Source organism: Erythrolamprus reginae, chromosome 1 (assembly GCF_031021105.1).
Source record: "Erythrolamprus reginae isolate rEryReg1 chromosome 1, rEryReg1.hap1, whole genome shotgun sequence".
NCBI lineage: Eukaryota > Metazoa > Chordata > Lepidosauria > Squamata > Dipsadidae > Erythrolamprus > Erythrolamprus reginae.
The window spans coordinates 333,397,062-333,685,419 of NC_091950.1; the positions used below are offsets into that span (position 1 = coordinate 333,397,062).

Here is a 288,358-nt window from a genome sequence, read left to right on the forward strand (position 1 = left end):
GACAAGATATATCAGAACTCAAGCCACATAGAATAGCCAACTTGAAGCCGACTCTTCCTTTCAATTATTATTTTTTTCCAAAGAGCTAAACAGAAAATAAAGATACTGGCTTGATTTGTTGAAAGGAGAAGCAGGAAAGGAGCAGAAATGGTCTGGGGGAAAATTGTGAAAATAATTGACTCAAACTCTTTATTGTCAGATTACATTGGATAGTGCTGGTTAATCTAATAGATTCATAAGATCAATAGATCAATGGCTGGAATGCATTACCTGGCTCTGTAATTTCTTCCCCAAACCCCAAAAACTTTAACCTCAGATTGTCTACAGTTGACTTCTCCCCGTTTCTAAGAGGTCTGTAAGGTTAGATTAGATTAGATTAGATTTATTGGATTTATATGCCGCCCCTCTCCGTAGACTCGGGGCGGCTCACAACAATGGTAAACAATACATAGTAACAAATCTAATATTTAGCAATCTAAATTACAGTTTTAGGTTAAAAAATCCAAAACAAAAAACCCCCAATGTATAAAAAACAAGCACACAGTCGAATCATACACAGAAACTACATGGGCAAGGGGGAGATATTTCAATTCCCCCATGCCTGACGGCAGAGGTGGGTTTTAAGGAGTTTCCGAAAGGCAAGGAGGGTGGGAGCAATCCTAATCTCTGGGGGGAGCTGGTTCCAGAGGGTCGGAGCCACCACAGAGAAGGCTCTTCCCCTGGGTCCCGCCAGACAACATTGTTTAGTCGACGGGACCCAGAGAACGCCCACTCTGTGGGACCTAACCGGTTGCTGGGATTCGTGTGGCAGAAGGTGGTCCCAGAGATATTCTGTAAGGGGCGTGCATAAGCGCACCATTGTGCCTACTGTCCCTTCCTATTGTCCTCTCTTCTCATTACTTTTTACTTATGTTATGTTTATAAAAACTACTATCTATACATGTTTGACAAATAAAATAAAATAAATAAATAAATAAATAAATAAATAAGCAAGCTTATATAATAGAGAGACTACCTGACCTAGCATAGTAGGCCTTTTCCTCTTTTCTGAAAACTCAAGGCAATTTGTTTATTTGTTTGTATATAAATTTTATGTACATCTTAGAGGAAACCCCAAACATACATTGAAATCTTCCTGATGCTCCCCACTAAACAAAGACCCATTGAGGTAGCCTGCATTGTGAGAGAATGGAGAATTTGAGAGAGAAGAGAGAATTTTTAATACAAAAAATTCTGGTGCCTTTGGAAACAGTGTGACCCACTCCTTTCTGTGGCAGCCCCTCAGGTATTGGAATACTGTATTCATATACAAACACACACACACATTCTGGAAAATTCCATCCTAAAAGTAACAGTAGCGTGTTTACTTTCTACACAAGCTGAATCTATTTCAGAGCAGAAAAATCTAATTTTCTTTTCTTCTTGTGGAAATGTGGAAATAATATTCAACAGGGATCACCTGTTGAAAGCAATTTCTCCATAACTTTCCATGATGAGATCTGCACTATATCCACACCAGGAGCATTTCTGAACAAGAAACAAACACTTTCCCACCACTTCTGGTACTTATTCTACACCAGGTACATAAGAGCTTCTATTGAGCATGTTTATGACAGGTCATCTGGCCTTCAAATCCCATTTTTGAAATGAGAAATAGAAACAGAAAACCATATTTAATTTTAGTAAAGTGAGCCTCATGCCGGCTTAGAAAAGTGGTTTCATCCTTCTCAATATGAATTAAGGTTAATACAGGTTCATAAAATCTTCATTGTGTGAATTTCAAGGCAGGGATGCAAACCAAAAGAGGTGTCAGGGCATTATAACTTTATCTTGACTTTCCAATAACAGAGCTCCCTGCTGAGGGGCTGTTCTCACATCAGTGTGAACAAGCAACATTTCATCGCCTCCAAAGCTTAAAGGTGAGATCTTGGTGACCCTTCATTATTCACAACTTTCCTTGCCAGAACCAAAAGGACAAAGTGATGAGTGGAGGAAGAAACACAGAAAGAAAAGAAAGGTGCAAGTAATTCCACCCTCCCCCGCCTGTTCTCCTTTTCATACTAAGACGAAGGTGGCAGAAAATTCTGAAGGAGCATAGGATAGTTTCCCATGTCATATTTACATTCTACATTCTACATTCTACACTCTACATTCTATTCTATTCTATTCTATTGGCAGATTGACTATGCACAATAAGAAACTAACACAATTGAAGAAGACAGGAGGAAAACTAAATTCCAACTGGAGCAGAATAGAGGAACTGATAGATAAAATTACATTCCTTTGCTTTAGTAGGAAAAAGGAGCCTTCAAATTTCCTATTTAGTTTCTTATTTAGGAAAAAAAGAGTGAATGTTGGACAATGGGAGGCAGGGGGAACAGTCAAAATGAAAAGATGTCTTATCCAAACATCTTTTAGATGACATCAGAAACCTAAGATTTTCCATCCTGCTGAGATTCTTGTATTGGGCTTTTATAAGAAACAATACAATACATTGATTGTTTCTTCATTGCTTATTTGACCGTTATGACAATCATTGTGTTGTACCTCATGATTCTTGTCAAATGTATATTTTCTTTTATGTACACTGAGAGCATATGCACCAAAGACAAATTCCTTGTGTGTCCAATCACACTTGGCCAATAAAGAATTCTACATTCTATCTCCCCAAATTCATTTGAGCAATTCACACCTGGAGAGGAAACCTGAGGCATCCTGGAGTATCTGAGAAGTGAAGCTGGCTGAGGTTCAAACCTTACCTTAGTCATGATGAAGCTTGACTGGGCTTGGAGGAGGAAAATATTACAATCTTGCATATTTATAAAATCGTTGTGAGAAACTGAATCTGAATTTTTTTTTAAAAAAAATCCTAAATAAAAATACAAAAGAGAAAGAATCTAGAGCAGTGTTTCCCAACTTTGGCCACTTGAAGATATCTGGATTTCAACTCCCAGAATTCCCAAGCCAGAGAATGCTGGCTGGGGAATTCTGGGAGTTGAAGTCCAGATATCTTCAAGTGGCCAAGGTTGAGAAACACAGATCTAGAGTACTGCATCCAGTTTTGGTCTCTACACTACAAAAGAGACACTGAAACTTTAGAGAAAGTGCAGAAGAGAGCAACCAGGATGATAAGGGGACTGGAGACTATAACATACAAAGAGTGGTTGCAGGAACTGGGCATGGCCAGTCTGGCAAAGAGAAGGACCAGAGGAGACATGATAGCAGTGTTCCAATACTTGAAGGTCTGCCATACAGAGGAAGGACTCAGACTGTTTTCCAAGGCATCAGAAGGCCAGACAAGGAATAATGTATGGAAGCTGACCAAGGAAAGATTCAAGCTGGAAATAAGGAGAAAATTTCTGACAGTGAGAGTAACCAACCAGTGGAACAGCTTGCCTACGGAGGTTGTGAGAGCTCCAACACTTGAGACTTTCAAAAGAAGATTGGACTGCCATTTGTCTGAAATGGTGTAGGGACTCTTCCTTGAGTGGGGGGGGGGAGGGTTGGACTAGATGACCTACAAGGTCCCGACTCTACTAATCTAACCAAACCTTAACTCTGTTTAACATTCTAATTAAAGAATAAAACAAATATAATGAACACAGCCCTAAGAAAATAGAACCAAATAGTCAATTGCCTAGAGCATGGAATACTGATAAAAGCATTCTGCTTCTTTTGAGCACCCCTTTAACCATCCAAACAGAAAAGAATAAAGTTTCCTAAAGCAAAGTCTCATTTGTTCATCTCAAATTTCAAGGACACCATGTGGGACTCGCTCAAGACATTTTGCGGCGGCAACTGGGGTCCTAGCACTGCTCCAATTGGTACAGGGCCAACCATATTCAATTTACAGGGTTGACTGAACTACAGTACATCTCTTCAACTTGGTATCAGTTGGGTGTAGGCATTTTTCTCCTAAGTTCATTTCAGACACACTATGTTTTAATTATAACTATAACTAACATTTAACTATAAATGTTAAGAGTTTTTTAATTTTTTGTAATAAACAAACAAACAAATAAACAAATAAACAGACCTTTCCACTGATATAGAATTTGAGAATATACTTGTAGATAGATAGATAGATAGATAGATAGATAGATAGATAGATAGATAGATAGATAGATAGATAGTTCTCTTTATTTTTCAAGGTAAATTTAGGAATTTTCCTCCCTGAAATGAAAATTCTGTTTCTTCTCTCTTTATTTTCTATGCCTTTCTCTTCTTCTTAGTGTGGGAAAAAGAACCCATGGTTTGTCAGGGTGCTGCTTGCATTGTAAAAAGTAATTCAATTTTACACCATAGCAATGACATGATCAAGGGAATTCATAGAAAGCTTTGTGGTCTGAAGCATTTAACAAGGATGTGAAAAGTTCTCCTATCTCCCCTAAGAAAGGCTGATTATGACAACAGTAAATAACTAAGCAAACCTAAAAAGATGATAAAGAAGAATATTTTGTAGCTCAGGGTGGAAAAGAGGAATCCTTGGTACTCTCTGAGCTCAGAGATCCCTAAAAGGATCCCTGAAAACTAAAATGAAAAGTTTGTGGACAAAACTAAACTTTAAAACACCATATTTTCATACAATTATTTCATCCAAGAAGCAAAGTCCAAATTAACATTTTTAAGATTGATTAATGACTGTGATTTACTGATACTCTAATTTGATAGTGGAGACTGGACTAGAATAGAATAGAATAGAATAGAATATAATAGAATAGAATTCTTTATTGGCCAAGTGTGATTGGACACACAAGGAATTAGGCTTTGGTACATATGCTCTTAGTGTACATAAAAGAAAAGATACACTAAATGATTGTCATAGGGTACAAATAAGCAATCAGGAAACAATCAATATTAAAATTAATGTGAATGAAATAGATAGTTATAGTTATAGCTTATTAGATTTGTATGCCACCCCTCTCCGAAGACTCAGTACAACTGTTCCTGCATATTAAAGGTACATTTAATGTAGAAAGTTGCATGTGTGGTCTGAATTAGAGGCATTGGGAGAATAAGGGCCAGCTGTCTTGGATCCACATATTATACATATCAGAGAAACCCACTGTTACGAAGATTAATGCTGTAATCCTAAGCATGTTTATCCAGAAAGAAGCACCATGTCCATTCGGTGGAACCTTCTCAAAAAAAATGTTTAATATGTCACCTCATCCTGAGATTCCTCAGAATTACAAGATTAAGAACATAAGAACCTAAGAAGAGCCATGCTGAATCAGGCCAAAGCCCATCGAGTCCAGCATTCTGTGTCACACAGTGGCCCACCAATTGTACATGGGGGTCTTGAGCAGAAAGAGAAGGCAAAACCCTCCCTTTCCCTTGACCCCCAACAAATGGTACCCAAGGGAATCCTGCCTGCCTCAACCAACATAGAGGCAGCACTTGGACATCCCTTTCAATAATCACCGATACATTTGGCATCCATGAATCTGTCTAATCCTGCCTTGAAGCTACCCAAGCTGACAGCTGTCACAACCTCTTCTGGAAGTGAATTCCATAAACCAGTGACCCTCCGGGTGAATAAATATTTCCCTTTATTTGTCCTCACTTTCCTACCTATGAGCTTTAGGAAGGGCCCCCTCATTCTAGTATTGTTTGGTAAAGAATATTTTTTTCTCTATCCACCTTTTCTATCCCATTTTATACACTTCGATCAACAATGTCGGTTGGCGGGCCCTAGGGGAAGAGCCTTCTCTGTGGCGGTCCCGGCCCTCTGGAACCAACTCCCCCCGGAGATTAGAACTGCCCCTACTCTCCTTGCCTTTCGTAAGCTCCTTAAGACCCACCTGTGTCGTCAGGCATGGGGGAACTGAGACATCTCCCCCGGGCATATACAATTTATGAATGATATGTGTGTATGTATGTGTGTTTAGAAAATGGGTTTTTTTAAATGTTTTTAGTAGAAATTTAGATTTGTTGTAAATTGTTTTTTCACTTTGTTGTGAGCCGCCCCGAGTCTGCGGAGAGGGGCGGCATACAAATCTAAATAAACATAAACAAGATTAAAACAGCTAACCAAATGTTTGTGACTAAAGACAACAAAAATGTGTCCATAACGTACTAGATATATGACAGCAAACATGTTGTATAATTGGGACAGTTCTGTTCTTTGCTAGTGGGCTATGGAATAAGCTTAGTCAACAAGATTTCAAGCCTTTTTACTAGCCACTCTGTACCTTTGTGTTAGAAAGATGAGTTGATTTATTTCAGCTGCATTATGCTTGGTGTGGAATTTGTTTTGTTTTTAAAGCTACTATACAGTATGGGTTTTTTTCTAAAACCATTGGAGCATTGGTAGGTTGCTGCCAGTTTGGACCGATTCTTTAGAACCGGTAGCGTAAATTTACCTCTGCTTTCCAAACAGGCAGCTATGATCAGCAATTGCTTGTTTGGTTTTTAATAAGGGTTTTTTAGTTATTTTAAATATTAGATTTGTTATATGCTGTTTTTATTATTGTTGTTAGCCGCCCTGAGTCTACGGAGAGGGGCGGCATACAAATCTAATAAATAGATAAATAGATAGATAGATAGATAGATAGATAGATAGATAGATAGATAGATAGATAGATAGATGAATAAATGAATAAATGAATAAATCCACTCTCCCTTACTGGTTCTGTTTGCAGCGGCTTGCAAAAAAAAATCTTCTGTGCATGCTCAGAGGATCATTTCCAGGTGTTTTGTGTAATGTGACTGGGGCACAGGCAAAACACGCACTTCTGTCGCAATGCGAACCGGTAGAGAAGGTAAGTGGAACTCACCCATGCATTGGAGGAACTCTTGCCTTATCCTTCCTTCCAGCACCTATAAGAGAAATGGTAGCTTGATGGTTCTGCAAACACTTCACAGTAACCTAGATGCAGCAAGTAAAACTGAAAGTAACGAGTGTGTTGTGAGTTTCGGCAAAGGTACCTGCCTGCAGTGCCTTGTGTGGAGTGGAGTTAAGGGAACTTGGGCTGGTGCAGCACCTGCATCAGGTTAGTTTCCTTTAAATTTGGGTTTGGGCAGTAAAAAAAGTGTGGAAATACTGTACTCTAAATTATTAGACATAATTTCATGCAGCGATATGAAAAGTTTCTGACACGTAGCTGAAAGCTTTCATTCATGTTTAAAGCATCACTAATTTTTGTGTATGTAATTGTCAACTCTACTCCATAAGATCAGACTTCTTTCATTCAGAAATAATACATTTCTTAGAGATACTGAGAGATACCCAGCATCTCTCTTCTTATTTCACTTCTTTCATGTGTTAAATCCTGCTCTTTACTCCTCATACATTCCAAACTTCAGAAGAACCAGTCAACTTTGACATATTTTAATAACAATAACAATAACAACAACAGAATCAGAAGGGACCCTGGAGGTCTTCTAATCCAACCCCTGCTTAGGCAGGAAACCCTACACTACTTCAGACAAATGGTATCCAACATCTTCTTAAAAACTTCCAATGTTGGAGCATTCACAACTTCTGTAGACAAGCTGTTCCACTGATTAATTGTTCTCATTGTCAAGAAATTTCTCCTTATTTCTAAGTTGCTTCTCTCCTTGTTTAGTTTCCACCCATTGCTTCTTGGAGAATAGCTTGACTCCCTCTTCTTTGTAGTATCACCTGAGATATTGGAACATTGCTATCATGTCTCCCCTAGTCCTTCTTTTCATTAAACTAGCCATGCCCAGTTCCTGCAACCATTCTTCATATGTTTTAGCCTCCAGTCCCCTAATCATTTTGGTTGGCATGCCACAAGTTCAACCAAATTCCTTTTTTTTTTAACCCCACGCTCATACTATTCCACAAACCTGGGATCTTTAATCTATGTAGACCCCTTTACACACTGACACACTGTTACTACACCTTACCAACTAAGAAGTATATAGAAGTATATACAACCCATATTTAAGATGCAAGGATATATTAAATCCATCTATATTGCAAAGTTTATTGGTGAATGAAACTGTGACATGTCTTCTTGACACAGCTTCATTTAAGCTTGCCTATAGTTTTCCAAATTTGGTTTAATTATTTATACTATTTTTAAAAGGAATTTTGGAAATCACTATATAATTTGAATCTTACATAATTTGAATTGTATATGAGAAACATTTATATATATATATATACACCCTGGTATATCCTTAAATATACCAGGGTGATCCGACTTAAGAAAAAACATATAGCCCCTCCCTGGTACAGAGCTGGAAGGATTCAGATCGAATAGCTCTAACTGCTAGTTCTCTGCTTTACAATGCAGAGTTCACCAGATCGAATCCCAGTAAAAGAAAGGGGTGTGGCTAGCTGATGAGGCCTAATAAGGCCGAAATGGGACCATCCTAGTCTCCCTTAATTTTAAAACTCCAGCTGAAAACATTTTAACACATACAGAATATAGTTGTCGGCTATAAATATATTAACTGCCTTGTAGTGGTCCTGGGTTGGGCCTAGAGGCAAAAAGGAGCTGTGACGTTCCTTAAATATACCAGGGTGATCCGACTTAAGAAAAAACATATAGCCCCTCCCTGGTACAGAGCTGGAAGGATTCAGATCGAATAGCTCTAACTGCTAGTTCTCTGCTTTACAATGCAGAGTTCACCAGATCGAATCCCAGTAAAAGAAAGGGGTGTGGCTAGCTGATGAGGCCTAATAAGGCCGAAATGGGACCATCCTAGTCTCCCTTAATTTTAAAACTCCAGCTGAAAACATTTTAACACATACAGAATATAGTTGTCGGCTATAAATATATTAACTGCCTTGTAGTGGTCCTGGGTTGGGCCTAGAGGCAAAAAGGAGCTGTGACGTTCCTTAAATATACCAGGGTGATCCGACTTAAGAAAAAACATATAGCCCCTCCCTGGTACAGAGCTGGAAGGATTCAGATCGAATAGCTCTAACTGCTAGTTCTCTGCTTTACAATGCAGAGTTCACCAGATTGAATCCCAGTAAAAGAAAGGGGTGTGGCTAGCTGATGAGGCCTAATAAGGCCGAAATGGGACCATCCTAGTCTCCCTTAATTTTAAAACTCCAGCTGAAAACATTTTAACACATACAGAATATAGTTGTCGGCTATAAATATATTAACTGCCTTGTAGTGGTCCTGGGTTGGGCCTAGAGGCAAAAAGGAGCTGTGACGTTCCTTAAATATACCAGGGTGATCCGACTTAAGAAAAATATATATATATATATATATATATTTGTATGCCGCCCCTCTCCGCAGACTCGGGGCGGCTCACAACAAAGTGAAAAAAAAAACAATTTACAACAATGGATTTATGGCACTGAACATCTTTCATAATAGAAACATTTTAACTGCTACTTCAGCAATGAACTCCTCTACCCTTTAGCCCTATTGAACTTAATAAAATTAGCATTCAATTGACATGAATTTATTTATTTATTTTATTTATTAATCAGATTTGTATGCTGCCCCTCTCCGCAGACTCGGGGCGGCTCACAGCAATACTAATACAATGTAAACAAATCTAATATTTAAGATTACACTAATATCTTTCTAACCTGGCTTCTATTGTAGGCTGTTTCTTATTTTGTCTTGAATTTTCACCTCTCTGGGGATTTCATCAACCTGATCCACCCACAGCCTTTCCTGACTTCTCCCTCTCCTTGGGCTTTATACATTTATTTGGGAAAATGAGCCTCATTGTTTCTATATAACCAAATCAACTCAGTATCTTATTTCCCCCTCTACTTTTATATTTAATCTATTCAGCACCATTTCTCCTTGACCTTACCTCTTCTTAGTATTCCTTCTGTGTTTTCACTGTCCTATCCAACTCCCTCCAGTTGCATTCTATTTGTTTTCACTATCCTATCCAACTCCTTCCTGTTGCATTCTATTTAATTCTACATTTGTCAGCTTTTACTTTCCTATATCAACATGAGCAGAACCATTTTGCCTCTTTCAGCCAACACTCATTGCTCACAAAAGACCTACTACCTCTCCACCAGTACCTGTACATTTTAAACATTTCTCCACCCATTTTCCCATGACAGAAGACTTACTCTTTCACATATAAATTATAATGAGTTGTCAGTGGTGGCCCAGAATAAAGAAGGTAGTGTTATCATTCCCTCTTTTTAAAGAGTACAGACCCAAGAGGCTAAAGTTTACATATTATTTACACACCCATCCTTTCCAGAACCCATTAACAATGTTAATGCTGGCCTGGCCTTTGTTTTGTAAATATTTTCCCTCTATTATGTTTCCAGCCTATCTAAAGGCCATCAACACCTAACTGAGGATAAACTGGGAATGCTCACCTTCTATGGTCATTGACTCTGAAATGAACCATGAAAGAACCTTTGGAGATCAAAGGATCAGCTTCTACCCTTCCCCCACCTTTCATAGTAATTTGGTTGAGATACTGATGGGGTTTAGCACCCAAGTGAGATATGGATATGGCCCAGGAGCTGAATGATCTGAGAGAGAGATGGCAAAGGAAAAGGTGTTGGATTTCTTAGGGTTTCCTCACAATATAGTTAAAAGCCAAAAAGAGAAAGCTGCAATAGCCTCAGGTACCTTTTGTTCATGCTCAAAGGAATATTAGTTCATTTGTGAGGTGGTCTTGCTAATTAATAAATCAACATTTCTCAATTCAGATAGATGAGTCATACACACTCTAATACACATAGTTTATTCTCCATGGTGTAATGTTTCTTTGCTAGAAAGTTTCTTTCTCCTTTGAGAAAATGATGTGCATTTTTAGAAGACTTTTTTAGGAGTGAATGGGCAATCTAGACCTATTGTATCAGAACCTTATAGAACCTTATATAACCTTAATAGACCCTAGTTGAAAAAACGATACATAATAATTTTTGCACCCCATATTACCAGATTACCTCCGGAACCGCCTGCTACTGCATGAATCCCAGCGACCGATAAGGTCCCACAGAGTTGGCCTTCCCCGGGTCCCGTCGACTAAACAATGTTGTTTGGTGGGCCCCAGGGGAAGAGCCTTCTCTGTGGCGGCCCCGGCCCTCTAGAACCAACTCCCCCTAGAGATTAGAACTGCCCCCACCCTCCCTGTCTTTTGTAAACTACTCAAGACTCATTTATGCCGCCAGGCATGGGGGAGTTAAGATATTCCTTCCCCCTAGGCCATTACAAGTTACGCATGGTATGTTTGTGTGTATGTTTGGTTTTATTATAAGGGTTTTTAGTTGTTTTATTAATTGGATTTCTACATGCTGTTTTTATCATTGTTGTTAGCCGCCCTGACTCTGCGGAGAGGGGCAGCATACAAATCCAATGAATGAATAAATGAATGAATGAATATCAAGTAACCTAGTAGAATTTCCTTGCCAGGGTTTTGTAAGGAATTATTTTCCAATGATTTTACTATATGTTTTTACTTAGTTTAACTGATGTGAGCTTTATAATATTCTGCAATGGCACGTTTAGGAGAACTTCCTAAATGTCCATTTTGGAAAATAAGAAAAAAAATATGCATATCACTTGAAGCAAATTTCATTATCCCCAGTCACCAACATCAAGAAATGTGAAATGTGATAACTATTACCAATCAGAGCTGCAGGGAGACAAGCAGTGGTAGGTTGCTCCTGGTTTGGCCAGGTTCTGTTGTGGTTAGCTCTGGCCCAGCTCCTGCCCCAAGGACTGTGGATGTGGGAGAGATATCCACATGCTGCAGGCCTGTTTTGCCCCCGGGGGAATCTGCTGATGAAGGCTCCTCTGACCAAGAAGACATGAGTGACAGGGAGGAAGAGAGTGGGGCAGACAGCTCAGAAGGAGATCAATTATCTAGCTCCTCCTTGGATTCAGAACAAGAGTTAATGATACAGCCACGCATGCGGAGAGCGATGCATAGGCAACAACAACTGAGAGATTATTATCAAAGGAAATGAGGCCACCTGTGGTTGGGTGGGGCTATGGTGATTAGTGAGGCTGCTATAAAGAGCAGCCTGTGGGTTTGGCCATTGTGGAGGATTATCTGATCCTTGTGTTTCATGACTGCTTTACTGACTTTGACCTTTTGTGTGCTGATTTTTCCCCGCTTTGAAACTAAACCAGAGCAAAGTGTGTTTCACTTTGTGAAAGAAGAAGGACTGTGAATTGCCTCACAGCTGCAAGCTAAGTATCACAGAACTGATAAGGGACTTGTACAAATTACCAGTTTGTTTGGAGACAAGTGCTCTTTGCTATACCAAAAGAGGGCTTGGTTTAAGTGAATATTCATTATAAAGAACATTGTTTTGAATTTTCAAACGTGTGTGTGTCTGAAATTTGTACCTGTGAATTTTTGGGAGGAGTCTACCAGAGAGCCCGACAGAACAGGTTCTAAGAACCTATAGCTGAAGTGTCACACGCATGTGTGAACTGGTAGTAAAGGGTTTTAGAACCCACTATTGGACATAAGGCTGAAAAGTCTTGAAATATAGGCACAACAAATTCAATTAACACTTAAGTTATTATTTGAGTTTCATGGAACAATGTTCATTACATAATAAAATGAACCAATTACTATGAATGAACAAATAGAATAAAGTATTGAAGTAATTATTGAAGTATTGAATTCTTCTTTACTCTTCCAATTTTATAGAAAAAGAGGTTGCTATACCAGTGCCAGTCTACCAACTCAAAGAAATAATGACTGAAGAGAAGCAAAAGTTACAGGCCAAGTAAAGAATTAACTAAAGAAAATTCAAAGGATTAAAAAAAATGAAGAAATATATTTCACAAGGTAGGAAGGCTTTGAAAAGTATGTACCAATTATTAAATGCGCAGAAAGATTTTCAGATTGCTGGGAATTGCTGAAAGATTTTTCCCTGTCTTTCGTAAACTACTCAAGACTCACTTATGCCACCAGGCATGGGGGAGTTAAGATATTCCTTCCCCTAGGCCATTACAAGTTATGCATGGTATGTTTGTGTGTATGTCTGGTTTTATAATAAAGGTTTTTAGTTGTTTTATTAATTGGATTGCTACATGTTGTTTTGTATCATTGTTGTTAGCCGCCCCGAGTCTACGGAGAGGGGCGACATACAAATCCAATAAATAAAATGAATGAATAAATAAAATAAGATTGCTGGGAAGAGAGAGGTCCTCTCCTAAATATTCCATTCACAATGAGGGCTTTTTCCAATGGGCTTTTCATTGGAGAATGGGACTGAGAGCCTTTCCATTTCCCAGCTCAGCATGATAATTTTTTTTGCTATGTTCCCTCACCCCTAAAAGAGCACAATGGCCCTCTTAGTGGGGGAATCCCTGGTGACTGACAATTCTAGCACAAAGCTGAACTTTAAAAAAGTAATTCAGTTAGGAGTCATCCATTTTTGCCACTTTTCCTTTAAACCCTGCTCCTCTTCCTCTCCTCCACCCCCCCAACATTCCCTCCCTGCCCCCTTGTTGGCACGGAGTTGTATCTACCAGCTGTCCACAGTTCCTTTATTCTTTTGCCTTTCAACTACCATGAAATACACTTAAGAGGTATTGCTTCCAGCTCAGAAAGAAAGGCCCTCTTTTCTCTGCCTTGGTTGCTGATTTAATAATAATAATATTAAATAATAATAATAATAATAATAATAATAATAATAATAATAATAATATATTATTATTATTATTATTATTATTATTATTATTATTATTATTATTATTATTATTATTATTAATTAGATTTGCATGCCGCCCCTCTCTGTAGACTCGGATATACATATACATATACTGTACATATACATATACAAATACATATACATATACAAATACAAATACATATACATATACATTTACAAATACAAATACATATACATATACATATACATATACATATACATATACAAATACATATACATATACATATACATATACAAATACATATACAAATACATATACATTTACAAATACATATACATATACATATACAAATACATATACATATACATATACAAATACATATACATATACATATACATATACAAATACATATACATATACATTTACAAATACATATACATATACAAATACATATACATATACATATACAAATACATATACATATACAAATACATATACATATACATATACAAATACATATACATATACAAATACATATACATATACAAATACAAATACAAATACAAATACAAATACAAATACATATACATATACAAATACAAATACATATACATATACATATACAAATACATATACTGTACATATACATATACAAATACAAATACAAATACAAATACAAATACATATACATATACATATACATATACATATACATATACAATTACATATACATATACAAATACATATACATATACATATACATATACATATACATATACATAAGCAGTGAAGGGCTACCAATTTTTCTACTACCACACTGTGGACTCCCTGCATTTTCTTTCAACATCTTTCAGTGCAAATTGGGTGCTCTGGGGTAGAGCTCCATTTTCGCTACCTCACTGCGTCCCCCCACCCCATCCAGGCAGCAGCCCACCCCTGTATATGAGGGTACATTTTTCTGCGCATGCATAAGAAGCAAAAATATGCTGGGATGCAGGTGGGCTCACACAAGAGGACTGAAGCCACGCAAGCAACACACTCTTCACTACCGCTGCACCGTCCTCTACTGTAACCCACTAGTCTCTATTTTGAAAGGGAAACACCAAATACATACAAAAATTGCTGTTTCGGTAATGCAATCAATTTATATGCACTACATTACAAATACAAAAATCATCAAAGACATGAAAAATTCTGTACATGGAGACACGATGTAATGTATCAATTGAATCTCTCTACTCCAAGAACTTAAGGGAAGGTGAACCATAAATATGGGTCATGGCCCCAACAGAGCCCGGATTTTATTTTATTTTATTATATTTTATTTTTATTTATTTATTTATTTGATTCCTATGCTACCCCTCTTCAAAGGCTCAGGGTGGTATAGAAATCAAATATAATAAACATATAATAAATACAACACAATACAATACAACATATAATAAAATGTACAATAAAATACAATGACAAATCCAATTAATTAACTAAACAATTAAGCTAAAGTCCCTAATATTTTAAAAATCAATCGTACACATTCAGACCTCAGTCATACTTAATATTCATCGGCCAGGGGGCCTGAGATCTAATCGGCCCAAGCCTGGCAACATAAATGAGTCTTACAGAAGGTGGGGGGGGGCTGTGCAAATCTCTGGAGGAAGCTGATTCGAGAGGGCTGGGGCCCCCACAGGGAAGGCTCTTCCCCTTGGCCCTACGAAGTAACATTGTCTGGTTGATGGGACCCGTAGAAGGCCGACTCTGTGGCATCTAACCGGTCGCTGAGATTCATACAGCAGAAATCTTTGACCACCTTCCAAAAGACATAGAAACATAGAAACATAGAAGTCTGACGGCAGAAAAAGACCTCATGGTCCATCTAGTCTGCCCTTATACTATTTTCTGTATTTTATCTTAGGATGGATATATGTTTATCCCAGGCATGTTTAAATTCAGTTACTGTGGATTTATCTACCACATCTGCTGGAAGTTTGTTCCAAGGATCTACTACTCTTTCAGTAAAATAATATTTTCTCATGTTGCTTTTGATCTTTCCCCCAACTAACTTCAGATTGTGTCCCCTTGTTCTTGTGTTCACTTTCCTATTAAAAACACTTCCCTCCTGGACCTTATTTAACCCTTTAATATATTTAAATGTTTCGATCATGTCCCCCCTTTTCCTTCTGTCCTCCAGACTATACAGATTGAGTTCATTAAGTCTTTCCTGATACGTTTTATGCTTAAGACCTTCCACCATTCTTGTAGCCCGTCTTTGGACCCGTTCAATTTTGTCAATATCTTTTTGTAGGTGAGGTCTCCAGAACTGAACACAGTATTCCAAATGTGGTCTCACCAGCATTCTATATAGTGGGATCATAATCTCCCTCTTCCTGCTTGTTATACCTCTAGCTATGCAGCCAAGCATCCTACTTGCTTTCCCTACCGCCTGACTGCACTGTTCACCCATTTTGAGACTGTCAGAAATCACTACCCCTAAATCCTTTTCTTTTGAAGTATTTGCCAACACTGAACTGCCAATACAATACTCAGATTGAGGATTCCTTTTCCCCAAGTGCATTATTTTACATTTGGAAACATTAAACTGCAGTTTCCATTGCTTAGACCATTTATCTAGTAAAGCTAAATCATTTACCATATTACAGATGCCTCCAGGAATATCAACCCTATTGCACACTTTAGAGTCATCGGCAAATAGGCAAACCTTCCCTACCAAACCTTCCCCTATGTCACTCACAAATATATTAAAAAGAATAGGACCCAGAACAGATCCTTGTGGCACACCGCTTGTAACCTGACTCTGCTCAGAATACTCACCATTAACAATAACTCTCTGATGTCTACGCTTCAGCCAGCTGCAAATCCATTGAACTATCCAGGGATTAAGTCCAATCTTCACTAATTTATCTATCAGCTCTTTATGTGGAACCGTATCAAAGGCTTTGCTGAAGTCCAGGTAGGCAATATCCACGGCACCACCTTCATCCAACACCTTTGTGACATAGTCAAAGAAATCAATGAGATTAGTCTGACATGATTTGCCTTCAGTAAAGCCATGCTGATTTGGGTCTAATAAGTTATTGTTTTTTAGGTGCTGATTTATCCTCTTTTTGAGTAGCGTCTCCATCATTTTAACTACAACTGATGTCAAGCTAACTGGCCTGTAGTTACCAGCTTCTTCTCTACTGCCCTTCTTGTGAATAGGCACAACACTGGCCATTCTCCAATCCTCAGGAACTTCTCCTGTTAACAAGGATTGGTTAAACAAATCAGTCAGGGGGGTAGCAATGACAGATCTGAGTTCTTTAAGAACTCTGGGGTGGATGCCATCTGGACCCATTGCCTTATTTATCTTTAATCGTTCAAGTTCTTCTAAGGCATCGGCTTCTAAGATCACTGGAGCTGAATCCGTACAGCTGGAAGCAATGCTATATCCCTCTATAGACCATGCTCAACCCGCCACAATTTCCCATCTGAACCATCCAACATCCACACAACAGACCAAGTATTATTGCTCAGCAGTTCACTGATGGTGACTCACTAGTACAGTGATGGCAAACCTATAGTATGGGTGCCAGAGGTGGCATGTGGAGCCACATCTGCTGGCACACAAGCCATTGCCCTAGCTCAGCTCCAACGTGCATGTGTGTGCTGGCCAGCTAATTTTTGGGTCACACAGAGGCTCTGGGAGGGTGCTTTTGGCTGGGGATGGGGCAGGGTGTTTTTATCCTCCCCCAGCTCCAGGTAAACCTTTGGAGCCTGAGGAGTGTGAAACATGAACTTACTGGGCCCACCAGAAGTTGGGAAATAGTCCGTTTCCGGCCTCCAGAGGGCCTCCCCCCAGGCATTGAATTATGGGCGTGGGCACTCATTCATCTGCGACAGCGCATGCCCATGTTCTTTCGGCACCCAAGGAAAAAAAGGTTTGCCATCACTGCCCTAGTACATTGCATAAGTGCAATTATAGCTCTGGGATAAAAACTGTTCAAAAAAACGTGTGGTTCGAGTTTTAATTGTTCTGTATCTTCTGCCAGTCCAAAAAGATTGTAAGCAGGACGAGAAGATGTAAGTGCTTTGAAGATCATTATTCAAAACAGCAAAAAAAAAAGACTATGTGCATGACCAACATTAAAATATAAGTTCACTGTAGACCGTGAGACTTTAAGAAGGAATATGTGTTTCTGCCCCTGCTAAGAAGTTATATCAGCCTTAGGCCAGGGCTCCGTTCTCGGTTGATGCTTCACCCTACCGTTGAGTACTGCGGCTTTTCTGAACTTCCCGCCTCTGCGCCCCTTTTCATCCACGCTTTTGTCTTAGGATAACACCATTTGGCATTTCCTGGACAGCCTGGACTCCATAAGGCTGCAGAGCTGGAAGGCTAGAATGACTTGAACGTTGCCTGCTGAGACTGAAGGAGAACTTGAGTGAAAATAATCCTTTCTTTTGTTCCACCCGGCTTGCTTTTTGTTTGCCTGACAGATGTTCGGCCTCTGCGCGGGGATACAGAACGGCTCCTCCAAAGAGTCACCAGGCCTTGTGATCCATCAGCTTATTGATTTCTGAATCTGCCTTTGCTTCTCCTGGCACCCACTCAAGGCAGGCCTGACTTCAAAGGCTTCCCTCCCTCCTCTCCTCTCCCTTCTCTTTTCCATCTCTCCTTGACATCTACATATTGATACCTGAACGGGGACACCTCCTACTGTGAAGCCCCAGAGGAAATCGTATCTTCCTTTACTTGGGCTGACCATTCAACTTTAGAAAGTGCAGCGAGCATGGGTGGGGTGGGGGTGCAGGGCACAGCCCAGATGAAGTTCTGTCAAAGAGGCAGATGTGATGATGTGTCCTTGATGTGTCCTGACAGGTCATTTGAAACAGGAAAGCCCTTGGGGACGAGAGGCCCTGCCATTTCTCTAAGCTGATTTCGACTCGATCTAAATAATAGATCTTAGGGGTGGAACAAAAGTAATACATCTGAATGTGACCACGCGCACTCCACAGATGTTAGGGCTGGATGAATCTGTATCCCATTTATTTAGTTGTTGGCTTCGTTAACCTGGAGCGCTTTGTGTCACTTGCTGCCTTATATGGGTTTTTTTTAAGCTTTTCAGAAAGACAAGAATAATTCTGATGGATTAAACCTGACTAATCCAACATTGTGTTCCAGCAGAGGCCAAAAGACCCCTATAAGAAGATCTAAGGGTATTGACAAGCAAATAATGTGCTGAGCTTGGAGTGCATTAAGAGGCAAATGACTGGCTGAGCAATGAGCTAGCATTTAGCATGAACCCAACTCCTGTGCTTACTTTATTGCTCATTGCAGGAGAATCAAAGACTAAGCCATGAGTTAAATTAGCTTTAGATAAGCACATACGTTGTGTACAAGAGCTAAAGCCATCCAGGAGATATATAAAGTTCAAAAAAATCTATTGTTACCAACAGGTATCAATAAAGCCAGGCAAGTTACAGCAGGATGTGTTATCTTCATACAAATAATTTTTGTAGGGCCGGTTGAAATTCCAGTTCTGTCATTTCAATCAGTAGAGTTGGTTTAACCTTGCATTCATACAGTATCTGCATCTTAGCTCCTTTGCACAGTATTTCCATTGTTCTTGTGATGTTCCCATAAGAGATTATTGTACATTTTTATAGGTCTGATATTGTAGGAAGATATTATAGTCATTGTGACTATCTGGACTATCTGGCAAATATTACTTCATGGCGTCCCAATTATTTCATCTAACCCAGTGTTTTTGAAACTTAGCAACTATAAGCATGCTGGGGAATTCTGGGAGTTGAAGTCCACATGTCTTAAAGTTGCTAAGAATACCAAGCTAGCCCATTCAGATTTGACACTGGATCACCCAATATTACTCAGTTCCTGTGGTTTGGTTCCATTGACTAACTATATATCCATACTAATTCGGTCTGCAGAAATTCATTCATGCATACAATCTTTGCCTGATCTTAGCCCATGAGGTGACAACAATATGAATCAGATTTCAGAATCTGATCAGGTGAAACATTTAGCTTCCGAGGCTGTTGAACAATCCCAATATAGTTGAAGGTTGTATATCAACATGTGAAATGAGCACCCATCACACACTAATGGAAAAAGAAATATAAAGGAAAAAAATGTGCAATATTCCCATGGCTACTACCATCATTAAAACAGGAGTAGCCTATTTAACACTGATACAAAATCTCGGAAAATTAATAATTGTGGAAAATATTTTTCATGGGACAAGAAAAAGTCCATATTTTGTTATTTTAAAAAAGCCATTTCTTACTAATTTTGGGGTTCTTTTTAATTGTTTTATATTATTACTGTTTTATTATGTTGTTTATTATTGCTTATTTATATTATATTAGTTTATTTATGACTATACACTGCCCAGAGTCTGCAAAGAGTTAAATGTCTTAAAAGTTCAATAAATTAAATCAATTAAAATTAAATTATTTCATTTTAAAACCTAATAATAATAATAATAATGATAATAATAATAATAATAATAATAATAATAATAATAATAATTTATTAGATTTGTATGCCACCCCTCTCCGAGGACTCGGAGTGGCTGATATTGAATAGAATATCAATTGTTGACTTTCTGCTCCTGATATTTGAAAAGTTGTCTCACTTACCCAAATCTGGGCATATGATGAAGCAATTTATGAGGTGTTTCTGCTGTGTTGAGGGCTTTATAATGTTTTCTCTTCAACTGTGTGTTTTATTTCTTGTTTATTTTGTATTTGTGTACATTTTTATTTTTTTTAATGCTGTGAGCCACCTAGAGTTGTAGATGGACAGCTCTGGAATTTGATTGATTGATTGAATAAATAAATGTAGGTAGCTATATAGCATAGCATGCCACAAGGTATTCTCACAGTATCAATAGCAATCACATTTAGATTTATATAACGCTTCATAGTACTTTTACAGCCTTCTCTAAGCAGTTTACAGAATCAGCATATTGCCCCCAACAATCTGGGTCCTCATTTTACCCACCTTGGAAGGATGGAAGGCTGAGTCAAGATTAGATGAATGTGTGAATATTAACATTACAGGACCAAATCTTCCAGGTATTTCAATTTGTCCTGCCCAATATGGCAGGAGTGACATGCTGTAGCTTTCATTGGTCAAAGAATATTGGCTGGCAGAACCATGAAGACCCTTTTCTGACAATCTGTCTGCCATCTGGAACATCATTCCTTCTGAGATTACGTTGATCCCCCACGATGCTTGCCTTTAAAGACCAGGTTTTGTGCCAGAGCCTGGGGCCCTAAATGAGTGACAGAGTCCATCTCTTGGCTATGTTGAGGGTTGTTAAAATTGAGGGGTGTTTACAATGTCTAATTAATGAAAAGAAGGATTAGGGAATAACATGATAGCAGTGTTCCAATATCTAAGGGACTGCCTTAGATATTGAAGACTGAAGAGGGAGCCGATCTATTCTCACAAGGAGCAATGGATGGAAACTAATCAGGAGCCGACGCAACCTAGAACTAAGGAGGAATTCCCTGTCAGTTAATTCAGTAGAACTGCTTGCTTCAAGAAGTTGTGGACACTCCAACAGTGGAGCTTTTTAAAGAAAGACTGGACAACTATTTCTTTGAAATGGTAGCAGGGGTTCTCAACCTTTATAATGCTGCAACCCCTTAATACAGTTTCATTTCATTTCATTTATTAGATTTGTATGCTGCCCCTGGGCGGAGTTGTGGTGACCTCCAGCCATAAGTCTAGCGCCAATTCTCCCAACAGAGGTTTAAGCTGATTGGCAGGAAGGTCAGAGGAACTCCCCCACTATAAATGCCTGATTGATCGGATTGTAAAAATATGTTCCAAGGTGCCAGAATAGACACTTTAGTTCCTAAACCATGGGAAAAGAAATTTTTCCATGGTGTTAGGAACTAAAGCGTCTATTCTGGCACCTTGGAACATATTTCCTCTTAGGCAACCTCTGTGAAATGGTCATTCGATCCCCAAAGGAGTCCCAATCCCCAGGTTGAAAACCACTTGTAGAGTTTCCTGCTTGAGAAAGAGGGTGGGCTAGAAAACCTCCAAGGTCCCTTCCAGCTCTCTTATTCTGTTAATGTTCTGGCTGCTGTTGGTTTGTGTTTTCTTTAAATATTTATATATGCTTTAACTGTTTTAATATTGTACTTGATATTGATATGAGCAGCTATAGAAACTGAGCAATAAAATAAAAATAAACAAGGTTGTTCCAAATCTCTATTATTATAATATTAGCAGATATTAACTTTTCTGCGGCCCTATTTGGACAGGGAGTCCTTGCTCACAGTCACTCATGCCCTCATCACCTCGAGGTTCGATTACTGCAACGCTCTCTACATGGGGCTACCTCTGAAAAGTGTTCGGAAACTTCAGATCGTGCAGAACGCAGCCGCAAGAGCCATCGTGGGGCTTCCAAGATTCGCCCATGTTTCTTCAACACTCCGTGGCTTGCATTGCTTGCCAATCAGTTTCCGGTCACAATTCAAAGTGTTGGTTATGACCTTTAAAGCCCTACATGGCAATGGACCAGATTACCTCCGCACCAATCCCAGCGACCGATAAGGTCCCACAGAGTTGGCCTTCTCCGGGTCCCATCGACTAAACAATGTCGTTTGGCGGGCCCTAGGGGAAGAGCCTTCTCTGTGGCGGCCCCGGCCCTCTGGAACCAACTGCCCCCGGAGATTAGAACTGCCCCCACCCTCCCTGTCTTTTGTAAACTACTCAAGACTCATTTATACCACCAGGTATGGGGGAATTGAGATAGCCCTTCCCCCTAGGCCATTACAAGTTATGCATGGTATGTTTGTGTGTATGTTTGGTTTTATAATAGGGGTTTTAGTTGTTTTTTATTATTGGATTGTACATGTTGTGTTTATTATTGTTGTTAGCCGCCCCGAGTCTGTGGAGAGGGGCGGCATACAAATTCAATAAATTATTATTATTATTATTATTATTATTATTATTATTATTATTATTTTCCTCAATATCAATATCACTATCCAATGTTGACCTCTCCAGATTCCTAAGAGGTCAGTAAGGGGCATGCATAAGTGCACCAGAGTGCCTTCCGTCCCGTCCCAGGAAATAGTATAAGGGCAGACTAGATGGACCATGAGGTCTTTTTCTGCCGTCAGTCTTCTATGTTTCTATGTCCTAATGTTTCTCTTTTACTAGTATCATGTATATAAATATTGTTATATCTTTGTATACCACCAATACGTACTTGACAAAACAAATAAATAAAATATCTCCACTACAGATTGTCTCTAAAAAACCACCACCTACCTGGTCTTTCTGATTGACAGTGCTTGATGTGTAATTTCTCTGACCGTGAAGGAAGTTGAAGTTTTTCTCCCTAACATATCCTTTGAGGCATGAAGCTGAATGTAATCATAATGTTGCACAACAATTGAAAAAAATAATTTTGAGAAGAGAGGCAAAGTCTTTCTAAAATTTATTTTACAGGTGTATTCTGCCTACTCAAACTTCATAGAGGTTGCTAGGGAAACTTTTAGTCTGGGCAGCTGTTAAAACTGTCCATTTCCCTCTCCATTTGGCTGAAGGAGTAAATGTATCACCAACAAGATTGTGAATCTACTCTACAGCTAGCAAATAAACACTTATCGCCCCCTATGTTTGTTGCCACATCTGCTTAAGGGATGGGATTAACTATCTGCTTAATGTCACACATCATTATCCTGCATTTAAAAGATCCTTCCAGCCAAATTTGAGAGGGGGAAACCAATTGCTAAGCATGAGATTTGTGAGAAGGGTGACTTCCCTGAAATCTAATCGGAACAGAAGTACCCCATGCATGGAAGGGACGGTAATAGCTTTTGTTACTGGCATGTAGGCAATATCAAGTTCCCCCCAAGTCCCTTCAGATTAGGAAAAAACAGCTTACTTTCAAGGATGGTAGCGATAGAGATCAAAACTGACCAGGATCTGAAGGACTGAACAATGTGTGTGTGTGTGTGTGTGATTTCCTGTAACTTTTAATACCTTCCACCATCATTGTATAGGGTAGTTCAGAGCTCTGGTTTCCAGTTAATCCTTCTGCATGTTTGGATCACATCCTTCCAAATTAAAGGTTTGTTATGGGACTGAAATCACTTCAATTTACTGTTTCTAAGAAAAAAAATATATGTGGAGGGAGTCTGGGAAGAGGAGGAGGAAGAAGAGGAGGTCTCAGTTGTAGAAACATGACAGGCTCAAAGAATGGTACATTCCACTTCACATTCTCATTTGAGTCAGTAGTTATCAGAACTTTGTATACATAAGAATATGCTCTAAATCAGTGTTTCTCAACCTTGGCGGTTTGAAGATGGGTGGACTTCAATTCCCAGAATTCCCCAGGCAGCGTTGCTGGCTGGGGAATTCTGGGAGTTGAAGTCCACCCATCTTCAAACCACCAAGGTTGAGAAACACTGCTCTAAATGTTCAACCGCAGAGAAGCAAACATGGTTCAGTGACACAGGACCTGCTCTGGAAATTGAAAATTTCAGACTTGGTGACATTTCACAGGTATTTCTCACCTACAGGAAAGGATCTGATAGCAGGTGACAAGAGCTATGAGTCAGGGAACTATTGCCACTCTGAACAGGCAAATCATGTTTTCTGCCCCGAACATGACAAGCAACAGATCAATTGTGACAAACCAGTGCCATTTAAGAAAAACATATCTGATATGATATGGCATATATACAGTAAAGGGCAGCCAAAATTTTTGGTGCCACACTGTGGGCGTAGCTTATTTTGTGGGTGTGGTTTAATGGTCATGTGACCAGGTGGGAGTGGCTTCAACAATCATAATTGTTCAAATGAACTGTTAAGTTTTCACCTTACAACCTTACCAGTGTCGCTCCCTGGGGTGACAATCTGCTTCATGTTTCCTGTGCTCTCTTTCCTAGGTCGCCCCCCCCCCCGCCTCAGGCTGGGTAGCGAGGCGAACGGGTGCTTCCAGAAGCATAAATGCAGCCAATTCCACCCAGGCCTTCTGCTTGCACCTCAGGTGGGATGTGGTCTGGGCAGGAGTTTGCCCAGGTTCGCCTGGTGCACCAGTTGCGGCCCTATTTGGACCGGGAGTCACTGCTCACAGTCACTCATGCCCTCATCACCTCGAGGTTTGACTACTGTAACACTCTCTATATGGGGCTACCTTTGAAAAGTGTTCGGAAACTTCAGGTCGTGCAGAATGCAGCTGCGAGAGCAATTATGGGCTTTCCCAAATATGCCCATGTTACACCAACACTCCGCAGTCTGCACTGGTTCCCGATCAGTTTCCGGTCACAATTCAAAGTGTTGGTTATGACCTATAAAGCCCTTCATGGCACCGGACCAGACTATCTCAGGGACCGCCTTCTGCTGCACGAATCCCAGCGACCAGTTAGGCCCCACAGAGTGGGTCTTCTCCGGGTCCCATCAACTAAACAATGTCTCTGTGGCGGCCTCGACCTTCTGGAACCAACTCCCCCCAGAGATTAGAATTGCTCCCACCCTCCTCGCCTTTCATAAGCTTCTTAAAACCCACCTCTGCCGCCAGGCATGGGGGAATTGAAATACTCTTTTCCCCTAGGCCTTTACAATTTTATGCATGGTATGTCTGTATGTATGTTGGTTTTACAATAGGGGTTTTTAACTGTTTATATTGGATTGTTATATGCTGTTTACTACTGTTGTTAGCCGCCCTAAGTCTACAGAGAGGGGTGGCATACAAATCCAATCCAATCCAATCAAATCAAATCAGTCTCATCCAAAGCCAGTAGGAAAGAAAGAGGAAAAAAGCAAGGAACGCAGAAGCAGCAACAGCAGCAGGGGAAAAAAGGAGTGCTGAGTCGAGATCAGTAATCCTGGAAGTGACAGCCACCAATCAGCTGGAGCTGCACATGCATCTTCACTTCGATCAGAACAGCAGGGTTAAAACTGCATTCCACTGTGTCCTGCCTGCTGCCCACACCTGCATATATAATAATCTGAACCAAGCATACATTGAAATAGAAAAAATTTTTTTTTTGATAAATTTGAAAAAAAGGCTTTTTAAAACATGTTAAATTTTATAGCTGAGATCAAATAGACCCATGATGGTGAACTTATGGCACACACGCAGAGCCCTCTCTGTTTGCATATGCGCCATCGCCCCAGGTCAGATCTCCAGGGCGTTTCTTTTGTGAACTTCTGTTTCCCTGCAAGCGATGAAACAGAAGCTCATGAAAGAAAAAGATCTCTCTTGCTGCACTACCAGTGTTAGGATGCCCCATCTCCCACCAGCCAGCTGGTATTCGGGTCTCTGCTGTGCATGTATTCATACATGTGCATGTCTGTGCATGCACATGCTCACACGTTTGCAGATATGCATTCACACATGTCCACACATGCTTGTGAATGTCTGCAGATGTGCATTCATGCATGCACATCTTTCAGTTTGCGCATGTGTGTGCAGTTTGGACACTTAGTGTCTAAAAGGTGTTCGCCGGCGTGTCCCAACCGCCCGTAATTACAGGGTAATTAGTCCAGAAAGACACACATCCCACAATAGAAGGAAAACCAAAAGTCTTTATCAACAGAAAAGCAGAAAAAACTCCCTTTTAAAATGTCAAAGGGATTTTCTGATACACACAAGGCACAAGTTAAATGCAATCCAATTTCTCACCCAGTAACTGGGAAATTGAGTCCAATTCCTAAAAGTCCAGAAATTCCACACACAGTCTTCAACAGGGAAACAACTAACCACGATCTTGACAAACTATGAATCAGATAAACTTCCACGAGGCTAAACCAGCACGCTGCTCTTTTTAACTGTAGCACTAATTACAACAGCCCCACCCAACCAAGGGTGGCCTCACTTATCTCCTGTAATAATCCTCAGTTGTTCTCTCCTATGCATCACTCTACGCATGCGTGGGTCCGTCATAAGTACTTGTTCAGAATCCAGGGATGATAAGGATGATTGATCTCCTCCTGGGCTGTCTGCCAAACTCCCCTCTTCCCTGCTACTCACGCTTCCTTTGTCAGAGGAGAATTCATCGGGAGATTCTATCAGGAGCAAAACAGGCCTGTGACATGTGGATGTTTCCCCCACCTCCACCTCCACATTCCTTGGGGCAAGAGCTGGGCTAGAACCAACAACAACAAAAGGTATGCCATCCCAGAAATATACTATACTTGTAACCATCCCACCCTGTAATAGACTTGCTTTGGGAACCTTATTTAACGTTTATTTATTCATTTTGCTCAGAAAAGGCCACACACACGGCTGTGTGCAATTATGTTCACTTTATATATAGATTAGGCTGCCTCTTCCAAATTTTTTGAATACCTTTTGCATTGGTATACTAATGTGAACATTCCTGATCATAAATTAAATGAAAAAATTAATGTTTATTTATTTATTTTGCTCAGAAAAGGCCCCCTAACCCCCGGCTGTGTGCAATTTTTCATTTCATTTTTCATTTCATTTATGATCAGGAATGTTCACATTAGTATACTAATGCAAAAGGTATTCAAAAAAATTGGAATTTGCAGCCTAATCTATATATAGAGTGAACATAATTGCACACAGCTGGGGGGACTTTTCTGAGCAAAATAAATAAATAAACATATTTTTTTTCATTTCATTTTTAATTTGTTTATGATCAGGAATGTTCAAATTGCATACTAATGCAATAGGTATTCAAAAAAACACTTCCAGTAGCTAAAATCAACCTTTTTTTAGTCCGCATCAAATAGGCCCGGGAACAGAACAAGTGTATAGTAAACGCGATCAGAACAGCAGGGTTAAAAAAGCAAAAGCATTTTTATGTGAGATGTTTAGAAGTGTGCTTTATGTATAAAACGTGAGATGGAGCAGGAAGGGAAACTGAATATGCCTAACAAGGTGATACCTTAATATCAAACAAATTGAGTCAAAAGCAGCAGTAAGCTTTCAGGTTCTCTAGAACCTGGAGATAAAAATACCAAACCACTAAGGATTGATTGGTTGATTTTTATGATCACATATATTCACTCATTTAATTATTAAAATGACATGAACATATGGATTTTGTTTTGTACTGAAGCCACATTTAATTTTAGTCCAGATTAATTCAGCTAGCAATGGCTGCTGCTACAATGGCATGGCTATAATACAACTGTTTGCTCAGTTAGCAAATAAATACACCTTCAGGGGGAAAGAGAGGGAGGGAAGGAGGAAGAGAAAGGCAGAGAATGGGTCCGCCTTCTGGTGAACTGAAATCTCATCAGCTAAATGGCAAACTGCACACTGGGCTGAACTTAAAAACTCCAACCCACAGAATGAACCACAAAATTCCTGGTAGTGCTTATTAGTTTGTTTGTTTTGTCAAGTACATATTGGTGGTATACAAAGGTATAATAATATTCATATACATGATACTAGTAAAAAAGAAACATTAGGACAGGGGACAGAAGGCACACTGGTGCACTTATGCACACCCCTTACTGACCTTTTAGGAATCGGGAGAGGCCAACAGTAGATAGCCTAAGGGTAAAGTTTTGGGGGTTAGGTGATGATACTACAGAGTCTGGTAGTGAGTTCCATGCATCAACTACTCAGTTACTAAAGTCGTATCTCCTGCAGTTGAATTTAGAGCGGTTTACATTAAGTTTGTATTCACTGTTTGCTTGTGTGTTGTTGTGGTTGAAGCTGAAGTAGTTGTTGACAGGAAATATGTTGTAGCAGATGATTTTATGGGCTATGCTTAGATCGTGTTTAAGATGATGTAGTTCTAAGCTTTCTAAACCTAGGATTGTAAATCTAGTTGCTTAGGGTAGTCTGTTGCGAGTGGAGTAGAGGGCTCTTCTGATAAAGTATCTCTGGATATTTTCTGTTCTGTCGAGTTCTCTGGTAGAATCCTCCCGAAAATTCACAGACAAATTTCAGACACACACACGTTTGAAAATTCAAAACAATGTTCTTTATACCGAAAATTCAAATAAATTAAGCACTCTTTTTGTATAGCAAAGAGCACTCGTCTCCAAACAAACTGGTAATTTGTACAAGTCCCTTATCAGTTCTGTGATACTTATCTTGCAGCTGTGAGGCAATTCACAGTCTTTCTTCTTTCACAAAGTGAAACACACTTTGCTCTGGTTTAGTTTCAAAGCGGGGGAAAATCAGCACACAAAGGTCGAAGTCAGCAAGGCAGGCACAAAACACAACGATCAGCTAATCCTCCACAATGGCCAAACCCACAGGCTGCTATTTATAGCAGCCTCACTAATTACCACAGCCCCACCCAACCACAGGTGGCCTCATTTTCTTTGATAATAATCTCTCAGTTGTTGCTGCCTATGCATCGCTCTCCGCATGCGTGGCTGTATCATTAACTCTTGTTCTGAATCCAAGGAGGAGCTAGATAATTGATCTCCTTCTGAGCTGTCTGCCACACCCTCCTCCTCCCTGTCTCTCATGTCTTCTTTATCTGAGGAGCCTTCATCAGCAGATTCCACCGGGAGCAAAATAGGCCTGCGGCATGTGGATGTCTCCCCCACATCCACAGTCCTTGGGGCAGGAGCTGGGCCAGAGCTAACCACAACGTTTTCTAGACTGTTTATGTCCAAAATGCGGTGTGGGTTCCAGACAGATGAGCTGTATTCAAGGATTGGTCTGGCAAAAGTTTTGTATGCTCTGGTTAGTAGTGTGAGTTTACCGGAGCAGAAGCTACGTAGAATTAAGTTAACAACTCTTGAAGCCTTTTGGGCGATGTTGTTGCAGTGGGCTTTGGCTTGTGGGTCATTTGATATGAGCATTCCCAGGTCTTTTACAGAGTGAGGGTTGTCTGTAAGGTCTTGTTTATTCAGCTTGTATTTGGTGTTCTGATTCTTCTTGCCAATGTGTAGGACAGAGCATTTTTTGGTTGAGATTTGGGTTTGCCAGATGTTTGACCATTCGGATACAAAGTCAAGGTCATTCTGGAGAGTAGCTGTGTTATCGGTGGTGTTGAACAATGAAGAGTACAAATGAACCCATTCACTGCTCTGGATTGTTTTCAGATTAAATTTAAAGTTACAATTGCTTTCCCATTTGTGGTGACTATGTCTTTCAAAGGTTACATATTCATGTTCCGTTCTGCTCATTTATATCTAGAAATAAACGTTAACCTATGTGGAAAAGAGACGATAGGCTACTGATTAAATTCTTAGCTGGTACTATACTGAAGCCCTAATTAGACTTCTGGGCATCATAAAACATGTATATTGTAGGACTTTCATTAACATTATACAAAATATAAGAACCATGTTTAATCCTGTACATAACTTACCTCCTCAGAATAATGCTTGAAAATCACACAGTTATACTTAGGACGAAGGATGTTATGCAGTAAAAGCAAATCTATTTCAGTAGCTCTCTGAGAACATCCAATTCACAACTGACAATGAGAACATGGCCAAAGATAATTGTAAACCCTTTTTGAGATTCTAAATTATGCACTGATAATTGAACAGTCATGTGCTTGAATGAAAAGTACTTAGGATTAAAATTGGATATCTCTATGGGTTGACATTACCCAAACGTAAAAGAGCATTGTATGATTGCTATACCAGATGGCCTACTTAGGAAGATGATCCATGAACAAAAAATAAACCCATTATCCAATTAAAATGGGGGATTTCTGAATCCTCTGGTCCAGAATATGGCATTGCCTTGGTATTTACATAGAATAGATGGACTGCTGAACTTTCAGTCATTCAGGGGCTGTTAGCTTTGTTTGGTTATAATGGCTGAGCTTGTTTAAGGAGGGACATTACTAGGTGCTGGAGCTTGTTATGCTTAAGGCTTTAGGACAGCAGCAAATGTTGACTTCCAATCTTCTAACTAAATAGTATGTGATAAATAGACCTTTACCACAATAAAACAAAACCAGGCAACAAGATGACAGTATGAATTGCAAAAAGGGGATGTCCCTGAAATACGCACACCATCCTTTCTCAATTTGTTGTCACTTTGTGAACTGAAAGCTTCATAGATTTGCATTTACAAAGGACCAACTATAATTAAATTAGGTAAGCAATATTCAGTAAGCCAGTTTGATATAATAGTTAAGGCATCAGGCTGGAAACCTGGAAACTGTGAGTTCTAATTCCACCAAAGGCACAAGGGCAGCTGAATAACCATGGGCCTGTCATTCTCTCTCAGTTTAAGGTTTGTTTTGATGGCTGTACAAGTAGTCCTGATTTAGCAACACTAATTGTCATATGATGAAATCTCCATCATTATATGATGATTATTAACACAATCATAAGTGGAAAAACCTTGTGGCAACAGGTTGGCAAAGGTTAGAAACATAGAAACATAGAAGTCTGACGGCAGAAAAAGACCTCATGGTCCATCTAGTCTGCCCTTATACTATTGTATAAGGTTGATATACATAGTTCATGTAGTCCTGGTTGCTGTTGTTAAATAGCAATAGCAACAGCACTTGAAACTTATATACACTGCTCAAAAAAGGGAACACTCAAAGAACACCTCCTAGATCTGAATGAATGAAATACAGTGATCCCTCGAGTTTCGCGATCTCAATCTTCGCGAAACGCTATATTGCGATTTTTTAAAAAAATTAATTAAAAAAAACCCCACTTCCGCGTTTGGCTTCGGGACTCAGCTGGGAAGCGGCGCGGCTGTTTTAAAAGGTCGCAGCCGGCCTGGGGGGCTTCCCAGCACCCCCCCGAACCCCCAACCTGGGTCTTCCCGGCCGCCCTTTACAGGCCTTTCTAAGCAGTTTAGAGTCAGCATATTTTCCCCAACTATCAGGGGCTTCATTTTACCCACCTTATTTACCGAAGGATGGAAGGCTGTCAACCTTGAGCCTGTCAGGATTGAACTGCTGGCAGTTGGAAGAGTTAGCCTGCAATACTGCCCCCACTCTGCCCCCAGCCTTCCGCAAAGTTTTAAAAACTCACCTCTGCCGACAGGCTTGGGACCACTGAGTTTTAACAGCTAGCCCTGGCCAATGATTAAATGGATGGTGCATGATGGGATTAATGTGATTGATTGATTAATGTTAATATTGAGAGGTTTGAGAGTGTTTTAATTTAGATTTCTTACATGTTTTTGTATTAACCTTTGTTGTGAGCTGCCCTGAGTCTAAGGAGAAGGGCGGCATAGAAATCAAACAGACAGACAGACAGACAAATAAATAAATACTGCATTTTACCCATTACACCACCATGACTCTCATGTAACTTGCAACTTCCTGCTAGCTTCCCCATTGACTTTGCTTGAGGGAAGCCAGCAGGAAAGATCATAAAATTGCAATCAGATGACTGCAGGAAACTACGACGGACGGAATTGCAGTCTGGTTGTGGAACATCCAAAACACAATCACATCACTACAAAGATGCTGAGATGGTCACATCTTTGAGGATCCATTGCGTATACTACTCAGTCAGCCTCATCATAGATCACTGAATGAGTGATCATTAAATAAAGATCACCTGTGCTTCTTATTCTAATCAATAGTTTAGTTCCACCTTCCTCTTCGCACTGTGTTAGGCCTGCAATTGCTGGAATTCCTATCCAATGAGAATTAGAAGGAATTAGGTTAGGAAATTATTATTATTATTATTATTATTATTATTATTATTATTATTATTATTATTATTGGATTTGTATGCCGCCCCTCTCCGCAGACTCGGGGCGGCTAACAATGATAAAAACAGCATGTAGAAATCCAATTAATAAAACTACTAAAAACCCTTATAATAAAACCAAACATACACACAAACATACCATGCATAACTTGTAATGGCCTAGGGGGAAGGAATATCTTAATTCCCCCATGCCTGGCGGCATAAATGAGTCTTGAGTAGTTTACGAAAGACAGGGAGGGTGGGGGCAGTTCTAATCTCCGGGGGGAGTTGGTTCCAGAGGGCCGGGGCCGCCACAGAGAGGGCTCTTCCCCTGGGGCCCACCCAGCGACATTGTTTAGTCGACGGGACCCGGAGGAGGCCAACTCTGTGGGACCTTATCTGTCGCTGGGATTTGTGCGGTAGCAGGCGGTTCCGGAGGTAATCTGGTCCCATGCCATGTAGGGCTTTAAAGGTCATGATCAACACTTTGAATTGTGACCGGAAACTGATCAGCAGCCAGTGCAAGCCACGAAGTATTGAAGAAATGTGGGCGAATCTTGGAAGCCCTACGACGGCTCTCGCGTCTGCATTCTGCACGATCTGAAGTTTCCAAACACTTTTCAAAGGTAGCCCCATGTACAAATGGTATGCATTTGGCATTTTCACCTTTCGCATAGCATCCAGCTATTCAGTAGTGTTAAAAATGAAGATTTAAACTTATCAGGAGACCCTATCCATGACTGTTTGGCTAGGACTGGGAGGAGGTATAATACCTTGGAAGGACTGCTCCCTCTAATTTATATTAGAGCCTAGGTTTCTATGGCATGGCTCACTGTGAACATCACTTATTTTTGTTTTATTTAGGCAAAATAAATAAATAAAAAGACACGATTGTTAAGAGTAATTGCATCCTTCATCAGTGATCGCTCTGCCTGTAATTCAGAATTATAACCTACAGCAAATTTAACCAGCAGGAATAGAAAGCGATGTTGGAAATGGAGACTAGCTATGTGAAGGTACTGGAGATGTAGCTCCTGAATGTTGCATAAAAGAAGACACATCTGCTGTGATCCTAACAGCAGGATTTAGTATGCAGAGGAAATGTGCCAGAGCTGAAACTGATTAATCTCAAACATGATAGACGCTTAGCAGAAACCCTGTTGCTATTCTGGTGAACGTGAGCCAATTTTTTTAAAAAAACCTCCAGCCATATTAGATTAGGTCCATTGGAATTTTCTATATCATTTGGAAAAACTCTTCACATCAGTTTTTCCTCCTAGCACCTTGAATTTATTTTTATTTTATTTTTACAACGCATAGGAAGCACTTGAACTAGTCAAGTGAAAAAGAGGCTGGGGAAGAAAAACCCAATATAAAAATCATATTTGAAGTGGTGTGCTCAGGTCTGGCTTTCTCCAGATCACCAAAAGATATCAAGTACAGAAAAGAACAAGATACTGTGTATACAGAGGCCTTCAGATTTGGTAACGTGTAAAACTTGTGGGCTTCAACTCCCAGAATTCTCCAGCCAGCTATGCTGGGTTCTGGGAGTTGAAGTCCACAAGTCATAAAGTTGCCATGTTTGGGGACCCCTGGTATAAAAGGATAACATCTAGGAAGTTGTCCATGTTTACATGATTATACTATACAAGGAAAGTTGGCAAATTTGTAATGTTTTGGTATTTAGACATAATGAGAATATATGCCAAAAGACATACTAATTAGGGAGAGATTTGGACTTCCATCACCAGATAAAACTGACCAGTAGGCAATTCAAGGGTTAGGGTTGTATTTTTATCAACCTCATCCTAAATTCTATGAAAAATAAAGCTATTTATTCTCCCAATGACTTTAATGTAAGACAAAAATTATCATATTATGCTAAGACAAATATTCTCATATTATGAAAATATCTGCCTAGGAAGATATTAACATTGATAAAGGATCATAATATGTTAAATTGTCATAATCTGTTTAGATAATTACCATTCAGAAAGGTTTTCTATGCTTCTTAATTATAGGATCTGTTCACTTTAAAATAGCAATGCTGCCACCTAATGGCCACTAATACAAGAGCTTTGCCAAACCTTTTGGTAGAACACCGTCCTTAAGTCAAAGTAGTATATGGAGAATCTAGCATTTTTCTCTTCCATCACTTATAACCCAAGAAGGGGAAATCCAGGTTTTTCTTTCTTTTTTACACATATACCAGTGTATAAAAACTGCTCATAGACTACCTTTTACTGATTTTGGTACACAAAAATGATTGAACTTGCACCATTCCAGGGGAAAAAGTGAAATTGCCATGCAACGTGAATAAAATACCGGTAAGTAACATTTACATTTTAAATCAGATTATCTAACTTCAGATGAACCATTTTTGGACCGGAATGTTTGGTTTCAAATTTTAATGAATCACCTTTAGAGAGGCACAGATCTTACTCTCTTCTTTCATGTACAGTATCATAGGAGAATGTAAGTTGGAATTACATTCAACCTACACGCAAAAGAGAACATGAAATCCATTCATATTTTACTTACAAAAGCAGAAATACACAAGATAAAGAACTCTCTTAATTAAAGAACCATCTAGCCCAGCGGTGACCAACTATGGTAACCTTATACGCATGCTGGCTCAGGAATTCTGGGAGTTAAAAGTCCACAGGTCACAATGTTGGCAGAGTTGCCATCCTAATTTAGCCCGATATTATCAACACTGATGAATGATGGCATTCAGGCCATTTCCCCACTTTTGTTCTAGAGATGCTGCAGACTTAATTTGGAGTTCTTCTGCCCACATAACGTGACGTTTATTGCCAGGTTGCAGCCACTTCTATGCACCGTTTAGCTACAATTAGCAATTAACCAACTAACAGATTGCTTATATCCATATTCCTTAATAGATTACTGAAGGCGACAGGCAGCTTAATCTGACAATCAGAAGTTTGTTGATAACTTGTAAAAATATTTTGGAGCCATTTCCAAGCCAGAGACTGAGTAAGATACATTATACTATACATGGAAATCTTGAGGAGCGGAGAAAGAAAAAGCAAATGAAGAAACACACAATGCAGTATCACAATGCAGTCTACTCCTTCTGTACTTGCTTCATCACATTGCTTTCAAGAGTGTAAGGCAGGGCAGTAGTAGGTTCCTACCGGTACGAATGAGGACGCCACACCAGTAGTAAAACTGGAGCTGCATGCACAGCTAAGGGTCTCTGGTGCGTGCATGTCCTAGCAAAATTTTGTACAGGAAGCAAAATCTCATGTGTGAGATTTTGATGATTGTTTTGCTTGTGCACATAAGCAAAATTGCCAAAATATCACACATGTGTGCGTCCCTGAGTAAGATTTTGCTTCCTGCACAGAAGCAAAATCTCACTGGGACGTTCACACATGCCAGAGACCTAAAAATGTGTGCGCAGCACACCAGTAGCGGCAAGCCCCACCTTCATCAGTGGTATCAAACTCGATTTCTTTGAGGTTGAGCTGCCCATTGTGTGGGCAGCTCAACGTCACTCATGTTTGGGGGGGGGGGGGTGTCACCTGTGGTAGCCAAGTGCTAAGGCAGGATTTCCCTCAGATGCTCCTTCTCTCTCATCATAATCTCTTTCCTTCCTTTTTTTCCCTTCCCTCTTCATTCTTTCTTCCTTCTCCTTTCCTTACTTTTCCTTCCTTGCTCTCTCCCCATCTTTTTTTTCTTTCCTCTTTCCCTTTCTCTTTTCCTGTCCCTTCTTCCCATATCAAATGCAAAAGGGGAAACATTTCTCCTTTTCTTTTGAGTTTGCTAGCCCTCTGCCAGTGAAAACGGAGCTTAGATCATCAGTACCTGGGAGGAATTATCAATAGTTTCAGGAAGCGGCATCATACGGTTGGAATCTACGCTTAGAAACTAAGTAAGGTCAGGCCTAATTAGTACTTAAATAGCAGCTCAGAAGGGACGACCAGGGTTTAGTCAAGGCAGGGAAGTTTAAAAACAAAACCTAGGAGGGAAAATTACTTCTGCTGTGTAATGCTGGCAGGGAAACTAGACATCATCCCTTTTCTTTTTAATAAATTGGTACCAAGAAATGGCAGTTCTTCAACTGCTGTTTTTTTAAATGCACATTATATATAGATATGCATATAGAGTCTTCATCCGCATAGCTACTTTTAAGCAAGATGTCCTCTAGAAATTTTGAAATTTCAAGAATTCCCAGCCAGTTTGCCTATAAAAATGCACAACAAATGAATCCGTCGGCCTTTAAGAAATTCCTTGTATCCCGCATCAAATAAAAAAATTAGATCATTGTACAAAGAATACATTCTCTCAGTAACCTAAGGTCACATAACATATTTATAGAATATGCCATGAAACATTAACAATGAAACAATGAAAGTTTTTTTTATTCCTTATTTTACTTTATCAAATGTTAACATGCTACCTGTAAACAATCTACATAAAAATGACTGTTAAGAGACCAAGCATTTTAAACTTGGATGGTGCAGTGGTTAGTCTCTCCTCAATGGGAAGCTTTCTTCTTGAATTCCATCTTTTGTGATAATGCATATCTTCAGGGCATCCCCTGTATAAACATCTCTTTCCGCGGCAGAAATGAAGACATCCTTTACCAGCTGCAAAGCCTTTTCCAAGGACAAAGGCAATTGATTCACGCCCTGCATGTTCTTGAGGCCAACCTTTTAAAGAGAAAAAAACATTTCAAATACTGATGAGGAACCTAGTTAGGGTAATGAAACGTCTTCAAGAAAACAAGTAAGCTCAGAGAACACCAAAGAACTCACATTTTAAATATGAGGGTTGCCCAGAAAGTAATACACTACATTTTTTCCGTTAGCCTACAGTAACGGTATGAATGCGAAACCTTAGATATACATTATTTGAATTGTCAGGAGTGCGTGTGTAAATTTTGCATTTCTTCAGACATATAGTGTAGCTGCAGCAGTGTTTTGAAATGGTATCTGTAAGTGATGTACATTACAAGCAGCATGTCGTCATTGAATTTCTCACTGCCGAGAAAGAAACTGTTGGGAACATTCACAAATGTTTGTGTACAGTTTACAAGCTCAGATTTTCATTTGTTTGGGCCATTAAAGGATGCAATTTGTGGAAGACATTTTGAGGATGACGAAGAGGTGATTTGCACAGTGCAGAAATGGCTTCGTGACCAGATCAAGGAGTGGTACTGACGGGGCATACACGCCCTTGTGTCTTGCTGGAGGAAGGTCATAGAACGGGATGGAGATTATGTGGAAAAATAGGGAGTGTAGAAGAAATATCAATCTTTCGTGTATGTAAGTTTCATTGTGTTCAATAAATAATTTCTATGTTTCTAATTGTTGGGAAAAAAATGTGGGCAACCCTGGTGGTTAATAGCAATAGCACTTAGACATATATTAGAATTTGTTGCAAAATCAAAACCAGAAGCACATACAGATGACTGATTCAGCTGGATTCAATAACTTGACATAATAACAGATAAATTTACAATACCATTAGCAGATTATTCCTTCAATTAAACACAAGCAGGAGAGTTAGTTTCATCTCAGCAGAGCCGTACAGAGAGGACAGGAGCCACACCCAGCCTTAAGCTTAAGTTTAAATTTTGATTCTTTGCACGGAACTCAGAAGTGTTCAAGCTCCTATTGGCTGACTTAGTTGCTATGCCTATACATTGGTTAACCTTGTGACCACTGGCTGTCCCAGTTCAGGAATATCTTAACAATTTATATACTACTTCTGGTGCTTTGCAGCCCTTCTAAGGGGTTTAGTCAGCATATTGCCCCAAACAATAGCTTGGTAGAACAAGTCTACTGTGTTGATTACAACAGTAATGATTCAGCATTACATTATAACAATTTCACCTTTTCAGATGCATTAATACAACTGTTATCTGAATGCAGCAAATCATCCTACGTACTACAAAAGCAAATGGGCGGATTCCACTTATCGCTGCTACTGGTGCACTTCCCAAGGAACTGTGACCTCGGCATGCACTTGCAGGCGCCTGAGCAAGACACGCGTGCAAGTGAGATTTTGATGGGGGGGGGTTTGCTTCCGCACATGTGCAGAAGCAAAAAATTGCCAAAATCTCACGCACGTTTCCTCACAAGAATTTGCTTCTTGCGAATGCGCAAAAGCAAAATCTTGTTTGGGTGCGCACAATTGAGCAGTGGGGATGCAGAGCTACAGTGTGGCCCAAGCCAGTAGGAACCCAATACTGGTGTTCCTATCATTTAAATGAAAGTAGCATTCAGATCAGTGAGGAGTCTCAAGAGGGATGAAGCTGCTGTTCTTCGCTTGTAGATGAGCAGACTTCCAATGCGCCATGGCTGAACACAGCTCATTAGATTGCAACAGAGTTTTGTAGGAACACGCACACACATTCTGCCAAAATGACTCTGCAGAAATGACCGGCCTCTCACTCATTCACAGACAACCTGTCAGGGAATTGTACAGCCGGAGTCAGAGATGCTGATACCAATCAGTATTATATAAAAGAAATATGTGTTGAGTAAATAAGGTATGCAAACGGGAGCATTGTTAGGTAAATCAACACAGAAGGAACATCAGGAGGTAAATCGCAGAGAGCACGTAAGGCGCACAGAGGAAAAAAGGCAGGACACAAGGAAATTCCCTCTTTTCACTCACAGCTCAGATTCCCTCCGGCAGTGGCCAGCTCCCTTCAACCAATAACTATAACTGTGTGTTCTTACTCATTGTCCAATCCTTCACTGCTCCAGCTATTACATTTTAAATAACTTAAATAGAACCTAAAGCTAGTGTCAACCTGCCAAACTACTTCAACTGAAAGTACTTGAATGCTTCCTTCTGCTTCCTTTCTTGGTTGTTATTGGGGGGGGGGTGGATGGAGAACTTAGGAATGTGGTGCCTCAACTTGCTAGTCATAACATCTACCAGCTGGCATGAGAAGCAAGGTCATGTTATCGGAGCCAGGCAGGAACCTACGACTGGACTGATTGGCTCATGCGAGAGACCTAGGAAGGTAGAATAGGGGGTCCTATTCTTTTAACTATCCCTATGTGAGAGAATAATTTTCAAAGTGTCGATAAAATGACACTGAAAGAAAAAGAACTGCAGAAAAAACAATTACTGCCAATCTGCCTTCTTCTGAGGGCCTGTATACTGCACTAGTTAAAAAGGGAGCATTGAAAAATATTAACTGACCCTCACATCCTGGACACAAACTGTTTCAACTTCTACCCTCAAAACGTCGCTACAGAGCACTGCACACCAAGACAACTAGATGTAAGAACAGCTTTTCCCCGAACGCCATCACTCTACTAAATAATTCCCTCAACACTGTCAAACTTTTTACTAAGTCTGCACTTCTATTTCTACTAATTTTTTCTCATCATTCCTATCACCCATTTCCTCCCACTTAGAACTGTATGACTGTAACTTGTTGCTTGTATCCTAAGATGTTTATTTGATGTTTATTTGCTTATTTGAGCCCTATGACAAACATTAAGTGTTGTACCACATGATTCTTGACAAATGTATGTTTTCTTTTATGTACACTGAGAGAATATGCACCAGGACAAATTCCTTGTCTGTCCAATCACACTTGGCCAATAAAGAATTCTATTCTATTCTATTCTAAATGTAGTCAATACATTCTTGAACCTGAGCCAAACTTCAGAGTTCTGACTTCCAAGAATTCATTACAGTACTCATAATCATGACAGCTAGTAGGCAAGAGAGAAAAACCAAGTTGTGCAAAACTCTTCAATTGAGGTTTTATAAGGCTCATTTTAAATCACCACAAGCAGAGTGACAACAAAATGTCAGTGGTTATGAATTTACTTTTCTTATTCCTACATTGTTTTCCCAAGATAGAATTCAAAATGAACAAATCACATTATGGCTTACAGTGATGGATCCTTTCATTGTCTGAAAAATTATTTTGATAGCTCCCAAACAATTTCAAGTGTTTTAGAAAGAGTTAAGGCCCCAGACATCACTATATCAATAAATGTGCAATTGGAAGAATACTTACTTGATTGTCCAGCAGAGGTTGCAGCATGGCACTAGCTGATCCACCAGCTTTGAAACTATCTCTCTGGTAGGATCCTACTGGATCAAAACTGTATACTGCACCTTTCCCTACGAAAGTAAATACATTTATAACAATGTCAATTGCTGGAATAAGTGAACTTGACCATTAAATACAGTGTAACAAAACTGATTCAAAATAATAACCACTAATAAAGCGAGGAAACAGTACAAAATAATGAACCAGGTTAAACCATCTAATGCAAACGGAAAGATTTGTATTTCCTAGACAGAACTTTAGTTTAAACTTGCATTTTTAATAGATATATCTGTTAAATAGATGTAGTATACTTGAATAGGTATAACCCCCTAACCGACTGCAACAAGAAAGGCATATAAATAAGGAACTAAATAAAAATGTTGCACTATATAAAAATATAAAGTCTGTATCACATTTCCTAAAGTCACAGAATTTTTACTGTAAACATAAAAATGAAACAATAATAATCTTTCTTTTCTTAACATAAGTAATCACAATGACTTATCTTCCCAATTTTTTAAAAAAATTAAAGACTGGTAGCAATAGCTAAGCAATAGCTAAATGCTTACTATTCAATGATAAATATTAAATACTGTAGTTCTACCCACTCTTTTAGATCTTTTGCAAAGTTTAGATTTTCTTGGTTGTTTACAAAATAAAAAATAATTGGTTCTAAAGAGGAATCATCATATGGATAGAAAGAAAATTCTGAACCTGTCCTTGTGAATATGTAATAATTCAAATGAAAATCTTTGTTCCTTGTTTAGAGCTCTTTTTTGTGTCTATTGCAGGGCATAACACTCCATGGAGTTCTTCAAACTTGGAAGATGCTTCTCAGGGGAGAAAAACTGAGGATAAAAGCCAGCGGCACTTTGTCTATTGAATGCTTGTCTTTTGATCCAACCTGATATTTATATGTTGGAACTGTATGTCTAGAAAGATGAAACTCTCTTAAAGAAAAAAAAAATCCTTTTTTTAAAAATTGAACATAAACATCCAGAGGGTTGGTTTTTTTCCATTTTAAATTCCCAAAAATTTAAAACATACTCCACTGTAGAATAAGTTCAAATGAACCCGTTTAAATATCAGAGGACTGCTCTTTAACCATCAACTGTGATTTATAGCACAATAGAAAACTATTATGGCAGTGATAGCGAACTTATGGCACGTGTGCCAAACGAGGGCACACGAGGCATTGTCCAAGGTCAGCACCAGTATTCATGTGCGCCACCTGATTTTCAGCCTTCTTTTTGGCTGAAAGCCTCCTGAACCATGCAAATGGCGAAAAACAGCCTAACGGGCCAACCAGAAGTTCACTTGGGTATGTCACCCCCAGCCTCCTTTTTGCTGTCAGAGATTTTCAGGAACTTCTTCGGCTTTGGACAATTGCAGCCAGGCCTCTCACATCTCGGTTCATTTCTGCTGCAGCCGCTAAGGTTTTCCTGAAGGCCTCTGCAGCCAAAAACAGAGCTCCAGATTGATCTGGAGCTGTTATCGGCTAGAGAGGACTTCAGGAAAGGCCTTGGTAGCTGACAAAGAGCTCAGGATCAATCCGGAGCTCTGCTATGGGCTGCACAAACCTTCAGGAAAGACTTGCTGGCTGCAGAACAAACAGGCTGAGGTATGCGAGGCCCAGTTGCAATTATCTGAAGGTAAATAGTAGGGAAGCTCCACCTGTTTAATTTCTGAACTTCCAGGTGGCCCATTGGGCCATTTTTCACGGCTCCTAGGTTTTAGAAGGCTTTCCTGAACCCTGGTGAGAACGAATAACAGCCCAATGGGCCTACCGGAAGTCTGGAAGCTTCAGTTAGGCATGTAGGCATGGGGGGGGGGGGAACCTGGGGGGTTGTGCGCATGCATGGGGGGGGGCAGTGTAGTTATTTTGAGCATACATGGGGGAGAGCAATGCATTATGGGTATGGGCATGCACGCCCACCCTTTTGGCACCTGAGCCAAAAAAGGTTTTTCATCGCTGTATTACAGTGAAACCATAAGTTTTACACATTTATAAACATGCCATTGCTATCCTGAGATTTACATGTCTGGGGAGGTGGGAGTTGTCATGCTTTATTTTCATGGTTGTTTTTAGTCCAGGCTGTGTTTTTTTAAAAATCATTTTCATTCAGCATTATATTTTGTAAGCACTGTATGTGCTAAACCAAATACAGTAGTACCTCTACTTACGAACTTAATTTGTTCCGTGACCAGGTTCTTAAGTAGAAACATTCGTAAGTAGAAGCAATTTTTCCCATAGGAATCAATGTAAAAGCAAATAATGTGTGCAAAACCATTAGGAAAATCCAAAACTTTAAGGCTTTAAAAAAAGAAAGCTGCTGCGGGCGGACGAAGCTGAGGCGAACGGAGTGGGGGGAGGGACAGTGAGAGGTGGGAAGTGGTGGAAGTCCCAATGAAGCAAGGCGAAAAGACCCTCTCTTGAGCTCCATGAGTCCTTGCCTCCCGTTCTTCCCCACCCCACTCTGATCATTTCCCCCACACCTTTCTCCTCTCTTGAGCTCTATGAGTCCACCACTCACTGTCCCTCTTCCCACTCTTTTCGCCTTCATCCAGCTGCCACCTCTTGCTGTCCCTCCCCCCACTCCGTTCGCTTGCCACTGCTTCCCCTCTCGCTGTCCCTCTCAAGTGCTCACAGCAGCAGCAGCCAAGAGAGAAGCGAGGGTTCATAAGTAGAAAATGGCTCATGAGAAGAGGCAAAAAATTCTTGAACACCCAGTTCATATCTCGAAAAGATTATAAGTAGAGGCGTTCCTAAGTAGAGGTACCACTGTACTGCTATAATTCATATTAAAATACAATCCACATCGTAAAGATTTTACTATTGAAATAGTAATTTTAGAATTATATTGTAAGAATTGCTTTATTTTCCCAGTTAAGGCTTTTATCCTATTATCCAATATCTCAAGGGAGGTGATTTCCTTTCACTTTTACACTAATCCAAACACAACTTTACCTTCCTCATCCAATCCACCAATTATGTTGTACACATAATATGGGAAGAAGCGTCGGGAGTAAAGGATTGTAGAAAGCATGGCTGCAATTGCGCCTGAAGTCATGGTCTTGTTATTGGAATGCTTGTACATCTGGAATATATTTACAGCAGAAGTAAGCAAATGTTCTTGCTGAAATTGTCCCTAACACAAATTAACCAACAAGTTGATACCCAATGAAAAAAAATAACAAAATAAAAACAGCACTCATTTGTTGCAGCCAGGAAAAATAAAAACATTGTTCATTAATGAAAAACCGAATAAGGCTGGTTATTTATTATATTGTACTGTCCAAGGCAGAAGATTAATTTCCTTCTTCTGCTACAGCTAGAACTGGATTTCTAATTTTGATTACAAATTCAGATCTTCTATACAAGTTTGCAATAAGCTGTTTAGGCAGCCACGATCGCTCATTATTACATGTTTGCTACATTTCATTTATTCAAACACGGTTAACAAAAAGAATGCAGCAAATTCATTTGGTGACTTGCACTATCTTAACAATAGTATACAAGTGAAATATATTCTAGCACCTTCCTTAAAGAAACATTCATTTGAATGCTACATGTCAATTTGAAAGGATCTCCTAACAATTTGGAGAATAATAAACATGTCAGTTTACAAAATCTGAAATATGAAACTTGGAAAAAAGAACAGTAATTAACTTTGCCCCAAAAATGCTTTTTCAAAAGGCAAATGAATTTTCTTTTATGAAAAACAAAGTCCACTTGTCTTTTGAAAAGGCACCTTTGGGACAACTATGACCTGGATGTCTGAGAATCTCCTCAGACAGTAAGAAACCTTAGACATTTGCTTTGTCACATTTTCTGTTTTTATAAGAGTTTACTGTAATGCAAATTATTTGTAAATTAACACTAGCAGAAGAAGTTGTAAAAACATTTAACCATCTGAGCAAATAGAAATACAGAATTAATTATATGTACAAAGATGAACCTGAGATTTAAGTGTTAAAGTATCAAATTACAGTGATCCCCCGGTTATTGCGTCCCCGACCATTGCGAATGGGCTACATCGTGATTTTTCAACCCGGAAGTAAAAACACCATCTGCGCATGTGCGCCCTTTTTTCCTATGGCCACACATGCGTAGATGGTGTTCCCCGCCGGGCAGATCAGCTGCTGGGCGGCTTCCCTGGGTCTTTCCCCTCTTGCTGGCGGGAGGGCGAGAAGCCCCCCCAGCACCCGCTCGCCCTCCGTTCGCCCGCCCTTCGCCCGGCCACCCGCCATTTGCTCGCTGCTCGCCCGGCCACCCGGGTTCGTTTGGCTTCGGGACTCAGTTGGGAAGCGGCACGGGTGTTTTAAAAGGTCTCTGCCGGCATGGGGGGCTTCTTAGCACCCCCCCAAACCCGGGTTGGGGGTTCGGGGGGGGTAGGAAGCCCCCCATGCCGGCGGAGACCTTTTAAAACACCCGTGCCGCTTCCTAGCTGAGTCCTCAAGCCAAGCGCAGAAGTTAGCCTTGAATCTCTTTGAATCCCGCCGCTTCTGCTGGATACGGGCGATGGGGGGGCGAGCTGCCACACCCCTGGCTTCCGCACCGCTCGTCCCACCCACCGCCCGTATCCAGCAGAAGCTGCTGGATTCAAAGTGCTGGGGTGGGGGGCTGTCGGGACACCCCCCCCCACCCCAGCACTTTGAATCCCGCCGCTTCTGTTGGATACGGGCGATGGGGGGGGCGAGCTGCCACAGCCCCTGGCTTCCTCACCGCTCGTCCCACCCACCGCCCGTATCCAGCAGAAGCTGCTGGATTCAAAGTGATTCAGGGAACAGAATGGAGCCTTCCGCGGCGGGGCTGGTAGGAGGGGAGCCGAGGGGATAACCGAGCCCAGCCCCGTGGGATTCGCCTTCCTCCCGCCTGCAGCCGAGTGATCGTGGGCTCCTTCGCAACCTGAGAGAGCTTCCTGGTTTTCGTGAGCTTTCATGCCCAGGAAGCTCTCCGAGGTTGCGAAGGAGCCCAGGATCACTCGGCTGCCGGCGGCAGGAAAACGAATGTCACGGGGCTGGGCTCGTCTCCCACCCCATAGCAGCCCCGCCGCGGAACGCTCCATTCTGTTCCCTGCCGGCCCGATTGAGCGGCCGGCGGTCTCCATTCAGGGAACAGAATGGAGCCTTCCGCGGCGGGGCTGGTAGGAGGGGAGCCGAGGGGATAACCGAGCCCAGCCCCGTGGGATTCGCCTTCCTCCCGCCTGCAGCCGAGTGATCGTGGGCTCCTTCGCAACCTCAGAGAGCTTCCTGGTTTTCGTGAGCTTTCATGCCCAGGAAGCTCTCCGAGGTTGCGAAGGAGCCCAGGATCACTCGGCTGCCGGCGGCAGGAAAACGAATGTCACGGGGCTGGGCTCGTCTCCCCCCCCATAGCAGCCCCGCCACGGAACGCTCCATTCTGTTCCCTGCCGGCCCGATTGAGCGGCCGGCGGTCTCCATTCAGGGAACAGAATGGAGCCTTCCGCGGCGGGGCTGGTAGGAGGGGAGCCGAGGGGATAACCGAGCCCAGCCCCGTGGGATTCGCCTTCCTCCCGCTTGCAGCCGAGTGATCGTGGGCTCCTTCGCAACCTCAGAGAGCTTCCTGGTTTTCGTGAGCTTTCATGCCCAGGAAGCTCTCCGAGGTTGCGAAGGAGCCCAGGATCACTCGGCTGCCGGCGGCAGGAAAACGAATGTCACGGGGCTGGGCTCGTCTCCCCCCCCATAGCAGCCCCGCCACGGAACGCTCCATTCTGTTCCCTGCCGGCCCGATTGAGCGGCCGGCGGTCTCCATTCAGGGAACAGAATGGAGCCTTCCGCGGCGGGGCTGGTAGGAGGGGAGCCGAGGGGATAACCGAGCCCAGCCCCGTGGGATTCGCCTTCCTCCCGCTTGCAGCCGAGTGATCGTGGGCTCCTTCGCAACCTCAGAGAGCTTCCTGGTTTTCGTGAGCTTTCATGCCCAGGAAGCTCTCCGAGGTTGCGAAGGAGCCCAGGATCACTCGGCTGCCGGCGGCAGGAAAACGAATGTCACGGGGCTGGGCGCTAGCTCTCGCCGCTTTCGAGCTGAGTCCTGAAGCGAATTCGCTTCAGGACTCATCTCGAAAGCCCGCTAGCGAGGAGCCGAAGATTGGGGGCGGCGCGGCTGTTTTAAAACGTCGCCGCCAGCATGGGGGGCTTGCCAGCACCCCCTGGACCCCCAACCCGTGTTTGGGGGGCTGCTAGGAAGCCCCCCATGCCGGCGGCGACGTTTTAAAACAGCCGCGCCGCCACCAATCTTCGGCTCCTCGCTAGCGCTGCGGAAGTTAAAAACACCATCTGCACATGCGCAGATGGTGTTTTTACTTCCGCAGCGCTACTTCGCGAAAACCCGCTCGTTGCGGGGGGTCCTGGAACGGAACCCTCGCAACGAGCGGGGGATCACTGTAATGTAACAAATGAGTACAATTTCCAACACTAAGCCATATACAATAACCTACCTTCAATCTTGCTTCAATTATTTTAGTGAGGGTAAGACAATCTCCATGAAATCCACTGCAGCCAATAACTGTTGTATCTGTCCTGTACACAGTATTGATAAGATTGTAAATAATCTTGAAGACTACAACAATATACTTTCCTAAGGTTATTTTATTTATATATTTCTTTCCATACTGCAGTAATCTACTACTGTATGTCACATATAGAAAATATTTCTAAATTCCTCCTGTTCAAATTTTCATAAACCATTAGAGAAATTAAAAGTTTGCTACTTAAAATTTTAGAACTAAAAGTTGGCTTTGGACTCAAATGCTATGATTCTACACATATTGGATCTGTGTTCACTAATGTACGGTAACCACAAAGTGTGCACATTTGCTTATATGCCATTCACAATATGCCATTATATGATTATCCTGACACACAATGTGATTGCATTTATTTACTTTTGATGGCTTAGGAGGGATGATATGACCAATTTTATTGATTATATGTTCACTAGCAATTATCATTCATTTATTCATTCAAGTCATCAAAATGATTCTGGTTGATGACCAAAATTAACAAATTCATTGTGAACTTTTCATAATATGCTTGATATGCAATGCTGGATGTGCAGGGGTTCTGAAATCTTTAGTTTCAAACCCTCTGATGTATCATCCTAATAAAAATATTAAAAGAAGCTTTCAGTAAAGCATCTTATTTTATCTAATATTATTCTATTAAACAGATAAAATTAGCATCATGTTTTTTTAACACCATTTTAGTACTTTGACTTAGAAATAAATGTTTTCGTGGGTTTCTTCCAGATATGACTAAGTCTGGATCAAACTCATCAAAATAAACTCACTTTAAACTTACAGTTTATAACATTTAGGACTCTCCCGACTATGAATTGCATAGTCTTCACTCAGTCGGGTGTCTGAGGCGACAACAACGAAGTCTTCACCAGCAATTGCCAATATGGTCCTAAGCAAAAGAAAATAATAATTATTTTTTTCTTAATTGTTTAGCCTCCATTCATTTAAATTTACTCTGAAATTTTGAAATTTGAGCATTTTAGTTTTAGCTGTGAATTTTTTACTTTTTTTTCCAAAAACGATAGGGTTATGCTCAGTGGGTCAAGCCAGGGGTTGCCACAAAGAAGGAGTCAACCTATTCTCCAAAGCACCTGAGGGTAGAACAAGAAGCTATGGGTGGCAGCTGAACAAGGAGAGAAGCAACATAGAATTAAGGAGAAATTTCCTGACAGTTAGAATAATTCATCAGTGGAACAGCTTGCTCCATAAGTTGTCAATGCCCCAACACTGGAAGTTTTTAAGAAGATGTTGGATAACCATTTGTCTGAAGTAGTGTAGGGTTTCCTGCCTAACCAGGAGGTTGGACTAGAAGACCTCCAAGGTCCCTTCCAACTCTGTTGTTATTGTTATTGTTAGATTGGTCTAGGCGGGGGTTGCTACTTACCGCCACTACCTGTACGATGTGTGCGCAGCTCTGTGTCTCTGACATACACACGCAAAGCGAGTTTTTGCTTCTGCACATGCACAGGAAGCAAAATCTTGCGAGAGGATGCGCATGAGATTTTGGTGAATTTTTTTTCCTTCCGTGCATGTGCAGAAGCAAAAAATTCTGTGCATGCGCAGAAGCAAAAATTCTGTGCATGCGCAGAAGCAAAATCTCTCTGAGGTGCACACGGGTACACGCCAGCGACGCAGAGTGGCCCGTACCAGCTAGCAACCCAATACTGGATTGGCCTGTAATTTCCAACTTTTGGACCAGCTTTTTTTAAAAATAGGGATGACTAGCTAGTGATCGTAGGTTGGGTAAGAAGCAAGTCCTGAAGGATTTTTTTAAAAAAAATTATGCTTAGGAGGTTCAGCCAAGGTTGTGGAGAGCTTTTAAAAGAAGTATGCATAAAGTACCATCAGGTCCAATAGATAGAGATGGTCTTAGGTTGCACAATGTCTTTCTAATATTTATCTTCTGTAAAATTGATTTGTTGTTGCCAGGTTTGGGGATCCTTGAGTTAGAAGCCAGGTCGAGGCTTTTCAAGGGGTTTATAGATGAGGTTTTAAGTTATAGAATAGAATAGAATAGAATAGAATTTTTTATTGGCCAAGTGTGATTGGACTCACAAGGAATTTGTCTTTGGTGCATATGCTCTCAGTGTACATAAAAGAAAATATACATTTATCAAGAATCATGAGGTACAACACTTAATGATTGTCATGGGGTCAAATAAGCAATGAGGAAACAATTAATATTAATAAAAATCTTAAGGATACAAGCAACAAGTTACAGTCATACAGTCATAAGTGGAAGGAAATGGGTGATAGGAATGATGAAAAAACTAGTGGAATAGAAGTGCAGACTTAATAAATAGTTTGATAGTGTTGAGGGAATTATTTGTTTAGTAGAGTGATGGCGTTCTGGAAAAGAACTGTTCTTGTGTCTAGTAGTCTTGGTGTGCAGTGCTCTGAGGGTAGGAGTTGAAACAATTTGTGTCCAGGATGTGAGGGGTCAGTAAATATTTTCAGTTATGAAAGAGACACGAGCTTGGGGGGGGGGGGGGGGCGGACAGGACAACGCTCCCGTCGCTTTCCTACTTCGCAGGGAGAGGAGAAATAGAAACTACAACCATTGATGGGGGTGGGGAGGCAGGATCGGTCTTAAAAGGGAGAGGAAGTACCCAAAGAAAAGCCTCGGCGCGCAACAAACGAAGTGCTTACCCGCCATTGAAAGTATACGGAGAGAAGCGACGTTGCACCGCAATGCTCTGTTCAGCCTCTCTGGGCAACCCGAACACAGATTCGGCGTAGGCAGCGGCCGACAGCATCATTGCTCCAAATCCCCCGGCTTGCTTGCTTGCTGTCTCACGGCAAGATGGCGGAAGCGGAAGCGGACGCGGCTAATAGCACCACCCGAAAGCGCCCTGACTTGTCACAGCGACCCCTCTGGCTGGGCGGGATATTAAAAAGCCTCAAGAAGGGGCGGGGAAAAAGAGGCCCTTCGTTTATTTAGTCCGAGAGGCGATCGACAAAAGTCCCGGGAAAGTTGGCTTGCGCGACACGTGTGGCTAAAGCGTGTTCGGTTGGTGATGTGTGAACGCTTTGGGTAATCTCTGGAGAGCTTGCTTGGCTGAAAGCTGTGAGGATCAAGGTTTAGGGGCGTCAGAAAGGTAAAATTGAATTGGATAATTAATTAGAAAAGAGTATTTTTCGAAAAGGAAGAGCATGGATTTCCAGTTTTTTCCAGCAATTGTTGACTTGAGAATTAAAAACGATGCCATAGCCCACCCAGGATGGGGACCAGAGCATAGAGGGATGGACTAGAAGATCTCCAAGATCCCTTCCAAATCCTATTGCACTATGTTCTAGTTTAAGAGATGGCTCAGATGTAGGCATTCCTTAATGCCTGTAGTAAGAATGATCAAAAAATGGAAAATATCCCAGCAAAAAATCAATTGCTGGTGTATAGGCAGACTTTCAACAGATTCATGACTCTTTCTTAGAAATTCTTGAAATTTGCATTTGGAAATTAGAACACAGGAATTGCAGATAGAAATTTTTTCTAGAAGATAGAAGAGTTTTCGGAGGGGGGGCATACAAATCTAATAAATTAAATTAAAGTTCATACAATAGGCATAACTAAGTCACACCATAGCTTTTCTGAATACTGAAAGCCAGCCTGCTTGAGTAAAGACTGCAGTGGATCACTGCAGTTCATAATTTGGTAATCCAATTATTGGCTTCCCGGTTGATTTTGCTTGTCAGAAGGTTCCAAAAGATGATCAAGATGACCCCTGGACGCTGTAATCCTCATAAATATAACCAGTTGCCAAGCACTTGGTCAGCTGATGATGGAGATGTTGCAAAGATTGCAACTGTAATTGCAAATATTGTAACTAGCTGCTCAGAGTCCCCTGGGAGTTGAGCTGCATACAAATTGAATAAAATAAAATAAATGAACTGTGAAAAACGGTTCTGAGTCACATTTTTCAATGCTGGCGTGACAATGCTATGGTCACTAAATGAACTGTTGTTAGTCAAACACTGCTTCCAGAGAGAGTAGTAATTCTATGCCTGTCCCAGGGGATCTTTTCATATTTTGTGCTCTCCTTCATTGATCCTTGTTGCACCTGGACAGTCAAGTGGCCCTTAGAAACGAGGGATGGATCTGATGGTTCCTGCCCCCCTCCTCCACATTTACCTTTTAGGTAAGTGATGGCGAACCTATGGCACGTGTTCTGTCGGGCTCTCTGGTAGAATCCTCCCAAAAATTCACAGGTACAAATTTCAGACACACACACGTTTGAAAATTCAAAACAATGTTCTTTATAATGAAAATTCACTTAAACGAAGCCCTCTTTTGGTATAGCAAAGAGCACTCGTCTCCAAACAAGCTGGTAATTTACACAAGTCCCTTATCAGTCCTTGCAGCTGTGAGGCAATTCAAAGTCCTTTCACGAAGTGAAACACACTTTGCTCTGGTTTAGTTTCAAAGCAGGGAAAAATCAGCACACAAAAAGTCAAAGTCAGTAAAGCAGTCATGAAACACAAGGATCAGATAATCCTCCACAATGGCCAAACCCACAGGCTGCTATTTATAGCAGCCTCACTAATTACCACAGCCCCACCCAACCACAGGTGGCCTCATTTTCTTTGATAATAATCTCTCACTTGTTGTTGTTGCCTATGCATCGCTCTCCGCATGCATGGCTGTATCATTAACTCTTGTTCTGAATCCAAGGAGGAGCTAGATAATTGATCTCCTTCTGAGCTGTCTGCCATACTCTCCTCCTCCCTGTCACTCATGTCTTCTTGGTCAGAGGAGCCTTCATCTTCGGATTCCACCGGGGGCAAACCAGGCCTGCAGCATGTGGATGTCTCCCCACATCCACAGTCCTTGGGGCAGGAGCTGGGCCGGAGCTAACCACAACAGCACGGGTGCCACAGGTGGCACATGGAGCCATATCTGCTGGCACCCAAGCTGTTGCCCTAGCTCAGCTTCAATGTGCATGTCTGTGCCGGCCAGCTGATTTTTGGCTCACAGAGGGGCTGGGGCATGTTTTTAGTTTCCAGGGGGATGGGGGGAGCATTTTTACCCTCTCCCAGCTCCAGGGAAGCCTTTGGAGCCTGGGGAGTGCGAAACACTAGCCTACTGGCCGCAGCAGAAGTTGGGAAACAGGCCATTTCCAGCCTCCAGAGGGCCTCCAGGGGGCAGGGGAAGCTGTTTTCACCTTCCCCAGGCATTGAATTATGGGCGTGGGCACTCGCGCATGCACAGTAGCGCTCACCCATGTTCCTTCGGCACCCGAGGGGAAAAAAGTTCGCCATCACTGTTTTAGGTCATCATTTTTTCTTAATCGATGCCTCCCACACAACCTCCGTGGATGAATTATGTATATTATGCCCATTAGGCCCATATATATTGTGACGGATAGGACGCAGCACTGCAAATAACTTCTTCCCAGGCATACAATTTTTGGAAATTATTATTATTAAAATAATAAGAATTTTGTAGTAGAACTATTATTGTCCCTTTTTCTTTTTTTAAAAAAATTGAACATACAGCATCAGTCATGAGGTGGCTTAGAATGGAAGGCATTCAGGGAAAGGCAAAAGAAGGTGGAAGAGGAAGTAGAGAGGGAGGAAGTGAAGGAGAGAGAGGTAGAGGAGGAGTGAAGGGAAAGTGGGTAGGAGGTGGAGATAGAGAAAGAAGAAGGGGAGTGTGAGAAAGAACAAGAAGAGGGATAGACAAGTGTTGGTTATGAAAAGTTTGGAATAAGATAGGCAATTTTGAACAATGGAGGAAAATGTAACTATGTTTACTGCTCAAAAAAATAAAGGGAACACTCAAATAACACATCCTAGATCTGAATGAATGAAATATTCTCATTGAATACTTTGTTCTGTACAAAGTTAAATGTGCACAACAGCAGGTGAAATTGATTGTCAATCAGTGTTGCTTCCTCAGTGGACAGTTTGATTTCCCAGAAGTTTGATTTACTTTGAGTTATATCGTGTTGTTTAAATGTTCCCTTTATATTTTTTTTTAGCAGTGTATGTGGTTTGTAACACTGGAAGGGATATACATGTGACTTGTATGTGAGAAAGTGGAGAAAAATAATAATTATTTAAAAAACTCTTTGGGAAGGCGCCTTTCACCCCCTCATTGCCGCCCTTAAGAAACATGGCGGCTTCAGTAACGGCTCGTTGAAGGTTACCCGCGACTGGCTTGATGACGCACAAAGAGGCGCGCCGCCGGATGAGGCGAGCGCGGTGGGGGCACGGCACAGGTCGGGAGAACTTCTGGAGCGGTGAGTCGCCGGGCCCGGCAGCGCTGCGCTTTTATTTCTGGCGGGCGGGGAATAGGGGGCTCTAGTCGGCCTCGGGCCCCGAGAGAGGTCTTATTTAGGCGGCTTCACAAAAGCGGAGGAGGTCTGGGCCAAAAAACGGTTGCAAATCCGCATGCACCCCGCTCCCGGTCACTTCGGGACATGGAGTCAGCAGCGTTTCCGTTGAGTGTTGCTCGAGGGTTGAGTCACTGCATCGTTTCGAAGGGAGAACTCAGGAATGGGGCAGCTTTGCTTTCTCTTCCCTCCCTCCTGGTTTTTTTTTAACTCCTCCGCCAAGGTTGCTAACCTTGAAGAGTTCAGTGCAATCGGTGTTCCCTGCAAGTCCTCGGATAAGCTGTTCTGTGCATTCACACGGATCGATCCCTGGACACGGAGTTGTCTGAAAACTTCTGTCTCGGTAGGGCTGATTTTCAAAGATCTACTCGCCCGTGAAATAAAACACATCCCTGGGCTGAACAAAGAGGTGTAGTAGTAGAGTAGGCGTGAATGTGTATCTCTGAGCAACTCATTCGGGGTAATTGGAGTGGATTTTTCAGCTTTCTCAAGATGGTTGAAGAGGTTTGCTTAACGCGGGTCTAATGGCGTGGGCTCTTTAAGAATGACAGGCTTGCAGTTTTAGACTTTGCGCTTATGCACCTTATAGGTGGCTATGTATGTGATTCGGCTTATTTGGTTTATACCCAGAGAGTCCTTTGGGAGTATGGTGGCATATAAGTCCAAACAAATAAATACACATACATACATACATGTGTGTGTGTGTGTGTGATTTTTTTGACTATTTTTTGTCCCAAATATAGTAGTCTCCCTTCCTTTTCATTATCAGCAAAAATATGTTATACAGACACACATATACTGCTCAAAATAAAAATAAAGGGAACACTTAAACAACAGAATATAACTCCAAGTAAATCAAACTTCTGTGACATCAAACTGCCACTTAGGAAGCAAGACTGATTTACAATCAATTTCATTTTGTTGTCAAGGCATTCAACTTTGTACAGAACAAAGTATTCAATGAGAATATTTCATTCATTCAGATCTAGGATGTGTTATTTGTTCCCTTTATATTTTTGAGCAGTATGTATTTATTATTTATTCATTTATTAATCTGATTTGTATGCCGCCCCTCTCCGAGGACTCGCTCACAACATATCAGAACAACATAACAATACATCTAAAAATCCAATTAATATGGATAAAAAGACTTTAAAAATTTAATATTTTTTTAAACACACACACACACACATATGCATACAGATAGATACACACACTGCTATATATATGGTCTTAATGGCCCCAGTATCCATGGATTTGTTTTCAGTGGCTCTATACTAGTTCAAGTACTTCAGTGTAAATGGATTGACCTAATAAATCAGGTAATGCTTTTACATTGTTGTTCTAAATGTAGCAACAGTGGAGGAATTTTTGAAGTTCAGTGAATCAGACAAATCTGCTTTATGCCTTTGAGAATCATCCATTTGCAATTTCCCCTAAATGCACTAACAAGTGTAGTGATATTTATAGGCATCATACCCACCATTCAAGATTATTACCATCCATGCTAGGATCTGTCTGTGGTGGCCACCTACCGGTATTTGTAATGGGAGGAAAGAAAAATCTTATACCACTTCTGTTGTGATCTCTTATCCACTTCCGCAATCTGCTACACATTAGAGACATTCCTGTTACCCTCTTGCAGTATTTTAGAAATCACTGCAGAGAAATGGTCACAATGTAGAGATTCGGTGGAAAATGAAGGGTTATCCCCATGAACATAGTCATGCTTTGTTTCCTTGTGAAACTGAGAATTGGAGAATAAATTTACGTTTTAAATGTAGAGGAACTGTAGACTTAATTGTGGCAGTTTAATATTTGCTCTGATTTTATTCGTGTTGATAAAACCAGGACAAATAGATGAGATTTCTTAATCCTATTTATACTACTGATGTATTAGTTTAAATATTAATACCAGTACATACATTCCTCCAAATATTGATAAAATGTAACCAAAGTGTAACAACTCTTGTTTATAGTTCAGTCCTATATAAATTCTATGGTTAATGCTGCTTATAGAAAACAAACCATAAATGACAAAACAGGAAATAAGTCCTTTTGAATTTAGAATACTTTGGTGGTGGGTCTTTGTTTTTATTGAGCTCTGTTGTTTTATTGCAGAGGTCTTTATCCAAACTAGTAACATCATTAATGCTTGCCCTATCTATTTTGGTAGGAGTGGTCTTCAGGGTACTGATTGCTGGTGGGGAGATATTTAGGTGCCTTGTCCTTGTGATTGGTTAAGACTTATTGTCATAGCTTCAACTCACCATCCTAGACCAAGTCCAATCCAAAAAATAGAGAATTCTTAGAAGCCTGGCATTCTAGCAAATTGGCCATCAACAGACATAAAAGTATCTACAGGTGTGCAAAAGAGGCAGTCAACAAGCCAAAAAGAGAACAAAAAACACCTCCTCACCATCAATCTTCACTCTGATGAGCATAGATGAGCACCAAGATTAATATCAGACCAACAATGAAAAGTCCAGCTAAAGAACCTCGAAGACCAACTCCCTTGTACAGGGCATGCCACTAGAATATAAATTGAGAGCAAACTCTTGTTCTTACTATTACTGATGTTGTTTAGTTTGAATAATGAAACTTCTTCAAGAAAACAAGCAAGCTTGGAGGACAAGAATTTCCTCATTTCAAGCCTGAGCTACAAATGTTCTCCTTTATTGGGATAGTTGCTGTTTGTCACACCTTCTTATTCATTTTCGACAGGTAGAATATTTAGACCTTATCTATTCTAATTTACAGTTTTTGCAGGTACAAATTCCTATGGAAAGAGAATTTTTTAAGTATTGATTTATGTTTCTAGCTAGATAATTTGAGATTATTGAAGTTGTTTCTGATTGAATAAACATTAAGTTATATTTTTCATTTTCACTATTGCACTGTTAAATCAAAATTCTTAAAATAAATGACTCCTCGCTAGTAGTGGGAATGACCATTAGTGTAACTTGGTTTCTCTGGTGTGGTGGTGATTAAACAATGTACAGAATTTGTGGTTTATTTAGTGTGTGCAAATAGAGAAGTCTTGTGCTGCTTTTGTAACAAATTAGAATTTGATAACCATGTTCTTGATTTTTTTTATAACTTGTTCTTGGTGGGAGAAAGTGACAAGGATCCTCTTTCCATTTGTGCTAATTATACAATGAAAGGAGATTACAGTACATGGATCCTTTAGCACCTGCTAAAAGGAATATAACAAAGACACTGACTGAACTAGTCATGGTAAGCTAGAATTCTTCAGAATACTAGCTAAGAGTGACATACAGATGGGTTATTTAATTGAACTATGTACAGTAATCCAAAGGCCTTGTTAATTGATTCTTGTTTATTAAAGGTGTTAGAATCTTAAGAGTAAGATGGATCCACATAGGCCAATTCATTATTTGTGCAGGAATTCAAATTTAATAATCTCCAATCATGGGTTATTTAGACTCAAAACACATTTAGTAAAGAAAATCAGCAGGTTCTCTGGCAGTCAGTTTTCCAGTTGAACTGTTCTTACTGCTAGGAAGATTTTGTAAGATTTTGTCAATTGATCAGCGGAACAGCTTGCCTCCAGAAGTTGTGAATGCTCCAACACTGGAAGTTTTAAAGAAGATATTGGATAACCATTTGTCTGAAATAGTATAGCGTCTCCTGTCTAAGCAGGGGGTTGGACTAGAAGACCTCCAAGGTCCCTTCCAACTCTCTTGTTGTTGTTAAGTCAAAATCAGCCTTCCTATAAATCTGTTATTCTATGTGCAGTACTCTGGACTAAAAGTCTTAACTTTCTTCTCTGGGGTGTACTTCCAGGTTTTTGTAGAGTAGTATTTACACATTTGTAGTCCTCTCAGATCCTTCAACCTCTCTTTATTAGTCTCAATTCTAGTCTTGATTCATCCTTATTATGCTTCTGTAATCAGTCTAAATCATTCTTTAAGTGTGCTTTCTAGTATGGATCACATAAACTCAAAGTGGAGGTTACCTTGTGCAAAATAAAGTACTGTATGTAGAACACATATTTCCCTTTGGTTACTACATTTGTATAAATGCACCCTCGATATCAGGCCTGTCCAACCTACGGCCCATTGGCTGCATGTGGCCCTGGACAGTTAGTAAGGTGGTTCCACAAAATCATAACATTTTTACATTATGTTATTTATATACATTAATTATATGTTTTATATGTGACCCTTGACAATTCATCTTAATGCAATCAAGGTAAGCCAAAAGGGTGAACACCATGTTCAATATTCATTTGCCCTAAATATTCATTTTTTTTCTAGATTTACTGAATCCCTCTTGAGATAATTCAGAAGTATCAAAAAATACATCTCTCAGAACAGCAATGGTTTCAGTGTGTTCTGGGAGTGATCGAACACCAAAGCAGACCTTTTGAACCCAGAACAACATGTCTTAAAACAGTTACTGCTAAGAATATTTTTATATCTTATTTTCCTCAGCTTTTGCATTAGGCTCTTATCAATTACTTGGCGGAACCAGGTGTTAACGTATGAGCCAGTGTTTCTTAATTGTTTTTGTAATTGAAAAATCATTGGATAAAACCAACTCTCCCTTTACATTTTTGTCTTTAAAAGCATTAAACATATCTGGGAAGAAATCATTATAGTTGCATAGTCGAGGAATGACTACAATCCCATTCTGATGAAGCCCCATTTTTAGGTATTTATCACTAGTTTTGCCATGAACCGCCCCGAATCCCTGGGGAATTGAGCGGCATAGAAATTTGACTAAATAAATAAATAATTATTATCATCCTATTTCATATTTGTACTTTTCTTTTGGAGTTCTTGTGCAAAACCGTAGTGCCACCTAACAGAGCACATGTGGACTCATTGTCAGGAATTGTGCTTGAGACCTTTTTTTACTATGTTTTCCGAATGTTGGTAGATGTTTTTAACCACTAATCCATTTTTTGTAAGCCATTGACTAGTCCTGAACATGGGAAAGTGGGAGCTGAAGTGATAAATACACTGTGGCTTGGCAGGCAACAATCTGAGGCAATAAGCAGGCTGGCGAATGGAGGAAGGTTGCAACAGGCCACCTCCATGAAAATTGAAACACGGTTCAGTTAAACCCCTGGCACAGGGTAAAAACTAAAACTAACAATATTTTGTTTTTATCTGGTTTTGGATATATGTTTATCTTTCCTTGATAATGTTTCTTCTTTTTAAAGAGAATTCTTACCTTATATAATAATAATAACAATAACAACAACAATAATAATAATAATAATAATAGTAATAATAATAATAATAATAATAATAGTAATAATAATTTAATAATTTATTGAATTTGTATGCCGCCCCTCTCCGTAGACTCGGGGCAGCTAACAACGATAAAAACAACATGTAACAATCCAATAATAAAACAACTAAAAACCCTTATTATAAAACCAAACATACACACAAACATACCATGCATAACTTGTAATGGCCTAGGGGGAAGGAATATCTCAACTCCCCCATGCCTGGCGGTATAAGTGAATCTTGAGTAGTTTACGAAAGACAGGGAGGGTGGGGACAGTTCTAATCTCTGGGGGGAGTTGGAGAACTACTTAGGTATTATTGTTTTTAAGCGACATTATTTGTATATTGATTTTTATTGAAGGCATATGTGATGTATGGGGTTTTTTATGTTATTGATGCAGAGGAAAAAAAACCTTTTAAAAAAGAATTTTCTTGCCTTGTATTCTTGCTCAGGACTGTATCCATTTGAATGCGAATATCCATGCAAACGTTTCTTTTAAAATAAAGTGTAACTGTCCTGATTTTTTTGAGACATTTTCTAGATAAATGTATGCAAAGCAAATGATATAAGTGAAAGGAGTAGGCAAAATCCTTTACGTCTAGAAATTTGCTTCAAGAGAAGGTAGATGACTTTCTTGAGTGAAATCAAAAATAGGAAAGAACTAATTTAAGTATTTTTAACCTACTCAGTAAGTTTTGTTTTTTCTTTTATTAGGAATTTACCTCATCTTTTTTTAGGTTATTTTGTTTGGTTTGTTCTTCTTTAATAGTTACAATGGAATATAAAAGTAACAAGCTGTGACAAGATGATTTGCTGTTGTTTGTTATGCATCCAAAATGTAACTATAAATTATTCCTTAATTCAGGGCATAACTGAGGCAGGAAAAAGAAACTAAATGTTGTTTTTTTTCTGTCTACAGTAATCCCTTGTTTTTCGCGGGGGATGTGTTCCAAGACCACCCGTGAAAAATGAATTCCCGTGAAGTAGAGAAAAGATCGTTTTTAATGTATTTAACGAGTATTTGGACTTTTAAAACCCACCCTTTGCATTAAACAGTCATTCTATAATGTTTCTCAGCTGGAACTACATGTGATATCCTACCAGTTTCTTTAATAGAGTACAGTAGTACTGTAGAGGAATTTTATGGATTTATGGATTTAAAATTTTCAATGGATTTAAGCCCCTTTTGAAAACCCATGAAGTAGCGAATCCGCAAAAGATGAACCATGAAGTAGCGAGGGATTACTGTACAGTATATCCTGTTTTCAAAGTTGAGTCAAGTAGGCAATGTAATTTCTTTTTTTGCCCATTTTTTGGGGAAAAAGCTTGCCACAAACTCTCCTTATGTACTTTTTGCTATAATTTTAAATGTTATATTGCAGTAAAACAATATAACATTTAAAATTATAGCAAGTGAAACCTTCAAAGAAGATTTACCATTGCAGATTTTAACCAACATTTTGTTATTTAACTATATTTATGTAATTAATTTCTGAATCACATGCCTGTCAGGTGCGGGAAACAATAAACCTGGGAACATTAGTTCATCTGTGGAAAATAGTTACTGCAACACAGCAAGAATGTATGCTATGAATTTTATTTGAACATAATAATGTGAGACTTTTTCTCTTTTTCAGGTCTGGAATCTTTATTTTATATACTTGATGTTTCATCAAATATGTCAATACAGACGGCAAACTAGTTTTTGGGATGCTTTAAGGAAAGCTACTTTCTTAACATAGATGTTGTGAAGCTTGATTTCTGGATTAAATTTATGCAAGCAGTCCTCATTTGACTGGACACCAGATTGCTGCAATGGATCAGAACAACAGTTTACCACCCTATGCTCAGGGCTTACAATCCCCACAGGTAAAAATATATAAACTAATGAATTTATTGAAAAACAAAACTTTCAAAACAATTTTTAGAGATCTGCAGAATTGGATGGGTTGTGGATTCCATATTTTTTTTTACCTTCCTTTGTTTTCCTTGAATTTTAAAACAGTCATGTTTATAACCTCTCTGTACCTCAATACTACATTGGTTGCTATTTGCCATGCTAGCTTCTGCAAGTTAGGACAAGTTTTGGTTAATTCTTATCTCTAACTTTTCAATGGGATCAGTGATGGATATTAAGGCAGTAAGAATTGTTTATTGTTATTTCACTATTGAAACTCCTGGCATGAACAGAACAGTAATTGCTTGATATTTCAGGTTTATCTGCTTGAGATATACGGACATATTTGTCACTTTTTCTCCCTCTATTTTAAGTCTTTCTAAACTTACTGGAACCAGAACAAGAAAGCATTTTCTCCCCCTTTATTTTTTTGTATTTTTTCCAATAGTGTTTATTAAGGATTATTTTAATCAAATAAAACTAATTCAAAAGTCTAATACAACTATCCATTAAAAAAGAAAAAAGTGAGGGAACTCCCTCCCAAAACCTAAACAATAGTTTAAAAAAAAAAAAAAAAGGAAAACTTTGCCCTTCATCACCAGTAAGTATTCTTCAGGATTAACAGTTTATCGCTGTCTGTAAAAATATAATCAAATACATCTTCATTTCATACCTCAAGCCCTTTTCTATCTATTTTCTCTAAATCTTCAGCCCTCCTTATCCAATCAACAGAGTCCAATAACAAATACCCCAAATACCTAATAACACAAGTGTATAATCCCCTTTTCCACATAGTCTGAATCCCCTAGAATCTACATTTTGCTTCATTCTGTAAATTGAGTGTCCTCTAATGCAGTGATTTTCAACCTTTTTTGAGCCGTGGCACATTTTTTACATTTACAAAACCATGGGCACATTGAGGGGGGGGGGGGCTAAAAAAAGTTTGGACAAAAAATTCTCTCTCTCTCTCTCTTCTTCCCTTTTGCTCTATTTCTCTCTCCCTCCCTTTTTCTCCCTTCCTCTTTTTTTCTCTCTCCATCCCACTTTCTTTCTCTCTTCCTTCCTTCCTCTTTTTTGCTCTTTCTCCCACCTTCCCTCCCTCTCCTTCTCTCTCTCTCTTGCTTTCTTTCTCTCTTGCTCTTTCTTTCTCTCTCTCGTTCTCTTTCTTTTTCTCTCTCTTGCTTTCCCTCTCTCTCTCGTTTTCTTTCTCTCCCTCTTGCTTGTTTTCTCTCTCTTGTTTTCTTTCTCTCTCTGAGCTTCGCGGCACACCTGACCATGTCTCACGGCACACTAGTGTGCCGCCGCACACTGGTTGAAAAACACTGCTCTAATGTAATCTTTAATTCCCGAACTTTTAAAGTTTTATGGTTTTTTTTAAAAAACCAAACAAAACAGAAGCATTTTCCCACAGAAAGGATTCTTTATAAATTGATTCCCGAATGAGTTTTATCTGAAGCCTAAGTCCATTTGTAACTTTTTAAAGATCAAAAGTTTTAATCATCTTTTTGTTGTGTGTCCCTCCCTCCCCCACAAAACAAAAAGTTCTTAAACCTGTAGTTAAAGTTGCTCCTGCTATAGATTGAAGGAAGATCATTTTGGTGCTCTAAAACTTGTTGTTCCAAGGATTCCTAATAGCCGAACAGCAGTTAACAATTTCCAAAAGCAATTAGAAAGAAAGTATGTGAACACAATGTCTTTTGAAAGTTGCTGACCATAATTTGAAGGAGAGTAAACTGGAGACTGCTGCCTTGGGGTTTCCTTGCAAGGAGTTGCTGTCTGAAGCACTTGTGGGCAATCCGACATCTTCTCCTTGTCTGGAGAGGAATGATCATAGAGCCAGTTTGCTCACTGGCTCTTCATTCCACCGCAGTTGTCAGCTTCACTTTTTCTAGATCTGTTCTTCAGTTCATTTCTTCTCCGAAAGGGACTTTCACAATTCAATTTTTTTGGACCACTAGAATACTTTTAAATTGTCTACTTAATTTGGCAGCAAAACCATCCATTTTCACGAACCCAAATAAATTATTGGATATGTGCATACATTCTAAATGAACAGTGTAATGTGAATGTTTCTTTTTCATTTAATCGGGCAGTGTTCTTGCTAGCTTCAACTTTGGAAAGGTTTATTTAAAGAGATTGCAGTGATCGTTTCACTGTTGAAAATCTGATTGTGATACTTATGAATTAATTATTGAATGGGATCCAAAAGTAAGATGTGTGGCAAAAGCAGCTTGGTGAATATTCATCTATGCTCTATTGTATTTTGAACAAAATCCACTGCATAGTTATTCAGAAGCAAATTGCTGTGCAATTGAACTTAGCAATAGCATTTAGACTTATATACAACTTCACAGTGCTTTGCAGCCCTCTCTAAGCAGTTTATGGACAGTAAGCATCTTGCCCCTAACAATCTGGGTCCTCATTTTATTGACCTTGGAAGGAAGGAAGGCTGAGTCAACCTTGAGCCTACTGAGATTCAATCTGCCAAATTGCTGGCAGCTGGTGATCAGCAGAAGTAGCTTGCAGTAACATGAAGTAACTTTTAATATACTGTACATTGGATTGCAGTTGTGTTTTATGAGCCATGATCGCACAAAGCTTAGAATGCAATGTTGCAGGCAAATGATGCTAACTGCCAGCAGTTCAATTCCCACCGGTTCAAAGTTGACTCAGCTTTCTATCCTTCTGAGGTGGGTAAAATGAGGAGCCAGATTGTAGGGCAATATGGAGACCCTGAAAACTGCTTAGACAGGGCTGCAAAGCACCGGGAAGCAGTCTATAAATCTTATTGTTATTGCTACGATATCCAGAATACAGCAGCCGTTCTGTAAATAATTCCACACATTCCTAATTGTGTTCATCATTTATTTATTTATTTATTTGATTTGGTTTGATTTGTATGCCCCCCCCCTCCGTAGACTCGGGACGGCTCACAGCAATAATAAACAATATATAACAAATCTAATAATTTAAAAGAAACACTAAAAGCCCCATTATTAAAAGCAAACATACACACAAGCATACCATACATAAACTGTATAGGCCTGGGGGAGATGTTTCAATTCCCCCATGCCTGACAGCAAAGGTGGGTTTTAAGGAGTTTACGAAAGGCGAGGAGGGTGGGGGCAGTTCTAATCTCTGGGGGGAGCTGGTTCCAGAGGGCTGGGGCCGCCACAGAGAAGGCTCTTCCCCTGGGTCCCGCCAAACGACATTGTTTAGTTGACGGGACCCGGAGAAGGCCCACTCTGTGGGACCTAATCAGTCGCTGGGATTCGTGCGGCAGAATTCATAGCTCATGTATGTTGCAGTCTTTTTAACTTTTTAAAAATTGTATTCATTTTGTAGAGTGCAATGACTCCAGGCATCCCTATTTTTAGTCCTATGATGCCCTATGGCACTGGGCTGACACCTCAACCTGCTCAGAGTACCAACAGTTTGTCTATCCTGGAAGAACAACAGAGGCAGCAGCAGCAACAAGCAGCAGCACAGCAGTCCACCTCACAACCAACGCAAGTAGCACCTGGTCAAACCCCACAGCTCTTCCACTCACAGACTCTTACAACCGCTCCTTTACCAGGAACCACGCCCCTCTACACCTCTCCCATGACCCCCATGACCCCAATAACGCCTGCCACCCCTGCGTCCGAAAGCTCTGGGATTGTACCGCAGCTGCAGTAAGTGCAGATTCCACTCTGCTCTCACAAATCCTGTACGGGTAGCCCTCGACTTAACAGCAGTTCATTTAGCGACCTTTCAAAAATTCCGACGACGGCGGAAAAAGTGACTTACGGGTGTTTTTCAGAGTTACGACCGTAGCAGCATCCCCCATGGTCATGGGATTGAAATTAAGATGCTTGGCAACTGGTTCATATTTATGACCATCCCAAGGTCCTTTTGCGACCTTCTGGCAAAGTCAATGGGGAATCCAGATTCATTTAACAACCGTGTGCCTAACTTAATAAATGTAATGATTCACTTAACAACTGTGGCAAAAAAAAGTTGTAAAATGGGAGAAACTCACTTAACAAATGTTTCACTTAGCAACATAAATGTTTGGCTCAAATGTGGTCGCAACTCAAGGATTACCTGCACTTAATCAATGGTACATTTTAAGGGGGAATTCTATATTGATATTTTTTTAGAGCAAGGTGGGCAGCCTGAATTCTGAGTTCAGGCTTCCAAGTGGCTATGTTTCAATTGCATATGCTGCTGTATTGAATACTGAACAAGGCTTTTAAAACTGGTACCTTGCAGGCATTTTATTGAGAATGCCAGTGCATTACGTTGGATTTAAAAATACTTCCGGTTGTTTAAAATTTCTTTGGTGTCTCTGAGGTCTTTTATGTTTAGATTTCTACCGGTATTGTGACTTGTAGCTAGTGTTCACATGGTTACTCTTGCCACCAATTTTTGTAGTGTCTTCATTTGAAGCTTTTAAGATTACCTAATACATCTCTAAATTCTTTCCAGGAATATTGTGTCTACAGTAAATCTTGGTTGCAAACTTGACCTCAAAACCATTGCCCTGCGTGCTCGAAATGCCGAATATAATCCCAAGGTATGATATAACAGAGAGATGACAATCAATATTACATTAATCAATTATGATTGTTTGCCATTTTTGCTTCTCATAGCCCACATGACTTGCTTTAGTTATTGCAATTTATTTCTGAGTATGCTTTTTACATGTAGGCAAGAAAAAAGTTCTTTGGGGCTGCAGTAATAACCTTAAAGAAGAATGTGCATTCATGTTGTGTCAAACCATTTTATACTAAACACTTTGAAAAACATATAAGTATTTGTTGTAATATACAGTCGTTTTTGGCAAAATAAAAGGTAAAATTTGACAGAACTACTAGATCCCATTTCTAGTTGGCCATTAAGAATGGTTTTACAAAACTGGCTGGATTCATAGGTCATGCCAAGTAACCTACATTGTGACTTTCCCTTTTGGTAGTAATTGTGGGAAGAAGATCTTGTTAATCCTCTTGTAAAAGAAATTTTACAAAGTAATGAAGTATTACATGAAAACAGTAATTGTTTTCACTTAGAGTAAGCATTCATAAAGCAGTTTCTTCTAGAATTAATTTGATGAAAAAGTACTATCCATTCTACCTGAATTCAAACCAAACGTACTGCAATGTTTTGGCTATTAAGTTTGAGACATGTCTTTTCCATAAACAAACAAAAGGAACTAATATATTTATTGAATTACACTGTATTTGTAACTGTAGATGGTTTAATATTTTTTTGAAGTATGGAGATTATTGCAACTTCAACTTACTAACTAATGTACGTTTAGAGATTTGTTGTTGTTGTACAGTAGTTATATAAGTGTTTGTTCTTTGTGTTTCAGCGTTTTGCTGCTGTAATTATGAGAATAAGAGAGCCACGTACGACAGCTCTCATATTCAGCTCTGGAAAAATGGTGTGTACAGGAGCTAAAAGGTATGAAGCCGAAGCAATTGTCTGCAGCCATTTAACTTATTACCATTTAGCCCAACAGATATGGCTATTTGACACAGGTAATCTGTTAAAAGCCAACTAATAGGTTTTTATTTATTTGTTGCATTTATATGCCACTCACTTCGAAACGGACTCTGACGGTATGCAATTTACATGTGTATCATTCAGTTTCCTTGATGAAATAAAACGCATCTTATATTTTTCAGTGAAGAGCAGTCCAGGTTGGCTGCGAGAAAGTATGCGAGAGTTGTACAGAAGTTGGGCTTCCCTGCAAAATTTTTGGATTTTAAAATTCAAAATATGGTTGGCAGTTGTGATGTAAAATTCCCTATCAGACTTGAGGGATTGGTTCTTACGCATCAACAGTTTAGCAGGTAGGCAATAATTCTTTTGTATACAGTGTTCTCTCGATTTTCGCGGGTTCGAACTTCGCGAATTGTCTACCACGGTTTTTCAAAAATATTAATTAAAAAATACTTCGTGTTTTTCCCCCCTATACCACGATTTTTCCCACCCGATGACATCATATGTCATTGCCAAACTTTTGTCTGTCTTTAAAAAACATTTTTTAAAATAAACTTTAATAAATAAACATGGTGAGTAAGAATGGTTGCTAAGGGAATGGGAAATTCTAATTTAGAGGTTTAAAGTGTTAAGGGAAGGCTTGGGATACTGTTCATAGCCAAAAATAGTGTATTTACTTCCGCATCTCTACTTCCCCGAAATTCGACTCGCGGGTGGTCTCGGAACACATCCCCCGCGAAAATCGAGGGAACACTGTAGTCTAGTATATTTTGTCTGAAACGTTTGCATTGAGGAATTAGCAGTAATAATGAAAAAATACAGATAGGCCCTGGAGAACATAAAACATAACTTAATAGCATCTCAGCTTAATCCACATGTAACAGAAGGAAAAAATGCATTTCTATTACTGAGCAAATACTTTGATCAATCTACACTAGCTTTATATTTTACTTATATAGAACTTTTCTTTCAGTTATGAACCAGAATTGTTTCCTGGTTTAATCTACAGAATGATCAAACCAAGAATTGTACTGCTCATATTTGTTTCTGGAAAAGTAGTTTTAACAGGTAAGCCATATTTGAAATTACTGTGCAGTGACTGTAGCAAATTGAAAAGTACCTAACAAAGATTTCAAATACCTAATTAACAAATACATACATATTAATGCATTGGTTTGTGCCTTTCCCCCCCTTTATTATAATATACTATTTGGGTGCATTTTTTTACCCAAATATTTTTTATTTGTCCTGTAGTGTTAATATGTTGCAGCAATTAAATGTATTAATGCCTTTAACGTCCACTCAGAAAATACAGTTGGTACAAGGTATAGCCATGTTATGTGCTAACTGATGCTGGATGCAGTAAACATATTATGCCTGTGCTACAGGCTGAATCTTGGCTGCCTATAGGTTTTCAGGTACAATTTTGAATGCAAGCTTTGTCTGATGAAGTTTTATATGGCTGGGTGCTGGAAGATCTGTGGGACTATCTCTTTCAAAGGAATTGGATTGCTGATAGCTCCCCATTATCATGGAATTGAGAAGGGGATGCTTTTCAATTATGACTTGTTTTGTGGAATAGACTTCCTATATCTGGTGGCGTTTGGGAAGCAGGTTAAAAACTCTTCCAGAGGCCTTTTTAACTAACACCCTAGGAATTGTTGATGTATTGTCCCAGTATAAAATAAATGTTAAGTATTGTTTTGTAACTACAGTGGTACCTCTACCTACAAATGCCTCTACTTACGAACTTTGTGTTCAAGATTTTTTTGCCTCTTCTTGCCTCCGTGGGGCCTCTCTAGGAATCTCCTGGGAGGAAACATGTCTGGAAAAGGCAGGGAGAAGCATCTGTGGGGCCTCTCTAGGAATCTCCTGGGAGGAAACAGCCTCCACCCTCCCTGTGGTTTCCTCAATCGCACACATTATTTGCTTTTACATTGATGCCTATGGGAAAAATTGCTTCATCTTACAAACTTTTCTACTTAAGAACCTGGTCACGGAGCAAATTAAGTTTGTAAGCAGGGGTACCACTGTATATAGTTATGACAAAGGCAAAAGTTCCTGCCAAAGGACCTTCTATGGAGTCCAGATTAAGACTACAACTGCTCTACTTGCCGAGCAAAAGTTCTATGAATTCAGTGCACAGGTTTGAATTATGAGCAATTTCGATATATACCATTTGTTAATACTTTCTTTAAAAAATTAGAAAACTAGTGATGGTAGCTATAGAATGTCTGGACCTAGTGGTTAAATATACTCCTTTTTCCTTTTAGGTGCAAAAGTCAGAGGTGAAATTTATGAAGCGTTTGAAAATATTTATCCTATTTTAAAAGGATTCAGAAAAACAACGTAACAGTTCCATGTGCTCATCCATGAAGCTGGGGCACATTTTTAAAGGTATTGATTATGGCACAGCAGTAACACACACATCAGGACTTGGAATGTTTTTCCAGATAGTGCCTCTTTCCCTGTTTTTCACGGGAAGGGAACATATCATTGTGTGTTTCATCTGCACCAAGTTACTGTGCATTGCTTCACCATGTTCTCACACAAGAAAAACAGCTTATTTATATTTCTGGCTTTTAAAAAGGCTAATTTTTAAATTCTGAGTGTCTTACGCTGGCAAGCTGGCTAAACCGTATTATCCAACGTTTAAAACTCTGGGGTTACTTACAGTATTCTTTTCAAACATGGATTTTATAATTAGAAACGTTAATTTTATGCTTTTAGACCTACTTCCACATTCCCTACATTGCCAGTGTTCAGCAGGACAGAAACTTTGCTAGTGAAGACAGATGGCTGTATATATTTCTCATTTTGTGAAACAATTCTAAATGTATAATTACTTGACTAATTTGAATAGTAAAATTTGTGGTCAATATTGGCTTTTGCTGTTTAAATGTGCTAATTGCATGGATATAGCTAAAATAACTTGATTTTTATAAGATTTTTATTAACAACCCAGTATTAAAGTAATGTTTTGCCATTTCAGTTATTTTTGTGTTGTTTCTTAACAGTGTCTTAGTTTGAGATCCTTATCTCCAAGAGGATTTAAGCTACAATATAACATTTTCCCCTCTAGTATTAAGAATGCATTAGTGATAAAAAATAGCTGGTTTCCAATTTTTTTTCCCCATTATAAAAATAAAATGAAGGCGACTACTGTACAGTGATCCCTCGATTTTCGCGATCTCAATCTTCGCGAAACACTATATCGCGATTTTTCCACCCGATGACGTCACTCCTTTCCTTTCTCATCTTTCTTTCTCTCTCTCTTTCTCTATCTTGCTTCTTCCTCTCTCACACTCTCTTCCTCCCTCTCTCATCTCTTTCTTTCCTTCTCTCTCTTTCTCTATCTCTCCCCCTCTTGCTCTCGAGCGGCAAGCGAGCAGCCGGGCGGGCGGGTGAACGGGCAAGCGGCAAGCGAGCGGCTGGGTGGGCGGGTGACGGGCAAGCGGCAAGCGAGCAGCTGGGTGGGCGGGTGAACGGGCAAGCGGCGAGCGGCCGGGCGGGCGGGTGACGGGCAAGCGGCAAGCGATCTTGGGGTTTCCCCTTTGCCTGGGCGGCGGGAAGACCCAGGGAAGGTTCCTTCGGCCGCCAGCGCGGCAGCAGCGAGGAGCCGAAGATGGGGTTTCCCCTTTGCCTGGGCAACGGGGAAACCCCATCTTCAGCTCCTCGCTGCTGCCGCGCTGCGGAGCAGATCAGCTGCTGGGCGGCCGAAGGAACCTTCCCTGGGTGCCGCCCGCCGCCCACGCAAACTCCACCATCTGCGCATGTGCGGCCATGAAAAAAAAGGGCGCGCATGCGCAGATGGTGTTTTTACTTCCGCAACCCTACATCGCAAAAAATCGATTATCGCGAGGGGTCTTGGAACGGAACCCTCGCGATACTCGAGGGATCACTGTATTCCTATTAGGTTAAGGTGGAGATGGATTTATGTACATTTAAGTACAAAAGAATACCATATAGGTATTAACTTATATGGGCAGCATAGAAATTAAACAAACAAACAAACAATTTTTCCCCATTCCTCCGCTATAAAGCAAGTAGGTGAATCTCAGATATAATCTATCTTCACCTTCCTCTCTTTCCCTTCTTCTCTTACAATGGCCAAGATGAGGTTGAGCCATTCAGTACCAAAATGACAAGACTTTACGTCCATTATTATTTTTAGTATGAATTGGCCAATTGTTTCAATAAACCATAACGAGTGATTTCAGACCACAGCCGAAGAATGGGACATACTGTATTCAGAAGTATACATAGCAGCTTATTTTAAATTTTTGTTGAATTACATTGCAAGTTATCATGGAAACTTTGAACTCAAAAGTAATGCTTCCTATCTATTTGCACTTCAAGACTCATCCCATTGGGGTATTTTTCCCCACCACAATGACAAATATCCATTATTCATTTTGTGACTAGTCAGTTACAAGCCAACCGATTTCTTAATGAAAACAACAATTTCCAACAGGATGAATGAGAAAATTTTAGACTCTTGAATGAGTGGGCCTGTGGATATTACAGCATATTCCAGCCAACATGCTACAGTACTTTAAAAAATTGCTTGCTTTGCTTTTTTACTAACCTATATGTTTCAAAGATACGAATCTTTTATTTCCATTTCTCATCAAAGAAACTAAACAATACGTTCCTGGATAGGATGATCTCACTAGTGTTCCATACTTATATAATGGAAAAAACTGTGAATTTCATATTTCAAATTCCATCCCTGGTTTTGCCAAAGCTTCCCTGGTTAATTAGTCCTTTGAACCAGACTATATTATTCATTTATTGAATTTATATTGCTGTCTATTCGCCCATGGCGACTCAAGGTGGCTTACAGAATATAAGATGTAAAACAATAAAAACTAACAAAAAGAATTAAATAAATTAATATACTGTAGTACAATATAACAAAAGCAGTGGGGATGGACTCAGGAATGAGTGCAGGAAAATAAACAGTGGAAACAGCAATTCATTTCACACTTGATTCTTTATTATAGTGAATATATCACTATATCGTGTATGTCATGATTTGATTTTTTTTCCCACTTCAAAGTTCTAGTAAAATAATCATCTCTCTAGTCTCGTGGCAATCATTGTTATCAGCTTGAATATAAAAGCTAAGAAAAAATTACGATAGGGAAGAAAATTATCTCACTGTTTAAGCTTTGCAGAAATTAAACAGAATTGGAAATGTCCTGCTTCCAGATGAACTCTTCAGCATAATGGTTTCCTAGATCACAATTCACAGCACAAGTGTAGATCGCCAGTGTTCCCCAGTCAATGCTTTCTCCAAGACTGTCCACGTTTAAGTGGGCTAGAAGCTGTGGCATCACCTTAAACAAACAAAATGCTTTAATTGAACTTTTAAAACTAAGTATCAAATAATTTAATCTATAACCAGAAAGTTCAGTGTATTATCGTATTATTAATTTTTTAAAACACCCAAGAGAAAAGTAGACAAAAAAAAGTGTTAAAAAGCAGCTTTATGGCCTTTTATGTGCAGTTCTGCCAAACACCCATACCTGAAATTCAAATACTCTCTTACTACCACACTGACAGTTGGGAATATCTGTGTCCAGAGGAATATTTAACCCTGAAATCCAGATGGGCCCTTCTCCATTTCTGCAGTATCTGATAACCTGAAATTCAAGAAGAATTAGAATTTAAAATAAAAGTTTGTAGGTTTTGTAGGAGTATATATGATATGAATTAAGAAATTCTTCCTCTCTTTTTCAATTGACAGAAGTCATCTTTTATTAAATGCTGATTTCTATGTACCGTATTTTTCGGAGCATAAGACGCACTTTACTTTTGCGAAAGGAAAATAGGGGGGGGGGGAATCTACCTACCAGGAATTGATCTGGCTAGCGTTCTTAATCTATTCAGCTTCAGCACATTATTTTATCCCTTGGTTAGGGTTGAAAAAAAAACTTTTTCAGAGGGAGTAGCAAGGAAAACAAGCCTGCAAAGACTTAGGGCAGTAAAAACTGCTTCGGATCGTTAGCACCTAGTCAGGGTTGGGGGAAAAAAGCTTCCAAAAAGCTATATTCAGAGTACAAGTTGCACCCAAATTTTCAGCCTCTTTTAGGGAGGAAAAAGATGTGTCATATACTCTGAAAAATACGATAATTACTTGCAGGATTGTATGAAGCATGCTTCCACTAAAATGATTATCATCTTGGTAGTTTTCCCCAAATCCTGTTCTAGTTTCTAAGGCATTGTAAAAGGCTAATAAGTGCATCACCATCTTGCATTCTACCCTTCTATCTGCAGAGCTTAACAATCATGTGAATATGGAGCATCTGCTATTAACTATAAAAAACATATTTTGAAGCTCAGAATTTTGGGTTTCAGATTCCAATTTTGGAAAATGAAAATGACAACCAATCCAAGATTACATGATTCACATGGCTTCCTTTCTTGATTAAGACATAGCTGAAGGATGAGGCATAGTATGCACACACTTGTGTGCATAATGTTTTACATTGATTTAACACGTTGTGGCCTTTGTCTTACTAGCACTTCCATGCAGAACGTTACTAAATGGTTCAATTTCCAACATCTAACTCTCTTAAATTTCATTTAATTTGTTGCTAGTCTCCATCTAAACATTTTGGTAGCAAAGTACAAAATTAATTCAAAGTGACAAAATTCTGGGCTGGATTATTCGTATCTCATTTCCATAGTAATAAATCAGCATAGAGCATTAATGGACATGAAAAATACCTGTTCTGGTTCCAAAGATATTCTTTCTTTGAATATTTGAAAAATTCTATCTTCTGGAGTTTCATGTTTTGCCATCATCTCCAAGGACATGTCCTCCAATAATTCAGAAGCTTCATCTGGGGGAAAAATGCAGCATTTAAATGCTTAAATATTGTAAAAACTGCTTTTGGCCCAGTCTCTCAGGGATGAGTTGGTATTCATGAAATTTGATCCTTAAAAAACTTATCAACAACAAAAAATGTGTCTCTCTGCAAAAAAAAAAAAGGAGAGAGAATGCGATCTGCATTGTGCAGAGCAAGACTACAAATTGATGTTGCAAGTTTCCTCTTTTCATCTGAATTGGGATAGAATGCCAAATCCACTTTAAATCTTCTGTTACAGTGATATGTACTTTCAACGTCAAAATGAGAGGAAATTGAACCAGATGTCTTTAGCAACTACAGTTCAACCTAGTTCTGAAACAACGTACTTATATGTCTGAGGTTATCACTTACCATTAAATAAACACTTAATTTTTTTTTTGGGGGGGGAGCTCTTGTCATTTGGGAACTGAAAGGCAGATCTATACATTCTTTGAGATGTATTTCATTTTAAAATAAAATTTTAAAAACAATGTTGAAACATGGACTCATTCATATTTCTTACTAGATTACCTGTTGTTGTGCCCTCATTTTTGTCTAAATCTTCCTGCTCTGTGTCATTGACAGCAACAGAATCCGACTCCTCTTGTTCTCTTACAATTTCATACTCGGGGAACAGAAATTTATGATCCGGAATTACATCTTCTATAAAACAAGAAGCCAGTAATTTTCATTTACTTTCTCCTAGATTTTATTATTATACGTATGTGAGTAAGTGGAGAAAAAGCAGGAATTTTCCAGACAACCCCATTCTCTATTTATAATGAAATTGACCATATATTATGGCTTTATTTTAACTGTACAGATACATCTTTAAAAAAGAAAAACAAATGGAATTTTTCACATATCTATTTCACACTCTCTGTCTGCTACTTTTTATGTTTTCACTTATGGGTTCCCTTTTATCACAGGGAAATTAATGAGAACAGGGAAAAATTAATTTGATCCTAGCATCTTTTTCAAGCTCCCCCACCTGGCATCTAATCTGTTCTCCAAAAATGGCAATATAGTTTCCACCAAATAGTTTGTTTCTCAGTTTGTAAGGTACCCTTGTACCTTAAAAATGATGACTTCGGACCTAGAATGATGTGTCAGCCAAGTCCAAAAAGAGAGCCCAATCAAGTAACCCTAAAAAAGCCCCACAGTATGCATATTTAATTGAACAATGGATTTAAGTTTTAAAGATTCTTCCAAAAAACTCCAAAGCAAACTACCATTTTGGCCAAAGCTCCCAAATGAACAAAGGGCATAATTGGGGCAGAAGCAAACAGAACCCTATGTTAACCTTAGCATGTTTGCTTTTTTAAAAAATAAACACATTAAACAAAATAATATTTATAAAACCACCAGCTAATTCATTAGCTAGGCATGTAGATAACTCTGTTCCTTCTTTTTCCACTAGCATGTTTGCTTTTTTAAAAAATACTGTAAACACATTTAAATAATATTTATAAAACCACCAGCTAATTCATTAGCTAGGCATATAGATAACTCTCTTCCTTATTTTTCCACTAGACTTTTTAAAAAAGAATACAGTGCTTATTCTAAGAAAGATACCAACAGAAGACATTATTTATTTATCTATTTATTTAATTAGTACAATACAGTACAATTTATCCAATTAATATATTAAAAAGATTCTTAAAAATTCTAACTTAAAACATTCATTTGCATTCATTCACACCAAGGACTTTCATTGGTTGGGGGGAGATCTAATGTCCCCAGGCCTGGCGGCAAAGATGTGTTTATAAACTCTTTTGGAAGGCAAGGAGGGTGGGGTCGGTGCAAATCTCTTGGGGGCGGGGAGCTGATTCCAGAGGGCTGGGGGGCCCTACAGAGAAGGCTCTTCCCCTAGGCCCCACCAGCCGACATTATTTGGTTGATGGGACCCTAAGGAGACCAACTCTGGGACCTCACCGGACGCTGGGATTCGTGCGGCAGAAGGCGGTCTCAGAGATGATCTGGTCCTATGCCATGTAGGGCTTTATAGGTAATAACTGTTCTGTCTGGGTCCCCCCAGACGCCAACACCAACCAAAAAGAGTAGCCAGACACTCTGGTAAAAAGCAAAGGCAGTTTATATACTGGAAAGCAAACACAGGTAACAAAAACTGTTCTTACAGACAGGAACACGATGCAGTTTCACAGAGGTTTCACGAAGGCCAGGCAATAAAACAGGATTCTTGCTGGCAAAAACAACTCTGGAGATCATAAAACCCACGCCTCCCCCAAGTCTTCCAGGCTTCTAGGCCACAAGCCAAGATCAGAGACGCCAAGAATCGAAGCAAGGTCACAGGACTCCCAGTTGATAACTCTCCACAAGACTGTAAGGGCGGGCCTGCCTTTTCAACCCTGCTGAGGAGAACCACACCCAAACCCAGCTGTTGCCAATTCAGGGATGGAAATATCTTTCTAATTGGCCCCTTCTTTGAGCTGTACGTCTCTGCCGCATGTCTATTATAGCCTGTGCGTCTTCATCCAATGAATCCAGGCTACTAGCTGGGGAGAGGGCCCCCCCCCGGGGGTCTCAGGCTGCTCTCCCTCCTCCTCCTGACGTTCCTCTCCCCCGTCTGCCTGGTCCTCCTCCTCCTGGTCACTGTCCTCCTCCTCTGGGCATGGATCCGGCAGAGCTCCAGCTGGTCCCTGAGGAGCCTCAGGCTGAATCACAACAATAAACCAATCGGCAGCCAATACAATCTGTGGAGTGATAAAGAAATATGGGCATACCTTGGAAGGCCCGTAACCGCTCGTGCGGCTACATTTTGGATGATTTGACATTTCCGAACACTCTTCAAGGGTAGCCCCATATAGAGAGGACATTGCCATATAAAATTATTAATTATTTCCAATTTTTTGATACTACTAACATAGAAAATAAAGTTTTTACTACTGGAGTGCTAATGCACCCAAATCAACAGACTATATCTTCCAGCATACATTCTTATTACATGCTATCATATTTTGGTGAGTTCTTACTGTTCAAAGGCATTTCTAGCTACCTACCAGGCTGCAAACATGATGCCTTATGTCCTGCTTTCCAATCTTTGATCTGATGGTCTTTGCTACAATAATGAGCCTTGTGGCATTTGGAACATGTGCTGGATCCCAAGCAACCACAGACCCTGCAAAGCCTAGCTCCACATTTTAGCTGCAGATTCACAGAAGGTAATTCTTCCAAAGGTGGCTCTTCGGGTGGTGGATTATAAGAGTAAGTATCATTCTTTCTTGGAAGCTGATTCCTAAAAACTTAAATGAGGGGAAAAAAATATTATATAACAGAAATAAGTATGACATATTATTCTTATGTAATTCTACTTCAATCTCTGCCCAAAATGTGCCAAAGAAATACACAGGGATGCCATGGAATTAATCTTTGTGTATTCTAAGCCCACTTAATTCTTGAAGGCTCTACAGAAGAAAATTACGTTCCTATTATTATTAATAATCAGATTTCTATGCCGCCTTTCTCCTGGGATTCAGGGCGGCTCGCAACAAAGAATACAATGCATGAAGAAATCCAATATTTAAATGTACTAAAAACTCACTACTAAAAACATAAAATTTACATTAATTCTAAAAGCCCTTACATATTTAAGAAACAGACATCCGCATTCATCTTCATTATTCTTCATTCATGGTCTATATCAAAAGTTCTTAGTGCCCCCAGCCTGTTGACAGAGATCTGTTTTCAGAGCTTTGTGAGAGACTGGGAGGGTAGGGGCGGTGTGAATCTCTAGGGGGAGTTGATTCCAGAGGGCCGGGGCCGCCACAGAGAAGGCTCTTCCCCTAGGCACCACCAGATGGCAATGTCTGGCTGATGAGACTTGGAGAAGGCCAACTCTGGGACCGAATCGGCCACTGGGATACATAAGGCAGAAGACGGTCCTGAAAGTAATTGATCCCATGCCATGTAGGGCTTGAGAGTATTATAATAGGCATCATGTAAATGAAATATTTTGCCCCACTAATAGTGTATTTATTTCATTCATTTCCTTGCTATGTTTTTACATAGTGATTTCTGTTTCCCTGAAACTTCTCCCTCCGTCCTATCTTCCTTCAATCAAAGCTAAAATCATCTTTAGTGCATCCTTTGGGCAAGACCATGCAGAAGGCGTAATCTGTAGCATGGCTGGTGAAAACCTGGGAAGAACCAGCTGAATGCGGGAAACTGAATTCAAGAGGCTGCCCAAAATTGTTGCTAAACAATCCAAAGGCAGGAAGTTGCTCCACTGCTTAAGAAAGCTTGGGCAGCTCAGAGAACTTCAGCCACCCAGAGTGGGCAGCATACAAATTGAACCAATAAACAAACAAACAAACAAATGTGATTATGTTCCTTTGAGTTGTTAGGTGACACTTCAAAGAATTCCTTTAAAACTGCATAGACATATCATCTGTATTTTTTTGCTCTTCCAGATGTTTAATAGATAACCAATACCTACTTTCATACAATTATTTAAAATATTTATATATTGGAATCTACAGCGTAATTATTGCAAGGCAACCAGTTTATGGGTGCTTAATTTTTAATACCATGAACTGTGTCCCATTCCAGACAATTCCCTTCTGGAAAGGCAGGCAAAGTCAAATGCTCTGGGGAGAAAAATCAACAATCCATGGTGTTTTAAGAATCACTTCTGCAATGGGATAGGCCCATTTCTATAAACCTGAATTAGTAAGGGTTTGAATTAAGCCCAAAAGAAATCATGATAATCTATTTGTGCACCTGAAGAGCTGAAGTAGCATCCTTTAATATGCTCATATAGACACAGTAGTTAGATTGCTACTTCAGCTAACTGCTAGCTGTAGTTCAGCAGTTCAAATCTCACCACTGGCTCAATGTTGATTCAGCCTTCCATCCTTCCGAGGTGGGTAAAATGAGGACTCAAGATTGTTGGGGGCAATAGGCTGATTCTGTAAACCGCTTAGAGAGGGCTATAAAAGCACTATGGAGCAGTATATAAGTCTAAATACTATAAGTCTAGATGCTATAAACCAATAGTCTATACCAGAGTTCAGAGGGGGGAAGGCATATTTTATTAGAAAAATGCAAAATAGTTGGGTAGTAGAGAAAAGCTTCACATATAAAAAGCCCACTGTTAGTCTCTGAGCCCCCAACTTGTAGGTGCTCCATGCATGGAGATTTTTAAAGAGGTTGAATCACTATCTGTCTGAAATGGTGTAGGTATGGTCTCCTACTTGAGCTACAAGACTGATGAAGAGAGAAAATAGGTTCGACTAGAAGATCTCCAAGGTCCCATCCAATTCTGTTAATTCTGCACAGAATTCTGAGAACTGGCTTATCAAAACATTCTGTTTGCCTCTTGAAACCTAAGACTCCCTGGGGAGTTGGGTGGCATACAAATTAAACTAACTAACTAACTAACTAACTAACTAACTAACTAACTAAGTAAGTAAATAACTAATTGACTTGATTTTATTACCAGCTATTTACAAGCCATTTCCACCGATGGGCAAATGCAAACCGATGTAAACCCGACTGCAGGAAATACGACTAGTAACTAAGTAGTTGATGCATGGAACTCACTACCAGACTCTGTAGTATCATCACCTAACCACCCAAAACTTTACACTCTTAGACTATCCACTGTTGACCTCTCCCCTGATTCCTAAGAGGTCAATAAGGGGCGTGCATAAGTGCACCAGCGTGCCTACCATTCCCTGTCCTAATGCTTTTCTTTTACTAGTATCATGTATATAAATATTGTTATATCTTTGTATACCACCAATACATACTTGACCAAACTAATTAAATTAATTAATTAATTAATTCAGTCAGTCAGTCAGTCAAATATGTATTGGTGGTATACAGAGATATATTATTATTTATATACCGGTACTTGATACTAGTAAAAGAGAAACATAGGACATGGGATGGAATGCACTCTGCTGCACTAATGCACGCCCCTTACTGACCTCTTAGGAATCGGGAGAGGTCAACAGTGGATAATGTAAAGGTAACATTTTGGGGGGTTAGGTGATGATACTACAGATTCTGGTAGTGCATCAATTACTTGATTACTAAAGTTGTAGTTCCTGCAGTCGAGTTTAGAGCAGTTTACTTTTTTTGTATCTGTTGTGTGCTCGTGTGTTGTTGTGGTTGAAGCTGAAGTAGTCGTTGAGAGGAAGGACGTTGTAGCAGATGGTTTTGTGGGCTATGCCTAGGTCGTGTTTAAGGCAACGTAGTTCTAAGCTTTCTAAACCTATGATTGTAAGTCTAGTTGCGTAGGGTATTATGTTGAGAGCGGAGGGCTTTTCTAGTAAAGTATCTCTGGACGTTTTCTATAGTGTTTATGTCCGAAATGCAGGCAGTAAATAAGTTAAGTTAAGTTAAGTAAGTAAATAAATGTATGTATGTATGTCTCCTTCTTAGGAGTCAGCTCGCTGCACACTCCCTGCGGATGTTAATTAAGTTACTCCCAAGTGAACGTGCAGAAGATGTTACACACACAGTCACTCACTCACTCACTCGACGCACGTTTGCGCGTGGAACGCCCGAGCCGTGCCGTCGCAATCGGGGGTTGCGCCCCGACTCTTTCCTCGGGTGGGACCCTTGCAACGGATGATTCCCCCCCCCCCATCCACCCACCGACGCGCAAGCGCCCCGCTCACCTTTCAGGCTGCCCGGGGCTGGGCCGGCGGGGCGGTAGCAAGAAGGCTGGCGGCAGCCGAAGAGGAAGAGGCTCCTGTGGAAGGCCTCGGGACGCTCTTGCACCGGCGCGTAGAGCTGCAAGAGGAAAGCGCGCGGCTGTCCGCACACGCCGCACCGCAGCTCCGAGGGGCCCGGCAAGCCGGCCTCGCCCAGCCAAGCGGGCCTGCCGCCGACCTTGCAGGGGAACTGGTCACTGCGCAGCCGCCAAGGGGCCGCTTCTTCCACGAAGCCTAACTCGACCTGTTGCGAACACATTTCTTTTCTTTTTTAAAAAAATCAGCTGCAGCAGCCTTTCTCTCCCCTCCCCGCCCCCAAAGAGGCGGAAGATGTCAGCAGCCGGGCAAGTTTGCGGCGAGAGGAGCGAGCGCCTCTAGCGGGCCGGCGGCTTCTCTGTCCCCGGACCCGCCGCGCTTCGCAGTTGGTGGGCCACGATGATAATTTTAAGACATGTGGACTTCAAGTCCCAGAATTCCTGAGCCAACACGGCTTGGCTCAGGAATTCTGGGACTTGAAGTCCACGGGTCATAAAACTGCCATAGTCGCTTATAGGGGCATAGAATTCTTTATTGGCCAAGTGCGATTGGACACACAAGGTATTTGTCTTTGGTGCATATGCTCTCAGTGTACATAAAAAATACATGTGTCAAGAATCATGAGGTACAACACTTAATGACTGTCATAGCGATCAAATAAGCAATCAGGAAACAATATAAATCTTAAGGATACAAGCAACAAGTTACAGTCGTATATACAGTCATAGTGGGAGGAAATGGGTGATAGGAATGATGAGAAAAAACTACTAGTTTTTAGTAAATAGTTTGACAGTGTTGAGGGACTTATTTAGCAGAGTGATGATGGGGGTTTTTGGGGGGTGGGCGGCAGGAAGGCTTTGTTACTGAGCAGTTTCCGAATCAAACCTGAAGGGCAAGGCACGTCCCATAGATCGGACTTGTGAATCATGCAATCATTATGATACAAGGACTTTTGCTTTTTGGGGCTGTCTTCTAACTTGGGTAGAGTTAAACCTAGTTTGGTAATGAAAGCTCTGCAAGAAAGCAACAAAGCTCAGAGGGCACCAAGAACCCTGCAGTTTTTAGGATCATCCTAACACCGACTGTGTCATTTAATCAGTGTGTTTTTCTGCAGTTCTGTTTATATCCACATCTTTTTAAAATAACATTTTATAGGAGAGCTGTGTTAGTCAGAGGTACCTCCCAGCCCCAAAACAGGGAGCAGCATTTTTTACTATGGTAAAAGGCATACAATAGGCTTTCATGAGCTACAATTCACTTCATCAGACAGCTTGCTCCACTCATAGTGTGTGTGTGTGTGTATATGAGACATATTTTTGCTGATAAGTGAACAGTGGTCCCTTGACTTTCGTGGGTCCGACTTTCGCGGAAAGGCTATACCACGGATTTTAAAACAATATTAATTGAAAAAATACTCCGCGGTTTTTTTGAACACCACGGGTTTTCCCATGGCCGCCCGATGTACAGTACTCTGCGTTTTAACTCTACTCCTCCTCTCCCCCCCCCCAGCCGTCCTGCTTCTTTAAATAAAAGCTCCACTTCCACCCCAGCCTCCCCATCCCTCACCTTTAATTCTCGGAGGGTTGGTACGCTCCACTTGAAGGCGAGCCTTGCGGGCGGACAAGACCACCCTAACTTGCCTGAGGGGGGAGGAGCTTTAGGGCATTTTTGGGTCAAGGGGCCTTGCGCTAATCGCGATGATGGCTTGCGGTGGGCCCGTCACAACCTTCCGGTAGCCTCCGCCCACAGCTCAGTGTCACCTCAAGCACCAAATGGCACGGCTGCCACTTTTTCCGCCGCCATCACTTACTGCTGCCCACTGCCGCCTCTTCTTCCCCCACCCACCCAATTCATCTCCCTTAGTGGTAGCGTCTAACCTCCCAATTGACCAGCCTGGAATCCCGACTTCGAGTCCTGGCCTGGATCCTTCTTGCCTTGAGCCTTCCCCTACCCTGACCCTGAGCACCAGTGCTGCTGCCACTGCTATGTGAGACGCCGGCAGCAAGCACAGCAAAGCCCCCAGCTTGCCGCCCCATTGCCCCTGCGGGTTCTGGGGGTAAGTAAAACCAGGAATGGAGAAGGAAGGAAGGAAGGAAGGAAGGAAGGAAGGAAGGAAGGAAGGAAGGAAGGGTCTCTACTTTGTGGAAATTTGACTTCTGCGGTCGGTTTTGTAACGTATCCCCCATGAAAGTCAAGGAACCACTGTATAAGAATGCACCAATATTTCCACCTTCTTTTAGGGGGGGAAAGATGCGTTTTATAATCCGAAAAATACTCTGAAAAAATGGTACTTTATCATAGTCTCAATGTAAGTATTTTAGATGGCCTGTAGAGTTGATTTCCTGATCTGGTCTATATGGAGGAACTGACATACGGTATGTTTACTACATGGCTTGTCCAAATTATGTTCTGTAACACTGGAAACCATATCAAATATATAAAGAGGCCAGTTTTATCAAAAGTACCCAAGATTGTGACACTAAGAATCTAAGTACATACACAGCGAGATACCCTGTAGTGGCAAACATTGCATGTTCACAATTACAACATAGCCTGTGTTACAATTCTGCCTTACCCTCCAATTGCAAATCTATACAAGTGGATATAAGAGTTTACAGGAGGCAGGATAGTTCTGAGCAGAAACGAGGAGATCAGTCAACAAGGGAGGACTGACCTACCATTATATTGTGTTCCACTTTTAAAACCTAATAGCAAGGAAAAGAGGAAAAAATGTCTTAGAAACATAGAAGACTGACTGCAGAAAAAGACCTCATGGTCCATCTAGTCTGTCCTTATACTATTTCCTGTATTTTATCTTACAATGGATATATGTTTATCCCAGGCATGTTTAAATTCAGTTACTGTGGATTTACCAACCACGCCTGCTGGAAGTTTGCTCCAAGGATCTACTACTCTTTCAGTGAAATAATATTTTCTCACGTTGCTTTTCATCTTTCCCCCAACTAACTTCAGATTGTGTCCCCTTGTTCTTGTGTTCACTTTCCTATTAAAAATGCCTTGCACATTTAAGATGGTGTGCAACAAGCGAGAACAGCACACACGCCTCCTGTGTTAGTTTTTAATATTCCAAGAGTTGCAAATACCACTTTTTAAAATCAGTTACATCATTAACATTTTGTGGGAATTAATTTCCATGAAACAGATTAATCTCTTCATAAATACAATGGCAATCATAGTTTTCTTTAAATATCACTTTCAACTTTATATAACCTTAGCTTACTTTTTTTTCACAACCACAAAGCAACCATATAAAAGCAATCACCTTGTTATCATGACAAACATTTCAGATATTACCTTATTATTCAAATATTAGTTATCTGGATGAAAGAGGGAGTCAGGTGATATTTACTGCAGAGAACTTGAATGTACAAAGACTCCTAAGCATTAATGCTGATAAAGTTCCTCAAATGATGGTGTAAACAGTTTGACTTCTGGAATTCTTCTCCACCACTCTGTAGCAAAAACATGTCAAGGTGGAATGGGTATTTTGTAGTCTTCAATAACATTTTCCTCACTGTGCACCTCATTTCCAACCGAGTTCCACCATCAACGGTACAGGGTATACTTATTGGCAAGCCATTCTAGCCTTCTTCAATTAAAGTCTTGCAGTCATTGTGTTCCTTACAGGTATCCTAGATTCTAAAAAAAAAAAAGGAATACAATGTGCCAACAGTTTGAGCAGAGAGAAGGAAAGATCTCAAGAAACATTCCAAAGCTTTTATACAAATAGTGCACCTTTTTAAAGTATGCATCTAAGAGAGACAAAAATATTTAATAAACTGAAACTAATTGTCAGAAGTGGTGGTATTTTAAGCATCAATAAGTGTCACTGGTTTTTATAGCCTGATAAATGTGATAGGAAGTCACAAATAATCATGAGCAAATAAATTTTTGTCTAGGATAATGTATTTTCTTTATAGTTGTCTTTAACCGTTTCTATTAATAATGGTAGAATTATTAACATCTATTGAAATCACAATAGAGCTCCAACTCCAAAATATTGAAAACAGATTATATTAATACTATACTGTGAGAAATGTAAAAATACTAAAATATAATACCTTCTGCTTTGAAAAACATAAGAGGTTTATATAAGTTCCCTTATTCTACACGATCAAATTCAGTCTGAATAAGAGTACAGTGATCCCTCGATTTTCGCGGGTTCAAACTTCATGAAATGGTTATACCACGGTTTTTCAAAAAACATTAATTAAAAAATACTCCGGTTTTCCCCCCCTATACCACGGTTTTTCCCACCCGATGACGTCATACGTCATCACCAAGAGTCACTTCTCTCTCTCTTTCTCTCTTTCCTGTCATTCTCTGCTTCAATCATTTTCTCATTTCTCTTTTTTTCTCCCCTTTTTTCCATCATTTCTCTCTCTCTCTCTCTACCTTCCACTCTCCCCCCTCTTGCTCTCTCTCTCTCTCTTTCTCCCTCTCCCTCTCTGTGAGAATGCCTGCCCCGCCTCTCCTGCAGCCCCCTCGCTGATAGCTGGGACGAAAGCGCTCTCAGCTAAGTGACTGCGAGAGGGGTGGGGCGGGCATTCTCAGAGCGGTGAGCGGCCGAATGAGGAGGACAAGAAGCTGTAGCCGCCAGCGCTGCTGCAGGAGGACCCATGTCCCAAGAAAGCCGGTGAGAGGGGCGGATCGGGCGGGTGGGGGGTAGCAGCGAGGGGGCCGGAGACGCTGGGGGCGGCGGCCGACATTCAAAACAATCTTTGCTGGCCTCCGCACTTCCGTCACTCCCCACCCCCAACTTCAAGCCCGGCTCCTTGCACAGCCTTGGAAAAGGGTGCGTGGGGGTAGTTTTTGGCTGTCCATAGCCAAAAATGGTGTTTCTTACTTCCGCATCTCTACCTCGCGGAAATTCGACTTTCGCGGGCAATCTGGGAACGTAACCCCCACAAAAATCGAGGGATCACTATATTATAAAAAGCTAAGTTTTACTAAACCAGAAAGTATTAGTTCATCTAACGTAGTACTCTGCCTGCACTAACAGGAAGTAAATTTCCAAGATTTTATTTGGACTTTTTCAAGTTAAGACAAAAGTTTACAATTAAAAATAAAAATGCCCTGGCTTTATTAGTTTTAAAAACCACTTTTCTCCCTAAAATTGTTCCAAAAGGATAAGACATTCCTTATAATTTAAGGATATTTCACAAGTTCCTACATTCCTTAAGAGTTGTAGGTTGCTCTACAAAAACGTACTACAGGAAGAAGCTTTGTCAATATAGATAATACATCTTCTTACAAGTGCCTCCTGCCAGTCTGTGGCATGCCAGGCTACCATAGGAACCCATTAGAGAAAGACTTTTCCCTGCTTTCTGCCACAAGCTCAACAAATGGTAGTAGTAGGTTAATTACATTTTTTAAAACCCCGCACAAATAGAGCAAATAAGCCATTTGATGAAATTTTCCCACTCCAATTTCTCTGCAATTCAGTATATCCTGTTGTATCCATTTTCAAACCGTATTAAAATTTCTAACACTTGTAGTGTTTTGTTGTTTTCATCAACAGCAAAACAACAGTTTAAAAATCTAGACATAAGAGCCCGGGATGGCACAGCAGGTAGAGTGCTGTACTGCAGGCCACTGAAGCTGACTGTAGATCTGCAAGTCATCAGTTCAAATCTCATCACCGGCTCAAGGTTAACTCAGCCTTCCATCCTTCCGAAGTGGGTAAAATGAGGACCCAGATTGTGGGGGCAATAGGCTGGTTCTGTTAAAAAAGTGCTATTGCTAACATGTTGCAAGCCGCCCTGAGTCTAAGGAGAAGGGCAGCATAAAAATTGAATAAACAAATAAAATAAATAAATACTTGTAATAGTATATCAATAAAATTATCTTAGGTCATAGTTCCCATTTCCAGGTTCCTATATATCAGTTATGCGAGTTTATACTTATCACATCTTAAAATAAGACCATCCCAAATTACAGGAACACATACAAAATACAAAGAAGATTTTGTTTTGGTGATAAAATTCCACCCATCATCTAATTGACATGAAAGAAAAAACAGGAAGCACAAACTAATGTAGGAATGTGAATAGTATAGGTCTGTGGCTATACTCAGGTAAGAATGTTGGACATTTGCAATTGCTAACAAGGTGTTCCACCCTAATTTATGTGAATTACATGATAACAATTCAGTTAAAACTGGTTTTATTTGCATGGAATAAAATGAACAATGTATATAAACAGAGTGATGCAATGAAAGGCCGGAACATTTTATCCAGATACATACTTACCAAACATTCCTGCAGCCTTCGCCAAGGACTCTTTATTCACTCTGTAACTGCATCCATCCATCCTAGGGGTGGAGGTGACAACGGAAGGAGAAATAATTTGAATGAGATTCTGTAATAGCCAATACCCTGTTTCCCCAAATATACGTCACCCCCAAAAGTAAGACATAGGAGAGGTTTCATAGAATTGCCTAATATAAGGCATCCCCCAAAAGTAAGGCGTAGGAGACGTTTCGTTTCGCAGCCTTTCCGAGCAGAACATATATAACATATATTTGAAGAAAGTATAATTGTTGCACATGGAAATAATGGTACAGTAGTAGTAAGGAATTCTTGATAGGATTCACAGTTTGTCTGCTTATATGACAACTACTGTACAGTATATAATAAATGTTCATTTTTTTTGTTCAGCAATAAATGTGAATTCTTCTTCATTGAAAAAAAATAAGACATCCCCTGAAAATAAGATGTAGCACATCTTTGGGAGCAAAAATTAATATAAGACGCTGTCTTATTTTCGGGGAAACAGGGTATTTATTGGGGAAGAAAGAGTCTAAAAATTCCCTATTCTGAGCATGTAACAACATTAAACTCATTAATTATGCCAACAGTGCAAAGAGTTTCAGACATTAAATACTGAAGTACATCATTTAGCACTTTGATAGAGCTGGCAATGCTTCTTACTGTTTGAAACTTAGACCTTTTTTGTCTTTTTAAAAGAAAAGTAATAACAATAACTATTCATTTTAATCTGGGGGCATAGTTGTTAATTTGTTATCTAAAAAAACCAAATAGCACATAAAACATTTATCCTCTGAACGATTTTATGATGTCATCAGAATCCATGCCACACTTGTTGGTATGGTTCAGGTCAAGTATTGATGCTGTCATTAGTTTAACTATGCAAAATAATTAGATCAATGTATTTTATTTATCTATGGTATTAAATGTTATTTATTAATTAAATTCTTATGACTCCTGTTTTCCCTATGAAGAGCAACAGATTTTATTGTAAGGCATATGCTAATACCATATGTTTGTCATTTTGATATTGGCTGCCAAGGCAATATTGCCCCTAACTCTATGGGGAATGAATACATCAAATCTCTGAATTTTGTCCTTCGTGACATCATTACATATCTGTCAAATAATGGACATCTGATCTCATACTGTCTGCAAGTCATAAAAATACATATTTGAGTGTTTGTTCTGGCTTTCAAATTAGGACCGCTAAAAAGAGTTGTCATTTTTCCTTGACATGGAATTCCCAGATTCTCTTCTATATCTGATATTCCAGATTGCAGTAACAACAGTAGCGGTAGAGTTTGCAGGAACTTTCCAGTAGTTTATTTTATTTTATTTATCAGATTTGTATGCCGCCCCTCTCCGTAGATTTGGGGTGGCTAACAACAATAATAAGACAATATAAACAAATCTAATATTTAAGTTAATTTAAAAACCCCAATTTAAGAAACCAATCATACATACATACCATGTATAAATTTTATAAGCCTAGGGGGAAGGGAAAGTCTCAATTCCCCCATGCCTGGCGACAGAGGTGGGTTTTAAGGAGCTTACAAAAGGCAAGGAGGGTGGGGGCAACTCTGATATCTGGGGGGAGTTGGCTCCAAAGGGTCGGGGCCGCCACAGAGAAGGCTCTTCCCCTGGGTCCTGCCAAACGACATTGTTTAGTTGACGGGACCCAGAGAAGGCCAACTCTGTGAGACCTAACTGGTCGCTGGGATTCGTGCAGCAGAAGGCAGTCCCGAAGTTCTCTTAAATATTTCAGTTTCAGCCCTATCTATTACACGTGCAACTATTGATTGACTGATTGATTTGATTTGATTTGATCTCTATGCTGCCCTTCTCAACTAACTTAGGGCAACTTACAAAATGGCTTACCCATGCTTATGGGTACAAGAACACCTGCTTCTACACAGTACCTACTCCTACATACCCAAGTCCTAAGAAGGTATATTCTTATGGATGTTGCCATGGATTTGCCTTTACAGTGTTCCCTTGATTTTCACGGGTTCAAACTTTGTGAATAGTCTATACCACAGTTTTTAAAAAAATATTAATTAAAAAATACTTCATGGTTTTTTTTCTATACCATGGTTTTTCCCGCCCAATGACGTCATACGTCATCGCCAAACTAATAATTTTTGCAAATAAATAACAAAAAAATAATTATTGTTAATAAATAATTATGTTTATAAATATCAGGATCACTAAGTGTCTTATTCAATGGTGAGTACTGGTACTCACCAGTAATAATGGTGAGTAAATGGTTGTTAAGGGAATGGGAAATGGTAATTTAGGGGTTTAAAGTGTTAAGGGATGACTTGTGATACTGTTCATAGCCAAAAATGGTGTATTTACTTCCGCATCTCTACTTCATGGAAATTCGACTTTTGCGAGCGGTCTCGGAACGCATCCACCGCAAAAATCAAGGGAACACTGTAGTGCCAAAAATGGTTGTATCTTTTTCCCCCCCATGATACAAACCAGGCTATAGGACAATTGGCCAGAAGAAGCAAGCCCCTCCTTACGGCAGTTTAAGATGGGATGTAAAACCTTATTCACACAGTCTTAATGGTTTATTGGAACTTTTATATTTTTTAATTAAAATCTGAATAATCATTTTCATGGATACTTGATTGTCCAGTACGCACTCAGAATCACAAAGGGAACAAATGATTGGTTTATATATCTTCCTATACAGGAGGTATATAAATCTTTAAGGGGGGAAATAAACATATACAAACTAGCTATCTAATCTCCTTTGCGGTCTGTATATGTACTGCAACATATACTGCTCAAAAAAAAAGGTAACATTTAAAACAACAAATTATAACTCCAAGTAAATCAAACTTCTGTGAAATCAAACTGTCCACTTAGGAAGCAATACTAATTGACAATCAATTTCATTTTGTTGCCAGTTCAACTTTGTACAGAACAAAGTATTCAATGAGAATAATTCATTCATTCAGATCTAGGATGTGCTATTTGAGTGTTCCCTTTATTTTTTTGAGCAGTGTATAATGTCTCCAAAATTGGGTGGAAAGTGAGAACAGGACAAGGAAAGCTCCCTTCATGGGCAAAAAGATGCTCTTGGTTTTATCTACAGCTCTAGGGAATCTAGGCAAGGGCCATACTACAGTTCTTTTAAATTTTGCATTTAGCACTAAATGCTTTGTAGAATGGTAATAAAATTACGATAGATTCCTTCTACTGAATATTTTCTACTGTTAGGAGATTTATAGTAATTCAGTTTCTTTGTTGAGTTCCAGATATATACTCACATTTTTATTTTGGACACCATGCCTAGTCGCACAAAAGCAGCCAAAGCATTTTTCTGCATATCCGAAGACAGGACCTCATAACACTGAGTGCTCCCTAAACAGGAGGAATGGGGGTCAATGAAAAATGATGTCCTTCTATTTAAGAGCTAACATCAATATAGTTCTGTAATGTCCAAATCCCATACCTGTCTCCAGAAGCTGGGAAGCAAGGCTTCGGACTCCAAATACAAAGTGCTTCTCCGTAAAGGCTTCATTTGTTTCATTAAAAAGGTATTTGCAGATTATCTAAGAAAAACACATTTAAACGGGTGTTACATTGGTATTACTAAGATCACAAAATAGCCACTGTTCTTAGGTAGGCATACAACAAAACTGAAAACATTTGAGCTGAAAATACTTCACATGAAAGTATTTAAAATTCACGTATATGAAAGAATTGAAGTTGGTGGTTAAGAGCTATTTTCAAAAAAATAATCCCAGTAAAAATATGTTTTCCTTTCTTCTTTGAATGGAAATTTTCCCATAGTGTATACCTCAATCTATTTCTGGAACGTTTATGTTACAAAGCATTTTGTAAACAAGAACTGGATCTGTCTGTGTCATGAGTGATATAAGGATAAGTAAAAAGCCAGAAAGACAAATAGGAAGAGGCTTGGTAAGACAATTTCACTGCATCATTTAATCATATAATATAATAGTACTCAAGTATATCTAAAATATCAACTTAGTGAGGTGATGCAATCTTACATAAAAGGGTATGCGTGTTTCATTAATATCTGTGCTAATCAATTAGAGCACATTGGTAATACTAGTTATCTTGCTTAAATTAGAAAAATGATGTTAGCGGAAGGAAGAAATTATCATTCAATGAATCAACTTAAAATTTAATCTTGTGAGCCGGCCCGAGTCTTTGGAGAAGGGTGGCATACAAATCTAAATAATAATACTGTAATAATAATAATAATAATAATAATAATATTAATAATAATAATAATGCCCTAAACCGCTTTAAATATAGGTCACATGGTGGCTCCCTGATCGTATTGAGAGTTAAGCTCCAAACCTAGACAGCACAGCATGAAATTGTTTGAATTAAAGACTCAGACATCTGAAAAGTAACAAAACTACCTGCTCTCATTTGAATATATTGTAAATCAAGGTCATCACTTGGAGGCCCTCTTTTGGGTGCCCTGGCCATCATAAATTAGATAGAAGGAAAGAAAGCAGACGGCCTTTTTCATGGCATTGCCCTCAACACTTTCCCAAGGAAATTCATATTATCATCTAACTTGATGAACTGTAATTGTTGGGCAAAGATCTCTTTATTTGCCAGACGTTTAACTCTATGCTAGATATAATATTTGCACTTTATCGCTAATTGTTTTGGTTTTTTGCTTATCTGTAAATCTCTGCAATCTTGTTTTCAAGATGGACTTTGTGATTCTTCATTTTTATGCTCAGAAAGCATATTTATATTACAGACATACAAACTATTGGAATTGGGAGAATATATTTACAACACGAGTTAAGGACAGAAGCTCAGCACTGACATGTAATATTTATTATCACTCCCAGCAACAAAGATGGCCACTAGTGAAAAGAATGTTGAAAAACTCATACCTGATAACCTTCCACAAATGGTTTAAACATCTCACTCAAAAAAGTTATTACTGTATTTCCTTTCTCTGTGACAAAGATTTGCTGTGGTGTGTCTTGAATGGCTCCACATTTTGTAAGCAAGAAACAACCTTCTTCAAAATCCTAGATATTAAATAAATCACTGTTATAATTTTTTTATACTGGCTGTAAACTCAAACGTAACATCTATAATTTGTTCTAATGTCAACCAATATGCATAGAGTGCAAAAAACAAATCTACGGACCATGTTGACATCTCAATGTTTTTTTATTAAAGTTCAAAGTCATGTGATAGTGAAATGGATGGATGGATGAATGGATGGATGGACAAACAAAAAAAATAAACAAATGTTGTTTAAGTAACTGGAGGGAGGGTGGGAAATCAAGATTCTATTCCTGAAAACCACTAGCAGCATTTACTGTTTTGGAAGCCCAGCTACCTCATATACTCCAAACCAGGGGTCTCCAAACTTGGCAACTTGAAAACTTATGGACTTCAAATCCCAGAATCCTTCAGCCAGCATAGTGATTTAAGAATTCTTGGAGTTGGAAGTCCATGCATCAAGCTTGAGAAAACACAGCTCTATCCTATCATAAACAAAGCCAAGCTGTACATATGAGGTATGATGATATAGTGGAAATAGAATCCAATTAGGGATTTCTAAATGAAACCCTGCTTTTCAAGCTAAAAGACATTAGACCTGATATGCATCCAGACTAGTACAGTCCATTTCCCAGAAGATGATATTTGTTCCCTGCCCCCTCTTAATTTCTGTCTCAGCTCAGCTAAGGTATTGAACAATTTCCAAACAGGAAGTTACATGGGTACTTCATTTATATACAACCTCATTTTTATACTCAGATTACACATACTTTTTGAATAATTGTTACACCATGTATATATACAACTATATTCTAAAAGCACCTTAAAGACTAACCAAACCCTTCTGGACATGGTTCAATATATTTTTATGAATTGAACTACAGCATTATAAAACTCAGCAATGCAATCTGTGTTTCGTATGATATGAAGAATTTATATTTGTTTGTTTATTTGTTTTATCCAGGTTATCAACTATTCCAATCCCAACTGATTCTGAGCAATCTTCACAAATTGTATTGAACAGACAATCCATGTTGTAATAAAATAGCAAGAACATAAAATTATAAAAATAGCAATACTGTATATTGAAACAGCGAGGACTCTAATTTAATAATACAGAGATTAAATACAAAGACAAAGCTTTTCAATTAGAATGAATACGAACTATTTTCCAAAGTGGGATGACAAAAAAAAAAAAGACAAGACCCTAGAGGGAGAGAGAAAGGAAAAGTGAGATGGAGATGAACAGAAAGACTATGTGCACCTACTATGTGCCTGCTAACCAGAGATAGAAGACTTTCTGTAGCTATGAGCAAGATCTGTTTCAGAAAACTTGCTGGTAAATAGCCAGTTGCAAGTTCAGATATCAAACTACACATTCCAGCAGACCTCACCAGTGGAGTCACCACTAGCTAAGTACGGCTGCTGAGAGTTGTAGTGCAGCACAGGTTCTCAACTCTTGCTTAAAGGATAAATAATGTACATCTCTAAGAATCCTCCAAGTATTTTCTAGCTGCAAAGGTAGCTATGACTGTTTTATAGCCAATTATTTATGTAACCTTCAATCAGAGCTATTGCAACACAACATTCTTTTTTTCCCAGTTAATACTGATTGATGAATGATAACCCAGAATGCATCTGAGCTAATTGGAATGACCTGATCGTAGAGCAGAAATCAACACACATGCCCCATCCTTTCCAATACAATTTCAAGATAGTTGCTGAGGACTTTCTCTGAAGCTTTGAACGATTACAGATCATCAGTTCAGTAAACTATTGCTTATCTGAAACAAGTCCATTTTAATCCAAAGTCAATGAAACCAATGAAAGAAATTTCCTTTAATCAGTTGCAATTAATAATATTCACAATTTGGGTTTGGGTGTAGTAGTAGATTAACCTTTCAATTCCTCCACATTCTCATTGATACGCCTTCTGTGTCCATTGCAATTTAAACCACAAGTGGTCAAGCTTTTTTACATGTAATTTTTGCAGCCCCCCCAAGGCGGAAAGGCTTAGTTAGTAGCTTTTTTCTACTTGCTTTGGGCATGGGAGGGAGCTAAAAGAACAAACTAAACCTCGTGGAAGCTTAATCATCCTATTTTGTATGTTTGTTTTTCTAGAAATTGTGGAAAAATCATATAGCTGAAAATCAACAGTGTAACCAATGAATGCTCTGGAATCATGGTCATTATCATATCAATTGTTGTTTCATACACACACACACACACACACACACAAACTTCTAGAATTCTGGGTCTTCCATTGGGAGTTTTGCGTCTAACTGCTCTTTCAAAAAAGCACAAATAGTTTTTCCAGGGCAGGAAGACAAAGGATTTATCAAGAGTTTTCTGTATCAAAATTGGGGGGTGGGAAGGGGCCACAGAATTTGAAATGAACTTGAGCATTTTGGAACTGAACACTCTGTGCTGTCTTGAAATATTATACTGAGACAAGATGAACCTTCTTATTCCCATCATAAAGAATACTGTATTTTAAAATCAAAGCAAGATTGCTACATAGCTCCAGAATTTTATTCTTTGTGGCATTGACATTCCACACCACAAATCTAAAGTCAACAATAATTAATTAAATAATTTTCACTTATTGAACCAAGTGCCTTTTCAACCTGAAGAGGCAGAATAACTGAATTACACCACAATGTCCATAGCAAACATTTGTGACTCGGCTTATGCAAGAGTAAAATGAAGGACCCTTATGACCCAGTAACTGTTAAGGAAAAGTGATCAGAGGCAGTGTCCCCTCTAATTTTTTTGGGGGGTGGGCAGAAAAGTATAGTGTCTGAGCGGCAGTCCCTTCAGGACTGGGCGGCACAGAAATAATAAATAAATAAACAAAGAAAGAAAGAAAGAAAGAAACAAATAAAAAACCCACCCTGTTTTGCCTCAGAGAATTTCAAAATAAAATACTGTACTGTGTGTCTATAACAGTGAGCTCATCATAGGGCAACTCTATCAATATCAATATGCCACTTAAATAGTTGAGCTAGTTTCAAACTAGATTTTGATTTTCTTTCTCTCTTCCTTACTCCCATTCTTTTTCTTTCTCTTTTCCTTCCTCTCTTTTTTCTATCTGTTTCTCTCTCTTCCTCTCTCTCTCCTTCTCTCTCGGCTTCTGGGCAGGTTTGGAAAACTCTGAGTTGATGATGATTTTTAAGTGAGCGATTGCTCACTGCTCAGCTTAGAGGGAACTATGATCAGAGGTACCCCTGAGTTATTTGTATGGTGGCTGTGAATTGCAAAATGTTATCTTCAGAATGTTTTGAGTCTGAAATTTCATGAAATGAGTCCTATCTGCAAATTGCTTGTTCACTAGAAACTCATAGTGCTCTGGAAATGCTTTGAGGTTGAAATTCAGTATTTTTAAGTTTGTTTCAAGCTCAAAATACTCAAAATAGGGTTTTTGTTTATATTTTGTTTTTATAGAAAAGAATATCAAAAAGAAAGGTTTTTTTTAAAAAAACAAAACACCAAACCCACCCCATGCAAAAAAAACCTGTTCCTAATATTAATCTCAAATAAGTCATGGCAAATTCCCTCAAATATTAAGAACTCAAGACTTAACAGTTTACCTTCAGGGATATTCCAGGAAAGAAGATAAATTCTTCAGAAAAAACATCACGCCAGAATGAAAACTGGTTATAGACCTCCTCTGGAAAATATAATTTTTTTATCAGTAAGATCTTTCGTCAAATAATTTTGCTATTAAAAGATAAATGTCAAAGATACAATTTAATGTACACACACACACACACAGGAACCATTGCTTGATAAATGAAAATGTGCATATTGTGGACACAACTTGGAAATGCATTCCGAGACTTCTCTTGCACGAACCCACTGAAATGATTCAGAATTCCTGAGAAACAAGTTTGTTCCAATGACAAACAATGGAAATAACATTTCTAGCTATCTATTATCTCCAGCAAACAATTATTGCAGAATTGTGTTTTGATGAATAAAGCCTGGAATCATGGTTACAGCTGCACAGGAATTATTCCAATTGAATTTACAAGGCTTAGACGTACTTCAGCCCAGAGCCCCAATTAGTCAGGCTATGGGAAGAGTACATTGTGGACCAGAAGTGGGTTCTAAATCCCATTGCTACTGGTTTTTCCGTGCGCAACGCTTCTGTACACGCACAGAAGCATTCTGGGTGGTGGGCGGAGCATCCTGCTGCCAATGCTACTGGTTCACCAAAGTAGGCTGAACGGGGAGCAACCCACCGCCGATGTAAAACGTACCCAAGCTTCATATTAATGTGTGTGGGTAATGAATGCTAAGGCTTGCTTAAATGGTTTACCGCAGGTGTCTCCAACCTGGGCAACTTTAAGACCTGTGGACTTCAACTCCCAGAATTCCTCAGCCAGCAAAGCTGGCTGAGGAATTCTGGGAGTTGAAGTCCACAGGTCTTAAAGTTGCCCAGGTTGGAGACCCCTGGTTTACTGGACACAATTGATTTGATACCATTTATTCACTTGCAGAATAAAGAGAACAAAAAGATGACAGAAAAAAAAGACGATTGTGTCTCATTGTATGTCTCTCACTATTGGAATTAATACCACCGAAAAATTTATGTCCTCCTCTTCCTGCAAATCTCCCATCTGCTAGGGAGGTTTTTAAAGACCCACCAAAGAGGGGTGAGTTCCAACTTACCTCGCTTTCAATTCGCTTCCTCCCATGCTGCATGGGCATGCCTCGTGGGTGCATGCGCACTTTGTGCCGAAAAATAATAATAATTTTTTTTAAAGTCAAAAAACAAGATGGCGACTACATGCACAGTGACAGAAAATTAGCCTCTGCGCAAGCTCAAAAAGAAAAAATGAATGAAAAAATCTAAATAAATAAATTTTAAAAAGCCAAAAACAAGACGGTGGCCACATATAGAGTACTGGAATCTTGGCGTCTGCACATGCTCAGAAGGAAAAAAAATTCAAGAAATTTTTTTTTAAAAGGTGGCATCATCCATGGATCGGCACTGACCGAACCGGGTAGATGATGTCATTGTTACATCACCAGTGGGTCACTACCAGTTCGGGCAAACTGGTCCAAACTGGGAGTAACCCACCCCTGCCAACAAAGATGATCTAGTGTGAAAGACAAGATTTGCACAGAAAGTAACCAAGCTCAAATCTATTTACAAAGTGTTGTTTAGTTCATAGGCTTAAAAAAACTAGCCCAAGGAAGATTTCTATGTGAGAAAGCGTCTTTATAGCTATTCACAAAACATGCTTATCTATTCTCTGTATTATCTCCATGCTTTGAGTTCTTAGACCCAAGGACAGCAATAAAATTCAATGTTTGTCTACTTAGTGACTTATGCAACTCAGCAAAAGGGTTTATCGGTGGTTTAGAGGTCAGCTTTGAATTTATAATAGAGAAGTGGTATTACCTTTTCTGGAACTGTGTGTGATTTGCAATGCAATTGCTACGAGAGCTGGTCGCACAAAGTTATTAAGCAACTGATTCTTATAGGAGCCACATACGAGGGTGGACAAGGCTCGCCTAAACACAGGGTCCTCTGTAGTAACAAATCCCATTTCTTTGTCATTGAGGATCACTTCTCCATTGACCAAGCTGGCAAGGTTGGAATGCAGCGCCAAGGCGGATTTTACAGCTTTGCTGGCACAAAGATTATCTAACAACAACAGACAAATGCAAAGGAGTATGAGTACCTACAAAGATATGCTTTTAGCTTTCTGCTTTAGTATGAAAATAAATTGGTAGGAGGAGGTGTCTCACAATTAACGTATTTTCATAATGGTCAGTCTTGTGTTCAGAATGGATTGAGCCTTTCTGACAAGTTCTGGGGGGGGGGGGAATCTTTTTGGGAAAAAAATGTCCAAAAGAGCCATTGAAGGAGCTACTCTATTGTTATTAGCCTTAAAAAAAACCCTTCCTAAGCTTAACCAAATAATGAAGAAATAAAGAGGAAACAGCAGCCAAGACTTCTGGCTGAAGTTTTTCCCCCCCCTCAAGTTTCCAAACTTTGAAAATGAGGATTTATCCAAAACAAACATATTCTTTGCTCTTGCTGGCACGCTGGGGAATAAATTTTCAGTTCAAGTGGTTAATGTATAAGGAAGGTTTCGGGGTTTTTTTAAAAAAGAAAAGCTCCCCAGACTTTATATTAGTTGATACCAGAACATTTTGGAAGCAGATGAATCATCTCTTGTGAAATTTATGAAAGTGCAAGGAGGAAAATCAAAGGGAAATGTAGCAGGAAATCTCTAACAAATTCAGTCAAAACTGGAAAGAAGAACCACATTTTTGTACACGGGAGAAACATGTCAGAACTGGGAACATGCTCATCAAATAATAACAATTTCCCCCTTAACCACCCCAAACAACCAGCAAGCACAACAGTATTTCCTGCCCTCAGCAGCTAGCAAAAATATCTACAATATCATAGGGCAAACTAATGAAAAAGAACAAATAAAACCCCAAAAGAACTGCAGTTGAGCATCAGAAAAAACAAGAATTGAGGAAGATTTCTCCTCTTCCCCAAGTAATATTAATTCTGACTTTCAGAACCTTATTGTAATGACAAATTGAAATTGGCTTTTTGCGGGGTGGGGTGGGAGGATTTTGCTTAAATTTATTCTATTTTATTTTATTTATTCATTCATTTGTCCAATACACAATACATATGGAAGAGAATAGACATGAAGTAATATATATAAAGATAATATGTAAAAATAGAGGAGAAGATATATGCAAGGAAGAAAATAAATATGATATATGAGATAAAGGAAAGACAATTGGACAGGGGACGAAAGGCACACTAATTTGCCAGAACACTTAAAAAAAAGATTTATAAAACATTTTAAAAACTGATTTGTAATGTGTCTTCTACTTTTAAATTATAATATTTTTAAATTGGAAGTTCAAATAAGATCCTGAACAAGGGTTGGATAAATACATCAAATCTTATCTATATCTTGTCTCTAGGGCATAATACAATTTTGGTTAAAGTGCTAGATTAGAAACTAGAAAACCCTGAGTTCTAGTTCCCCCATAGGCACAAAAACTCTCTGGGTGACTTTAGGCCCGACCTTTTCTCTCAGGCCAATTTACCTCACAGAGTTGTGGGGAAAATAAGAGGAGGGTACATAATTAACACTGCCTCGAATTGTACTATATAAAGTACAATTACTACTACTACTACTATATAAAGATGGGATTTAAATCTACTAATTCTTTTAAAAAAAAACCACGTTCCTTATTCTCCGTGATAATCAGACAATTGGAAGAGTTTTAGCTTTCTAAAGAAATATTCTTCAGCAATAAATCTAGTTTTTGGCTAAGAAGCAAAGAATAATACAAACTATACTGCTTTTAGGAAAAAGGAAAAAAATGTACAAGTGTGCTTGCATACCGGGCCAGTCTAGGAATCCTCCAAATAGCTGAGTTAAATTTTTCAACCATAGTGTCTTTTCCACCAGAAGTTCAAAATCTATGGCTGGTAAATTCTGGAGCAAGATAGTACAAATCAACACCCATGGATTCAGAACCATGTTCTCTATTTGCAAGAGCTCTATTTGGTAGGCTACATCAGTGACAAATTTCTGTATTTCCTCGGATGGCTTCTGGGAAATGTGCCTATGAAGAAAACATACAATGAGCAAAGTACTGTACTTAGAATGTTTACCTTGCAATCCCTTTTCACATTTAATTCAAGCATAGAAGAGTCCTTGGGGTTTCTTTTTCTTTTTTTTCTTTTTGGCAAAGAATCTTTCAGCAGCTCTAAAGCAACTTATCTAAATCTGCACTTCTATTCAACTAGTTTTTCTCATCATTCCTATCACCCATTTCCTCCCACGTTGACTGTATGACTGTAACTTGTTGCTTATATCCTAAGATTTTAATTAATATTGCTTCTTCATTGCTTATTTGACCCCTATGACAATCATTAAGTGTCGTACCATATGATTATTGACAAATGTATATTTTATTTTATGTACGCTGAGAGCATAAGCCGCCCCAAGTCTGCGGAGAGGGGCGGCATACAAATCTAAATAAACATAAACATATGCACCAAGACAAATTCACACTTGGCCAATAAAATTCCATTCTATTCTATTCTTTTAATAAACAAAGCCTTTTCCAAGTTTCTATCACACACACACACACAAAACACCCCAGGGTGGGTTCCAACTTGCCTTGTTGCTGGTTCACTCCCTCCCATGCTACATGGGCACACCTTGTGGGCACGTATGTGCTTTGCACGCATGCACAAGCGCATTAACAACCCCCCACCAAAAAAAAGCTGGAAAAAAGATGGTGATTCACATGCACAATGCCAGAACTCAACTTTTGTGCATGCTCAGAAGGAAAAAAATAAAAGGTGGTGGCACCCACGTACTAGCACCGACTGATCCGGTTCAGCGGCATTATCATGATGTTACCAGTGGGTTGCTACCGGTTTGGGCAAAGTGGTCTGAACCAGGAGGAACCCAACCCTCATACACACACACACAAAACACACACACACCAGTTATCCAATGATTTCAAAACGCAACAAAACAGAGCTATCAGATCTGGTTACAGAAATCTGAACAATTACTAGAAGCAAATGAAGAGACAAGGGTTTCTCTGCACTGCCATTCAGTGGTTATTTTTGCAGATAATATAAGAGCTCTGTGAAAGTCAGATATCAAAGCCTTCCCCCCCCCCCCCTTACAAGCTGTTAAAAATACTCAACCATGAATCGTGTACCTTGGAACTAAATTAAACGGATATTTATTCATTCTTCCAGCTTCCAATGTTCTGAGTGATACAGGCTGCCCAAAATTAACATGTATGCTTCCAAAATCTTCATTCAGAATTTTTCTGGCTTTCAAGAGTCCCTGAGGAATAAAAATGAAATGAAAATAAAATTTGAAGGCCGACTGATTTTACGTAGCATCCAATTTCATAAATGTGACTCTGGACAATATACAATAAAAGGAAACAAACCCCATATCTTAAAATAACCATTAAAAAGCAAGAAAGTTTTTAAAAATCCACCCATAATAAAATCATATTGCCAATTCCCTGTTCCCAAGGGATCCTTAGGTCTGCTGAAAAAATGCATCCTAAGAGATATGCAGATATAAAATCTGTAATATAATTACGTCTGTAATGTAATACATATTTATTTGTACTATATACATAATGAAATGTAATATATATAATATATACATAATGATATGTAATATAGTCCTTGGAGCGGAGTGGCATACAAATCCAATAAATAAATAATAATAATGAATAACATAATAGATATACCATATTTTTCAGATCATAAGATACACCTTCCCCCCCCCTAAAAGAAGCTGAAAATTTGGGTGCATCTAGCTTTTCCGAAGCATTTTTTCCCAGCCTTAATGAGACACTAACAATATTCCCAGCTCTTCCTGGCTTGCAGGCTTTTTCATTGCTACTGTCTCTGAAGGTTTTTCCCAGGTTTTTCTTAAGTCTTTGCAGACTTTTTCATTACTACTGTCTCCTAAGAAGTTTTTTTCCAGCCCTAAGTCTTTGCAGGCTTTTTTACATTGCTACTCGCTTTGAATAAGGTTTTTTAAAGCCCTAACCAGGTGATAAAATAATGTGCTGAAGCTGACCAGACTAAGGACGCTAGCCAGATCAATACATGGTAGGTAAACTATTTTCCTATTTCTCCTCCCCCCCAAAACTAAGGTGTGTCTTATATACTCCCAAAATATGGTAGATATAATACATTTATTATTCATCTTCTCATAATTTCTGCAGTACACGTAATCCTTGACTTGCAACTTTTTTCATTTATGACCATTCAAAGTTACAATGGTGACTTATGACCATTTTTCACATTTATGACCACTACAACATTCCTATGGTCACATGATCAAAATTTGGGCACTTGGCAACTGACATGCATTTATGAGAGTTACACTATTCCAGGGTTATATGATCACGACTGACCTTCCCAGCCAGCTTCCAATAAGTAAAGTCAACAAGGGAAACCAGATTCGCTTAATGGTCACATGATCCATTTAGCTGCAGCGATTTGTTTAACAATTGTGGTTGAAAAAAGGTCATAACCTGAGGCACAACTCACTTAACAACTTTCCTGCTTAGCAACAGAAATTGTGGGCTCAATTGTGGTAGTAAGTCAAGAATTATCTATATCGCTTATGAAATTTGTACAGCCTTACGATTCTTACCTCTTTTATCCTTGCAAAAAGTCTCAGGTATAATGCTATTGTTTTTATTATTTTACAGAAGTAAAGTTGAAGTGGCCCATGAAGAAGGATGGTACCCTAAATAGCAATAGCATTTAGACTTATATACCGCTTCACAGTGCTTTATAGCTGTCTCTAAGCGGTTTACAGAAAGTAAACAGCATATTGCCCCCAACAATCTGGGTCCTCATTTTACGGACCTTGGAAGGATGGAAGGCTGAGTCAACCTTGAGCTGCCAAACTGCTGGCAGCTGGTGATCAGGAGAAGTAGCTTGCAGTACTGCACTCTAACCACTGCACCACCGAGGCTCTAAAGCAGTGGCTCTCAACCTTTCTAATGCCAGTTTTGAATATTGTTCAGTTTCATAATTGTATCTACTTGAAATAAACCAGTATTAGTTGGGGGAAAGATCAAAAGCAACATGAGAAAATATTATTTTACTGAAAGAGTAGTAGATCCTTGGAACAAACTTCCAGCAGACGTGGTAGATAAATCCACAATAACTGAATTTAAACATGCCTGGGATAAACATGTATCCTAAGATAAAATACAGAAAATAGTATAAGGGCAGACTAGATGGACCATGAGGTCTTTTTCTGCCGTCAGACTTCTATGTTTCTATGATAAACTATGGTTTAAAATTGGCTGCTATTAATATAAATTTTTAATTTCCTCTTGTGGCCACATTGAACAAAGGAAAGGGAAAGTGTGATGACACCTAAACTCACTCCGGTTTATTTTATTTTCATAATGCTTATTTAGAGTTTAGTATTATAATCACCCTAGACCATAGGAAGTGGCAAGACAGTATCCAACATTTCCCCTACAAGTATGCCAATTTGATTCCTTACCGATGTAGACTCTTTTGGTTTAGGGACTCCCAAAAGTTCGTAGGCATAAAGAAATTCTTCCAACACCCTCTCATAACTGATACTGATTGGGACAAGATAGATATCAAAAACCTCCCTTTTAAGAAAAGGATCCATCACAATATTGAGAAGACCTGTAGATATAAAGAACATCTTTTTAAAAACAAAAACAAAAAACCTTTTAAAAAGAAATCTAAATTAATACCTAACCTTCGTGTACGAATTCAACCCTAGATTTTAATGGTGTGCAAAAGATTCTGCATATGAACCATTTCAAGTGTAGAACAGGAGGTTCTTAATGGTCCACGTCCAGAGAAGGTTTATTTAAAAAACACAGATCCAAAATATATGTGTTTGATTCAGGCACAGAAATGGAATATACACGTTGGACGAGGTGTTGCAAAACAGATAAAACAGCAAGTGTAGGAGAGAGAGAAATGTAGGAGAGAGGTTAAAACAAGGTAAGGGGAAAGGAAGAAGTGAGAAGAGCCAGGGGGAGCTATCACCAACTGAATATCTGGGGCAGGAAAAATATAGTTCCCAACTAAAAGGAAATAAGGCAAAAGAAACCTGGGAAGATTAAGGCAGATAGTTGGCAGTTGCCCTATGCGATGGGACCTTGGACAACAAAGGTGATTAACATGGAAATACTGGAGCACATAACACCAGACATGTCACTGGAAGGCAAAATCTTTCGTTTCAGGCACATGTGTGCCTTTCACAAATAAAGTTAGGTTCTCCCAAAGTTTACAAGCCAAAGTTACTAAAAGAAAAGCAGTCTAAAGTTTCAGAAATTTGAAAATTAAATGTTCTTTAGCATCTCACTTGTCACTATACTCATTATTGTAAGGGTCCATTGCTTATAATGCCAATTGCCTCCCTTGAAGCAAGGAGAGATTGCAATTTACTTCCATGAAATGGAAGGAATATGCATATATTCTGGCCCTATAATCTTGTAGAATCTTCCAGCCTCCAAGAAGCTCTAGATTGGCGGTTCTCAACCTGGGGGTCAGCACCCCTTTGGGTGTCGAACGACCGTTTCAGAGGGGTCCCCTAAGACCATGGGAAAAGACAAATTTCCCATGGTGTTAGGAACTAAAGCTTCTATTCTGGCTCCTTGGAACATATTTTTACAATCCGACCAATCAGGTGTTTACAGTGGGGGTGTCCCTCTGACCTTCCTGCCAATCAGCTTAAAGCTCTGTTGGGAGAATTGGTGCTAGACATATGGTTGGGGGTCACCACAGCATGAGGACCTGTATTAAGGGGCCGCAGCATTAGATAGGTTGAGAACCACTGTTCTAGTTTCTCCTATCAGATTAATATAAATTTAAGTGTTCACAGACCCATTGTACTAAAAATAAATCATCTGTGCCTACAGCAGCTGTAACTTTTTGACCAACATACCAAACTTTGGAGACAATGTCTTTGCAGTACGGCTTCTAGTACCTTCAAGGTAAAACTCAACAGGGGCATGTCCATTCTTGAGAAGAGAGAGAAAGAGAGAGCGGGAGAAAGAGAGAAGTCAACAATTAGCAAAACAAGTAAGACATATACATTTTTCAGAGAAGCAAGCCATAAAATTGGCGGTGGGGGGACGGGGGACAACCTAAAACAGCAATAATCATAAAATTTAAAAGAAGAAAACATGTAACTCTGATTTTCAAAATCTAAAATTAACAGGAATCCCTTGTTCCTCTGGGCAGAAATATATTTACATCATGCGGATGAAGTATCTACCATTAACAAAAACCAACGAAACATTGCCAGCTATTTTAAAGTTATTCACCTTTAAAATACACTTGACGTATTCAGCAAACACTGCCCAATAAAGCTTGTTTCCACCAAATGTACGTCGCATAAAAAAGGCACCTGATTTTCGAAGCAGCTCACCGACTATTTTCATTCCAAGGAAATCTAGCAAACGCACAGCAGACAGATGAAAGAAGTCAATCATTGTCAATCTTTCAAGAAAGTCCAGTTAAGTGCTGGCTCTAATTTTACTGTAAAATTACATTAATAGAATCTTGCCAACAAGGAAATCCTATATGAAATTCACTTGTTAGATCTTAGTACAGTTTCTTGGATACTTTTCATGTCTTAATTAGACATATACATAAGATACAGCATGGCTAATAAAAATCCCATTTTTATATCCATTATAATCCCCCCTCTTTTTTCTTATTTGTCTCACTGTTCAATTGATTTTTGAATTACATGTCATGACTTTGAACGTGGGTAATGGCTGTTGACCTAACTAACATTTCTGCCTTGAAAAGCTGGCTATCAAACCCTGCTTAGTTAATAGCTTCTGCTTTTTCAATTGATTACAAAAGTCTGAACTTCCATTAAATGTTTCTAAATCAAAATTAGCTTCAATTCAGATTTGCATTAAAAAGCTAAAATGTAGGTATATGGAGCATGCTAAACATTTTAACATAGGTACAGTATTACAATTTATATATCTTTACAAACAACTCAAAAAGTGATTGATGAGCCTGGGATTCTATATCTATTTGTGGCATTGTATGGTCATTTTCATCTCAGGTTTATTAAATTTGTTAAATTTTATAAGGTCATGTATATTAGAAGTTCTTTAAGTTCTAAGTAATTTCTGAATATAGATTACTTTCAGTCATAACTTTGAATTACCTAAAACAAGTTACACACTTTTATATGATTGGAACAGGGGAGGGCTGTGAATTCAACCTTTTTGGATGTTTTTTTTGCCCAGAGGTATAATAATTTACAACAAACACACATAGATCATACATAAAGAAGAAATACTTCAATCCAGTTTTATAACAATCAAATCAAGCTAGCTTCAACTAACATAAAATTCTGGGAACCAAATATTTTTTAAAAAAAACGTTAAAGTGTTTACCTATTCCTGCTGCAATGACAGGCAAAGCCAAATCATAGCTATATGACACATAGGATAGTAAGAGAAAATCCATGTAGCTTCGATGGCTGGGCAACAGGACAACGGGATGTTCTTGGATTGCCTGTTGTAACTAACAGGACACAACATGTTATTTATTACTATAATGATTAAGAGAGATTGTGAATGACTTTGTTTAAAAAGGCAATGTTTTATCAAAACACATACAACAACTATGCCATTTGTTTTCTACAAGCTAAAATGCTAATTTTATGAAGAGATGCACATTTTGCCTTGAAATCCATGAGCTACTGCAACACTCTACCATTAATGATGGCCACAGATTATATTTCTTGTAGTTCACTTGCAACTTTCCCTTTAACCTAACATTTATTCTGGAAGACTAGACTTCGGAAGGCATATTTATTTATGTCATTTATTTATTTATTGGCCACCCATCTTAGCACAGAGCAACCAACCACTATATAGGAAACAAATGTGCAAATAGGTGCCTGAAAAAAATGGGATTTAGTCCTGTACTTTGGCAGGATAAACAACTGTGGAGTGTTTATAACTCACAACTCTTTTTTCGCATATTTTACTGCTAACAATTCCTTCGATTGGATTTTAAAAAATTTTTGCTTTCATCCCAAACCACCATGCAACATATTTTGCGTTAAGTAATTCCCAATAATTTCTATCTGGAAAAAAACTGGATGGCCATAGTCCAATGCTTTTAGATTTTAGATTATAAACTAGGAAACAAAATCAAGTTCTGGCTATGTCCTGAATAAAATGCATCTATATGTCTGTAAAAGATTTGCTGTTCTAGAGCCAGCTATTTTATTTGATGTTTTTTTTACCAATTTCTCTGAGTATATTTTTCATACTCAATATATCTATTTCTTAAAATCAAGGAGCTACAAGACACTTGTTGGTAATGATCTGAGTACTAACTTGGGTAATTTCTTTGCTTATATTAGTTGTGAAAATCACACTATGGACATTTAACCACTAAATGTGGTCACCTGGTAAGAAAATACAGGGAATCAGGAGGAGACCTTCTGTGGGATGATGGGTAGCTCCAAAATGGTATGGATGAATGGATGGCTAGATGATTGATAGATGGATGGATGGATGGATGGATGATAGATGGATGGTAGGCAGGCAGGCAGGCAGGCAGGCAGACAGATAGACTTAAGCATCCCCATACGTTCTCAGCATAAGCAAAGCAAAGTTTGTCTCTCATCACTCAATATGGAACATTGGGATTTACACACATTTAGCCTTCCTCAGCCTGGTGTCTTCCAGGTGTGGTTGGCTCAGAATTCAAAAAAACTGCACAGTCAAGAGTATCTACAAATACTTTTAATATATAATAAAAATGGTCTACTCTGATCATTTTTCAGTTCGGTAGCACCTTATCAGACTAACAAAATTTATGGAAAGAGAAGATTTATAAGTTAGGCCACACTTCATCAGACTCATGAAGAGGTTATGCTGATGGAGGATGTACAATGGAATGAGGTAGGCCAAAGGAAAGGGAACACGGGATGAGACACACAAGTACCTTATCAATTAACAATTGTAATATGTTACAATCCAATCTATTAGTTAACCTTATTTGGGAATGACTTTATGTCAGTTTTACCTATGAAAATCACAATTTCAAGCCAAATCTTTGATTACAGTGATGGTTACAAATCTGTCCCTTATTTCTTCTTCAAATATTCTTGTGAAAATATGAATATGAGCCAATATGAAATATGAAAACCAGTTTCAACTTTGAAAACCAGTTGTCAAACTTATTTTGACAAAAAAAAACCAAGACCAGGTAAATAAATAGCCTTGGAAAAGGATCCATTTGGCAAAACACAATGGTTTCCATCTTCAAACTCAATATCATCTATTCGTTTATTCTCCACATGCAAATACTCACACCCTCTCCAGAAAATTTTGTGATGGATGTGGGGAGGCAATAAGAAGTTGAGAAATAAGGCAGTTCTATTACAGACATAAACCTACAGCACTCCAAAATTAAGCCCTCTTGCATAACCCCCCCCCCTTGCTTTATAGATCTACTCCAATTGCAACCAAGTTTTGTAATACTGTTAAGAATAAATCCTCATCACATATTTCTAATTATGAATTTGCTTAATTCTAGGTTTATCTTTTGATAAGCTAGGTGTGGTTAAATAGAACAGACACACCTGATCATTTTCTTACTAGTACACCTGATACTATGACAAACCAATTTACCCACATAGTGCTGAAAACTAATTTATTTTAGAAAACAGCAAACATAAAGCAAAAAACAAACAGAAAATGAAATCAGTTTCAACATATGACTTAAGAAAACAAATAAACTTTCCTATTAAAAAATTGACTGTTAGAGGAAACCCTCCTAAAGCGTCAATTTTTACGTTAAAACACATTTCCATATAATATTAGCATCGCTTGTCATATAGCTTATGATGAAAACTTGGCATAATTACATACTTCCAGAATAGATCTATCCATTTGTAATGTGACAGAATCTTCTACAGGCTCTTAGATGGTAACTACTCTCCCTAACTCCATCCCACCTTTATAGTTGTCTTAAAGCCAATTCTTGCTTTTTAAAAGGTTTTTTCCACCTTAGAATACTTATTGTTTTGCTGTTGCTTGGCATATAGAGAAAAAGCAATATCATACAAGAAAAAATTGTTTGCATAATTGTTACTTTTTCTTCACCCACTATACCTATTCCTATATGCCCCACGGAGTAATCTACGGTACCTCAATGTTAAGCACAATTTTGATACTACTAATATATCTAGCTAATATATATCTAAAAATTACAGCTTTTCAAAAAAGGATTGAGTCACATAATTGGTTACTGAGATTTTCTCCCATTCAGCTAATTTTGTACCAGCTGGGTAAACCTTCTGAGTATTACCAACTAGTTGTACAACACTGAGCAAACAAAGGCCTATCTCCCAGAAACTATTGTTCTTGGCTGTGGGAGTCTGGTTTGTTTATACTTTTAGACTTTCCCTGTTTGGGATAAATAAATCCTTTTTAAGAATCATCTCTCCTTAGGCATTTGTTATGGGCAGAGACTACACTGCACTAAAACGGAAATGTGCTGGAGAAAAAAGGAAATCAGTGTTTCACCTCAACTATCATTTCGAAAGGTAGGAAAAGAAATAGCTTGATTTCTAGTGATTTACACCATTTACATCATCTACACCATTTCCTGACACCACAAATAAGTGGTTTACCACTTCTTTCTTGATTTTTTTTTTATTTTCTTTTTTGACTACTTGGTCTCACCTAAAGCCCTAAAAAAAATCCCATCAAAGTCCTCATCCTTCAATGCTAAGTCTACTTAACTTTCTAGACCAAAGCTAGCTAGGCCTCACTTGTAGCTGAGCAATGGTAAAAGAGAGCTAATCAAAATAGGGCCTTAATCTATGTGCGGCATGTTTAAGAACAGCAGGAAATGATGGGGATTTGGGGATTTTACTAATGATAAGTTACTACTTTTGATGCCTTTACAGTTGCCAGTAGCGAGACATACATTTTAAAGCAATAACAGACTCTTGGAATCATTTTGCTGTTTACTTCCAATCCCATATTAAGAACTGCGTATACATTTTGCAAAAATTAATATTTATTTATTGTTGCATATGGACATGTGCAGTCACATTTCTTTTAGTTTCTTGTTCTGCATCTTGGTATAATGATTCACAACAAGTGACAATTTTCAGAGAAGAGTGCGTTAATGGGATAACAAATGCACAGCCCAAGGAATTTGGAAAGCTTACTGTAACTAGCGACTCTTGCATTAATTCACCCTGAATGCATGTGCATAAAACGCTATTTTATCCAGAAGTGTTCGTGCATACTTACTTTTTGCATGCCATCTTCATTTACGTACACGCTCTTGAAAAGGCATTTAAAGATTTTGCTCAGAGTGAAAGCAAAAAACCGAATAGCTCCCATATGCATGCCATGTCCCATCTCATCCAGAATTTCTACTGCCTCTTCTTGTATAATATCAAGGGATTCACCAGTCTCTTTTGATAGCTAAGCACAGAAATCAAGAGCTTTGTTAATAAAGACACCCCTCAAATATTTTGAATTTATGGACTTAATGAACCAGAGCAAAACTTTTGAAACCTAAACTTCTGCCCCGCGGAAGCCCACCAAATGTCTGTTAAAACCCATAAAAAGGACATCAGAAATAACAGCGCTTTCGGCTCATTTTCCCAACAACTAGTACAGGACAAATAGATACATAATCACCATAAGAGGCAGCCATTAATAAGCTTAACTTTCATTATAGGTAGTCCTTGACTTACAACAGTTTGTTTAATAAATTGTTTGAAGTTATAACGGCACTGAAAAAAATACTTGTGACCATTTTTCACACTTATGGCCATTGTAGCATCCCCCATGGTCAAGTGATTTCCAAATATGCTTGACAACTGACTCATATTTATGATGGTTGCAATATCTGGGGGTCCATATTTTGCAAACTCATGACAAACAAAATCAATGGAGTAGCCAGATTAATTTAACAATTGCTACTAATTTAACAACTGGAGCGATCCAAGAAAGCATCGTAAAATGTGGAAGGGGGGGGGTCACCCACTTAACAAATTTCTCATTTAGCAACATAAGTTCTGGGCTCAGTTGTGTTCATAAGTCAAGGACTTGCCTGTCATTGATTAAACAGTAAGACCTTTTTAATGCATTTATTTATGAATGTATAAGCTGCTTAAGATAACTCTCAATAGAGTTTAAAAGCTACAGTTTATGCAAAAATAACTATAAAATTCAATCATATATAAGAAATATTATATATAATTGCAGTAAGTTGCTAGCATTTGGGTCGGAACAGCTGTATGGATGGATGTATCCCACTCAAGAAAAGAATTGGGACTAGTCTCATTAGACATTACCAAGACATTAGAACTATACCTCCTTAAGTGTTATATCTCTAAACAACTTTTAACAAAATTAATAAATTACAATCAGCACAAATCAAACAAATCTCCCTGATTTGGAAATACTGTATGTCTTTAAGCAGCTTCTAAACTATAATGAAAAAGCATATTTATTTCATGGAAGAGTTCTATCACAAATCTTGAAGAGAGAAGAAGAAACTAGGGAGCCAGGATAATTAGGATATTGGTGGGTAACAAAGTTACTGGTCAAATCATTATAACAGCAGCTGACAAATAAACAACTGAAAGGGGAGCAGATAAAAGGTTGACACACCTGCCTGATGACATACTGAACCTGTTCAGACTGTAGAACAATACTTTTAATGGCACTTGGCTTGCAGGGAGAAAGTTCTTTATAAACAACAGGAGTATAACATTTCATTGCATATCGGAGGTCACTAGACTGCCGTCGCTCTTCCAAAATATCTTCAAATTCATATTTTTTCTTTGATGTGAGATTTTTCTGCTGGGAATAATACAAATGGAGAATTAGACACTGGCCATATTAGCGCACAATTTTAAGTAAAACACTCTAGGGTTATTACACTTCAACTACACTTGCAGTCACACCAGCGGGCAACCAAATAAAGCAGAGAGAAATAAATATTATGTTCTGTTTTGTTTTGTTTCCTTCCTTGGTGAGTCTGTGTTGATAGCCTGGACAACTGCTGTAGTTTCCTTGGCATCATTTTTGGAAGCAGTTTGATCCCTGCCTTCTTCCTAGGATTGAGAGAGCGTATGAACCCCCAATAGCATTTATATCAGTGGTTCTCAACCTGGGTGTCAGGCCCCTTTGGGGGGGGGGGGGTCGAATGACCGTTTTACAGAGGTATCCTAAGACCATGGGGAAAGACAAATTTCCCATGCTGTTAGGAACTAAAGCTTCTATTCTGGCACCTTGGAATATATTTTTACAATCTGACCAATGAGGTGTTTACAGTGGGGGTGTCCCTCTGACCTTCCTGCCAATCATCTTAAAACTCTGTTGGGAGAATTGGCGCTAGACTTATGGTTGGGGGGTCACCACAACATGAGGAACTGTATTAAGGGGTCGCAGCATAAGAAAGGTTGAGAACCACTGATTTAGACTTATATACCACATCATGATGCTTTTAGCCCTCTCTAAACACTTTACAGAATCAGCCTATTGTCCCCAACAATCTGGGTCCTCATTTTACCCACCTTGGAAGGATGGAAAAATGAGTCAACCTTGAGTCGGTGGTGAGATTTGAACTGCTGAACTACAGCTAGCAGTTAGCTGAAGTAGCCTGCAGTGCTGCACTGTAACCACTGCACCACCCCGTTCTTTGTGCCTACAGAGGGACTAAAACACAGGGTGTCTTGGCTTCTACCCTGTTACCTCAAACCATTACACCAACTGGCCCTTGTGTTCTAAAACAGAGTTGCAATTTATTGTAGGCTCCCCAGAAATCAGGATCTGAAAACCAATCTATAAACTTGAGTTTACTGAATTACCCTATACTCAAGAAGACAAGCAAACAGAAAGAAACCAAATTTTCAGCCATTTGGGCACATCAAATAAGTCCTAGCAACCACAACAGATTTATTCCCAGGTAGGTATGGCAGCTTTAATGATGTCGTGATAAATGTAATGTAATACTTTTGTAATATTTGCTGTCAATTTGTAAAATGGAATCAGCCCCCACAAATAAGCCACAAGGGATTATTACTGGCATCTAGAAAACATATCCCACTGATACTGCCATGTCTTCCTTCCTTCATCTGAAGCTACAACATTAAACCTGGCTAGTTCTACTTGCATTCTACTCCCACATTGGAAGAATTCCAACTTCAAAAGTTCTTAGACTGCTAAAATCCTAATAATAATGTGAGCCCAGAAGAAGTGGAAAACACTTCTGGAGAACACTAACATACTCAGAGAGTCATGGGAGGTGGGGAGATTACACGATCTGACACAAATTACACTCTGAACCAAATATTCCTGGGATTGTAAACTTATCTGTAATAATTGTACTTACTGATAGTAGGTAGCATTGAACTTAATGGAACTTATGCATGTATTTACGTACGTAGAATTGTGCATAGAAGATTGCATTAGCAGAATGTAGATACAATAGCAGAGTTCCTTAAAGATCTTAGAAACATAGAAACATAGAAGACTGACGGCAGAAAAGGACCTCATAGTCTATCTAGTCTGCCCTTATACTATTTCCTGTATTTTATCTTAGGATGGATATATGTTTATCCCAGGCATGTTTAAATTCAGTTACTGTGGATTTACCAACCACGTCTGCTGGAAGTTTGTTCCAAGGATCTACTACTCTTTCAGTAAAATAATATTTTCTCACGTTGCTTCTGATCTTTCCCCCAACTAACCTCAGATTGTGTCCCCTTGTTCTTGTGTTCACTTTCCTATTAAAAACACTTTCCTCCTTTAACCCTTTAACATATTTAAATGTTTCAATCATGTCCCCCCTTTTCCTTCATGTTCCCCATTATTATAAAATCTTGTCCACCATTATTATAAAATCTTAAAATATGAACCAAGATGATAAAAGAGTGAGAAAGTGGATTCAGAAATGATTACCCAATTTTACTGGGATTTATTTAATGTATCTGTATCAAACAATCTCAGCCTCCTAAATTGGTTAACAAAGAGATGGCACACACCCTCAGATTTACAATATAATCTGACATGACACATGAAAGAACTCAATTTAGAGATTAGTTTCTGAAGGTAAGAAAGAATGGTGAGATAATGTTTGGCGTTTACATAAACTTCAGGGTTTCTATTATTTTTGCTTTTGAAAGCCCGTCAGGCTCCAAACAAAAAAAATCAAAGAATCATCTTACTGTACTGCCTTTAGAGTTGTCCTCGACATATGACCAAATTTACAATGTACCCCAACAATGGGACTTACAACCTGGTTTTGAGGTTACAACATCATCCCTCTTTCCCACCCCCTACCCCCAGTCACTTGACTACATTTTGGGTGCTGGGCAATCAGCTCACCTTTACAGCCTATGGTGACATTATTATGATTTACAACATTTTTGCTGGGAATCAGCATTTTTTCTGGTTACTGGCGACCAGAAATGCTATGGAGTAGGTTTTCTGGAAACCAATTCTATAGCATTTAACAACCACGGTGTTTGCTTTATGACAGCCATAAAAAGCTCACAAAATCAGGTCTGGTTGCATGGTGAGCTGCTCTGCAATCATCACAAATTAAGACCATAATTGTGGGCTTAATTACACCCATAATTCAGAGGACTACCTCTATGTCTAACAGATTTTAACCTTTTTTCAATAAAAATAATCCCAAAGCTGGACTGAATATAACAAACTGATGTACCAGATTGATTCTGGGCATCACAGAGTTTAATGGCACATCGCACAATAAAACATAGCTTTAACTGACCATTGGAAAGAACGGGGCATCTATTAAATTGCAACATTCAAATATCTGGGGTTGACATAACATGCTTCATTTGTGCTATTTTGTAACTGGCTCTTTTAATCTGTTGTTCAGACCTTTTTTCTGCAACTTTGGTAACAGAACACAAAAGATATGGAAAGTATCTTTGTTCAAACTATGACATTCCCAGTTTCAAATACCACAGACAGAAAGGGTGAGAAAGAACTGCTGCCCAAAACTTTGAAGAGACAATCTTAATCAGAATAGACAGCAAGATGATGTAATACTGTGACTCCATATAAAAAAGTCTTGATAACTTCCTTAGATTACATTTTCCCACAAATGAGATGCATAATCTGCATTTGTCACTGTACTGATCTGCCCACAGAAAATTTAGTTTTGTATTAGTGAATACCCAAAGGGATGCATGGTTCTGTTTCCTTCAGTGGCATTATTGAAATCTTCCTGTTCTTTTACAAGAAATCGGGAAGGTGTAATACAAGTAGTCCTACAACAGTTCATTTAGTGACCGTTCAAAGTTACAACAGTGATGGAGTTAAAGACAAGGCATTGCAGGATGCTAAGATGTCTGACTGCCTTCACATTGTTTATCGCTTTTTTATACAATTTTCCAAGCAGCAAAAGATAGAAGAAAGTAATAGCATTTTTACTGGTGAATTCTTCCTGCCAATCCTTAAGAACATCCTGTTGATGCAACCTAGATGAGATCACATACCAGCCAGGGATATTATCATAAATCACCCTGGCTATGTGAACTGGGTAAGATCATGTAGGCATGAGAAGCCCATTAGGGGAGGCAGTTTGCTGCACACAACCTTCACATGGCTTGCATCTCTACACAACAGGACCGTTGCAGCATCCCTATAGTCATGTGATCAAAATTCAGATGCTGGGCAACTGGTTCATATTTATGATGGTTGCAGTGTATCAGGGTCAAGAGATCTTGTTTTGCAACCTTCTGACAAGCAAAGTCAATGGAGAAACCAGATTCATGTATAACTGTGTTACTAACAAAAGTTCAGTAATTCACTTAACAACTGTAGAAAGCAAGGTTGTAAAATGTGGCAAAATTCACTTAACACCTTTATCACTTAGCAACAGAAATTTTGGGCTCAATTGTGGTTGCAAGTTGAGGATTACCTGTTTGCTATAGTACAGCATTCACTTCTTGGGATGGATAGGACACATATTAATAAAAACCTATCAGTTAAAGCACAATTATATTCCCATTAGCAAGAGGACTCTGTGGAAGTATTTACACATTTTCCAGTTTCCAGCAGTACGACACTTTCCCTATTCCACAGGGACAGTAAGATTTTTTTTCCTCTTCTGTTTAACCATGTCCAATTCTCAGAGGCTGCCTAGACAAGTCCCTGTAGTTTTGTTGGTAAAGTTTTTCAGTAGTGGTTTGCCACTGCCTTCTTCCTAAGACTAAGAGAAAATAACTGGCCCGATATGAGTCAGCTAGTTTTACACCTAAAGCAGGACTAGATCTTGGTTGATGCTTTAACCACACCAAACTGTTCTTTCTCTCTCTCTCTCATATACCAAATTATTAAAAATACTCTTGATAAACATATTCTATATATATATATTAAAATACCTCTAAAGGTACTGAAGCAATTGTCAGGACCTTTTGGTTGCTAGAGATTCTTCCAAGGCCACAAGAATATATCAGTTCTGTGACGTCATTCCTTACTCTTATTGTAATTATTTTTGAGATGTGGTTATTAAATGTTATTTAAAGTATTTCCTAATCATAAGCATCAGTATTTACAGATACTAAACCCTCCTACATATGATTGAGTCGGCATTATAAGGTAAACAATTCGATAAACCTCATATTATTCTAACGAGATCACTCCTGCTGAAATGCTGAATAGAAAATAAATTATTACAAAACAATACTCTGCACCCTAATGGTTTGATTTTGGTGGCAATATAAAGTAGTATAAAATAAAAGTTCACTAATGTATTTGTTAGAATTATTCTTACCTTTTCTTCAGTAGTTGAAAATAGCATATCAATAGCTCTGTGAGCTAATTGGTCTAAAGAACAGTAGCTGACCTGAAGTCACCCAATGATCTTTTCATGGCTAAGGGTAAATTTCAGCCTGGTCTTCCTGTCTTAACATCTTAAACCATCACAAACTACATGATTGTATCCTATATGCATTTCCTATATGCTTTTTTAAAAAAACAACAACAACAGAACATTCAGCATAATTGATACTTTGAATGGATGACCATTTTATCAATTATAATAATATCTAAGATTAAAGCATTAGTCGAATCAACTGTATCTAAATTGTTCAAATTTATGCCTGGAACAAGATTACCCATTGCTCAGGAATCAAAAGTATACACGCTGTTTTCACAGCAATTACTTTCATATTTTACATGGCAAAAATCGAAATGTTTTAAAGCCCCCATTATATTTTCAAGGCAAAACTTGTCTTTTAATGTGATCATTCCAACTAACATGTACTGCCTTACTCCAGAACAACAACATGGGTACAAAGAAATCCAAACAAGCCAGTCTAGTTCTTGAATCCATACATGTAAAAAGCAACTAATCACACAAAGCACAAGGATGCATATGACAGCCATCCCCAGTCTGATGCTCATCCACAATAGGGAACCACAACTCCCATCACCCACAGCCAGAATGCAGAAGGTACGGCTCGACACAGCTATGAATATATTTACTGATTCTTCACATCCTGGACATAAATTATTTCAACTCCTACCCTCAAAATAATGCTATAGAGCACTGCACACCAAGATAACTAGACACAAGAACAGTTTTTCTCCAAACACCATCACTCTGCTAAACAAATAATTCCCTCACCACTATCAAATTATTCACTAAGACTGCATTACTATTATTATTAGTCTTATCATCATTCCTATCACCCATCACCTCCCACTTATGACTGCAGGACTGTAACTTGTTGCTTGTATCCTTATGATATGTTCTGCCGGCGTGTCCCAACCGCCCGTAATTACAGGGTAATTAGTCCAGAAAGACACACACCACAGGATAGAAGGAAAACCAAAAGTCTTTATCAACAGAAAAACAGAAACAGCTCCCTTTTTAAATGTCAGAGGGATTTTCTGATACACACAAGGCACAGGTTAAATGCAATCCAATTTCTCAACCAATAACTGGGAAATTGAATCCAATTCTAAAGTCTGGAAAGTCCACACACAGACTTGAACAGGGAAACAGCAAAAACTGCAATCTTGATGAAACTATGAATCAGATAAACTGCCACGAGGCTAAACCAGCACGCTGCTCTTTTATCTGCAGCACTAATTACAGCAGCCCCAACCAATCACAGGTGGCCTCACTTATCTCCTGTAATAATCGTTCAGTTGTTCTCTCCTATGCATCACTCTACGCATGCGTGGATCTGTCATAAGTTCTTGTTCAGAATCCAGGGATGATAAGGATGATTGATCTCCTCCTGGGCTGCCTGCCAAACTCCCCTCTTCCCTGCTACTCACGCTTCCTTCGTCAGAGGAGCCTTCGTCAGGAGATTCTATCGGAAGCAAAACAGACCTGTGGCCTGTGGATGTTTCCCCCACATCCACCTTCACATTCCTTGGGGCAGGAGCTGGGCCAGAGCCAACTACAACATGATTTATATTAATATTGATAGTTTCCTGATTGCTTATTTGTACCCTATGACAATCATTAAGTGTCGTACCGGTATCTCATGGCTACTTCAGCTAACTGCTGGTTGTAGTTCAGCAGTTCAAATCTCACCACCAGCTCAAGGTTGACTCAGCCTTCCATCCTTTCAAAATATGTAAAATGAGAACCTAGATTATTGGGGACAATATGCTGGTTCTGTAAAAACATTTAGAGAGGGCTGCAAAAGTACTATGAAGCGGTTATATAAGTCTTAATACTATTGCTATGATTCTTGACTACAGTATCATAGCATAGAATAGAATAGAATAGAATGGAATGGAATAGAATAATTTTATTAGCCAAGTGTGATTGGACACTCGAGAAATTTGTGCATATGCTCTCAGTGTACATAAAAGAAAATATAGATTTGTCAAGAATCATGTGGTACAACACTTAATGATTGCCATAGGGGTTAAATAAGTAATGTACACTGGGAGCATGTCCATCAATGACAAATTCCTCGTGTGTCCAATCATACTTGGCCAATGAAGAATTCTATTCCATACAACTTAGCTACAATAAAAAGATTATCGGAACATGCTTTAAATGCCGGCAGGGAATAAGGGTGGCCTGGAAAGGAGGCCGCTGTTTAAAATGCTGAGCGCCAGGCAACCATTGCAACACCCAGTTCTTCTAGCCCAAAAAAGGAAGCGGCTATCCCGTTACTACACGCGCAAGGATGCCCAGGAAGGGGTGGGCGGGGGGGGGGGGAGAGCAAGGCCTTTGGCCGACGGCGCTGCAGGACTTCCAAGCACGTCTCCCTTCTCCCCGTCCCCGCCTTCACCCTGCGTGGAGCGATCCCGCCACGGCTGCTGCCTCCCCCGCTGTCTCCAAAGCGGGAGGCAGCTACTTACCGAGTATACAGGGGCCCCCCGCCGAACGGCTGCTGTCCCGGGCATCGCCAGGCTGCTTTCTCCAGCCGGGGTGTCCGGCTGCGCTCACGCTCGGCTGGCTGGCTCCCTCCGAGGTTTACCGGCAGCAGCACCCATCCACCCGCCCCTGCTCGCCGACGCCCTCGCCGCACGGGCTCTGCGAAGCCAGGCGAAGGAGGGAATCTGTCAGTCGGGGGAAGAAGGGCGGAAGTGCCTGATGGGCGCCGCCATCTTGTCCGGGACGGTGTTCGCGCGGGGCCAAACTTTCTCTTGAGGGGCAGGGCGAAAGAAGCGGCATGGTGGGACTCGCGGGCGGGCAGAGCCCGTCGCCTGAAGAGGACGAGAAGGAGGACTTCGCTTTGGCAGCAGGGCTGCTGGACACCGTCCTCGGTTCGTTGTATGACTTCGGTGGGTGATCTCGAATCTGATTTTTTCCCACAGGGCCTCTGGGTTTCGGTGTTGCTTCCCTCTATTCTTATCGTGGGACCCTTGCCTGCTCACCCCTTTTTTTCCTTTCCTTTCCTGTTCCGGATTCTTAGCCATCTCCTGCTCTCAATATTGTATTAACAGTATTGTTAGTACAATATTATATTGTACTACATATTGTATTATAACAATATATTATAATACAATATGTAGTACAATATAATATTGTACTAACAATACTGTTAGTACAATATTGAGAGCATATTGTGACACACAAGGTCCTAATTTTGGTTTCTTGGCAATTCCACATTTGCACATTGTTTTTTAATTACTGAATACCATTATTGTTTTCATGTTTAGTGTATTGTTGTGCCCAATGATATGTGGATAATAGGGAGATATAATAGGTAAATTATTGTGCATACACGTACTATGAATGTAGCTCCGCCTAGATCTGGGTGCCGTTTTCAGGGGTCCCCAAACTTGGCGACTTTAAGACTTGTAGACTTCAACTCCCAGAATTCAGAATTCTGGGAGTTGAAGTCCACAAGTCTTAAAGTTGTCAAGTTTGAAGACCTCTGCGTTAAGTTGTTACAGAAAGTTCTGTGTTTTTCATTGTTCCAAATGTCTACAACTAGGTTCTAAAATACTAAATGCTCAACTTTAGAGTAAGTTTGTTAAGGTATTTAGCTAAAATTAAAATACAATAACAGAAATATGAAATTATATAAATAAAGATTTATAAATAAAAACGTCTCATTGACCTCAGTTTTTATTTTATTTATTAAGCTTATATGCGTCTCCAACTCACTATTCAGAATGGCTATGGGTGTTTTACAATGTAATAAAAATAAAAATTTAAAAACAATTATAAGACCAATTAAAATTACAAGAATTAAATACAGATTCCCCAATACATCAGTTGCTAGCGAGAATACAAAAATGCTTCTGCTTTTATGGTAACAGTACAGATATGCTTTCCATTTCCTTCTTTCAAGATGCTTTTTAGCCTAGAAATTTCCTGATGTTCTCTCATACAAATAATAACCAGGTCCAGGTTCGCTTGGCTTAAAAAAAGTTCAGCCAAGGACAACAAAATGCTGACATCTGCTACGATTCATGTAATTATGAGTTCATACATGTCTGTAAAATGTAAACATCAGTGACATGACACCTTTGTACTTAGATTCTACTTTTATGCAAGATGATTCTATGATTTTATGTTTTCCTTTCTTCTGTGCTACCCAAATTGTTCCTAGTAGATAACTTAAACGTTATCTTACCAGAACCAAGAATTTACTAGCAATATTTAAGAGCTTATAAGAAGTATATTTAAAAATAAAACAAAATGGCATAGCATGATTTGTGAAAAACATGTGTTGGAAAAGACTTTTGAGAAAACAAAAAATAATCAAGAAAATAAACAGTTAAGTCATAGAACAAATCAGTCCCAAATTCTTATTTAAAGTACAATTGATGAGTCTGAAACGATAATTCTCTGGGCACATTAAGCAAAGACTCAGTTTCCTTGAGAAGTTTATAATGCTCAGAAAAGTGGAAGGAAGGAGAGAAAGAAAGAAAGAAAGAAGCACCCGAGAAACAGGATGATGGGTTTGATTACAACGGCAAAGAAAATGCACCATTGAAAGATCTAACAGACTAGTTTGAGGACAGGTCATTCTGGAGAAAATCTTAGTTATGTGGTTGCTAACACTTGAGACTATACTGGTAGCCCTTAATACTGCAATTTGTGAATATGAACACTGAATTCTGAGTACTGAGCATGATAACGTCTGTACATTGCTACCAATCTAAGTGGGATATATTTTTGTACGATTTTTATTTGTTAAAAGTAAAACACCCAGTTTAATTTAAATTCCCCCAAAATAGGATACTTGTACCCTTCTGCGTTGAATGGAACAAAACAATGAGCACATGTGCTTTTTAAACTATAGGTGAATCACCACCAGAGAAATGCAAAAGGAAAAGGAACAAGAAAAGACACTCTCAACAGTTGACCACAACGGTGGACACGCCTACTATATCACTTGTCAATCTTGAACATTCTACATCTTCCTTGGGCAAGACAAAAAATGTGTCCAACTTCTTTGACAGTCTGAAAGATGAACTGGCAAGTGTTAATCAGAAAGAATGTGTCTTGGGTTCCAGTTCTCCGCACCCACTCCCATTCAAAAGTGCTCAAGAAGAAAAGGCAACGGAGGTTGAAGTTGTGACATTCCAGCGTCGACCCAAAAAGAAGAAAGCTAAACTAGAAAAACCTGGAAGTGATGTTCCAAAGGTAAGGCATTCATATTTAACATCCTCATGTTTGGAGGCAGAACATTCAATTTATAAAAGATGTCTCAAAAATACAAATCATCTTGAAAACTTTGCTGGCCTGCTTGCCTACATTATCACCATATGATCAAAGAGAAAGAAAGGGCTTTTCATTTTGTTGGCTAAGTAAAATTAATATTGGCAAGCCTTTTTTTACTGTATGGGAATTCTTCATAGCGCAATGTTCGTAAATATATTTGGTATTAAAATTCTATCATATTTCATTGCAAGGTGAAATGAGAATAAGCATCATGATATCAGGATAGGGAAAAAATTTCCCTGTCCAGTTGTGTCTGATTTTAGAGGGTAGTATTCATCTCCTTTTCTTAGCTGAAAGAGACAGTGTTGCCTGAAAAAATTTCCATAGTCATATGGCTAGCATGACTTTATGCTGAGGTACCTGGAACATTGTCACCTTCCCACCAAAATGGTACCTATTTATCAACCTGCATAAATAAATAAATAAATAAATTCTTTTGAACTGGTAGAAAGGTAGGAGCTGGGGCAAGTAAAGGAAGCTCACCCAATTGTGTGGCACTTGGGTCTCAAACCCAAGCTGTCAGTTCAGCATCTTTAACCACTGAGCCATTGCCCACCTCCCTCCCGGATATCACAATACTTCTGGTTTATTCATAGCTTCTCATTTTCTTTGAACTTGAAATGTTATACCAGGTACAAAAGAGGTCCATATATTAATTCAACTTTGAATTGACCTACCCAGTCTGGTCTGAAAATCCACATCACTACCCAAACAATGATAAAATGTTGATGTATCTTTTTGCCACCATCTCATGACTAACTGGTTTAGTATCTGGTATCTAGATCTAGTAGCTCTAAATAATTTTCTTTAGAAAATCTAATTTACCAGTCATACTTAGACAAAGTAGGAAACCATGAGTAGCTTGTGCTTTCAAATAAGATCCCTAAGTGGACAAAGCCATATTCAAATGTCAGTTTCTTAAGCCAAGGCAAAGTTTGTTCACCACTCACTTACTGGACTTCCATGGAAAGTAGCAATTGTGGAAAACTGAGATAAAATTTAATTGGAATTCTGTAATATTCTTCTTTCATATTTTATTATCTCTGCCCTAGCTGGTCCAATGCCCAATCTAATTTATTGTTTCAACAATCTTGCAAACCTTGTTGAGATGTTGGGAATTGTAATTGGGTCAGGTTAATGTGGTACTATTTCATTTCTCAGTGTTTCTAGCCTATTTTTTCTCAGTATCTATTTTAAATCTAAAACTACCAGATGGGATCCACCTGTTACAAAACTGGTTTGGCACTGCCTCACAAACAGGTAGTTCAGTAGTTGCTGTTATTGCCAAATATTAGTATTTCAAAAGAATTAAGCAAGAACCAAATGAATTTAATTCAACTGTGAAAACTCACTTTCCCTACTGGTTCGGAAGAGAGCGCTTTTTCACCCTCTGCGCATGCACAGAAGGCCTTGCACATGTGCAGAGGGTTTTGAAAAATGGTGACATCCGGGTGGGCAGGCAGAGCTTCGCACTGCTGTTGTTATCGGTTCTCCGAAGCACTGGTGGCCCCCGCTACCGGTACATCCGAACTGGGTTGAACCAATAGCATTTCATCCCTGCTTTAATTACCAGAGTTTTATCATCAAGGTCTGAAGTATGGCCATACATCACAAGAGGAAGCAAACTGGCAGCGAGATAAGTTAGAGTGTCCTAATAATTTTATTATTTTATGTAATTAATGAATGAATTAATTAATTAATTAATTAATTAATTAATTAGATTAGATTTGGATGCCGCCCCTCTCCATAGACTCGGGGGTCACCACAACATGAAGAACTGTATTAAAGGGTCGCGGCATTAGGAAGTCTGAGACCCACTGATGTAGCGCAACAATCTCTTTTTTCAGATCCCCAGAGAGTTCATTGCCATGATATGGAACTTCCACTGACTAGTATGAGAGAGTGAGAGCGATAACACCAAATTTAACACACCTGCTCCCCCTTCACACCTGAAGTCACGTGACACCAGTGAGGGAAAACAAGTTACTTGGGACCCATTTAGACATTATCACCTAGGGGTGTACTTACTTTTGTGGCCAGCAGTTTATAAATTAATGGCTGTGTGTTGTGTTATTTTGAGGGGACATCACATTTACACTGTTATACAAGATGTATACTCACTTTTTTACATTGTAGCCATGTGTCATTTCTTCAGTGTTGTCACATGAAAAGAAAAACTGTATTTACAAAATGAGAGGGGGTATTTGTATTTTGTATTTATTAGATTTGTATGCCGCCCCTCTCCGAAGACTCGGTGCAGCTAACAACAATAAAAAAGACAATGTAAACAAATCTAATATTAAAAATAAGCTAAAAACCCCAATTTAAAGAACCAATCATACATACAAGCATGCCATGTATAAATTCTATAAGCCTAGGGGGAAGGGAAAATTTCAATTCCCCCATGCCTGACGACAGAGGTAGGTTTTAAGGAGCTTGCGGAAGGCAAGGAGGGTGGGGGCAACTCTGATATCTGGGGGAGCTGGTTCCAGAGGGTCGGGGCTGCCACAGAGAAGGCTCTTCTCCTGAGTCCCGCCAAACGACATTGTTTAGTCGACGGGACCCGGAGAAGGCCAACTCTGTGGGACCTAACCGGTCGCTGGGATTCGTGCGGCAGAAGGCGGTCCTGGAGACTGTATATTGTATCAGTGACTTCTGACTGTCTTTTTGACAGATAATTACAATTTTATTATCAGGTTTTATATTCAAGTGTTTAAAGCTTTGGAACATTGGTTTATATTATGTAAATATTCCAAGGAGCACTATAAAAAGAATAGAATTCAGAGGAATTAATAATTCTGTAGGCAAATATATTTCTTCACTGCAATGCCTGTTAAAGATTTGTTTAATCTATGCCAATTTACTGACTATAGAATCACATGTTTAATAATTTATAGAACGTGTTGGCAATCATTAGAGATTTACTCAAGAAGAGAAAAATAGTCCTATCTTAAGATGGTAGTAGGAGTTTATGATGTGTATGACCTGCTACCTATCCTGATGCAGTTACCTTGATCAAGGTAATTACTCTTGTTTAAAATAAATACATTTCTATAGTTAACAAGGAACACCAATTAGGAATGCTTAAACACAGAACTTGCATAAACAGCAACAAAAACAGGGCAAGCAACACATTCACTTCAACAATACAATAGCAGCAAAAAATAAAAAATCAATCCTCCTTCCTCAGCACTATTGCACTTGCACTAATACACTAATAGCCCTAATACACTTTCACAATGTACACTTTTGCATTTGGCAATCTTTCGGTAAGGAAGCGCAATACGATCACAGTTTTTTTCATTAGCACCCAAGAAAGGTAGCCTCCCGAAAGCATACCATTTTGATACACCGAAATGTCAATCTATCAGACCGAAAAGAAACAGTTTTTGTCTTCAATTCCAAATTACTATCAGCCTTACTTACTTACCTAACACACCCCAGCCTTCTCCTGCTTCAAGTACCATAATTAATGGTAAAAAGATTGAAATTATTGCCTGTTGTATTGCTTAGCACACTACGTCTTTGTGGCTTAGAGAACTTAAAAACAAGTAAGCCACCATAAGCCATTCCAAACATGTGAAACGACATGTGATATTAAATGCCCCGGGTTGTTCTGAGCTATGGGCATCTCCTTCCCCCTCTGATATTTAGGTGTGATCATAAGAAGGTGATTCAGCAGATTGTGTTCCTTTTTAGTTCAACTCTGGTACCTTGTTATGTCCAAATATAAAGCAACAGTTTGTCCTTAGTGCAATTACCGGTAGCCCTCAATTTACCACCATTTGAAATTAACAAGGGGACTCAAAAAAGTGACTTGCAAGTGATCATGTGATCAAAATTTGGGGCAGTGATAACCAGCATGTATTTACCTTGGTTGCTGTTCTGTCTGATGGATCAATTATTATTTAAAATGATGGAAACGTTAGATCGAAGCAAAGAAATATTATTTTACAAAGTCTTGCAAGAAATAATTCAAGTCTAAAACATTTCCAAGCTGACAGTGTCCATGTAGGGAACATAGATATGCCTCTGGGAAGCATGCCAGCTAAAGGCATAAATCTTCTGGTTTTTCTCACATCACTCACTATTCGGAGCTAAACTATCTTCTGTAAAAACACACATTTTTTGTGATACTTTACTTAAAAATCCAAAGATTGGCTTATCTGTGAATTGATATCCAGGATGTATGTATGTATGTATGTATGAATATAAGTATGTATGTACTGTATATGGTACTTTAAAATACTTTTTAAGGCATCAATCCTGAATTTTGGAGTTGAATTGTACTTGGAATATATTTATTTATTTTATTTTATTTTTATTAATTGGTTTTAATTATGTTAATTATAACTATATAGATGCAAGAAAACATTCCAAATGTAAGATTTCAACACAGTTATTGATTACTTGGATATATTATACTGATAGGTTTATCTTTCTGGATAGATCTAACTTAGAATTAGTCTTTTTTCTGTATTAACATAGAAACATAGAAGACTGACGGCAGAAAAAGACCTCATGGTCCATCTAGTCTGCCCTTATACTATTTCCTGTATTTTATCTTACAATGGATATATGTTTATCCCAGGCATGTTTAAATTCAGTTACTGCGGATATACCAACCACGTCTGCTGGAAGTTTTTTCCAAGGATCTACTACTCTTTCAGTGAAATAATATTTTCTCATGTTGCTTTTGATCTTTCACCCAACTAACTTCAGATTGTGTCCCCTTGTTCTTGTATTCACTTTCCTATTAAAAACACTTCTCTCCTGAACCTTATTTAACCCTTTAACATATTTAAATGTTTCAATCAAGTCCCCCCTTTTCCTTCTGTCCTCCAGACTATACAGATTGAGTTCATTAAGTCTTTCCTGATACGTTTTATGCTTAAGACCTTCCACCATTCTTGTAGCCCGTCTTTGGACCCGTTCAATTTTGTCAATTTCTTTTTGTAGGTGAGGTCTCCAGAACTGAACACAGTATTCCAAATGTGGTCTCACCAGCGCTCTATATAAGGGGATCACAATCTCCCTCTTCCTTAGGAAGACTTCTTATCTTAGCGGAGCAACTGTAGCTCCTTTATATGTTGAATCCTGTTCGTATTGTTTGTCATACTTTTTAAAAAATAACCAATAAAAATAATTAAAACAAAAAACAAAAACCAGGAACAGAGATCCAGGAAATTAAGGAACAGTCTCACGAAGCACCATCTTCAAGTTTAACATTGCTTGTCATGTCTGTTCTCCCAGCAGCCTCTCTTATATATATATATAGGGTGTGGCTAAATGTCCCATAGACCTAATCAAGGTCTAGAACCCCTACTTGAGAAATATTCATGTCTGCCTCTCATCCTTCTGACCCACTCATCTAAGAGTGGGTTCTCAAAGTCCCCATTGTCCTCTGATTCAGATAATACCCTAACTGGGGGGAGGGTGTTCCTGCAGTCTCTGGTTGTTCCCCAGTCCAGTGTTTCCCAACCTTGGCAACTTGAAGATATTTGGACTTCAACTCCCAGAATTCCCCAGGCTGGGGAAAATCTACCACCCTCCTTGCCTTTCGTAAGAGTCTGAAGACTCATTTATGCCGCTAGGCCTGGGGTCATTAGACACTACTCCCTGGCCAATGAATGTATCCTGTGCTTGCTGATTGAATGGGTATGAGAGCATTTTAATTGGTTTTTCAGGTTTTTTAGATTATTAACTTTAATTAATTGGATTTGGATGTATACTGTTCCTTATATGTTGTAAGCTGTCCCGAGTCCCCGGAGAGGGGCAGCATATAAATCCAATTAATTAATTAATTAGGACATTGATCCCGAGGAATTTTTTCCCCCTTCTTTTTGTCTTTTCTACCAGCAGAAACAACCTGATATATTGGAAGTTTTCCTGCAGTTTTCTCTGAGAAGGATTTATTCAAGATCCAGCTTGCCATGTTTGATAATGCAATGTTTGAATTGTTAAGATTAGTTATTTACTCAGAAGACTAAATCTCTGGTTCCAGGTTGGATCACACAAAATTAGTTATGGTCAAGGTATTGGATTGCATAATAACTGGTGGCTAAAAGAAATTGGAAACCAAAAGTTACAGTGTCCCTAAGGAAGGGAAATGAGCACCTACTGGAGAATTCTGGGAGTTGAAGTCCACAAGTCTTAAAAGTTGCTAAATTTGAAGACCTCTGCTTTAAATGCTAACACCTGATTTCTGGATGTAATTAGGGCCAGTATCTGTGTTTTCATCCTGTTTGGTGTTACATCACAATTGCTAAGTCAGTTGACTTTTTCTGATCAGATTTGGTTACAGGCTGAGCCTGTACTTATCCTTGAGATTTCCTTTAGTTTGGGGCACAGCTAATTGAATCGCTGTCACCTGAACTGAGCATTGCACAAAGACTTAGATAAAGGTAAGGCTCTTCTCCCACATCTAGTGATGTAGTTAGTTCACTTTTCACCATGCTCTCCAGCTCTGATATATAAGTCAGTATTGACTCCTTCGGGGAATAACTGGACAAATCCCTGAAATTTTCTCAGTAGCGATTAGACGCTGTCTCCTTCTTGGGGTTGAGAGAGAATGACTGACATTGTGCTTAAGAAGAAACTGGAATTTGAATTTCCCATTTCTAGTTTAGTGCTTAATAAATTGTTCTACCAAACTGGCTTGTGTTATGAGAATAACATGGAATCTATATCAGGATTGTTAATCTCTTCATTTTTTTTTCTTTAGGTCCACATTTTTAAATTCTGTTTACATGATGCGTAAGTTCTCATAGGGAAAATCCAGGCTTTTGCATACATAATTATATTTTAGTTTTCTTCATTTTTCAGCAGACAAAATAATAATAATAATAATAATAATAATAATAATAATAATAATAATAATAATTTATTAGATTTGTATGCCGCCCCTCTCCCTAGATTTGTAGAACATTTTGTTTTGCAGAGGGTACTACAATTTTTTAAAAAATCTATTATAATAAAATATATTACACACTTTATAATGTTCTTGTTTAAATTATTAAGTTCTGTAAAGTTTAATTTCTTACTCTTTATGTGTTGTGTACTTGGATTACAATTTTTTATCAGGAAAATTTAGCTTACAAAAGATACCAGACAAAGCAAAGTACTTAATAATTAATATTTGTGGATAAATTAAAATTAAAAATCTATTTATTTTTTTAACGTACAGAGCACGTCTATTGTGCATGTTCAAAAGTCCCATTGAATTCATTGAGATTTACTGTCAGATTAATCTATAATAGTAGCATTGACGTGTTTGTTTAAATAATGTAGTTTTCAATACTCAGAGTTCTGTAACCATCAGCATATTCAAAACATCTTACTCTAACAAAGTTCTAGCTTAAGCCATCGATAGGAAAAAAATTGAAAAATATTAATAATAGCAAAACATATTATTTTATTATTTAAATTGTATCTAGGCAAACATGGCTGCTGAAGAATCACGTATGGACACCCAAGAATTTCACTTGGAAAAAGTAAGTTAATTTGATATATGTTTAAAGGTAAGCATGTGGCATTTGGTCTGATGGAGAAAAGATGGAATTGTCCATAGATCATTAACCAGGCCCCAAACCTACCAGGTCTTTTTCACCCATAAACCAGACTTTCCACAACTATTTAGGAAGGTCTGCAATATTTTAGGCCTGAAACCAGAGTCATACACTCAGGAACTGTTTGTTACATGCTTAATATTAGAGTGACAAATCTATCACATCCTTCTAGTTTCTTAACATGCTCAAAATGAATAAAGATAATGACAACAATCTGTATCTAAAATGGATAAACTGTCGTTCAAAAATCTGGATGGAAACCTGCAATCCTGCATAGAATACTCCAGGAAAAGGAATTCCAATCACTGAGGGATCTTCAAGTGGCCTATGCTCACATCCAATTTCCACACAAAAAGTTCCTGAGCTTCAAATATCAAAATGCCCCTTAGTAGAAGGACCTTCCATTTTACCTATCATTCCCTCCCAGAGTGTTCTGGTAATGATTGCCATAGTTTTATAAATAATGACTGTAAGGTTCATAACTGTTGTGTTGGCAATATATTGGCTGCAGGTGTTGCAGACTGCCACAAGAGGGAGCTAGAGTTCATAGATTATTTCTCTGAATCACCCTCTCTGTTTCTCTTTGTCTGGCTACTCACTGTTAGGTTTGCTCTGCAATTCTCTGCATGCTCTGTATTGTAGTCATGTATTATAGCTAAAATGTGTTTAGGCTTGATATCTTTGTTTACTGATTATGACAAAGACAACTGGTAAGAAAGACCATGTACCTGGTAATATTTGGATTGTTATTCTGACTTATTATGTGTATAACTTTAGACTATCTGAATATGTTATTTCTCAAAGTAAACTTTAATTCAAGTTAATATATTTCTGTGTGGCTGAGTAGTTATTCACAACTAATCTCAATCTAAACGTTTGTGTGTGTATAACCTTTGTAAACAAGGATTACTCTGCTCATACATTAACAGCTCAATGGGGAAGGGGGGTTGGTGGAGGGGGACGAGATGGATATGTATGAAATCCAAATTCAAGCAATTGATATAAGTTGCATCACTTGTGTCATTGTCTAATTGTAATGGTCTGTGGGAATGTCCTTGTGAGACGCAGGCGGAGCAAGAACAGCAGGCTAGGTCTATAAGAGGCACCTTAGTCTGTAGAGGAAATGGAGGTATGGCAAATGTCTCAGAAGATACAATCTCTATTTTCTTCAATTGTAAAGGTGGGGAGAGGAGAGGGTGCATTTTCAGACTTGCATGATTCTGTTACTGAAAACAGGTACAGAACATTTCTGCTTATGCAACATGGTGGCATGATGTTTTACACAATTCTTCAAATGCGTTTCTTATGAAACTTCAGCTTGTACGATTACCGGTATGTTTCTTGGAAAGCAGAAGTACAAAAGACCAAAGGGGGGGAAATCAATTGTGTTTGCAATCTATAGGCTCGCTTGGAAGTCCACCGTCTTGGAATTACAGGATTTACAAAGAAAGAACAGAGAGAATTGGAGCAAGAACGTGCTATCATGTTGGGGGCAAAGGTATGACACTTCCTTGTAAGTCGAGGGATGATTTACAGAAGTGAAAGTTGATCCTTAAAGCCTTTTTTCCCTCCCCACATGGAGGAGAAATGGCAGGGTCAAAGTATTGGAGAAGTTTGAGATTTCAGAAATAAATTGTGGATGAGCAATGTAGCACTCTTCATTCAAAGTTTCTGCATTAAATTCCTTTTAAAAATTTAAAACTAGTACTATTGAATATACTTGGGTATAAGGCAACTCTTTAATTATTAATCAAAACATCAAAAATGTACCACCCATCACCGTTCCCTGTAAGCTGCGTGCGTGAGCGTGTGAGCGCTCCAAAATACCCCCGGGCACCCTTTTCCTCGGTCGCACGTTCCCCATCCCCCTGCCAGCCCGCTGGCAGGGAGGCGCGGGCAGTAGAAGGGAGCCACGGCCGCCCCTGCCTCTCCATGGTGCCTCCGGCCCCCTTGCGCTCCTGGCCTCTCGGCCCTGCCCCCCACCCGCCCGCTCCGCCTCTCTTTCTCCTCCGCTGCAAGAGAGGCAGGGCAGGCATTCTCCGGAGGCTGGCGGGTGCGTGGGCCGGCGCGCGCTCTCCCCATTTTCCCTGAACGCCCGCCCGGAACATTCAAAGTAAGAGCGAAGGGTTTTCTTATTTTGAATGTTCCGGGCGGGCGGGCTGGCTGGCAGGGAGATGGGGAGAGCATGCGCCAGCTGCCCCCCCCCCCGCCCCCCCGCTCGCGTCACCTCTCTTTCTCCTCCGCTGCAAGAGAGGTGGGGCAGGCGTTCTCCAGAGGCTGGCGGGTGTGCGGGCCGGCGCACGCTCTCCCCATCTCCCTGAACGCCCGCCCACCCGGAACATTCAAAGAGCAAAGGGTTTTCTTATTTTGAATGTTCCGGGGGGCTGGCAGGGAGATGGGGAGAGCATGCGCCAGCTGCCCCCCCCCCCCGCCCCCCCGCTCGCGTCACCTCTCTTTCTCCTCCGCTGCAAGAGAGGTGGGGCAGGCGTTCTCCAGAGGCTGGCGGGTGTGCGGGCCGGCGCACGCTCTCCCCATCTCCCTGAACGCCCGCCTACCCAGAACATTCAAAGAGCAAAGGGTTTTCTTATTTTGAATGTTCCGGGGGGCTGGCATGGAGATGGGGAGAGCGCGTGCCGGCCCGCTCGCCCGACATTGTAAATCACTTTCGCCAGCCTCCGGAGAACGAGTGAGAGCAACAGAGCAAGATAGAGAGAAAGAGAGAGAGGGAGAAAGAGGGTGGGAGAGAAAGAGATAGCAAGAGAGAGAGAATGAGAGAGAAAGAAAACAAGAGAGGGAAAGTGAGAAAAAGAGAGAGCAAGAGGGGGAGAGATAGAGAAAGAGAGAGAGAGAAAGAAAGAGATGAGAGAGGAAGGAAACAGTGAGAGAGAGGAAGAAAGAAAGATAGAGAAAGAAAGAAAGAAAGAAAGATGAGAAAGGAAGGGAGTGAGAGAGGAAGAAAGAGAGAGAGAAGAGTGGAAGGAAGAGAGAGAGAAATGATAGAAAAAAGGGGAGAAAAAAAGAGAAATGAGAAAATGATTGAGGCAGAGAATGACAGGAAAGAGAGAGAAACAGAGAGAGAAGTGACTCTTGATTTAAAGCATGTGGTAAAAGCACTTAAATAATAACAGAGAAAAAACCCCAGCCCTCACCTGTTTTTATTAATAGTTTTGCTGGTTGTTTTAGTTTTAATAGTAATGGATTTTGGTTTTCTTAAATTATTAATTTCTTTTAATAAAAAAGAAAAGATTTATTATTTATTTATTTATTCATTCATTCATTCATTCATTCATTTATATTTCTATGCCGCCCAGTCCCAAAGGGTCTGTTGCTCAGACACTATACTTTTCCGCCCACACCGAAAAAAAATTAGAGGGAACATTGCCACCCATGTTTGGCTCATGTTTAGTTTGTTGTCCAGTAAGACTCCAAGATCTCTCTCACATTCACTGCTTTTGAGAGTGTTTTCGCCCAGTTTGTATGTATGTTTTGGGTTTTCCTTACCTAAATGTTTGGTTTATCCACTAATACATATGGGAGCTCTTAATATGTAAATGTGCGTGGTTGCATAATTATTTTAAAATGTTGCCTTAGTATTGAACATATTTTAAAATGTTACGTAATTCAGCTTCTTGCCCCTTGAATTTGTACTGCCAGCAATGCATTCATATCAAGACTTAAGAAATAGGGAAGATTGATGTTTGCATTTCTGTCAAACATTATCTACATAAATGTTGCCTCAAAGCATCCCATCTTATGAAAGAAATGAGAGTATGAATTGCTAATCATTTCATAAATAGCCATATTTATTTATTTTTTTTTGTTTGATTTGATTTGATTTGATTTGTATGCCGCCCCTCTCCAAGGACTCGGAGCGGTTTCCAACAACAGTACAATTTACAAATTCAATATTAAAAACCAGAACATATTAAGAAACTCTTATTAAAAACAACCACACAATTCAGCAAACTATATATATCACGGGACAGCTGGGGGAATCAATTTCCCCATGCCTGGCAACATAGGTGGGTTTTCAAGAGTTTGTGGAAGGCAAGGAGGTAACCAGTTCCAAAACATCATAGCTATCTCATTGATAAGGCTAATTTTAACCACATTTCTATTGAAAGCATCTAATTAAATCATGTTAGCATTTAAAGAACCATCATTATACCTGATTGTATTATCACTATGAACTTTTCTTTCTCTTTTTTTTGTTTATTTTAAAAAAAATACTGAAAATTATTAAAATCTTCTTGCAGCCTCCGAAAAAGGAATATGTGAACTACAAAATTCTTCAAGAGCAAATCAAAGGAAAACAAGCAGCAAAGAAGAAAGAAAATATGATGGTTTGTGTGAAATATTTCATATAAAAACAAAACGTAAAATCAAGTAGAAAAGGTCTAGTATAATGGTTTCCAATAAGACCTGGGCTATGCATTTAGCTACAGGAAATTCTGACAACAAATTGAATAATAATAATAATAATAATAATAATAATAATTATTATTATTATTATTATTATTATTATTATTTATTAGATTTGTATGCCGCCCCTCTCTGCAGACTCGTTAGAAGTTAGTTACCATTGCATTTGGGAACAATATCTGATTTATGGAAAATGTAGTAAATGACCATTTAGAATATTCATTCTCCTATTCCTATTTTTGTTAACAGGAAAATAAATCTGATTCTCTGAAGAGGAGGAAAAAAAGAGGGCATGAAGAGAGGTGAGACAAGGTTTCAGTCTTATATAAACAAGGTGTAATAAATTGGATTTATTTTTGTATTTGTTTTGGTTGTACTTATTAAGCTTTTTTTCTCCCCTGTGTGTGAAGTCCAAGGAGAAATAATTAGCATCTGTCATTGAATGGAACTGGGCAAATATAAAACACTGGTTCAGTTTCAGAAGCTATAGGAATCACTTGATAGTTTGAAACTTTTAGGATAAAATGTTGAAACAACTGTGGTTAATACTGTATGTATATAATTGCTAAACTATAGAAGTAGGTATAGTTTCGTTTCTTTTGTATATATAAAAACATCATGAGAATCTATCCAAGTGATCGCAAAGAATCGGCACTGTAATAAAAATCAGTCAGAATATAAACATGCATATATACCGAAATACGTTTTCTTTTTTTAAAACAGAAAATCCAAGAAGACAAAACAGAACATATTGCCAACAGGACAGTTGGGAAAATTTAAAAATGGAACTTTGATTCTTCAACGTGGTGACGTAAGGAAGATCAAATCTTCCAAGTTGAATAAATGAACTTATATTGAACACAGAATAGGATAAAGAAACTGTGTAACAAAATAACTTTTTTTACAAAAATCTAATTGCTCCTTTTAAAAAAAATAAAAACTCATTTAAAGTATTCCATTTGTAATCTCAATTTAATAGTGTATTGTGGATTAGTGTGCAATAAAAAGAAATACATCTGAAAGCTAAATTTTGCAAGTGTTACCTGAATTGCATAATTATTTACCACTGAACTGGTTGAACTGGTTACCAAAATACATGCTGAAGAATTCATCAGAGAGTTTTACCCTGAAATGGATATGTACAGAAAATATTCTGATTAATTGCTCTGAATTCACTATATTTTCATCAGTTCATTTTTAGGAGTGTTCTATGGGAAATATCAGGTCCAGTATTACTCTGTGGATGAGTTTTTAGGCTTAATTTGGACTTCTTTATGATGCTCTGATCCATTTTTAAAACTTTGCCTGCAACTTTAATCGTGAGGAAAAATTGAGTATCTTGTATTTTATTGAAGAAGGTCAAATAGTCTCATTGAAAACATCTTCTATACATCTTCAAGTGCTGACCATATATAATATTTAATCTCTGGCAAATATTAAAAGCTAACCAGAGCATACAAAACATTTGCCAGACCAATCCTCGAATACAGCTCACTCGTCTGGAACCTGCACTGCATATCTGACATTAATACAATTGAGAGAGTCCAGAAATATTTCACAAGAAGAGTCCTCCACTCCTCTGCTTGCAACAGAATACGTTATTCCACCAGACCTGAAACTTTGGGCTTAGAAACCCCAGAGCCATGTCACCTTCGATCTGATCTAAATGTAGTTCATAAAATCATCTACCACAATGTCCTACCGCTCAATGAATACTTCAGCTTCAACTGCAACAACACATGTGCACAAAGTAGATTCAAACTCAATGTAAACTGCTCGAAACTCGACTGCAGAAAATACGACTTCAGCAACAGAGTGGTCAGTGCATGGAATGTACTACCTGACTCTATGGTTTCTTGCCCAAACCTCAAATACTTTATAACCTTAGACCAGTGATGGCGAACCTTTATACCCTCGAGTGCCGAAAGAGTGAGGACGCACACTATCACACATCCATAATTCAATGCCTGCAAAGGGCGAAAACAGCTTTCCCCACCCCTGTGGAGGCCCTTTGGGGGCTGGAAACGGCCTGTTTCCCAACTTCTGGTGGGCCCAGTAGACTCGTGTTTCGCCCTCCCCAGGCTCCAAAGGCTTCCCTGGAGCCGGAAGAGGGCAAAAACGTCTTCCCCATCCCCCTGCACGATCTCTGGAAGCCACAAACACCTTTCCAGAGCCTCTGTGCGAGCCAAAAATCAGCTGGCCTGCACATACATGCATGTTGGAGCTGAACTAGGGCAGTGGCTCGTGTGCCAGCAGATATGGCTCCACGTGCCACTTGTGGCACCCGTGCCATAGGTTCACCATCACTGCCTTAGACTGTCTACAATAGACCTCACCCAATTCCTAAGAGGTCTGTAAGGAGCGTGTATAAGCACACCATCGTACCTACCGTCCCTGTCCTCTTGTCCAAATTTACCTATACGTACTTGCTTTTGTTTATGTTTATACCATACCTATTATCTTGTACGTATTTTGACAAAAATAAATAAATAAAAATAAAACATTTAATGCTGGGGGAAACAGTTTGGTGTGGTGATGGTGATGGTCTAGAAACCAGGAGGTTGTGAGTTCTAGTCCTGCCTTTGGCATGAAAGCTGACTAGGTGACTTTGGGCCAGTCGCTCCCTACACCCCCTCTCAAACCTACGTCATAAGGTTATTGTTGGAAACAAAGGAGACAACAATATTAGATATACCTTGAGTTATATAACCTTCCTCTTTAATAAACTCTTAAGTACAATTGTGTAGGTATCTGGGCTCCCCAGATTAGTAGATGGGAAGAACAAAATCTAAACTTGATTTAATTTAATGATTTTCCCATTACTGACACATTAAAATATAATTTTATAATGGCATATGGAGTTTTCAATGGGTGGATTATTTCCAAGTCTTTTGAGTTCCAAGATCTTTATGCATCTATGCAAGAATGGTGAGAGATGATCAGCCAGATTGCAAAGTAATTTTAAAAAAGAGACTTTTTTTTCTGCTTTGAATCTTCTCAAAAAAAAGGGGTTAACATTTTGCAGAAGAGAATTTTTTATAGTATTCTGCAAATCTGTTAAAAGTGTGTAATACTTAAGGGAATAAACACTTTAACAGGACGCCATTGACTCAGATTAGCAACAGTAATGGTTTTCACTTACCTTTCCTACCTGTTCAGAGATGTGTACATGCACGCTGTTTCTGATCGTTTGGACGGGTGGACTCAGAGTATGTAGGAAGAATGTAGAGGCACAAACTGCAAAATGCTTGAAGTCCAGTGTTAAGTTTCCACATTCTGTGTTACATAGAAACATAGAAGACTGACGGCAGAAAAAGACCTCATGGTCCATCTAGTCTGCCCTTGTACTATTTTTTGTATTTTATCTTAGGATGGATCTATGTTTATCCCAGGCATGTTTAAATTCAGTTACTGTGGATTTATCTACCACGTCTGCTGGAAGTTTGTTCCAGGGATCGACTATTTCAGTAAAATAATATTTTCTCATGCTGCTTTTGATCTTTCCCCCAACTAACTTCAGATTGTGTCCCCTTGTTCTTGTGTTCACTTTCCTATTAAAAACACTTCCCTCCTGGACCTTATTTAACCCTTTAACATATTTAAATGTTTCGATCATGTCCCCCCTTTTCCTTCTGTCCTTCAGACTATACAGATTGAGTTCATTAAGTCTTTCCTGATACGTTTTATGCTTAAGACCTTCCACCATTCTTGTAGCCCTACTTTGGACCCGTTCAATTTTGTCAATATCTTTTTGTAGGTGAGGTCTCCAGAAATGAACACAGTATTCCAAATGTGGTCTCACCAGCACTCTATATAAGGGGATCACAATCTCCCTCTTCCTGATTTTTATACCTCTAGCTATGCAGTGTTGATTTGGGGAGCCATGTCATCTGTTGGTGTTGGCCCACTGTACTTCATTAAGTCCGGGGTCAACGCAGTTGTCTACCAGGAGATTTGAATAGAAAAGCGCGCCCCTTACTACCTCATTTCAATCCAATTTCAACCCAACTCAATCCAATCTCATTCCTGAACACAAATTCAATCTCAAATGTAAACTAATCAATGCAAGAAGTATAATCAACAAGTTGTCTAAATTCCTCCTCCTGCTTGACACCAACATATTTGACATAATCTTTGTCTGTGAAACATGGCTGAATTCTTCCTATCCTGACTCCATCATCACACAAAGTAACTACCTGGTTTTCTGGTCGGACCGTGAATCCCGCAGAGGAGGTGGTGTAGCTATACAGTGATCCCTCGATTAGCGCGGGGGTTACGTTCCAAGACCTCCCGCGCTAATCGATTTTCCGTGTTATAGTGGTGCGGAAGTAAAAACACCATCTGCGCATGCACGCCCTTTTTTTTCCATGGCCGCACATGCGCAGATGGTGGAGTTTGCGTGTGGGCAGCGGGGAAGACCCAGGGAAGGTTCCTTTGGCCGCCCAACAGCTGATCTGCTCCGCAGCGTGGAAGCAGCGAGGAGCCGAAGATGGAGTTTCCCCGTTGCCCAGGCAAAGGGGAAACCCCATCTTCGGCTCCTCGCTGCTGCCGCGCTGCGGAGCAGATCAGCTGTTGGGCGGCCAAAGGAACCTTCCCTGGGTCTTCCTGCTGCCCAGGCAAAGGGGAAACCCCAAGAGAGCCAAAAGAGCACCGGGCCGGTTGGTTCCCAACCAAAAGAGTTTACCCCGATTGTCCTCGGTGGGGGAAAACAGCGCGTCGCCAGGCTCCCCATCTTCAAGAGAGGCGCGACGGCTAGCCAGGATCCACGCAGGGGAGAAAAGGCGCGCGCTCCCAGCCGCTGCGCCCCGCTTGGAGAGCAGCGGTGAGCAGAGCACAGAAGACGACGAGGCTTTCGAGGGCTCCAAGGCGGGCGGCGGCGCGTCCTTCGAGCACGCCGGCGGCGACCCCAAGCTGAAGGCGGCCACCACACACACACACGCCGCCGCCGCCATCCACCCCGCCGGGTTCCCCGCTTGCTACCTCTTCGCCTTCTCCCGCCTCCGAGGCCAACCAGCCCAAGCCGCAACAGACACACACACACACATACACACACTCCCTCTCTCGCGCTCACACAGACGCACTCAGACAGAAAAGAAAAAAAAATCCCCAAAAGAGAGGGACAAGAGGCAGGCACAAAGCGGGGGCACAAGGGGAGCTGCCCGGCAGAGGTTGCTTTTTTTCTTCTCGTGGGCAAGTGGAGGGGGGGAGAGAGAAGGAAAGAGAGAGAAGGAAAGAAAGAGATGAGAGAGGGAGGAAGAGAGTGTGAGAGAGGAAGAAAGAGAGAGAGAAATGATAGAAAAAAGGGGAGAAAAAAAGAGAAATGAGAAAATGATTGAAGCAGAGAATGACAGGAAAGAAAGAGAAAGAGACAGAGAAGTGACTCTTGGTGATGACGTATGACGTCATCGGGTGGGAAAAACCGTGGTATAGCAAAAAAAACGTGGAGTATTTTTTAATTAATATTTTTTGAAAAACCGTGTTGTAGCGTTTCGCACTAATCGAGACCGTGCTAATCGAGGGATCACTGTATTCTATAAAAGCTCACTAAATCTAAAAGATATTCAAGTTGCACATGATCTTATCCTTCCTGAAACCTTAATTTGTGATCTTTCCCTCAACACTACACTCCGCTTTCTACTGTGCTACAGAGCTCCAAACTACGACATTACTCATGCAACAAAATTAACCTCCCTACTAACATGGGCAACCTCCTGCCCCTATCCCATTATCTTCCTTGGTGACCTCAACCTACCAGACATTTAGAAGCACTTCATACTTCCTTCCGCAGATGAAATTTCCAGCAGGACTTGGCACCTGCCCATACTACCAAAATCATCAAAACCTGGTTCAATGACCGTGGGATTACTGTGCTTCATTGGCCAGCAAATGCACTTGACCTGAAGAGAGACATGAGACCGAACAATGCAGAAGAGCTGAAGGCTGCTATTGAAGCACCCTGGCCTTCTGTAACATCTCAGCAGTGCCACAGCTTCCATGTCACGTCACGTTGAGGCAGTAATTGCTGCAAAGGGCCCAAACCAAGTACTGAATACGTATGCGTATGCTTTTCGGAGGTCCAATATTGTTCTGTGTACAATCTTTGTTTTATTGATTATATAGAAACAAAAACATAGAAACATAGAAGACTGACGGCAGAAAAAGACCTCATGGTCCATCTAGTCTGCCCTTATACTATTTCCTGTATTTTATCTTACAATGGATATATGTTTATCCCAGGCATGTTTAAATTCAGTTACTGTGGATTTACCAACCACGTCTGCTGGAAGTTTGTTCCAAGGATCTACTACTCTTTCAGTAAAATAATATTTTCTCATGTTGCCTTTGATCATTCCCCCAACTAACTTCAGATTGTGTCCCCTTGTTCTTGTGTTCACTTTCCTATTAAAAACACTTCCCTCCTGAACCTTATTTAACCCTTTAACATATTTAAATGTTTCGATCATGTCCCCCCTTTTCCTTCTGTCCTCCAGACTATACAGATTGAGTTCATTAAGTCTTTCCTGATACGTTTTATGCTTAAGATCTTCCACCATTCTTGTAGCCTGTCTTTGGACCCGTTCAATTTTGTCAATATCTTTTTGTAGGTGAGGTCTCCAGAACTGAACACAGTATTCCAAATGTGGTCTCACCAGCACTCTATGTAATATTCTAATTTTCTGAGAATGGTGATTTGGGATTTTTATGAGCTGTACCCCGTAATCATCACAATTATGACAAATCACAGCTTGAATTATCTAGGTTTGCATGTACTGACTTTCTATCATATATTAGTTTTACCTTTTAAGCTGCATTACTGAAATCATAATTTTTTGAGTTTCACCTGTAGATGGCTGCTAAGAATTTTGGATTTTCTGTATCTCTTTGTGGCCATCTAGTGGTTGCTTGTCACAGCTCAAATTTGGTAGTCTTAACAGGCATGTTCATCCCTCCCTCCTTTCTGACCTTTTGTGACTAAAAAATGAAATGAAACAAAAATCCAACTTAATGGTTTTCAAGATTTCATAGGAATTGTGCTTGTATTGCTCCTTGGAAATGTCTCAGACCTATCCGCTCTAAGTTGAGTTCTTGACTTGCACCCCGAGGGTCGTTGGTTTATGGAATTCACTTCCAGAAGAGGTCGTGACAGCTGTCAGCCTTGATAGCTTCAAGGCAGGATTAGACAGATTCATGGACGCCAAGCATATAGATGGTTATTGAAACGGATATCCAAGTGCTGCCTCTATGTTGGTTGAGGCAGCCAAGATTCCCTTGAGTACCACTTGTTGGGGGTCAAGGGAAAGGGAGGGTTTTGCCTTCCCTTTCTGCTCAAGATCCCCATGGACAATTGGTGGGCCACTGTGTGACACAGAATGCTGGACTCGATGGGCTTTGGCCTGATTCAGCATGGCTCTTCTTATGTTCTTATGTTCTCTGTGGGGTATTCCTTTTAGGGCAGAGATCTTCAAACTTGGCCACTTTAAGACTTGTGGACTTCAGTTCCCAGAATTCTGTTCTGGGAGTCGAAATCCACAAGTCCTAAAGTGCCATGTTCTAGGGCATGAAATGTGTTCAGCTGTAAAATTATACAGGACACGTCTCAGTAGTAGGGTATATGCTTTAAATGGGAAAGATCCCATATTTTATTCTTTATCCCTCCATGGAGAAGGACCCTAGCTGGAGCCACTGCTGGTCAAGTAAATAATCCACTTAATATATTATGAGATATTAGATAATATTATCTAATTGCTTCTGCTTCCTTCCTGCTGGCAGGGGAATTCTAGGAGGTGAGGTCCATGCATCTTAAAATTGCCAAGACAGAAATACTGATGCTTTGGGAAGAGTACACAATTACAATTCCATTTAAGCAAAAGAAAATAAGTGAGACAATGTCTTTGGATTTGTTGGCAGTGTAGTAAGAATTTATTTTAAATCTGTAAAACAGCATAAACTTATACTTCATGTTTTCAAAAAGGTAGTACATAAACATTTGAGACAATAAGACAAAAACGTTTTCCTTCCAATTCAAAAAATACAAATTTTGCTACAGGTAAAAAATTAGAAAAGAAATTAATTTTGTTTCCTAAACTCCTTTCTTTGATCTAGTGACATAGAAGATGTACATTTCACCAGATCTAAGGATATAAACAAAACATGTTGTGATTAGGGGTGACAACTAGTGCAAACAATGTTTTGCTTACTTAACCAGACTTTAACATAACGTGACTTTCTTTTCTTGTCTTTTTTTTTTTTGCCAACATTTAAGTTAACATCTTCCATGCTTTTATAACTTGAGAAAAAACAGCATTTCTACCTCATGCATTAAGTCTAGAACATCGTCATCATACCATGTCTCTGGGCTGTGCTTCCGTTCACTATTTTTTACAACATTATATTTTAATTGACAGTATTTATGTAACACAGGGTTAGGAACACTTGTGAAACTCCAAGAGGAATCCTGCATTTTTAATATTGAAAATAAAAAGGACATCCTTTAGCTTGACCATCTTCCAACGAAAACATTTAGAAGGACAACGCCCATTCCATGGCTTTATGCCATTGACCATCAAATCCCCGGCTACCCTCGAAAACCAGCTACTGATGCTACTTTCTAAGTAGTTCTTTCTATCAAACCAGTGAATCTCTGGTATATAAGGGGCGGAATGAATGAACCATTCTATAAGGTGGAGTCTTCCCACCTGGTCACTTCCCATGATACTTCCCTGAGACAGATTAGGCGAGTGCAGCGATCCAAGCAAGAGTTTGACAGGTAAGAAACAAATGCTTGGCATCCCATGGATGAATTTTTCAAGACAGTGGGAGAATCAGCTCAACGAAACATAATTGGCTGGGTCCACGCAGTGCATTAAGTCAAAACCAAACAAGACGTGGTTTGACTTAATGCAACGTGGAAACCCAATCAGGGATTGACTTAACTTCCTGAGCAAAAGGGAAATGGATGATAAATCCTGAAATTAGAGCAGTTTGTGAGATGCTGTTCTACGAATCAGAGTTTGCCAATTGAATTGTTTTCAGACAATTATACCAGTATCTGATCCCAGCTCTTATTCTAGTGCTACATTGGCTGATCGCGACTGACTTACGTGATTGGCCCTCTCTGTTATTACGATGCTGATCGTGAGTACATGAAAACCAATCGATATGAGGTTAAAAAAACCCTTTGTAATATAAGTGTGCAGAGTTGATATAGTCCACTGTAATTAAATCCTGGTTGCAAGCATGATTCCTCCTTTAACCCCCCGAAACCATTTTTGCCCACCAATGAATTTTGTGTGTGTGTGGAAAAAATGATTCCATCTGCTTATTCCAGCTCTTGCATTTTTTTCATACCAAAGTTTATGGTTAGGGTTATCAACTGATGGTTGATTGCATGCTGCAATCACAACAAGGATATCATAGCAATCAGTTATATCTGGTGAGCAAAGCATTTTGAATAGCAGATTTTAACACTTGGGGTGGTCAAAAGAGGAACAAGAGAGTACCTATAAATGAAACACATAATTACATTCATTCAGATTTTGGAATGAAAACACAAGTAATTTGTCCAAGTGTTCTCTAGAATTTTGAAGAAGCCCTGATAGGATTATTTCACTCTAAATTTCTACATTGCTTCGCTGTTCTCTCTGATTTCCAATATTGTCAATAAAAATAGGAAATTGCTTAAAACAACACCAATAATGAGCACATTTTCTGTTTTATTTTTTCAAATTGATTCACTCTCTTAAATGGGAAAAAAAACAGATTATAAAGTTATTTTAATACTATCTTCCATTTCTTTTTTCATATACTAATACCGTCACTTTCTATTCAGGGTTTTAGAAAGTTAAGAGAAAGCCACAATAAAGCTGGACCAAAACTTTCTTCTATCAACTATCAACTTCATGATCAAACTACAAAAATCCTAAATCGGATTTTTGTTCATTTCTGTTCCACACTTTGAACGTTACGAGCAAAACTAGAAGTGCAGAATTGCAAGAATGCAATTAATATATAAGTCATTTGTTACACATATGAATTTTGTAAGCTTGGGGTTATGGAAGGTGGGGCGGGGGGAGGATATAACTCCTTCCTTCTTTATCATGACTGAAATCAAAATGACAGCCCTGGTGCTTCTACGTCTCTGCGCTCATCAATGCTACTGAAGTGCCCTCAGAAATATTAGAAGCCTTTTCAGGATGGTTATGTCTAAGGAAGAGGAAAGAACTAACAAACAAACCAACAAACCACTCTCCACATCTTCATTGGTTCCAAGGCTATTCAAGCTTCCTCTATTTACACAATAAATTATGGGGCATCATAATGATGGGATTTTCTACTTCATGAGGAGGCCCACTCTCCCCTGAAGAGGATCTGCAATGGACTTTTGTGTGTAAAGGCCTCAGCATGGAGCGTGCAAGTGGAATGGACAATTTCCAGGCATCCATTACACAAAGAGGACCACTAGACCGAGACATGCATGGTCCAGGCCTGCTACAGGCGAAACAGCTGTCTTTGTGTACAACTGAATCAGTCTGATTGCAACAGTAACCACAATGCAGTGTCTTGAATTGCAGTGCATGGCTCTCACCACTCTAAATAGTGGCCATATTAAAAGCAGATGGGAAAAAGTCGGAATAGCGCATTTCCTCATGCTGGACACATCTAAGTAGCTTGAAAACCAATTTACTCCTTTTCTTTTTTTGCTGAAGACATTTAAAAAATCTACAACACTACAATGGAACTTGACCACTGATCAATAACAGACTACTTGACTACATTACAATGCATTATTTACACTAGGATGATAGGTATGCATACATTACTACATTACATGTGTAATAGGAAATATCAATGTCTCCTCTTAAACTCTGTAAATAGCTTAATAGCTACAACCCTACACAAAATTAGGCACACGTACTGAAATCTATGGTCTTCAGTATATATGTTTGATGGATCATGGCCTTTCCGTTTTTTTATTTTTTACTTTACAGTGGGTGTTGGCATGTTCTTTATTCTGTTTTCACCTGGCCAGCTCAATTTTCATGCAAAACAGAATAAAAGATGCACCGCCACTGTTCTTTTACCCTAAAAAGAATGTTATTTCCCCCCTTACTCCCAACATCAAGACTAAATGAAAGACTGTCAGACAAAATTACATCAACAAAACTTCAGGGTTTTCTGTTTTAATCTTTGAATAGAAAAACCACTGAGCAACTGCATAGTTCTCTGACACGTTATGTCATAATTATATTCCAAGTTAGTTCCAAAAATATTACAGGAAACAAGTTTGTCATGGAATGGAACAAGCTAAAGAAAGAATGAAAAACAATCATTATACTCAACAGTGAGTTAAGGATGTCAGTTCATCTTTCTCCTTCTTAATGCAAAAAAGAATCTAAAGTTGTAGTTGTAGGGCTTAAGGCTTTTTTTTAAAATTAAAAAAAGCACTAAATGTGGCTTTGGTCTTCAAGCCCCTTCTTATTTACTACTAAATTCTCTGTAATGTTTGTGTAATCCTAAAAAATACAAAGAATTTCTTAATGCTATGTTTGATCACAATCGATAGGGGAACATCACTTTTACAGAGGAACTCAACAGAACAGAAAGATTAACTCTTTTCTCTGAGATTATCAAGGAAGTAATTCTCATACCACTCTACTGCCCAATGCTACTGTGTCTCTGCAGCCATATTGGCATGTCTTTTGGCCTGAACCACTTACAGCAGGAGTGTCAAACTCAATTTCATTGAGGGCCACATCAAGACTGTGCTTGACCTTGGGGGTCTGGAGTGGGCATGGCCAGTTTAAAGTCACTTGTGTCAGGCGCCAGTGGCAGCCCAAGTGCCATGCCAGCGAAAACAGGCTCCCAATCTCCTTTTTCAGCTGGGACAGTGGTTCCAGCCAAAAACGGAGATTGGGAGCCGATTTTTGTTGGCAGAGGCCCCGCAGACCTGTCCTTCACTGTTTCCAGGTACACTGCATGGGCCAGATTTAAGCACGCCGTGGGCTTTGAGTTTCACACCCCTGGCCCATAGAAAGAGTTCTTTTGGTGATTCAACTTACAATGCTAAAGTTGCATTGAATTCCAGACACACCTCCCCAAAGGTTTACATTAATGAAATTGTGGAAGAGGTACTTGTCTCTAATATTAATGTAAGAATACATTAATGCTATACTAAGTATTGTGCATTGTTAAATATAAGAAAGGAGATAGATCATGGGTAAGCTTTATAACATGAGAAAATAGCATGACCAACTGACCACATACTTGCCTGTACTGTGTTTTGGTGAGTGGGTGGATATCATCCCTGGACCAAATATGTAAATGAACAAGACTTGCCAAGCTTTTAACAACACTTTTCATTTCTGTGTGGTTTTGAACTTCACACTTGCAAAATATAGCTTCAGGACTTTCAACCAAGAGCCTCAGTATGCCATTTTATCTGCCGTGACAAAGTCTTACTCCTATGCTTACACTAATAACCATCCAACTGCTTGGGTACTACAAAGTCACATGAAAAAGTTCAAAATAGAAAAGTAAAAAAGAGGGAACAGCAGTATGGTTCTATGGTAGTAGTAGCTGTGGGATATAGTGTCTGGATATGTTTCCCTGGTGAGATCCAGAGAAACCAAGTACAGACTCATAGAAGTAAACATAAAACAACTGATACTGAGTCCAAGTCTAATCAGTCTACTTCTATAATTCCTCCCTGGGGCAATCTTACTTATTTTATTTATTTATGAATTTATTTGTCAAACATGTATAGGATAGTAGTCGTTTCTATAAATACAGTAGTACCTCTAGATACAAGCTGCTCTACATGCAAGTATTTCAAGATACGAGCCACGAGGGGAGAGACATTTCTGTTCTAGTTCCGAGCTCAAATTCGGGATACGAGCCAAGCGTCCACTAGGTGGCGCAAGAATCCTTGCTTTTGGTTATCTCGGAGGGGAAAAACAACTTGTTCCAGATACGAGCTGCCTCGAGATACAAGCTCCCTTATGGAACGAATTATGCTCGTATCTAGGGGTACTACTGTATAACATAAGTTTAAAAAAGTAACGATAAAAGAGGACAACAGGACAGTAGGACAGGAACGGTAGGCACAGTGGTGCAGTTATACATGCCCCTTTCAGACATCTTAGAAACGGAGAGAGGTCGACTGTTAAATTTTATTGATGTTTAATTAATTGATTGATTGATTGATTTAATGCATTTATTTATTCATTTCCAGATGACATTCAAGGCAGGAGACTTGTAAAATATCCTTATAAGAGATCTGGACTCAAAGTTAACATTTTGCATGACTGTTTGCTCTTCCTGGCATTATTACCATAGGTTAAGAAAAGTAATCCCATAAACAAACGAATAAGAAAAACAACAAAAAGATGTTCTTGTTTTGTTCATAAGGTCTCTGGATGGTCTGTTGTCTGTCAAACAGATTGGCCTCAAACTCATTCAGGAAATATTAGTTCTGTTCATAGATATATCTGAGTTTGTTACTAATGCTTACCAGAACACATGGAAAAAACGTACAGCAGAGCTTTATTTTCATTTTTTTAAAAAATAGGCCCAAAGACATCAAACTTCATTTACTTTGCCAGAATAACTTAATCCATCTTTGTAAGCTCAATTCCTTAGTCTGTTTCATTTGTGACAAATATTTTGTAGAAGTAAAACAGACTTATTTTTACCTGGCTCCATCTAGATCTCTTACCCTATGCTTCATCTTTATTTTTTTTTTTAATGTAATTTATTCAATTTAATTTGGCCTCCTACTTCAGAAGACTCTGGGTGACTTGCAAAATCCCCCCAAATACCCAAAATCAGTAAAACAATTAAATCAATTAATCTGATCGCTCCCCATCCCCAGCAACACCCCCCCACACACACACACATCATGTAATCTGGACTAAAACAATAATACAAAAAACATTACTCCCTCCCCAATTTGTTTTTGGAATTACTGTAGTGTCATTGACTTTCCATTGCCCCTAAAATAATGAGGGGTTAAAAAAGAAAACATGGAAATTAAAATCCACCAGATCTTAAAGAATAGCTAATTTATTCCTCTTTAATGGTTTCTTTTTTCACAACTTTTATGGTTTTGCAACACCTCCTGAATGTACATATCCCAAAATGTTTTAACCATCCAGGGTAGTAATCACTATTACTTTTTTGAAAAAAAAAACAAAAAAAAATATTCTGTATTACTTTACCGCATATATACCGCATGGTATTAATTGCTTTAAAAGGAATTTTTTTTTACAGTTTTATTAGCTATAAAAACCAACTGTTTCCTATTCTGTTGAAAGGTATCTGAAGATACCTGGGAGAGGTAGATTTAATAAAGAACATCAACAATCATAATTGAGATTTGAATAATGTTTCAAACATTCAAGATAGCATTCAGGATTATCTGGTAATCACAGGCTGCCTTGTTCTAACTGCTCTGTTTTAAGGATTTCTTCCTATGTTGTTTTAGAGCAGAGGTCTTCAAATTTGGCAACTTTAAGATTTGTAGACTTCAGCTATGCTGACTGGAGAATTCTTAAAGTCTTAAAGTTGCCAACTTTGAGGACCCCTGTTTTAGAACCATCTAAGATTACGGTAGATCTCCTCTACAAAGTGTAAAACAAGAATATGTCAACTGATATTTGAAAGCAGAATTGCTATATGTCATTGTGTGATCATACATAACAGAATCTGCAAAGTTGTTAGTAAAACCGTCCTTTGTTTGGATAAAAAGATGTCTTAGAATTCTCTCTTTGAATCATCATGAAAGAAAGTGATGATTCGTTTATTTCTGAACAAGAACAGAGAATTCCAATATCTAAGGTAAGCATTTTCATCTGTTTTTTTTTAATTACCTCTAAGAAAAACATAGTGCAAGTACACCACATGAAGTTATATAAAAACCTATATACCAAAACCTAAACATAAAAATTGTGCAGCAGGATTATAAAAATGATTGATAAGTATTCAGATTGCTGGGCATTGATTTTTTAAAAATTCATAACGTTACAAAAGAATTTGGCTTTACCCCAAATAAGGAATGTAAATTGCTTATTAATACTATAACAAGCCATACCAGGCTAAACTGTAATATTCTACTAATTGCTACTAAATCCACCAGTGGTTATGAGGCATTTTTATTACCTCATCTCCATCAATAAGATTGTGGTAAGTGAGAAGGTGTGGGCAATGTCTCAGCACCACAATGTTTCCCTCGGAATCTCTGTGGGAAATGCTGAACTTTCAGCCATTCATGGGCCCTAAACCATCACAACCGGACTGAAACCCCGCTGGAGGGGGCTGAAGAAGAGAAGCACCAGTCGGTGGTCCTGTGGATTTACACCCCCCCTCCACCCAGAAAGTTAGCGCCAGCATCTCAACTGGCAGCTATGAAGAGGCAACTACATCGCCATTAGTTGAGACGGTCACAACGGAAAGATTGAAGAGATTGTGCACAAATTTAAGCATTCGTGCAGGAGCGGAGTGGAAGTAAAGTGATGGAGTTGAGTGAGTGACTGGCCAATTTTTAAGACAAAATAAGACTTAAAAAGAGATAGATAAAGATATCCCTGAATGGAAACTAGCGGCTATCTAGCAATTGGAAATACCATAGAGTATGTTGAATAAATGAAGATTAAAGCCCAAGAAGATTGTTGATATATTTGCAATTGGACTTGGTGAAAACTAGAGAAATTTGAAAAAGAATAATGGATTTGGAAAAAAAAATATTTTATATGGATTTAAAGCATTTTGTAGATTTTCATAAAAGATCTGGCTTGTTATATTGGGAAACTGGAAATACCATATACTGGCTAAAAGAAAACATTACATCAGCTTGTGGAAAGTTAAAATTTGCCGACAGCTGGAGATTGACCTTGCTTACAAGAAGATAACTTGGAACTTTAAAAGATTTGAAAGGAGCGTGTGTTGTGCTGTTGTGTTTGATTGTGACTTGTTTCGGTGGCAGAAGATAACAGGACTTTGAACTGGAATGGAATTGACTAAAATTGGAGATCAGAACACTGAAATGCAAAGAGACTATATGGATTTAAGCTTCAACTAAAAAGTAAGTCTTTAATAATTGTAAATTAGATAATATGGAGGTGTGTATGTATGAAGAATTGATTAGGATGTTAAAATACATTCACGAAGACATAAAAAACTTATCTTTTGGAAATTAGAGATGATAAGAAAACAAACAAAGTTGGTACATAAAGAACACTCAGGATATGCAATGGTGGAAAATGAAAATGTGAAACAAGGAGATTACACTGATGAAAAAGGGACTGAAAATAAAAAGCAGATTGATCATTACACTGGGATTTACAGTGATGAGAAAAAAGTAAGAGGGGAATATTGGTTTCAGAAGACTCAACTACAAAATAAGGGGGATAATAGGGAGATGAGATTAGAAGGATTTGAGAGCAGATTTAAGCAAATAACACAATCAAAAGGAAGAAGAATTTGGGGAAAAATAAGCTATTTGTTTAAAAATAAAAGAAAGAAAAAAAAGAAGACATTAAAAGAAGGGGAGGAAAGGGAAAATCCCACAAGAAGTGGAATTTCTTAGAGACCATAAGAGAATGGGTAAAAGGGGGAAGGTTAATAATTAGTAAGTTTATTAATTTTGTATAATTAAATATGGTATGAGGCTTTTATATAAGATTAGTATATGATGATATATATTATGGAAAGTGAATTAAACTTTGATGAAGATTTAAAGGGAGGTAAAAAGAAGGGAAATAGGTGATGCAATAGTAGGTGCAACTAATGGAATGTTATAAAATTTCTGTAATTATTATTTTTTAAGTTTTTCATATAAGACTGGAAAGGAAGAGAGATAATAAGACATATATTAATAGATTTAATTGCATCAATATTATTAATTGTGTATAATTATAGTCTAAGGTTTTTATATAAGATTAGTATATGATGATATATATTATGGAAAGTGAATTAAACTTTGATGAAGATTTAAAGGGAGGTAAAAAGTAGGGAAATAGGTGATGCTATAGTAGGTGCAAATGTTGGAATGTTATAAAATTTGTGCAATTGTTATTTTAAACAGTTTTTAAACAAGACTTCTAATGAAAAGGAAGTGGGATAATAATATATATATTAGTAGACTTAATGGTATTAATATTATTGATTGTGTACAATTAATCATGATATAAGGTTCTCGTATAAGATTAGAATATAATAATATAATAAAAAGTGAACATTAAATTTTGATGATGAATTTACAAAGGAGGAATTAAAGTACATTATAGTAGATGAAATTGTTGGAAGGTTATATAATTTGTATAACCATTACCTTAGAAGGTTTTTATATATGACTCTTGTATAAAATTTATAAATTTGATTTAATGTAGAAGAAAATTTTGACAATTAGTGGGGTTTTGTATATTGGGAAGTTAGAATATTATCAACCATTCATCCATTCAACCAATGGATGGATGTGTAGCAGTAAGGTTAAATATTGAGGATGATTTAAAATCAGAAAAGTTGATTAAGAAAGGTGAAAGGAGGAGATAAGATAAAATGAATATGCAAGGAAAATAAGCAATAGCGATTAAATTTACAACCATAAAATGAATTATGGCTAGATTTACTCAGGGAAGCAAAAGAGAGAGGAAGAGAAAGTAGAGAGGGAAGGGTAGTGGAAGAGAAGGGAGGTCGGAAAGAGGGATATTAGGGAAAAGAAAGTAGAGGGGAGAGAGAGAGATAGAGGGAAGGAAGTATTATGAAATATTGCAGGGAAACAACACCGATGATAAAAGCCCCAAAAGTGCAAAATTAGGATGTTTGCTTATGGTTTATTGGATAGAAATGTATAACTATATATATTTTGATATGATTTATGGTATGTTTATATGAAGATGTTGAAAAAATAATAATAAAAAGATTGTGGTAGGTGTGTGTGTGTATGTGAATAATAATAATAATAATAATAATAATAATAACAACAACTTATTAGACTTTTTAAATTACTTATTAGACTTGTATGCCGCCTCTCTCCGAAGACCAGGAATAGATTAACCATGGAATCCATGGTTTGTTCAACAAGCTAAACATGTCTGGATTCACACAATGTTTTAGCTAAGCCACATTATGGCTTAGTGCAATGAATGATTTGGGGTTCATAGAGGCAGAATGGGTTCCCTGCCTACAGAAACGTACTTCAAATATCACTGTTCTTCCTACCAAGCCTAGGTTTATACAAGGCATGTTCACAGTGAACAAGGTCCATAATATGTGAAGTTGTTGAGGTAGGCCTGAAGCTGACTCTACTAAATACTAATGATTTTAAAATCCTGAACAAAGATAGGACACGTTTTAAGCATGAAAAAAAAATCAGAGCAGTGTCATTTGCTACTTTAAATGTCTCGTCATATCAATATTTAACAATTAAAACACTCAGAGAAGAATTTCTGCACTTTAGAAGAAAGTACCTCCAGTCAATGAAGACAGATTACTGTAATTCGAATATTCTTTCCTGCAATAGAAAGCACTTTCTCTAAAACAGTTTTGAACTTAAAAGGGGGGAAATCGTTACAATCTCATTTGCTCTTCCCCGTATAAAAATTATCTTCATCTAGTGTTTCTCAATTTATTGGAAACAAGAGAGGAAAAATAGTACAGATATTGCATAATTATCCTAATATCCTCCCTTTTTATATAATCCTTTTCCATGTACTTATCACTGCCAAAGCAATTCCCCAGGATATAGGCAGAAGGAATGTTTGAATTCCAACTGCCAGCTTTTATATTATGGAAGAGTTTTGATTAATTCACATAAAAACCATTATAAACTAGCTGTATGGCACCTAGCCTTCGGAACCTATTGCTGAGGTACGCATGATGATTATAAAGTCGCACAAGTAAATCATATAATAGCCTCCACCTCAAAATGAAGAAACACAGACATAACTTCAGCACATGGGCTTAATTAAGAATAACGATTAGGAGCCAAATATGTAGAACTTTGATGATCTGCCTAATTTCTCTGATTCTGAAAAGCTGATCTAGATGTGCTGAAACACTTCCAACTTGATCATAGATTGTCATAGCAACATGACCTCTAATGTCATATGGTGAGATCTGCCCCATTATTAAAATTTCAAACAAAACCAGAGCATTTGATTTGGATTTTTAAAAAGTTATTGGGTCCAAATCAGTTAAGTAGAATCCTCCTATGCTGTAATTTGGGCTGTACCTCTCAGGTGCAGATAAGAAAATGATTCTCCACATTGAATATTTATTTATATACAGTTTATGAAACAGCAGCTCAGGAAAAAGGTTCTACCTGGACCAACTTTATAACTGAGCCTGCTGGCTTTCTGTTGTATGAGGAATATATTTCGTGGGGAAGAATTCTTTAGGATTGTTTTGCCCACCTGCTGTTTGAAACAGTACGAATGCAGCCATGTAAAAGCAGGGGTCCCCAAACTTGGCAATTTTAAGACTTGTGGACTTCAACTCCCAGAATTCCCCAGACAGCATAAATGGCTGGAGAATTCGGGGAGTTGAAGCCCACAAATCTTAAAGTTGCCATGTTTGAAGACCTCTGATCTAAAGCTTTTTCATACTTGATGTACTGTTTGACAAGTTAGGGTGTGCACTTATATCTTCATAATGAGAAACAGATTTGAATAGCATTATTTGAAGGATAATTATTAATAAGCTAATAGGATCCATGAACTTGTTAATTTCCAAACTGGGAAACCAAACCAGTTAATGAAAATCCTGCTTTAACTGAGGGAACTCTAGTTTAATATAAGCCAGAAATTGTGCACTGGTCAGCCTGTGCTAATTTCTCACTTCTGCTAGGAAAGCAGGGGTGAAAATGCTACTTGTTTGGCCCACTTCAGGTGTAACAGTAGCGGCAGCTGCCTATGATTCAGAGAACTAGTAGCAGCGGCAATGTGAGGTTCTGCTCACCCACCCAGATGTTGCCATTTTCTTTTTTTAACCCTCTGAGCATGTGCAAAGTGTCAAATAGCACAGGTGACAGTGCAAATCCACACTTCCGAACCATTAGGGATGATACCGTAAGTAAATTTCAGCGCTGTAAGAAAGGTGTTTCAAACCAGCTCAGAGAGAGAAAAGGATTTGATTTTTCTTCCTCATGCTGCTGGTTTGGTAAAATCCATCACAAAAATTCATCAGGAAAAGCTAACAAATATTTAAACACGCCTTTAACTTTTAACTGAATAATGTTGAATACAGAGCTAAAGCAAATGTAAAATTTTCTATTTGATTAAGTGCTGTTCATTTCTGCATTAAGTATATGTAGAATACTTAAGTATATTCCCAAAATCTGCTTTGGTTGTAGATCTTGAGAGAAATAATTAAAATTGGCAAGTTTAGAATGAAACAGTTGGCTAGTTGATGAAAGATACTTATTAGGGAAGGATATATTAACAACTTCCAATTTGTTTCCAGAAAGAAGAGATTAGTTACCCTTGATCACATCTTAACCTTCCAAGTGTAAGATTTGCATCCACAAAGACTAGTAGAATACACAGCAGTACAAGTTGAAGTTCCTTTTGCCAGATGAATTCAAATGGAATAATGACAACAAGGCAAAAAAGGAAAACGTGAATATAGAATTCTTCAAAACATTAATGTGTCATCTTTGTATAGATATGGATTCTGAGCTTCCTGTGCTTCATGTCCCCATATATGAAAGGATCTTTGGTTTCTTCTAAACATCTGCTCTGTCTAAAAATTATGTGATTACAATATGGCACTCAAAGTCAGCGCAAGGTCAACACACACAAATACAGCAGCACAGTATGAGCTTTGTGTTGAAGGCAGAGTTATCAGAACAGATATTCAAAGAAAAAGCTACAATGATCTGGATTAAACGTTTGGAGATTTGCAGTACTGTATATATATTGCATTAGACATTTAATCCTTACAGTAGAAGGAGTGATAATGATGCTACTGAACCCAATCCATTCTATTTTTATTCTGCTATGCTCAAACCTTTGAAATAAAAGTGATCTAGATATCACTTAATCCAAACATCTGCACAAGAGCAGCAGCCTCTACCATAACTGAAACTCATTCAAGCAATTAGGCCATATAGCTATAATCCTGTGTTAATATATCAGAGCCACAGATCGGGATCAAGCAAAACGTGCCTAGAACAAATGTGATCTAGAGAAGATTAAAGATTATTACTTCCCACTTTAATCAACAGCATTTGCATACTGTTGATTTCTCTCTTTTTTGCTGTACGAAAACAGAATCGATGTGTGAAAAAATATATATGAAACTTTAGCGTTCATTTGTGTGATTACCTTCAGAGGGCAGATAGTAAACTTTCACACAAGGATAAAGCCAAAATGCACAGGCAGTTCGGTGGTATGAGCACTCTTGAAACAATATAAAAGTTTAAAAGGCATGTAGAACTAAGAAGGAAATCACTGAGTTATTTAAACAGGGGTATCCACAGGATAGGTTAAAATAAAGTCAAGACAGCATCTGGAACGTTGGGTATTTGAAACTCACTCCTTTTTATGTGTATAAAGTATGTAAAAAAGAAGTGGGTCACAGAGGCCACCTTGGCTGTTTTAATCTCCCCGCAGATACCTTAAATTGAACCATCATTATTTTGATTTCAACTATGAGTGTGTTATTCTAAAACCGATTATTTAGAAAGATTATAAAATCTAGCTGAGATATAAGTAGCAGGAACTCAGTTGCTTGGCAGCTTTGGCGGTCTTACAGTCTGAGGTACTTCCAGACCTGTGTGTAGAGTCACCTGCAAGAGGGAAAAAGCAAGACTTTAGAACGCTGATGGTGAATCTTTTTTTGCTCAGGTGCCCAAAGGGTAGACGTGTGCAATAGCATATACATGCCCACACCCATAATGCAATGCCCTCCACCCCCACGCATCTGCATACAACTCCACAGAACTCCCCCCCCTATGTAGATTTCATTGAAGCCTCCAGACTTCTGGTAGGCCCGTTGAGCCATTTTTCACCCTCCCCAGGCTTCAGGAATGCCTCCTGAAGACTGGGGAATGCAAAAAACAGTCCAACGCGTCTACCGGAAGTTCATTTCTAAACTTCCGGTAGGCCTGTTTTTCACCAAAGAGGCCTTTAGAGGCTTTCCTGAAGCCTGGGTAGGGCAAAAATGCCCCCCCCCCCGTCAGAATGCCAAAAATCAGCTATCCAGAGCACATGTGCGCTGGAGCTGACCTAGGGCAACGCCTTGCGTGCCCTCAGATATAGCTCTGTGTGTCTCCTGCGGTGCACACGCCATAGGTTCGCTATCACAGTTTTAGAACTAAAAATATATGCACAAAGTAAAGGATCATTAGTTTGCAGGGACCCATTGAAATGGAATATTTTTCTAGGATTTTAGAACATAAAATATAGATGTAACTTTCCCAGCATCCACTAAACCAGCTGCTGCCAGTTCGCACTGGTTCGGGCAAACCAGTAGGTAAGACTCCGTGCAATTTGGCAAACCAGCAAATCCCACCACTGGCTGGCCCTGCCTTCGCTCATTTTTTGGCCTGTTTTCCGGGCCGAAACAGCACAGAAAATATGGCTTGAAAATGGCCCAGAAAATGGTTGAAAAAGGCTGAAAAAGAGCCTGAAAGTCAAACCAGTGGTGGAATTGAAGTCCATACATCTTAAAGTTGATAAGTTTGAAGATTTCTGGTATATGCTCTCAGTGTACATAAAAAGAATAAAATACATTCATCAAGAATAAAAAGACACAACACTCAGTGATAGTCAAGGTTACCAATACGCTGTCAAATCGTACTAGGAAACAAATAAAAACAATATAAAGTGAAATAATGTTACCTGAACATTTCGGTTGAGACTTAATGCAGGCATGAAAACACCCTCCACGTTCTCAAATGCTGGAGGGCCCTGCTGCTGCCCATTTATGTAAAATGTTAAGGAGTGTTTGTTGAGGTCCAGAAGAACACCTACAGTTGCACCTTTTGAAACACCTCCTTCTGTCCTAAAAAAACAAAGAGACAATAATGACGTTAACAACATCAGACGCTGCCATATTTTAATTTTCTTAATACAGGAATCTCTTAGAAAGTGCTAGACGTTAACTTTTAAAGTTTGTTGCAAAAATAAAAACCAGGACACAGAGATGACTGATTCAGTTGGATTATAAACTTCTTTATAAAAATAGTAATATATGTATGTATGTATGTATGTATGTATGTATGTATGTATGTATGTATGTATGTAGATTGTTCTGAGTTCGGGTTTTGCCCCGTGTAATATTTTGAGTGTCTATGCGACGTTTCGGTGAAATCACATTCACCATCATCAGGCTGAAGTTATATATATATTTACAATACCACAAGCAGAATTGTTCTTCAATCAATTACAGGCAGCAGAGAACAGTTATTCATTTCAGCAGAGTACAGAGTGTGGACACCGAGCCATGCCAGCCTTAAGCTTAAGTTCTGATTCTCTGCACAGACTCAAAAGTGATTAGCTCCTATTGGAGCTATAAAATATGTTACAGACATACACACACACACACACACACACACACATATATATACAGTCAAATCACCCTGGTATACGCAAATATGGGAGGGAGCACACAGATTAGTTTTTGCCTATCAGCCCTTCCAGGGGTCATGTACAAGGCAGATAACTTTTTTATTATTATCAGCAAAAATGTGGTATGATGTATGTATGTATGCATATATTTGTTTTCATAGATTTTCACAGATATAGGTATGTAGATCCAGGCACATTTGTATCTTTTCCTGTGTAAGGTTGGGAAATTTACAACCTTACATGGGAAAAGACCCGAATGTGCCTAGACCTACACACACACACACACACACACACATACACACAGAGAGTAAGGAAAGAGAGATAGCACAAAACTAACACTGATTGATTTAGCAAACTCCATTTAAATCCCTTTTTTGCTATTTTGCCTCTTCAGTTGTTTACATTGTAAGTGATGGGAGCAGGCCCAGGGGAAAACCAAGAATCTACCAAAAGCCATACCATATTTGGGCCATAAGCTTCATGCTGACAAATGTCAAAACAGATTTATGAGTAGTGTTGGGCGAACCGAACTTGCAAAGTTCGGGCTCATGCCGAACTTTGTAGTGTTTGGCATGCCGAACCTGAAGTTTTAAAAAAATTCGGGTTCACTCGAACACCGCAAAGCGCCGCTGTCTGGGAGGAGAGTGGGGAATCCCATCGTGGGATTCCCCACCTCCTTTTGCTTGCGGCGCTGCTTGCAAAAGGACGTGGGGAATCCCACGATGGGATTCCGGGGGCGGGGCTTTGATGTCATGGAGACTCCTTCCTGGCCGGCCGAAACATCCTTGAAAAGGAAGCAAAAGGAGGTGGTGAATTCCCCACCTCCTTGTTTATTTTTACGGAAAAGGACGCTGCAGTGGCACTGCTGCTGTTCAGGTTCGGGTTTGGTGAACTCACCTGAACTTCACGGCAAAGTTCAGACGAACTCGCCGAACCCGAACTTCGTTGGGTTCGCCCAACACTATTTATGAGCTATGTCAGCAGAAATTGGGAAGTATGGTGTTTCTGAAATGATGGGGTGGCAGGACGTTCACTGCACAGCTCTTGAAGAACAAGAAGAAAAACTGGTTTAAGCCAGAAAGCAGCTTCTTGAATGCTTACCGATTAGTGTGGGAGTTGCAATGCATGAACCAACTGCGATTGTTATCAACATACATAGCCCAGGCTTTGTCATCCTTCCCCAGCATCATGTCCTTGACCACATTGATTCTAGCAACCCCAAAGGCTGGATCCGGATGGTTATCGTAACGGTCCACGTGCAGCTCCCAATAGTGGACTCCCTTTGAGAAAGCTGCAGTGCCCAGAATCACACGATCATCATAGCTATTGCAGGTAGCAGTCTGGTTGTCATTTGAAAGGACTATGTCTCTATGGGCTGAACAGGGGTCAAATGTAAACCAAGCCACTAATAAAAAAGAAAGGAGGTGCAGTATATTAGGACAGTGCAACAACTAACTCTATTGTGATGAGCAGCATCATTTATTAATAAATAAAGGTCATTTTCATGATTCAGGATACAGATCTTTGAAATCTAGGAACCCCTATAGACTTAATCAACTTTTTAAAGTGTGGAGATTATTACCACATAGCCAATACCATAATATGAAAAAAAAGACATTTTGGATGAAAGGAGGGAACTAAAAGACATGCAAGAATTGATGAAATGAGGCATTAAAATAGACTGGTGGTCATACCATCAAATCAAATCAAGACTAAAAGAAGATAAAAAGAAATTTGGAATAGCAAAAGGGGAATCTAAACTCGACAAAATATTATTAACACAAGGGGAAAAATGGTAACAAAAACCTATGAATCTCTATTAAACCACAAAATGGAGGAAGAAATTGGCTATAACATAAATTTGGAACAATGGGATAGAATTTGGAACAAGAATTATAAATTAACGAAATCAATTGCTTACAAGGAAAATATATATATATAAGGTGGCATTTAGCACCAGAGAGATTGGCCAAAATGTACTCAAGTTTATTTCCTACATGCTGGAAATATGGCTATAAAAATGGAACCTATTATCACATGTGATGGACCTGTCTAGAAATATAAAAAATAGTATAAAATACAAACATGGCTGGAGGAAATAACTGAGCAAAAAATAAAAAAGAAACCAGAAGCATTTCCACTGGGGATACTAGATCGAGACTTGGAAAAGCGATATCACTGTATCATACCACACATTCTCACAACAGTGAGACTTAGTTTAGCACAATATTGGAAAGTAAGTACCAACCAAAATATATTAATTTAAAAGATGTTGGAATGCGCAGAATTAGACAAGATGACATTAGAATTGAAAGAAAAGGAAGATTTGGAATATTACAAAATTTGGAACCTACTGTATGATTGGCTTGAAAAAAGAAAACAAAATAAACAAGTTAAGGCTTAATTTTGTATAAATTTAAGAAAATACTAATATTACGACAAAGATAAGTATTTATACATTATGTTATATTATGCTATAAAATATATATAATGTGGAATATGATATAGTAATACGTTTAGAGGTGAAAAGACTTAGAATTATATTAAATGAATAAAGAAGTAAGAATTATTCATTAATACGAATACTACAAAACAACCCTAGAGGTATGTGTATATATGTAATTGTTTTGTTTTATTTTGTTTTGTCCAGTTTGTGTGTGTTTTTTAATGTATATAAATCAATAAAAATATTTTTTTTAAAGAAAAAGAAAAAAGCGATAACTGGTTCAAAAGTTTAGGAATTATGAATTAGTGATATCATTTACAGATTATCACGATTTTATTCAAAACATGATTTCAAAGTTCTATATGATCTCTCTATAATATCTAAGAATTAAAAGTGCCATTTGTCATCATTCTTCTGTAGATTTCCTTACATGACTTCAATTTGTATCAGTAAACCAAATTTTCCCAATGGGGTTTCCTCCAAATTTGTGGAACTTCAAATCCCATGATTCTCCTAGCCCAGTGATCGCAAAACCTTTTGGTGTCAAAAGGGGAGCGTGCGAGTTCGTCTGGGCCTCAACCCGAAAGAGGAGCGGCCCAGGGTGCATGAAAAGGAACTTGCGGTTTCCAGCGCATGCATACCAGTTAGTCTTCTGGGTTACTGGTGTGCATGTGCATGTGAGAGTTAGCCAATGCACATGCTCATGGAAGAAAACGGAAGACCCGCTCTTCCAGTTTCCGGCACTACCGCATGCACGAAGACCAGCTGATCATCGTGCGCATGTGCACGCCAGAAACCCAGAAGAGGAATGGGCAACACTACGCATGCCAGGCAACATGGCTCCGTGTGCCACTTTGAGCACACATGTCATAGGTTTGGCATCACAATCCTAGCCATTCTGTCCGCTGGTCCAAGTTTATAACAGTCAACATCTAAGAAACTATAGAATTCCATGTTTAGAAAAGATCCACTATATTTTATGAGAAAGACTGACTTTTTAAAAGCAATATCTACACACCTAATGAAAAACATGAATTATGGATGCAGCAGTTAATATTTTAGTGTGATTCTCATCAAACCAAGATATGCAATATATTGTAAATAATACATACAAATATTTATGTGTGGAGACTGAACATTATCTTACACAGTGCCAATTTACTCCTACTAAGAATATAGACATAAATTACTTCTTTTATTAAATTGGCACTTTGGTTCTAAATATACTTTTTTGTGAGTAGGTTTGTTACAAAGCTTTGCTATTATTTTCTGTAGATTTTTAAAGAAAGTATCTTGGAGAACAAATGGTTTTCCCCCCCTCCTAATCTAATCTGTTAGATTAGGAGGAATGTCAATCTAAGAAAGAAAAGAAGAGAGAGAAATGTTTTGATTCATAAAAGTTAAGTATTATTAATCAATATCAATTTTGAGCTTAATTATAAACTGAAGCTTAAATTCACATGCCTATTTTATAAGATGCTATGGAAAATAATTTCCTTCCAGTAAATTGAAAGGTAATTAAATTCTGCAATTCCTCACTGCACTGGAATAAAATGGAGGTAGGAACTTCAGATACACTGAAGCTCAGTGGGGATTATTATTATCAGTCATATTAATTAACTTTAAAAACAACTGCAGTTCTTATAGAATATCTGCCTGCCTGCCTGCCCGTCCGCCCGCCCGCCCGCCCGTCCGCCCGTCCGTCCGTCCGTCCGTCCGTCCGTCCATCCATCCATCCATCCATCCATCCTCTGTCTTCTGTCTATCTACCATCATCATCCATCTACCTACTCAGAATCCTCCATAAAATCTAGCATGTTCTGAAATGTTGTCAAGATTGACAGATTCTGCCATGGGAAATGCCAAAACCACTTGTGCATTATGATACTATGTATACATTATATCCCAAAATGAATCAAGCTTGTTGAGATGAATTTTATCTATCTGAAAGGGAGTTCTCCCAAAGGTTATGAGAAAAGGAATTGCTTTTTGATCCTGAAATAGTCTGGAAACCAACAAAATCTGGAAAATCTAATGTACAGTAGTCCCTCGCTATACCGCTCTTCACCTACTGCGGCTTCACTTCATCGCGGGTTTCTGAGGAAGCCGATCGGCAGATTTAAACAGCCCGCCGAACTCGATCGGCAGGTTTTTCAAAAAAGAATAAAATCTAAAATTGTAAATACTGTATTTAAATACTGTATCTAAAATAAATACTGTGTGGGAAGGGTTTATAAACACTTAAAACAATGAAAACTTACCAAACAATTACAATATAAATACTTAAATAAGTACTATCAGTCGATAAATTCCCCATCGCGGATTTCACCTATCGCGGCCAGGTCTGGAACGTAACACCAGCGATAGATGAGGGACTACTGTATTCTAATTGTATAAGTTGATGTTCAAGAAGGAAACATATTAAAGAGTTAAAGAGAGTTGGTGTTAAATGATTCAGCGATTTATTCCTCACTCAATTTCAGAAACCTGATCTAAAAACTCAACGCTACTTTTGTAGGAAATACAGTTTTCTTAAAGTTCAACTGATTCCAAATATAAAGCAATTTTAGGAAGGGAAGAGTATGTATTTTTTTTAAAGACTCACCGTCAGAAGTTTGTAAAACAACCGTCTTGCTATAAGGGCCTACCCCGGATGAATTAAAGGCTTTCACTCTTGCATTGTAGGTACTATTGAAATGAAGACCATCAATTGTACACAAGGTTTCCTTGCCCACATATACTTCCTGAACAACAACATCAAAAGATACAAATGTCCATCAAAAGACCTTCCATTGCTTTTGGACAATTTATCACTTTGAGACACAGTAACATGAACAGTTAAGAAGAAATGATACTAAAAAGTTATGCATAGTTAGAAAAAGCTTGAAGAATATTTGCAAAAATCAGAAATAAAAGCACACACAGATAACTGATTCAGATATATTCATTAACTTCTTTATAAACATAATAACAGATGAATTTACAATAGCATTAGCAGACTATTTCTTCAAGTAAACACAAGCAGTAGAGCTAGTTTCATTTCAGCAGAGTTCAGAGTGAGAGAGTACAGAGTGGGCTGAAAGAAGAGTGGACTGAGCCCCTCCCAGCCTTAAGCTTACGTTTTCAGTTTCAATTCTCTGCACAGACTCAGAATTGGTGAGCTCCAGTGAAGGGCTGCTCCTCTTAACCTTCTACCGGAGCGCCCTCCAAGGCCGTTGTGTGTGTGTGCATGCCTGTTGGCTCAAGACTTGGCTTCTGCGCATGTGCAACAAGCAAAATCGCACGTTCGGACATGCGCATGAGTGAGATTTTGGCAATTTTTGCTGATATTTTTGCTTCTGGGCAGAAGCAAAAAATAGCTGAAAATCGCTGAAATTTCACTTGTGCGAGCATCCTTCCGCAATATTTTGCTTGCTGTGCATGTGCAGAAGGCCAATCTCACACAGGGATGTATCGGGGGGGGGGGGGCCGCAGCTGCGCAAGCATCTCAGTATTTCGTACTGGGATGGAACACCTGAGCACACCATCTGCTGCCCACCCCTGGTTACCTCCCATTGGCTGGCTTAGTTGTTATACGTATTCATTGGCTAACCTTGTTAACATGGGTTTCAATTCATGAATATCTTAATAAAGAGTATGATTTCAATTTTTTATTGCAATTATTTTCTAAGATGACAGATTCATTGGTGTCTGGCTAGATCCAGTAAGGGCTGTCAAATAGGCAAGTAGGGGGAAAAGGAAAAGGCTCCAGCAGCATGCACAAAAGCCATAGCCGTTGCATTGACCAAGACCTGCAGAGGGAGGGAGGGAGGATCCTTTAATTTAGGATCCTCCCTTCCTGCCTTCAGATCTTGTTTGGATCTTCCATGACTGCAAAAGGAAGAAGCATTGGGTTCCCATTTATGATACTAAGCTTGCCCATCATAGGGCAAGCACACCAGCATTTGCCCGAGAAAGAGAAACAAAATATAAGAGGAACAAAACCTCACTCGAAACTGGCCACCATCTCCATCATCAAGCTCCAAGATGTATCCCTCCACTGGGTTGTGGCTAAAGGGCGGCATCCTCCAGGCAAGGGTCACACTGTTGTTTCGAGTACAGCATTTCTCCAGCTGCAGGAGTGGCACTGGGGGTACTGAAAGAGGAACTGAGCACAGATTAGTGCAACTCTGCCCTTACCTTTCGGGCTGGGCATATAGTGAGACACACAACATTCAGGTCACACAAAAAGCATCACAGAACCCTCTTAGACCACCCAACTGACAGCCTGAGTTCTGAAATGGCAATCCTGACACCCGCAATCTTATCATGACTACCTCCAAATTCCTCTTAAACTAATGTGGAAAGAACTGAGCAATCAAATATTGACAGTGAGCATGGTACCATCGTGCAAACTTCATCTCGGCATATGATGACTCAACAGGCTCAGTGTTTCTTGACAACTTTATGGTGTGTGGATTTCAATTCGCTGAGGAATACAGTAGTACCTCTAGATACAAGTTTAATTCGTTCCATAACGGAGCTCATATGTCGAACAACTGGTATCTGGAACAAATGGCTTTAGACTTTGTTTTTCCCCTCCGAGATAACCAGGAGCAAGGATTCTTGCACCACCTAGTGGACGCTTAGCTCGTATCCCGAATTTGAGCTTGGGTCTCGAAAAGAAATTTTGCTCCCATCGTGGCTCGTATCTTGGAATACTCGCATATGGAGCAGCTCGTATCTAGAGGTACTACTGTACTGGGATGCAGTTGCGGGCAGCCACTTACCTCACTACCCAGATGGTCCTCAGCGGCTGGCGTATATATGCGCACTCCCAATATGTGCACATGCACACCCCACATGAGATTTGGCTTCTGCGCATACACAGCAAGCTAAATCTCATGAAATTTTGGCTATTTTCGCCAATATTTTTGCTACTGCGCATGCACAGAAGCAAAAAAAACGCCGATTTTCGCCAGAAATCTGTCAGTCATGCTGTATCCTGGGCCATTTCCGCTACCTGGATGGCATCCCCCCACATGAGGGGAGGAGCCTATGACTTCTGGGAGGTGACATCCACACATCTAAAAAACTGTCAAAGTTGAGAAACACTGAGCTAGACAATAGTTTCAGTTTACAGCAGCCGCGAGAGCCATCGTGGGGCTTCCAAGATTAGCCCATGTTTCCTCAACACTCCGTGGCTTGCATTGGCTGCCGATCAGTTTCCGGTCACAATTCAAAGTGTTGGTCATGACCTTTAAAGCCCTACATGGCATTGGACCAGAGTACCTCCGGAACCGCCTGCTACCGCACGAATCCCAGTGACCGATAAGGTCCCAGAGTTGGCCTTCTCCGGGTCCCGTCGACTAAACAATGTCGTTTGGCGGGCCCCAGGGGAAGAGCCTTCTCTGTGGCGGCCCCAGACCTCTGGAACCAACTCCCCCCAGAGATTAGAATTGCCCCCACCCTCCCTGCCTTTCGTAAACTACTCAAGACTCATTTATACTGCCAGACATGGGGGAGTTAAGATATTCCTTCCCCCTAGGCCATTACAAATTATGCATCGTATGTTTGTGTGTATGTCTGGTTTCATAATAAGGGTTTTTAGTTGTTTTATTATTGGATTGTCACATGCTGTTTTTATCATTGTTGTTAGCCACCCCGAGTCTACGGAGAGGGGCAGCATACAAATCCAATAAATAATAATAATAATAATAATAATTATTATTATTATTATTATTAATATATTATTAATAATAATAATAATTATTATTAATAATAATAATAATAATAATAATAATAATAATTATTATTATTATTATTATTATTATTATTACATTCAGTGCTGTTCTTTAAGTAGTCAACCTGTCAGTGGATTTAATGGGCCTGTGAATGGGAGCTGCATTCCTTGCGAAGCTGCTCTGCAATCCACCCCAATGCAATTCGCCTAGTCAGGATGCAGATACAGAGGTGGGTTCCTACCGGTTCTAACCAGTTCTTTAGAACCATTAGTAGTTTGGCGATGACGACATGGAGCTGGTTCTGTTGGTGTCTCCTTGGGCGCTGCCATCTTGGATTTTGCTTCTGTGCATGCGCAGAAGCTAATTTTTTATTGCTGCGGGGGTGCACATATGCGCAAAGTGCATGCATGGCATGACCCACAGTGAATTGGCAGCAAAAGGATGCAGAACCCACCCCTGATGCAGAAGCAATGTGATTGGCACTCTGCACCATATCAAAGCCTTGTACAGCAGTTGCAGTACTCAGAAGTGACTTCCTGTACTTTTCTCCGTGTTTTCTTTGGGCAAGGGCCTTTGTTTGATCATTTGCAAAATTCATGGGAGGGAAAGCTTCTTCCTGCAAAAGTTCAATTGCTTGGTTGCATTTTTAAAGCTTCTTGAAAATTGCGAATGTGTAATGAACTGCTAAAAACTTGAAATCTCTTATTTCATCCTATAGGCCCGTCGGGTCAAGTAATCTCTCTATGAACTCGTATTAAAATTCTTCTCTCTCTGCACTAAATTTTAATGAATTTCCCTTTTCCCTGCGGTAACTATTAAGTTTTTTAAAAGTGGGGGGGGGGGAAAAGAACAGTAACACATTTAACACCATCTTTAGTAAATCATTGCAAGCACATTAATTTCCGAGACTTCTAACTGCTGCAAAATGAACTGCTGTTCCATATGATCTATGTTAAATAATATTGTTAGAATAGGAGTGGATAATGGTTCTCAGATCATAAGGGTTGTTCTTAAGCACACAAGCAAATGGATTTTCTTCAATTTTGTCCTGGCAATTAATTTTGTTTAAGGCTGAAATCGCTATATATTATTCACACACTTCACTTCCTACTTTTCCTATTCACCTACATCTCTCAGTACCAAAGCAATTTTAATCAGTCTCTTTATCCTACACCTCGGCCTTTGCTAATATTCTTGGAACCTTCTATAAAGCTACAACTCTTTTTTCTGTCTATTTAATAGAATGTGCGTTAGGTATGTTCTATTATTAACTATATAATAAGAACTTAAATGCAATATTATATAATACAAAACATAAATTATATGCTATCGATTAAACCATTGGTCTCAATACCGCTAAGAACAAAAAGGAGGCTGTCAATAGAGCCAGCAGTAGGAGGGGAGGGGAGATATACTATATGCTTGTCTTTTAAGTCACGTGTGTGTATTGTATACTGTTTAGATGTAAATGTATTGTTTGTTGCTATTGTTTTAATGTATATATGTAAATACAAATTATTTAAATATATATATATATATATAATATATATACTGTATATATATATACATACATATATATGTAGATTGTTCTGAGTTCGGGTTTTGCCCTGTGTAATGTTTTGCATGTCTATGCGACGTTTCGGCGAAATCACATTCACCATCTTCAGGCTGTAGTTCCAATCTTTGTGTTGTTTTAAAACAACACAAAGATTGGAAATACAGCCTGAAGATGGTGAATGTGATTTCGCCGAAACGTCGCATAGACATGCAAAACATTACACAGGGCAAAACCCGAACTCAGAACAATCTACATACATATACCCGTGAAAATTTACGAATACATATATATATATATATAATGTTTTTAGCTATACAGTATATATATAGCTATGCACAACTCTGCAACAAACTGATGTATATTTTAATTGCACATAGTTGTCCATAGCTGTATAGAACAGAAAGCAGATATTGAAAACATCAAGCATCCCCTCCCCCCCAAATATTACTGACATTTTAAGGTCTGGGAAGGCTGGGAATTCAGGAAATGTGCTGGTTTCCCAGCTGCAACCAGACTCACAAAAGGAAAAATGAGCAGAAAAACTCCCAGTCGACTTCTGGCAGTTAAAATTATTTTCACTTTCATCCAACAAGAGCTTATCAACTCTCTGTTCAGAAAACTCCTGTATAACCGAAGTACAAAAGACAGAAAAACATCACAGTTCAGAAAATGGGCTCTTACATCTTAAATAGCAGTTTTGGAGTCTACATCTATCAATTCCAAACTGCTTGGTCCTTGGCAAGAGATTTAGGGATTCGTTACCACAAACATCTACCCTATCATTATTATTATTATTATTATTATTATTATTATTATTATTATTATTTATTGGATTTGTATGCCGCCCCTCTCCGCAGACTCGGGGCAGCTAACAACAGTGGTAAAACAACATGAACAATCCAATTAATAAAAACAATTACAAAACCCTTATTATAAAAAACCAAACATACACACAAACATACCATGCATAACTTGTAACAGCCTAGGGGGAAAGGATAACTTAACTTCCCCATGCCTGGCGACAAAGGTGGGTCTTAAGTAATTTGCGAAAGACAAGGAGGGTGGGGGCCGTTCTAATCTCTGGGGGGAGTTGGTTCCAGAGGGCTGGGGCCGCCACAGAGAAGGCTCTTCCCCTGGGGCCTGCCAAATGACATTGTTTGGTCGACGGGACCCGGAGAAGGCCAACTCTGTGGGACCTTATCGGCCGCTGGGATTCGTGCGGTAGAAGGCGGTTCCGGATGTATTCTGGCCCAATGCCATGTAGGGCTTTAAAGGTCATTACCAACAATCATGCTGCTTAAGAACATGAATAAACATGATGGTCTTCATATGTAATTGGTTTATTATTTACTATGTATTTGATATGCTTTTCCAAAAGGAAAGCTTTTGAGAAAATTATAACTTAGCTTTTATTTTTAAAAATCATATTAATTCCTAATTAAGGCTTTCTACTAGGAAATAGAAAGGTATCAAACATTTAACTGAGTTATCCAGCATTGATTGAGATTGTTACTTGTGCTTCTTAGAATCACGGAAAGAGAAATGGAAATTATTCAACCTCTAAAAATGACTTTCATCTGGAGAACTGAGCCCTAGCTCTTGGTCTTAGATGACTCTCCCCTTTACAGCCATTCTTTGCAGCCCCATACAAAAGGGAAGGGAAATCAGCCTACAAAAGCTCACCCCTACATTTCATCTGAATGAAGTCCAGCTGATGGATTGACTGCAGCAATGGTTCGCTATCCAATGTCAGATCGAATTCAGCAGATACTTTTGGTTCCAGGGCTCCTTTGACCCACTGCTCCTGAGATACTTGGACACGTTTGATTAAAGCATCTGAAATCTGGGAAAAAAGAGAACTTTTTTTTTGCAGACTTGACAAAGTTATTGAAGAATCAATTCATCTACTGGGAAGTAAGGATTTGTGATCCCAATCACTCAAAGAATGAACCTCCCTGAAGCAAGTAAGTCAATTTTTGGAGATTTAGGTCTGAAGACTTTTAAATCAAGCAGCAAATATTTTCAAGCTAGCTTCTGAAGGTGGAATGCATAGCGAACACTAATATATCATCCTATAAACTAATCAATTTCAAATGAAGCTTACAAAAATCTACCTTTCTCCATCTTTGTCACAGAATTGGATGGAATAAGCCATATAAAAATATATGAGGGTGGTATGACAACATTTATCACTTCCAGACTGAAATCCTTTACAAGAGGTTGGTTATTTATCCCTAAGACAAACGATAACTTACCTGTAAGAAACCAGAAGGGTCATTTTCTTTGATTACTTCTAAACAATATTCCATAAGTCCTGTTGACTGTCGCAGTTTCAGAGTGCAATGGTTTATTTGGTCCCATACAACCTAGGGAGGGAAAATGGCTGTTGATCTCTCCAGCATTCACTGAACTGAGGAAATATTTGTCAAAACACTAAAAGAAGGGAGAAGAATTTCACGGAATAATATTTGTTTAGACAAACTGTCAACGTGAACAGTTTTGTCTTGTCCCAGATGAATGGATGAATGTTTTAATTAAGGGTTCTTAAAATTATTTCATTGTTTTTTAGATTACTGTTTTTTATATTCTTGTTAGCCGCCCAGAGTCCGTAAGGTGGGTGGCCTACAAATCGTATAAAAACCAACCAACCAATAAATAAATATATTTTTTTTAAAAAATCTGAGTAACCCACCCATTGAAAGACTTTCCCTCGTGTCCCATTACATATCCTCTAAAACAAATGTGAAGAATGGCTACTTGAATTTGCTGCTTGAATATATCAGGTGTAACTCTCATAAATATATTTTTGCACTACTTAAATCAAACCAAGAGTCCTAATTCCTCTGCCTAATCTCTGTTTTCTGAGCCAAACTACAATCCCAAATATTCTAAGATCACACAAACTATTCTGGTCTTTCTAAGCATGCTCTAAAATAAGAAGTAGTAGAGTAATTGCCACTTTATAGTTACTAACTGCAGGCATGTTTGCCTTCCTTTCTTCAGATACTGATATATCAATACATCTATTTGAATGGGATATATATGCATTTTTTATCAGATCAGTATGATGTAGTTTCTCTGAAAGTGGCCAAATTCTGTTAAACTCTATATAAAATTAGGCAAACTTTAACTGCCCTCCGTTAATCCACTACCAATCAGAGTTTATTATTCTGTCTTTATTTTTTTACTAGTATTGTTGCTTTTAATCCTTGGAACAAACTTCCAGCAGATGTGGTAGATAAATCCACAGTAACTGAATTTAAACATGCCTGGGATAAACATATATCCATCCTAAGATAAAATACAGAAAATAGTATAAGGGCAGACTAGATGGACCATGAGGTCTTTTTCTGCCGTCAGACTTCTATGTTTCTATGTTTCTAATGCTTTTATTTGTAATGCTGGCCTGTGACCATAAAAAAAAGTTGATTTAAATTTTTTTTTACTCCTTTTAAAAATTCACCCATTGAAAGGAGAACTCTGAGGCAGGTAGATTCCTCAAAGTAAATGTTTATTGGATGCACTGTATCAGCACAGCCAGTAAAAACCAACTCTAAAGGTTTTCACCTAATTAAAAAAGAATAAAACTCCCTGCCAACCCAGTGTCGTCACTGACATTGTCCAATGAATATAGTTGGCAGGCTCCTCTCCTCCATTACCAGCCACCTGTTATTATTTATTATTATTATTTATTGGATTTGTATGCCGCCCCTCTCCGTAGACTCGGGGCGGCTAACAACAGTGGTAAAAACAACATGCGACAATCCAATACTAAAACAGCTAAAAACCCTTATTTTAAAACCAATCATACATACAAACATACCATACATAAATTGTAGAAGCCTATGGGGAAAGAATATCTCAGTTCCCCCATGCCTGACGATAGAGGTGGGTTTTAAGAAGCTTACGAAAGGCAAGAAGGGTGGGGGCTATTCTAATCTCTGGGGGGAGTTGGTTCCAGAGGGCCGGGGCCGCCACAGAGAAGGCTCTTCCCCTGGATCCTGCCAAACGACATTGTTTAGTTTACGGGACACGGAGAAGGCCAACTCTGTGGGACCTAACTGGTCGCTGGGATTCGTGCGGCAGAAGGCGGTCCCGGAGATAATCTGGCCCAGTGCCATGAAGGGCTTTATAGGTTATAACCAACACTTTGAATTGTGACCGGAAACTGATCGGCAACCAATGCAGACTACGGAGTGTTGGTGTAACATGGGAATGCCCATGATTTAGGGAAGCCCATGATTGCTCTCGCAGCTGCATTCTGCACGATCTGAAGTTTCCGAACACTTTTCAAAGGTAGCCCCATGTAGAGAGCATTACAGTAGTCGAGCCTCGAGGTAATGAGGGCATGAGTAATTGTGAGCAGTGACTCCCGATCCAGATAGGGCCGCAACTGGTTACGATGACCTTGGTTCCCACAGGAAAACTTTTTTATTTTGACTGTTAGCTGGGCTATCTACTTTCCCTTTCCCTCTCAGGCTTTGTGGCAACTGTGAAGCAGCACAAGAAGGCTTCAACCAGGTTCGCTTCAGAGTTGACACAAACATATTGATTTCATCTTTTTTAAATAGCTCCACTTTAAGCTCTACATAGGTTCTGATATTAGGGAGGCAAATGGTCTATAAGGCTAATTCAACTTGCAGGGGAAGATTCTAAAAAGATTCAGGGTCCATTTATATGTCTAGTATGTCTGGGTATGTCTAGTTTAATGAAAAGAAGGACCAGGGGAGACATGATAGCAATTGCCACAAAGAATAGGGAATCAGGTTATTCTCCCAAGTACCTGAGGGTAGGACAAGAAGCAACGGGTGGATACAAAACGAGATAAGCAACTCAGAACTAAGGAGAAATTTCCTGACGGTTAGAACAATTAACAACCTGCTTCCAGAAGTTGTGAATGTTCCAACACTGGAAGTTTTAAAGAAGAGATCAAATAACCATTTGTTTGAAGTGGTGTAGGGTTTCTGGCCTATGTAGGGGTTGGGCTCAAAGATCTCCAAGGTCCTTTCTAACTCCGTTATTTCTTTCTTTTCTATATTTATGGCTGAGTTATTTGAATCTCAGAGGTGTGTGGCTTCACATGTATAGATTAGATATGGCAAATTAGGACCTCGGACTACAAAGGATTTTTGCATGCCCTTGTATCCTGTTTTCTAAAAAAAAATCAGTAATAATGCTGAATAATTAATGTAAAGCTTTAGAACCACACATTCATAGAAACATAGAAACATAGAAGATTGACAGCAGAAAAAGACCACATGGTCCATCTAGTCTGCCCTCCTACTATTTCCTGTATTTTATCTTAGGATGGATAATATGTTTATCCCAGGCATGTTTAAATTCAGTTACTGTGGATTTACCAACCACATCTGCTGGAAGCTTGTTCCAAGCATCTAGTACTCTTTCAGTAAAATAATATTTTCTCACATTGCTTCTGATCTTTCCCCCAACTAACCTCAGATTGTGCACCCTTGTCCTTGTATCAGCACTTCCCTCCTGAACCTTATTTAACTCTTTAACAGATTGAGTTCATTAAGTCTTTCCTGATAAGTTTTATGCTTCCACCATTTTTGTAGCCCGTCTTTGGGACCCGTTCAACTTTATCAATATCTTTTTGTAGGTGAGGTCTCCAGAACTGAACACAGTATTCCAAATGGTGGTCTCAGCATTCAAGAACAGATTTTTAAAATAATCAGGTTCCTCTATTCAGCAGGTATGAATAAAGTTTTCACTCACCTTTAGCTTATGCTCACGCTCTTTGGTAACTTTTGTGAGCAGTTTAGCTTTTTGGCGAGTCAAAGCATCAACTAAAGCATCACACTGAGCAACCAGACAAGCTTCATAATCCAAGCCATTTTCCTAAAAAAAAAAAGATAGAGGACATAATTTACCTTTAAAGTCATATCCTGAGAATACCAGAACTAATGTGCGTAACCAACAGTTATTTTTCTGCTCTGTTCTAAACACTTTGGAATAACATAGGTTATTTTAAATAACTAATTAGCATCCTGAAAACAGTTTCCCATTGCTATAAAATGTCTGCATTTTATGATGATTCTGACAGAAGATAAAAATATCCCTTCCTAACTTGGCATCATTAAATTTTAACATCCTCCATGCTTTGTTAGGGCCAATGTTTGTATAAATGCTTGGGTGTTATTAATCAGGATTGTTTTTCTTTCTTTCTTTCTTTCTTTCTTTCTTTCTTTCTTTCTTCCTTCCTTCCTTCCTTCCTTCCTTTTTTCTTTTTTTCTTTTTTTCTTTCTTTCTTTCTTTCCTTCTTTTATTCCTTCCTTCCTCACATTTCTGAACTGCCTATCTCCCTTATTTTCCTGTGCGTATCCTCATTAACAGCTCAGCTGTTTGAAAAGCATTCATCATTTCAATGGAATTCATACAGGATATTGTGGATTTTTCACACGTGGGTTCCAGACCAGGAAGGCAGTGAAGGCTTTGAGTGGAAAACACTGTAAAGCTGCAGGTTTCACAATCATATTCAATTAGGCACAAGTATGTCCGCATATTCTCACACCATACTACCATTCATGCACATTCATTTCTCTCTAATATACATTTCTTAAAAAAATAAAGGGAACACTTAAACAATACAATATAACTCCCAAGTAAATCAAATTTCTGTAGAATCAAACTGTCCACTTAGGAAGCAACACTGATTGACAGTCAATTTCACATGCTGGTGTGCACATTCAACTTTGTACAGAACAAAGTATTCAATGAGAATATTTCATTCATTCAGATCTAGGTTGTGTTATTTGAGTGTTCCCTTTATTTTTTTGAGCAGTACATAGGTACCTCTGATGCCAATGTCTTGCATAACTGAACATGCTCACTGAAAGTAAGGAGGAAGAAGGATTGCCGAATAAAAGAGAAATAATGAAAATTCTCCCTACAAGCAAATTAATCTGAAGACCACTGTGAAAAACCAATGGGTTGAGCAATGGGGTTGAAGGTAAATTTTTTGTCTCCAGTTATGAATGTATAATGTGTATAAATACACATAAAGTTTGTTTAATTAATGAATCACTGCTAATAACTGACTTAGCAGTGGCAAACACACAAATCAACAGAAACAATCCTTTCATTCAGCTGCTAATTAATTTTCTTCATTAGCAGCAGGAATAACTTCAGTCAGTTTTAGCTCATGTAATGTCCGAAGGCTTGGCTAAATGCCCAGGAGTTTCTCTTGATAAGAAATCCAATGGAGGAAAAACAGGACTTCACAATACAAGGCACGACAGAGATCCCAGTCTGAACAAATTGTTTCCTGCCGCTTTTCTAGCTGTTCTTAAATAGAGTAGGGGCGTGGCCAATTAGCTTCCAGTTTTACTCCTGAGGAGACCTCCTCCAGAGGAAACCTTCCTGCCTCTTGGCAGCCCTGTATGTTCTTGCATTCAGGAAAGGAGTAGCTCCTCCTTTCTCATCACTGCCAAGAGGTGCTCATGGTTGCAAAGCTCCTGGCGGGTCACAGCAGTAAACTTCCCATTATGATCTGTGATTCCAAGTGTTGGATTGAGTTGTACTGGGCTTTTATTGACTTGGTTTAGTCTCCTAAACAGCATGATTGCAATTACACATAAAAATTGCCCAGTAGTGTTGCCATTGTACAGTTTTGTTATGGCCATTCAAAACAATGTACAAAAAAAGCTCTAACTTACCTGTATCTGCTGTAAAATATTTTTCAGTTGCACCAAAAATTCTTTTGCCTCTTTCGCTTTGTCTGAAATGCCGTTCAATGCCTGGGACAGTTGTGCCTGGAAGGAATAAAAAATGAAATTATCTACCACTATTCATGCCTTCCTGCCTGTCTTTCCAATGTAAAAATTCTACATTAAAAGATTGAGATTTTATATAAAAGGTAGATGGGGGATGAAGACTGGGTGCTCAACTGGGATCATGGACACTCAGATTCAAGTCCATGGAAGCTCAGTGGATAATTTCAGCTACTTGTTCTCTCCATCCAATACACCTCATCGGCTTTTTGTGGGATAAAATGAGAGAAAGCAAAATTGTGTACGCCCCCTTGAGCTTTTGGAAAAAGGTTAGCAAATCAAATAAATTAATTAAAAATAGCATCTCCTTTATGTATTTACTGATATACTGCTTTGTGAATCCTATAAACTATTGGTTCTCAACCTTTTTAATGCCGCGACCCCTTAATACAGTTCCTCATGTTGTGGTGACCCACAACCATAAGTCTAGCACTAATTCTCCCAACAGAGCTTTAAGCTGATTGGCAGGAAGGTCAGAGGGACACCTCCACTTTAAACGCCTGATTGGTTGGATTGTAAAAATATGTTCCAAGGCGCCAGAATAGATGCTTTAGTTCCTAAAGCATGGGAAATTTGTCTTTCCTCATGGTCTTAGGCGACCCCTATGAAACGGTCATTTGACCCCCAAAGGGGTCCCGACCCCCAGGTTGAGAACCACTGCTATAAACATCCCAGCCTACTGGTCTGCTGACCATTCCCAATACATAATGGGAATAGAACAGAACAGAATAGAAAATAGAATAGAAAATAGAATAAAATAGAACAGAACAGAACAGCATTCTACGAGTCTACGGAGAGGGGCGACATACAAATCTAATTAATAATAATAATAATAATAATAATAATAATAATAATAATAATAAATAATTCTTTATTGGCTAAATGTGATTGGACACAAAAGGAATTTGTGTGCGATGTATGTTCTATTCCTGGGCTTTCAGAGTGAAACCACTGTCTAAACCCCCACTATTTCAGTTTAAAATCACCCTCTTTATTATGAAATTCAGCAACAAGCAAAAAGCAGTCTGAATAAAATGTCAGAGAGTATTTTTGCTCTTAGGTGAAAGGTAGATAAGGCTTCAGGAAAGGGGCCAAATTCGACCTAATGGCATTCCATTGCGATAAGAAAGGGAATTCATTATAGAAGAGAGAAATAAGCTCACCAGGTTTCTAATAGTCAAGCAGCGTCTGGCAAAGAGTTTATAGCAAGGCAGGAATCAGGTTTTGGAGAGGGGGGCATTTTCAAACACCCCAACCCTAACACAGCTCCCATGAAGCGACGTTGAAACCCCACCCTGAATTTCCTCAAATCCTTTGCTTTTATACTGGCTGGAAGTGGCATTAAACCCCTAAGAGGTAAAGCTGCAAGCTAATTTCCTTTTACTATACAAGTCCTGTTGTCTTCTCAGAAACCTCTGATATCTTGCATTTAAGAGTGGGTCATCCCCTCTAATGTCTTCTTCATCCTCCAACTAGGACCACTCCCCCATTGTTATATCAGCCCACTCTGGTGGTTTATTTATTTATTTATTTATTTTATTTATTAGATTTGTATGCCGCCCCTCTCCGAAGACTTGGGGCGGCTAACAACAATAAAAAAGACAATGTAAACAAATCTAATATTAAAAATAATCTAAAAAACCCCAATTTAAAGAACCAATCATACATACAAGCATACCATGTATAAATTCTATAAGCCTAGGGGGAAGGGAAAATTTCAATTCCCCCATGCCTGACGACAGAGGTGGGTTTTAAGGAGCTTGCAAAAGGCAAAGAGAGTGGGGGCAACTCTGATATCTGGGGGAAGCAGGTTCCAGAGGGTCAGGGCCGCCACAGAGAAGGCTCTTCTCCTGGGTCCCGCCAAACAACATTATTTAGTCGACGGGACCTGGAGAAGGCCAACTCTGTGGGACCTAATCGGTCAGTGGGATTCGTGCGGCAGAAGGAGGTCCCAGTTCCTCAAGTTCCTCCAGGTCACTTTCTCCCTCACCCTCACCCTCACTCTCTACATCAGCTGGCAACCCCACTGGCCCAGGGTATCCAGAGGGGCCTGGCTCATCCTCCTCAGCATCTCATATGACAAGAGGTGGACAAGGAGTGCTCACAATGTATAAGCTAAGTACGTGTACAAAATTTACAAGCAACAACAAGAAAACATTTCTCCCAGTGTAACCAGTGAGTCAATCCCTCTATTCCATGATCCTGAATCTTGAAGCATTCGTAAAGCTCTAAAAACACATCTTTACTGGCAGGCCTGGCACCGTTGAATGTTGCCATTTTGCCCCGGCTGACAGTATGAGTGAATGGATTTTAATCGTATGGTTTTAATTGTCTGGGGTTTTAGATCAGATTTTAGATTGGATTTCTTACATGTTGTACTTTTGTATGGATTTTATTATGAGTCTGCTGGAGAAGGGTGGCCTACAAATCCAGATAGATAGATAGATAGATAGATAGATAGATAGATAGATAGATAGATAGATAGATAGATAGATAGATAGATATGTCAAGATATTTGAAGTTCCTCACTTGTTCAGTGTCCTGCCCTCCTATTACCCATTGTAATTTTCTTACATTTTTAGTAAAATAGCAACACATTAGTTTCATGAAAAAAAATCCAAACTGATGCTACTTATAATACTACATCAAAAGTTTTGAATACAGATTGAGGCCAGTTGGAGTCTTTAAAATTAAAATTTAAAATAGGACCTCTGTCCTATTGTCTCTCCTATATCCCGTATATCTTCTCTTCTATCCCTATATCGTTTCTCTCGTCGATTTATTTTATCCTATACTCTCTCTTCTATTCTTTCTCTAATTTTATTTCCTCGAAGGTGTCCTCTATTACCTTCATTGTGTATCATCATGTATTGGAATAAACAAACAAACAAACAAAATAATAGCTGGATTCATCAGCATATAACAGAAGAGAAACATTCACAGCTGTTAATTTAGGGAGATCCATTGCTGCTTGTCCTACCCTCAGGTGCTTTGGAATAGTCGTAGGATTTCTGATTAAACAACAGCAACTGTCAATCAATAACACAATCCCTGTTTTTCCCATACAAGCCCACCCCCACCCCCCAATTACACCAAATGCTGATTTAAAGACCAAATAATGGAAAATATACCTTCAATATATTTTTCAAATGACATAAAAGTAGAATGCAATTTAATATGGAATGGACAGATCTGAAGCCCATCTATTCCTGGCCTAGAATAGTTTTCGTTCACTAGCCATTCTTGTAATTTCCATTCTAAATACTAAATGCTGCTGAAAATAATAAGGAGACTAATAGGTCAATAGCTGACAGGCTCACCCGTTTCCGCTTTTCTGAAAATTGGGACAACTAATTCCACTCCCCAATACTAGGGTATATATTGTCAGATTGATTTATATATGAAAAAGTGAGGCCAAGTTCTGGAGAACCAGTAGCAGAAATTTTGAGTAGTTTGGAGAACCGGTAAATACCACCTCTGATTAGCCCCACCCCATCTATTCTCTGCCTCCTGAGTCTCAGCTGATCAGGAGGAAATGGTGATTTTGCAGTATCCTTTCCTTGCCACGCCCACCAAGCCACACCCACCAAGCCACACCCACAGAACAAGTAGTATTTTTTTTTTATCCCACCATTGCCACTAATCAACATTACATTTCAATATCACAGCCGGAAACCTCACCTAATACACCTAATATTAATAAGCTTCCTTGCTTCAAACCCCGAGACCAGCAACCAATCAGGGAAGGTCTTGTTATTTTGCTGTAAACTCATTGGTTCTTCTTTCTAAGACCCATAGATAGTTTTAAAGGAAGCTTCCCAAACAGCCATTGGCCATAGCCTGCTGAATGAAATGAGTTATTATTACCCAGATACAATTTGCCAAACTAAAGAGGGGGTTTTATCTGCAAAGAACAAAGGTTGCCATGGTTTCATTGAAGCTACTTTGAATGATTTGTGATTTTTTTTTTCAGTTTGAATAATTTAGAAATGAACATTAGTGCAGAGATTTTGAGATATAATGTATGCTAAATTCCTTCGGACAAAGCACCATCCCTTGCATCAAAATATTGTTTACCTTGCTTCATTTCAAGAGTTCCTGGAGGCTCTGACTCAGTACCTTTAGCAATGATTGTCTGGTTTTCTTTTATCTCAAGAGCATTGAAGATCCACACTTATCTTTCCCTACCCGATCGGTACGAGAGGCTGGCTCGCGCATGGCAGCAGGCACGTGCGCCCCCGCATGAGAATTTGCTTCTGCGCATGCGCGGAAACTAAGAAATCGGCAAAAATCACCGAAATCTCATAGAAACATAGAAACATAGAAGATTGACTGCAGAAAAAGACCTCATGGTCCATCTAGTCTGCCCTTTTACTATTTCCTGTATTTTATCTTAGGTTGGATATATGTTTATCCCAGGCACGTTTAAATTCACTGCGGATTTACCAACCACGTCTGCTGGAAGTTTGTTCCAAGCATCTACTACTCTTTAAATCAAATAATATTTTCTCACGTTGCTTTTGATCTTTCCCCCAACTAACCTCAGATTGTGCCTCCTTGTTCTTGTGTTCACTTTCCTATTAAAAACACTTCCCTCCTGAACCTTATTTAACCCTTTCACATATTTAAATGTTTTGATCATGTCCCCCCTTTCCCTTCTGTCCTCCAGACTATACAGATTGAGTTCATTAAGTCTTTCCTGATCAGTTTTATGTTTAAGACCTTTCACCATTTTTGGACCATATACACATATGCAACATTTCGGCAATTTTTGCAATTTCTTTGCTTCTGCGCTTGCACAGAAGTAAAGAAAGGTTGAAAATCGCCAAAATCTTATTCATGCGAGCATCCTCACCTGAGATTTCAGCAATTTTTGGCAATGTCTTTGGCAATTTTTGGCAAATACTTGCAAGGGCGCATGTGTGTGCATCGGGGATGCGCAGATGCGCCTGCATTGCCATTTCTGGTACTGAATCAGCGATCCCAGGCATACTGGGGGCAGCCCAATACTGCTTGGGGGCATTTAGAAGATTCATGGGTGGAAGCGAGTATCCTAATTTTCATCTTGTAACATCTTTATCTGGGACTCTACAGATAGACAGGGCCAGGAGAGAAGTATCATACAGCAGGGGTCCCCAACCGCCGGTCCGCGGACCAGTACCGGGCCGCAAGGCATGTTGCACCGGGCCGCAGAGTCAGCAGCTGCTGTGGAGCCGGCGAGTGCCAAGCTGTTTCCTGTCTCTTTCCCCTCACGTTCACTTGGGACCGCCATTTGCCTCAGGCTGAGAAAACCTTTGCTTGCTTGCTTTCTTCCTTTCCTGTCTTTCTTCTCTCGTCGAAACTGGTCTATTTCCTCCTTGCGAAGCCCTTGCAAAGCCCTCGCTCTGCCTGCAGCTCAAACGAAAAGGCTTTGGCATTGTGCAGCTCTTTTTTTGCTAGGCTCCCCTACCCTATTCCCGGGGTCCTGGGTGGGAGCGAAGCCAGGGGGTGTGTGTGACCATGAAACCCCCACCACCAGCTCTGGTAATTTTCTTTTGCAAGGATTCCTTGCTGCAAGAAATTTACCAGACCTGGCAGTGGTGGGTGCTCCAAGCAGGCAGCGATCGCAAAGGAAGGTGACTGTGTCCGTGGAGGCACCTCTCCCTGCTCTGGGATTCCTTGCTGCAATCCCAGCCGGAACGGGGGGGGGGATGTCCTCTGGAACTGCGGTCCCGAGTGAACAGGAGGGGAAAGAGACAGGAAACCGCCCCCTCCTACCCTTCCTCCCTCTGTCACCTCAACTCCCCCGCAAAATTAAAAAAGGGGGGGGGGGAGAGAGACAATGGAACGATAAGCTAAACCCCCTTTCCGCCCCCACCGGGCCATAGAAAAATTGTCTTGCTGAAACTGGTCCCTGGTGGAAAAAAGGTTGGGGACCACTGTCATACAGTATCTAGCTAAGGAACAGGGGGCGGCGGGGGGGAACCCATGCTTCTTCTCTTCCTTCCCAATCTCTCAAAATGTATTTCTGAAGACAACACAGAATTGGTCCTTCGAGGAAATTATTGCAACACATAGCAGATTTTATATATTGCCTTTGGTGTTGGAATACTGTAAAGAGGAAAGCTTTACTTTCGTGCCGGTGCAGCTAATGATGCTTGTAGTTTTCTCTCTCAAAGATTAGAATGAGATTAAGACAGTGGTGGGGGAAACAAGGCAGAATGCTGTTGAGGTTGGGGGCATGATTATCTCAGGGTTAAATATAAGGGTTGTCAAGGCCAAACAAACATGAAAACACACACACACACACACACACACACATGCTCTTTTTAAAAATGTAGGCTGTCTCTTACCACAAAAGAATCCAAGTAAACAGTCAGGATTAGCTACAGTTTTGAAAATTATCACCAATTTTCTCTGCAGCCCACCAACTCTTTCACAGTACCTCTAAGGTACCTCTACCTTAGAATGCCTCTACTTATGAACTTTTTTAGATAAGAACTGGGTGTTCAAGAATTTTTTGCCTCTTCTCAAGAACCATTTTCCACTTACAAATCCAAGCCACCGAAACTGTAACCAGAAAAGGCAGGGAGAAGCTTCCATGAGGCCTTTCTAGGAATCTCCTGGGAGGAAACAGGGCCAGAAAAAGCAGGGAGAAACCTCCGTGGGGCCTCTCTAGTAATCTCCCGGGAGGAAACAGGACCGGAAAAGGCAGGGAGAAGCCTCTGTGGGGCCTCTCTAGGAATCTCCTGAGAGGAAACAGGACCGGAAAAGGCAGGGAGAAATTTCTGTGGGGCCTCTCTAGGAATCTCCTGGGAGGAAACAGGGATGGAAAAAGCAAGGAGAAACCTCCGTGGGGCCTCTCTAGGAATCTCCTGGGAGGAAACAGGGCCTCTACCCTCCCTGTGGTTTCCCCAATTGCACACATTATTTGCTTTTACATTGATTCCTATGGGAAAAATTGCTGCTTCTTACAAAATGTTCTACTTAAAATTGGTCATGGAACGAATTAAGTTCATAAGTAGAGGTACCACTGAAATATTTCCTTTGAAACTAAGTGATGATGTTGTAAATACCACTAAGGTTGTCCACGCCTGCATTCAAGCAACGATTGTAGCAGGAGCACAGTTATTTTCCAGAGAATTTTCTTAACCGCTTGTGCCTAAATCTGTCAATAAAGGAGCCCATGCCAAAACAGGACTTCTATCGATTCCTTGAATGAGCATCAATTCTGCTATTCCTTCCCAGATAAGGGTTCATTTGTTATCCTGCGAGTAACAGCTGCAACAGAGTATTATTGATTTCTTTCTGATCTGGTTGCTGACTACAGTTTACAAGACGTGGGACTGTTGAGGCTGGCTATTTCAGAAAAGCCAAAGAATGGCATTATCATTTCTGTAATAATTACTTTACAAGACCAACAACCAGCCCTCAGAAGCCACCCAGAGATCTCTTCCGAGAGAAGCATGAACAAATGACCGTCCCTATCTATGGACTGTTGTTATTAATTAAAATAATAAAAAGCTGTTGTGATACTAACCAATTTGGCTTGCTACATTATTATACAGTGGTACCTCCTCTTACGAACTTAATTTGTTCCGTGACCAGGTTCTTAAGTAGAAAAGTTTGTAAGAAGCAATTTTTCCCATAGGAATCAATGTAAAAGCAAATAATGCAGGCGAAGATTCCTAGAGAAGCCCCACAGAGGTTTCTCCCTGCCATTTCTGCCCCTGTTTCCTCCCAGGGGATTCCTGGAGAGGCCCCATAGAGGCTTCTTCCCACCTTTTCCGGCCCAGTTTCCTCCCAGGAGATTCTTATAAAGGCCCCACGGAAGTTTCACCCTGCCTTTTCCGGCCCTGTTTTCTCCCAGGAGATTCCTAAATAGGCCCCACGGAGGCTTCTCCCTACCTTTTCCAGTTACAGTTTCGGAGGCTCGAGTCTGTAAGTGGAGAATGGTTCTTGAGAAGAGGACAGGCAAAAAATATCTTGAACACCCAGTTCTTATCTAGAAGTTAGTATGTAGAGGTGTTCTTAAGTAGAGGTACCACTGTACAATTATTTTATTTTTATTTATTTGTCAAAACGTGTACAAGATAATAGGTATGGTATGAACATAAAAAAAAGCAAAGTAGGTATAAGTAAATTTGGACAATAGGACAGTAGGACATGGATGGTAGGCACAAGGGTGCACTTATGCACGCCTCTTACAGACCTCATAGAAATGGGGTGAGGTCAACTGTAGACAGTCTAAGGTTAAAGTTTTGGGGGGAAGAAACCACAGAGTCAGGTAGTGCATTCCAGGCATTGACCACACTGTTGCTGAAGTTGTATTTTCTTAAATACGCTAAAATTATTAAATTTTAACCCACCTTCATCATTTGCCATGCTTGAGCCTATGTATCCATCTAGGAAGCCAGTATCGGATTCCTACTCAGTATGGGCCCCACTGAGCACTGGTAGTAAAATGGGAGATGCGCATGCAGCTTCGGGCTGCCGGCATGTGCGCATGTGTGTCCCTGTGAGATTTTGCTTCTGCGCATGTGCAGGAAGCAAAATCTTGTGAAGGGACATGCAAGCACCTATGAGATTTTGGCCCTTTTTTGGTCCTGTGCATGCACCGAAGCAAAAAAATTGCTGAAATATCAGGTGTGTCTACGTCCTCTCGCAAGATTTTGCTTCCTGTGTATACGCAGAAGCAAAATCTCACAGGGACACTGCTGTTTGCATACTGGTGACCCGAAGCTGCACACACAGCACACCGATAGTGGCAGTAAGTAGCAACCCCCGCCTGTAGAAAGCATATACAGTGATACCTTGTCTTACGAACTTAATTGGTTCTGGACGAAGTTCATAAGGTGAAAAGTTCCTAAGATGAAACAATGTTTCCCATAGGACTCAATGGAAAAGCAAATAATGCGGGCAAGGCCAAAACTCACCCCTTTTGCCTTACGCCGCTGGGAATCCCCACCTCTGGACTTCCGTTGCCAGCCGAACCACCCGTTTTTCTGCTGCTGGGATTCCCCTGAGGCTCCCCTCCCTGGGAAACCCCCACCTCCGGACTTCCGTGTTTTTGCGATGCTGCGATTTCGCTGAGGCTCCCCTCACTGGGATTCAAAGCAGGGCCAGCAAAAATGAAGAGAATCCCAGTGAGGGGAGCCTCAGCAAAATCACAGCATCGCAAAAACACGGAAGTCTGGAGGTGGGGTTTCCCAGGGAGGGGAGCCTCAGGGGAATCCCAGTAGTGCAAAAATGGGAGCTTCGCTGGCAACGGAAGTCTAGAGGTGGGGTTTCCCAGCGAGGGGAGCCTTCGGCTAGCAACGGGAGTCCAGAGGCAGGGCATCCCAGCAGCGGCGGCTTGGGTTCATAAGGTGAAAATAGTTCAGAAGAAGAGGCAAAAAAATCTTGAACACTGGGTTCGTATCTCAAAAAGTTTGTATGAAGAGGCGTTTGTAAGACGAGGTATCACTACTCAAAAATATAGGACTCTTTTTTCAGAACAAAGAGCTTGCCAAGCTTTTTGTTAAACCCAATCTATTGTTAAATGTGCAAGCCACAGTAAACAGCATGACTGAAGTTGATTGTATTAACGCATTGCCTTTGTACTGTGTGTACTACAGGCCCCCTGTTATTCTGCTGCTGTCACATTGTGAGGGTACTAGCTGTTACAGAAAGAGAAGCAGCCTGCATTGGCTGCCGATTGGTTTCCGGACACAATTCAAAGTGTTGGTGATGACCTATAAAGCCCTACATGGCATCGGACCAGATTACTTACGGGACCGCCTTCTGCCGCACAAATCCCAGTGACCAATAAGGTCCCACAGAGTTGGCCTTTTCCAGGTCCCATTGACCAGACAATGTTGTCTGGCAGGGCCTAGGGGAAGAGCCTTCTCTGTGGCAGCCCCGGCCCTCTGGAATAAGCTCCCCCTGGAAATTTGCACTGCCCACACCCTCCTCGCTTTTCGTAAGACCCTTAAGACCTATCTATGTCACCAGGCATGGGGCAGCTAGATTATGCCCCCTTCTTTTCGGATGTGATTGTGTAGACTGATTGTCTAAATTTTCTAGACCCAGGATTGTAAATCTAGTTTCATAGGATATCCTGTTCTGGGTAGAGGAGAGAAGGGCTCTTCTGGTGAAATATCTTTGGACATTTTTGAGGGTGTATGGAAACTTTCATTTCTATTGGTGCATTATCACGTGACTAATCAAATGGATAAAAATACAGTCATACCTCGTCTTACGAACCTAATTGGTTCCAGGGGGAGGTTCGTAAGACGAAAGGTTCGTAAGATGAAACATTGTTTCCCATAGGAAACAATGTAAAGTCAATTAATCCGTGCAACCCAAAAAAAAAAACCTTTTAAAACAGCCGCGCGGCTTCCCAGCCGTCTCCCGAAGCCGAACGCCAAACCCAAACTTCTGCGTTTGGCGTTCGGAGGCTGCAGGAAAACCCCGCCGCCTGGCTGTCACCTTTTAAAACAGCCGCGCGGCTTCCCAGCAGCCTCCGAACGGTTCAGAAAAAATTTGCCTCTTCTTACGAACTTTTTTCGTGATACGAACGCCAAACCCGAACTTCCGGGTTTGGTGTTCGGAGGCTGCTGGAGAGCCGCGCGGCTGTTTTAAAAGGTGACAGCCGGTCTGGGGGGCTTCCCAGCAGCCTCCGAACGCCAAACCCGGAAGTTCGGGTTTGGCGTTCGTATCACAAAAAAAGTTCGTAAGAAGAGGCAAATTTTTTCTGAACCCCGGGTTCGTATCTTGAGTTGTTCGTAAGACGAGGGGTTCGTATCTTGAGGTACCACTGTACCTTCTTCTTCTACAGTTCCATTAGACCTCATTGACTGTCATTCTTTCTCTTTTTTAATGGTCATTTCTTTAGCAACCGCCTTTATTTATAAACAGGCATCTGTTTTTATATTCAGACTGTAAGTATAGAATTCTGAGCTTGCTTGCTTTTCCAGAAAAGGATGCAAATATCTGGCTCTTGAAAACATTTCTCTTCTGTAGTTTTTATGACCAGTCAAAGATCTCTCGGAAAAGGCACATGAATTTGAAAATGGGAGCCATAAAAGGCCTTAATCTGGCATAACAGCCAATGGCCTCTTAATCCCAAATAATAAATTTTCAGTATATATTTTCATACCAAAGTGTGCTGAACTGCAAAGCAATTTAGAGCAGGTCTCCATGGAAAAGGTCTATGATTCAATAATTTAATAAACTGGAATAGTCAAATAATTTCCTTTATCTAAATGGCAGACTTCTGGATTATTTCTACATAACTATATTACATCATCAGTAAACTTGACACATTTGTTCATTCAGTGGCTTTAAATTATTCATAACGTAATTTAAGTTCAAGAAGTAATTAACATATTTACGGGAGAAAGAATCCATTTACAAAAGAACTGCTGTTAGCCTATACTTACAGTAGATAAATATTTGCTACTACCTCCTATCAAAGCCCCATGCAATCCATAAGTGCTGAGGAAATGTATCACCCAAATCAAAGTATGGCACTTTTCAGTTATGGCTCAGACCTTGCGGTCAACTTGGAGAGGCTATCAGTGATGGAGAAGAACACCATGTATTTAAATTGCTGCAAGTTTTACACATGTGACTTTAATATCCAGATTATTTGAAACACAGCATTTGATGAGAGTGCCTTTGGTTTCTTGACAACTATTCCAAGTACATTGTAGAAGGATAATTAATACTTGCAGAAACACAAGATAATCACTATTATCGCAAATTAGTTAATTTATGTCTATTTTTCTCAGAGAAAAAAGAAGACAAATCTACATTTTATGCTGATTTTGGATGGATTCATGCAGTGTAAATTAAAATAAAATTAGATTTGATAGATTTGAAAACCAACTATATTAAGCTGCAGTGTATTTATTTGCTTGGGCAATTTATTTAGGTTAACTGTTTTATTATTGTTTACTGATTGATGTAACTTTATTAAATTTCAGTTGCAGGCAATTATAAATAATTTATCATTTGGAATTGCATCATAAAATCCAACAGATTAAAACAGTACAATAGTAATTTTAAAATCATCATCATCTATTGTCATTTATTTATGCCACCATAATTAATTAGTCTGAATTCCAAGGCCCTTCTAGACCAGGGCTGTCAAACTCACTTCATCATGGCCCAGAATCACCAACTGGAAACCTCTGTTCAGGAAGGAGTAAAGGAATGCCAAAAACCATCCCTCCAATTATCAATGCTTGCAAGGATATTGTGACAAACAATACTGAAAGACAGAGGGCTTTGGGAATGGCCTTGAAAGACAGGGGGGAAAGCTGTACAAAGGCAAGAGTCAAATAAGAGGGGCTTGAGCCCAGGCCAAAAAAAGTAATGTAAAAAAAGGGCTCAGACAAGCTCCTCCCTACTTCATACAGTGAAGGTGGGGAACATACAGACTGGTATCAATAGGTTCTGATACTACAGATACTATTACAGTGAAAATAGTTCTGACTTATGTACATCAGTCACTTACCATATTTTTTGGAGTATAAAATGCACCTTTCTCCCCCCCACAAAAGAGGCTGAAAATTTGGGTGCGTCTTCTAATAATAATAATGATGATGATGATGATGATGATGATGATTATTATTATTATTATTATTATTATTATTTTTTTTTTATTATTATTATTATTATTATTATTATTATTTATTGGATTTGTATGCTGCCCCTCTCCGAAGACTCGGGGAGGCTCACAACAACAACAATAATACAATATAATACAAATCTAATATTAAAAAGAACAAGTTAAAACCCATTATTACTAAAAACAATCAATACTATACAATCACACCACACTCAAATGCTACAAGTCAGAAGGGGGGGATTAGCCTCCCCCCCCATGCCTGGCGACATAAATGGGTCTTCAACATCTTGCAGAAGGCGGGGAGGGTGGGGGCAGTTCGAATCTCCGGGGGGAATTGATTCCAGAGGGTCGGGGCCTCCACAGAGTAGTCTCTTCCACTGGGTCCCGCCAGACGACAGTGTTTAGTTGACAGGACCCGGAGAAGGCCAACTCAGTGGGACCTAATTGGCCGCTGGAATTCGTGCGGCAATCCTATACTCAGAATGTAGCTTTTCCAACACTTTTTTTCCAGCCCTAATGATGTGCTAATGATTTTCCCAGCTCTTCCCATCTTTTGGGCTTGTTTTCATTTATTTATTTATTTTATTTATTTATTCAATTTTTATGCCGCCCTTCTCCTTAGACTCAGGGCGGCTTACAACATGTTAGCAATAGCACTTTTTAACAAAGCCAGCCTATTGCCCCCACAATCCAGGTCCTCATTTTACCCACCTCGGAAGGATGGAAGGCTGAGTCAACCTTGAGCCGGTGATGAGATTTGAACCGCTGACCTTCAGATCTACAGTCAGCTTCAGTGGCCTGCAGTACAGCACTCTACCTGCTGCGCCACCCCGGCTCTTCATTGCTACTCCCTCCAAAGAAGGTTTTTTTCCCCAGTCCTAACGAGGTACTAATGATCTTCCTGGCTTGCAGGATTTTTTCATTGCTACTCCCAAGACGTTTTTTCCCCAGCCCTAAGACTTTGCAGACTTGTTTTCATTGCTACTTTCTCCGAAGATGATTTTTTCAGCCCTAATCAAGGGCTAAAATAATGTGTTGAAGTTGACCAGACTAAGTACGCTAGCCAGATGAATACCTGGTAGGTAGATTTTTTCCCTCCCCCAAAACTAAAGTGCATTTTACACTCTGAAAACTACGCTAGTCTTATCTACCTTGTTGGGTTGTGATTGAATGCCTAACAGACCCTAGGAATGCAGAGAAAAAAGCAGGACCATCACAGCAAAAATACCTTTCATCCATGAGAAAAAGAGTCAGATTAACTCGATAATTATGCTACCGTGTTTCCCCGATAGTAAGACCCCCCCGATTGTAAGACATATGGGGGGTTTCAGGGGGGTCGGCTTATATAAGCCATACCCCGAAAGTAAGACATATGTCTTACTTTCGGGGAAACACGGTACTAAAAGCGAGGGAGCAGTTCGCAGCGCCCTGGCGGCGGTTCCCTCCGCTTTGACGGCGCTGGTCCGCTCGCTCGTCCCCGCAACCGACCCGTTTCCCCGACACGCGTCTGGAGGGGAGGAGCCGCTCTGCGCAGTTGGGCAGCCCCACCTGCCTGCCGGAAAGGAGGAGGGCGCAGCTCCGGCCGCCCGCTCGGCTCGCTTCTACAACTTCGGACCAGCGCCGTCCTTCGCCTCGCATTTCCGGGTTGGCGAGCCTGGATTGTTTTTCCTGCGAGCGCTGGTCCCCGCTAAGCCTTCTGCGCCTGACTCTGTGAGGCGAGAGGGAAGAAGGAGAAGCGCTTCTCCTTCTTCCCTCTCGCCTCGCCGAGTGAGGCTTCGGACCAGCGCCGTCCTTCGCCTCGCATTTCCGGGTTGGCGAGCCTTCTGCGGCTTAGCGGGGACCAGCGCTCGCAGGAAAAACAATCCAGGCTCGCCAACCCGGAAATGCGAGGCGAAGGACGGCGCTGGTCCGAAGCCTGACTCGGTGAGGCGAGAGGGAAGAAGGAGAAGCGCTTCTCCTTCTTCCCTCTCGCCTCGCAGAGTCAGGCGCAGAAGGCTTAGCGGGGACCAGCGCTCGCAGGAAAAACAATCCAGGCTCGCCAACCCGGAAATGCGAGGCGAAGGACGGCGCTGGTCCGAAGTTGTAGAAGCGAGCCGAGCGAGCGGCTGGAGCTGCGCCCTCCTCCTTTCCGGCAGGCAGGTGGGGCTGCCCAACTGCGCAGAGCGGCTCCTCCCCTCCAGATGCGTGTCGGGGAAGCGGGTCGGTTGCGGGAACGAGCGAGCGGACCAGCGCCGTCAAAGCGGAGGGAACCGAGCAGATCAGCTGCTGGGCGGCCTCCCTGGGTCTTCCCGACTTCACCCTGTCAATTTGGTTAGTGGAGGCGGGAAACGGCAGGGGGGGGGTATGTAAGACATACCCCGAAAGTAAGACCTAGTGGGGCTTTTGCGGGTAAAAAGATAGTAAGACACTGTCTTACTATCGGGGAAACACGGTAAATTGATCTGAAGAATTGCTTGGGCAGGTTTTTAAACTTCGGTTACTGTACCTTACTATTCCAGAAATCTAAGTTTCTGAGTTGAGTTTGCCACCCTTGAAGGGATCACCCCAAACAGACCAACACCTCTTTCAAAATCATCACACTTCTACCTCCCACAAGAAGGTATTATTGCTTATCTCTTTGTCAACTCCCAAAGTATTAAGGCTAATACAGGTAGGGTAAAGATCCTCTAGAAGTAACAGATCTGACATTACACAGGACTTTGCTCACTTCTTCATAATCCACATGCTCAAAAAACACCCAGAAAAAAAAATGCAAGCTTTGAATGTGCCACATGAATTCAGTCCTTATATTTAATTATGTCGTTAAAATGAAGGGATAACTTTAAATGCTGCTTCCATTGAAACACTTTGTGATAAATTGCTCTTAACAACCATTACTTCAAGTGCAATTTAAACTTTTTTTTTCAAATGCTACTTACTCTAGCACACCTTTGAATATTTGATCAACAGACCACCCTATTTAAAACATTAATACACTGATACCTCATCTTACAAACGCCTCATCATACAAACTTTTCAAGATATAAACCCGGGGTTTAAGATTTTTTTGCCTCTTCTTACAAACTATTTTCACCTTACAAACCCACTGCCGCCGCTGGGATGCCCCGCCTCCAGACTCCCGTTGCCAGCGAAGCACCCGTTTTTGCGCTGCTGGGATACCCCTGAGGCTCCCCTCCATGGGAAACCCCACCTCCGGACTTCCGTTGCCAGCGAAGTGCTTGTTTTTGCGATGCTGGGATTCCCCTGCAGCATCGCAAAAACCCAGAAGTCCGGAGGTGGGGTTTCCTATGGAGGGGAGCCTCAGGGTAATCCCAGCAGCGCAAAAACGGGCGCTTCGGCTGGCAAAATGGGTGAATTTTGGGCTTGCACGCATTAATCGCTTTTCCATTGATTCCTATGGGAAACATTGTTTCGTCTTACAAACTTTTCACCTTAAGAACCTCGTCCCGGAACCAATTAAGTTTGTAAGACAAGGTATCACTGTACTGTGTCCTAGCTTTGTATGTATATACTGATCCATTTCCAATTCCATTTGCCATCATAATATTCCAGGGCAGTAAGTATTTATAGGGATGGCTAATGTAATTAATGACTAGACATTGGATCTCCAACCAAGTGGGAAGGAAGGAAGGAAGGAAGGAAGCAAGGAAGGAAGGAAGGAAGGAAGGAAGGAAGGAAGGAAGGAAGGAAGGAAGGACCTCTCCAATCTTTTACAATATAGGAGGATTCCTATAGCATGGTAATAATACTGTTCTACTTTGAAGCATTAAGAATATTCCATGTTCATTTGCTCATTAATCTTTACAATAACTCTGTAAATAGGTCAAGATTATTATCCTTGCATTATGGAAGCAAGTTAGACTGGTAAATAGCAGGCTATTTATAGTTGGCGAGTCCATGACAGATGGGAGTTGAAGCAAAGGCTTTCTGGTTTATAGGATTTATAGGATTTATCCCAAAACCTTTTCATCCAGTATCAATCATTGTGGTATGTTGGAATGAAATATTTATTTTTTCATTAATCAAGTAACAAAAAGAATACTTTCCACTGCTAATTCCTGAGTTCATACTACAGAGAATACTGATGAAATTCTGCTTCAGTGATGCTTTGTTCACACTGTTCTGCAGTTTAAAAAAACCCTACGGTATCTATTTATTTATTTTATTTTTATTTATTTATTTATTTTGTCCAATACAAATTGATAGTTAAAGAGAATAAAAACATGTAGTAGTAAATATCAGGGAAAGGATAGAAGAAAAGATTATGAGAATAGAATACATGAATGAAGAGTAGAGGAAAGGATATATGAATGGAAGAAAAAATATATAAAATATAGGAGAGACAATTGGACAGGGGATGGAAGGCACACTAGTGCACTTTTGCTCGCCCCTTACTGACCTCTAAGGAATCTGGAGAGGTCAACCGTGGAAAGTCTAAGGGAAAAATGTTGGGGGTTGGGGGTTGATACCACGGAGTCTGGTAATAAGTTCCATGCTTCAACAACTCGATTGCTAAAGTCATATTTTTTAGTCAAGTTTGGAGCGGTTGATCACAAAATGAATATATTTTTATTAGAATTAATTATGCAAGCCCAGAGCTGTACCCCACATCTGTAGCTTCATAAAAAAAACATTTGTCTTGCATTGCATGACCTCCTTGTGAGGCTGGAAAAGGCATCTGAAATTCCAGAGAGCTGCTAACAGCCATAAAAACAGTGCTGAGTTAATTAGATGCCTGACTTGTTTTGCTATAAAGCTACATTTTGTTTTCCACTCACTGATGGAACTGTTGGTGGAGATGACATATATTTGCCTTTGAATTCTTTCCCAACCACCAGATTTTCCATCTTTCCCCCTCTTTCGATACCACTACAAAATGAGCCTGAGATTGACCCGGGCGATCCTGACTGATTTGCAGATTTATTCAAGTAATCGAAATGCTATTAGCACAGTAATGCTTTATGTTTGCAAGTCTGGAGCTTGCAGGGACCAGTCAGTGCTTGCCCTTTAGGGGCGATAGCTGTGCCCAAAGAACAGCCAGCCAATCAGCACTCACTTGCTATCCTTTTCAGCTTGACATTAAATGAGTGATTTGGCTTACCCCTCTTAGTTTTCCCTGGCTTTGTGCCTAAAAACAAATGGTCCCTTGTCCTCTTCCCAAGCAGGAAAAAAATATATTACTGGCTTTCCTCCAGCCCATGAATCATGTGCATGTCTTGGTGAATGTCTGTCCATTCTTTGGCAATAAACTCTCAAAGGCAACTGGAGGAGAAGCTGTGAATTGGGAAGGGGGCAGTTGCAAGTAAATGCATAGCGTAGCAATGGTATGGGGCTTCTACTCTCCAATGATTCACAAAATATACCATTTATGTATGGTATGTTTGTGTGTATGTTTGTGTGTATGTCTGTTTTAATAATGGTTTTTTTAAAAGTTTTACAAACTTTAAAAATTACAAACTATACAATTTCTGTATGGTATGTTTGTGTGTATGTCTGTTTTAATAATGGTTTTTTAAAAAGTTTTACAAACTTTAAAAATTACAAACTATACAATTTATGTATGGTATGTTTGTGTGTATGTCTGTTTTAATAATGGTTTTTTAAAAAGTTTTACAAACTTTAAAAATTACAAACTATACAATTTATGTATGGTATGTTTGTGTGTATGTCTGTTTTAGTAATGGTGTTTTTTTAAGTTTTACAAACTTTAAAAATTACAAACTACAATTTATGTATGGTATGTATGTTTGTGTGTATGTCTGTTTTAATAATGGGTTTTTTTAAGTTTTACAAACTTTAAAAATTACAAACTATACAATTTATGTATGGTATGTTTGTTTGTGTGTCTGTTTTAATAATGGGTTTTTTTTAAGTTTTACAAACTTTAAAAATTACAAACTATACAATTTATGTATGGTATGTTTGTTTGTGTGTCTGTTTTAATAATGGGGTTTTTTAAAGTTTTTTTTTAAATTTATTAGATTTGTTATGAATTGTTTCATTGCCTGCTGTGAGCCGCCCCGAGTCTATGGAGAGGGGCGGCATACAAATCTAATAAATAAATAAAATAAATCAATAAATAAATAAAATCCAAATGTTGGCATCCTGGCAATTCTGACCAAGGGCTCTTTTTCCTACAGCAAAGCTCTTGAAATTGGGAGAGGAAGAAAATTAGATTAGATTTATTAGATTTGTATGCTGCCCCTTTCCGGAGACTCGGAGTGGCTCACAACAGCAAAACACAATACAAATCCAATGATTTTTTAAAAAAAACAACAGTTAAAACCCTTAATATAAAAAACAGTCATACATCCCAGACAAACCATACATAAAACGGAACGGCCCAGGGGAATCAATTTCCCCATGCATGACGGCAAAGGTGGCTTTTAAGGAGTTTGCGAGTTTTAAGAAGTTCAGGCTAGCTGCATCCTAAAATCTCTCAGAATATATCTAGTAGATTAGAAAGTTATAGCTTCGATTTGGCAAGATTCTGTTCAATAGGTGTAAGCAAATTTACAATTGTACTTGACTGGATCTCACTGTCTCACCTGTAGGCTTGGGCCTGGCTGGTCATAATCTCATGGAATTCACTTTGGCTATGACAATGAATCTGTGAAGTGTGTCAAGGCTTCCGTGCCACAACATTTTGAGTGCCATTAGCAATCCCCTATAGCTAACACCCATTCTTGAAAGCACATCCTATTCTCAGGTCATTTTTGGAGGCGCAGAGGTTACACAATAACGTAAGGAGCTCTCCTGCAGCCTTCAAACCCTCTGGAAGTCACACAAGATCACACTCTGATTGCCAAATGCCACTAAGGAGTGACCTAAATTTGAGTGGTGTGTGTGTATGGAGCAGAGCTAGAGAATTGGTTTTCTTTCGTTTGGGAGGGAGTAACACACCAGCAGAATCAAATGTTTGACACACCAATTCCAAAAGATTTGCCATCGCTGCACTAGGGGGCTCATCTTGCCCTATTAAAGATGAGCCATTCACCTGAATAAAAAACCTCTCGGTAGCTTTTAGAAGTGAGCATATAAGCACACACTGAAACAAGGAAACAGCTGTTGGGGTTGTTTTCACCTTCAACCACAACAACGCAAGAGCACACAACAGATTTAAACTTAATATTAACTGCTCCAAACTTGACTGTAAAAAATATGACTTCAGTAACCGAGTTGTCGAAGCGTGGAACTCATTCCTAAGAGGTCAGTAAGGGGCGAGTACAAGTGCCTTCCGTCCCCTGTCCTATTGCTCTCCTATATGTCCTATACCTTTCTTCTATTCCTATATCTCTTCTTCTATTCTTTCATTGATATGTTCTATTACTATATCTTCTTTTCTATTATTTCTTAGATATATTTTACTATGAGTATCTCCTCTATAACCTTCATCATGCATTTTACTATGTGTATATATGTGTGTATATATATATATATATATATATATATAGATAGATAGATAGATAGATAGATAGATAGATAGATAGATAGATAGATAGATAGACAGACAGACAGACAGACAGACAGACAGATAGATAGATAGTACACAGAGTTGGCCTCCTCCAGGTCCCGTCCACTAAGCAATGCAAGTTGGCGGGACCATGGGGGAGGGCCTTCTCTGTTGCCACCCCGGCTCTATGAAATCAACTCCCCCACCCCGATATCCGTACTGCTCCCACCCTACTGGCCTCCCATAAGGCCACAAAGACCTGGCTTTGCCGGCAGGCCCTGAGGCCATAAACTAATAACCATCATAGCCAAATTGTATGAATGGTATGCATGCATGTTGTCGTGACTGTTCTATCATGGGTTTTATTGTTTTAGATTTTATATTTGACTCCTTTTCTATTGCATTGTATTTATATTGTTTATTGTGAGCCGTCCTGAGTCCTTCGAGATTGGGCAGCATAGAAACATAGAAGACTGACGGCAGAAAAAGATCTCATGGTCCATCTAGTCTGCCCTTATACTATTTCCTGTATTTTATCTTAGGATGGATATAGGTTTATCCCAGGCATGTTTAAATTCAGTTACTGTTGATTTACTAACCACGTCTGCTGGAAGTTTATTCCAAGCACCTACTATTCTTTCAGCAAATAATATTTTCTCACGTTGCTTCTGATCTTTCCCCCAACTATCCTCAGATTGTGTCCCCTTGTTCTTGTGTTCACTTTCCTATTAAAAACACTGCCCTCCTGAACCTTATTTAACCCTTTCACATATTTAAATGTTTCAATCATGTCGTCCCCCCCTTTCCCTTCTGTCCTCCAGACTATACAGATTGAGTTCATTAAGTCTTTCCTGATATGTTTTATGCTTAAGACCTTCCACCATTCTTGTAGTCTGTCTTTGGACCCATTCAATTTTATCAATATTTTTTTTGTAGGTGAGGTCTCAAGAACTATTATTTAAGTCAAATTAATTAATTAAATAAATAATACTGAAGAGATGGGAGCCCTCGCTCACCACTCGAGCTATGTTGGGAAGTTAATGCAGACATATATTATTTTATTGCACTGCAGGGTTTTTTTTAAAAGCCCTTAAGCAAAGTTAGCACATGCAAGACCATGTTAACAGCATTTTCCCCCCAGACATGTTACTTTACCAATAAAAGGAGGCTCCTGTATGGCGTGCATGTTATCTACGTGGAGTCAAAGCAACTCTACCTCTAAATAAAGGAACTGATGCAGTCCCCTGGGGGATGTACATTGTATAAAGTATGTATTATTTAGCAATAAAAGACATTTCATTGAAGTACAAAGTGAATAATCGATAATCTTCCTTCCCGGCAAGGACAAATGGGCTTAATTGGTTTTCAAGTCAATCGCGAGATCTGCTTAAGAGTAAGGACAACATAGTTGGAATTAATAATGATAAAAAGAACAACATATGAACATTTATTTTAAAGCTCCACCTATGCATAACATACTTTTAATTCTTCTCAAAGCCTAAAATCATTTGATGCAAATGATTAAGTGCTCCTGAATTTTAGTATCAAATATAAAATAAAAGGAAAACAAAAAGGAACATGACTGTAGCCAATTGATCATTTCCAATTGCTTTACTCATTTTAGCGTTATTTTTGATTTCAGATAAGAGATCCACCTTCTAGTCAAAAACACATCTTGGATGTGAGACTGATTAGAAATAATCCTGTTCTGTCGGGCTCTCTGGTAGAATCCTCCCCAAAATTCACAGGTACAAATTTCAGACACACACACGTTGGAAAATTCAAAACAATGTTCTTTATAATGAAAATTCACTTAAACCAAGCCCTCTTTTGGTATAGCAAAGAGCACTCGTCTCCAAACAAACTGGTAATTTGTACAAGTCCCTTATCAGTCCTGTGATACTTAGCTTGCAGCTGTCAGGCAATTCACAGTCCTTCTTCCTTCACAAAGTGACACACACTTTGCCCTGGTTTAGTTTCAAAGCGGGGGGAAATCAGCACACAAAAAGTCAAAGTCAGTAAAGCAGTCATGAAACACAACAATCAGATAATCCTCCACAATGGCCAAATCCACAGGCTGCTCTTTATAGCAGCCTCACTAATTACCACAGCCCCACCCAACCACAGGTGGCTTCATTTTCTTTGATAATACTCTCTCAGTTGTTGCTGCCTATGCATCGCTCTCCGCATGGGTGGCTGTATCATTAACTCTTGTTCTGAATCCAAGGAGGAGCTAGATAATTGATCTCCTTCTGAGCTGTCTGCCCCAATCTCCTCCTCCCTGTCACTCATGTCTTCTTGGTCAGAGGAGCCTTCATCGGCAGATTCCCCCAGGGGCAAAACAGGCCTGCAGCATAGGGATGTCTCCCCCACATCCACAGTCCTTGGGGCAGGAGCTGGGCCAGAGCTAACCACAACAAATCCTCAACTTATAATCATTCATGTAATGACTATTTGAAGTTACAATGGCAGTGCAAAAAATGACTTATGAACAGTTTTCACACTTATAACGGTTGCAGCAAATAATGGTCAAATAATCAATATTTTAGGCACTTATCAGCTGGTGTTTGTAACAGTTGTATTATTCTGGGATTATGTGATCACCATTCATAATCTTCCCGGCCAGCTTCTGAAAAGCGAGGTCAATGGGAGAGCCCAGATTCACTTAACGACTGCATGATTCACTTAACAATTTGGCAAAAGAGGTGATAAAATGGGCCAAAGTTCACTTAACAACCATCCTTTGTTGTTCAGAAATTTGGGGTCTCAACTGGGATCATAAGTCGAAGGCTACCTGTACGGGCAGCATGTGGTTCTTTCTACACAGATTCACTAATGGCCAATCTGTTTCACTATAACAGATTCTGACCTACATATGACAATGGGTCATTTGAAAAGCCTTGCTCTGGCATACAGATATAGGAGCCTGGAGTTCTGCCAATTTGGACTCATTCTATAGAATCAGTAGTGGGAATTCCCCCCACCCTCGCCAAACTGGCAGAAATGGTTTGCTGGACACCATCCCTGAATTGGTGGTGCCATAGGGGCTGCCATCTTATTTTCTTTTTCTGTCTGTCTGTCTGTCTGTCTGTCTGTCTGTCTATCTACTATATTTTTCGGAGTATATGACACATCTTTTTCCTCCCTAAAAGAGGCTGATAATTTGGGTGCATCTTATACTCTGAACATAGCATTTTGTTTTCCAGCCCTAACTAGATGCTAACGATCTTCCCAGCTCTTACCTTGCAGTCTCTTTCGTTGTTTTTCCCTGCAAAGAATGTTTTCCAAGCCCTAAGTCTTTGCAGGGTTTTTTCATTGCACTAACTTGCTCCAAATAAATTTCTTTCCAGCCCTAACCAGGTGCTAACAATGTTCCCAGCTCTTACCAACTTGCAAGCTCTTTCATTGTTACTCTCTGCGAATAATGTTTTCCAAGCCCTAAGTCTACTGGATCCGTGTCCCTCTTGGCTGGTTTCGGCCAGTCGAGGGGTGACACGGAGCTGGGTTCAGGAGATTGTCAACGCCTCCTTGGGGAGGGGGTCCTTTCCGCCACTTTATAAGGAGGCGGTTGTGCGCCCCCTCCTCAAGAAGCCTTCCCTGGACCCAGCCGTGCTTAATAACTACCGTCCAGTCTCCAACCTTCCCTTCATGGGGAAGGTTGTCGAGAAGGTGGTGGCACTTCAACTCCAGCGGTCCTTGGATGAAGCCGATTATCTAGGTCCTCAGCAGTCTGGATTCAGGCCCGGCTACAGCACGGAAACTGCTTTGGTCGCGTTGATGGATGATCTCTGGCGGGCCTGGGACAGGGGCTTGTCCTCTGTCCTGGTGCTCCTTGACCTCTCAGCGGCTTTCGATACCATCGACCATGGTATCCTTCTGCGCCGGCTGGAGGGGTTGGGAGTGGGAGGCACTGTTCTTCAGTGGTTCTCCTCCTACCTCTCCGGTCGGTCGCAGTCGGTGTTAGTGGGGGGTCAGAGGTCGACCCCGAGGTTTCTCCCTTGTGGGGTGCCTCAGGGGTCGGTCCTCTCCCCCCTGCTATTTAATATCTACATGAAACCGCTGGGTGAGATCATCCAAGGGCATGGGGTGAGGTATCATCAATATGCCGATGATACCCAGTTGTACATCTCCACCCCATGTCCAGTCAACGAAGCAGTGGAAGTGATGTGCCGGTGCCTGGAGGCTGTTGGGGCCTGGATGGGTGTCAACAAACTCAAACTCAACCCAGACAAGACGGAGTGGCTGTGGGTTTTGCCTCCCAAGGACAATTCTATCTGTCCGTCCATTACCCTGGGGGGGGAATTATTGACCCCCTCAGAGAGGGTCCGCAACTTGGGCGTCCTCCTCGATCCACAGCTCACATTAGAAAAACACCTTTCAGCTGTGGCGAGGGGGGCGTTTGCCCAGGTTCGCCTGGTGCGCCAGTTGCGGCCCTATTTGGACCGGGAGTCATTGCTCACAGTCACTCATGCCCTCATCACCTCGAGGCTCGACTACTGTAATGCTCTCTACATGGGGCTACCTTTGAAAAGTGTTCGGAAACTTCAGATCGTGCAGAATGCAGCTGCGAGAGCAATTATGGGCTTCTCCAAGTATGCCCATATCACTCCAACACTCCGCAGTCTGCATTGGCTGCCGATCAGTTTCCGGTCACAATTCAAAGTGTTGGTTATGACCTATAAAGCCCTTCATGGCACCGGACCAGAATATCTTCGGGACCGCCTCCTGCCGCACGAATCCCAGCGACCGGTTAGGTCCCACAGAGTTGGCCTTCTCCGGGTCCCGTCGACTAAACAATGTCGTCTGGCGGGACCCAGGGGAAGAGCCTTCTCTGTGGGGGCCCCGACCCTCTGGAACCAGCTCCCCCCTGAGATTAGGATTGCCCCCACCCTCCCTGCCTTTCGTAAACTCCTTAAGACCCACCTTTGCCATCAGGCATGGGGGAACTAAAACACCTCCCCCTTGCCCATGTTGTTTTGTTGATTGATTGACTGTGTGCCTGTTTTTTATATATACTGTTTTTTATGAGATTATTAATTTCAATTGGAACTGGATGGGTGGGCATTGGATTTGGTATTGTGTACTGTACTGTTTTTTATTATTGTTGTGAGCCGCCCCGAGTTTGCGGAGAGGGGCGGCATATAAATCCAATAAACCTAAACCTAAACCTAAGTCTTTGCAGGTTTTTTTTTAATTGCTCTATTTGCTCCAAATGTTTCTTTCCATGTGCTAATAATATTCTCAGCTCTTACCGGCTTGCAAGCTCTTTCATTGTTACTCTCTCCGAATAAAGTTTTTTAAAAGCCCTAACCAGGGAATAAAATAACGTGTTGAAGCTGACCAGGCTAAGGACGCTAGCCAGATGAATACCCACTAGGCAAGATTCTTTCCCCTATTTTCCTCCCTTAAAACTAAGGTGCGTTTTATACTCCAAAAATACAGTATCTATCTATCTATCTATCTATCTATCTATCTATCTATCTATCTATCTATCTATCTATCTTTCTTTCTTTCTTTCTTTCTTTCTTTCTTTCTTTCTTTCTTTCTTTCTTTCTTTCTGCCTGCCTGCCTGCCTGCCTGCCTGCCTGCCTGCCTGCCTGCCTGCCTACCTACCTACCTACCTACCTATCTATCTATCTATCTATCTATCTATCTATCTATCTACAGTATCTATCAAAGTATCTATCTATCTATCTATCTATCTATCTATCTATCTATCTATCTATCTATCTATCTATCTATCTATCTATCTATCTATCCAATTTGTAGGGTGCCCAACTATTTGCGGACTCACTTCACTTCACTTCTGTGCATGTACAGAAGCTGGTTTTTTTGCTTCTGCACATGCGCAGAAGCTGGGTTTCTAGCACTGTGCAGACATGCATGCCAATGCGTGCGTGGCCATATGGCGCATGAGAAAGTGAACCGGCAGTGAGGTAAGACAGAACCCACCCCAGGAGCCCACTTAACAGTTTTGAGGAAGAACCTATTCCTTGACTCTGCTATCATTTGTTTATGTATTGTATTTATATGCCGCTCAATCCAAAGTGGACTCAGAGCGGCTAACAAGTGGAATAAATATAATAGCATTAAACACAAACAAAATTGCATAATAAAATCAGTAATATAATAACAATAAAATAATATCTTAAAAAGAACCATAAACACCCAGCAGTCAATCTAATTCCAGGCCTGCTGGAAAAGCCAGGTCTTAATGACTTTCTGGAAGACCGGTAGGGAGGAGAATCTCCTGGGGGAGCTGATTCCATAGGGTCGGAGCCACCACAGACAAGGATCTTCCCCTAGATCGTGCCAACTGGCATTACTTTGCAGACAGGACCTGGAGAAGGCCGACTCTGTGGGTCCTAACTGACTGCAATGAGGTATGACATCACCTGAGAGGTATATTTGGAAGGAACCTGAGAATGCACTTTTTCCATCGTTGCTCCAAACTTTGAAGCTACCTGCTAAGGAAGGCCAGATTGCTTTCCACTTTTTTTGTGTCTGTGAGCTGGCAAATACATTTTTATTCAGATGGGAAATTGTCCACTACAGTCAGTTTTAATTGGCTGCTATTTGTTTCTTTTTACTGATGTGTACTTTGTTTTTTCATTATTAAGCTTTATTTCTGTAAGTTTATACTATACAGTATAACATTTTGCATGCAAAATCATGGTTATTTTAGTCAACTGGTTGTTTTAAACGAAATGTTTAAAAATCTCTGGGTTGATTGTCTGCAAACTTCTTTTTTACAAAGCTTTGCTCAGAGTGTATCTTCTCAAAATCCCAAAGGATCCCTGATAGTCACAGTGACCTGAATCTTTGGCTCACCAGAGACACCTTGTTAACTATTCTTATGCTACAAATATTTGAAATACATTTGAAAGCTGCTATGAAAACTTTGCTTGGGAGAAAAGTCAGCTTTGTGACAGATGGCACAAGAGATGAATGGGGGTTGTTGAGGCAAGTGGAAAGGTACGGTATATTTTGCCAATAATACTGAAGTAATCTTCAGAGGAATGATTGAGTCTGTCATCTGCATCTCTATAACTGTCTGCAACCCAACAAGACTGACACAAACTTCAGAGGATAAACAGAACTGCAGAAAAAACAATTGCTGCCAACCTGCCTTCCATTGTGGACCTGTATACTGCATGAGTCAAAAAGAGGGCAGGGAAAATATTTACAGACCTCTTACATCCTGGACATAAATTGTTTCAACTCCTACCCTCAAAACAACGCTATAGAGCACTGCACACCAAGACAACTAGACACAAGAACAGTTTTTCCCCAAATGCCATCTGCTAAACAAATATTTCCCTCACCACTGTCAAACTATTCACTAAGGCTGCATTACTATTACTATTAGTCATCATTCCTATCACCTATCTCCCCCCACTTATTACTGTATGACTGTAACTTGTGGCTTGTATCCTTACAATTTATATTAATATTGATTGTTTCCTGATTGCTTTTTTGTACTGTATGATAATCATTAAGTGTTATACCTCATGATTCTTGACAAACGTATCTTTTCTTTTATGTACACTGAGAGCATCTGCACCAATGACAAATTCCTTGTGTGTCCAATCACACTTGGCCAATAAAGAATTCTATCTATCTAAAACTGAGTAACTCAGTCCTTTAAAAGGCGAATAAGACCTGTCGCTAGAGGAGCACACTAGAAATTGTAAAGAACTCTATGAGCATGTAATCATTTAAAAAATCAGGAGTGTTTTAAAATGCCCATTTGAAGTCAGATAACTTATCCCTGATTACTCCTTATGTCTAAATATATTGATAAGGAAAGTTATTTAAAATTATCTGCTTTCTGTTCAGATTGTGTAAATCAGTGGTTCTCAACCTTTCCAATGCCGCGACCCTTTAATACAGTTCCTCATGTTGTGGTGACCCCCAACCATAAGTCTAGTGCCAATTCTCCCAACAGAGCTTTAAGCTGATTGGCAGGAAGGTCAGAGGGACACCCCGACTGATTGGTCGGAATAGGCGTCAGAATAGAAGCTTTAGTTCCTAACACCATGGGAAATTTGTCTTTTCCCATGGTCTTAGGCAACCTCTGTGAAATGTTGGTTTGGCCCCCAAAAGGGTCCTGACCCCCAGGTTGAGAACCACTGATACTATAAATCATTCTCATCTTAATAAAAAGGCAGCATTTTTTTCTAAAATGAGAAGTACCAGTGCTATCACCTCGGCCTGGCAGCTGCTCATAATACACCAGTGACCCCGAATTCAATCTTCCATGAACGATATCAGATATACACTCTGCACTTCCTCAGAAACATTCCTTGCAGCACTAATGACATTTATTTCTTTATTTCTTTAAATTTAATTGGATTGGATTGGATTTATATGCCACCCCTCTCCGAGGACTTTTCTTCCACTTCTCAGTATTGTGATTCTTCCCTGCCACAAGAACGCCCAGGAAAGTTTTAAGGGAGGAAGTAGCCCAGAATGACTCAAGACAGCAAGATGCATGGCATATAAATTTAATAATTAACAATTAATAAACTACCTTATTTAGGTACGGTAGTTAGCTACTTAACTACTGAGCCCAGTGGTTAGAGTGCAACTTCAATTAACTGCTAGCTGTAGTTCAGCAGTTCAAATCTCATCACCAGCTCAGGGTTGACTCATCCTTCAATCCTTCCGAGGTGGGTAAAATGAGGACCCAGATTGTGGGGGCGATAGGCTGATTCTCTAAACTGCTTAGAGGGGGCTGTAAAAGCACTATGAAGCGGTATATAAGTCTAAATGCTATTGCTATTGCAACCTTTAGAAGAGAGGCACCCTTGTCCTCATTTAAGCAGGGGCTGGGATAACACGCAGAAGCCAAATAGTAGTAGTAGTAGTAGTTAGTAGTACTACTACTAGTAGTAGTAGTAGTAGTAATAATAATAATTTATTTATTTATTTATTTATTTTTATTCGTACGCCGCTCCTCTCCGTAGATTATTATTATTATTATTATTATTATTATTATTATTATTATTAATAATAATAATAATAATAATAATGAGGAGCAGTAGCTAGAGAAATTAGTGAAATGTGAAGATCTAAAAATCGATCTGCAATGACTTTGGCATAAGTCAGTGAAAGTGGTCCCAGTGGTCCTTGGCACGCTGGGTGCAGCGCTAAAGGATCTCAGCGGGCATTTGAAAACCATTGGAATTGGCAAAATCACATAATTCGCCGCTACATCACTCAGTCTTAGGTGCTTGGGAAGCGCCCGACTGATGATGATATACGAAATCCAGCATAGTGATCTCGTTTGCTGTGTTGTACTGACAACAACAATAATAAGGAGGAGGAGGAGGAGGAGGAGGAGAAGGAGAAGGAGAAGGAGAAGGAGGAGAAGGAGAAGAAGAAGAAGAAGAAGAAGAAGAAGAAGAAGAAGAAGAAGAAGAAGAAGAAGAAGAAGAAGAAGAAGAAGAAGAAGAAGAAGAAGAACCACCACAACAAAAACAGAGTTGGAAGGGACCTTGGAGGTCTTTCAGTCCAACCCCCTGTTTTGGTATATGCGGAGGAGGGCAGGCGGCTGGCAGACCAGGCTTACCTTGTGCTGCTTCCACATGGCTCCCAGGGCTTTCACCTCATGCTTGGAGTGCTTCCCTTCCTCCAGACACTGATAACAGACGGGGGTCCGGCAGGTCACACAGTACATGCTGTAGTTTTCCAGCTCATGATCCGCGCACGTCGGGGACTTGCGGGCAAGGCCCGGGACTTTGCTTCCGCCGCCGCCGCAGGCCCCGCCCGGGCCGCTAGGGGCGCTCTGCTGTTGCTGCTGCTGGCTGGGGGGAGGAACCAAGCGGTGCTTGGCGAAAGGCCCGCGGGACGGGTGACACTTGACCTGGCAAGCCGAGCAGTAGAGCACCTCGCACTGTTCGCAAAGCACGGCGGCCGCCTCCGGAGGGCTCCGGTCGCACAGTTGGCACCGGGCCGCGGCCGAAGCAGCGGCCCGGCTCTGCTGGTAGCGGTGCACGATGGCCTCCAGGAGGCGGTTGCGCTGGAAGCCGCGCAGGCCGCGGGGATCCAGGGAGGCGCTGCGGTGACACTGCGGGCAGGTGAGCGACGAGCTGGCGCCGATGCCGCGGGGCCCGGCCAAAGCCGCCGCGGCCGAGAGTCCCGGCGGCGGAGGCACCAGCGGCAAAACCCGCACGCCGTTAGGCGACTTCAGGCTCGGCGTGTAGGAGCCGTAGCCGCTGTCCGTCTCGCTGTGCAAGCTCACCTTGTCAGCGTGGTCGCCGATGCCGCTGATGGTGCCGCTGCTACCGCCGGCGCCGCACTCGTAGTCCAGGGAAGCCGGGCCGCTCACAGGAGCCCCGGCGCTTGCCATTGCCGCCGCCGCCGCAGGGCCCCGCGGGTGCAGCATGGCGGGCAGGTGCTGCTCGGACTCGGGCGTCTGCACGGCGATGGTGCGGGCGCAGGGCAGGCAGACGTTGTGCGAGCAGGGCAGGATGATGGGCTCGCGGAAGAGGGAGCCGCAGACGGGGCATTTCAGCTCTTCTTCCATCGCCGCGGCTGCTTGGGGGAGTCCAGGCGGCAAAGGCAAGCAGGGAGGAAGAACGGAAGCGATCTCAGCGCGAAGGCGGCGAGCTGCGGTCAGGCGTCGCAGAGCTGCTCCTCTGGCCGCCGCCTTCCCGGCCCATATTCCGCCGCGCTGCCCTGCGCCGCTTTCAATGGCGGCCGGATGGTCGGCGAGGCGGCGGGCCGGGGAACCTCTGCGGTCCGCTGCAGGGCCGGCGCGTGCCCATAGAGAGAAGCTCCGGCATTTGCTTGGGGCGGCGGGCACGGGGGTGGGGAGGGGAGGGCGGGCGGCTCAGCAGGTGAAAGCGGGTGGCGGGCGAGAGAGGGAGAGGGGGGGAGAGAAGAGGAGGGGAAAAAAATACCCCCAACCCCTCAACGCTCACCCGTTAGGGCGACCGTTAGATGGCAGCAAAAAAAAGGCAGCCGAGAAAGCTGCATTTCTTTGCTGTCGTCGAAAGGTCGCCCGGATTTTTGCAGCCCCGATCTGGTTGTCATCGATCGCCTCCTACCCACCCACTCTCCCTCTTTCTTCAAGAACTCTTCCAGCTACTGCTGCTAACTGCTGCTACTACTACTAACTACTACTGCTGCATATTTTCATGTATACTGAGAATATATGCACCAAAGACAAATTCCTTGTGTGTCCAATCACACTTGGCCAATAAAAAATTCTATCTATCTATCTATCTATCTATCTATCTATCTATCTATCGATCGATCGATCGATCGATCGATCGATCGATCGATCGATCTATCTATCTATCTACCTACCTACTTACTACCTACCTATTCACCCACCCACCTACTTATCCACGAATCTACCTACCTACGAATCAATCAATCTACCTACCTACCTACCAATTCACCCACTACTTACCCACGGATCTACCTACTTACCTACGAATCTATCTATCTATCTATCTATCTATCTATCTATCTATCTATCTATCTATCTATCTATCTATCTATCTATCTATCCGCCACTGTTTCTCTCCCCGGTGTATCTTACGTGAGGCGAGGCCTAGGCACCGGAATAGGCTCGCTTCCCATTGTTTGTGGGGCCCATCGGAGAGGTTTGCCGTGGGGCAGAGAGAGAGAGGGAGAGGGAGAGCTCTACTTACGCCCCTAGTCTAGTCTAGTCTTCTCCCCGGGAAGATTGTCGGGAAGGAATCCGAGTTTCAGCACCCGAGAGGCGTTGGACAGCTCCTCGCGGGGCAAGAGAGGGTTGGCGAGTTCAGCACCACGGCACGTACGGACAGCGATTTTTTCGGCGGCCGAGCAAGCAAGGGAGGCGGCGGAAGGATGGTTTCCTTTTAGGTTGAGTTCAAACAGCGCCAAATGGCCGGCTCAGCCTGCTTTGACGTTGCAGCTGCCGCGCTCCAAGCAAAAGAAGGAAGGGCGGGAGAGATGGGGTCCCCCCCCCCGCTCCTTCTTAGTCTCCGCAGCTGCTGCCGCAGCGGGGCTGACCTTGCTCGATGGCGGCGGCCGAAGCCATGGAAGACGAGCCGGCTATTGTTTATTGCAAAGGAATTTCCTTGCCCTTGGTGGTTGGGTCACGATCCCCTTGCTTGAATTTCTATTGCATAGAGTAAAAAAAAAGAGAGAGAGAAAAGTGGGGGGTGGGGTGGGGGAGAATATCGTAAAGGGGGCGGGAGTAGGATTTTTTTTTCCCCTCCAGCAAATAGATGAGCACTTGCGTGTGACAGTGAAGGGAGAGCAAGTTTTATTTAAAGAGAGATGTCTTCATATCTTATCTTGATGGCTTTGGAAACCCATTACTTATAGACCAGATTGAGGAGGGGAAGGGCAGGGGAAATTCTTCAATGATTGTTAGTTTTATTATGCCCAGAGGGGGGAACATACGCTCTAAAAAAGGAATAAATTGGAAAGGCTAGAATGTGACCCCGACATAATTGTTGTTTTGGTTTCACCAGCCCTCCTGTTAAACTGAAGCACCAATTCAGACCACAGAATCAAGCACTTTAGTTAAAAGAATGAAAGAGAAATGTGGCTTTTTCATCATTATAGCTGGCACATAGGCTGAATGGTGATTGGATGATGGCACTTCTCTCTCTCTCTCTCTCTCTCTCTCACACACACACACACACACACACACACACACACACACACAATTATACATAATGTAGGAAACAGAAATGAAGTACATCATTGGCAACCAAATCCAGCTTTGTTTCAAGAATAAATCAGAGTCGACAGCTGAATGTGTATGAGTTGGAAATAATTATTACCAGAAATCTCTGACAGTGTGAAGCCCCATCTGTTTTTCCTTTCCTCTACATATGTCTTAGAAAATGGAGAAATAAGCTGTTAGGGCTTTCTTTCTAATGCAGACTTTTTAAAAAGCCCCCTTTTTAAACTTTAGAAGGAATATAGAGGTCTGGCAACCCAAATGTTAATGGCATGGAAAATAAATTAGATATACTGTACTACCTTAACTCTTAACAGTAAAAGATAGTGCAGTGTTTTTGTTTTAAATGAGCATGTACAGTATTAAAAACAAAAGAAGAAACAGTTCACTGTATAATCAGAAGGAAGTACAGTATATACTGCTTCGGTAAATAAAAAATATTGCTTTTATTTTGCATTTGTTCTTCTGCCCTCCAGACATAATCAGATGATATTCTATGTATGACGCAATACTTATTTCATTGCTTACTAATAAAGTGGTACCTCTACTTACAAATTTAATTTGTTCCATGATTAGATTCTTAAGTAGAAAAGTTTGTAAGAAGAAGCATTTTTTCCCATAGGAATCAATGTAAAAGCAAATAATTTGTGCAATTGGGGAAATCACAGGGAGGGTGGAGGCCCTGTTTCCTCCCAGGAGATTCCTAGAGAGGCCCCACGGAGGCTTCTCCCCACCTTTTCCGGTCCTGTTTCCTCCCAGGAGATTCCTAGAGAGACCCCACAGAGGCTTCTCCCTACCTTTTCCAGTTACAGTTTCGGAGGTTCGGGTTTGTAAGTAGAAAATGGTTCTTGAGAAGAGGCAAAAAAATCCTGAGCACCCGATTCTTATCTAGAAAAGTTTGTAAGTAGAGGCGTTCTTAGATAGATGTACCACTGTACTCGTGTTTGGGGGTAGTGCTTATATTAGCCCCCCCCCAAAAAATAAGTACAAGTGCTCATTTTTGGGGAAACATGATTTTGGGGTGATCAGCCCAGTTGGGCACCCCAACCCCCAGCATGGGCACAAAAGTCAGCAAGCCCATGCAAGCTGACAGTGTCAGGAAGCAGATTCACTCTGGGGCTGCACAGAGCAGAAGGCATGGAGCAGAAGGCAGGCAATCCCGACATGCAGAGCAGAAGACTGGAGATCCCGACATGCAGGCTGGCTGAAAGATGTGAAGATAAGCCTCACCCAGCCACCCAGAAATCTAGCGCACTGCCATTTACTTAGCTTTCCCACAGATTGCATGCCACATCCGAATTGTTCACTCCCCCCATATCTCTGCTTCCACCTGCTGCTCATACAGGCACTCTACTCACCTGTGCTGCATTGGGATGAGCCTGCTGCCAAATACAGTCAGCCCCCTTGCACTCACCACCTATGATGGCCATGCCCATCCTGCTTCACTATGGCTTATTTTGAAGATAGGGCTTATCTATCTGTCTATCTATCTATCTATCTATCTATCTATCTATCTATCTATCTATCTATCATCGGGATTTATCGGCCACCCAACTCTTTACGGATTCTGGGTGATGAACAGCAATATAAAAACAATAAAACAACTTTAAGAAACCCTTAATATCAAAACATCCATCCATCCATCCATCAATCCATCCATCCATCCATCCATCCATCTATCTATCTATCTATCTATCTATCTATCTATCTATCTATCATTGGGATTTATCAGCCACCCAACTCTTTACGGATTCTGGGTGATGAACAGCAATATAAAAACAATAAAACAACTTTAAGAAACCCTTAATATCAAAACATCCATCCATCCATCCATCCATCCATCCATCCATCCATCCATCCATCCATCCATCTATCTATCTATCTATCTATCTATCTATCTATCTATCTATCTATCATTGGGATTTATCAGCCACCCAACTCTTTACGGATTCTGGGTGGTGAACAGCAATATAAAAACAATAAAACAACTTTAAGAAACCCTTAATATCAAAACATTCATTCATTCAGCCGGAGAAACATGGAACTGTTCACCGGTTCCAGGCCTGCCAGAAAAGCCATGTTTTCATGGCCTTTCGGAAGGCCAGGAGGGTGGGGATTGTGTGGATCTCAGGGGGCAGTTGATTCCATAGGGCGAATGCCACCACAGAGAAGGCCCTCCCATGTGGTCCTGCCACCTGACATTGTCTGGCTGAAGGAACCTTGAGAAGACCAACTCTATGGGCCCTAACCGGCCACTGGGAGGTATGTGGCAGAATGCAGTCCCATATATAATCTGGTCCCAAGCCATGCAGGACTTTAAAGGTGATAACCAACACCTTGAATTGTGTCTGGAAACCTATTGGGAGCCAATGCAGCTTGTGGAGTGTTGGTATAAACGTGCAGCTGTGTTTTGGACCAAACACACATATTATATTAAGCGCACATGTAAAAATAGGCTAGGGCTTATTTTCAGGATAGGTGTTATTATGGGGAAAACATGATATATTTCATACCAGCCTTTAAGACCAATTATTTGAATGAAGAAAAGTAATGACTTTTCTTCATCTCAGAAAAGAATTGATTTCAAACTGGAATTGTAATAATCTATAGTTAAATAATAGTGTGTGATCTTTTCAGAACTTGGTCTTCATTTCTCTCTTCCTCTCGCATACTACTATGAGAACGGGGATGAAAAAGAAATGGAGCATTTTCCAACTCCTAAAAATTTTATGAATGTGTCCAAAATTAATTATGCACATACTGCAGCTTCAATCCTCACTATATTAATTCTGCATCAGTTCAGTTCTGCAAAGGGTTATGCTCAGAAGAGAATTCAGAAATTTCTAAAACCATAAAGTGGTTTGATTCAATATCCATGTGTTCCCCGATCAAGCTTTCATTCCAAGTATAGCATTAACCAGTGATTCATTTTTTTAAAAAACCCTCACTGTTTTCTACTGTACAATCAACCAGACTTTCAACATTTAAAAACACAATTGTGTGCCCTTGGCATCCCTGGAGAAGGGCAAAGAAAAATTCATCAGGGTGTCAGGGAACAAGCATTTTGAAATTCCCTGACATTTCCCTGTAACCTGTGATCTAGTTAAGGCACGATCGTAGATGATGTCACATCAAACAGCTAAGCCATGGAGAAATATCACTAGCTGAGGAAGCAAGTTGTTGCCACAGTTATGCTCATTTTTGCTTGACTCTGCCAGGCAATGCAATCCATTTTTTTTAACATGATTTTTTTTTCTGACTTTTAAACATTTTAATACAGTTTCTCACCCCACCCCCCCTGATTTATTCTGTTTTTTCCCTATTTCCCTGGTAATTCCCAGATATTTCCCAAACTGCTGATATCCCTGATAATTCCCTGATTTCCCTGTTTTCCAGATTTGCTGGACACACTGTTGGGATGCAAGCACCAAAAAAAGTGGGAATATTTTTTTCATCGTGTTTATTTTTGTGTTTGTTTACTTAATCACATTTGTCTGATGTTGCAATCACAAGACACTTGATGGCTAAAAATACAGTAAAAGTACAATATGTTTAAGATACAATTAAGTATAAAAAACATAAAATAAATAAAGCCCAAATAAAACATACGGAATCAAGTCCCCCAAACCCTCAAAAATTACTATTAGCTGTTTTTTCTGTAAGAAGATTATTCAAGAAGGTTTCATCACAAAACAACAAAAACAAATGAAAACAAAAATAAAACTAGGACTTCGAGGCCTGTCCCCATTCACAAAATAATGGGCAAAACAGTGGGCAAATATCTTCGAGCCTGCCTTTTACCACATTGCTCCCAATGACCAATAAGGACCCACAGAGTTGGTCTTCTCTGGGTCCCATAAGCTAAACAGTGTCGGCTGGTGGGGCTGCAAGGGAGAGCCTTCTCTGTGGTGGCTCTGTGGTGACTCTCTGGAACCAGCTACCTCCTGAGATCCAGACTGCTGTAGAGACCTGGCTTTTCCAGCAGGCCTGGGGCCTTTAATTGGGTGGTGTACCATCGAGATCGGTCCATAAATGGCATGTATGGATTTTCTTTACTGTGGGTTTTTAATTGTTTAAATTGCTTTTTTTAGATTTCCTAATGTTATACTGTATGTTTTAATTTTTTGGTTGTGAGCAGACTAGAGTCCGAGGGAGTTGGGCGGCATATAGATTGAATTAAATATACTGCTCAAAAAAATAAAGGGAACACTCAAAGAACACATCCTAGATCTGAATGAATGAAATATTCTCACTGAATACTTTGTTCTGCACAAAGTTGAATGTGCTGACAACAAAATGAAATTGATTGTCAATCAGTGTTGTTTCCTAAGGGGACAGTTTGATTTCACAGAAGTTTGATTTACTTGGAGTTATATTGTGTTCTTTAAGTGTTCCCTTTATTTTTTTGAGCAGTGTAAAATAAATAAACAAATTCTTCTCCTGGCATTCTAGTGTAGATAAGAGGTGCTAAAATAATCAGGCACCAAGTCATATTTCTCTACATGTTGTTTTCTTAATATGGTACCTGTTGGTGATACTGTTAACATGGGATAAACAACAGCAAATCAGCTTTCGGGGGGGGGGGGAATGATATTCCATATAATAAAATGTAGGTATCGTCACATTTCTGTCTTCTCTGGCAATAAATCCAAGGATACCTTCAAAGTAGGTATTCATGTTTTAATGAAAGTAAAAACATAGTTTGTGACATAATCCATACAATCCATATCAATGTTCTCATGCTATCAGAATTTTTAATCTGTATTTTATATCTATGTTCTTTATTTAGGCACTTCCCAGATGTCCAAAAAGGTCAGTGCTATACATTCAAGCCATCGTAAAGCAACTTCACACAATGCAGTTTCCTGGATATTTTAAGTGGCTTGCTTAATTCTGAAGGATGTCTGTTCTAGATGAATTCCAGACACTACCTGCCACTTAGCAAAAGGAGTTGCAGTGGGAATATTGTGAAAGTGGAAATGAAATTCTCTACTAATTACACAAAGCTATGAAGCAGGACATTATGAGTTCAATTCCTGTCTTAGCCATGGAAGCAGGGGTGGGCTACTGCCCGGATGGGGTGGGATGCAGTGGGGTAGCAAAAATGGAGCTCCATCCAAGAACACCCAATTTGCACTGAAAGATGTTGAAAGAAAATGCAGGGTGTCCTGCATAAGCCACGCCCACAGTGAGGTAGTAAAAAATTTGGTAGCCCTTCGCTACATGGAAGCATCTGGGTGACCTTGGGACAAGTGGTGGGCAGGAGTCAGTCCGGTCTGGTGCTCCATCCCAGTAGGAAATTCTAGGATGCAAAATCTCATGTGAGGTCGTTCACACGAGCCAGATTTCAGTGATTTTTGGCAAATTTTTTGCTTCTGCGCATGCGCGGAAGCAAAAATATTAGTGAAAATTGTTGAAATCTCGCTCACATGCACGTCCTCACATGAGATTTTACTTGCTGCGCTTGCGCAGAATTCAATTCTCATGCTGATGGGCACGCACACAACCACCAGATGCGCACATGTCTGTGACAGCCTTAGAGGGCGCACCGGTAGTGCCGAAGACGAGTGGCCCTTCACTGCTTGGGTTGGTCACTCTCTCTTCAGCCCCACTCTCTTCACTGGGGTGGCTGTTGTGGGGGAAATAGGAGGAAGCAGTATTAGATATGTTCACCACCTTGTTTATATTTTTGTTGTTAGTTGCAAAATCCCAACCTTTATATAATAAAGGTTATTATTATTATTATTATTATTATTATTAATAATAATAATAATAATAATAACAAAACAACAACAACAACAACAATAATTAGACTTGTATGCCACCCCTCTCCGGGGACCCAGGGCAGCTCACAACATATAATGCAAACAATAAGTATACAAATCTAATAATTAAAATATAGACTAAAAACCCATTAATCTAAAAACCAGTCAATTTACTCAATCACACCCACACATAACATTAATGGTCAGAACAAGTGGGGGGGCATATACTAGTTGCCCCATGCCTGGCGACATAGATTGATCTTAAGGCTTTTGCGGAAGGCAAGGAGGGTGGGGGCAGAACGAATCTCTGGAAGGAGCTGATATATAACTTATAACTTATACATTATATAAATAAAATGAAGGCTATAAATTAGGGGTGGGTCGGTTTGTATTTGCACATGCGTGCACACTCCGCTCAGGCGTGCATGCATTCCCTCATACAATTTGGCTTCCCTGCATCCTCAGTTAGCTGGAATCCCCTGAAACACAGCTAAGGAGCTGATCAGCTGTGCTTTGGGCGAAGGAATAAAGGTCAGTTTAAACCTACGGGGCGAGCGGTAGGGCCCTTTTACAAGCAGCAGAACAGGAAAAACCTTCAAAACAGTAAAGCAATTTGCAAAAAATTCTGGAAAAAAAGATGCCGGTGCCAACGGACTGGCTCCAACCCAGGGGTGGGCAGCAGGCAGGACAGGGTGGAATGCAGTTCCACCGGCGGAAATGAAGATGTGTGCGCAGCTCCAGCTGATCGGCAGCTGTCACTTCCTGGATTAGTTATCTCGGCTCAGCTCTCCTTTTTTTCCCTGCTGCTGCATCTGCGCTCCTTGCTTTTTTCCTCTTTCCTCCTTCCTGGCCTCGGACAAGCTTCCCTCTCTCCTGCCTGGCTCCTCTCTAGCCTCACACAGCCACCTCCTACCTGAAGTGCAAGCAGAAGGCCTGGGTGGAAGTGGCATTGGCAGCATTTATGCTTCTGACAGCACCCGTTTGCCTAGCTACCCATCCTTAGGCGGGGGGGGGGGGCGACCCAAGAAGGAGAGTGTGGAAACGCAAAGCAAATTGTCACCCCAGGTGCAGGAAGCAAAATTGCACTCAAACCCGCACTTGTGCGCCAAAGCCACAGGGCTACGTGCAATGAGCCGTACCGGCAGGATCCCACCACTGACAGGAAATACCTAGAAGTCACTTTTCTTAAGCAATGTTATGCCAGACAGTGGTTTTCAACCTTTCTAATGCCGCAACCCCTTAATACAGTTCATGTTGTGGTGACCCCCAACCATAAGTCTAGCGCCAATTCTCCCAACAGAGCTTTAAGCTGATTGGCAGGAAGGTCAGAGGGGCAACCCGACTGATTGGTCGGATTGTAAAAATATGTTCCAAGGCGTCAGAATAGAAGGTTTAGTTCTTAACACCATGGGAAATTTGTCTTTTCCCATGGTCTTAGGCGCCCCCTGTGAAATGGTTGTTTGACCCCCAAAAGGCTCCCGACCCCCAGGTTGAGAACCACTGTGCTAGAACCTGATGATAGAAAACAGTAGAGACAGTAATTCCTTCCTTCCTTCTACCTACACCAAAGTAGCAAAAAGTGTGCATGGAACTCAATCAACCAGAAAAGAGAAGCAATTTTCCTGGGCAACCAGTGATGGAGAAAATGAGGTTTCATGCTCTGGAACCAACTTCTAATTATCCAGGTCACTGGTTAATTAAAAGTTTTACAGTGTGCTTAAATATAAAGTGATGCTTTTTAAGCAGACCAACTAATTGACCGAAACTTTAATCTCTACATTTTACAGGTGAGATAAAGAAAAGCTGAATGGAAAATTCTAAAGCCAAGGAATTCAAATCCTGAAAAAAGATCAAATGCAAAGAATGAGTTCCAAATTGGAAGAAGCAAGCTGAAGTTTGGGAGGTTTGTTTTCCCACCCTAGTTTTAAAAGTCCAAAAAGCAGCAAGGACTGAAAGAGTTGGCTTCTTAAACTGGAATGCAAGTCTCCTTAAAGACCTGGAACTTCTAAGGTAAAGATGTCTGGACTTCAACTCCCAGAATTCCCTAAGGAATTCTGTGAGTCGAAGTCCACACAACTTCAAACTGCCAAGGTTGAGAAACACTATTTTAGACAGAGGTTTCAGGGATGTATTTCTTTTCAGTGTTGCTTGGCTAAATACTTTTACTTCTCCTTTTGTCTTACCCTTTTTTTGCCTCAGATTAATGATTGCATACTGCTTTTGTAGCTAGATTTAAAACTCCTATAATGATACAGTTATAGTATTTCCTAATTATTGATTTTTTTTCTCTGTTAGTCAATTTTTTAATATATACATTTGATGATTGTTGATTTTCTATTAGCATCAGGCATTCCAAAACTGTTTAGAATGTACAGTTCCAGTATGGCAATTTATATTACACATTATATTATTAATATAATGTAATAGTGCATTGCGTTGCGTTGCGTTGCATTGCATTACAATAAAATACATCATCATCATCATTATTATTCCAGTATAACAGGCCTATATTATACATTTTAGATGCTCACTTAAAATGCCTATGATTCCTTTGTATAACATCTGTTATTTGTATATCTGTTATATTTTCACATAACATAGATTTAACATTAAAATATTTGTTGTATTTTAAATTTAAAAACGTTTTAGGTGATTTCTCAGGGGGGAAAATGTTTCATTTAACAATGTTTTTCCCCCCAATAGCACAATCCACTATTTCCACATGAATATCTTATCATGCTCTTCAATGTCCTGATTTGCAAAGGAGGATTTTTTAAAAGTTTAATTTCTTAGCTTTTTCCTGTTCTTCTCTTCCTACCTAGATCATATGGCACACAGGTCGTCCTAAATTTACAACTATTTGTTCAGAGACCATTCAAAGTTGTGACAGAACTGAAAAAAGAAAATTACAATTCGTCCTCACACTTACGACCATCCCCATTGTCGTGTGATCATAATTCACATAACTCCAACACTTCATGAACTGCACTGGCTTGGTCTCCAGATGCAATTTAAGGTGTTGGTTATCAACTATAAAGCCCTACATGACTTAGGACCAGATTATTTACGGGACCATCTTCTGCCTCACACTTCCCAGGGGTCGATTAGAGCCCACAGGATTGGTCATCTCTGGGTCCTGTCAACCAAGTGCTGACTGGCAGGACCACAGGGGAGGGCCTTCTCTGTGGCGGCCCCAGCTCTTTCGAATCAACTACCCCTGGAGATCAGCACCGCCCTCCTGGCCTTCCAGAAAGCCTTAAAAACATGGCTTTGCCAGCAGGCTGGCAACATTGAGCTATAGCACTCTGCTCTGGTCTAGAAGTTATGATTGTTGATTTTTTTTCCTTGTATTGTGATTTTACTGTTTTACACCATCCAGAGTCCGTCAGGAGTTGGGCAGCCTATAAATTTAATAAAATGTAAACTTAATCTTAAGAGTGGAGAAAAAGAGGTGGAGTCTCCATTTACTGTTTCCCCAATACTGTATATAAGTTGTAAAATAATTTAAAAGAATGCTTTAATCTAGAGCTCTGCTTTGGAAAGCCATTCTTTTCTATCTTGGAAATTTTGATCTGATCTCTTGCTTAGAGACTTTCTCTCCCCCCCCCCCCCCCCCCCGATGATCAAAGCATTGATTCAGGAAGAGGAACAATTGGCCCTTTGGACAAAAGGCCAAACACACCAAAGATTAGATTTATACAAAGAAAGAGCCTAAAGGACAAAGCTGCTTTCTAGGTGTGTGGTCTTTTTTCGTTTTAAGATCTTTAACTTTTCAAACTCCAACTGAGGTCTCCTCATTTTGCATTCTTTTTTCTCTTACAAGAATTTAAGTGGGGGGGGGTGTTTCTCCCCTACCCTCCATTATTGCAGTCTTTGACAAAATCTGAAATACCGATTAAATAGTTGCTAGTTACATTTAGTGCAAATTCATTTGGGAGCTTCTTAAGGTCGCATTTTTAAGGCAATTCATATAACAAATAGGATTTAGCAGGTTTCTGCTTGATCAGCAATGATTTTATCATTTATATGAAATCATTATCACAGTTCATTACCCATCAAGGAAAAGCATTGGACTGAAACAAAAGGAAAAAAATTAGCTTTGATGTGCCAGAATAGGATTTGATCAAATGCCAATATTTTGTCAAAACTAGGTTGGAATGAGGGATTTGAAAGGTTGTTCTAAGAGTTTTAAAATCATGCCATATTTCTTCCAAGTTTTCTATATGTAAAAATATTTAGCTAAGTCTGTTGATTTGTCTCCCCAATTATTTTTTTGCTTTTCATCTCTTAAAATTATTTGTTAAAAGTTGGGATGTACCCAGTGAAGGGCTACCAAAAATTTTACTACCACACTGTGGGCGTGGCTTATGCAGGACACCCTGGATTTTCTTTCAACATCTTGAAAATTGGGTGCTCTGGGGTAGAGCTCCATATTCGCTACCCCACTGTGTTCCCCCCATCCGGGCAGTAGTCCACCCCTGGGTACAAGAAAGCATATAACAAGGTAGGTTTGTTTGCTGTCCTCTCTCCTATCTGTTTAATATTTGCATTTGCAAATATTTAAATAAGCACTTTTCAACCTGTCTTTCTCTAGAATGACTTACAAAATATTTTTTAAAACACCAAATAAAATTCCAAACACAATAAAGGGTGATAATTAAAATCCATAATGTTAAACAATATAAGCATCTGCCAAAAATAAATCTAAGCAGGAGATTATGTATAAAATTAACATATTCATTTATTCAAATGACAGAGTATGAAAATGTATTAGGCTTGTACCAAGAAAACAATACATCTGGCGCCAGACAACTCCTCATTAGGGAGAGATTACTGTAGATATTCTAAGAGTCCTCTCCAACAATAAACTTCAAAAGCATCAATACTATTCCTGTTCTATGTCTTCATAGCCCAAATTTGGCTCCAAAGGTTTCACAGGGAATCTCATTTGCACAATTCTCATCTTTGTTGGTATAGATATCACAGTATTTAAATAAATTTTCCAAGACATTCATGACTGCAACATATTTCTTGAGGGCTTGTTTCTTTATTGTTGATGGTTGATCGTAAAAGGTAGAAGCTACCTACCATTGCTAGTTCTAAGGCTGATTGTTCTACTGATTGTAACTAGTTTTTTTCTTCTTCTTTAGACTTAATTTTAATCCCCCTTTTTCCCTTTGGCTTTTAATAACTGGGCTTGCAAATCCTTTACATTTTCAGCTACTACAGTATTGCCAGCATAGCTACAAGGTGTCTCTTGTGAGCCGCACCAAGTCTCCGGAGAAGGGCGGCATACAAATCTAATTAATAATAATAATAATAATAATAATAATAATAATAATAGTAATAGTTGTTGTTATTATAAAAACAGTTTGGAAGTATAGGTGTTTATTTATTTATTAAATTTATATGCTACCCATCCCATGGTTTGAGGCAATTTGACACCACTGTATCTTAACCAGGTTGGGACAAGCATTTATAGAAGTTACTTTGTGACATACCGTAGGTTGATACCTAAGCATTTGTGATTTTGCAAACAGGGTATTAAAAAGCAGCCATTCATATGGCAACAGAGAGATGATTTTTTTCATTAAAACAAATGGCAGATTCACAAGCTCACTACTGGAGATGTTATATATATAATCTATCAGAAACATCCATGTCCGTAATAGCTAAATACATATTAACTGATTGCATACATCATTACAGGGATTAATTACAGTATTCGCTTTGATTTTTTTTAAAACAGGCACCATCAAAACATTTTCCTTATTTTATTTTTGATTCAGTTCTTGAATAACATCAGCTGCCATTACACGGGGCGAAGCATTAAAACTGAACAGGGTTGGCTCAGATTAAATAGCTGCCAAGGGACAAAATGTGGATTCAGTTCTACTGCTTCATCACGTCTCTTAATTTATTCCATAATTCAACAATCACACTGACATTGCTGTACCATATAGTGCCTCAGAACAAATGACATAAATTATTTTACAATGTGGATTTAAAGTAATTTTATGTACTCTTCCATGCCAAATACTGTACACTGTTATAATGTTGCATTTCAGGAATGCTGCTTACTCTAACTAAACATATTTCCAGATGAGACTTTTATTGTAATATTCCCATGCATCGTGGAATTTGCAATACACAGATGGCAGCATGGTTTATTTGTAATCAGCTCATATTTTCCTAATACATTTCCATTTTTGACCCAATTCCAAACTATTGTTCAAGAAGAGGAGGAAGAACATACGTGTTAAGGCAGATCATGTTTTGGGAGGATATTACTTCTTTATCTCTTGCAATGAATTCTGTAAAGAAAATTCATCCCTATGTTCCACGTCTTCTTCAAATCTACTATTAGGTGCTATCCCACTAACACACCCTTAATTAATTCTGAACAAGCAAGTTTAAATTTTGGCTACAAGGCTTCAGATTATTTTCAAATTACTACTGTACTTTTCCGAGTATAAAATGCACCTTCCGCCCTTAAAAAGGCTGAAAATCTGGGTGCATCTTGTGCATATTGTACTCTGAATGTAGCTTTTTTGAAGCACTTTTTGCAGCCCTAACAAGGTCTAACTATCTTCCCAGCTTGCAGGTTTTTTCATTGCTACTCTCTCCAAATAAGGATTTTTTCCAGCCCTAAGTCTTTGCAGGCGTTAATTGCTACATGCTCTGAACAAGTTTTTTTAAAGCCCTAACCAGGGGATAAAATAATGTGCTGAAGCTGACTAGCCAGAAGAATACATGGTACGCAGATTTCCCCCCCCCCTCCATTTTTCTCCCAAAAAACTAAGGTGCGTCTTATACTCCGAAAAATGTGGTATTTATTTAAAACACAATTTTTTTTATTGTGCTGGGATTAAAAAAAATTCCAAACTGCAGACACATAGTCTTATTTATTTGTTTGTTTATATGTTTGTTTATTTATTTATTTGTTTGTTTGTTTGTTTATTTATAATGGAAGTGATTAAAAAAACTGGTAACATTTTCTTCCCTTCAAAAGACTGGATAACAGAACTCTGTGCAATGCAAGGAAAAGAGAAACTAAGGAGATAATTTGCCCCTTGGAAAGTTAATTGGAAAAGCAAGAGTGTTTGAAAATTAGTAAAAAGAAAAGAAATTTACATGTACTGTAGCTGACATGTAGAACTAACCAGAAAGAGAAAGTTTAAAATTGCCTACCAAAAATGGGGGGGGGGGAGGTTTGCGATGAGGAGTTTTCTAGTATGACACAAAACATACAGTTTCATTGTTTTCACATAAATAACATTGCAATCCACATGTCCTGCTTTTATTTTCAAAACTGGTATGTTAAATAAGGGAATAAAATAGACATATTTGCAGCTGAAACTCATTTGGAACTCTGTCCCTGTTGAAATGTATGTGGTGTGGGTAGGGTACCATTAATTTTTATTTTTTTTAAAGTGGGATTACAATTGTGTGGTTGTGGTTGCCATCTTGACTTTCTGGACACACACAGATGCCCCTTGTACTTTTTGATTTAGCATGTAGCTAGTCCATACATGGACTAACAATATATACTGCTCAAAAAAATAAAGGGAACATCCAAATGATACATCCTAGATCTGAATGAATGAAATATTCTCATTGAATACTTTGTTCCGTACAAAGTTGAATGTGCACAACAGCATGTGAAATTGATTGTCGATCAGTGTTGCTTCCTAAGTGGACAGTTTGATTTCACAGAAGTTTGATTGACTTGGAGTTATATTGTGTTGTTGAAGTACTCCCTTTATTTTTTTGAGCAGTGCGTATTAACATTTCACCTAGATTAGCAAAACAACGAAATTTCAATGTTAGAAAGATCTACATTCAAATACCAATATCTAAGCCAAAAGGTCCCCAAACTGTGAACTGTGGCCCACTGTGACGAACTGTGACGGGTTAGCAACTGGGCCATGGAAATGGCCAGTGAGCACTTGCATGAGCAGCGGGTGAATGTGTGCAAACATTCCATTTGTGAACGGCAAGTGCACACACTATATATATGTGTGTGTGTGTGTGTGTGTGTGTGTGTGTGTGTGTCTGTGTATATGTTTTCTGTTGGATCACCCTGGTATATTGAAGGAACATCACAGCTCGTTTTTGCCTCTAGGCCCAACTCAGGGCCATTTCAAGGCAGTTAATTTATTCATAGGCAACAAACTTTGTTCTGTATGTATCACATGTTTTTGCTGAATTTTTAAAATTAAGGGAGACTAGGATAGCGCTATTTTGGCCTTGTTCTGGCCTCATCAGCTAGCCATACCCTTACTGGGATTTGATCCTGGGGCTTCTGCCTTGTAAGGCAGAGAATTAACCTCTAGGCCACCAGATCTGATCCTTTCAGCTTTGTACCAGGGAGGGGTTATATGATTTTTCTGTTGGATCACCCTGGTATATTAAAAATTCAGCAAAAACATGTGATACATACAGAACATAATTTGTTGGCTATGAATAAATTAACTGCCTTGAAATGGCCCTGGATTGGGCCTAGAGGCAAAAAGGAGCTGTGACGTTCCTTAAATATACCAGGGTGATCCAACAGAAAAAACATGTAGCCCCTCCCTGGTACAAAGCTGAAGGGATCAGATCTGGTGGCCTAGAGGTTAATTCTCTGCCTTACAAGGCAGAAGCCACTCAAGGAGGCTTCATTTGAAGAGAGGAAAGGCAGCCTTCCTTATAACCCCCACCTATTGTTCTCATTGACCCTTCCTCCACTTTGCTCCCTCTTCCTCTCTGCATGGCGGCAGATGGCTGATGGTGCTTATAAACGTTAGGCTACAACATCTCTCATTGCTCTCGCAATGGCAGTGGCTGATTGTTATCCTCTCATGCCTCCTGCTCTTGACTCTTGCTATCTCTCCCTGTGCAGCTCTTATTCTTGTCTTTCTCCCCCCCCCCACTCTGCCAGCCCTTTCCATCTGTATAGGGGGAGAGGGGGGGGATCTGTTCTTACCAGAGGCAGAAGAAAGGTGGGGGTTGGGAAAGAAACAATGAAAGCCACTTCAAGCTTGCAGATGGACATCTGCTCCTGATGATAAATCCTCATCCTTGTGAATCTGAGAGGTGCGGAACAAGGGCAGCACACCCCTCTAGGGCCTGACCCAGCCATAGGAAGCATTTTCGATCCCTGCCCCCCCCCCCCTGCTTTCAAAAGGGCTGTTTGAGAAACAACCCATGCGTGCTGTAAGAGGGGGAAGAAAATCCTGGCAGATTTAGACTTGGGGAGCCAGACTGATCCAGAAGCTGGGAATTGATTTTGTTCATCGATCATAGATCCTCGCTGTTTTATCTGGAAAAGAAAAAACAGGGTGTTGGGTTTTTTTTAAATGTATGGATATACTTCTTTAGGTGGTTCAGTGTTGCCTTTATTGGCCTGGTGATTGTTTGTTTGTTTGTTTATTGGTTCAATTTGTATGCCGCCCAACTCCCTAAGGACCAGTGATGGGCTCCTATGGGTACGGTCTGGTACGCAGCACCAGTACCAAAATTTTGGTCAGGTACACAGTACCGGTAGCAAAATTTTGATTTTCTTTTATTTTTTCCCCTTCTGGGCTCAGGGTATGTATTTCCTATTGCAGTGTTTTTCAACCAGCATGCCATGGCACACTAGTGTGCCGTGAGACATGATCAGGTGTGCCGTGGGGAAATTAAACATGGGTCCCAAAACTACGGCCCGCATGCCGGATACAGCCCGCGGAGGCCATTTATCCAGCCCGATGCCAGCCGCCTCCATCCAAACATAAACATTCCCCTCACAATCCCTCCAGCTATCAGCGACAGGAAGAGTGGAGGCACAGGGAACACTCACTGACCAATCACTTTCTAGGATTCATCCCAACCACTAGCGATGAACCAATAGCAGGCCGCCTCTCATCCACATCCAGGAAGGTCCCTGCTCAGGCTGCAGTGCACTTGTCATTGTGTGGCCGCGGCGAATAGTTGAAGCTGTTACTCTTTCCCATGGTCCCGATTTCTAATCCTGGTCAGGACTGGAGAGAAATATTGCCTCAGCCTTAGCTGGTTATGTCTATCCTGATGGTGTATAATACGTACTGTGTTAGAGTGTCATTTTGTGTCATTTTGGTTGGTGGTGTGCCCCAGGATTTTGTAAATGTAAAAAATGTGCCACGGCTCAAAAAAGGTTGAAAATCACTGTCCTATTGCAGTACTGTACATGAGTTTGAATGTGTATAATTTTAGAAGAGCTGTGGGTGCGTGTGTGTACGTACACTTTATATAGTAGATAATCAGGGGTGGGCTACTGCCCAGACGGGGGAGAACGCAGTGGGGTAGTGAAAATGGAGCCCCACCCCAGAGCCCCCAATGCACAAGCCACGCCCACAGTGTGGTAGTAAAAATTTTGGTAGCCCATCACTGTTAAGGACTCTGGTATGCGACGGATGGCTGAAGATATGAACTTTGGATAAAAAAGAAACCTGGGAAGATCATTTTCTTTGTGTACAGTACATTAACTCTGCAACTGTCCTCAGGAATTAGGGCCAAAAGAACATCCAGCAAGCAGCTTTATAGCTCTATCACTGTCCGGTTTGGTTCTGCAACCCAACAAGTCAAACATAGATTTTAGAGGATAATCAGTAGTAAAACAATTACTGCCAACTTGCCTTCCACTGAGGGCCTGTATACTGCACGAGTCAAAAATAGGGCTGTGAAAAAATTTACTGGCCCCTCGCATCCTGGAAATAAATTGTTTCAACTACCCTCAAAATACGCTATCGAGCACTGCACACCAAGACAACTAGACACAAGAACATATTTTTCCCAAATGCCATTATTCTGCTATACAAATAATTCCCTCATTGCCTGTCAAACTATTCACTAAGGCTGCATTACTATTATTATTATTCTCATCATTCCTATCACCCATCAGCTCCCACTTATGACTGTAACCTGCATCCTTGTAACTTGTAAGACTGTTGCTTGTATCCTTACAATTTATATTAATATTGTTTCCTGATTACTTATTTGTACCCGATGACAATCATTAAGTATTGTACTACATCTTGACAAATATATCTTTTCTTTTATGTGCAGTGAGAGCATATGCACCAATGACAAATTCCTTGTGAGTCCAATCACACTTGGCCAATAAAGAATTCTATTCTATTCTGTTTGATAAGGTTTCATGGAGGTTTTTGTGAGCTCTAAAAATAGTAATAAGGTCACTTTTTGATCTGTGGCAAATGGATGAAATTAAAGCAAATAAGAAAAAAAGGACAAGCCAGCAAAGAAAATGAGTTGTTGTGATCTTATTTAAGTAGTCGTATACAACAGCCCTACTTAAAAGAGATTTAGTGACAGCGGCACCAACGAACCACAGTGAAACAGTATATTCGAGCACGTATCAGGAAAAGTGGGAGAACCAAAGAGATATCCAGGAAATAAATGTCCAGTATTTGGAAGTTACAATCACAAACACACCTTCTGCACCAAATAAAGCTTCAAATAGAGGCATGATATTTGGAAGTGATTATAGAAACATAGAAATATAGAAGACTGACGGCAGAAAAAGACCTCATGGTCCATCTAGTCTGCCCTTATACTATTTCCTGTATTTTATCTTACAATGGATCTATGTTTATCCCAGGCATGTTTAAATTCAGTTACTGTGGATTTACCAACCATGTCTGCTGGAAGTTTGTTCCAAGGGTCTACTACTCTTTCAGTAAAATAATATTTTCTCACGTTGCTTTTGATCTTTCCCCCAACTAACTTCAGATTGTGTCCCCTTGTTCTTGTGTTCACTTTCCTATTAAAAACGCTTCCCTCCTGAACCTTATTTAACCCTTTAACATATTTAAATGTTTTGATCATGTCCCCTTTTCCTTCTGTCCTGCAGACTATACAGATTGAGTTCATTAAGTGTTTCCTGATACATTTTATTAGTGTTCCCTGTAATTTTTTTTTGGGGGGGGGGGCGGAAAAGTATAGTGTCTGAGTGGCAGTCCCTTCGGGACTGGGCGGCACTCTTTCCCTCTCAATGTTTCCCTCTCGGCTTCTGGGCAGGTTTGAAAAACTCTGAGTTGATGATGATTTTTAAGTGAGCCATTGCTCACTGCTCAGCTTAGAGGGAACTATGCATTTTATGCTTAAGACCTTCCACCATTTATTTATTTATTTATTCATTCATTCATTCATTCATTCATTCATTCATTCTATTTATTTATTTATTTATTTATTTATTTATTTATTTATTTATTTATTTATTTATTTATTTATTTATTTATTTATTTATTAGATTTGTATGCAGCCTCTCTCCGTAGACTTATTAATAGATCCCGCTATAGCAAGGGTAGGTTCAGGCTTATTGCGCTGACAGTTCTCTTTCTGACCCACTGTGCTGGCGAGGTAAAAACCCACCTCCTGTGCACGTGCAGAAGCAAAAATATCTTCTGCTTGTGCACTGAACCAAAAAACAAAATGGCGCCGCCCAGTGAAGGGCTACCAAAATTTTCACTACCATACTTTGGGCGTGGCTTATGCAGGACGCCCTGTATTTTCTTTAAACTTCTTTCAGTGCAAATTTGGTGCTCTGGGATGGAGCTCCATTTGCGCTACTCCACTGCACACACACACACCCCGGTCAGAGCAGCAGCCCATCCCTGGGGCCACCTATGGCCCACCAAGTGAGCCAGTTTGGGGATGTTGCAGGCCTGGGTTGCTTTCGGTTCTAGCGATCCGGGCTGCCAGGTTATTACCGATTTTATAGAACCGGTCCAAACTGGGGAGAACCCACCTCTGTGTTTTAGTGGTACTTTTCTCAGTTTCATTGTGCAGAGGTGGTCTTATTTATTCACTGAAGAATATAGGAAAAACTGAATAACTTTGCTCCATTCATGTAGCCTGGTAATGATCACTAGATGCTTTTGGGAATCTTTAAGTAGAGATAGTCCTTGATTTACAACAATTCATTAGTGACTGTTCAAAGTTACAACAGCACTGAAAAAAGAGACTTACGACCAGTTTTCACACTTATAACCATTGCAGAATGAGTCACTTGGATACTTGGTAACTGGCATGTATTTATAATGGTTGCTAGGGCCCAGAGTCTTGTGATCACCTTTTTAAAACCTTCTGACAAGCAAAGTGAGTGGGGAAGCCAGATTTATGTCAGGGGTAAAATCCAGCAGTTTCTGGAGAACCAGTAGTGGAAATTTTGAGTAGTTCGGAGTGTCACGCTGTGTATTGCCAGCCCAAGAGACATTCAGTAATTAAATAGTTAACTCTGTTTATGTTAGTTTAGCTCCGCCCATTATGATGTAAAATCCTGTCTGGACTGCCAGCATCACTTCCTTTCTTCTCGGAAGGATCTCTCTTTTTCTAAACCTTCAACGATGTAAGACGCATAGAAATTGCCTGGCATCAGGCATAGCTATTTTTCCTTATTTTCTTAATAAAAGTAACTTCGTTTGAAAGCCGTTTCTGTAACTTACTCCATCGCCTCCAGATTTGATTTATTATAGCTCACGCGGGCTGTAATTTATCTACTAAATCTGACACGGAGTTCATTAATAGAATAAGAGAATAACAGAGTTGGAAGAGACCTTGTAGGTCATCTAGTCCAACCCTCTACCCAAGCAGGGGACCCTATCCCATTTTTGACAGCCAGCCAGTCTCTTCTTGAAAGCTTCCAGTGATGAAATTCCCACAACTTTTGAAGACAAGCTGTTTCATTGGTTGATTGTTCTGTCAGAAAATTGCTCCTTGTTTCTAGGTTGAATCTTTCATTAATCAGTGTCCCTCCATTATTCCTTATCTGGCCATGAAATCATTTCATTTCATTTTATTGGATTTGTATGCCGCCCCTCTCCGTAGACTCGGGGCGGCTAACAACAGTGACAAAAACCAGAATGTAAAAATCCAATACTACAACAGTTAAAAACCCTTGTTATAAAACCAATCATACATACAAACATACCATGTATAAATTGTAAAAGCCTAGGGGGAAAGATTATCTTAATTCCCCCATGCCTGATGGCAGAGGTGGGTTTTGAGGAGCTTAAGAAAGGCAAGGAGGGTGGGGGCTATTCTAATCTCTGGGGGGAGTTGGTTCCAGAGGGTCGGGGCCGCCACAGAGAAGGCTCTTCTCCTGGGCCATGCCAACCAACATTGTTTAGTTGATGGGACCTGGAGAAGGCCCACTCTGTGGGACCTAACTGGTCACTGGGATTCGTGCGGCAGAAGGCGGTCCCTGAGATAAACTGGCCCGGTGCCATGAAGGGCTTTATAGGTCATGACCAACACTTTGAATTGTGACCGGAAACTGATCGGCAACCAATGCAGACTGCGGAGTGTTTGTGTGACATGGGCATATTTAGGGAAGCCCATGATTGCTCTCGCAGCTGCATTCTGCACGATCTGAAGTTTCCGAACACTTTTCAAATCTCAACTACATTGATCCCCTCTTCTCTGTGACAGCCCCTCAAATATTGGAACATTGCTATCATGTCATCCCTGTTTCTTCTCTCCCAAGACTGAGCCATGTCCAGTCCCTGTAACCATTCTTCGTGTTTTAAACGTTGGTTTTCTAATAATCTCCGTTGTTCTTCTCTGCACTCTTTCTAGAGTCTCAACATCCTTTTTATAGTGTGGTGACTAAAACGGAATGCAGTATTTTAGGTGTGGTCTTACTAAGGCTTTTATAGAGTGGTGTTATTACTTCACGTGATCATTAAAGAATCCAGTTCTTAAAACAGTTACCAAGCACTTCTTCCAAACAATTTTTGAAGTGAGCATAACCCAATTATCATAAAGCATGAAAGAGCAAGACCCAAATAACTACAGAAATAGCAGAGCCCAGCCTTTTCCAGTTTGGGGTCTTGAAGACCTCAGAAGTACAGTTCTCAGAACTTGGGGCATTGTCTTATTAACATGTGGCCCCCCCACGTAAAGAAGATTGTTGTAGCAGATGGATTATAATTGAACTAGGGCCACATCTGCACTGCAAAAACCCAGATGGCTGCTAAATGGAAGCAAAGTGATACAAAACACATTCCAGTAAGTCCTTCCAGCCATCTCAAGGTTGTCTGGATATCAGCAGCCATAATAACAGCAAACCTAATTTATTGTGTGATGTTTTTACGGTTTCCGGTTGTATTAATTCTTCCTGTGCAGTGGTTCAGATTCGAAGAGAAAAAAAGGTGTCTTTGGAGCATTGGGAGCCACTGACGTAGTCCCTGTTGGCAATTCCTTCAATTGGCTGAGTTTATACATGTGTTGCATGGTTTTTAAATGATGGGGTTTTTAGATGCTTTTTTAATATTAGATTTGTTTACATTGTCACACTGTTTATTATTGTTATGAGCCGCCCCGAGTCTTCGGAGAGGGGCGGCATACAAATCTAATGAATTGTTATTATTATTATTATTATTTTCTTGGGCTTCTGTGCCCCTAGTTGAAATGTGATCTTAGGAAAAGCTGTGTTTGGATAAGGAATTGCCTAGAGAGCTAAAGGTGCCCAAGTGGACACCCTAAGCATCTACACCTCCTTATCATTCATTCATTCATTCATTCATTCATTCATTCATTCATTCATTCATTCATTCATTCATTTTGTCCAATACACAATGAGGGTTTTAGTGGGTATATATCTATAAACACATAGTAAAATACATGATGAAGGTTATAGAGGAGATACTCATAGTAAAATATATCTAAGAAATAATAGAAAAGAAGGTATAGTAATAGAACATATCAATGAAAGAATAGAAGAAGAGATATAGGAATAGAAGAAAGGCATAGGAGATATAGGAGAGCAATAGGACAGGGGACGGAAGGCACTCTAGTGCACTTGTACTCGCCCCTTACTGACCTCTTAGGAATCTGGATAGGTCAACCGTGGATAATCTAAGGGTAAAGGGGATGTTGGGGGTTTGGGGATGACACTATAGAGTCCGGTAATGAGTTCCACGCTTCGACAACTCAGTTACTGAAGTGATATATTTTACAGTCAAGTTTGGAGCAGTTAATATTAAGTTTAAATCTGTTGTGTGCTCTTGTGTTGTTGTGGTTGAAGCTGAAGTAGTCGCCGACAGGCAGGACGTTGCAGCATATGTTCTTGTGGGAAATACTTAGATCTTGTTTAAGATCTAAGTATTGTTTGCTGTAGGTCGTGGGCTTTCAAATCTAGTAGCCCCCAATCAAGAGGCAAAGCTGTGCAAGATAGAAAAGTGGTTGCATCTGAGGGAGCCCCTTGCCTTTAGTTACAAATGCCCTATGAAATTTTCAGAAGACAGAACAGTCTGAAAAAATCCTGCCTTGAGTCGAATTCAGCGGCAGTTAGAAAAGGGACTCACTGATTCCTATCGGAAGATATTTATCAGTGATCCCTTCCAAAGAATGGTCGGACTTTATCATTAATTATCATACCAGGAAAGTGTTTCTCCTTGACAATGAAAACTGATTACAGTAAAACAGATGAGATAGGTTAGGACATCAGTGGACTCTGGAGCTGTTAAAATGATTTTGTCGAAATCGCCCAAGGAGAATTGCACTTAACACTGAAGGGCTTTTAGCGATTGCTTTTACAGAAATACCGGCTAGCTGCTGCCTCAGAAAGAAACATTACTCCAGTGTTTGCTTCTTCTACCATTAAAAATCCCAAGACTGCTGCTAAAGTGGACCGTAGAATTTTCCTTCAATATAGCTAAGCTCTACTTGAAATAGATCTGACGTGTAGTTCAACCCTATTCCTGTGGGTTCAGCAGTTCCATTGTCTTCATCTGCATGTGTGCATAAGTTTGTCATTGTAATGCGCTGGGTATAAAAACTGGAGAAAAAGATGAAGTCATTTTTTTGGAGAGAAGCCCAGAAAAAGAAACACAAATCAACTGTGTTTCCTGTTCCCTCTGCTTACGATTTCCAAAATTTATCTGCAAAGACGAATGTGGGGTTTTTAAAGCTATCTCAATAATCGATATTTTGTGTTTCTGGGTGAAGAGAAACATCAAGTGTTCTACAGTATGCTGAAAGCCAGCATTCATAATTCCCAACAAGCACCATGTCCACATTTCAAGGAGAGTTGTAGTACAATACACCTGGTGGATACTGTATAGAGATGCCAGATATTTAAAGAGGCAAAGGAAAGGATGGACAATAAGAAAGCAAGACAAATGGCATTGTTTAACTTTTTTAGCATCCACAACAAATTACAACCAAAACAAATGTACTTAAGCCTACATGTATAGGAAATTATTTGTTCCAGCTTCAGCCTTTCCCCCCCAAAATAAAAGACTTTTCCAAGAAATATTTATAGAAACATAGAAACATAGAAGACTGGCGGCAGAAAAAGATCTCATGGTCCATCTAGTCTGCCCTTATACTATTTCCTGTATTTTATCTTACAATGGATATATGTTTATCCCAGGCATGTTTAAATTCAGTTACTGTGGATTTACCAACCACGTCTGCTGGAAGTCTGTTCCAAGGATCGACTACTCTTTCAGTGAAATAATATTTTCTCACGTTGCTTTTGATCTTTCCCCCAACTAACTTCAGATTGTGTCCCCTTGTTCTTGTGTTCACTTTCCTATTAAAAACACTTCCCTTCTGAACCTTATTTAACCCTTTAACATATTTAAATGTTTCGATCATGTCCCCCCTTTTCCTTCTGTCCTCCAGACTATACAGATTGAGTTCATTAAGTCTTTCCTGATACGTTTTATGCTTAAGACCTTCCACCATTCTTGTAGCCCGTCTTTGGACCCGTTCAATTTTGTCAATATCTTTTTGTAGGTGAGGTCTCCAGAACTGAACACAGTATTCCAAATGTGGTCTCACCAGCGCTTTATATAAGGGGATCACAATATACTCAATAACATATCCTACTAATAATATAAAATCAACCACATGCTTTTCAAACCTTGCCATAAAAACAGGACAAGTCATATGATGTACAGATTACATAGCATACAGATCACAAATTTGGAGGGGCTGTATCAGAGGTGGGTTCCTGCCAGTTCACACCAGTTTTATAGAACCTGTAGTGGGAATTTCCCCCTACTGGCCGAACTGACAGCGATGCCCAACTGGACATGCCCCTGAACCATCTCTCATAGCGGGAGCATAGGCGGTGCCATCTTGGTTTTTAATTCTGCGCACATGAAGAAGCTGTTTTTTGCTTCTGTGCATGCACCCATGCATGTGCTTCACATCAGAAAACGAACCAGCAGTGAGGTAAGCCAGAACCCACCACTTGGCTGTATTGAAGCCAGTTGCTGGATTTAGGAGATAATTAAATAGTGTAAGTCTAGGCCAGTGATGGCAAACCTTTTTTCCCTCGGGTGCCGAAAGCACGTGCTATCGCGCAAGGGCAAGTCCCACACCCATAATTCAATGCCTGGGGAGGGCGAAAATGGCCTCTCCTGCCCCCCCCAGGAGGCCCTCTGGAGGCCTGAAGCCGCTCATTTCCCAACCTCTGGTGGGCCCGGTAGCCTCATTTTTCATCTTCTCCCATCCCCCCGGAGACACTCCGTAAGCCAAAAATACCCTCCCAGAGCCTCCGGGGGAGACAAAAATCAGCTAGCCAGCACACACATGCACATTGGAGCTGAGCTAGGGTAATGGCTTGCATGCCAACAGATATGGCTCTACATGCCACCTGTGGCACCCATGCCATAGGTTTGCCATCACTGGTCTAGGCCAGGGGTAGGCAAAGTTGGCTCTTCTATGACATGTGGACTTCAACTCTCAGAATTCCTGACCTAACATGATTGGCTCAGGAATTCTGGGCATTAAAGTCCACAAGTCATAGAAGAGAAGAGCCAACTTTGCCTACCCCTGGTCTAGGCTGTCAAATATATTGATGGACAAGGAAAAGAAAGAAGGAGACAGTTTACAAGGGCACAATGCACAAAGGTTTCAGTACTGTTGTGAAAACAGTAAAGCAACAACAAGCCTGTGACACTCAAGAAGCTGAACAATATTTGATTTTAAGGCTGTGTCTGACAGAGCAAGAACATGAGGACAAAATGGAGGGCACATTTTCCTTATGGCAGACTTCTGGTAACTCTAGGATGATATCAGATTGAGAAGGCTGATCCAGAATTTACAGAAGGAGGAAACAAACTTAACCTCTCAGTTCCACATTTCCAAAGCAGAACTACAGGAGGTTCTGCAAACATTGTCAAAGAACTAAACAATGTGACACAAGGTCACAATGGCTTCTTCCTTAGTGTTTTGTTTAGACAGAGTTAAAATATATTATCCTATTCTGTGAGATGTTCAGCTTTTGTCTTTCCTTCAAAAAATCCCAAATCAGCACACAGCATGCCCTGTAACAGAATATTACACAAAAAATATTAATAGACACTAAGCTAAAATAATTAGACTTGAAATTTTGCACTTAGAAAACCTAGAGCTACATCACCGTCAATCTGACCTAAATGTAGTTCACAAAATCATTTACCACAATGTCCTACCGGTCAATGAATACTTCGGCTTCAACCACAAGAACACACATGCACAAAATAGATTCAAACTCAATGTAAAGCACTCCAAACTCAACTGCAGAAAATACGACTTCAGCAACAAAGCAGTCAATGCCTGAAACGCACTACCTGACTCGTCGTTTCTTCCCCAGACCCCAAAAACTTTAACCTTAGACTGTCTACAGTCAATCTCACCCCATTCCTGAGAGGTCTCTATAAGCGCACAATCGTGCCTACTATCCCTGTCCTACTGTCCTATTGTCCAAATTTACCTATACCTACTTGCTTCTGTTTCTGTTTATACCATACCTATTATCTTCTACACATTTTGATAAATAAATAAATAAATAAAAATAAAAATCACCCTTTAAAATTCCTTGTGGTAAAAGCCTCGTGGTTAGCAATTACAGCTCAACACATCTGGACAGCAGGTAAGGAAAGTCTACTATAAGGAGAAAAAGAATTTCTACAGGTGGAAAGTTAGAAAAAAGAAAGGAAAATATGGATCGCTGAAATTCTCTTGGAGGTTTTTTTCCCTGTCAGTTCTGACAAACTCTTTTGAAATTAGGTCATTTATACTTCACTTGTTTCTGACTTTCAGCTCCAGTTAACAAACTACAAGTTGTTCCAGTTTGCTCTAAAGATCTTCCACGTTCTGCAAGCGTGAGTGCAATAAAAATAATTAATACTCTGTTTCTCTGAAAATAAGACAGTGTCTTATATTAATTTTTGCTCCCAAAGATGTGCTACATCTTATTTTCAGCGGATGACTTTTTTTTTTCAATGAAGAAGAATTCACATTTATTGCTGAACAAAAAAAAAGAACATTTATTATATACTATACAGTAGTTGTTATCACAAACCATCATAGCCAGACAAACTGTGAATCCTATCAAGAATTTCTTACTACTACAGTACCATTATTTCCATGTACAACAATTATACTTTCTTCAAAGATATGTTATATATGTTCTGTTCAGGAATGCTGCGAAACGAAACATCTCCTACGTCTTACTTTCGGGGGATGCCTTATATTAGACAATTCTACGAAATCTCTCCAATGTCTTACTTTCGGGGATGATTTATTTTTGGGAAACAGGGTAGTACAAAGATGGGATCTAATCAGTTTTACAGAAGAATTATTGAGTCTCTCATCTGCACTTGCATAAGTGTCTGGTTTGGCTCTGCAACCAAACAAGACAACCACAGACTTCAACAGCTTGTCGGTAGTCGGAGAGCTGGCTGTGAAGGTAGCGTGAGGCTCCGCCTACCCACCTGGATGCCGCCATTTGGGTTCTTTTACCCTCTATGCATGCACAGAATTGCTTTGTGCATGCGCAGAGGGTCAAAGAACCCAAATGGCAGCTTCTGGGCGGACCCTCACGCTGCCTTTGTGACCGACTCTCCATCAACCGACAGGCATAAACAAACCTGGAGCATTTGAGCCCTGCTGCTGTCATTCATTCCCAAAAGCATCAGAGACTGAATGTGGACAAATTTGATCGAAGTCAACAACTCTTTTCTTACAATGTAATGGTAAAGAATAATAATAATAATAATAATAATAATAATTTATTAGATTCGTATGCCGTCCCTCTCCGAAGATTCGGGGCGGCATACAAGTTATGCAAGTTAAATCCTGGGAAATGGGCAAATACAATTAATTCCTTCGTGATTAGAGAGAAAGGTGTGCTTCTCTTCATGTAGTGTGAAACAAAAAAATGGGGCCAAAATCAGAGTGTCAAGAAAAGCATTGGAAACAGCACCTTTGCTAATAATAGTCACAACAAGGAATGAAACCTGTTATATTTAGCTCACATAATAATAGAAGGCAATTTTCCATTGCCTGTTGCCATCCAAGTGAGTTGGCTACAACTCCTGTTTCCTCTACTATGCATCAGGCTGGGGGAAGTTGATTTAAACCAGAGCTCTGCAAGGCATAACAACACCCGTGGGTTTTCCTAAGCCTCTTCTCAAAGCTCTGTGGAAATCAATATGTTGCAGTAATTGCTGATCTCCCCCTGCACTCTATGGAGAAAACTGACGTAACTCTTGCCTGTAAAGGATTCACCTCATCACACTTTCTGTCACCCAAATGTCACATAAAGGAGAAAGCTTTGCCTCACAAGTTACATAGCACAGTGCATAAAAGCAGCCTTTTCTTTACCTTAAGGCCGAACAGTACGTTTGTTCAGCATTTGTGTGTTTTAGAGCTGTCCTTGGGTATCTTGAATTTAGGGGACAGTTAAATAGCGTAGTTTTGGAAGGCAGGCTAGTTGCAGCAATAAATTCTTCTGACACCAACAGATACCCCCCTGCAGTATCTCCAGGGCATCTTAATTCCAAATGGACTCAGAAAAACTACTTAACTGGAACAGCTAAAGGCAAATTTAAGCTTCATCGTAGATGGGAAATGAGGAGAAGATAATGTCATGCAATGAAGCTTTGGGTTTTTAAATGCAGGTAGTCCTCAACTTAACAATCACAATTGAGCAGAAATTTCTGTTGCTGAGTAAAACATTTGTTAAATCAGTTTTGCTCCATTTTATTGAGCCACAGTGGTGCAGTGGTTAGTGTGTAGTACTGCAGGGTACTTCTGTTGATAGCGGTCTGCCTGCGATTTGTCAGTTCAAATCTCACCAGGTTCAAGGTTGACTCATCCTTCCATCCTTCCGAGGTGGGTAAAATGAGGGCCTAGATCACGGGTCTCCAATCTTGGCAACTCTAAGACTTGTGGACTTCAACTCCCAGAATTCTTCAGCCAGAAAAGCTGGCCGAGGAATTCTGGGAGTTAAAGTCCATAAGTCTTAAAGTTGCTAAGGTTGGAGACCCCTGGGCTAGATTGTCGGGAGACAATATGTTGACTCTGTAAACTGCTTAGAGAGGGCTGTCAAGCACTGTAAAGCAATATATAAGTCTAAAGTGGTATTGCTATTGCTTTCTTGCCACAGTTGTTAAATGAATCACTGCAGTTGGTAAATTAGTAACATAGCTGTTAACATATTTTTGGAGAATAAGACGCACCAGAGTATAAGACACACCTTAGTTTTGGGGGAGCAAAATAGGAGGAAAAAATCTGTCTACCAGGTATTCATCTGGCTCACATCCTTAGTCTGGTCAGCTTCAGGACATTATTTTATCCCCTAGTTAGGGCTCTAAAAAACCTTATTCAGAGCAAGTAGCAATGAAAAAAAGCCTGCAAAGACTTAGGACTGGGGGAAAAAATTGGAGGGAGAAGCAATGAAAAAAGACTCCAAGCTGGTAAAATTATTAATCATTAATCATTAGGGCTGGGAAAAAAAGCTTTGAAAAAATTACATTCAGGATATAAGATGGGTAAGTGAACCTGGCTTCTCCTTGACTTTGCTTGTGAGAAGATCGCAATAGGGGATCACATGACCTTGGGACACAGCAACAGTCATTAATATGAACCAGTTGCCAAGCATCTGAATTTTGATCTCATGGTCATGGGGATGCTTCAAAGGCTGTAACTGTAAAAAATGGTCACAAGCCACATTTTTCAGTACCTTTGAAACTTTGAAAGTTCACTAAACTGTTGTACATCGAGAACCATCTGTAGTGTTTTGCTCCTTCTTCCAATACAAGTCTTGCTCTTGAATAGATTTATGGAGTTTATTGACAGTGATGCTAACGATGACCAGTTTTGGTCACCCTATTACAAAAAAGTTGTTGAGGCTTTGGGAAAATTGCAGAGAAGAGCAACTAAGATGATTAAGGACCTGGAGACTAAATCATACGAAGAATGGTTGCAGGCAATAGCTAATCTAGAGAAAAGACCGACTGGGGGGACAGGACATGATAACACTATTCAGTATTTGAGGGGCTGACAGAAAGAAAAGGGGGTTAACTTATTTTCCCCAAAGCATCAGAAGGCAGGACAATAAGCAATATTGATAGCTGTACTGAGTGTGTATGACTGTGTAGTTAATGGGTTTTTTATACATGTATTTTAATTTAGTTTAAATTTTAACGTTAGATTTGTCCTGTATTGTATTACTGTCTTGTGAGCTGCCCCGAGTCTTTGGAGAGGGGCGGCTTACAAATCTAATAAATTCAAATTCATTTCAATTCAATGAATCACTGAAGCCTGGGGTGGTGAAAAAAATGGGCAAACAGGAAAACTAGAAGTTCAGAAAATGGACTTCTGGTTTGCCTGTTGTGCTATTTTTTTGCACTCTGGTGCTTCAGGAAGCTTCTCGAAAAACAGCACAACAGGAAAACCAGAAGTCCATTTTCTGAACTTCCGGTTTGCCCGTTGGGTGGTGTTTTGTACTCCAGGGCTTCAGAGGAGCTTCCCTGAAGCCTCCAGGGGGCAAAACTGCTTTTTCCCAATGCCGAAAATCAGCCGGCTAATGTGCGCTGGAGCTGACAGAGGGCAACGCCTCACATGCCCTCTGATATGGCTCTGCATGCCATCTGTGGCATGCATACCATTTGTTCACCATCAAGGATATAAGGTCTCCTGCTTGTGCAGGGGGTTGGATTAAAAGACCTCCAATAGTCCCTTTCGGTCAGAGAAAGGCTGCTTGTCTTTGGCGCTATCGGTGTACCCTCTGAGGCCGTCGCGGGCATGTGCTCTCTACATGGGGCTACCTTTGAAAAGTGTTCGGAAACTTCAGATCGTGCAGAATGCAGCTGTGATTGCGATCATGGGCTTTCCTAAATATGCCCATGTTACACCAACAGTCTGCAGTCTGCATTGGTTGCCGATCAGTTTCCAGTCACAATTCAAAGTGTTGGTTATGACCTATAAAGCCCTCCATGGCATCGGGCCAGAATACTCCGGGACCGCCTTCTGCCGTATGAATCCCAGCGACCGGTTAGGTCCCACAGAGTTGGCCTTCTCCGGGTCCCGTCGACTAAACAATGTCGTCTGGCGGGACCCAGGGGAAGAGCCTTCTCTGTGGCGGCCCCGACCCTCTGGAACCAACTCCCCCCAGATATCAGAGTTGCCCCCACCCTCCTTGCCTTTTGTAAGCTCCTTAAAACCCACCGCTGTCGTCAAGCATGGGGGAATTGAGATATTCCCTTCCCCCTAGATTTACAAAATTTATGCATGGTATGTTTGTATGTATGATTGGTTTCTTAAATTGGGGTTTTCAAACTACTTTTAATATTAGATTTGTTTATATTGTTTTTTACTGTTGTTAGCTGCCCCGAGTCTACGGAGAGGGGCGGCATACAAATCTAATAAATAAATAAATAAACAAACAAGCAAACAAACAAACAAACAAATAAATAAATAAGTGTACCCAAGGTGCATACATGCACCTCACACATTTGGCTTCTGCGCATGCGCAAGTGAAATCTTGCATGAGGATGCACATGGGAGTGAGATTTTGACGATTTTTGACTATATTTTTGCTTCCGCGCATTCGCCAAAGCAAAAAAATCGCCAAAAATTGCTGAAATCTCACTCGCACGTGTCCTCACATGAGACTTCGCTTGCTGTGCAGCTCCCATTTTTCCAACTAAAGCTACGCACCAGTCTACGTAACCAGCAGCCCATCACTGCTTCCGGTCTATTCCGATTGATGCAGTGTGGATTTGATTTATGCTCAACTCGGCCATTTTAGGCCGCTGGGGAACACTTCATCCCTCTGGTCACTGCCCTCCTTATGTATTTTGGCCCAGATTACAAGAACGCTTGACTGTTCTCCATTTAGGATGGCATACCTTTCTGCTGACTTAAGACAGTGTTTCCCAACCTTGGCAACTTGAAGAGATTTGGACTTCAACTCCCAGAATTCCCCAGCCAGCGAATGCTGACTGGGGAATTCTGGGAGTTGAAGTCCAGATATCTTCAAGTTGCCAAGGTTGGGAAACACTGACTTAAGGAATGCATTTAAACATGGCTGGGTTCTGTAACAACCTTCGTAGAACCAGAGAAAATAAATGTTGGAAGGGATCTTCCAGACAACTGCTTTTCGAGTGTAGAAACTAGAGCATTCTGGACAGGTGGCCAACTTCTGTTTAAATATTTCCAGTGAAGGAAAAATCTACCACCTGCCGAAGAACAGCTTTTGCTGTTAGGAAATTCTTTCTAATGATGTCTAACCACGATCTATTCCATTGTTATTATAAGCCATTATTTTCTTGACTTGTCTTCTGCACACAGGTCTGCCCAGATTTTATTTATTTTTACATGCCAGCTCTTCAAATACTTGATCTATTACAATTCCTCCCAAAGGCTTTTTCTTCTCCAAGTGAAATATATCTAGTATTGCTAACTGTTCTTCATAAGCTTCCCCACCCCTCACTTGCCATGATCATATCCCTGCTGGTTGGTTTCCTCTACACATGTTCCAGTTTGGATAAAGTATTGTAATTCTGCCCCCCCCCAATTTAGAGTGGAGAGGAAAAATAATTTAGTACAGCCCAGCAAATTATATTGGCTTTTTTTCACAACTGCATTTCACTTTTGACTCCTGTTCAAGCTTCTAATCCACTAAGAATCTAGGCAGATTTTGCCTGTAGAACTGTCCAGACATTCATGCAGGGGTGAAATCCAACAGTTTCTGGAGAACCAGTGGCAAAAATTTTGAGTAGTTCAGAGAACTGTCAAATACCACTTGCGGCTGGCCCCAGAGTGAGGTGGGAAAGGACATTTTGCAATATCCTTTCCCTAGAGTTGGGTGGTGTTGTGGTTAGCTCTTGCCCAGCTCCTGCCCCAAGGACTGTGGATGTGGGGGAGACATCCACATGCTGCAGGCCTGTTTCGCCCCCGGTGGAATCTGCTGATGAAGGCTCCTCTGACCAAGAAGACATGAGTGACAGGGAGGAGGAGAGTGTGGCAGACAGCTCAGAAGGAGATCAATTATCTAGCTCCTCCTTGGATTCAGAACAAGAGTTAATGATACAGCCACGCATGCGGAGAGCGATGCATAGGCAACAACAACTGAGATTATTATCAAAGAAAATGAGGCCACCTGTGGTTGGGTGGGGGCTGTGGTAATTATGAGGCTGCTATAAATAGCAGCCTGTGGGTTTGGCCATTGTGGAGGATTATCTGATCATTGTGTTTCGTGACTGCCTTGCTGACTTCGATCTTTGGTGTGCAGATTTTTCCCCACTTTGAAATTAAACCAGAGCAAAATGTGTTTCACTTTGTGAAAGGACTGTGAATTGCCTCACAGCTGCAAGCTAAGTATCACAGAACTGATAAGGGGCTTGTACAAATTACCAGTTTGTTTGGAGACCAGTGCTGTTTGCTATACCAAAAGAGGGCTTGGTTTAAGTGAATTTTCATTATAAAGAACATTGTTTTGAATTTTCAAACGTGTGTGTGTGTCTGAAATTTGTACCTGTGAATTTTAGGGAGACATCTACCAGAGAGCCCGACAGAACAGGTGGAAATGGAGATTTTGCCGTATCCTTCCCCTGCCACACCCACCAAGCCACACAATGCCCACCAAGCCACGCCTACAGAACCAGTAGCCTCTGCCTACCCACCACTTCGGTCCTTTTATCCTCTGCGCATGCAGAAAATTCTGTGCATGCTCAGAAGGTAAAAGGTAAAAGAAGCCAAATGGCAGTATCTGGATGGGTGGGAGGAACCTCGCTCTGCTTTCATGACTGGTTCTCCCACGACCGACAGGCATGAGTGAACCGGGAGCATTTCACCCAGGCTAGTAATCTGAAATGGCTGAGCAAATATAAACGCAGCTTCCAAATTGCCAACTATTTAAAGTCACAATTGCCAAAACATCTCAGGGAGACATCTACCCAAGCAAGATTCGAAAACTTGATACAATGGTTAGATAGGGGAGATTCCATTCTATCCCATATAATGAATGTGCATGTACTGCTGTACCTCTACCTAAGAACACCTTTACTTAAGAACTTTTCTAGATAAGAAAAGTTTTTTGCCTCTTCTTAAGAATCATTTTCTACTTAAGAACCCGAGCCCAGAAAAATTTCCCAGAAAATTTGAGAGTGGCCCGAAGGCCCGGCCATTTCCTGCCATTCCCCCTGGGTTTCTCTCTCTGGCGCAGTGTATGGGAGGCAGCCTCGCGCCAGTTGTATGGGACGCGCCAGTTGTATGGGAGGCGCATGCTCCTCCTCGCTGCCTCAGAGTCCCTCTTTTTTTTTTAAGCCTTAAAGTTTTGGATTTTTTTTATTCCCCTCACTTCACCTTCTTTCTTCAGCAGCAACTGTCCTCCTCCTTCTTCCTCCTCCTCCTCCCACCCAAATTTCGAGATTGCACGCATTATTTGCTTTTACACAGATTCCTATGGGAAAAATTGCTTCTACTTACAAACTTTTCTACTTAAGAACCTGGTCATGGAATTTATTTATTTATTTATTTATTTTATTTATTTATTCTTTGTCCAATATACAATACATATGAGTTGAATGAATTAAGTTCTTAAGTAGAGGTACCACTGTACCTTGATTCATACATTAAACGCATGGCCCAGTGAGAGGCTCATATTAAAAACAACATACCTCATGCATGGCCAGAATTTGAAAACCATATTTAAAACAGCAGAGTTTCTGATTGAAATGGTCCGACTGAGATCGGCGTAATGTGGGCCTGACTAGGGTAGATTGTAGGGGGTGATAAAGAAATATAATTTTATGTTATTTTATTCTATTTTACATATTTATGTATTATTCCATAATGATTGTATTTTACCCTTCTTTTAGGGTAAATTTTATTTTACATTTTTTATAGGATTTTATTGATAATATGTGTTTGATCCTTGTATTTTGATATGGTTTACAGCAGTGGTTCTCAACCTTTCTAATGCCGCGACCCCTTAATATACAGTTCCTCATCTTGGGGTGAACCCCAACTATAAGTTTAGCACCAATTCTTCCAACAGATCTTTAAGCTGATTGGCAAGAGGTCAGAGGTACACCCCCTTGTAAACGCCTGATTGGTTGGATTGTAAAAATATGTTCCGAGATGCCAGAATAGAAGCTTTAGTTTCTAACACCAAGGGAAATTTGTATTTTCCCATGGTCTTAGGCGACACCTGTGAAATGGTCATTCAACCCCCAAAGGGGTCCTGACCCCAAGGTTGAGAACCACTGGTTTACAGGCTAATCAATAATTATTATTATTACTATTATTATTTATTAGATTTGTATGCTGCCCCTCTCCGTAGATTCGGGGCGGCTCACAACAGTGATAAAAACAATACATAATGACAAATCTAATAATTAAAATCTAAAATAGCAATTATACATATAAAAAATCTAAAAGAGAAGCCCCAGTAAATAAAAGCATACATACTGTCATATTGTGCACAGAAACTACATAGGCAAGGGGAAAGTGTCTCAGTTCCCCCAAGCTTGACGACAGAGATGGGTTTTGAGGAGTTTACGAAAGGCAAGGAGGGTGGGGGCAGTCCTAATCTCCTTGGGGAGCTGATTCCAGAGGGTCGGAGCCGCCACAGAGAAGGCTCTCCCCCTGGGTCCCGCAAGACGGCATTGTTTAGTCGACGGGACCCGGAGAAGACCAACTCTGTGGGAACTAACTGGTCGCTGGGATTCATGCTATTCTAATCTATTTACTTTCGTAGTTTGTATCTTATAACCTAATGAAATGTTTAAAACTCAAAAAAGGAAAAAGGAAGCGACGGAGTGGGATGGAATAAGAGAACAGTACCTGAAAGCAGTTTATTTATCTGTGCAATCCTCCTGTATTTGTTTCATATGTGATAGTCTCCAGATCTTTCCGCACTCCAGCTGCGCGCCATGATTCACAAAAAACGCAACCCAATCTGCATTGCTTTTGCAGAGTCTGCACTGAATTAGAAGAAATGCTGGCGCTGGGTGGAACATAATACGTCCCAGCCACACACCATCCTTTGGACTGTCGGGAGTCAAAAAGAAATCTCCTTGCCCCCTTTTTCTTCTAATCAAGGAATAGTCATAGGTGAAACGGCCAGGCTGCATCTATAAAAATGGGGGTGCTTTGCAAAACTAAATGGTTCCAGTGGAGGGTGGAGGGGAACTACCACAAAAATGTGAGCCATGGGCTGGATTTAAAAATAACCACAGTGTTTTGAGCCCTCCCACTTTGACCCCCCCCCCCCTGTCTCAACAGCATTAATTGAGCACTTTTCTATCTCTGTTTGTGCTGGCACGGAGTGGGGGTGGGTAAATATAGCATTTAGCAATAGCATTTAGACTTATATACAGCTTCATATTGCTTTTACAGCCCTCTCTAAGCAGTTTATAGAATCAGTATATTGCCCCCAACAATCTGAGTCCTCATTTTACCCACTTTGGAAGGATGGAAGACTGAGTCAACCTTGAGCCGGTGGTGAGATTTGAACTGCTGAACTACAGCTAGCAGTTAACTGAAGTAGCCTGCAGTGCTGCACTCTAACCGCTGTGCCACACTGGCTCTGTCAAATAGGATGTGACATGTAAACTTATTCAGCTAAGGTAGCGCTCATGTTATCATCACAATTGGTGCTGCAAAATTTGTTGTTAAGAGGGATCATCACTATTTGAAGTATCACATGACTACCCCAATTTATTTATTTTTTTACCACAATCAATGAGACATCACATGACCATGACTTGTGACCTCCAGCTGGCTTCGTTTGTCAGAAACTAGCTGCAAATGACAATTAGTTGACCTGGGCCACCAAGGGTTGCCAAGCAACCAAACTGCAGTAAGGTGACTGCAGGGATGCTGCTATGGTCATATCTAAGAGGGCTGAATGTAAGCCATTAATTTTAGCACCACTGTTAATTTTCAATGGTTGTTAAATTGATAGTCATAAGTTGAAGACTATGTGGACATGTAGCCCTCATATTAGGATTATAATTGGGACCAGAATTTACATTTTTAAGCAAGGTGGTTAAGGGAATCAAGTCTGGTTCTACGATGGTTGCTGTAGATTGTTAAGCGAATCACGGCAGTTGTTAAGTGAAGCATGCAGGCATTAATTAAATCCAGCATTGATTCTGATTGTTGGAAGTTGGCTGAGAAAATAGCAAATTGCTGAACAGGAATGCAGCAACTGTCATAAATATTAGTAGTCCTCAACTTACAACCACAGTTGAGCCCCAAATTTCTGTTGCTAAGTGCAGCATGAATTAAGTGAGTTTTGCTCTGTTTTATGACTTTTCTTACCTTAGTTGTTAAGTGAACAGCTACAGGTGGTTCAATTTACTGGGACTTCAGTAAAGCATTTGATAAAGTAGACCATAACCTACTACTAGATAAAGTAGAAAAATGTGGATTAGGAAGTAAAACCACTAGATGGATTCGAAACAGGCTGACCAACCACACTCAATGTGTAGTGTTCAATGGAACTGCATCCACATGGAGTGGGGTACCCCAAGGCTCTGTTTTAGGTCCAGTACTCTTCAACCTCTTCATCAATGATTTGGATGAGGAGATAGATGGGGAACTCATCAAATTTGCAGAAGACACCAAACTGACAGGAACAGCCAACTCTCCAGAAGATAGGTTCAAGACACAGAAGGATCTTGACAGACTTGAACATGGGGTGCTATCTAATAAATAAAATTCAATGGTGAAAAATGTTAGGTTCTACATTTAGGCAAGAAAAACAAAATGCACAGGTACAGTATATGTGGTACCCTGCTCAACAGTAGTAACTGTGAAAGGAATCTTGGAGTCCTAGAGGACAACTATTTAAATATGAGTAGCTGTCAAAAAAGCCAACAGAATTCTAGGCTACATAAACAGAGGGATTGAATCAAGGTCACGTAAAGTGTTAATACCACTTTATAATGTATTGGTAAGGTCACACTTGGAATACCGCATTCAGTTTTGGTTGCAACAATGCAAAAAGGATGTTGAGACTCTAGAAAGAGTGCAGAGGAGAGAAACAAAGATGATTAGGGGACTGGAGACTGAAACATATGAAGGATTGCAGGAACTGGCTATGTCTAGTTTAATGAAAAGAAGGACTAGAGGCGACCTGATGGCAGTGTTCCAATATCTCAGAGGTTGCCTTAAAGAAGAGGGTGTCAGGCTATTCTCCAAAGCACCTGAGGATAGAACAAGAAGCAATGGGTGGAAACTAATCAAGAAGAACAATTAATCCATGGAACAAGTTGCCTCTACAAATTGTGAATGTTCCAGCACTGGAAGTTTTTAAGATGTTGGATCACCACTTGTCTGAAGTGGTGTAGGGTTTCCTGCCTAAGCACGGGGTTGGACTAGAAGACCTGGAAGGTCACTTCCAACTCTGTTATTCTGTTCTATTCTTAGGTGTGAAGTTAGTAACATGGTTGTTAAGTTAATGTAGTTTCCCCATCGACCTTGCTTGCCAAAAGGTCGCAAAAGGGGATTACATGACTCCAGGACATCGCAACTGCTTAGTCAGTTGCTAAATGTCTGAATTTTGATTGCATGACCACGGAGATATTGCAATGATTGTAAGTGTGAAAAACAGTTGTAAGTCTCTCTTTTCAGTGCTGTTGTAACTTTGAATGGTCACTATTGTAAATCAAGGATTAGCTGTACACCAGCACCAATCTGCTAAGGTATATGTTTATTATTTTATTTTTTAGGTTGGAAAATTAGGAAAGGTATTAGAAGGTGGGAGAGGAAGTAGAAAGGGAGGAAGAGAAGGTGAGTGAGTCTGAGGAAGGTAGCGGTAAGGGAGAGAGAGAAGGAAAGAGAGGACAAGTAGGAATGAAGGGAAAACAGATAGTAGGAGGAAAGAGTTTGAAGAAAGAGGGAGTGTGCAATAAAGAATAACTAGAGGGACAGATTGGTGTTAGTCAAAAGGAGGGGGGAATCAATTATTAAGATATTGGCTTACGAAACAAATCATAATTTGGAACTATGTGTATGTAATATTGGAAGGTATATCCATGTTAAATTTGTTAAATTTGTATGTGAAATTGAAGAAAAATAAAAAACTTCTTTGAAAAAAAAAAGGATTACCTGTATAAGCTGATTGCCAAGCGCCCAAAATTCTGATCACAAAACTGCAGGAGTGCCAGACATGGTTACAAGTGTGACAATCAATCCTGTCACTTTTTAATGATTGTATGACTGTACCTTTGTTGCTTGTATCCTTATAATTTATATTGACTGGTTCCTGATATGATTTGATTGCTTATTTGTACCCGGACTATCATTAAGTGTCGTACCTTATGATTTTTGATGAACGTATCTTTTTCTTTTATGTACTCTGAGAGCATGTGCACCAAGACACACTTGTCTGTCTAATCACACTTGGCCAATAAAAATTATATTCTATTCTATTAGCAGAAACCTCTTGCAGTTTATTTATTTATATCTGATAATCAATCCTGAATCATTCGTATTACTTCTTCAACACTCCTTTACCTCTTTCCTTTTTTTTCATACCAGCGTATTTCTAGAGTTTTAGATGTTTGTTAGCCTATCTTTAGAGGTCCAGCTGGGTTGAAATATAAAATAAAAGAACGCTCACTCCTTGCTGATGTTTTCAAACTAGAAAATAGATTTCCTGGATTTGTATCTGTTTCCTATTATAAGATACCTAAGTTCATTACATGTCATCCAAACACTGTTTCCTTTGCTTCCGTTGATGGACACTGATACTGCTTCCTTTGAATGACTTCATCCATCATCATTTCTGGTAGGAGTAGCTTTCTGAATCAGATCAGACTTGGTTCCTGCTCGAGTAATACTATCCAGGCAACTTTCAGTTATTAAAAATGGGTTTCTTTCCTGTAAGTATGAATATTACAATCCATAAACAAAAGTAATTTGTAATTAAACCCAGGAAGTTTAAAAGCGAAGAAGCAGATGAAAGCAATTTTAGGTCATTTGTAAATAACTTCTTCCACAAGTTGAGAGAAAGAGTTGCAGATGCTGACCAATCTCCCTTTGTTGTTGTTGTCGTTTTCAGCATTTATTGAAAGACATTTTTATTTCCGCAAATCCAGATACTCACCAATCTGTTGCATTGGAGTATGTTAAGATCTGCTTTTAAAAAACAGTATTTACCATTTTTTAATTTAGTTAAAAAATGCATAGACTCTCATGCCATACCTCTCCAAGCATCAAATCAAGCTTTTGTGGCCACTGAAATACCATAAAACCTATAAAACTGTAACATCTATAAACAGTACCATATGCAGTGAAACAATACCTAAATTAAATTACAAATACTGTACATTTCAAGGCACACCCCCACTCTCCTTCCCCATCTACTATTTTCTCTGGGAAAATTCTGCATGTTTAATAACACTTTATTTCTGGTCCAGCTCAAAACAATAAATTAATTTTCTCCATGCTGAAATAATTTGGGAGATTTAACATAGGAAGAGTGGTTGCAGGAACTGGGCATGGCCAGTCTAGCAAAGAGAAGGACCAGGGGAGAAATGATAGCAGTGTTCCAATACTTGATGGGCTGCCACAGAGAGGAAGGGGTCAGGCTGTTTTCCAAGGCATCAGAAGGCCAGAGGAGGAATAATGGATGGCAGCTGATCAAGGAGAGATTCAACTGGAAATAAGGAGAAACTTTCTGATGGTGAGAGCAATCAACCAGTGGAACAGCTTACCTGCGGAGGGAGGAAGAGCTCCAACACTTGAGACTTTCAAAGACTGCTATTTATTTTATTAATTAATTAATTAGATTTCTATGCTGCCCCTCTCCGAGGACTCTGAAGTTTGTCTGAAGTTGTATAGAGACTCCTGCTAGAATCCTCTGAGAGTCCTCAAAGAGGGGAAGCATATAAATCCAATTAATAAAATAATAATATATAATAAAATAATAATAAAATAAATAGACCGGGGGTTGAACTAGATGACCTACAAGGTCCCTTCCAACTCTAATAATCTGTAATCTGTAAAAATATGCTATGCCCTATTCAGTAGCCCTCAACTTATAAGCACAACCAAGTCCAAAATTTGTTGTTAAATAGGACAATTGTTAAGTGAGTTTTGCCCCATTTTAGGTCTTTTCTTGCTACAGTTATTAAGTGAATCACTGAAATTAAGCCAGTAACGGGTTTGTTAAGTGAATCTGGCCTCCCAGTTGACTTTGCTGGTCAGAAAGTTATACAAAAGTGATCACATGACCTCAGGACACTGCAATAGTCATAAATATGAGTCAGTTGGCAAGCATCTGAATTTTGATCATGTGACCACGCAAATTATTATTATTATTATTCATTACATTTGTATGCTGCCCCTCTCCATAGACTCGCAACAGTCGTAAATGGGAAAAATGGCTATAAGCCACTATTTTCCATTGCCATTATTACTTCAAACGGTCGCTAAGAAAATTGTTGTAAGCCAAGAACTACCTGTATTGCTTTCCCCTGCCTCAGTTTTGTCAGTTGATTTAGCTTGTAAATATGTAAATATAATAAATAAATGTTTTATTTCAGCTTTCCTTTTTTCCCTTTTTTAATTTGTTAATTGTTTTCCTTTTTTTGGTCCAACTTTCTTCAGAATGACACTATCCTTTTTGAAGTGCAGGGACTTGAAAAGTTCTATACTTGCACCAAACTTTCTTTCTTTCTTTCTTTCTTTCTTTCTTTCTTTCTTTCTTTCTTTCTTTCTTTCTTTCTTTCTTTCTTTCTTTTTCTCTCTCTCTATCTCTCTATCTCTCTATCTCTCTATCTTATCTACTATTATCTATTTTCTATCATTTTATTATTCCATTTTTAAAAATAAGTTTGTGAACTGTCACACACAGAATTTATTCTCTCTCTCTTTACTTTTTAAAGAAAAATGGAAGCCAGATGCAATGATTGGCATCTGGTGGAGCCAACATAGACTTACCCTTTTTGACTGTATGGACAAATGGCTACTATCTTGACCTCTCTTTATATGTAATATATCTTTGCTAATCAAATGCAAATTTATGTATTTATTTCATTTACATGAAATGCCAAATCCTCAAAGCTCTAAAGTGCTAAAACCTCCATAACAAAAAATAAGAAAATGCTTCAAACATACATCGAAATACAAATTAAAAGGTAAAACAGGGAGCAACAAAAGTGCGGTTGTGAACCTCATTTCCAATCAAATCATCCCTTTACCTTAATAGCTTTCCTAACGCCACTTTAGCAACATGCTTTGAATAAATTGTGCTATTCAGAACATTTACAAAATTATTTACTTACAGGAAGTTAAATAATCCCTCCATTCAAGGAAAGCCTTAATAATAAGCCTTACCTTCAGTTAGTGTAAATAAGATGGTACTTTCAAAAGTATAAATGCAATTTTATAGCTGCCCGTGTCTCTTGGGTGGAAGCATCTACCCAACCTTCTGTCTTCATTTGTTAAGCAGGGTGGGGTCTAAGTTAATACGGGATTGAGCTATCACTAGGAAATCAAAGTCAGTAGGCTAGAATAGAAAAACAATTTTTAAAAACATACGGTAGATGTGAGTGGCAAACTACTTCTGTAGCATTGTTATGAAGAGCAAGATACAGTGGTACCTCTACTTATGAACTTAATTTGTTCCGTGACCATGTTCTTAAGTAGAAAAGTTTGTAAGAAGAAGCAATTTTTCCCATAGGAATCAATGTAAAAGTAAATAATGTGTGCAATTGGGGGAACCACAGGGAGGGTCGAGGCCCTGTTTCCTCCCAGAAGATTCCTAGAGAGGCCCCATGGAGGCTTCTCCCTGCCTTTTCCAGCTACAGTTTCAGAGGCTAGGGTTTGTAAGTGGAAAATGGTTATTGAGGAGAGGCAAAAAAATCTTGAAATCTTATCTAGAAAAATTCGTAAGTAGAGGCGTTTTTGGGTAGAGGTACCACTGTACATCCATTTAGTCCAGCTAAGAGAATCTTTATTTACTCAGAAATAAACAGTACCGCATTCACAAGCCAGTATACATAGGCCACATTCAGATCTTTTGCTAGGCCCAACCAAAGTTGGTATAATGTAATATAATATAATCCTGCCAGAGGAAGCTCCTAAAATCCAAGGTTCTTTATGCACTTTTTCCCCCATCACATTTATTCCAAATAACAATCTACATCTAATGACCATCAGGATTGGGCAGCTGGATTGAAATATCTGTCATTCCTTACCCCTGTCTCTGTGTGTGTGTTTGTGTGGGTATGAATGTATATACGAAATACTACTCATGCATCATCATGAAATCCCCAGAACCATAAATCCTGCAAACTTGAAACTTGGCACGTATGTTCCTCTTGGCTTCTAGGTGCTCACTAAGAATGGAGTTTTAGAAATGAATATCAGATTACAGTATTAGTTATTTCTTATAGTATTATTAAGCCACTCTGATGCTAAGGTATTAGACGTTCTACTCCTCCTCCCCAGCTGAAAAAAACTCTGTTCCAACTGCCAGTGGGTGTGGCCAGTATGTTACTCATCTGGCTCGCGGGCTGAGAGTTTAGACGTTCTACTCCATGCTAAGAAGTTCAGTTTCGTAGCAAAGCACGGGTATTCAGCTACCAGCGTGTATTATATATTTTCAAAATTGCCTATTCAAATTTATTTGCAATCCCAAGCTCAATGTTTGTGGTACTTTCACGATTATTCATGGACATCTGCAAATGAGGAAAATGTTTGGGTTGCCTGATACACACATTCCCAGCTGAGGTCGAATGAGGCGATGCTCTGCCTTGTTTCATCTCTTCTCCTGTAAGCAAGTGTCCTATGCTTCCCAAGGAGCAATTATTCAATATTCGCCAATTGGGGGCATCTTTTAAAAATACCCCATTACCACAAAAATCTTGAATCTATTGTATTTGTGTCCATCTTTCAGTTAATTTAAATGCCTGGCAATTTTCCCAACGAGTCCTGCAGTTTCCCTGGCAAGATTTCAGAGGTGCTTTGCTCTTGCCTGCTTTCTAGGGCAAAGACAGAAGTGACTGGCCCAAGGCCACCCAGCTGACTTTGCGGCCTTTTTAACCCCTACCCCAATCTAGCTCTCTCTTACAATTACTGCAGTGGTTCTTTATTTCTCCATGTTAGAAAAACGGAGAGAAGTTTTGGAAAAGAATCCAGATTTTCTTCTCCTACATCCAAAAATTAGGTGGCAGATGGCTCGCTGGGAAAAAGTCTAGCTACATCATCACCAAAGAGTCCACATGGGCTGTAAAGCATATAAAGGTTGCCCTCCAGTTACAGCAGTTTATTTAGTGACCATTTGAAGCAGTAGTGAGTTCCTACTGGAACGGTAAAGGACGCTGCACCAGTAGCAAAACTTGAGCTGCGCGCGCAGCTTTGGGTAAGTTGTGTGTGTGTGCATGCGTCCCAGCTTGTTTTTGCTTTTGCACATGAAGCAAAATCTTGTGAGGGGACGGACGCGAGAGATTTCGGTGATTTTTTGCTTCTGTGCATGCGCAGAAGCAAAAAATTGCCGAAATCTCACGCATGCGCACAAGTTTTTGCCTCTTGCACATGCGCAGAAGCAGAAACACACTGGGATGCATGCACGCACACAATATACCTAAAGCTGCGTGCACAGCGCACTGGTGGCCGCAGCAGGAGCAATCCTCCCCTGATTTGAAGTTACGACACTAAAAAATGTGACTTATGACCATTTTTTCAGTTGCAATCTTTGCAGCATTCTCATGATGCCACGATCAAAATTCAGACGTTTGGCAACTGGTTTATACTTACGACCGTTGCAACGTCCCCACGATCACTTTTTTTGGCAACAAGGAACAAGGAAGCCAGATTCACTTAACCACCCATTACTACAGTACTTATCAATGGCAGCAATATCGGGCTCCTACCGGAAAGCTTGACACGATCGCACGAGTAGTAAAAATTACTGTTCTCTGGCATGCGTGCGCGTCTGGGCAAGATTTTGCTTCTTGCAAAGGGACGTGCATACGTGCAAGATTTTGGATATTTTTGCTTCTGCATATACGTGGAAACAAAAAAAAAAATCTCCGAAATTTCTTTATTTATTTAACTTCTGTGCCACCGAATCCCAAAGCAAATATCTCTGGCGTGCATGTCCCTTTGCAAGATTTTGTCTCCCGCGCATGCACAGAAGCTAAATTTCATTTCATTTCATTTATTAGATTTGTATGCCCCCCCCCTCTCCGCAAATCTCGCCGAGATACACACCATAGATCTGGAGCTGCATGCGCAGGGCACTGGTGGTGGTGGGAGAAGCAACCCTTGCCTGATGGCAGGGCCTCGTTTAACAACCGGGGTGAGAAATGTCACAAAACGGAACAACACTCACTTAACAAATTCTTGAAAGTTAACCTAAATTTTGGGCTCAGCTTGCAGCCATAAATCAAGGATTACCGGCTATCCCTTTCAATTCTTTGAACCACACGGCGCCTCGCTCGACTTTGCCGGGTGGAACCCACAGGACAGCTGAGAGATCCCACACAACGCCTTCCATGTCGGCCGCTCCCCCTTCTCTCTCACTCGCTCGCTCTCTCTCCGTTTCCTTTCAGGGCCGGTCCTGAAAGCGAAGGCCCGGGGAAGGCGGGGCGGGCTGAGGCGAGGCCGGCCAAAGGGGGCGGGCCCGAGCCGGACAGAAAGAGGCTTTTTTTCCTCCTCCCTCAATGCAGGCGGGAGGAGAGGCAGCGCGGCGTTGTTTTGTCGCCGCGGCTTAAAGTCGGCTTTTTGCCTTCCGAGCCCGAGCGCCATGAGCGCGCCGGGGCTGCCTTGGAGCCTCGACAGCGGCGGGTCGGGGCTGCCTCCGCTGCCCAAGAGCCTGAGCGGCTTGCTGAATTCTTCTTCCAGCGGAGGCGCCCCTGGCGGAGCCGGGGGGCGCTGGAGGGACCTGGAGCGGCTCTACGCGCAGAAGTCCCGCATTCAGGACGAGCTGAGCCGGAGAGGCAGCGGCGGCGGCGGAGGAGGGGGGCGAGGATCCCCGCGTCCGCCGAAGCCCCCTAACCTCGACGCCGCCTTGGCCCTGCTCCGTAAAGAGATGGTGAGTAGGCGGCGGCGGCGGCTGCCAAGACCGCCCCGGGAGCTGCTGGGGCGCACCGCCGGGAAGAAGCGGCGCATTCCTGGGCGCAGGGGGGGGGGGGAGCTGTGTCCTTGGAACATTTTTGGATCTTTTCCCCTCCCTTGTCTGTGCACTTTCACGAATTTTTATTTATTATTATTTATGGGTTCGATTTGTATGCCGCCCAACTCAACTGTGGGCGGCTCACAACTAACATAAACAATGCACGCAATATAAATCTGAAACTATCCAAAAAGAGAAAGATTTTAAAAAATCAATTTTAAAATCTCGGAGAGGGACGGCATAAAAGTCAGTCAGTCAGTCAGTCAGTCAGTCAGTCAGAGAAATAGATAAGACTGACGGACAGACAGGCAGACGAATCCATCCATCCCACAATAAAAACCATGCGTATCCTTTATGTGGATATGCGTGCGTGGAAATGCTCTACACTGAAAATCCCTCATCGTGCCAGGGTTTAATTTACACACACACACACATACACGCACACACAAATAGGGCAATGCCAGCCTTGGGTTTTTTTTAGTGAGGAGAAGAAAATCAGGGTAAGTCAGCCTCCTGGGAGGGCAGCCCTGGATATTCGCGACTGGCACCTAGAAAGTCTAGCCTGTCTGAAACGCGTGGCCGAATAAACAAGTCGCTTGCCACTTGGCTCCCAAAACTTTAAAAAAAATATTGCACCAATCGCTCCACCTCAAGCGTGTATCTAACACGTTTAGAAGCTATATTCTCCAGCCCTGGGTTCTCTCTCTGATGATATACAGTATACTGCTCAAAAAAATAAATAAAGGGAACATTCAAAGAATACATCCTAGATCTGAATGAATGAAATATTCTCATTGAATACTTTGTTCTGTACAAAGTTGAATGTGCACAACAGCATGTGAAATTGATTGTCAATCAGTGTTGCTTCCTGACTGGACAGTTTGATTTCACAGAGGTTTGATTGACTTGGAGTTATATTGTGCTGTTTAAGTCTTCCCTTTGTTTGTTTTTTGAGCAGTGTATATTCTTGGCTTGCGTTTTTTGATTTATTTATTTTTTTAAGCCAGATGGGTGGGTTGCTTGGAAACTTTTGTGAGAGTTTTAAGGCGCAGATTCTCTGAATTGTGAAATGCTTTCTGAAATTTTAAGTCAGGCTAGAGGAAAAAAACCCTCCATTTAATAATGCTGCTGTTTGCATATTGGGCAGCATATAGGGCCAGATTATCTTTGAGATCGTCTCCTGCCACATAGCTCCCAGCAACCGATAAGAGCCCACAGGGTTGGCCTTCTCCGGGTCCTTCAACTAAGCAGCATTGTTGGCGGGGCCACAGGGGAGGGTCTTCTCTATGGTGGCACTGGCTCTCTGGAACCAATTACCTCCTGAGATCCGTACTGCCCCCGCTCTACTGGCTTTCTGGGAAGCCTTAAAGACCTGGGTCTGCCTGCAGGCCTGGGGGCCATGATCAATTGACACACCTTTGATCCAGCCACAATAAGCTTGTATGATTGGATTTTAAATTTTTTATATTATTTTTTAGATGTTATAAGCCACTCAGAATCCTTCGGGAGTTGGGTGGCATACAAATTTAATGAATAAAATCAATCAATAGATAAATATAGTGGTGAAAGAGAACAGGTGGGAGGTTGCAAGCTCCAATCACATATCTTCGAGTTTACGGTGGCACAGGAGTGTGGGGAAAGGGAGGTAGATGTATTACATAGATATATATCTATGCTTCAGAAATTACTCAGAAAGTAGATGAAGCCCTTTCATTCTTGAAATGCATTTACAGGATATAAATACTTGATGGGTTTTGACAAAATAGCCAGTCCTATTTTATATTGAAATAATTTAATGAAGCAAGACAGTGCCCTGGTTGTGGAGGCTCTTCCCCAGCAGGATTAGATTATTTTTACTCTGCTGCCTTCTAAAACTCTTATTTAAGATCCTTTTTAAAAATCCTGCCTTTATTATTATAAATAACTCAAGATGTCAAACACATCTATTGCCCCTTTCTTCTCCTATTGCTACCCCCCCCCCCCCCAAAAAAACCCCGACCCCGTGAGTGATTCTCTCTATCTCTGTGTTCTTGGTTTTTAGACAGGTGCTTTAATTACTAGACCAAACTGGCTCCTTTAAATCAAATTTGTTAAGTTTGTTTGTATTAATCTTGGATGTGATAGGCTTTCCTTTTACTCCCATCTCTAAGATTATAAACTGCTTTAGAGCAGTCAATTCCTGGCTGGAAAATTCTTGGAGTTGATGTCCACCCATTTTTAAGTTGCTACAGCTAAGAAATACTGTTTTAGAGCCAAAACCAAAAAGACTCTAAACTTTTGAAAAGTTTAAGCAAAAGTTACTTAAACAACATTAACAATTATAGTCAGACTTGGAAAATTAGTTAGCTGTACAGACAGAGTTTAATTGGTTGGTGAAGAACACGCTAAATTAACTTGAATATCCCATCAGAAATTATTTTAACAAATCACCCTTCAGATATATGAAAGTCTTGGCAGCAGAACAGAAGCTGCTGTTGGCAAGCCAAAGTCTCCCTGAGTCTGTGGAACTGGTTGTAATATTCTCTGGCCTGTGGTAATTACTTAGGTAGTTATTATTACCTCTAAAAACAAACCAGGGATAGTGAATGTAATGTTCTGCCTAGAGTTCAAAGAAAGTAAAAAGCCAATACAAGAATCTCAGCAGGATGGAAAATTTAGATTTCTGATGTCATCTAGAAGATGTTTGGATAAGACATCCTTTTTATTTTGACTGTTTCCCCTCCTCCCATTCTCCAACACTCTTTTTTTTTCTAAATAGGTAACAGGAAACTAAATAGGAAATTTGAAAGCTCTTTTTTCCTCCTAAAACAAAAGAATGTAATTTTATCTATAAGTTCCTCTATTCTATTCCAGCTGGAATTCATTTTTCATCCTGTGTTCTTCCTCAATGGTGTTAGTTTCTTATTTGCATATAGGCAATCTGCCTATAGAACAGCATGGCATGGCATAGAATCGAATTGAATTTTATTGGCCAAATTGCTTTCTTCAGATTTTGAATTAGCATTATTTTATTTTGCTTTGGAAAATGGAATGTGACTTCATGGACATCTTTGATTCTGCGGGTTATTGGCTTTTGCTTTATGCAGGAATGGTCCCTGGGCTGAATGCCGACTCCCGACAGCTGTAAATTAACATTGGTTTTCAAACAAGCAGTCAGTTTACAGACTAAAATATTAAGGAGTATGCCATATTTCATAGCAAATACATGACGGAAGACAGGGCTAATTGACTTAACTCTGAATCACAAGCCTGCCTTTCCATTTGGCTGAAACTGTACCTAAGTAACAATGAATTGTTCTATTGTCATGATCTATTGTCATATAATCTAAAAAAAACCCTTCAACATTCTAGTCTAAACATTTTCTGTGTTTTAAATGTGTGGCTTTAACAAAAGGGAAGTTCCAAAGTAAACAAGTTTTCCACTTACAATGGAGTGAAATAGGATTTAATTATTAGGTACCTGTACTTAAAGCCTTTGTGTTGGATCTATGATATGAAATTCCTAAAGGCAACAGTGATTATTCCTGCCTGGAACATCTCTGATTAAGCAGTCTTTTTTCTTAGTCATAACAACTGCCTCCCCTAAACCGATTCATGTCCCTTTATAAATACGCACCATTCGTTATCATTTTAAATCTGGCTAGCTCAAAATGTGATTAAAAAGCATTTTCTCTTTATATTTGTGGTGTGGTGCTGTCAGCCCAAAAATGAAAAGCTTCTGGAAATATAATCTGAATGCATCATGATGTAGTGGAATGAAAGAAGTGGCAGAGCTAATATACTGTATATACTTTCTCCCTAGTAGTTAAAACCACCCTTATAGCAAGTCTGTCAAAACTCGCCAGTCATGGTCAGAGAACTGAAGACTTCTTCAATTTCAGCATAAGAGAAGCATGCCTTAGACTTCACATTGCTTGTATACCTTGACAGTAATTTATATAGACCAGCTTTATGCCTAGCAGAAGCTAATGGCACCATGGAATCCATACAAACGTGGATCTGGGCCGCATCGCCCTTATATCATACCCACAATCTGCTGCCAACTAGGTTTGAAACAGGAAAACGATTCAGGACAGAAAGCATGGGCATTTCCAGGTAATAATTCTGTCTCACTTGAGAGATAGTGTACATGAAGATCCTGACACTTCATGGGTGAAAGATCACATCCAGCGCCTTCCGAGAAGGAAATGTATCTTCTTTATATGGCAGGGGACTTGGAGCACAGACAAATTCTAACTCTGGTTTGTTAAAAAAACACATACACCAAACTCCGATTTCTCTAATAACTCAGCAAGAACAGTTGCTGAGGAGGGAGAGAGAGAAAAAGAAATGAGTTGGGAGAATCAAGTCCCGTTAGGAGGAAATTCAGAATTATGGCACTTGTATCTTGAGTGGTGCAAGAAAAAAGTGGGAGAATTCAGATACAGAGCAAATATTCCATGATTCATGATAGCTACTTCATATGAGATAGCTAATAAGTAAACAATCACTTTTTTAATAAAATTGTAAAAATTGTAAATTATGTGGCCTAGTGTGTGTTGAAAATATATGTAAAGTTCAGATCTTATCCAATATCTGAATGCCACCAAAAGTCACATGTACAAGAATTATCAGTCCTGTAGGCAGGGGTGCCCAATCCCTGGTTTGTGGACCTATACTGGTCCATGGCATACCAGTACCTGGACATACAAATAAGCGAAGCCCCATCAACGGGATGCAAGCAGAATGCAAAAGCATAGAAAGACCTCCACTGAACTGGTCCCCAGTGCCCAAAAGATTGGGGGCTGCTGTCCTAGGGAGAGTACATTGTAGGAGGAAAAACATGTTGATTTTATTTCACTTTAACTAATTCATGCTTCTGGTGAAGTGAACTATATAGTTCATATATATTTAGGCCTTTCAATAAAATGTATTAATCTGAAAATCAGAAAAATAAAATCAGTCTCACTTCTGATTTCAAGAAATGCAATATTTCTTGGTGTACACTGGGCTACCATTTAGTATTTTCCACTTATTAAGCAGATTTGTAAGTGCCTTCTTTAGGATGGAAGTGCCTAGAATCATGATGGTGAACCTATGGTACGTGTGCCAGCGGTGGAATTCTCTGTGGACATGTGCACTGTCATTGCCAGCTGATCTTCTGGTATCAGGTACTTGAATATCATGTTCCAGTTTGGGCACTCGGTGCCGAAAAGGTTTGCCATCACTGACCCAGAAAATGGAGGTTTACCTCTAAAAAAAAGCTAAGCAAGATCAGGCATGGTTTGTGCTTGGATAGGAAGTCACCAGAATATTCTTGGGCATGAGACAATGTGGGAAGTAAAGGCAAAACAGTAACCATGTCAAATCACTTTTGTATTGTGGCCAGGGGTTAATATGACTTAAGGCAATACAGTATTTACCCTTTTCTTGAGAAAGTGCCAGTTTTCCTCTTTTCCCACTTAGAAAAAAGGAGTTAAAATTCCTCTTGAGTGTTTGTTGCTGGACTCCCTCAGCAAAACTTATGCATTCAGATAAAGACTTCAGATATATACATAGAAATGTATATACAGTGATCCCTCATTTTTCACTGGGGATGCGTTCCAAGACCACCCGTGAAAAACGAATTTCCGTGAAGTAGAGGAAATATATATTTTAATGTATTTAATGAGTACTTGGACTTTTAAAACCCACTCTTTGCAGTAAGCAGCAATTCTATAATGTTTCTCGGCTGTGATATCCTACCAGTTTCTTTAATAGAGTATAGTAGTACTGTAGAAGAATTTTATGAATTTTTAATGGATTTAAATTTTTTAATGGATTTAAGCCCCCTTTGAAAACCCGTGAAATAGCGAATCCGTGAAAGATGAACCATGAAGTGGCGAGGGATTGCTATAGTTAATTACAGGCAGCGGATACTTCCAGGGAATCTGCTTCTTTGTACCAAGTACACTTTCTAAAAAAAATCCTTCTGCATATATGAAAATTTCTGAATATAATATGCTGTATTATTTAAGACAGATATTTTTTTGCAAGAGACTAAAAGGTGAATGTAAAATAATATGTAGAATAATGGGAAAATTTGCTTTGATGTACAGAATGAAGTAAGAACAAGAGTGCTACTAGGAAAATTCAATAAAAATCCAAAGTTTAAAGCAAATACTTTCTTTCAAAAATTGAAAAGACAACTCTGCATATGGGCATAATTGGATAGACAATAGCAAAATCAAATTGATTTATGTATGTGCAAACAAAGGTGGGGAAGCTCTGTTCTGTCAGGGGGAAAAAAAGATCTGGTATTGACTGTGGCTTAAGATCGTGAGGTTCTTCTTGCAAATTTTACAAAAACAAATTTTCAGGCCAAAAACACATTCTCAGCAATATGGGGTGAAGATGAAGAATAATGTGAATGAATTACATGTAGTCCTCAACTTACAACCATTTGTTTTTAGTGATTGTTTGAAGTGGCACTGTACTTAAGGTTTTGCCATCTAGATTTCAACTATTCAGAGAATGACAACTGCCAGATGTAAATGTTGGATTCAAAACCGGCAGCTGAGATCACGTTGCTAATATCCAGTGAATAATGGAATATGTCTGTTTTTATCTAGGGTTTTTGTTTGTTTCTATTCCAACTGCTTCCTGATAATCTTTAATAGGCAGTTGGTGTGGCTGAATTTATCATGTTGTTAAAAGAGTATCCCCACAAGAGCACTTGTGCACTTGGTAAATTGCCTATTAAAAATGATCAGGAAACAAAGTTAAGATACAATACAGGTAGTGATGCTCAGGTTGTGATGCAATTGGGACTGGAATTTCTGTCACTAAATGATGCAACCCTAAAACGTGATGACACATGGTCACATTGCTTATCAGCAGCAATCTCAGCAGTTCCTGTTGCCATTGTTAAGGGAGGATTGTAGAGCATTCAGCAAGCACCTCACATGACCTCAATATGGGAAGCAATATCAAAACTTTTTCAAGCGAGCAGGCTGTTGGGCAAAGCAGTGAGTTGGTAGGCCAGAGCCACAGGTGAGTGGCTCTGTCTCTTCACTGGCTGTCCTTGTTACCATGGCTACACCAGTCATGAATATTCTAACACAGGGGTAGGCAAAGTTGGCTCTTCTATGACATGTGGACTTCAACTCCCAGAATTCCTGAGCTAGCATGATCGTCTCAGGAATTCTGGGAGTTGAAGTCCACAAATCATAGAAGAGCCAACTTTGCCTACCCGTTCTAACAAGTGCTACAGAGTGCAGGCAAGTGGGAGCTGTGAGTGGACAATGCTGAGCACAAGATCCCCATACCACCCAGCAGCTCCTTGGAAGAAAAAGCAGTGGGAATGGCAGTGACTTGCAAACTCTTGCCCATTTCCCCATTGACTCAGCTTGTTGGGATGCTGGCAGGGAAGGACAGAAATGGTGATCAGATGACCAGAGAAATACAGTACTCCAGTTGTTGTCATTACGAGGCTGTTGTCAAGTGTCCGAATTGTGGTTGTGGGAACACTGCGATGGCCACAACTTCTAGGACTGATTGTAAGTCGCCTCCCCCCCCCCAATTTAGCATTGTCATAAAGACTGTGTTAAATCTAGAAAAATATTGTAGTGCAAAGACATCCTAACTTCAAAAGTATGTTTTGTCAGTGTTAACATACAGTTGTGAAAGTGGGATAATCAGAAATCCTGAATAAAAGTAAATTGAGGACTATGCATTGTGCTTCTGGATAAGTAAGGTAGTTGATAGCTGCAAGAAGAAAAATAATCCTGTCCTAGATGGGACTTGAGTTAGACTGAGTAACAAAAACACTAATAATGAGGCTAAAGCTTACATACTTCGAACACAATGTAAATGCAAGAGTATTTGGACAAAATCCAGTTGCTCGGAAAAATCAGATTTTAAAGAGGCTGACAGCAGATAAGATGGGCAGATGTTATCACTGATGACACAAGCATGACCACACAAAAGTTTGAAGAGCTCAAGTTATACAATGAATAATGAAAGGCAACTGGTATCATCCAATTGTTTTGTGCTACAAATACCTTAGTCAATAGTCAGATACTCTGCTAATTGCAGTCCAGTTGTATTCCATCATTGAAGATATATCACTCAAATAGAGTTTTACATTGTGCTGGCGATACTATCTTTATCTGGCAGCAATTAAAGCCAAAAACCTACATTTGTGTTTTCTATTCCTTCTCTTCAATGCAGTCTTTGAAGCTATTTGTTCAGATGCAAATTACCCCCAAACCAAATAGTCATTTTAACAAGCCATGGAAATGAATGGGACTGAGATGTGTTATTTTCTTCCTAGCTTTGGCCTGATCTTAGTGGAGAGATGGTAAAGTTTGTGATATTGTTATTATTTTAAACAGTGCACTTATCACGCAACATGCACATTGACATCCCTCAGAATCCTTTACTCTGATTTTAATATGTATACAGACTGAGGAAATTTATACAATGATTGGGCAATACAAATTTATAAAATCATATAAATATAGTAAGGATAACAAATATATATATAAGGAATCTGGAGTTTGGCTGTCTGATTTATGTATAATAATGAGATTGTATAAGAAACTAATTAGGTGGAAGTACCGTACTATTGTATCTGTATTTGTATCTCTTGAATATTTTTCTTGACATCAAAAAGATTCTGTATTATTTAAATTACTTCTAGCTTATATATGTCTTGTGCCCATTTCAAAAACTTGTTTACTGGGATACATTTTCTCTCTGCTTTGCCTAATGTATACGTTTTACTACATCAAGACAAGATATTCAAGTTAATTTTAACATTGCCTTGTAATTATTTATTTTGATTAACAAATGAAGTCATATTTTGGTCCACCTAAAAGCAGGAAAACAGTAGTAATTACCTGAAAGCAGTGCAACACTGCTATATTTGTGGGGGTGGGGTGGTTTTTTTGCAAGTAAAATAATATAAATCTAATAAATAATAATAATATTGGAATCTGCAGTGTGTAAATTTAAATGCAACAGAGAAGTATTCTGTTTTCTTCCTCTTTTCTTCAGAAGTTTGTAAATACTGTATGAGCAGTTGCCTAAACGGCAGGAGAGAATGGGGTTTCAGAAAAAATACGCTTTCTTTGATTTAACTGCTGTATCTGTCTTTAGTTGTGAATGAGTTAAATACAAAGGTATTTAAGAAAGTGAGGCTTTGGCTAGTCAAAAATGTCTGGCAAATGTCCAAATACCATAGTTCAGTCTTCCTGTATAATTGACGGGTATGCTGTTTTTCTTAATATTGGAATTTTTTGGTGTTTTTTTGAGGAAGATAAAATCATTGTGGTAGGAAGAATATGGACGGGCCAGAGTCTTACAGATAAAATCAAGCATAATATTAACATGTGTTTTCTTTCTTACTAGGTTGGCCTCCGGCAGCTGGATATGTCATTACTGTGTCAACTGTACTCTCTTTATGAGTCAATTCAGGAATATAAAGGTGCCTGCCAAGCAATATCAAGCGCAGACTGTGCATATGCCCTGGAAAATGGCTTTTTTGATGAGGAAGAGGAATTTTTTTAAAAAGAATATTTCTTAGGAAAGCCTTTTTTGTTGTTGTTTTTGGCGTGCAGCTGGAGTTGGCAGTTAAAGAAATGAGCAGTGTTCAATTGGAACTCAAAGTACATTCTTCCTTCTGCTCAAGAAGAATTGCTCCATTTATTTCTGACGTTCTGCTTAACCCAGGTTACACATTATGTAAATCCTGCCCTAGGAAAATAGTGTGCCATGAATTTTGATGCCTCCCAAAGCATGCTTGACAGGTCACGTCAGTGTAATTTGCTCACGGGGTGTTTTTAGATGGCAGATGTTGAAAGCTATCTTTTTATAAGCAGAAGGGTGTCACTAAACATGAAATCCACGCCATCTCTAATATTCTGACATGTAAAATGTAGTTATATATTTTGTGTGTTTGTAATCACTGAATAGACCCCATTACCATAAGCAACACTTTTTAAAAAGCCTCTGATCTGAAGGATTGGAGTTTTTCCTGTTCTATACATAAAAGATGAATTCTTAACATCACAATAGTTTAAACCAGGGGTCTCCAACCTTGGAAACTTTAAGACTTGTGGACTTCAATTCCTAGAATTCCTCAGCCACCAAAGCTGAAGTCCACAAGTTGAAGTTCACAAGTCTTAAAGTTGCCAAGGTTGAAGACCCCTGGAACTTTAAACTTCTTTCAAAGTTTTTAATTGGGTTGATGATCCAGTTCCCGTTCTTTCTTCCTAATGTTTGAATGACTGTATAATATAGAATAGAATGTAATAAAATTGTGTAACCCTTCCTATATATTTTTCCCAAATGCAACAAGAACAATCAAAGCAGTTCATTGTACACTTTGCAGCTACCTTAGCTTGCATAACTGTAATTTAGTTGTTCATTTTCCAGCTAGTAATTTAAGTTTAACATACAGGGACTCACAGCATCATTTGTAATACTAAAATGTTTGGAAGACAAATGGTCAATTTGTTTCTTACGGTCCAAAAAGACTTTAATGTGTATGTTATTATATACAGTGGGGCTTTTTTGTACTATAAGAAATGAACATTTAAACTGGAACTGTAATTTGTTCAGCATTTTCATGGACATGTAATTGAGCACTTGGAGGTAGCTAAGGAAAGTTGCATGGCTGCCTTGGTGGATTAAAGTGAATTCAGAAACCCACAACCTACCTCACATGATGAAGTTTATAGAAACCCTAAGCAGAAGATGGAAACCTCTGAACTGGTCTTATGCATAATGGTCAGAATCTGATTGGTTTCAGCTTCCTGGAATACTTCCACAAATTATATTTGCATCAGGAAAGTCTTTGGCCATGTAGGAATATGACACCATGTAAATAACTGGTTTGTTTTCATGTGGAAGACCTATTTTAAGATCTGAATTTTCAACTTCAAAGAGAGACAACAAATAACAAACCTTTCAAGCATGTTAACTTTGTGTCCAAAAGGAACAACAAAAATGTGTTAAAAGGACAATTACATTCATACATTTATTGTAGCAGCTTCTATAATCTACTGTGTTGTTGTATTGTACATTACGTCCATACCTGTTATGTGATCCTGCCAAGTCTGTCACAAATACTTCTGCACATTAAAAGAGATCTATGCTTTCAAAATCTAAGGAATTCAACTGAGAGCGTGCACATACACACACAAAAAGAATTGGCCCATTGGGGAAATGGATGGCATATAAATATATATACGTACAGTATATATATAATAATAGCCTAGCAAAACAGCCTGACCCATTCGACTCTTTTTGAAACAATTTTTTTTACTAGCTTTATTTTTTGTGCTGATTGACTCCATCGATAAAATCGGGGAAATTGGAGACGACGCCCTTGTTGCTGAAATCAATTATTTATTTAGCAAATGATGGCTGAACTAAATGATACACTGGTTCTCTAGATTAACTGTGGGTTGGCTTCCACTAAAATCAGTGGGACAAAGCATCCAATTTAAGATGAAACCAACCAATGTAATAAGGATTCAAATAAACATTTTATCCTCCAGAGACTGATGAACTGTAATCCTTATCATGCTCAGTATTGAGAATATTGGCAAGTATGTGGAAAGTATAGAACTGTAATGTGTGCCAAGCTGTGTATCTACCCTGGCAAATATGTTCTATACTTGTGGCCTTGATTCATATAACATGTAAAGGTTTCCAGACTGATAAAGAATTCAGAGCAGTAGTGGGTTCTAAATGCTTTTGCTACTGGTTCATGTTCATTCATTTGTGTGACACTTCTGTGCATGCGCAGAGGCATCCTGGGTGGGTGGGCGGAGCCTCTCAACGATGCTACTGGTTTGGAGAAAGAGGCCGAACTGAGAGCAACCTACCGCTGGTTCAGACACTCCTCATTTAGGACTTAATGAAATATCGTAGTTCTTGGTCCCTAAGACGGCAGTTAGAAAAAAAAGAAGTTTCCACACCAATGCTTTGGGATACATTGGTTTAAGAGGGAGAAGAGTTCATCGACAGAATTCTTGTAACCCTGTGTCCTTTATCTGGTAACTCTTGTTTAAAAAAAGTCTTGCACAGGAGGGAAAAAATCACGTTTGATTTTGGCAGATGCCAGGAGTTTGATATAAAGCTATTTTTAAGAAGCAATTATGCCAGTTACACTGACTTAAAGGGGCTGATGATGTCTTCATTTTTTAGCATGGTTATTCCCAATCTAATCACTCTCTGGATATATATTCTAGAACAGAGGTCTTCAAACTTAGCAACTTTAAGACTTGTGGACTTAAAACTCCCAGAATTCTCCAGCCAGGTATGCTTTCTGGGAGTTGAAGTCCACAAGCCTTAAAGTTGCCAAGTTTGAGGATCCTTGTTCTAGAAAGTTTAGTCAGCGTAGTCAAAGGCCTGGGAATTCTGAGAACCTGTTTCAGGAAATAACTAGTGAAGCCGGGGTGGTAAGATAGTGTCAGAACAACACACAAAACGCATCATGTTTTAGGAGTTGCTCGGCCCTTGCATAAAAGATGTGCACAAATGAGGCTTGAGAGAAAAATGGCAATGCAGAACTTCTACAGGAACGGCTTGTTCTTTCACAACTAAAGGAGGATGTAAAGTGTAGAGTAAGGGGTCTCTAATCCTGGCAACTTTAAGACTTGTGAACTTCGACTCCCAGAATTCTTCAGCCAGGTTACCTTAAAGACCACTGATACATATTCTAATAGCGTAGTAGTCTCAAATGCTGAACCTTGTTTGTTGTCTTTGATCAAGAAGCTGACATTTGGCTGCACTGCAAATAGTCCTCAACTTATGATCCAAACTGAGTCCAAAATTTCCATTGCTAAGCAAGACAAAATGTTGCCCAATTTTACAACCTCTCTGGCCAGTTGTTAAGTGAATCACCGCAGTTACTAAGTTAGTAATATGCTTGTTAAATGATCTGACTTCTTCATAAGTCACAAAAGGTGATCTCAGAACCATCAAGAACACATGCCAGTTGCCAAGCATGCAAAATTTGATCACGTAACCATGGGGTTGCTGCAGCGGTTGGGTGAAAAATGTCATAAGTTCATTTTTTTACTGCCATTATAACTCTGAATGGTCATTAAATTTATTTATTTATTTATTAGATTTGTATGCCGCCCCTCTCCGTAGACTGAATGGTTGTAAGTTGAGGACTACCTGTATTAGTTATACTCCAATAGGCTGTTTAAAATCTGAAATGTCATGGTAAAATCAGAACCTACGGTAATTTGCATAAATTGCATAAAGTTTTTAAGATTACAGACTGCAATAAAAATTGTTCTTTTAAATATTGTTTTTATTTGTTGTAAGCTACCCAGAGTCCTTGAGAAGTTGGGCAGCATATAAATTAAATTGATAAATAAATAGTCTCATGGTCTAACAGGGAAAAATATAATTGCTGAATGTATTTCTTTTGTTGTATGTTTCTTTTAACAATATTATTGTAGGAAATTAAAATGACAGGAAATCCATATCCTATTCTTTGAACTTTGCAGAAAGTTCACTGTACATCTGAAAGAATTCTTGAAAAGTTGTATTAGCCCTTCCTGTGTCTGACACAAAAGCAACTACAACTTCCTGACTGTATGAAATCTAAAAAAAGGAAATGAAATATAGCTTAATCTTGGTAGTCAGACAACTGATTTAAAATAACCGACTACAGAACAATCCCGAGTCTAATGGGCTGTATGCACTATTTCAAATATATGTTATATGATTATTTTCTACTCTACTTACTTTTAAAGAAATGTCAGTGCGCAACCCACGTATCTGAAACAATGGATAGTGTAATTCAACTCTCACAAAAACAAGAAAGATCAAGTTTAGATAAAATTCTCTGTATTTATACTTGAACGGAAGGGCTTGCTTAGGAAAGGGCTATTTTGTAGGCGTTCCATCAGAAGGGCTCTGATGTATGGGTTGGCCTTCTCCTTTATGTGTTATGAATCAGTAGCATAATAGGACCTGAATCCCTTCTGTCTGCTTTGGAACTCACAACAGGAAGAATATTGACTGCCTAAATCAGGTGCGGTAGTGATCTTTATGATGGGCTGACCTCTTCTGGCCCATTTTGTGGAAGGAGGAATTCAGGGAAAGTGCTCTTTTAAATCTGAATCCACCATTTCCTTCATTTGGAGGTGTGTGAGCATGGCTGCCACCACAGTATCTAACTGGTTGAGATCAACCAGCTGTTTCTGAATGTTCAAATATGGTTTTTCTTTCTGAATAAAGAATGCAATGGATATTCTGTGGGCAACGCTCAATCCACCGGACTCAAAACTAGCAAGTACAATACGTTATTTACAGAGATGCGCAGATTTCAATGATTGAATATAACAAATATTTAACGATCACATGGTCCGACCTGTATGGTGCTGTAGTTAAAACAGTCGTCGAGGACCAGAAGGACACACATTCTTTTGATAGTGGATCATTTGGTAAAAGCATCTAGAATCATACGTTCAATTTGGCCTTTCACATTACTGTACTATCTCTCATCACCCCCCCCCACCCCCCAAAATACTATCAAGCACTCTGTCGTCCTAAAATGCTGTTGGAAGCAAATTCTCATTGTTCCTTCCTGTTTTGCCAGCAACAGCAAAACTAAACATCCTACTGCATACAATGAGAGAAAATACATTTAAACCAACTGGGCACTACAGTAGAGCCAACAAATCCACGGTTCTCCCCAATGCAATCACATTCTCTTTGGGGGATTTCCAAAGTTGGAGAGTCCAAAGTTGGAGATTCCTATTCCCCGAAAATGATGGCCCCGAGTAGAAAGGAAGAGAGGGAATTCCCTTTCTAATCCATCCTGTGTGTGTTAATCTTGTCAAAACCGATTAATATAATGAACTATTATCTATCCAATTTTCTATGCATGAATTCAATAAATATACACACTGAGACCTTTATCCCAATCAGATTTCAGGCCACGCTACATATACTCAGCAGAAACCTGGACCAGCCAGCGACTTATTTGTTGCCAAATAGAGAAAGAGTAATTTTTTCTCTTAATGACCTATTGGCTTATCTATAAAATGTAAATTCTGCTGCTAAGAACACATTCCTATGAAGCTACTCAAAGTTCAGATTGCTCAACATGTTGTCTGGTATTTCTACAGACATCTGGCATTCTTTTCCAATTCAAAAAAGAACAAGAAGGGAAAAAAAGAACAGAATCTCAGGAAAGCCAAGGAAATGGCTTCTTGCTGCGAAATATCCCTTAGTTGTCCCCCTCAAAAATATCTCAGCATCTTTAGTATTTTAAAATTTAGTCCAGATTTCTTTGGGATGAATTATTTTTAATTTTCTTTTTGTTCTTTCTACGGTATTTAAATTGTACAAAGAAATACAAATATTATTTCAATCTATATGCATGCCTTTTTTTTTTGCATTTTCTAATACAGTGGAACCTCGACATACGAGCAGCTCTACTTACGAGCTACTCGAGATAAGAGCTGGGAGGGGAGCGACATTTTTGTTCGCCTCCCGAGCTCACATTCGGGATACGAGCGCCAAGGAGCTGTCTCCTGAAGCCGAACGCTAACTTCCGCGTTCGGCTTCAGGAGACAGCTCCTTGGCGCTCGTATCCCACGTGTTTTAAAAGGTTGCAGCCGGCCTGGGGGGCTCGGGGGGGTGCTGGCAAGCCCCCCAGGCCGGCTGCAACCTTTTAAAACACGCGCGCCGCTTCGCAGCTGTCTCCTGAAGCCGAACGCGGAAGTTAGCGTTCAGCTTCAGGAGACAGCTGCGAAGCGGCGCGCGTGTTTTAAAACGTGGCAGCCGGCCTGGGGGGCTCGGGGGGAAGCCCCCGAACCCCCCAGGCCGGCTGCCACGTTTTAAAACACCCGCGCCGCTTCGCAGCTGTCTCCTGAAGCCGAACGCTAACTTCCGCGTTCGGCGGCAGCGGTTTTTTTTGTTGTTGCACGGATTAATTGACTTTACATTGTTTCCTATGGGAAACAATGTTTCGTCATACGAGCGTTCCGACTTACGAGCCTCCTTCCGGAACCAATTAGTCTCGTAAGTCGGGGTTCTACTGTATAAAAGCAAAAAAAACGTACAGAGAAACAGTACATGGAATTTCATTCCATTGTAATAACTTTTCTGATAAACTGAGAGTTTGTATCATTTCTTCCTCCTCCTCAATTCCTTACTCTGAGATATTGTATATTTTCCTAAGAATAACCCCATTAAGAAAGACAGTTTGGTGTAATGGTTAAGGCATAAGGCTAGATAGTGGAGAACTGTGAATTTTAGTTCCATCTTGGTTATGAAGCCAGCTGAGTATAGCTGATCCCGCTATATAGAGCGCTGGTGAGACCACATTTGGAATACTGTACTGTGTTCAGTTCTTGAGACCTCACCTACAAAAAGATATTAACAAAATTGAATGGGTCCAAAGACGGGCTACAAGAATGGTGGAAGGTCTTAAGCATAAAACGTATCAGGAAAGACTTAATGAACTCAATCTGTATAGTCTGGAGGACAGAAGGAAAGGGGGGGACATGATCGAAACATTTAAATATGTTAAAGGGTTAAATAAGGTTCAGGAGAGAAGTGTTTTTAATAGGAAAGTGAACACAAGAACAAGGGTGCACAATCTGAAGTTAGTCGGGGGAAAGATCAAAAGCAACATGAGAAAATATTATTTTACTGAAAGAGTAGTAGATCCTTGGAACAAACTTCCAGCAGACGTGGTTGGTAAATCCACAGTAACTGAATTTAAACATGCCTGGGATAAACATATATCCATCCTAAGATAAAATACAGAAAATAGTATAACGGCAGACTAGATGGATCATGATGTCTTTTTCTGCCGTCAGTCTTCTATGTTTCTATGAGTAATCTTGGGTGAGACAATTTGAGCTCCAGGAAGGAAGCAATGGCAAACCACTTCTGAAATCCTGATATGAAAACTGCAGGGACTTATTTGGGTAGTCACCAGCAGTAACAATTACACAAAGACACCAAACTACTACAACAACAAAACCCCAGCAAACATTAAACACAGGGTTGGATGGTGGGGTTTTTAAAAAATTAAATAATACAGGTTTGTATAGTGGACATCAACAGCAATATAGGAAACGACAGTGGTACCTCTACTTATGAACTTAATTCGTTCCATGACCAGGTTCTTAAGTAGAAAAGTTTGTAAGAAGAAGCAATTTTTCCCTTAGGAATCAATGTAAAAGCAAATAATGCATGCGATTGGGGAAACCACAGGGAGGGTGGAGGCCCTCTTTCCTCCCAGGAGATTCCTAGAGAGGCCCCATGGAGGCTTCTCCCCGCCTTTTCCGGCCCTGTTTCCTCCCAGGAGATTCCTAGAGAGGCCCCATGGAGGCTTCTACTTGCCTTTTCTGGCCCTGTTTCCTCCCAGGAGATTCCTAGAGAGGCTTCTACTTGCCTTTTCCAGTTACAGTTTCAGAGGCTCCGGTTTGTAAGTAGAAAATGGTTCTTGAGAAGAGGCAAAAAAATCTTGAACACCTGGTTCTTATCTAGAAAAGTTTGTAAATAGAGGCGTTCTTAGGTAGAGGTACCACTGTACAGGAAACAGCTGTAGGCCATCCCAAAGAGGAAGCATATTTGGGGCCTGTTAGCCTGCGGATAAGAGCAATAGCAGTAGCACTTAGACGTATATACCGCTCCATAGTGCTTTACAATACTCTCTGAGCAGTTTACAAATGTCAGCATATTGCCTCCAATACTCTGGATTCTCATTTTATCTACCTGAGAAGATGAAATGGTAAGTCAACCTTGAGCCAGTCAAATTGGACTCCTATGACACTTAAAAAAATACGGGTTTTTCCTCACTTAACGACCATTACAGCACTCCCTCCCAAGGTCATGTGATCAAATTACAGATACCTGTCATTTATGACAGCAGCTGTGTTCCCAGGGTCTTGTGAGCACCTTCTGGAACGCAAAGTCAATAGGGATGCCAGATTCAATTAGCAACTGTGGCAAGAAAAGTCATAAAATGAGGGAAGACTCACTTAACAAATGTTTCATTTAGCCACAGAAATTTTGGGCTCATCTATGGTCATTAAGTGAATCACAAATGAGCTTGTAACCGTAATATTCCTTCTTTTGTCATTACTCAAACCAATTCCACAGCAGGATGTATGGGGGCTCCTTCCTCCCTGTTCTTCATTCCTTCCCTCTTTCCGTCCCTTTTTAGCAGGCAGGTAAATGGCTGCTTCTGGATGGGGCATGGACTAAGGCAGTGTTTCCCAACCAGTGTGCCACAGCACACTAGTGTGCCGCGAGACATGCTCAGGTGTGCCGCGAAAAAGGAAGCTCAGCTTCTGGTCTCGCAACTTTTTGCTGAGAGTGCGAAAAGCAAAAAGTTGTGAGACCGGAAACTGAGCTTCCTTCTTTGCGCCTTCCAGGTTTTCCAGCAGCAGTAGCACTCTGCCCGGCTGGAGCTTCCCTGGCGGCGGCAGCAGGTGAGCTTTGGGGCCCAGCGGGAGGGTGGCGGCAGTGGGAGGGTGGTGGCGGCAGCGGCACCGGGCAGTAGCTGCTGGGCAGCGGCAGGGTGGCCGGCTGTGAGCCAGAACTCCAGGACAGAGGCAACGATGGCTGGACATGTTGCTGTATGCCATACATGCTGGCATTGCGTGGCTGGCACTTGCCTGCTGGCTGGGCCGGGACGGAGGCTCCAGCCCCACGCCCATGCCCAGCGCAACGCCAGCATGTACGGCGTCTAGCAACACGTTCAGCCGCCGCCGTCGGTGCCTCCATTCCGGAGCTCCGCCTCACAGCTGACCACCCTGCCGCCGCCCCACGGCTACTGCCCAATGCCGCTGCTGTGGCGTGGTGTACGAGAAAGAGAGAGAGAAAGAAATAGAGATAGCAAGAGAGAGAAAGAGATAGCAAGAGAGGGAGAGAGAGAAAGAGAGAGGGAGAGGGGGGAGAAAGAGAGAAAGCAAGAGAGAAAGAGATAGCAAGAGAGGGAGAGAGAGAAAGAGAGAAAGAGAGAGAGAGAAAGCAAAAAAGAGAAAGAGAGAGATAGCAAGAGAGAGAAAGAGATAGCAAGTGAGAGAGAAAGAGAGAGGGAAAGAGAGGGGGAGAGAGAAAGAAAGAGAGAGAAAGCAAAAAAGAGAGAGATAGCAAGAGAAAGAGATAGCAAGAGAGGGAGAGAAAGAAAGAAAGAAAGAAAGAAAGAGATAGCAAGAAAGAGAGAGTTAGAAAGAGAGAGAGATAGCAAGAAAGAGAGAGATAGAAAGAGAGAGATAGCAAGAAAGAGAGAGTTAGAAAGAGAGAGATAGCAAGAAAGAGTTAGAAAGAGAGAGGGAGAGAGAGGGGGGAGAGGGAAAGACAGCAAGAGAGAGAGAGAAAGAGGGGGGAAGGAGGGTGAGGTAAAGACATAGAGGGAGGGAAGGAGGGAGAGAAAAAGAGCAAAAAAGAGAGGAGGAAGGGAGAAACAAAGAGGGATGGAGAGAGGGAAAGAAAGCGGAAGGAAGGAAGGGAGAGAGAGAGAAATAGAGCGAAAGGGAGGAAGAGATATTTTTTTTGTCCAAACTTTTTTAGCCCCCCCCCCCCCCCGCCTCAATGTTCTCCAGGATTTTGTAAATGTGAATAATGTGCCGCGGCTCAAAAAAGGTTGGGGAACACTGGACTAAGGGATTGCAAGACTGGGAACTGACAGAACTTCAAAAATAAAGGTTACACGAGTGTAGCAGCAGCCCAGCTGTGCTGCGTGAGCCTATAATACTGAAACAGACATTGGTTCACTAAACGTTATTCCCTTAGGAGTCATGGGTCCTAAATTTTGGACACATTCTGTAAGTTAGCACATTTGAGGTATCTCTATTCAAAAACTGTTGACCTGTGATGCACCATTTTCATCTAGAAAATGTCACAATAATGAGAGTTTTCGTAGCATATGGATAAACTTTACTCCTTTATTTATTTCCAAAAAAAGTCTTGTCACTTTCTTGATAATAACAATGGTACTGATTTAGCTTTAACTGTTAAAGATAATCTACTAATAGTTTTGCCCGTGCAAAACCTGCTTAGCCTTAAAATAATCTAAACCAGACAATACTGGCTCTTATTATCCTGTAGCCAGCCTAAATTGATTTCAGTTTGGAATTGGAATTAAACATTTATATACTGTTCATTAGAATCACCCCCAACCCCCCTGATAGTCACATAATTTATTTCCACAGGAACCATTTCAAGAGAGATAATTTAAAACTATTTTTCAAATCACTTGAATGGCAGATTCAATTCATGTTCAGGTAACTTGTGAAGTTCAGAATAAAATCACATAGACTTATTGAGAAGTGATTGCAGATCTCTACAACTTCTGAGTAAACATCGGAGGATTGCAACACCAAACTTACTTTTAATGAAGCAGTAATACAGTGTTCCCTCGATTTCCGCGGGGGATGCGTTCCGAGACCGCCCGCGAAAGTCGAATTTCCGCGAAGTAGAGATGTGGAAGTAAATACACCATTTTTGGCTATGGACAGTATCACAAGCCTTCCCTTAACACTTTAAACCCCTAAATTACCATTTCCCATTCCCTTAACAACCATTTACTCACCATTATTACTGGTACTCATCATTGAGTAAGACACTTAGTGATCCTGATATTTATAAATATAATTATTTATTAACAATAATTATTTTTTTGTTATTTATTTGCAAAAATTATTAGTTTGGCGGTGACATATGACATCATCGGGTGGAAAAAACCGTGGTATAGGGGGAAAACCGCGAAGTATTTTTTAATTAATATTTTTTGAAAAACCGTGGTATAGGCTATTCACGAAGTTCGAACCCGCTAAAATCGAGGGAACACTGTAATATCAACTAGTATTTTTTCAATCCTTTGCATACTTCTGAACTCGACTGTCTTGAAGCTTACTCCTACATACATGGGTATAATACAGTTTCTTAAAGAGACAGATTATCTTTAGTCATTAAAAAACCCTTTATTTATAAATATGTCTACAAAATTACATTTGTTCCTTGGAGGATGTATAAATATCAACTTAAAAGTATTAGTACTCCACAAGTAAAAATATATTTCCAGTATTTCCAGTAACACAAATGCCAGAAATGTCAAAGTGAAGCCACTTTACAATTGTTTTATGCATGGCTGTCAGAACACACCTTTAAGTCAAGCTGGGTTTTTTTTCTTGTTTGGCCACTTCGCCTCTTTTTAGTATGATCATTTTCTTCTTTGTACTTTATAATAAAACAACCACACCACCTTTTTTCTTTTAAATACAAAGTAATGCAGGAGGGGGGAAAAACCCAGAACGCAACTATGTAATCTGAAACTATATAAAAGAACAATATTCTTATTTTAACACAACACCATCACATCAAAAAATAGCAAAATTGTTATAAAAATTAAATATCAGTGCATCACTCTTAAATTACTATGGTTCAGTTGGTTGGTTTGGCATAGAAAGTTTCATTTACATTCAGCATTTCTTTGCTACTTTGTTTGGAATGATCAAATACTGACCGGCGATGAAGGGAATGATTTGAAAGGCAATATTTTCTACATCTTGAAATATTTTCACTATCATCCTACGGAAACAATATTGTCTCAGATATCCCATCCTATTTTCCGGAACAAGTAAATGATGCCATTTTCGAAAAGTAATCCATTCAAAAGGACCATCAGACAGAGTTTGCGGCTAGTATTCAAAGTAACTGCAAAACAAAAGAAAAAGAGAATGTGATAGGGTTCTTACTAGATTTCCTTAATGATAAGAAACAATTTAGTATGGACAAATGTTATTTCTGGTTAATGAGATGGGTGACCTTGTTTTGGCTCAGAAGCTAAGCAGGGATGGGCTTCTTTAATATTTGGATGCCAAGTCACCATGGCTATAAATCTGACAGGGATGTTAAAAAAACAAATTAGAAGGACGATTTGAAAGAAATTTCACTTTTGTAATAAATGAAGTGTTATAGAGCTGGAAACAACATTTGGGAAGAAACCCAAAAACTGATTGCAAATTTAAACCCAGTGATTTAATTCATAAAATGTTCTGATTTGAAGTTCTAGCCTAGTTTGAATCTAAGTTTGTAAGTGTAAAGGTTCCCCTTGCACATATGTGCTAGTTGTTCCTGACTCTAGGGGGCAGCGCTCATCTCTGTTTCTAAGCTGAAGAGCCAGTGCTGTCTGATGACGACTCCGTGGTCATGTGGCTGGCATGACGGAGAGGGGCGGCATACAAATCTAATAAATAATAATAATTAAAAAAATAATGACTAAATGATGAATGCGCACAAAATGCTGTTACCTTCCCACCATTTTCTATTGTATTTTTTTTTAGTTTTTTTTAAATATTAGATTTGTGCCATTATAATATTGTTTTTTATCGTTGTTGTGAGCCGCCCCGAGTCTTCGGAGAGGGGCGGCATACAAATCTAATAAATTATTATTATTATTATTACATGCTTTTGAACTGCTAGGTTGGTAGAAGCTGGTGCGAGTAACAGGAGATCACTATCTAATTAAAGTTATCTTTTCCTTCTGGTCACCTGTAATAGGTTTAAAAAATAGGCTTCACAAAGGGAACAATTCCATATCCTTCGGAGGTTATAGTGAGACTTGTAAATGCAGGGGAAGCAGTACTGATAAAGGCCAACAGGCAAGGCAGCACATCTGTCACTGAAACGTGTACAATACGGTTAGCCTGTTGTGAGAAGGCAGTTTGTGACTCAGCAAGACATTAGAGGAGGAAGCTGAATGCCTTGGAATCTATTAACACTACAGCATTGCTTATTAACTCTCCTTCTTCACCTGGCAAGGCGTTATATCAAGTTTTTTTTTTAAAGGTACAACTTGAAACATAATTACCACATAAATGAAAAGATAAAGGAAATCAAATCTGAATTATATAGTTAATTGACAAATTAATTATAAAATCATAGGAGTGCTGCATGTGTAATATGCCTCTTCTTGCTGAGCACAATTGCTCCTTAGTATCCACATTAGGAAAATGAGTAATTCAATAATATTCAATTCTGGCATCCTTTTCGAATACGGCTATTTAATATTAATAGTGATACTTATGCTTGCATCAGTATTATATTGGCATATGTTAAGTAGTATTACATTTTATTTTAAAAACATTTGGGAAGGGATATACAGTAGTACCTCTACTTAAGAACTCTTCTACTTAAGAACTTTTCTAGATAAGAACCGGGTGTTCAAGATTTTTTGCTTCTTAAGAACATTTTCTACTTAAGAACCCGAGCCCAGAAAATTTTTCCAGGAAATTTGAGAGCGGCATGAAGGCCCAGCCAGTTTCCTGCCATTCCCCCTTTAATCTCAGCCACCTCGGGCTTTTCTGGGCTGCCAGAGGAGCCTTTCGGTGGCGCTTAAGGAGGCTTTGACAGTCCAGAGCGAACAAAGCATTTTCTTTTCTCTGGGCGCTTGGAGATGGAATAAACCACTTTGCTGTGGTAACTTCCTCGCGCTACCTCCCATACACCCGGCGCGAGGTTGCTTCCTGGAGCGTCTGGGCGCGGAAAGGCAAAAGGGGGTACTTCACCCTGGCCGGATCAACTCGGCTTCAGCCAAACTGAGGAGTCACCACAGTCAAGGAAAGGCGCCGGCTACAAAGCAAGCAAACAAGAGGAGAGGGGAGCCCTTCAGCATGGGAAGGAAGAGGAAGCAGGCTAGCAGCAGCCATCTTTCAAAGGAGTGGGAGGTTCCTCCCTCTCACCCACCTGGGGTTCTCTCTATGGTGCAGTGTATGGGAGGCGCATGCTCCTCCTCGCCGCCTCAGAGTTCCTCTTTTTCTTTAACCCTTAAAGTTTTGGATTTTTTTGATTTACCTCACCTCACCTTCTTTCTTTGGCAGTGACTGTCCTCCTCCTCTTCTTCCTCCTCCTCCTCCCACCCAAATTCCGAGCTTTTATTTCTTTCCTAATGGATTTGCACACATTATTTGCTTTTACATTGATTCGTATGGGAAAAATTGCTTCTACTTAAGAATGTTTCTACTTAAGAACCTGGTCACGGAATGAATTAAGTTCTTAAGTAGAGGTACCACTGTACTTATGCATCTGATAAAGACAAAATAGGAAAAAGAATTCAAAATTATTTCACCAGAAATGATGCTGTTCAGGTTACTTAAAAATTCATAAGAACATATTTGAAATTTACTGATATTTCATTGGCAAAGAACTAGAAAAATAAATAAATTCCAGGACAAGAAAGGATATTGTATATGAATAATTGCCACTCTTATTTATTTTTCCAAGACAAAATTAACAACAAAATTTAGATACAGAAACTACTTAAACATTTGTTATATATTTAAACCACTGTTTTAATCAGTTTTTAAAACTAGAATCAAAGATTGAATTTGGAAGTTTTGCTGTCTTTTGCATATTATATCAATTTCTATGTATTTAGGTTTTTAACAAAGAAACGAAATGCCTCTTTCAAGAATTTAGGTTCTCTAAATACAGTTTACTTCCCTAAATGTTACTGCTGTATGTCTATCTGTTTCAAATAGCGGAAGCTCGGTTGGAAAATCTAGCCCAAAACAGCATGACTGTAATAGTGAAGTTAAATGAGAAAAATACCTCTAATTGCTTGAAAGTTTGACGTCAACACAAACACTTTAATGAGCTTGAGACACAAATGAGTGTAGTCATGCTCCCAAATAACTGCTGGAATCAGTAGAAGTTTTCCATAGCTAGATAACAGCAATGCTTTCAGAAGAAATATGAAATCCGCCTTGGTTTTCAGGAAAGCAGGTTTTAATAACCACAGAGCAGTGAAGATGCCAGTCAAAAATGCAGTTTGTTCTAGGTGGGAGAGGGGTATAAGTAGAACAAAATCATTTGCCGAAAGAGGTGATATCATAAAAAGTTCCTTAAGTTGCTATATAGTATTTTACTACATCTTTACACACATGTGTTTTAAAATATTCTTTTGTAATGCATGCATTTGGTTTGAATTAAGCCTAAGAACTTGCAATTTAGATATTGTAAATTCAAGCATTTAACATGGGAACAATCCAACCCTAGCTATTGAAGATTCACTGGGCCAATTTTAGAATGACAGAAGCTAACTGAAGTCAGGGCTGCCACATCCAGGCTGTAAAAATCTGACAGCCACTAGATGTCAACAATATGTAATAACTTTCGATATCTCTTTCTTGCCATCTATTGATTTTTCCAGCCCAGATATAGCGGCACAAAGAAAAACAGGTTCTCTTGCTGTTGCAGCAATTATATTTATTAATTTTGTGTTATTATTGAAAATATCAAAATACAGTATCTCCCAACAGTATACAAAGAAATAAATATTAAAAACTTTAACACAGCATCAATATATACACTATCACAGCACTAATATACGGTGATACCTCGTCTTACAAACCCCTCGTCATACAAACTTTTCGAGATACAAACCCAGGGTTTAAGATTTTTTTGCCTCTTCTTCCAAACTATTTTCACCTTACAAACCCAAGCAGCCACCACTGGGATGCCCCGCCTCCGGACTTCTGTTGCCAGCGAAGCGCCTGTTTTTGCATTGCTGGGATTTCCCTGCAGCATCACAAAAACACGGAAGCCCGGAGGTGGAGTTTCCCATGGAGAGGAGCCTCAGGGGAATCCCAGCAGCGCAAAAACAGGTGCTTCGGCTGGCAAAAGGGGTGAGTTTTGGGCTTTCACGCATTAATTGCTTTTCCATTGATTCCTATGGGAAACATTGTATCATCTTACAAACTTTTCACCTTACAAACCTCATCCAATTAAGTTCATAAGTTCACTGTACTTACACACACACACACACACACACACACACACACACACACAGAGTATGTGCGCGCGCCATATGTATCAGGAATAGGTTCCTCCGGGGTTCCGATTGGATCGCCTGAACTGGTAGCAACCCACTGGTGACATCACTGAACTGGATTGGCTGGTGCCAGTTCGTGGGCATGGCCATCTCTTTTTTTGGATTTTTTGTTGAATCATTTTTTACTGTTTTGAAGGTTTTTCCTATTCTGCTGCTTCTTAAAGGGCCCTCCTGCCCACCTCCGGGTTTAAACTGCCCTTTATTTCTTTGCCCGGAGCACAGCTGATCAGCTCCTCAGCTGTGTTTTGGGCAATTCCAGCTACTGAGCATGCCCAAAAGCCAAATTGCACAAAGGAATACATAAGTGCCCGCCCATGCACAAAACATTGTGATGTGAACCAGTGGCAAAGCTAAGTGGAACCCATCCCTGGTATGTATATGTGGTGTGTGTGTCTAATGTTTTTTCTGTCAAATAGCAACATAGATAGATCTGCCTCGAAATAGATCTATAGTAGTCTCCCTTCCTTTGCAATTCAGCAAAAATATGTTACATATATACATGTGTGTGTAACATATTTTTGCTGATAATGAAAAGAAAGGGAAACTACTATAGATCTATTTTGAGCTTATATATATACTGCTCAAAAAAATAAAAGGAACACTGGATGAATGAAATATTCTCATTGAATACTTCGTTCTGTACAAAGTTGAATGTGCTGACATGTGAAATTGATGGTCAATCAGCGTTGCTTTCTAAGTGGACAGTTTGATTTCACAGAAGTTTGATTTACTTGGAGTTATATTGTGTTGTTTAAATGTTCCTTTTATTTTTTTGAGCAGTGTATATTCTGAATACTTTCAGAATTATATATTAGAATCTTTGATTTTTATAAATTGAAATAATTGTATTTCAAATACAATTTCCAATTTTGGAGATTCTGAGATAAGATTTTGAAAAACCTTGGGATTTAGGATCAGACAGAGTTTGCACTTGGGCCTCCTAGGCCCTTTGTAGAGACTGTCAGATATCTTCCAGCCAAATTCATGAAAGCAAGAGAATATACGGTATAACACAATACATTTTAGGAATTTCAGTGCACTTGAAGCTACGGAGTCTACGGAGAGGGGCGGCATACAAATCTAATAAAACAAACAAACAAACAAACAAACAAACAAACAAACTGTCGGCATTTAAATGCTGCTGTCTGAAAGAACAGAAACAACATTTGCCCATAGCAAAGATTTTATCTTACCCAAAGATGCTATTCCAAACATTCGATAGAAATCCCATTCTTTGGCATATCTAATTAAATCATCAGGATCAGTACTTTGACTTGAATCCTGTAACTGCAGCCACCTGAGATAAGCTTCGCAAAGTAAACAAAATATGCAAAGCTTTCCATGAATCTGCGATAGTAAGGAATATTAATGTCAGATGCAGATACTATACAATCAAAATATTGATAAGCATGGTCGGCTTATCACATTTTACTAATATAATTGAGAAAGCCTGTATAGATCATTTGATCTCCTCCAATGAAGAATACTAATCAAGCTGTGGGACATGCTTTGAAGTCTTGAATGAATTCATATACTGTATTAGTAGTGAATCTGATACAGAATTCAGCTCAGATTGGAGATCCCTGTCTTTCGTAAACTACTCAAGACTCATTTATACCGCCAGGCATGGGGGAGTTGAGATATTCCTTCCCCCTAGGCCATTACAAGTTATGCATGGTATGTTTGTGTGTATGTTTGGTTTTATAAATAAGGTTTTTTAATTGTTATATTATTGGATTGTCACATGTTGTTTTTATCATTGCTGTTAGCCGCCCCGAGTCTATGGAGAGGGGCGGCATACAAATCCAATAAATTATTATTAAATTATTATTATTATCTAGTCCTAGACTCCAACTAAATTCATGGACTTGTATCAGATCCAAAATTTACATATTCAGTCTATATTTCAATTTTATATAGTCTATATAAATCTAAATATAAAGCCTATATTTCAGGGCATAAATATGACAGTGTTAAATATCATATTGTAAAGTATTAATACATATTAGCTATCAGACAGCAAATGGAAACAAGTACTAAGTTGACTTCCATCTAATTATGGTATAATTGATCAGACAGCCCAGGCAGATAAAAAATAATTGAAAGAGCAGAAGCAACAATAATAGATTGCTAGGGGTGGCTGATAATTGTAGGTTAAAGGATCATTCAATCAGTCAAAACAATTTGCACACTAAACAACAACACTGAATTGCAATATATAGGAAGACTTTCGGAAAAACACAGATGTTATGAATTCTCTCTGCTTATTATATAGTTATATAAAGCCATGGTGTTTTATACTGGCTATACTTGGCCAGAACACTTCCAAAGTGTGCTTTATTTTGATCAATTCGTTGATTAGAACAGAACTACATTTTTTTTAACTTTTACAAGTTAAATCCAATATTGCAATTTTTAGAATAGGAAGCCACTTGAAGTCCATATTTCCAGGTTCAAAACAAGTTAGTTTTTTCATTAGCCAGGAGTAAGATTGACAGATCCTATGGCAAATTAAGATAAGCAGCAAAAACAACAGAAACTTACATTTATTTTTGTATTGAACAAGATGTGTCTGTACGCTTGTGCTTTGCATAAGATAGCATTAATTAAAATGATGACAAGATCATATTCTATATATTTATCCACTGGCTTCTGGCAGGATTTCTAAAGGTAACAAAGCAAGAGCAAAGAAATATTTGCAGTAATTTTATAGAAAAGAAACACTTATTAAAAGAATTAAGAATTTTTAAAGTTCTGTTATGAATCAAGGGTTATCTAGATTATTATCTTAAGATTTATACTGTAGTTTTCACAAAATAACATCTCTGTCACAACTACACAATAATGTTTTTTATTTTTTACCCAGTACAGTGGAACCCCGACATAAGAGCTGCTCGACTTAAGAGCTACTCGAGATAAGAGCTGGGAGAGGAGAGACATTTTTTTATTTTATTTTATTTATTACTTGGATTTGTATGCCGCCCCTCTCCGCGATACGAGCCGAGAAGAGCCGGGCTGGCTTACTTTCCTTCCTTCCCGTGCTGATGCAGAGCCACTCGAACAAAGCGTCGCGCCCCTCTGATGCTTTCGGCGGCTTCCGAAGCGACGCTGGGCTCTTTTGCCGCCAAAAGTGTCAGGGGGGCGTGACGCTTTGTTCGAGTGGCTCTGCATCAGCGCGGGAAGGAAGGAAAGTAAGCCAGCCCGGCTCTTCTCGGCTCGTATCCTGGCACTTGGTGAGTGGAGAGGCGGTCGCCTCCCCTGCCGCCCCACTCTGGGGGTCCTTGGCTTCTGCTGGGGGTGGGGGGATCCGAACGCTGTTTTGAATTTCACATTCCGAGTGGCCCAAACGCCAAAGGCGAACTTCCGCACCTCAGGAGTTAGCTCGCAAACGGCGCGGCTGTTTTAAAACATCGCTGCCGGCCTGGGGGGGGAGAGGGAAAGGGGGGAGAGGGGGGAGAGAAAGAGAGAGGGAGAGAGAGAAAGAGAGAGGGAATGGGTGGGAGAGGGGGGAGAGAAAGAGAGAGGGATAGAAAGAGAGAGAGAGTGAGAGATGCTCAGTAAGCCTTTCTTTGAAGTTGCCTTTCTTTCTTTCTTTCTTTCTTTCTTTCTCTCTTTCTTTTTCTCTCTTGCTCTCTTGCTCTTTCATTCTTTTTTCTTTCTCTTTCTTTCTTTCTCTTTCTTTCTTTCTCTTGCTTTCTTTCTTTCTCTTGCTTTCTCTCCTTCCTTCCCTCCTTCCATTTCTTTCATTCTCCCTCTCTATTTTTATTTCTCTTTCATTTTCTTTCTTTCTCTCTTGCTTGCTTTCTTTCTTGCTCTTTTTCTTTCTCTCTTTTACCTTCCCTTCCTCTATTTCTTGCTTTCCTTTTCCTTCCTCCCTTCTTTCCTCCCTCTACAGGATTGGGTGGCAGTGAAGTTACTCTCCCCTTTCATAAGTTTCCTTGCTTCCTTCCTCTGTTCCTGTCCCTTCACCCTTTCTTTCTTTCTCCCTTTCTTCCTTCCTTCCTTTCTTTCTTTCCTTCCTTCCTTCCTTTCCTCCCTCCATTTCTTGCTTTCCTTTTCCTTCCTCCCTTCTTTCCTCCCTCTACAGGATTGGGTGGCAGTGAAGTTGAATAAATAACTAGTTTAATGAATAAAAATAAAAGTTTGCCATGTTGATTGTTTTGGGTAAAAAGAGGAAGGGAAGGAAAGCTCTCAGCTTATCATCTTATTAATAAGTAAAGTTACATTTATTCTTGCAATGTCTTTTTGCATAATTTAGACTAACTTTGTGAGTTTTTTGAGGGCTGGAACCAATTAAAATTATTTACATTAATTCCTATGGGGAAAAGTCGTTCGAGATAAGAGCTGCTCGACTTAAGAGCGCAGGTCCGGAACGAATTAAACTCGTATCTCGAGGTACCACTGTAGTAAGTTTAGCAAGCGTAAAAAGAAATGATTTGATGAAATAATCAAAATAATTTAAACAGACACAAGAAATAGTCACATTTTAACACAATATAAACATATTTAAATAGCAGGTTGTGCTTTAAAAAGAACATAAAAGGAAAAAATGAAAAAGGCAAGGATATTTCAATGTTTTTTCTTACATGCACATTTTTGTTTACTCTTTTAAAAATAATTTTATTATTTTTAACCGTTATGTTAAATCTCAGTTTTTGAATTCTCACTCCAATCCGCACTCCAGTATATAGTTAATGCATAGTATTAAAGATAAATAGCATAGATGTATGTATTCTTTTCTCCATCCACTTTTTACTGTTTTTCGCTTTTTCCTGATGATTTTTATTCAATTAATGAAAATCAAAATTATATTTAAAAAATTAGCCTGGGTACAGATTTAAATACTTCAGAAATAGAACAAATGAAAAAGGTTAAGATTGAAAATACACATTCATTTGTGAAGAACGTTTAACTTGTTTTACTGGTTCCATTATACACTATCAAAATACATATATGCATTCGAAACCTAGACAAAGCAAAACTTATGGTTTGTTTACAAGATAATCTATGGGATCATAAAAACATGATCTGGTCTTTCAACACAGGAAGTACAAATGCATTCCAGACATACACCAGTCATAGATCATGGGGGGACAGGAGAGGTGGGGTTGCATGTTGCAACAGTGGAAGAGACAACTTTAACACTGGGGTTTATTAGGAAAGGAACAGCAGATCTGATTTTGCCATGATATGTCTATTGCACAATTGCATATTGTTGAACTGTTCCTGATATTTATATTAAAAATAATACAGAACTGAAAAAGAATTTTAAAAAGGAGAAATCACCTATTGGTAGTTGAGGGTACATTTTAATGTTTAGGGCAACTTTTAAGGCATATTGATCAGAATGATTATGCAAGATGGATATAGCCACACAGCAAAAGTAACATGCTTGTAGCTTTAGAATCTTGTTGTTTGTTATATTTGCTGGAACTATCATTGCATATTTACTTGATTTTTGTAAATACAGTGGTCCCTCGATCATCGCGAGGGTTCCGTTCCAGGACCCCAAGCGATGATCGATTTTTCGCGAAGTAGCGGTGCGGAAGTAAAAACACCATCTGCGCATGCGCAGATGGTGTTTTTACTTCCACCGCCGCCCGCCCTTCGCCCGCCCACCCCGTTGCTCGCGCCTGGAGTTTCCCCGCGCGCGTGCCGCCCGCCCGCCCACGCTGTTGCTGGGGCCGCTTCCCAGCTGGGGAGCGGAGCTGGGGTGTCCCCAAGCGCGCGCGCACCGCCCGCCCGCCCACGCTGTTGCTGGGGCCGCTTCCCAGCTGGGGAGCGGAGCTGGGGTTTCCCCAAGCGCGCGCGCGTTGCTGGGGCCGCTTACCAGCTGGGGAGCGGAGCTGGGGTGTCCCCAAGCGCGCGCGCACCGCCCGCCCGCGCTGTTGCTGGGGCCGCTTCCCAGCTGGGGAGCGGAGCTGGGGTTTCCCCAAGCGCGCGCGTGTTGCTGGGGCCGCTTCCCAGCTGGGGAGCGGAGCTGGGGTGTCCCCAAGCGCGCGCACCGCCCGCCCACGCTGTTGCTGGGGCCGCTTCCCAGCTGGGGAGCGGAGCTGGGGTTTCCCCAAGCGCGCGCCGTTGCTGGGGCCGCTTCCCAGCTGGGGAGCGGAGCTGGGGTTTCCCCAAGCGCGCGCGCACCGCCCGCCCGCCCACGCTGTTGCTGGGGCCGCTTCCCAGCTGGGGAGCGGAGCTGGGGTGTCCCCGCGCGTGCCGCCCGCCCGCCCACGCCGTTGCTCGCGCTGCCGCTGGGGTCTTACCGGGGCAAGAGGGGGAAGACCCAGGGAAGCCGCCCAGCTTCCCAGCTGGGGAACTCCACCATCTACGCATGCGTGGCCATAGAAAAAAGGCACGCATGCGCAGATGGTGGAGTTTACTTCCGGGTTGAAAACTCGCGAAATAGCCCTTTCGCGATGCTCGAGGACGCGAAACTCGAGGGTTCACTGTATAGTACTACCCTGTTTTCCCCAAAATAAGACATCCCCTGACAATAAGTCCAATTGGGTTTTTCAGTGCATGGCAATAAGGCCAAGTGCTTATTTCAAGGTTCAAAAAAATATAAGACAGGGTCTTATTTTCAGGGAAGCATGGTGACATATGCATTATTCAAGTTATGAAACTGTGTTCAACAACTTCCAGAATAAACACATACAGCCACTTCTAACCCATAGAATATATTTGATCAAGGAAAAGAATGGTATCTCGTATTCTGATTGGCACCATTATTACAGAAATGCACATTTCACCTCCAAGTGAATATTAACTGCTATGTTTTATTTCATTCTTGCTGTAAAACTTCTTTGATAAAATAAAATACAGTGGAGATTGCAACCAAGAACTTCCATTTTAGTTTTTACATAAGAAACATCTGCTTTATTGGATTGGAAATAATAAACCTGCTACAGAAGGTTGACATTGGAAAGATACTAGTTAAAACCTCTTATATTCACTGTTCCTGCTGCAGAGCTATGGCATTAGTTATACAAGCTGTGGAAACTACAACTGGTTTTTTTTTAATTGGGGGGGGCTTTCTATTTCATGAGGGGAGTGCATCTTAATTAAATGAAAACCTATTTCAAAAAATAATGGAGGCTGAAGGATACTTGCTGTGATGCATTGAACTGTAGTCAAAGGGAGAAAATAGCAGAAGTAGAAAAGAACAACCCTGTGCCAGGGAATCCCCATTAGTACTTACTTTTGCTCAATTACGAGCCTTTCATTCCCTTGAATCTCAATTCCATGTGACCTGGCCCATGACAGGCCTCTTCACTCTTTTGGGGCCTCTGGGCACATTTGGATTTCTGAGAATATGTCACACACTCTTTAAGAGTTTTAAGAGTTGTTAACCTAATCCTTCGCAGCTTCTTCTCTGGTAATTTTGAACTGCTAAATAAGAGCTTACAAAACATTTGTCAGACCAATCCTAGAATACAGCTCGCCTGTATGGAACCCACATTGCATATCTGACATCAACACAATTGAGAGAGTCCAGAAATATTTCACAAGAAGAGTCCCTCATTCCTCTTCTCACAACAAAATACCTTACTCCACCAGACTTGAAATTCTTGGTTTAGACAACTTACAACTCTGTCGTCTCCGTTCCGACTTAATTATAGTTCATAAAATCATATACCAAAATGTCCTACCTGTTAACGACTACTTCACCTTCAACCGCAACAACACACGAGCACGAAATCGATTTAAACTAAATGTCAACCGCTCCAAACTTGACTGCAAAAAATACGACTTCAGCAACAGAGTAATCAACGCCTGGAATGCACTACCTGATTCTGTGGTTTCTACTCCTAGCCCCAAAACCTTTAACCTTAGACCAGGGGTAGGGAACGTTGGCTCTTCTATGACTTGTGGACTTCAACTCCCAGAATTCCTGAGCCAATCATGCTAGCTCAGGAATTCTGGGAGTTGAAGTCCACAAGTCACAGAAGAGCCAACGTTCCCTACCCCTGCCTTAGACTATCTACAATTGACCTCTCCTCCTTTCTAAGAGGTCTGTGCATAAGCGCACCATTGTGCCTACTGTCCCTGTCCTATTGTCTACTTTTTATCATTACTTATCTAATGTTTTATATGTACAAATTATCACCCTATAATTGTTTGACAAATAAATAAATAAAAATAAATAAATAAATACTCTCCTCATGACACCTAATTTTCAGCCACCTAATTTTCATTTTCATATGTACTGGTATTCTATTTTCTCTTTAACAGTTTAGTGCTCAATAATGAAAATAATACTTGAACTAAATCAAACAAATGCTGAATATTGTATAGTGGAATGATGGTTTCTGAGATCTGGAAACCACACTTCTGTCAATTTGCTTATATTATATTTGCCGGTTTATCATGTTGACTGCTGACTCATGTTCCAGGATAACTCCAGGATAAGTTTCATATAAACTATTACTCGTTCACATATACAGCAATGTTTCAGTCTGAGAATCATTTTGAAATTTCAATGTTACTGATGTTACGTTATGATCTCAACCCTGATCTGTTCTCCAGTTACAATTCCTAAAACTAGATAAATAGAACCCAATCAAACAACTAAGTCAAAAACATTTGTGTGTGCCAAAAGTACTGGTATATGAGTACTGGCTTTCAGTAATTGGTGTGCCCTTCTTGGGCAGCAATAACCACATCAAAATATTTCCAATAACTGTTGATCAACTTGGAAAAGGCTTAGCGCCAATTTCTTTTTATAGTTGCAAGAGATATTGCTGGGTTTCCTCTCATGAGCTTCCACCTCAGGTGCTTCCACATTTCTTTAGGGTCAAGGCTTAAGACTTCGACTTGGCCATTCGAAAACATGAAATTTCTTCTGCTTTAACCATTTTTTGATTATACAGCATGTATGTTTTAGGGCAGTGATGGCGAACCTCCCCCCCCCCCGGGTGCCCAGTGTGTCATGCGCTATCACATGTGTGTGAGTGCCCACACCCATAATGCAATGCCTGCAGAGGGCAAAAATAGCTTCCCCCAGAGGCCCAACTTCTGGTGGGCCCAGTAGGCTCGTGTTTCGCCCTCCCCAGGCTCCAAAGGCTTTCCTGGAGCTGGGGGAGAGTAAAAACGCCCTCCCCCCCAGGAGGCTCGCTGGAAGCCAAAAACACCCTCCCGGAGCCTCTGTGGGAGCCAAAAATCAGCTGACCAGCACACACATGCGTGTTGGAGCTGAGCTAGGGCAGTGGCTCGCAGGCCAGCAGATATGGCTCCGCATGCCACCTGTGGCACCCATGCCATAGGTTCGCCATCACAGTTTTAGGGCAATATGTTGCTGCAAGACTCACGCTCCTTCGAGTTTCAGTCCATCGACATGCTCTGATATTTTCCTGCAGAATTTGCTGATATAATTCAAAAGCTGTCCTAGTCCAGGTGCCACTGCCACTCTCATGCTTCAAACAGGATCCTGGAACATAGTGTTTGTCTTTTACCAAACATAATACTTTCCATTCAAAACAGAAAAGTTCTATTTGGTCTGTCCAAAGAATTTTAGCCTCTTGGCTCATCCACATGGTATTTCACAAAATGTAGATGGGCAACAACATTGTTTTTGGAAAGTAGTGGCTTTCTCCTTGTAACTCTGCCATGGGCACCATTGTTATTCAGTGTTTTCCAGATGATTGTGGCATGAATATTGACAATGGCCAATGCAAGAGAGCCTTTAGCACGTTAGATATTATCCTGGTGTTTTGGTTTTCGTTAGAGTTCCTGGAATATTATGTGGCTTGCTTAATTGGTGTGATCTTGGTTGGTCAACCAGGCCTAGAAACAGTAAACATGTGGTTGAATTGCCTCCACTTGTACATGTCCTCGGAGAGGGGTGGCATACAAATCTAATAAGTTGTTGTTGTTGTTGTTGTTGTTGTTGTTATTATTATTATTATTATTATTATTATTATTATTATTATTATGCCTGACTAATGGAATCTAAAGTATTTGAGAATAATTCTGTCATCTTTTCCAGCCTGCTGAGTATCAACAACTGCTTTTCAAAAGTTCTCAGAAATCTTATTTTGTTTAAGGACACGCTATCACATAAAGAGAATTGTAAAGACCAGACTGATATCAAATATCTATAAGTCAGTTATTTAAATAAGGTACAACTTGCCACACTCACACTTGATTATCATCCCATTTATTTAAATACTTGACTCTAATTTACTCTTTAAATGGATAAGCCTAGAGCAGGCCTCAAACTCAAGGCCCACAGGCTGGATCCAGCCCATGAGGTGCTTAGATCTGGCCCTGAAAACAGTGAAGGATCGGCCCATGTGGCCTATGCCAGTAAAAAAGGAGCTCAGTGAGGCTGCATGTGGCCCTCCCGAGCACCCTTTTCACTGGCAGAGGGCTACCAGAGGCCATTGTGGCTAAAAATGGAGCCTAGGATTGTGGCTGAAAACAGATTCCAGGAAGGCCATTGTGGCTGAAAACAGAGCCTCAATGAATGACATCGAGCTGGCCACTTCCACTTTGGCCACACACACACACACGGCAATCAAACACAATCTGATGCCACCCTCAATGAAATCCAATTTGACACCCCTGGCCTAGCGGTTCACAAACTATTGCCACAAATAAATTTGTAGCTTTGAATCATTTTCCCTCAATGAATAAATAAACAAATATGTTTTCAACTTTTATTTAATTGGATTCTCTTCATCTAATTCTAGGAATTATGTGGAGAACAGATGTTTTAGAACATTGTGCAGAAATAAAGGAAGTTCAAAAGAATTCACAAACTTTTAAGCACTATTGCTATTACCGAGCAGGTATCCTCCATCATATCTGTTCATTTCATTGTACTGGAACATGTATTTGCATTTAAATTCAATTACACACTAAAGACAGCTATAAAAAAGCTTTCAAAAACATCTGTAGTCATAAAAAACCAGCTAAATTTGAAATCACTAAATAATGCTGGAGTAGATTGGACTAGAAATAAAGTGATTAAATGGAGAAAACCAGATAGGAGTTTGATGAGCATGACAGTAATATTGGAGAGATGAAACATGGAAATGTTTAATCAAATACTGTATTGTGTGAAAATTATTAAGGAACATATTGTTTTAACAATATGTTAGATATACACAGTTTTCAAAATAAGAAATCCACACACCACATTTGG

General features: G+C 40.0%; 8 protein-coding genes across 21 annotated transcripts in view; 3 read left to right on the forward strand and 5 right to left on the reverse strand.

Annotated features, from left to right (window-relative positions):
• Window positions 1–36,531: 36,531 nt before the first annotated feature.
• On the reverse strand, window positions 36,532–49,606 carry PSMB1 (proteasome 20S subunit beta 1). Its single transcript, XM_070733918.1, has 6 exons — window positions 49,408–49,606; window positions 47,540–47,647; window positions 46,678–46,759; window positions 43,191–43,320; window positions 40,187–40,293; window positions 36,532–36,845 (listed from the first exon to the last, which is right to left on the reverse strand). The coding sequence occupies exons 1-6, from the start codon at window positions 49,515–49,517 to the stop codon at window positions 36,660–36,662; spliced, it is 723 nt and encodes a 240-aa protein (XP_070590019.1). The 5' UTR covers window positions 49,518–49,606; the 3' UTR covers window positions 36,532–36,659.
• Window positions 49,607–49,638: 32 nt separating this feature from the next.
• On the forward strand, window positions 49,639–68,733 carry TBP (TATA-box binding protein). 3 transcript variants are annotated; one of them, XM_070733921.1, is made up of 8 exons: window positions 49,639–49,856; window positions 59,993–60,224; window positions 63,598–63,926; window positions 64,723–64,810; window positions 65,609–65,700; window positions 65,925–66,092; window positions 66,716–66,810; window positions 68,016–68,733. In XM_070733921.1, the coding sequence occupies exons 2-8, from the start codon at window positions 60,171–60,173 to the stop codon at window positions 68,093–68,095; spliced, it is 906 nt and encodes a 301-aa protein (XP_070590022.1). In that variant the 5' UTR covers window positions 49,639–49,856; window positions 59,993–60,170; the 3' UTR covers window positions 68,096–68,733. The 3 variants fall into 3 exon arrangements, with proteins under 3 accessions (XP_070590022.1, XP_070590020.1, XP_070590023.1); XM_070733919.1 differs by lacking the exon at window positions 49,639–49,856 and adding an exon at window positions 52,909–52,997; XM_070733922.1 differs by lacking the exon at window positions 49,639–49,856 and adding an exon at window positions 52,924–53,433.
• A 1,986-nt stretch (window positions 68,734–70,719) lies between these two features.
• On the reverse strand, window positions 70,720–79,735 carry PDCD2 (programmed cell death 2). Its single transcript, XM_070733923.1, has 6 exons — window positions 79,247–79,735; window positions 75,620–75,862; window positions 73,131–73,262; window positions 72,478–72,593; window positions 71,274–71,390; window positions 70,720–71,084 (listed from the first exon to the last, which is right to left on the reverse strand). The coding sequence occupies exons 1-6, from the start codon at window positions 79,539–79,541 to the stop codon at window positions 70,926–70,928; spliced, it is 1,062 nt and encodes a 353-aa protein (XP_070590024.1). The 5' UTR covers window positions 79,542–79,735; the 3' UTR covers window positions 70,720–70,925.
• A 2,648-nt stretch (window positions 79,736–82,383) lies between these two features.
• Window positions 82,384–118,033, reverse strand: GNPAT (glyceronephosphate O-acyltransferase). 2 transcript variants are annotated; one of them, XM_070733943.1, is made up of 16 exons: window positions 117,577–118,033; window positions 109,876–110,064; window positions 108,502–108,678; window positions 104,611–104,740; window positions 103,516–103,643; window positions 103,134–103,209; window positions 101,709–101,860; window positions 99,370–99,500; window positions 98,030–98,253; window positions 96,044–96,289; window positions 94,224–94,303; window positions 90,513–90,653; window positions 89,078–89,177; window positions 88,893–88,986; window positions 85,591–85,652; window positions 82,384–82,978 (listed from the first exon to the last, which is right to left on the reverse strand). In XM_070733943.1, the coding sequence occupies exons 1-16, from the start codon at window positions 117,619–117,621 to the stop codon at window positions 82,935–82,937; spliced, it is 2,019 nt and encodes a 672-aa protein (XP_070590044.1). In that variant the 5' UTR covers window positions 117,622–118,033; the 3' UTR covers window positions 82,384–82,934. The 2 variants fall into 2 exon arrangements, with proteins under 2 accessions (XP_070590044.1, XP_070590043.1); XM_070733942.1 differs by having other exon boundaries at window positions 109,876–110,067; window positions 117,577–117,837.
• On the forward strand, window positions 117,418–133,415 carry FSAF1 (40S small subunit processome assembly factor 1). Its single transcript, XM_070733944.1, has 7 exons — window positions 117,418–118,002; window positions 119,976–120,319; window positions 127,834–127,890; window positions 129,368–129,463; window positions 132,222–132,308; window positions 132,637–132,689; window positions 133,111–133,415. Exons 1-7 carry the CDS (start codon window positions 117,891–117,893, stop codon window positions 133,232–133,234), a joined length of 873 nt encoding a protein of 290 aa, XP_070590045.1. The 5' UTR covers window positions 117,418–117,890; the 3' UTR covers window positions 133,235–133,415.
• A 20,683-nt stretch (window positions 133,416–154,098) lies between these two features.
• Window positions 154,099–204,050, reverse strand: TRIM67 (tripartite motif containing 67). 11 transcript variants are annotated; one of them, XM_070740460.1, is made up of 12 exons: window positions 203,932–204,050; window positions 203,343–203,847; window positions 203,094–203,309; window positions 173,358–173,453; window positions 171,418–171,540; window positions 167,937–168,047; window positions 167,365–167,524; window positions 162,390–162,535; window positions 161,006–161,144; window positions 157,056–157,359; window positions 155,226–155,388; window positions 154,099–154,171 (listed from the first exon to the last, which is right to left on the reverse strand). In XM_070740460.1, exons 1-12 carry the CDS (start codon window positions 204,048–204,050, stop codon window positions 154,106–154,108), a joined length of 2,148 nt encoding a protein of 715 aa, XP_070596561.1. In that variant the 3' UTR covers window positions 154,099–154,105. The 11 variants fall into 11 exon arrangements, with proteins under 11 accessions (XP_070596561.1, XP_070596545.1, XP_070596572.1 ...); XM_070740444.1 differs by having other exon boundaries at window positions 167,371–167,524; window positions 203,094–203,802; window positions 203,917–204,050; XM_070740471.1 differs by having other exon boundaries at window positions 157,110–157,359; window positions 162,390–162,547; window positions 167,371–167,524; window positions 203,094–203,802; window positions 203,917–204,050.
• Window positions 204,051–250,872: 46,822 nt separating this feature from the next.
• Window positions 250,873–262,892, forward strand: FAM89A (family with sequence similarity 89 member A). Its single transcript, XM_070733931.1, has 2 exons — window positions 250,873–251,285; window positions 260,739–262,892. The coding sequence occupies exons 1-2, from the start codon at window positions 250,998–251,000 to the stop codon at window positions 260,895–260,897; spliced, it is 447 nt and encodes a 148-aa protein (XP_070590032.1). The 5' UTR covers window positions 250,873–250,997; the 3' UTR covers window positions 260,898–262,892.
• A 9,396-nt stretch (window positions 262,893–272,288) lies between these two features.
• Window positions 272,289–288,358, reverse strand: part of ARV1 (ARV1 homolog, fatty acid homeostasis modulator) — an 18,254-nt gene continuing 2,184 nt past the window's right edge. Inside the window, exons 2-5 of the mRNA XM_070733932.1 lie at window positions 279,763–279,882; window positions 278,412–278,565; window positions 275,937–276,161; window positions 272,289–273,041 (exon numbers count right to left, since the gene is read on the reverse strand). Coding sequence (XP_070590033.1) covers window positions 272,935–273,041; window positions 275,937–276,161; window positions 278,412–278,565; window positions 279,763–279,882 — 606 coding nt within the window. The 3' untranslated portion in view covers window positions 272,289–272,934. The remainder of the gene's footprint in view (window positions 273,042–275,936; window positions 276,162–278,411; window positions 278,566–279,762; window positions 279,883–288,358) is intronic.

Coding starts and splice junctions, on each gene's coding strand:
- GNPAT (XM_070733942.1), bottom strand. CDS start 117,621: ATGCCCGGGACAGCAGCCGTTCGGCGGGGGGCCCCTGTATACTCG. Junction 90,654..94,223: donor TTCCTGGAATATCCCTGAAG/GTAAACTGTTAA, acceptor TTTAATATCTAG/GATTTTGAAGAAGGTTGTTT. Junction 88,987..89,077: donor TTCCCAGCTTCTGGAGACAG/GTATGGGATTTG, acceptor CCTCCTGTTTAG/GGAGCACTCAGTGTTATGAG.
- FSAF1 (XM_070733944.1), top strand. CDS start 117,891: ATGGTGGGACTCGCGGGCGGGCAGAGCCCGTCGCCTGAAGAGGACGAG. Junction 127,891..129,367: donor AAGAATTTCACTTGGAAAAA/GTAAGTTAATTT, acceptor TGCAATCTATAG/GCTCGCTTGGAAGTCCACCG. Junction 132,309..132,636: donor AGAAGAAAGAAAATATGATG/GTTTGTGTGAAA, acceptor TTTTGTTAACAG/GAAAATAAATCTGATTCTCT.
- TBP (XM_070733921.1), top strand. CDS start 60,171: ATGGATCAGAACAACAGTTTACCACCCTATGCTCAGGGCTTACAATCC. Junction 65,701..65,924: donor GTGTGTACAGGAGCTAAAAG/GTATGAAGCCGA, acceptor TATATTTTTCAG/TGAAGAGCAGTCCAGGTTGG. Junction 66,093..66,715: donor ACGCATCAACAGTTTAGCAG/GTAGGCAATAAT, acceptor CTTTTCTTTCAG/TTATGAACCAGAATTGTTTC.
- TRIM67 (XM_070740418.1), bottom strand. CDS start 204,050: ATGGAAGAAGAGCTGAAATGCCCCGTCTGCGGCTCCCTCTTCCGCGAG. Junction 162,536..167,364: donor CATTCAGATGAAATGTAGGG/GTGAGCTTTTGT, acceptor TTCCTCTTTCAG/TACCCCCAGTGCCACTCCTG. Junction 154,172..155,225: donor GTCTCAACCGAAATGTTCAG/GTAACATTATTT, acceptor TCCCTCTTGCAG/GTGACTCTACACACAGGTCT.
- PSMB1 (XM_070733918.1), bottom strand. CDS start 49,517: ATGATGCTGTCGGCCGCTGCCTACGCCGAATCTGTGTTCGGGTTGCCC. Junction 47,648..49,407: donor CCGTATACTTTCAATGGCGG/GTAAGCACTTCG, acceptor TCTTTTGCTTAG/GACCATATTGGCAATTGCTG. Junction 40,294..43,190: donor TGGTGGATTGGATGAGGAAG/GTAAAGTTGTGT, acceptor TTACTTTCGTAG/GGAAAGGTGCAGTATACAGT.
- PDCD2 (XM_070733923.1), bottom strand. CDS start 79,541: ATGTGTTCGCAACAGGTCGAGTTAGGCTTCGTGGAAGAAGCGGCCCCT. Junction 75,863..79,246: donor AGCCCCGGGCAGCCTGAAAG/GTGAGCGGGGCG, acceptor CCCTCATTTAAG/TTTTTAGGAATCAGCTTCCA. Junction 71,085..71,273: donor AGAGAGTATTTGAATTTCAG/GTATGGGTGTTT, acceptor TGTTTGTTTAAG/GTGATGCCACAGCTTCTAGC.
- FAM89A (XM_070733931.1), top strand. CDS start 250,998: ATGAGCGCGCCGGGGCTGCCTTGGAGCCTCGACAGCGGCGGGTCGGGG. Junction 251,286..260,738: donor CCCTGCTCCGTAAAGAGATG/GTGAGTAGGCGG, acceptor CTTTCTTACTAG/GTTGGCCTCCGGCAGCTGGA.